The sequence below is a fragment of the Bubalus kerabau genome, chromosome 19, assembly GCF_029407905.1.
Source record: "Bubalus kerabau isolate K-KA32 ecotype Philippines breed swamp buffalo chromosome 19, PCC_UOA_SB_1v2, whole genome shotgun sequence".
Lineage (NCBI taxonomy): Eukaryota > Metazoa > Chordata > Mammalia > Artiodactyla > Bovidae > Bubalus > Bubalus kerabau.
This window is the reverse complement of record NC_073642.1, coordinates 57,877,143-58,134,473: the sequence shown is the minus strand read 5'-3', so window position 1 is coordinate 58,134,473 and position 257,331 is coordinate 57,877,143. Positions and strand designations below refer to the sequence as shown.

Below are 257,331 nucleotides of genomic sequence, written 5' to 3'. Positions count from 1 at the left end.
GGCTCCTCCGTCCATAGGAGTTTCCAGGCAAGAGTACTGGAGTGGGGTGCCAGGGCCTTCTCCGTACATAGGATTTGGCTAATTTGGCCCTCATTACAAGTCTATAACATAGTCCAAAGGACCCTAAGAGGTTAAATAACTTGTCTAAGATCATGTGCCCCATATTAAGGAGCCCACATTACTACAAAGCCTGTGCCCTTAGACTCAATGTTTTATTGTCTCTGAATTAAATATTGGGAGTAATTATAGCTCCTTCTTTTCTTCTTGTCAGGATTAGTCCAGTCCAGTAAACAGAAAATTTTCAGCATCAGGAAATAATAGTAATAGCCTGTAATAGTAATTGTGCTCTTATTAAGCTTATTGTTCATTGGTAAGTTGTGTCTGACTCTTTGCAACCTGATGGACTGCAGCATTCCTGGCTCCTCTGTCCCTCTCTGTCTCCTGGAGTTTGCTGAAATTCATATCTATTGAGTTGGTGATGCTGTCTATCCATTTCATCCTCTGCCGCTGCCTTCTCCATTTGTCTTCAGTCTTTCCAGCATCAGGGTCTTTTCCAGTGAGTTTACACTTTGCATCAAGTGGCCAAAGTAGTGGAGCTTCAGCATCAGTCTTTCCAATGAATATTCAGGGTTTATTTCCTTTAGGGCTGACTGGTTTGATTTCCTTGCAGTCCGAGGGACTCTTAAGAGTCTTCTCCAGCACCACAATTTGAAAGCATCAGTTTTCAGTGCTCAGTCTTCTTTATGGTCCAACTCTTACATCTGTACATGAAGACTGACAAAACCATAGTTTGACTATGGTTGTCAGCAAAGTACTTGGGTTCAATCTCTGGGTTGTCAAGATCCCCTGGAGAAGGAAATGGCAACCCACTCCAGTATACTTACCTGGGAAATCCCATGGAAAGAGGAGCCTGGCAGGCTACAGTTCATGGGATCTCGAAGAGTTGGACACATCTTAGCAACTAAACAAAAACGTATTTTTACCTACTCCAGTATTCTTGCTGGGAAAGCCCCATGGACACAGTAACCTAACAGGCTACATACAGTCCATAGGGTTGCAAAGAGTTGGACGTGACTGAGTGACTGAGCATGCCCTTGTTAAGTTATTGTGCCCTTATAACACAGTATAAGGGCACAATTAAGCATTGGACATGCTTCACCTCATTTAATTTTCACAACTGCCATAAGAAAGGAATTGTTATTATTCTGTGGTAGGCGACTTCAGCCATGAAATGGAGCTTGCTCCTTGGGAATAAAGCTATGACAAACTTAGACAGCATATTAAAAAGCAAAGACATTACTGACAAAGGTCCATCTAGTCAAAGCTACCTGATGCAAAGAGCCGGCTCATTGAAGAAGACCCTGATGCTGGAAAGATGGAAGGAATGAAAAGAAGGGGATGACAGAGGATCAGATGGTTAAATGGCATCACCGACTCGATGGACATGAGTTTGAGCAAGCTCCAGGAGTTGGTGATGGACAGGGAAATCTGGAGTGCTGCAGTCCATGGGGTTGCAAAGAGTCAAACACGACTGAGTGACTGAACTGAACTCAGGTGGCATTGTTGTTCCCAGCTTTTAAGTGAGTGTTAAGGATATAAAATGGAGAAGGCAATGACACCCCACTCCAGTACTCTTGCCTGGAAAATCCCATGGATGGAGGAGCCTGTTAGGCTGCAGTCCGTGGGGCCGCTAGAGTCGGACACGACTGAGCGACTTCACTTTCACTTTTCACTTTCATGCATTGGAGAAGGAAATGGCAACCCACTCCAGTGTTCTTGCCTGGAGAATCCCAGGGACGGGGGAGCCTGGTGGGCTACTGTCTGTGGGGTCGCACAGAGTCGGACACGACTGAAGCAACTTAGCAGCAGCAAGGATGTAAAAAATTAAGAGAAACAGAAACCTGAATTAAATAGAGTTGGGAGACCAGAGGGGGAGCTCTCCCAACCCATGATCTAGCACAGCCTAACAACAAATAGAAAGATCCCTTTTCTGTCCTGACAACTCAGCGAATGAAAGGTGTTTGTTTACTATAGCCCTCCAACTTTTCTTTCCTTTTTTATAAAAGTATTCTCCTTCCCTTAGAGACTTGCAAGTGGCTCACCATGGTTGTAGACCCCACATTGTAATTCTCTATGGATCCCAAATAAACCCATCTTTGCTGGAGAAATACCTGGTAGTCTAGTTTCAGGTCAACAAGGATTATACATCATCACCTGTTGCTATGTGGCTGCAATGCATCCTGTAGGAAGAATGTCCTTTCCAGCCTTACGAATGCCAGGCTTGATCATACGACTTGCTTTGGCCAATAAAATGTAACTAGAAGTATCTTTCACCACATCCGAGTAGTTGTGTTAGAAGCCATTATGTATTTCTACTAGCACTCTTGATCTTTTTCTTTTCTCATGGGTATACCCTGTCCCAGATGGAGCTGCTCCCTCAGCCTGGGTTCTGGAAGGAAAGACATGTGAAGCCCAATGAGTCGCATGAGCAAAAAAAGAAAACTTTGCTTTTAAAGATTTGAAACGGTTTCTTACACAGCCTTACCTAATGAAATCTGATGAATATATACCCCATTTAACAAATGGTGACCCTGAGATTCAGAGAGGTTTCGTAATTTTCCTGAAGTCACGCAGGGAGTTGGTAGTACATCTGGGATTCAAACCTGTATCAGTGTGACTCCAGAAACAATATTGTTAATCATTGAAGGGATAAGGAAGATTCAAATGAAATTCAAGTCAGATCACCTATATGAAAAAATTGGCAGTGGGCAGGCTACCCCACTGTTTAAAGAATTCCCACCCATACTTCCTAAGAGTCAGCATATACAGACCTACCACCCAGAAGTCACTGGGACTGGGCTACGTTAGCTAGAGAAACAGCACACCCAACAGAAAGAGGTTACGACTTTGCCTTGTACAAGACACGTGCAAAAAAACACTAACCACAGAAGAAAAGACTGCAATTTGGACTTTGTTAAAATTAATAATTTCTTTCCATCAAAAAAAAAAAGCAAAAGCAACAACAACAAAAACCAAGAAAACATTAAGAGAATAAAAGGCAAGTCAAAGATTGGTAGAACATGTTTACAATACATATATCTGACCAAGGATTTGTATTCAGAGTATATAAAGCTCTCTGAGAAATCAATAAGAAAGACCAATCAACCCAACCAAAATGGACCAATATCTTAAATAAGTACTTCACAAGAGAAAATATCCAATTGATCAAAGCACAGGAAAAAGTGGTCAACACTATTTATGAGTCATCAGATCAGATCAGATCAGATCAGTCGCTCAGTTGTGTCTGACTCTTTGCGACCCCATGAATCGCAGCACGCCAGGCCTCCCTGTGCATCACCAACTCCCAGAGTTCACTCAGACTCACGTCCATCGAGTCAGTGATGCCATCCAGCCAGCTCATCCTCTGTCGTCCCCTTCTCCTCCTGCCCCCAATCCCTCCCAGCATCAGAGTCTTTTCCAATGAGTCAACTCTTGGCATGAGGTGGCCAAAGTACTGGAGTTTCAGCTTTAGCATCATTCCTTCCAAAGAAATCCCAGGGCTGATCTCCTTCAGAATGGACTGGTTGGATCTCCTTGCAGTCCAAGGGACTCTCAAGAGTCTTCTCCAACACCACAGTTCAAAAGCATCAATTCTTCGGTGCTCAGCCTTCTTCACAGTCCGACTCTCACATCCATACATGACCACAGGAAGAACCATAGCCTTGACTAGACGGACCTTTGTTGGCAAAGTAATGTCTCTGCTTTTGAATATGCTATCTAGGTTGGTCATAACTTTCCTTCCAAGGAGTAAGCGTCTTTTAATTTCATGGCTGCAGTCACCATCTGCAGTGATTTTGGAGCCCAGAAAAATAAAGTCTAACACTGTTTCCACTGTTTTCCCATCTATTTCCCATGAAGTGATGGGACCAGATGCCATGATCTTCGTTTTCTGAATGTTGAGCTTTAAGCCAACTTTTTCACTCTCCACTTTCACTTTCATCAAGAGGCTTTTGAGTTCCTCTTCACTTTCTGCCATAAGGGTGGTGTCATCTGCATATCTGAGGTTATTGATATTTCTCCAGGCAATCTAGATTCCAGTTTGTGTTTCTTCCAGTCCAGAGTCTCATGATGTCATCAGAGAAATGCAAAATTAAAATCAGAAAGAAATACTGTTTTTTTTAGCTGAGCACAGACTTTACAGACATATGTTTTAAATAACTAAGTTTCAAACACAGAGGTACATAAAAAAATAGCTGATAAACTTTTCTTATATTTTTTCACCAAAATGGAATCCTCATAATCATCAAAAATATCCACCATCTTTCCACTAGATTTAAAAATAATATATTTGACATCAAAATGTTATGAAAGATGTATAATGTCTTAATAACAAAAGGTTTAGCACTATCCCTTTAAAACTCCAAATTCTGTCTGTGTGTTTCAATTTAATCAATAAGGTTTTTGGAGATGTAAATTAAATAAACATTTATTTAATCACTGATTCATTCATGCAGGTGTTTGGTTCCCTAGATTCTTTATATTCCTTTTCCCCTGGATGATAACAGAAGTAAATGATATTAGAGCCATGCAATAAAGAAATACTTTCACACATCCACCATAAGTGCTAAAATGTAAAAAGATGGAAATTGCCAAGTACTGGTGAGTTTATGGAGCTGCTAGAACATTCATGCGTTTTCAACAGAATTCTAAGTAATAGAACCACTTTGGAAAACTTGGACTGTATCCATTGAACCTAAATATAGGCCTTCTCTTTGACCAGGCATAGGGCCACCCTATGAGTCAGAAGTTCCACTCAAGACAAATGGGGGCAAGTTCCATCAAAAGACATGTACAATGAAAAACAAGAAACTATACACACCACAACATGGATGAATCAGACATACTTGAGTTAAATAGTGTTGAGTTAAAGAAGACACAAAAGACCACATACCATATAATTTTATTAATATGAAGGTCAAAACAGGTGAAGTTAATCTATGATTATAGAAGTTATACTAGTAGTTACCTTTGGGGGGCCAGACATTGACTAGGAGGGGTCAAGATGGAGGCTTCTAGGATCCTGACAATGTATATTGTATGTAAGAATTTATTAAGCTCTGTACTTAACAACTGTTAACTTTATTGCATGTATGTTATCCCTCAATTAAAACAATTTTAAAAATAGACATACTCTTTGAGAAAGTGATTTCTCAATTTCAACTTTTAGGAAATTATCCTACTTAATAATTTTGCATATGTGTGCATACTCACACATATGCAAAATTATTAACTATAGCATTGCTTATAATAGCCAGTATTGGAAACAAGTTAAATGTACATTGATTTAAAATCTTGGGGGGACTTCCCTGGTGCTCCAGTGGCTAAGAATCTGCACTCCCAATGCAGGGGGCCCAGGTTTGATCTCTGCTCAAGGAATTAGATTCTACATGCTGCAACTAAGATCCTGTGTGCCGCATAAGGCCTGGTGCAGCCAAATTAAAAAAAAATTATTTGAAAAAGAAAAAACTTGGTATATTCATGCACTGGAATACTATGCAGGTGTTTTTTAAAGAATATAAAAACAAAAGTTCTTATGTAAGGATATAGAGTCTATGCCCTGACCAGTAATGCTGAAGAAGCTGAAGTTGAACGGTTCTATGAAGACCTACAAGACCTTCTAGAACTAACACCCCAAAAAAGATGCCCTTTTCATTATACGGGACTGGAATGCAAAAGTAGGAAGTCAAGAAACACCTGGAGTAACAGGCAGATTTGTCCTTGGAGTACAGAATGAAGCAGGGAAAAGGCTAACAGACATGTGCCAAGAGAATGCACTGGTCATAGCAAACACCCTCTTCCAACAACACAAGAGAAGACTCTACGCATGGACATCACCAGATGGTCAATACCAAAATCAGATTGATTATATTCTTTGCAGCCAGAGATGGAGAAGCTCTATACAGTCAGCAAAAACAAGACCGGGAGCTGACTGTGGCTCAGATGATGATGAACTCCTTATTGCCAAATTCAGACTTAAATTGAAGAAAGTAGGGAAAATCACTAGACCACTCAGGTATGACCTAAATCAAATCCTTTATGATTATACAGTGGAAATGACAAATAGATTCAAGGGATCAGATCTGATAGACAGAGTGCCTGAAGAGCTATGGACAGAGGTTCATGACATTGTACAGAAGACAGGAATCAAGACCATCCCCCAAAAAAAGAAATTCAAAAGCAAAATGGCTGTCTGAGGAGGCCTTACAAATAGTTATGAAAAGAAGAGAAGCCAAAAACAAAGAAGAAAAGGAAAGATATACCTATTTGAATGCAGAGTTCCAAAGACTAGCAAGGAGAGATAAGAAAGCCTTCCTCAGTGATCAATGCAAAGAAATAGTGGAAAACAATAGAATGGGAAAGACTAGAGATCTCTTCAAGAAAATCAGAGATACCAAGGGAACATTTCATGCAAAGATGGGCTCAATAAAGGACAGAAATGGTATGGACCTAACAGAAGCAGACAATATTAAAAAGAGGTGGCAGGAATACACAGAAGAACTGTACAAAAAAGATCTTCATGACCCAGATAATCACGATGGTGTGATCACTGACCTAGAGCCAGACATCCTGGAATGTGAAGTCAAATGGGCCTTAGGAAGCATCACTACGAACAAAGCTAGTGGAGGTGATGGAATTCCAGTTGAGCTATTTCAAATCCTGAAAGATGATGCTGTGAAAGTGTTGCACTCAATATGCCAGCAAATTTGGAAAACTCAACAGTGGCTACAGGACTGGAAAAGGTCAGTTTTCGTTCCAATCCCAAAGAGAGGCAATGCGAAAGAATACTCAAAGAACCACACAATTGTACTCATCTCACATGCTAGTAAAGTAATGCTCAAAATTCTCCAAGCCAGGCTTCAATAGTACATGAACCGTGAACTTCCTGATGTTCAAGCTGGTTTTAGAAAAGGCAGAGGAACCGCAGATCAAATTGCCAACATCCTTTGGATCATCAAAAAAACAAAAGAGTTCCAGAAAAACATCTATTTCTGCTTTATTGACTATGCCAAAGCCTTTGACTGTGTGGATCACAATAAACTGTGGAAAATTCAGAAAGATGGGAATACCAGACCACCTGAATTGCCTCTTGAGAAATCTGTATGCAGGTCAGGAAGCAACAGTTAGAACTGGATTTGGAACAACAGACTGGTTCCAAATAGGGAAAACAGTACATCAAAGCTGTATATTGTCACCCTGTTTATTTAACTTATATGCATAAGTATCATGCATGAGAAACACTGGGCTGAACAAAGCACAAGCTGGAATCAAGATTGCCAGGAGAAATATCAATAACCTCAGATACAGAAGACACCACCCTTATGGCAGAAACTGAAGAACTAAACAGCCTCTTAATGAAAGTGAAAGAGGAGAGTGAAAAAAATTGGCTTAAAACTCAACATTCAAAAAAACTAAGATCATGGCATCTGGTCCCATCACTTCACAGCAAATAGATGGGGAAATGGTGGAAACAGTGACAGATTTTATTTATTTGGGCTCCAAAATCACTGCAGATGGTGACTGCAGCCATGAAATTAAAAGACACTTGCTCCTTGGAAGAAAAGTTATGACCAACCTAGACTGCATATTAAAAAGCAGAGACATTACCAACAGAGGTCCATCTAATCAAAGCTATGGTTTTTCCACTAGTCATGTATGGATGTGAGAGTTGGACTATAAAGAAAGCTGAGCACTGAAGAACTGATGCTTTTGAACTGTGGTGTTGGAGAAAACTTTTTTTATTATTTATTTATTTTGATTGGAGGCTAATTACTTTACAATATTGTATTGGTTTTGCCATAAATCAACATGCATCTGCCACAGGTGTACACGTGTTCCCCATCCTGAACCCCCCTCCCACCTCCCTCCCCATACCATCCCTCTGGGTCATCCCAGTGCACCAGCCCTGAGCATCCTGTATCATGCATCGAACCTGGACTGGCGATTCGTTTCACATATGATATTATACATGTTTCAATGCCATTCTCCCAAATCATCCCAGCCTCTCCATCTCCCATAGAGTCCAAAAGACTGTTCTGTACATCTGTCTCTTTTGCTGTCTTGCATACAGGGTTATCGTTACCATCTTTCTAAATTCCATATATATATGCGTTAGTATACTGTATTGGTGTTTATCTTTCTGGCTTACTTCACTCTGTATAATAGGCTCCAGTTTCATCCACCTCATTAGAACTGATTCAAATGTATTCTTTTTAATGGCTTAGTAATATTCCATTGTGTAGATGTACCACAGCTTTCTTATCCATTCATCTGCTGATGGATATCTAGGTTGCTTCCATGTCCTGGCTATTATAAACAGTGCTGCGATGAACATTGGGGTACACGTGTCTTTTTCAATTCTGGTTTCCTCGGTGTGAATGCCCAGCAGTAGGATTGCTGGGTCATATGGCAGTTCAATTTCAAGTTTTTTAAGGAATCTCCACACTGTTCTCCATAGTGGCTATACTAGTTTGCATTCTCACCAACAGTGTAAGAGAGTTCCCTTTTCTCCACACCCTCTCCAGCATTTATTGCTTGTAGATTTTTGGATAGCAGCCATTCTGACTGGCATGAAATGGTACCTCATTGTGGTTTTGATTTGCATTTCTCTGATAATGAGTGATGTTGAGCATCTTTTCATGTGTTTGTTAGCCATCTGTATGTCTTCTTTGGAGAAATGTCTGTTTAGTTCTTCGGCCCATTTTTTTATTGGGTCGTTTATTTTTCTGGAATTGAGCTGCAGGAGTTGCTTGTATATTTTTGAGATTAATTCTTTGTCAGTTGCTTCATTTGCTATTATTTTCTCCCATTCTGAAGGCTGTCTTTTCACCTTGCTTAGAGTTTCCTTTGTTGTGCAGAAGCTTTTAATTTTAATTAGGTCCCATTTGTTTATTTTTGCTTTTATTTCCAATATTCTGGGAGGTGGGTCATAGAGGATCCTGCTGTGATGTATGTCAGAGAATGTTTTGCCTATGTTCTCCTCTAGGAGTTTTATAGTTTCTGGTCTTACATTTAGATTTTTAATCCATTTTGAGTTTATTTTTTGTGTATGGTGTTAGAAAGTGTTCTAGTTTCATTCTTTTATAAATGGTTGACCAATTTTCCCAGGACCACTTGTTAAAGAGATTGTCTTTTCTCCATTGTATATTCTTGCCTCCTTTGTCAAAGATAAGGTGTCCATAGGTGTATGGATTTATCTCTGGGCTTTCTATTTTGTTCCATTGATCTATAGTTCTTCTTTGTGCCAGTACCATACTGTCTTGATGACTGTGGCTTTGTAGTAGAGCCTGAAGTAGGGCAGGTTGATTCCTCCAGTTCCATTCTTCTTTCTCAAGATTGCTTTGGCTATTCAAGTTTTTTTGTATTTCCATACAAATTGTGAAATTATTTGTTCTAGCTCTGTGAAAAATAATGTTGGTAGCTTGATAGGGATTGCATTGAATCTATAGATTGTTTTGGGTAGTATATTCATTTTCACTATATTGATTCTTCCGATCCATGAACACAGTATATTTCTCCATCTATTAGTGTCCTCATGAGAAACGCTGGACTGGAAGAAACACAAGCTGGAATCAAGATTGCCTGGAGAAATATCAATAACCTCAGATATGCAGATGACACCACCCTTATGGCAGAAAGTGAAGAGGAACTCAAAAGCCTCTTGATGAAAGTGAAAGTGGAGAGTGAAAAAGTTGGCTTAAAGCTCAACATTCAGAAAACGAAGATCATGGCATCTGGTCCCATCACTTCATGGGAAATAGATGGGGAAATAGTGGAAACAGTGTTAGACTTTATTTTTCTGGGCTCCAAAATCACTGCAGATGGTGACTGCAGCCATGAAATTAAAAGACGCTTACTCCTTGGGAGGAAAGTTATGACCAACCTAGATAGCATATTCAAAAGCAGAGACATTACTTTGCCAACAAAGGTTCGTCTAGTCAAGGCTGTGGTTTTTCCTGTGGTCATGTATGGATGTGAGAGTTGGACTGTGAAGAAGGCTGAGCACCGAAGAATTGATGCTTTTGAACTGTGGTGTTGGAGAAGACCCTTGAGAGTCCCTTGGACTGCAAGGAGATCCAACCAGTCCATTCTGAAGGAGATCAGCCCTGGGATTTCTTTGGAAGGAATGATGCTAAAGCTGAAACTCCAGTACTTTGGCCACCTCATGTGAAGAGTTGACTCATTGGAAAGATTCTGATGCTGGGAGGGATTGGGGGCAGGAGGAGAAGGGGACGACAGAGGATGAGCTGGCTGGATGGCATCACTGACTCGATGGACGTGAGTCTGAGTGAACTCTGGGAGTTGGTGATGGACAGGGAGGCCTGGCGTGCTGCGATTCATGGGGTCGCAAAGAGTCGGACACGACTGAGCGACTGATCTGATCTGATCTGATTAGTGTCTTCTATGATTTCTTTCACCAGTGTTTTATAGTTTTCTATATATAGGTCTTTTCTTTCTTTAGGTAGATATATTCCTAAGTATTTTATTCTTTTTGTTGCAATGGTGAATGGAATTGTATCTTTAATTTCTCTATTTTCTCATTATTAGTGTATAGGAATGCAAGGGATTTCTGTGTGTTGATTTTACATCCTGCAACTTTACTATATTCATTGATTAGCTCTAGTAATTTTCTGGTGGAGTCTTTAGGGTTTTCTATGTAGAAGCTGAAGCTGAAATTCCAATACTTTGGCCACCTGATGCAAAGAACCAACTCATTTGAAAAGCCCCTGATGCTGGGAAAGATTGAAGGTGGGACAAGAAGGGGTCGACAAAGGATGAGATACTTGGATGGCATCACCGACTCAATGGACATGAGTTCGAGTAAACTCCGGGAGTTGGTGATGGACAGGGATGCCTGGAGTGCTGCAGTCCATGGGGTTGCAAAGGGTCAGACATGACTGAGCAACTGAACTGAACTGAACTGAAGAATATATAAAGAGCTCCAGGATCTTAACAACACACGATGTTTTAAAAAAAACCAGAAGTTAAAAAAAATGGTGTTCTTATGCTATCATTTGTGTAGAAATATCTTTTATGAGTAAAATCTGTTTCTTTGCCTCCTTGGAAAACTTGGCTGGGCAATACACGGGAGAGGGTGGTTTTTTCTTCAATGAATCCTCTTTGGGATGTACCCTTTGAACACTGTACCATAAGAATGTATTTTTTAAATATTAAAACAATTCTTAACTTTGAACATCCTTGGAGGCCTAATGCACTCGCCATGTCTTCATAGCCCTGCCTCTCAGTACCTCCTGACACCCTTCGTTTATGTGTCCTGCCCAGCCCTGCAGGCCTTCTCCAGGGATTTTGTGACCCTTATTAGAAGGTTCCTATATTCCTTCAACTCCAGGTTTTTATGATTCTACTCCTTGTTAAGCAGCTCTGAAGGACGAAATTGTGAACCTCTTTGTGCATTTCTATCTTCCAGCAGCAGGAGGCACTTAATACTTAAAAATATGTACATGCATATCATATTTGGATTAACAGGTAAAATGAGGATTGGTGGACTGTTTTGTTTATAGAGCACAGAATGTAATATTTCCATGAATCTTCCCTAGATGACACCCAGGAATTTCATATTCCTGTACCTGTTTGGGAGTTCCTCCAGCTTGACAGGCCATTTCTGGTGATTTCCGTGTCATCTGGAACGCTAAGATGCTCCTGGAGATGAGTCCCTCTGCCATGGCACTCCTGATGAAACCTCCTAGGCCCCCATTTACCCCACATTCTCAGAGTGTCATGAGCATTTTCTGCTCAGAAGCCTCCCACCCCCATTTGACCCGATGTGGGCAGCAGGGCTGGTTGGAGAAGAGGCTTTGAATTTTCCTGGAAATAACACGTGCCTGAGAGTCAACAAACAGCATGCTGTGCCTTGTTTTGGTGTCATAACAACTCCCTTTCTCTCTCAGGGCCTCAGTTTCCTCATCTGTAAAATGGGTGGTTAGTGGTTTTGAAGGTGTATGTGAGTATTTTTATACCATGGTGTTCTTTGTTTAAAGAACATCTTATGTCTATGCCTCATACATAAAGTGCATATAAGTGAAGCACTCCTGATTAAAGACTGTAGATGAAGAGGGTGAAGATGGGGAAGAGGATATGCAGATCCCCTTCCAGTGTTTCCCCATGCCCCACCAAGAAGCTCCTGATGTAGCTTCTAGGGAGTTCAAAATGTCTCTGCAGCTGTACTGGGTGTTTTTTTTTGTTTGTTTGTTTTTGTTTTTGTTTTTTTTTGCCATGCCGTAAGGCTTGTGGGATCTTAGTTCCCTGACCAGGCATTGAACCTGATCTGTCAGTGAGAGTGTCAAGTCTCAACCACTGGACCACTAAGGAGTTCCCTGGGTGTTCTTTAAGAGCCTCACTTTGAGGTTCTGGGGTTCTGTGGAGGACTAGTCCTGCTTGGGTGCAAGGAAGGGACCTACATCTTATCTTCTTTGTGCCATGAACCCTTTTGCAGAATTGTGTGGCTATCTCTTTTTTTTTTTTAATGATTTTTTCTATTTTAAAATTTTTATTATTTATAATTGAGGGGAGTAGAAGAAGAGGGCAACAGAAGATAAGATGGTTGGATAGCCTCACCAACTCAACGGACATGAGTTTGAGGAAACTCCGGGAGATGGTGAAGGACAGGGAAGCCTGGTGTGCTGCAGTCCATGGCGTTGCAGAGTCGTACACGACTTAGCAACTGGGCAGCAGCAATGGCTGTGCTGAGTCTTTGTTGCTGCACAAGAGGGCTTTCTCTAGTGGTGAGTGGGGAATACTCTCTAGTCGCAGTGTGCAGGCTTCTCCTTGCGGTGGCGTCTCTTGTCACGGAGCACAGAATGTGGGGTGTGTGCAATTCACTAGTTGTGGCACGCGGATTTAGATGCCCTGCGGCATGTGGAATCTTCCCAGACCAGGGATTGAACCCTTGTCCCCTGCGTTGGCAGGAGGATTTTCAACCACTGGACCACCAGGGAAGTCTTCGTTGTTTTATTTTTAACAAGTTCATCATTTAAGAAGTCTGGATTCGTTTTCATCACATGATATTATAGACAGTCATCTGCTGAAACAATTCTTTTTAACAGATCACAGTTTTAAAAAAGTCATAGGTATTGTAAGTTCTGTATAAACTAGTGGATAGTAAGTTGATTCCTTTGTTCTGATTTATAAGCCTCAACTTCACTATTGAATAAAGAAAGTAAAGCAAAGAAAGCATAACTGGTCACTTGTTTAGAACAGCATTATTTCTGTAATTTGAAGCTTTCTAAATGGACGGATTCAGACCTGGTGTAACAGGATTACTTAATGAATAGGCTATAGTGAAATTGTACAAAAGGTTATTAACTTTAATCACTAATAGCTTAAGGAGTACTATGTTACTAATTGCTATTCAAATTCAAAAACCTGTTTTTGAATCCTCAGGAAGTAGCATGTGTACACAATTAAGCCACCTTATACTCAGAGGAGTGTCAATATGTAGACACTCAATGTTCAACAAAAGCTTTGGCTTTAGGGAAGACAGAAACATTTAAAATAATGACTTTAATCATCATTTTAAGTATATGATAGGGCTTCCCTGGTAGCTCAGTGGTAAAGAATCCGCCTGCAGGATTTGCATGCAGGACACACGGGGGGGTTGATTCCTGGGCTGGGAAGATTCCCTGGAGAAGGAAATGGCAACCCACTTTAGTATTCTTGCCTGGAAAATCCCATGGACAGAGGAACCTGGTGGGCTACAGTTCATGGGGTCGCAAAAGAGCTGGACATGACTTAGCAACTAATCAACAACAACAAGGGAAAGTGTGCTTTAATTAAATACATATCATACCAGTGATTGCTGGCAAGGTTGAAAGTTACTCCCAACTTGGACAGCTATAAAAATGTGTGTACATGATAAGACAGTAAGATAAAAAGCAATCCTTTTGAAACAAAGGTTTAAAAATATTTTGTTCACAGCAGTTTGTATCAACAGTATGCATTTGATGATGATAACTTGTACAGATTGAGCACCCTAGGGCTCTCTTTATATCCTAAAGAAAACGAACATTCACATTATTCATGGGTTGTAGTGAATTTAAAACAGATCAGTTGTACACTTAGCTCCTAGACAGGATAAACTGTCCCGAGACTTTCAGCTTTAATACCATCATTAAAGTTGTTTGCGAAAGGAACAGAGAATTAAAAAACAAAACAAAACTGTAAAAAAAGAACACGTTTTTTTCCTGGGTGTGGAGAGTTTCCTATTTGCTGTTATAACAAGCAAATATCATTCATTAAGTCAAAAATGGAAGGAGCAGGCTCACCAACACTATTTGAGCAAGCTGAACAATCCACATAATTTAAAAAATGAAGGTCGTACGCTCTATATCACAAGTCCCAATTAAGCAGTGTCAAAATGACACCCATTTCTTTGCTTGCTTTGTGGTCACACCCCTTGGAGATGTTAATGGATCTCCTGGCATTCGGCTTCTTTTTCTCTGCAAGTTTTGAAATCTGAAAAAGACTTTGTCCACACTTAGCGTGGTATCTCCATTGTCAAACTCTCCACAATAACTGGGTGCAGACAACAGAGTGATCAAATGCTTCTTGGCAAAAAATTCATACCCATCTTCTACCACTTTATAGGCTTTACATATAAGACCCAAATCATACTTATGGAGAAATTTGCCAACCACTTCTGCACCAAGTGTGAAGGACACTCCTCTGTTATTTTTATCCTAAGACAACTTTACCCAGGTCACACCGCAAAAGGCCACAAAGAAGACCTTGATCCGGTACATCAGAGGGTCACATCGTTTTCCAAATCTGCTCCATAGATTGAGGATCTGGTGACACACCTCCAGGACAGCAGAGTATTTTCTTGACCAGGAAGGCTGCAACTGGTAAACAGTTAAAGCAGTCTGTGAACCATGTTTTCCATAGTGTAACTTTATATCTTTTACATTCATCCCCAAATCCATACATTCTATTGATACTGGCACATTTGTGGTTTCTTCTGAGAAGAAAAAAAGTCTCTGGATAATCAATTTTTTTCTTTAGCCAATAAAAGGCAGATAGTCTCCAAAGTTTGTGTCCGCCACTATAGTCTGCTTTCTAATGGGAAACCACCATACTCCAAAAGTTGAGACAAATCCAATATTGCCTGTGGGTATCATCACTATTTTGAGCAACGCTTCAAGTTCTAGTAGGATGGGCTGACTGAGAAAGATTTGGCAGAACTTTAAGCACAGTTCTCTTTTTTCGTTCTCCTTGTAGCCAGACATCCTTGCGTGGCTTAGACCCTCTCATTTGCAGCAGTCATTGGTTGAGGCTGTTGATGTGGAGTTTATCTGTATCTGCCATCACCTACTCACAGTTGAGCCTCCTGCAGGCGTGGGCTCACACCTGGGGATTTATATTTCCTTTCCCAAGAACAGGAGCACAGAGGTGGTGGTGGTGGTGGTGGAGGCGATGACAGAAGCCACAGTGGGTCCCCTCCTGTGGCCTCATTCCCTGCATCCTCTTTCTCCCCATTGGAATCCTGAGGCAGAATTGTGTTTTTTGATGCATAAAATAATATGCACAGAATGATAAAAGAAACTAGATTGGAAATAATTGAAATACAGTTATCAAAATATTTTTAGATTATGTGATTCAATAATCTATGTACTTTTAAAATAAACACATCAAATAACAGTGTGTAAAATGAAACCCAGCCTCCCTACTCTGGCCCACAACGTGTCGCTGAAAATCTCGGCTCTCTATGCACCCATGCCAAATAGAAATATGGAGACAGAGGTCTGAAGGAAAGAGAAGGCGTAGCTTTATTTCTTTGCCAGGCAAAGAGGCGACATAGTAGGCTAGTGGCTCCAGAACTGTGCCTGCCCTGGAAGAGTTAGCGAGAAATTTTATAGTCAGGGCTGGCAGTCTGAAGAAGGAAATAAGGCTCAAGGCAGTGACAGGCTTGCATTCTTCTTTCTTTTGCAAAATTTCAAAACAGCCACAGCTGGCATCAGGCATAACTGGGGTTGGTCCTCTCTGCAGTGATCTGTTCGTGACGTTCCTTCTGAAATGAAGACTGTTTCAAGGTAGTGTTACAAAGGACAGTGTGGGGGAAAAGAATGCCAAGTGCAGGGTAGAATTCACATAGACTCAGAGAGTGATTAGCTTGGTGAAGGACCAGAAAGCTACATGCGTTTGTTAGTAGTAACAGCTAAAGACTAACCAAGGTTGCTTAACTCTTTCGGTCCAGTTTAAGCTGTTTCTCCAGCCTGTTCATTGTTCTCTTATTTCCCTTATTTATGAGAAAAGTCTCATTTCTATTTCTGCTGCAGCAAAGGCCTTTCAGGATCTGGCCCAAGCTGCCCTCGCCAGCTCCATCTGGAAATGCTCTTCCTTAGACTCACAGCGTCCGGCCATCCTATCCTCAAGAACACTGGCCTTGATGTTCCCACTGCCTGGAAATTTCCTCTCCACATGTCCCCTGTTCTCCCACTACCCACAGTTACCACTTCATATTGCCGGTTCCCTCCCATCCTTCAGGTCTTGGTATAAAATTCTCCCCTTCTGGAGGCTTCCCTGGCCACTCGGGGTCAGCTAGCTGCTGTTCTCCACATGGTACCTCATTCTTTCCCTTTATAATATTTATGCTAATTTCATTGTGTATAATTTGTACAATTATAATTATGCAAATTTATAATAATTTGTATAGTGTGTATATATGTCCAGTTGTTTATTTACTTAGTGTTCATCTCCCCTCCATGAAGGCATAGACCACATCTGTCTTTCTCTGTGTACCTAATATCTGGGACAGGGCTTTCTACTTGGTAGACGCTTCTCTCTCTGCTCTGCGTGTGCATGCTCAGTTGTGGCTGACTCTTTGCGACCCCATGGACTGTAGCCCACCAGGCTCCTCTGTCCATGGGATTTCCTAGGCAAGAATACCGGAGTGGGCTGCCATTTCCTTCTCCAGGGAATCCCCCTGACCCATGGATCGAACCTGTGTCTCTTGCGTCTCAAGCAGGAAGAGCATTGGCAGGTGGATTCTCTACCACTGTGCCACCCAGGAAGTCCTTGGTAGGTGCTTACATACTTGTTAAATGAATGAATGCAGTGGTCCCACCCTGTGGATTAGAGGAGCTGGTTCCATGAGATAGGCTGGTATCTCAGACAGAATCTATTGCATATGTAAGCATCCAGTATAATGCCTGGCACACAACAAGGACTTAATAAATGGTAAGCATGATTTTTATGTCCTTCTGAGTTTTCCCCTGCATGACCTTCTACTTAATCTTCTCCATCCACAGTCCACATCTAAAGTCCTAGTTCCATCCAGAATTAAGATGTGGGCCTTGCCATGGTCTCCCTGTACCCCTCCATGCCAGCCTGCCTAAACCACAAGGCCTATCTACCTCCTTCCTCCCCACACTCATCTCAAGTAGCTGCCCTACTTGGTTTTCCAGGACCCCAGGGACACGGAGGTGGTAGCTTCTGCTGCAATGCTGGAGGCATTCCTGACATGCAAGCATAGAAAAGGCTGGTGGAGTTCCCCAGGTCTGAGAGGAGGGGTCTTCACCACTCCAGGGGGGAGACATCACCTTTGCAATTGAGTGTGAACTTGGTGGAGTGACCAAGGGGCAGGACCAGTGCAGCCCCCTTGCTTCAGGAGCCAGGAGGCTGAGACGGAGGTGACGGTCTCAGGATGGAGGGATAGTGAGTGGGGGTCCCTGGTGACAGAGGGCAGAGGAAGAGAGAAGGATGCCCGAGCCTTGTGACGGTGCCCAGGAAGGGGGCACGGCTGGTCCTTGATATCATTTCCTTGTAAACTGACTGTTAATCACGATTTGGGGATTTGCCATCTGAACACAAGTGGGGTAGCCAAATAAATGTGTGCTTGTTTCAACTCATGTCCCTCTCAACTGGCTTATTCTCCCATAATTAGGGAATGCAGCAGCCTAGCAGGGACTCAGTGCCCAGCTTCACTCACCCAATGTTATTTCCCCAGTAGATACCCTCTGCTCTATCCAGACAGGTGTCCCCACCATTCTGAAGACAAGCCTTGTGAACACCCCAGCTTCTGGCCTTCTTTCACTCTGCCCACTGTCTTTCATTCACCCACCCATTCCATCTTTGTTGAGTTGTCTAGTCTACGCCAGGCACAGCAAGGCATTAAGGAGACATGACATCTGCTCTCAAGGAGCTCAAAGTCTGTGTGGATAGATAAGGTAACTGACAGTTATAAACAGGGAGACCTGAGGAATGACTAAATTGGCGAGTTAATGAGTAAGTCTGGGTGTGTGAACACACCTCAATCTACTCAGTCCTATGGCCCCCACTGCCTCAAACCACCCGCCCTGGCCAGGCATGATAGTAACCACTGGCATGACTTATCTTACAACAGGAGGTCCTGGGTAAGGAATGCGGATCTAACAACCAGAAGAATTTGGGAAGTGTCCTAAGGAGAAAAGAGACACAGACACCAATTGATATGTCCTACCAACCTCCCAGAATCCTCCTTGCTGGAATCCATCTTGGCTGAGAGATGCTCGCACCACCAGGAAGGACCCTGAGTCAGAATGATTGGCCAGAGACAACCCAGAAATGAATCCCATCACCATAAAACCCAAGACTGCAAGCCACATGGCAGAGCAGTTCTCCTGGCTTCCCTTACCCTGCTGTTTTCCACCCCAGGCACCGCTTCCCTGTAAAGTCTCTCATCAGCACATGTGTCTCCATGGACAATTCATTCCTGAGTGTTAGACTAGAGTCCACTCTTGGGCCCTAGGAAAGGTCTCCCTTCCTGCAACAGTGTGACCATCCATGGACAATTCATTCCTGAGTGTTAGACAAGAGTCCACTCTTGGGCCCTAGGAAAGGTCTCCCTTCCTGCAACAGTGTGACCATCCATGGACAATTCATTCCTGAGTGTTAGACAAGAGTCCACTCTTGGGCCCTAGGAAAGGTCTCCCTTCCTGCAACAGTGTGACCATCCATGGACAATTCATTCCTGAGTGTTAGACAAGAGTCCACTCTTGGGCCCTAGGAAAGGTCTCCCTTCCTGCAACAGTGTGACCAGTCTTATGTCCATCTTATCAGTGGGTAGGAACACACACAGGTCTGGGACTGAATTCACAAGATTGTGCCACTCTCTTACAAGAATACATGTGGGATTTCTAAGGCAGAGACTTAGAAGTGGAATTCTTGAAAATTTCTCCTTTCTATGAACAATAAGAAATTTTTCTCTTGGTCAGTACAAACTCCTTTTCTTTCTTGAAACTAGCTTTTGGAAAATTCATTCACTGACTGATTCAACAAATATTTATTGAGCATTAAGGGAGACCAATCCTGAATTTCACTGGAAGGTCTGATGCTAAAGCTGAAGCTCCAGTATTTTGGTCATCTGATACACACAGATGACTCATTGGAAAAGTCTCTGATGCTGGGAAAGATCGAGGGCAGAAGGAGAAGAGGGCATCAGAGGATGAGATGGCTGGATGGCATCACCGATGCAACGAACATGAACTTGGGCAAACTCCGGGAGATGGTGAGGGACAGGGAGGCCTAGCATGCTGCAGTCCATAGGGTCGCAAAGAGTCAGACACGACTGAAGCAACTAACATTCTCACATGCGCTTAGTACAAATCTAGTTGCTGGGGATAGGAACCAAAGAGACCAAGGTTATATTCTAATGAGAGAAGACAGAAAAGTCAAATTCTGGCATCTGAGACAGTGGTAAGTTCTATGGAGGAATACAGAGCATGGAAGGAGGGGGTGGTGTTTGGAACAGAAGTTGCAATTTTGAATAGGATGGTCAGGGAAGGCTGAATGAGGTGACGGCTCTGTAAAGACCTGAAGGAGATAAAGAAGTGAGCCCAGAGGACTTAGAGTGGGAAAAAGAAGAGTGTTGCAGCCAGAAGGGAGAGTGAGTGTCGAGACATAGGTCAGGGGCAAAGGGAGCCAGGACGGCAGGGGCATAAGGGGCAGAGATGCTGGAGGTGAGGGTGGAGAGGCAGGCAGGGCTCAGATAATACAGGTCCTTCTAGACCATGTGAGAATTCTGCATTTTATCTTAAAAGCATTAGGAAGCCCTTAGAGAATCTTGAGCAGAGAAATGGTTTAACTTGTTTAGCAATTCAGTGTGCATTTTATGTGTCCACATGACTGGGTCAGGGCATGCCCAGATACCTGGCTCAACATTATGTCTGAGTGTGTCTGGGAGGGTGTTTCCAGATGCAATTAGCATTTGCAAAGCTAACTAACTTTCCTGGGTCTCAACTTGAAGACAACCGATCATGGCACTTCAAGCCTTCATAACTGCATGAATTAATTCCATATCTTTATCATACATACATACATACTGTTTCTCTGGAGAACCCTGACCAATACAACCAGGATCCCTCTGGATGATGTGTTGAGAATGGATTGACATGGACCAAGGACAGGAGCAGAACAACAGTTTCTGGGTAACCGTAACAACCCTGGTGAGAAAGGAGAGCGCCCACCCCAGAATGATAGCTGTGGGGGTGACAAGAAGTGGTCAGATTCTAGAGCTGTTCTGAAGAGAATCAGTAGGGAATAAAAGAGAAGGGACTTCTCTTTCTGGGGGTCCAGTGGTTAACAATCCACATGCTAATGCAGGGGACACAGGTTCGATCCCTGGTCTGGGAAGATCCCACATGCCACAGAGCAACTAAGCCCATGTGCCTAGAGCCAGTGGTCAGCAACAAGAGAAGCCACTGCAGTGAGAAGCCATGCACCAAACGAAGAGTAGCCCCTGCTCGCTGCAACTAGAGAAAGCCCATGCCCAGCATCAAAGACCCAGCACAGCCTAAATAAATAAATAATATACATTTTTTAAGGAAAGAAAGAGAAGTGTCAAGGATGAAGGCTGTAAGGTTTTCTGCTGGAGGACTTCGAAGGAGGACTTGACATGAATCAGGAAGAGCAGGCTTGGTGGGGAAGGTCAGGGGCTCAGTCTTGATCCGGACAAGTGTGACAGGCCAAGTGGAGAGGTGTCAAGCAGACAATAGGATGTGTGAGTCTGGAGTTCTGCGGAGAGTCCTGGCTGGGGAGACATGGATGGAACTTAAAACCATGATGAGTCAGTCAGGGACTAAGTAGGGACAGAGACAAGGAGAGGTATAGGACCGGGCCCTGGACCTCCAATGTTCAGAGATCAGGGTAAGGAAAACCAGGAAGCATGGGGATCCTAGAAGCCTCATGAAGAAAATGTTTAAAGGAAGAGGAAGTGATCGGCTGCATCAAATTGTGGGGAAAGGGCATGATGGCATATATACAAAATATGCAGAGCAGGTAAATAAAGACAAAGAGCAGATGGGTGGGGAGTGGGGAGTGAGCATTGATTTGGGAAGAGGGTTTTCTTTTGGGGTGGTGAAAATGTCTTGAAACTCCACAGAGATGTGCTTGCACAACATTGTGTGTATTAAATGCCGTGAATTTTACTTTAAAATTATTAGTTTTATGTTACGTGAATTTCACATCAAAAAAATTTCTGTGAGCAATCAAGCATGATAAGCATGATAAGATAAGCAATCAAGCATCATAGATCTTGAAAATGACTAATAGATTTAGAAGTCTGGAGGTCTCTGGTGAGCTGGACAGAAGTTGTTTTAGGCAGGGGGGTGGCATAGAGCAAAAATTTTAAGGAAGCCCCATGAGGGCTGCCACGGGCTGCAGTTCTCCCAGGATCTTTTTACCTCTCTGCCCAGAGCATGTTTTCTTTCTGTCAGTTTTAGTCATTAACCTCAAGGCTCATTCGCCTCTGGAATCTGGTTTTGACCTTGCCATCAGCAGATTTCTTACACTTTTTAAAATGTTTTAAAACTCCTTTTTGTATTTAAAATGATGATTTTGTCCAACCTCACAAATTTTGTCAATTTGGCGGGTGTCTAATGGTGCCTCCCTGTGGTTTTTATTATGTGAACATGTATTGTGTGCGTACATCTTGATATTGTCAATTACAAGTTGGCACTTGCCGTGGGCACTCGCTGCCTACTTCTGTAAGGATTAAATCATGTGCTGCTGCAGCTGCTGACTTTTAACACCCCCTGAAAGGAGTTCAGGCCAGAAATGAGGCACTCTGCACTCAGGGAGAAAAACTGAAGACAGATCTTCAGATAGATATTTTCAGAGGATGATTTTATGAGTCCAATTCTTGTATCTCCTCATATCTAGAAAAACGCTGAAATCCTTCATGTTGATGTCCACTCCTTGTGACTAGCAGGAACTTGCACAAGAAGGCCCTGTGGGAACTTCCTAGATATAAAAGCCCCTCTGTATCCCCTCTTTCTTTTTTGTATAAAAAGGGCGTGGTCTTCTAGGCCTTTCTTGAGTTCCAAAGAGCAGACTTAAGCAGTTACTAATTAGGGAAGTGAAGGGATGCAGAAACAAAGGGAAAACAATCAAGAAACAATAGTTCAGCAATAACAATGAGACAGTGTTAGTTCCTCCTCAAGGGATACATATATAAAGCAATCTGACACATATCTTTGAGCTGTTCTGCAGAAATGAAGAGCCCACCCCACCACACCCACACCCCCTCTTCCCCTGTTCAACATACTGATGGTTACCACATGCTGACCATAGCATGTTGACCCCAGACTGGTTTGAACCAGGAGGTGGATGATTAGGATTCTTGCAACACCACCCTCACCACCACCAATCAGAAAAACATCATACACCCTGCAGCCCTCATGCCAAAAGTTGCCTTTAAAACCCCTTCCCTGGAAGCCACGGAGGAGTTTGAGTCTTTCGAGCATGAGCGTGGCCCTGGGCCCTGCAATAAATGCTGACTTTGCTTCACCATAACCTGGTGTCAGTCAGTACATCGGCCATGCTGCATAGTGGGCGAGCAGATGCAAGTTAGGTTTGGTAATACCGTACGCAGTTCTCCATCTGGCTTTTCCCGAGTTGCACCCTTTCACAATAAACTAGTGATCTAATAAGTAACATGTCTCTCTGTGGGCCATTCTGTAAGGGGAAACACTGACTGAAGTTGCCCACCCTGGCCAGGCACCATAGTAACCGTCTGCATGAATTATTTTGCGACAGGAGGTCCTGGGAAGGAACACAGAATCAACAAGCCACCACCAACCAGAACTTGGGAAAGGTCAAAAGAAGACACAAGGCTTCCCTGGTGGCTCAGGTGGTAGAGTCTGCCCACAGTGCGGGAGACCCGACCCAGGTTTCATCTCTGGGTCTGGAAGATCACCTGGAGAAGGAAAGAGCAACCCACTCTAGTACTCTTGCCTGGAAAATCCCATGGATGGAGGAGCCTGGCAGGCTACAGTCCATGGGGTCTCAAAGAGTCAGACAGGACTGAGCGAATTTACTTTCACTTTCTTTCTTTCAAAATAAGACACCAGTCCATATGTCCTACCAACATCCCAGAATTCTTCTTGCTAGAATCCATCTTGGCTGAGCAAAGCGTACTCAACCAGGAAGGACCCTGAGTCAGAGTGATTGGCCAGAGACAACACAGAAAATAATCCCATCACCATAAAACCCCAGACTGTGAGCCATATGGCAGAGCAGTTCTCCTGGGTTCCCTTACCCTGCTGCTCTCCGCCCAGGCACCCCTTCCCAATAAAGTCTCTTCGTCAGCATGTGTGTCTCCTCGAACAATTCATATCTCAGTGTTAGACAAGAACCCCTGGAAAGGGTTCCCCTTTCTGCTACAATTCTAGCAAATTTATCAAGGAGTGCATTTTGAAAACCTCTGATTTGTTGTCAGTTTCCTAAGAAGTCCACTTAACAACCTGGACTTGCAACTAGCATCTGAAATCCACGAAAGGGTGTTGGAAGCTCCAGTCTTTAGCTGGTTGGTCAGAAGAAGCTAAGACAGATAAGAACTTGGACTTGTGACTGGTCTCTGAAGTCGGGGGCTGAGGTGGGTGAAGGGCAGTCTTGTAGGACTAAAGTCTTGACCTGTGGAGTCTAATGCTGTCTTCAGGTAGACAGTGCCAGAATTGAGTTGAATTCCAGGACACCCAGTGAGTGTCTGAGAACCGTCTGCTACACGAGGAATACCCGCTCCCATGTTGGTGTAGAAAAAGGAACAGACTGTCACCCATCCTCCAGATATACAAAGAGTTAATTCACAGCCCACTGCAGGCGCTCACTGACTGTGCACCCTGAGGGGAATCAGAATGGAAAAGCAGGTGAGGCATCCAAGGCTTTGGATAAACAGGATGAGGTTCCAGATAGTTAAGAACAGGCCCCTGTGTAGTCAAGACACATAGCTCAGGAAAAACTTCAGTGACCACAGATTCTTGCATCTTCTCATACATAGAAAAGCACTAAAATCATTAACTTGAGATTCCTGTTCTTTTGTGATGAGCAGTAATCCTTCACCAAGATGTTTGCTTGACTTCATGTTTTTCCTAGACAAAAACAATTCATATATATACTGGCCCCTACCTTTGCAGAGCAAATCCTCAGAGATATCAAGAGGGTGTTTCTCAGGCTACCATCCTCAGTGAAACCCTGAATAAAACCCAGCTCACAACTCTTAGGTTGTGTGTGTGTGTGTGCGCGCGTGTTTTCCATAGGCACTGGAAATTGGGTCTCAGAACACCAAAGAAAGGTCTATCCTCTGTTACCTACAAATTGGCACTGGCCATCTACCCTTACAAGGATTAAAATTATGAGCCTCTGCACCTGCTGACTTTCAGGACCTCGCGAAATGAGTTCAGGTTAGAGAGCAAAAATGAGGTACTCTGTCTTATAGAAAAAACTAGCAGAACAGGTCTTCAGATAGATATTTTCAGATATTTCAATTTTATTAATTAATATGAGCCAAGTTTTCTCAAAATTGTCTCAAATATGGGGCAATTTTATTAATATGAGCCTGATTCTTGTACCTCCTCATATCTAGAAAAGCACTGAAATCCTTCATGGTGATGTCTGCTCCTTGTGACTAGCAGTAACCTTCTGCAAAAAATATGTGCTTGATTGCATATACTTCCCCTTCACCCAAATCACATGCATACTGACCTTCCCCTGTTTCTCTTTGGAGAAGTTTCTCAGAGCTATCTGAAATGCTGTCTCACAGGCTATAGTCATCATTTTGCCCCAAATAAAACTTAATTCATAACTTGCACACTGTGCTTTTTTTTTTTTAGTTGGCACCCTTAATTTTGCATTGCTAGACCACTCAAAATTCTCCAAGCCAGGCTTCAGCAATACGTGAACCGTGAACTTCCTGATGTTCAAGCTGGTTTTAGAAAAGGCAGAGGAACCAGAGATCAAATGGCCAACATCTGCTGGATCATGGAAAAAGCAAGAGAGTTCCAGAAAAACATCTATTTCTGCTTTATTGACTATGCCAAAGCCTTTGACTGTGTGGATCACAATAAACTGTGGAAAATTCTGAAAGAGATGGGAATACCAGACCACCTGATCTGCCTCTTGAGAAATTTGTATGCAGGTCAGGAAGCAACACTCAGAACTGAACATGGAACAACAGACTAGTTCCAAATAGGAAAAGGAATACGTCAAGGCTGTATATCGTCACCCTGCTTATTTAACTTATATGCAGAGTACATCATGAGAAATGCTGGGCTGGAAGAAGCTGGAATCAAGATTGCCGGGAGAAATATCAATAACCTCAGATATGCAGATGACATCACCTTAATGTCAGAAAGTGAAGAGGAACTAAAAAGCCTCTTGATGAAATTGAAAGAGGAGAGTGAAAAAGTTGGCTTAAAGCTCAACATTCAGAAAACGAAGATCATGGCATCTGGTCCCATCACTTCATGGGAAATAGATGGGGAAACAGTGGAAACAGTGTCAGATTTTATTTGGGGGGGCTCCAAAAGGCTTCCCTGGTGGCTCAGAGGTTAAAGCATCTGCCTGGAATGCAGGAGACCCAGGTTCGATCCCTGGGTTGGGAAGATCCCCTGGAGAAGGCAATGGCACCCCACTCCAGTACTCTTGCCTGGAGAATCCCATGGAGGGAGGAGTCTGGTAGGCTACAGTCCATGGGGTCACAAAGAGTTGGACATGACTGAGAGACTTTACTTCACTTAAAATCACTGCAGATGGTGTTTGCAGCCAATAAATTAAAAGATGCTGACTCCTTGGAAGGAAAGTTATGACCAACCTAGATAGCATATTCAAAAGCAGAGACATTACTTTGCCAACAAAGGTCCGTCTAGTCAAGGCTATGGTTTTTCCAGTGGTCATGTATGGATGTGAGAGTTGGACTGTGAAGAAAGCTGAGCGCCGAAGAATTGATGCTTTTGAACTGTGGTGCTGGAGAAGACTCTTGAGAGTCCCTTGGACTGCAAGGAGATCCAACCAGTCCATCCTAAAGGAGATCAGTCCTGGGTGTTCTTTGGAAGGACTGATGTTGAGGCTGAAACTCCAGTACTTTGGCCACCTCATGCGAAGAGTTGACTCATTGGAAAAGACCCTGATGCTGGGAGGGATTGGGGGCGGGAGGAGAAGGGGATGACAGAGGACGAGATGGCTGAATGGCATCACCGACTGGATGGACATGAATTTGAGTGAACTCCGGGAGTTGGTGATGGACAGGGAAGCCTGGCATGCTGCGATTCATAGGGTCGCAAGGAGTCAGACACGACTGAGCGACTGAACTGAACTGAACCATCTAGTTTAATTTTGGTTTTTTATGAACTTTACATCCACGGAGTCTTTGTGTATGTTTTCTCCTGTATCTGGCTCATTTTGTCAACATAAGGTGTAATATTTAGCCACATTGTTGTATGAGGAAATTTCATTATTTTATGGTATTCCATTGTACCTATCTATTATCTATCTATCTAGAGAGAAATTGGGGGATCATGGGAAATTGGAAAGAGTGAGTCTGATCATTCTTCTAAGGAATTTTGTTGTCAAGGAAAAGAAAAATGGGCAGCTTCTAGAGGGGATAGTGGGGTCAAGAGATGATTTTTTTTCTTTCCCTGCTTTTCTTTTTTTAGATTGGAGAAAAAACAGATCTTTCTCTTTTCCAAGGAAACTCCAAAGGAGGAAGAAAAAATGATAATCCAAAAGAGAGAGGGAAGTTGAAGCCATGCCCTTGATTTGCTGAGAGGGGATGGTACACATAAGGCATGGGGAGGATCGGGGGGTGGAATGGATGCCTTAGGTAGGAACATGAACAATCTGTTCACCTGTCAACTGAAAGAAAAATGCAGTGTGAGGGCTGTGAGTCAAGTTTTATTCAGGTTTTACTAAGGACTGTAGCCTGGGAGACAGCCTCTCGGATAGCTCTGAGCAACTGCTCCAAAGAGGCAGGGAGGGGACTTCCCTGGTGGTTTGGTGGCCAGGACTCTTCCATCTCAATGCAAGAGGCTCAGGTTTGATCCCTGGTCAGGAAACTAGATCCCACATGCTGCAACAAAGATCAAAGATCCCAGGAGCCACAACTAAGACCCAGTACAGCCAAATAAATACGTAATTTTTAACAGAAGCAAGGCAGAGCTAGTTTTTATGTGATTTTTGTTGGGAGGGAATACACTCAGTCAGCATACATCTTGGCAAAATGCTACTGCTAGTCCAAAAGAACAGGTATCTCAAGTTAATGGTTTGAGCCTTTCTATGTACAAAAGGTGTAAGAGGCGGGGTTCATAAGAATTCTCCCTGAAATGCATCAGACTATCTAAGGACCTGTTTGTCCAAAGCACAGAGCAGCCTGTTGTCATCTTTAGTTTCCTCTGTCTGCAGCACAGAGTGCTTCATCCCGTTATTGCCATCATCTCTTTGTCTGAAGTACAAGTGCCCTGTCAGCTAGCAGCTGCTGCGGGATTTGCTGTAAATTTAAATGGAGGGTGAGATGCTGTTTGCTCTTGCTTTGTTTGCATGTCCTAACAGGAAGCAAAGCTGACTGTGTAATCATAGATGTAGGTAGCAGGGTGGATGTGCTGGGGATGCTTGCAGAAGTGCTTTTCACATGGATTCACTTTTCTCAGAAAAATAGGAAATGAGATTTCCAACTGAAGATGATTGCGGAGGAGGTCATGGGGTTTTAGGAGTGAGAGAATGTGAAAGCACCACTTGGCAGGCCGGAAACTTAAATAGCAGAATTTGGGTGATTTCTGGACAATCTCCAGGGCCCACTTACAGTTGGAGGTCGTGAATTTATAGCAGCCTGGTTACAGAATGCCCTGCAGTGACCTTCTGCCTCATAAGCCCTGGGCCAAGCAGGGGAAACAATGGATTAGCCATGTTCAGCTAAGCAAACGTGAGGAAGTGAAAGAGCCTATGAAAGTGGTCATGGAATTCAAAGGGGCTTAATGGGTGTGAGGGCACGAGGTAAGTAGCAGACAGGGAAACATGGTGAGTGAAATGGATTGTAGAGTCTGGAGGGTTACAAGGACGGTGAGGGCTGAGGTCCTGGAGAGAATGAAGTGGAAGGTAGGAAGAAGTGGTGGAGAAAGGGATGCTTGACATTGAGGTTGTGGAGGATTGGGAGTTCCTGGTTGCTATGAATTGTGTCCCCTCCACCCCAACTCATGTATTGAAGCCCTTATCCACAATGTGATTATATTTGGAGATAGGGCCTGTAAGAAGTTAATTTGGGTTAAATGAGGTCATACAGGTGGGCCCTGATGATAAAGGATTAGTATCCTTATAAGAAAAGAAACTAGAGAGCGCTCTTTCTTCCTCCCCACCCTACGTCACCACCCTGTGAGGATAGGGTGAGATGGTTGCAAGCCAGAAGGAGCGCTTTCACCAGAAAACAAATCAGCTGGTACCTTGATCTCGAACTTCTAGCCTTCAGAACTATGAGAAAATAAACTTTTATTGCTTAAACTACTCTGTGTATGGTATTTTGTTATAGCAGCTTGAGCAGACTGATACGCTGGTAATGACACGATCTTCTTTAGGATATGACATAGACATATGGGTTCAGGATGTTGGAAGGACTAGCAATGGGTATACTGGAATTATTGAGACTCATGACAGGCATTTGTGCCGGAGAAACTGACAATGAGTCAGGAGCAAGGAGTTTGGTTCTGATGTCAGTAAAGACCGTAATGGGGAGAGATGGTGGTTGTTGACTCAGTGATGGATGTTGTTAGGGGACATAAGGCAGAACAAGAAGGCTCTAAAGCCAAGTTGTAGAGTAGAAATCTCATCCAAACCCTGGTTGAAATCACGGTGCAGACCCAGCTCTGTCTCTTATTCCCTGGGTCCCCTGCCTTCCCAGGCTTGTTGAAGGGGTGAGCGAGTCAGTGTTGGGAAAGAATTCTGAGCATGCTGGAGGAATCAAAATTTTGGCTGAGGAGCCACGGAACAGGCATTGAGCAGACAAGAAGCATCTTGTTCACCTTATGATGGATCCAGTTTCATCCCTGGATGGTTTTTGAAATCCCTTGAAAATGCACTTGGTGAAGGGAGCTCTTCAGGGAAAAATGTACTAGATCCACAGGCTGCAAGCAACCTCCACCAATAGCAGAGCCTCAGCTGATTTCATCGCCTCTTCCATAGAGGAGAGTAAAGTACAAAGTTCACTCCCACCTCAGGGCCTTTGCACTTGTTCCCTCTGCCTGGAGATGTTCACAGAATCTGCTGAATTCACTCAGCCTCCCTATCCTGACAGTCCAATCACCAATCACTCACGATTCCCTTATTCTGCTATTTCCGTGTTAACACTAGAAGGCAAGCCCCTGGCAGCAAGAAATTTGCTTTCTTATTCATTTCCAAACTCAAAAGCACCTAGAGCAATGCTCAGTAAATTAAAAAAAAAAAAAAAAGGAATGAATCATCTTAATCCTAAGCAAAGTTATCTGGGTGGGGTCCTGAAGTCAAATTACCTCGCAAAAACAATGCCCAGAGAAAAATACAAAAGGAGACATATACAAGAATATTCATTGCAAATTTATTTATGGTAGGAAAAGACTGTAAACCACCCAAAAGGCCATCAGCTGGGTAGCTGAGAAAGTTGAGCTCCATTCTCATAGTGAAAGACAATGTTCTCTGCTAAGATCCTCCATCCTGAAGTTATTTGTTTTTCCTTTAGAAAAAATAATTATTTTGTGAGGAGGTACTTCAAGACTATGTAAATATCCTATGTAAATTTCTCAACCTATGTTCATCTGCTAGATTTAACATTCATTGAATTCCGGGAGTTAGTGATGGACAGGGAAGCCTGGTGTGCTGCGATTCATGGGGTCCCAAAGAGTCGGACACGACTGAGCGACTGAACTGAACTGAACTGAACTGATGTGTCTTACCTAAATTGATTATTGTTATTGCTGCTGTTTAGTCACTATGCTGTGTCCAACTATTTTGCAACCCCATGGACCATAGTCTGCCAGGCTCCTCTGTCCATGGGATCTCCCAGGCAAGAATACGGGCTGCTGCTGCTGCTAAGTCACTTCAGTCGTGTCCGACTCTGTGCAACCCCATAGACGGCAGCCCACCAGGCTCCTCCGTCCCTGGGATTCTCCAGGCAAGAACACTGGAGTGGGTTGCCATTTCCTTCTCCAATGCATGAAAGTGGAAAGTGAAAGTGAAGTCACTCAGTCGTTTCCGACTCGTAGCAACCCCATGGACTGCAGCCCACCAGGCTCCTCTGTCCATGGGATTTTCCAGGCAAGAGTACTGGAGCGGGGTGCCATTGCCTTCTCCAAGAATACTGGAGTGAGTAGCAATTTCCTTCTCCAGAGGATCTTCCCAACTGTGTCTCCTGCTTGGCAGGCAGATTATTTACCACTGAACCACCTGGGAAGCCCCAATTATTGCTATGATGATTGCCAAATAATTTTCTGATTATTCCATTATTCGTTCTACATTTATTAGTTAGCATTCTACTGCAAGTAAGTGCTTTCTTTTCACTTCATTCTTTTATTGATATCAATGTAGAGGCATAGATTCCTGTTTTATTCAATGTAATATAATCTGCCACTCTTATTAACTGTATTGATGTTCAAATTGGCCAAGAATCTGACTATTTTGTCCTTTGCAATGTCTCTATAAGTTTTAGAGCATCTCTTTTCTTTCTGGAGCCACAAAATGTTTCAGGCTCATCTTATACTCTCTGTGCCCTTCTAAAATCAGTAATTTTTCATTTTTCTAGAAAAAAATAGGATTTAGAAACCAAGATCTGGGGATTAGGTGTGTTCATTGTTACTTGCTATTTACTTCTACATCTTTGCATTTTGAAAACCATCAGTTGACACCAATACTTCCAATTCCAATCCATCAGCATAAGGTTCATTCTAAACTTCCTATTTTCATATTTCTAAGTCTCCCCTCTGACAATGAGAAACCTGCCTTCCCTTATGTATTATCCTCAATATACTTATGTATTTGCTCAATCCCACTTTACATAAGTAATCTCCCAACCCTGCTTTGTCACTGCCCAGTTTGGCCACTTTCTTTGCCAAAGACTCCATTGCCAGGGCACTGACCTGCTGGGCCCATAATCTTTTAGAATATATTTATTCATTCATTTGGCTGCATGAAGTCTTGGTCGCAGCATGAGGGATCTTTGTTGCATCATGTGATCTTTCGTTGCAATGCGTGGTGTCTCTACTTGTGCTGCGTGGGCTCTGGAGCACGCAGGCTCAGTAGTTGTGGTGTGTGGGCTTAGGTGCCCTGAGGCATGTGGGATCTCAGTTATCCAACCATGGATCCAACCTACATCCCCTGCATTGCAAGACAGATTTTTAACCACTGGACCACAAGGGAAGTCCTGGGCCTATAGTCTTGTATGAACCCTGATCACTGTTAAGGCACCTCCAGACTTGGCTCCCTTCCTCACTTGGATGTGTTCAGTCACTTCTCAGCTGGGTTATTAAGTAAGGAAGCAAAGAAGGTAGGCAGGAAGTCCATATGAATATTTCACATAAATATAAAACAAAATTGTTTAAAAATAAATCCCCCATACCAAAGGAAAAAAAAAATACATCTATACATTGAGTTGTGGCATAAACACTCAAACAGAAACTATATCAAGTCACTTTAATGCAAAGTAATTTGACAGCACATTCCCACAGACATATACACTAAGAACAAAAAGAGCTACAAGAGGGAATTCCTTGGAGGTCCACTGGTTAGAATTCCACATTCTCATTACCCATAGCCCAGGTTCATTCCCTGGTTGGGGAACTAAGATTACACAAGCCATATGGAGCAGTCAGAAAAAAAGAAAAAGAGCTATAAGAAAACTAAACGGGTTTCAATAATAACCCAGAAATTCCACTCCTCAGTGTATAAATAAGAGTAATGAAAATGTGTTTCCACAAACAAACTTGTACATGACTGTTCATCACAGCACTACCTATAAGAGACAAGTGGAAACTACCAAAATGTCCACCAACCATTGAAGGGATTTTAAAATGTGGCATATCCATGCAATTGAATATTATTCAGCCATAATAATGAACGCAGTACAAATACATGCTACATGGGAAGGAACCTTGAAAATATGCTAAGTGCTTAAAGAATCCAGTCAAAAAGAACACATATTGCATGATTCCATTATATGATGTATATAGGCAATTTTACAGAGACAGTAAGCAGATTTAGTTCAGTTCAATTCAGTTCAGTCACTCAGTCATGTCAGACTCTTTGTGACCCCATAGACTGCAGCACACCAGGCCTCCCTGTCCATCACCAACTCCTGGAGTTTACTCAAACTCATGTCCATTGAGTCGGTGATGGCATCCAACCATCTCATCCTCTGTCATCCCCTTCTCCTCCTGCCTTCAATCTTTACCAGTATCAGGGTCTTTTCAAATAAGTCAACTCTTTGCATCAGGTAGCTAAAATATTGGAGTTTCAGCTTCGATCCTTCAGTCCTTAAAATGAATATTCAGGACTGATTTCCTTTAGGATAGATTGGTTGGATCTCCTTGCAGTCCAAGAGACTCTCAAGAGTCTTTCCCAACACCACAGTTCAAAAGCATCAATTCTTCGGTGCTCAGCTTTCTTCATAGTCCAACTCTCACATCCATACATGACTACTGGAAAAACCATAGCCTTGACTAGACGGACCTTTGTTGGCAAAGTAATGTCTCTGCTTTTTAATACGCTCTCTAGGTTGGTCATAACCTTCCTTCCAAGGAGCAAGTGTCTTTTAATTTCATGGCTGCAGTCACCATCTGCAGTGATTTTGGAGCCCCCCCAAATAAAGTCTGACACTGTTTTCACTGTTTTCCCACCTATTTCCCATGAAGTGGTGGGACCAGATGCCATGATCTTCATTTTCTGAATGTTGAGCTTTAAGCCAACTTTTTCACTCTCCTCTTTCACTTGCATCAAGAGGCTCTTTAGTTCTTCTTCACTTTCTGCCATAAGAGTGGTATCATCTGCATATTTGAGGTTATTGATATTTCTCCCGGCAATCTTGATTCCAGCTTGTGCTTCTTCCAGCCCAACATTTCTCATGATGTACTCTACATAGAAGTTAAATAAGCAGGGTGACAATATACAGCCTTGACGTACTCCTTTTCCTATTTGGAACCAGTCTGTTGTTCCATGTCCAGTTCTAACTGTTGCTTCCTGACTTGCATACAGATTTCTCAAGAGGCAGCTCAGGTGTTCTGGTATTTCCATCTCTTTCAGAATTTTCCACAGTTTATTGTGATCCACACAGTCAAAGGCTTTGGCATAGTCAATAAAGCAGAAATAGATGTTTTTCTGGAACTCTCTTGCTTTTTCCATGATCCAGCAGATGTTGGCCATTTGATCTCTGGTTCCTCTGCCTTTTCTAAAACCAGCTTGAACATCAGGAAGTTCACAGTTCACGTATTGCTGAAGCCTGGCTTGGAGAATTTTGAGCATTACTTTGCTAGGATTTGAGATGAGTGCGATTGTGCAGTAGTTTGAGCATTCTTTGGCATTGCCTTTCTTTGGGATTGGAGTGAAAACTGACCTTTTCCAGTCCTGTGGCCACAGTTGAGTTTTCCAAATTTGCTGGCATATTGAGTGCAGCACTTTCACAGCATCATCTTTTATGATTTGAAATAACTTAACTGGAATTCCATCACCTCCACTAGGTTTGTTCATAGTGATGCTTCTTAAAGCCCACTTTACTTCACATTCGAGTATGTCTGGCTCTAGGTGAGTGATCACACCATCATGATTATCTGGGTTGTGAAGATATTTTTTGTATAGTTCTTCTGTGTATTCTTGTCACCTCTTCTTAATATCTTCTGTTTCTGTTAGGTTCCAGATTGGTGTATCACTGCTATGCAATGTGTTAAGTTTGTGCTGTACAACAAAGTGAATCAGTTATATACATACATATATCCCTTCTCTCCTTACCTTACCTGCCTCCTGAGAAACCTGTGTGCGGGTCAAGAAGTAACAGTTAGAACCAAACAACAGACTAGTTCAAAGTTGCAAAAGGAGTGCATCAAGGTTGAATATTGTCACCCTGCTTATTTAAAGTATATGCAGAGTACATCATGCAAAATGCTAGGCTGGATGAAGCACAAGCTGGAATCAAGATTATCGAGAGAAATATCAATAACCTCAGATATGCAGATGACACCACTCTTATGGCAGAAAGCAACGAGAAACTAAAGCGCCTCTTGATGAAGGTGAAAGAGGAGAATGGAAAAGCTGGCTTAAAACTCAACATTCAAAAAACAAAGATCATGGCATCAGGTCCCATTATTTCATGACAAATAGTTGGGGAAAAAATGGAAACAGTGAGACACTTTATTTTCTTGGGCTCCAAAATCACTGCAGATGGTGACTGCAGCCATGAAATTAAAAGACACTTGCTCTTTGGAAGTGAAGCTATGACAAATCTAGACAGTGTATTAAAAAGCAGAGACATTATTCTGCCAACGAAGGTCAAAGCTATGGTTTTTTCCAGTAGTTGTGTATGGATGTAAGAGTTGGACCATAAAGAAGGTTTAGCTCTGAAGAATTGATGCTTTTGAACTGTGGTATTGGAGAAGACTCTTGAGAGTCCCTTGGACTGCAGGAGATCAAACCAGTCAATCCTAAAGGAAATCAACCCTGAATGTTCATTGGAAAGGAAGATGCTAAAGCTGAAACTGCAATACTTTGGCCACCTGATGCGAAGCACTGACTCATTAGAAAAGTCCCTGATGCTGGAAATGATTGCAGGAAGAGAAGGGGACCACAGAGGAAGAGATGGTTGGATGGCATCACCGACTCAATGGACATGAGTTTGAGCAAGCTCCAGGAGATGGTAAACGCCTTGGAAGCCTGGCGTGCTACAGTCTATAGGGTTGCAAAGAGTTGGACATGACTGAGCAACTGGACAACAACAATCCCCTCCCTCCTGAGCCTCCCTTCCACCCCACCCCCACTGCATCCATCAAGGTTACCACAGAGCACTGAGCTTAGTTCCTGCAATATGATACATATATACAATGGAATATTACTCAGCCATCAAAAGGAATGAATTTGAGTCATTTGTAAAAAGACTTTTATCTTTTTAGAGCAGTGTTAGGGTTATAACAACATTGAGAGGAAGGCAGAGATTTCCCATATACCCCCTGTCCCCACACATGCATAACTTCCCCCGTTATCAGTCACCAGAAGAGTACATTTTTATCAAGGATGAACCTACACCGACACATCATAATCACTGAAAATCTAGAGTTCACCATAGGATTCACTTTTGTTGTTCTATATTCTATGGATTTGAACAAAAGTATGATGACATAAAACCATCATACAGTATCATCCAGAGTATTTTTCTGCCTTAGAAAATCCTCTATGCTCTGCATTTTCACCTCCCTCAACCCCACCCTGGCAACCATTAATCTTTTGATTGTCTCCATATCTTTGTTTTTTTCCAGAATGACTTCTGATAGCTCAGTCGGTAAAGAACTTGCCTGCAGTGCAGGAGACCCAGGTTTGATCCCTAGGTTGGGAAGATCCTGGAGAAGGAAACGCAAACTACTCTAGCATTGTCGCCTGGAAAATCCCATGGACAGAGGAGCCTAAGAGGCTGCAGTCCATGGGATTGCAAGAGTTGGACACGACTTGGCGACTAAACCACAGAATGTCTTATAGTTAAAATCATACAGTATGTAGACATTTCAGTTTGGCTGCTTTCACATAATATGCATTTGTTTTCTCCATTCTTTTAATTGTACTTTTTATGGATGTATACATGCCTATCAAGAGTACGAAAGTTTACAGGAATAATAAACATTAAATTATAACAATAGCTACTTCTGGGCTGAGGAAGCAAGGACAGAAGGGCCTTCAGATACAAGTTTTTTTAAGAGTCAGAACAAATATGACATGATGTTATCATGTGTTCAGGCTGGAATGTGGATATATGGGTATTTGTTATTGTACAGTCTTACATTTGAAATATTTCAAAACAACAAAGTGAATTATGTTTTCAAAAAGCCAGGATACTCACTGCTATTTAATATTGTACTAAAATTCCTAGTCAGTGGAACTAAATAAGATCCAAATATATGCCAGAGTGCTTGAAATAGGGAGATCTTTGAGTGGACTTGGGTAAAGAATTTTTTTTTTTTTTTTGGTAACAAAAGAGCATTTGTTTAGGAGCAGAACTAGTATGAAGATACCAGAGGTCTTTCTCTGAATGGATAAAGGAAGGGCTTCCCTGGTAGTTCAGTGGTAAAGAATCCGCCTGCCAAGCAGGTTATGTGGGTTCGATCTCTGGGTCAGGAAGATCCTCTGAGGAAGTAAACAGCAATTCACTCCAGTATTCTTGCCTGGGAAATCCCATAGACAGACAGGCTATAATCCATGGGGTCTCAAAGAATTAGACACGACTTAGCAACTAAACAAGAAGTCCTGGGAGTTTATGAACATAAAGCATCCCTAAGCAGATGAGTGTTGAATCTATTCACAACTCTGCAATACTTTGCATCGATTTAGGGTATGTTCACTCATTTATGAAAGCATGAACCTCTTTGGCAGTCTTTTGTTAAGTACAAAGCTTTATTAGCCATTTACTGCTTCTTTTTTTAATTTCCTCACTCAGCTATCTCACTTTTAACCAAGTGCTTTGTTATAGAGAAAGAAGAAAAAGAGGAACTCTGGTTAACTATTTTTACTTTTGAAATCATGTTAATTACTATCTGTGTGCTTTGCTGAACGTCACAAGCAGGTCTCACTATTTATGCAATTCATCCTTAGTTTGGGGAAATCACGAGTTCTGGGATACAGGCCAAAGATAACACTGACTTTTGCCAATGTCTTTTCATGCTCATTGGGACTGTATAAAGATGTAAGGAGAGAAAATATTGATAGCATTTCTTTTATTTACTGAACACCAAAATTGGAGAAGAATTTTTATTTGGGAAAGAAAGTATAAGAAAATGAGACACTATGATACCAGGAAATTGATTTAACAAGTGGTTTTCAGGGCTGGCTGGAGATCAGCCCAGATTCAGACCCAAATCTTATACTCTGATGTGTAACCTGGAGAGGCATCTGGACTAGAAACCAGAAGAGCTATGTTCAAGATTGCTTCGCAGCTAACCTGCTGTACGATCTTAGCTGCCATGTTTCCTTCAGTATCTCAGTCTCTTCATTGGCAAAATCAGGGCCCTGGGCTTTATCACCTCCAAAGTTATTCTACATCCAAAAGTCAGAAAGGGATTTCACTTATTCTAGAAAGAATTTCACCAGAAGTAGAAATCATAGATTTCTTCTGGTCAACTCTCATGCATTCATTTGGTATTCAGCCAACATTTGCAAACTGTTCACAATGTTTTGAGGGACTGGATAAAAACACATAACAGCTAGTTGTCCGTGGACCAAGCAGGGATTTCTGAGCAAGATGTGGTGGAGGGAACCAGCTCTGCCAAGAACATCTTGGTAGAACGTCATTGTCTTCTTCAGTCAGGAGGCCGGACAAAGCTGTCTCAAAAATAATTTTCCAGGGAGGGGACTTTTTTAAACTATTATCTTCACTCTAGGGGAAAACTGATCTTAAGAACTTTGAGGTTCTGGTGCGGGGGAGACAGTTTTTTGAAAGGTTTATGCAAATTTTTGGTTTCATTTCTGGGACAGGCTATAGCCGGTCCTTTGTTCTGGGAAGACAATGTAAATAATGATAATAGGAAATAATTCTGTATATACCATATACCAGGTACTGTACTAAGTCCCAGTCATTGAATCCTCATAAAAGACTGTAAGAAAGGTGCTATTATTAACCTCACTTTATAGATGGGGAAACTGAGGAACAGGAAAGTTAAGAAAACTCACTCAAGATCACATACAGTGGTGATTCCCTGATGGCTCAGTGGTAAAGAATCCACCTGCCAATATAGGAGGCACAGGTTTGATCCCTGATCTAGGAAGATCCCACATGCTCCAGAGGAGCTAAGCCTGTGCCCCACAACTACTGAGCCGGTGCTCTAGAGCCCAGGAACCACAGCTCCTGAGCCCGCGTGCAGTGACTACTGAAGCCCGCTCACCCTACAGCCTGTGCTCCACAACAAGGAAGCCACCACAATGAGAAACCCGCATACAACTAGAGAGCCCCTGCTCTCCGCAACTAGAGAAAAAGCCTGTGAAGCAACAAGACTCCACACAGCCAAAAATAAATTAATTAAATTTTATTATGTTTTAAAAAGATCACATCAAGTAAGTAGTCAAGTTGGAATCTGAACCCATACATCTGGCAAATCGTGCTCTTAATTCCAACCACCAATATCTCCCTGTTGCTGCTGCCAAGACACTTCTGTCGTGTCCGACTCTGTGTGACCCCATAGACGGCAGCCCACCAGGCTCCCCCGTCCCTGGGATTCTCCAGGCAAGATCACTAGAGTGGGTTGCCATTTCCTTCTCCAATGCATGAAAGTGAAAAGTGAAAGGGAAGTTGCTCAGTCATGCCTGACTCTTCGCGACCCCATGGACTGCAGCCCACCAGGCTCCTCCGTCCATGGGATTCTCCAGGCAAGAACACTGGAGTGGGTTGCCATTTCCTTCTCCAATGCATGAAAGTGAAAAGTGAAAGTGAAGTCGCTCAGTCGTGTCCGACTCCCAGCGACCCCATGGACTGCAGCCTACCAGGCTCCTCCATCCACGGGATTTTCCAGGCAAGAGTACTGGAGTGGGGTGCCATTGCCTTCCTGTGGCTGCTGTAACAAATTACCTCTAACTTTGTAGCTTAAAACAACACAAATGTATTCTTTTATAGTCCTGGTGGTCAGAAGTCCAAAACAGGTCTCACTTATCTAAAATCAAGGTGTTGCCAGGGCTACATTCCTTCTGGACACTCTAGGGGTGATCTGTTTCCTTGATTTTTCAGAGGCTGCCTGGCTTTCTTGGGTTGTGGACTCTTCCATCTTCAAAGTTAGCAATGGCCAGATGAGTCTTTCGTATGCTACATCACTCTGACACTGTCTCTTTTACCTCCCTCTTTCCTTTATATGACCCTTGTGATTATATTGGGGCCACTTTGATAATCCAATTTCCCCATCTCAAGATCTTTCATCACCTCTGTAAAATCTATTCTGCCACGTAAGGAAACATGTTCACCTATTCCAGGGATCAGGACATAGACATCTTTGCAGGACAACTATTCTGCCTATTAAGACTGAAACTCCAATACTTTGGCCACCTGACATGAAGAACTGACTCATTTGAAAAGACCCTGATGCTGGTAAAGATTGAAGGCGGGAGGAGAAGGGGACGACAGAGGATGAGATGGTTGGATGGCATCACCAACTCAATGGACATCAGTTTGAGTAAACTCTGGGAGTTGGTGATGGACAGGGGGGCCTGGTGAGCTGCAGTCCATGGGGTCACAAAGAGTCGGATACGCCTGAGCGACTGAACTGACTGATTCTGCCTATTGGAGCTTCCCAGGTGGTGCTAGCAGTAAAGAACCCACCTGCCAATGCAGGAGATGTAAGAGACACAGGTTCAGTCCCTGGGTTGGGAAAATCCTCTGGAGGAGGGCATGGAAACCTACTCCAGTATTCTTGTCTGGAGAATACCATGGACAGAGAAGCCTGGCAGGCTACAGTCCATGGGGTCGTAAAGAATTGGACACGACTGAGCGACTTAGCACACACGCATGCACTCTGCTTATGACATCTAGTAGTTCCACTTGTAGGTTTGTTTATACCCAAGAGAACTGCAAACATATGTTCAAACAAAAACTCATATACGACTGGTCATAGCAGAATTATTTATAATAACCAGCAAGTGGAAACAACCCAATGTCCAAAACTGATAAATGGACAAACAAAATGTGTATATATCCTCATAACACATATTGTATTATATTATAAAGGAATATTATATTATTGAGCCACAAAAAACAATGGAGTACTGGGATATACTACAACATGATGGACTGTTAAAATATTATGTTGAATGAAAGAAGCCAGAAATATCCAGAAAGGGCAAATCTATAGAGACAGAAAGTATATTTGTGGTTGCTAGGCCCTGGTCCTGTGAACAGAGAATGACTGCAAATAGGCATAAGGATGATGGAAATGTTCTAAAACTAGATTGTGGGCATGGTTGCACAGCTCTCTACATTTACTGTAAGTTACTGAGTTGTCCATTTAGAATGGATGAATTGTATGACATGTAGATATCTCAATAAAGCTGTTTTTTAGAACAAGAGAGACATAAAGAGTACACAGTGCACATGTTGAGGTAAAGCTGTCAGTCCCCTTCCTTAACAAAGACTCTTTTATTCTGAGATTATTTACTTCTCACTATTTTTTAAAATTTTATATATCCTTTCTTTCTGAAAGTGATGTGATAGAAAATGGCAGTAATTGTAGTTGGTTTTTTATTGTCCTTCCTTGGTAAGCAGTAAGTAAACATCCTGTGTCATTTCTGGAAAGTCTGTGGGAAATGTAATGATCTGTGAAATCCAAGAGTTTGGAAACAGTATACCAGCTAATCAGTATAGCTGCGAGAGGTCTTAGGGATCCCTGAGTTCAGCCCTCTCATTTTCATGATGAAAAAGGGCTAGAGGCCTATGGCACTGGGACTATCATTTAAGATTGCCTAGCTGGAGTCCCTTGGACTGCAAGGAGATCCAACCAGTCCATCCTGAAGGAGATCAGTCCTGGGAGTTCATTGAAGGGACTGATGTTGAAGCTGAAACTCCAATACTTTGGCCACCTGATGCGAAGAGCTGACTCATTTGAAAAGACCCTGATGCTGGGAAAGATTGAGGGCAGGAGGAGAAGGGGACGACAGAGGATGAGATGGTTGGATGGCATCACCGACTCAATGGACATGAGTTTGGGTAAACTCCAGGAGTTGGTGATGGACAGGGAGGCCTGGCGTGCTGTGGTTCATGGAGTTGCAGAGTCAGACATGACTGAGGGACTGAACTGAACTGAACTGAATGGAGCCAGTCTCTGGGTAGTTCATTTTGTTTCTACTCTCACTATCTCCTCCAAGGCCCCTTCTGATTCTAGGAAGTGAAGAATTTATCTATCTTCCCATCAGTGCAAACCAAGGTATGATGTTCTTGGCAGGTCAAAACATTAAGAGGTTTCAACCAGGACATAGTTCTAGGCGAAATGCCTGGCTCCACTGAGCTCAGTTAGTCTGGATCAGTGACGTGACCCAGATCAGCCCACACTGTCACGTGACAGTCAAAGTCAGTGAAGTGCATCTGCCAAATGACTAAGAAGGGCTTATTGGCCAAAGGAGATGTTGACCATTTGTGCTGGTAAAGAAGGGTACTTCCCCAAGACTCAGCTGAATGAACCTGTGACTTGCAACCCCTAGGGCTGGACCTCAGCCCCGCAGTCTCAGTTCTACTCTTGCTGCTGAAAATATACTGCAAAGGCACTTGTGAAAATGTCCAGACCCTCAAAGATCAAGCAGTCAAGGAATGCAAAGATGAATCAGGCATTGTCTTTCTTTATTTACGTCTAGTCTTAATTCCAGAAAGGATTGAAGGTAGCTTTTAAGGATGCATAAAATCAGAGAATGTAAATTAAAAGAGAAAGTGATACAGAAGAAACTGAAGTGTCTATCAACAGATGAATGAAGAAAGATGTGGGTTGTGTGTGTGTGTGTGTGTGTATGCACACACCTTTGCAGCTGAAGGTGGAGAAGCTCTATACAGTTGGCAAAAACAGGACCAGGAGCTGACTGGCTCAGATCATGAACTACTTATTACAAAATTCAGACTTAATAGGCCATTCAGGTATGCTATATGGTGTGCGTAGTCACTCTCTTGTGTCCGACTCTCTTCGACTGCATGGAGCGTAGTCCACCAGGCTCCTCTGTCCACGGGGATTCTCCAGGTAAGAACACTGGAGTGGGTTGCCATGCCCTCCTCCAGGGGATCTTCCCAACCCAGGGATCAAACCCAGGTCTCCGGCATTGCACGTGGATTCTTTACCATCTGAGCCACCAGGGAAGCCCAGGTATGACCAAAATCAAATCCCCTAGAATCATACAGTGGAAGTGAGCAAATGGATTCAACGGATTTGATCTGACAGACAGAGTGCCTGAAGAACTATGGATGTACATTCATAACATTTTATAGGAGGCAGTGATCAAAATCATCTCCAAGAAAAAGAAACACAAAAAGGCAAAATGGTTGTCTGAGGAGGCCTTACAAATAGCTGAGGAAAGACGAGAAGTGAAAGGCAAAGGAGAAAAGGAAAGATATACTCATCTGAATGCAGAGTTTCAAAGAATAGCAAGGAGAGATAAGAAAGTCTTAAGTGAACAATGCAAAGAAATAGTGGAAAACAATAGAATGCAAAAGACTAGAGATCTCTTCAAGAAAATTAGAGATACCAAGGGAACATTTTATGCAAAGGTGGGCACAATAAAGGACAGAAACTGTATGGACCTAACAGAAGCAGAAGATATTAAGAAGAGGTGGCAAGAATACACAGAAGAACTATACAAAAAAGATCTTAATGACCCAGATAACCACAATGGTGTGATCACTCACCTCGAGCCAGACATCTTGGAATATGAAGTCAAGTGGGCCTTAGGAAGCATCACTACAAACAAAGCTAGTAGAGATGATGGAATTCCAGCTGAGCTACTTTCAAATCCTAAAAGACGATGCTGTGAAAATGCTGCACTCAATATGCCAGCAAATTTGGAAAACTCAGCAGTGGCCACAGGACTGGAAAAGGTCAGTTTTCATTCCAGTCCCAAAGAAGGGCATTGCCAAAGAATGTTCAAATTACCACACAATTGCACTTGTTTCACATGCTAGCAAATCAATGCTCAAAATTCTCTGAGTGAGGCTTTAACAGTACGTGAACTGGGAACTTTCAGATGTTCGATCTGGATTTAGAAAAGGCAGAGGACCCAGAGATAAAATTGCCAACATCTGCTGAATCATAGAAAAAGCAAGAGAATTCCAGAAAAAGCATCTACTTCTGCTTCATTGACTACGCTAAAGCCTTTGACTGTGTGGATCACTACAAACTGCGGAGAATTCTTAAAGAGATAGAAATACTAGACCACCTTACCTCCCTCCTGAGAAACCTGTATGCAGGTCAAGAAGCAATAGTTAGAACCAGACATAAAACAATGGACTGGTTCAAAATTGGGAAAGCAGTACGTCAAGGCTGTATATTGTCACTCTGCTTATTTAACTTACATGCAGAGTACATCATGCAAAATGCTGGGCTGGGAATCAAGATTGCTGGGAGAAATATCAATAACCTCAGATATGCAAATGACACCACCCATATGGCAGAAAGCGAAGAGGAATTAAAGAGCCTCTTGATGAAGGTGAAAGAGGAGAATGAAAAAGCTGGCTTAATACTCAACATTGAAAAAACTAAAATCAAGGCATCGGTTCCATCACTTCATGGCAAATAGATGGGGAAACAATGAAAACAGTGAAAACAGACTTTATTTTCTTGGGGTCCAAAATCACTGCAGCTGGTGACTGCAGCCATGAAATTAAAAGATGCTTGCTTCTTGGAAGAAAGCTATGACCAACCTAGACAACATACTAAAAAGCAGAGACATCACTTTGTCGACAAGTTCTGTCTAGTCAAAGCTATGGTTTTTCCAGTAGTCAGGTATGGATGTGAGAGTTGGACTATAAAGAAAGCTGAGAACCAAAGATTTGATGCTTTTGAACTGTGGTGTTGGAGGAGACTCTTGAGAGTCCCTTGGACTGCAAGGAGATCCAGCCAGTCATTCCTAAAGGAAATCAATCCTGAATATTCATTGGAAGGACTGATGTTGAAGCTGAAGCTCCAATACTCTGGCTACCTGATGCAAAAAGCTGACTCATTGGAAAAGACCCTGACACTGGGAAAGATTGAAGGCAGGAGGATAAGGGGGCAACAGAGGATGAGATGGTTAGATGGCATCACCAACTCGATGGACATGAGTTTGAGCAACCTCCGGGAGATGGTGAGTGACAGGAAGCCTGGTGTGCTGCAGTCCCTGGGGTCACAAAGAGTTGGACACGACTAAGCAACCAAACAACAACATACACACACACATATATATAACATATATAATAAATAACAAAAAAATATATATATATGGAATACTACTCAACCTTAAAAAATGAAATTTTGTCATTTGCAATAACATAGATGGACTCAGAAGATATTATGCTAAGTGAAATAAGTCAGAGAAAGACAAATTCTGTATGATATCACTTACATGTGGAATCTAAGAAATACAACAAACTAGTGAATATAACAAAAAAGAATGAGACCCACAGATACAGAGAACAAACTAGTGGTTGCCCGTGGAAAGAAGGAAAGTGAGAGGGGCAGTAAAAGGAAAGAGGATTAAAAGGTACAAACCATTTTGCATAAAATACGCTATAAGGATCTACTGTACAGCATAGGGAATCGAGCCAATGTTTTATAATAACTATAAATGGAGTATAACCTTCAAAAATTGTGACTCACTATACTGTACACCTATAACTTATATAATATTATCCAGCAGCTATACTTCAATTTTAAAAAAGTTTAAACAGAGGGAGAGGGACACTGAAGTTATGTAAATATGGAAGTCATGTTCTGACCTGAAACCCAACATTTTATTACAAATGACTATAAAAATATTCGATTAAAATTTTTATACCTCTTAGGCCTAGAACACAAATTCTTAAAAACCTTATTGTGATATATATCACATATTATAAAATTTACTCTTTTAAACTGTACAATTCAGGGTTTTTGGTTTGGTTTTGGTTTTGGTTGTACAGTATGGGTAGGAGGATCCTAGCTCCCCAACCAGGGATCGAATCCTTGCCCTCAGCAATGAAGCGGAAGAATCCTAACCACTGTACTGCCAGAGAATTCCCAAAATTAGATATCTGTTTTTTTAAGATTTATTTATTTGACCGCACAGGGTCTTAGTTGTGGCATGCAGGGTCGTTTGTCATTCAAACTCTTAGTTGCTGCATGTGGGATCTAGTTCCCTGACCAGGGATTGAACCCTGGCCCCTTGCACTGGGAGCTTGACGTTTTATCCACTGTACCACCTGGGAAGTCCCTCTTTTTTTTTGGCCATGCCTGGTGGCTCAGAGGGTAAAAGCATCTGTATGCAATGTAGGAGACCTGGGTTCAATCCCTGGGTCAGGAAGATCCCCTGGAGAAGGAAATGGCAACCCACTCCAGTACTCCTATCTGGAAAATCCCATGGACGGAAAAGCCTGATAGGCTACAGTCCAAGGGGTCGCAAAGAGTCAGACATGACTGAGTGACTTCACTTTTACTTTCATGGCTTGTGGGTCTTATTACTCAACCAGGGATTGACTCCATGAGCCCTGCAATGGAAGGGTGGAATCCTAACCACTGGACCACTAGGGAATTCCCTCGGTGGTTTTTAATATATTCACAGTTGTGTACCTATCACCAATATCTAATTTAAGAACACTTTTGTCACGCCAAAGAGAAAACTCTGTACCTGTTAGCAGTCGCTCCCCATTCTATTCCAATCCCTGGCTGGGAGAAAATATTTGCAAAAGACATATCTGAGAAAGAGTATAATAGTCTTTATCAGATATCTATATAACTCTTTATTAGTATATAGATATAGATATAACTCTTAAAGCTTAGCAATCAGTCATGTCTGACTCTTTGCAACCCCTTGGACTGTAGCCTATCAGGCTTTTCCGTCCATGGGATTTTCCAGATAGGAGTACTGGAGTGGGTTGCCATTTCCTTCTCCAGGGGATCTTCCTAACCCAGGGATTGAACCCAGGTCTCCTGCATTGCATACAGATGCTTTTACCCTCTGAGCCACCAGGCATGGCCAAAAAAAAAAGAGGGACTTCCCAGGTGGTACAGTGGATAAAACGTCAATTAACAACCAGAAAATTAACAACCCAGTTTTAAAATGAGCAAAAGACCTGAACAGACATCTCACCAAAGAGGATATGAAGATGACATGTAAATATGTGAATAGATGCTCAACGTCATGTATCACTAAGGAATTTCAGATTAAAACAACAATGAGATATCACTACTCACCTATTGGGATGCCAACATCCCAAACACTGAAGATACCAAAAGTTGGTGAGAATGTAGAATAAGGACTCTTGTTCATCACTGGGGAGAATGCAAAATGGTACAGGCATAGCTACTTTGCAAGACAATTTGGCAGTTTTTTCACAGAAATAAACATACTTGTTCCGTGTGCGGCTGCAACTGCATTCCTTCATATTTATCCAAGTGAGTGAAAACTTACGTCCACACAAAGCCTGCACACGGATGTCTGCAGTAGTTTTACTTACTGTCCTCCAGTAGATGAACAGATAAATAAACTGTGGTACATTCAGACAATGGAATATTATCCAGTGCTAAAATGAAATGAACTCTAAAGCCATGAAAAGATATGGGAAAAAAAGCGTATTACTAAGTGAAAGAAACCAATATTTCTTTCACTACATAGTGAAAGAAGGCTACATAGTATAGGAATCCAACTAAATGACATTCTAGAAAAGTCAAAACCATGGAGACTATAAAAAAAGATCAGTGGTCGCCAAGGGTTGAGGGGAGGGAGAGATGAACAGGCAGGGCACAGAGAATTTTTAGGGCAGTGAAACCATTGTGTATGGTTTCAGTATGATACTGTAATGGTAGATTGATATCACCACACATATGTCAAAATCCATAGACCGCACAACACCAAGAGTAAACCCTAATGTAAATTATGCACTTTGGGTGATAATGATGTGTCAATGTAGTTTCATTGGTTGTCATAAAGCACTACTCTGGTGCAAGATGTTGATTGTTGGGGTATACGGAATTTTCTGTACTTTTTTCTCAATTTTGCTGTGAACCTAAAACTACTCTAAAAAGTAAAGTTTACCAAAAATAACCAAAATAGGGGCTTCCCTGGTGGTTCAGTGGCAATGAATCCACCTGCCAATGCAGGAGACATGGGTTCATTCCCTAATCAGGGAAGATCCCACATGCCATGGAGCAACTAAGCCCATGCACCACAACTACTGAGCTGTGCTCTAGGGCTGGTGCCCCACAGCTACTGAGCCTGTGTACCTGGAGCCTGTGCTCCACAAAAACGGAAGCCACAGCGATGAGAAGGTCGTGTAACGCAACTGGAGAGTAACCTCACTTGCTACAAGTAGAGAAAAATCCCGCGCAGCAAGGAAGGCCCAGCACAGCCTAATACAAGTAAGTAGATTAATTAATATTATTTTAAAAAGATACAACACATTTTTAAAAATAACCTAAATAAATAAGTAAATAGAATAGCGCACCGAGAGACTATCATATATACCTGACTAAAGTATTATGCATAAGCTGTGCCGGTTCCAAGGGTAGGGCTCCTGTTGCCCTGCCTAGGATCCCCTCACTCAGCCAATGAGCTCCCAGGTGTTGGCTGCTAAGAACTCACTCTGCATCTTTCTTAGGTTGGTTCCCACTCTGCCTTTGGTGAAGGGAAGCTGTCCCCCATCAGGAGATGCCCAGGAGTTTATACTCCTCTTCATGACCGACAACTGGCCAATGTGGGCACATAACAGCTCAGCCCTCTTGCCTCCGGGTGGGACAACCTTTCTGGTACCAGGTGTACTTCAGAAATCCCCATGGGATCAGGCTGAGGATCACCTCTTCGTGAACCCACATCTCTGCGGAGTTCCTTCCTCTGCCCTGTCCCTTTCCCCCACTCCCCCCAGGTTCCTCCTGAGAACATGTCTTCAACAACGCACTTGCCCAAGGATCGCCTCTCAGGCTTTGCTCTGGGGAACCGATCTATGACAGTTCCTACGGACTGTCCCTGTCTTCGAAGTATATCCTGATTTGTTTTGCAAAATATTATATGGAAAGTCATTTTCAAAGGGTCAGGTGATTCACTGTCCACAGCATTCCTTTGATACAAAGGACCTTTACATATTTTTTTCTGCATTGGTGGTCTGGGACACATCTCATTGCTCTTGAATCTGACTCCACAAAACCAAGACTTTCCCTCCCATGCACATGTTTTTACATTAAAAGAGTGATTTTAGAGAACAAAAAAAAAAGTGGAAGTGAAAAAAAAAAGGACTATGGTGGTGATATGGTGGTGACATGAAATGAGTCTGAAAAACTGTGGGTTTCCCTTGGGTGGGTCACAGATTTCACAATAAGCCTTGTGTTTACTAGCACACATACACGCACATGTTCATTTATATAATTCAGTATTTCTCCTTAAAGAACCCACTCTATTAAAATCAGTCAGGGGACTTCCCTGGTGGTCCAGTGGCTAAGAATCCCCCTGCCAATGCATGAAATGAGAGTTCAATCCCTGCTGGGTGAACTAAGATCCCACTTGTCAGCATTTAAACCTGCACACCACAACTACTGAGCCCATGGACACAACTAAGACCTAAGGCAGCCAAAAAAAAAAAAAAAAAAAAAAAGAACAGTCAGAATTCCTACCTTGTTGCTGTGGTTCAGTCGCTCAGTCATGTCTGACTCTCTGCAACCCCATGGACTACAGCATGCCAGGTTTCCCTGTCCTTCACTATCTCCCAGAGTTTGCTCAAACTCATGTCCATCAAGTTGGTGATGCCATCTAATCATCTCATCCTCTGTTGCCCCCTTCTCCTCCTGCCTTCAATGTTTCCCAGCATCAGGGTCTTTTCCAATGAGTTGGCTCTTCCCATCAGGTGGCCAAAGTATTGGAGTTTCAGCTTCAGCATCAGTTCTTCCGATAAATATTCAGGGTTGACTTCCTTTAGGTTGACTGGCTTGATCTCCTTGCAGCCCAGGGGACTCTCAAGAGTCTTCTCCAACACCACGGTTCAAAAGCATCAATTCTTCAGAGGTTAGCCTTCTTTGTGGTACAACTCTCACGTCCCTACATTACGACTGGAAAAACCATAGCTTTGACTATACAAACCTCTGTTGGCAAAGTGACGTCTCTACTTTTTAATATGCTGTCTAGGTTTGTCATAGCTCTTCTTCCAAGAAGCAAACGTCTTTTAATTTCATGGCTGCAGTCACTGTCCACAGAGATTTTGGAACCCAAGAAAATAAAGTCTGTCATCATTTCCATTTCTCCCCCGTCTATTTGTCATGAAGTGATGGGACTGGATGCCATGATCTTAGTTTTCTGAATGTTGAGTTTTAAGCCAGCTTTTTCACTCTCCTCTTTCACCTTCATCAAGAGGCATTCCTACCTTGGTCCTTCTGAAAAGCATACCCCACCAGGTAATGAAGATAACCTTGATACATCCTTGGAGGAGAAAAGCCCCAGATCAGCTTGATTCCTAACCCCTGCTCTCCAGGTTAAACTCCCTTATAGACTTTGGGCCATTTATTTGATTTTTCTGAGGCTTCACTTTTTCATTTGTAAAATGGAAATAGTTACAGCCTCTACTCCATAGATTTTATTAGTTAATTAATCCTTTAAAGGGCACTAAATGATAAACTCTGTTAACAGGTCCTGTTGTTGCTGTTAGTTGCTAAATCATGTCTGACCCTTTTGCAACCCCATGGACATAGCCCGCCAGGCTCCTCTGTCCATGGGATTTCTCAGGCAAGAATACTGGAGTCGGTTGCATTTCCTTCTCCAGGGTATCTTCCCCACCCAGGGATCGAACCCACATCTCTACTTCCTCCAACTGGATCTTTGTCAGGAGAAAGGACAAGGGATGGCTTAAAGTTGCCAGTTAGAGGCTTCTCAGATTTGGTCTTCTCTGGTTTAAGTCACTTTCCTTCAGATTTGGGGGGGGGGGGACTGATTAGTTTCTCAGGCTGTCTTCTTGGCAGAAATGGCTGGATATCCCCAAATACCCATTTTCTCTTACTTCCTGCAATAGAACTCTTGAATTTTAGCCAGGTTCATGGCTACCCAACTAAAGACTGCATTTCCAAGCCTCCCTTGAAGCCAGGTATGACCATGTGCCTCAGCTCTGGCTAATGTACATGTACATTTTCCAGCCAGGTGCCTGGAATGTGACATGGTGTGGAGCCACTTTGGACCAGATACAGTCAACAACCTAGGAATGGAAATGCTCAAGACAGAAGGAAATTGGGTCCCTAACACCAGGCAATCATCAGCCCTGGACTCCCAACACCTGTGTTTCACAAGACAAACCTCTCTTGTTAATGTCACTGTCACTTTGGTCTTTGTCATAGGACCTGACTCTGCATTTTCATTAACAAACTTTTTATTCCCTCCTCTCTTTCTGGAGAGTGTCTGGAGAAAGGGCAGACTTATGTAGCCTCGTGGCCATCAGCAGTGAGCTCCATTTGGTTCTCCACTTGGAGTCTCACAGGCTGAAATCAAGATGTTGGTCGGTGTGAATGCCTACCTGGAGGCTCTGGGGAAGAATCCACTTCCGAGCTTATTCAGTTGGTTGACGGAATTACATTCTTTGTGGTTGTAGGAATGCTGTCTTCATTCCTTTGCTGGCTTTCAGCTGGAGACCACTCTCAGCTCCTCAACCTGCCTGAATGTTGGTAGCCCTTCCACCTTCAAGCCAACAACTTTCTCTAGCACTGCTGCTGCTGCTGCTGCTAAGTTGCTTCAGTCGTGTCCGACTCTGTGCTACCCCATAGACGGCAGCCCACCAGGCTCCTCTGTCCCTGGGATTCTCCAGGCAACAACACTGGAGTAGGTTGCCATTTCCTTCTCCAATGCATGAAAATGAAAAGGGAAAGTGAAGTCGCTCAGTTGTGTCCGACTCTTAGCGACCCCATGGACTGCAGCCTCCCAGACTCCTCTGTCCATGGGATTTTCCAGGCACTAGCCAGACCAAATTCTGCTTTTAAAGGGCTCCTACAAGAAAATTAGAGATACCAAGGGAACATTTCATGCAAAGATGGGCTCGATAAAGGACAGAAATGGTATGGACCTAACAGAAGCAGAAGATATTAAGAAGAGGTGGCAAGAATACACAGAAGAACTGTACAAAAAAGATCTTCATGATTCAGATAATCACAATGGTGTGATCACTCATCTAGAGCCAGACATCCTGGAATGTGAAGTCAAGTGGGCCTTAGAAAGCATCACTACGAACAAAGCTAGTGGAGGTGATGGAATTCCAGTGGAGCTATTTCAAATCCTGAAGGATGATGCTGTGAAAGTGCTGCACTCAATTTTCCAGCAAATTTTGAAAACTCATCAGTGGCCACAGGACTGGAAAAGGTCAGTTTTCATTCCAATCCCAAAGAAAGGCAATGCCAAAGAATGCTCAAACTGCCACACGATTGCATTCATCTCACACACTAGTAAAGTAATGCTCAAAATTCTCCAAGCCTGGCTTCAGCAATACATGAACCGTGAACTTCCTGATGTTTTAGAAAAGGCAGAGGAACCAGAGATCAAACTGCCAACATCCGCTGGATCATGAAAAAAGCAAGAGAGTTCCAGAAAAACATCTATTTCTGCTTTATTGACTATGCCAAAGCCTTTGACTGTGTGGATCACAATAAACTGTGGAAAATTCTGAAAGAGATGGGCATACCAGACCACCTGACCTGCCTCTTGAGAAACCTATATGCAGGTCAGGAAGCAACAGTTAGAACTGGACATGGAACAACAGACTGGTTCCAAATAGGAAAAGGAGTACGTCAAGGCTGTATATTGTCACCCTGCTTATTTAACTTATATGCAGAGTACATCATGAGAAATGCTGGACTGGAAGAAACACAAGCTGGAATCAAGATTGCTGGGAGAAATATCAATAACCTCAGATATGCAGATGACACCACCCTTATGGTAGAAAGTGAAGAGGAACTCAAAAGCCTCTTGATGAAAGTGAAAGTGGAGAGTGAAAAAGTTGGCTTAAAGCTCAACATTCAGAAAATGAAGATCATGGCATCCGGTCCCATCACTTCATGGGAAATAGATGGGGAAACAGTGGAAACAGCGTCAGACTATTTTGGGGGGCTTTAAAATCACTGCAGATGGTGACTGCAGCCATGAAATTAAAAGACGCTTACTCCTTGGAAGGAAAGTTATAACCAACCTAGATAGCATATTCAAAAGCAGAGACATTACTTTGCCAACAAAGGTCCGTCTAGTCAAGGCTATGGTTTTTCCAGTGGTCATGTATGGATGTGAGAGTTTGACTGTGAAGAAGGCTGAGCGCCGAAGAATTGATGCTTTTGAACTGTGGTGTTGGAGAAGACCCTTGAGAGTCCCTTGGACTGCAAGGAGATCCAACCAGTCCATTCTGAAGGAGATCAGCCCTGGGATTTCTTTGGAAGGAATGATGCTAAAGCTGAAACTCCAATACTTTGGCCACCTCATGCGAAGAGTTGACTCATTGGAAAAGACTCTGATGCTGGGAGGGTTTGGGGGCAGGAGAAGGGGATGACAGATGATGAGATGGCTGGATGGCATCACTGACTCAATGGACTTGAGTCTGAGTGAACTCCGGGAGTTGGTGATGGACAGGGAGGCCTGGCGTGCTGTGATTCATGGGGTCTCAAAGAGTCGGACACAACTGAGCGACTGAACTGAACTGAACTGAACAATTAGGGTATGCTCACCTGCCCAGATAATCTCCTTTTTGCCATATAACACAATCACAGGAATAATATCTCATCATATTCAGAGGTTTCACACATACTTAAGGAGGAGCAGATTAGACTTAAATGAGGGTCATTCTTAGACTACTGCCTACCATACAGGTAAATAAATGCTTATTGTTTGAGTGGAAATCCTTAAAAAAGAACAACCAAGAAGAGACAGGGCCTCCCCTGACTAAAGAAGCACAGCAAACAGCACTTATCTGTATCATTTAATTTAATTGATAAATTAAATTAATTTATCATTTAATTCAATTGATTAAATTGTCATTTAATTCAATTGATAAATTTATTTAATGAGTATCTATTACACGACAGCTTATGCTTTTAGACCCTGTGAATATAGAAATAAATAAGATAGACTGGGTCTTGCTTTCAAGCAGCTTGTGTATTTGTTTTAAAATATTTATTTATTTCGTTGTACCAGGTCTTAGCTGTGGCACTTGGAGTCTAGTTTCCTGATCAGGGATTGAACCTGGGCCCCCTGAATTGGGAGCATGGAAGCCTAGCCATTGGACCACTAGGGAAGTCCCTCAAGCAGTTTAAATTTTACTGGAGTCACAGGAAATTAACTAACAAATGTATAAAGTGAGATTGTAAAGCAAAGTAAAAGGCTGGGGATGGTGGAGGTTTGTGTGACTATTATAGGTCTGCGGGCCCAGGATGGCATCTCTGAGGAGGTGGTGCTATTTGAGCAGAAGCTAGCTATGTGTCTGGAAGGGGAAGGGCATTCCAGGAAGAGGGAGCTGCATACACAAAGGCAAGAAAGTCATTAGGCTGGAGAGGAGTAACTCATGTGGCAGGAAATGAGGTCATGGGGACAGGTAGGAGTAAGGCCATGCGAGCCAGTGGAATTTTGTTCTGGAAGGATGGAATAGTTTTTAAGCTGAAAATCAAGATGAAAAGTTTTGCAAGTAGAGAGTAGTGAGGGTTGCATGCAATGTGAAGATAATTAATGCCACTGAACTGCACATATGAAAACGGTTAAAATAAGCACATTTTATGTTATATATGTTTTACTACAATAAAAAAAAATGGAAAAAAAAAAAAAAAAGAATAAGCAGTACTTGGTCAGAGTAAAAACAAGAGAGTCAGGAGCCAGAGCAAACAGCATAATTAACTGCTTAGGGGAGGCACTTCCCTGACGGTCCAGTGGTTAAGACTCAGAGCTTCCAATGCAGGGGGCACAGATTTGATCCCTTGTCAGGGAACTAGACCTCTACATGCTATGCAGCACAGTCAAAAAATAAAAACAAACAAACAAATAAAATTAGGTTGTTACAGAAAAAAATGCTTAGGGGAAGGGAGGGTATGGACCATTAAAAAAAAAAAAAAAAAAAAAAAGACGATCTGAAGAAGGCCTAAGTGTATTTCTAGGGTGTTGGCCAAGCTCAGGTTTTCATCCAGGGGCTGGTTACCTGGATGTATTTGCTCTGTGAAAATATACGGAGCTGTACATTTATAATTTGTGCATTTTCCTCTATGCATGTTATACTTTCACTGAAATATTTAAGCTTAAAACAAGTCCAGTTTGTTTGTGGTGGGAGGAATTGAATGTACGGACCCTCGGGGCTCAGGCTAGGGCCCAGCACTTACCATGCACTCAGTGAATAGCTGACACTTGGCTGGAATCTGAACTAAGTTTTTTCATTAGGTGGCACTAGTGATAAAGAACCCGTCTGACAATGCAGGAGACGTAAGAGATGAAGGTTGAATCCCTGGGTCAGGAAGATCCCCTGGAGGAGGGCATGGCAACGCATTCCAGTATTCCTGCTTGGAGAATCCCATGGACAGAGGAGCCTGGCGGGCTACAGTCCATAGGGTCGCAAAGAGTCAGACACGATGGAAGAGACTGAGCACACAGCAAATGTTACTTCATTCGATCTTTACCACAGCTCTACGAAGCACAAAGAAGTGAAGCACTTGTCCAGGATCACACAGTCAGGAAGTGGTGGAGAGGGAATTGAAACCCAGGTGGTCTGGATTCACCATCTAGGCCTTTAGCCATCACATCAAATGGAATGAATGAATGATATATGCAGCTCGCTCTCTCTCTAAACTAGAGGTCCTCAACATGGGGGAAACGTTGGGCAAAGTCTGGAGACATCTTTGGCTGCCACAACTTGAGAGAGGGGTGCTGCTAGCATTGGGTAGGTAGTGGCCAGCGATGCTGCTAAACATCTTAAAATGTGCAGGACAACCCCACTTTCCCACCAACAAAAAATAACTGGGCCTCAAATATGTTAATGCTGAGAAGCATTGACAAACTTGCTCTCAGTTCAGTTCAGTTTAGTCACTCAGTCGTGTCCGACTCTTTGTGACCCCATGAATTAGAGCAGGCCAGGCCTCCCCCCTGTCCATCACCAACTCCGGGAGTTCACTCAAACTAATGTCCATCGAGTCGGTGATGCCATCCAGCCATCTTATCCTCTGTTGTCCCCTTCTCCTCCTGCCCCCATCCCTCCCAGCATCAGAGTCTTTTCCAATGAGTCAACTCTTCGCATGAGGTGGCCAAAGTACTGGAGTTTCAGCTTTAGCATCATTCCTTCCAACCAGTCCATTCTGAAGGAGATCCCAGGGCTGATCTCCTTCAGAATGGACTGGTTGGATCTCCTTGCAGTCCAAGGGACTCTCAAGAGTCTTCGCTAACACCACAGTTCAAAAGCATCAATTCTTTGGCAATCAGCCTTCTTCACAGTCCAACTCTCATATCCATACATGACCACTGGAAAAACCATAGCCTTGACTAGACGGACCTTTGTTGGCAAAGTAATGTCTCTGCTTTTCAATATGCTATCTAGGTTGGTCATAACTTTCCTTCCAAGGAGTAAGCGTCTTTTAATTTCATGGCTGCAATCACCATCTGCATTGATTTTGGAGCCCAAGAAAATAAAGTCTGATGCTGTTTCCACTGTTTCCCCATCGATTTCCCATGAAGTGATGGGACCGGATGCCATGATCTTTGCTTTCTAAATGTTGAGCTTTAAGCCAACTTTTTCACTCTCCACTTTCACTTTCATCAAGAGGCTTTTGAGTTCCTCTTCACTTTCTGCCATAGGGTGGTGTCATCTGCATATCTGAGGTTATTGATATTTCTCCCAGCAATCTTGATTCCAGCTTGTGTTTCTTCCAGTCCAGCATTTCTCATGATGTACTCTGCATATAAGTTAAATAAGCAGGGTGTCAATATACAGCCTTGACGAAACTTGCTCTAGACCTAACCGATTACTTTCACACTCTCCCCAGCTCTGGTTGTTTTATAATCGTAATCTCTTACTTAATCTCCCACCATTAGATAAGAAAAGACTTTGAACCTGCCATGGTTCCTCATGGTTCTTATCTGTGGTGACAGTTATCCACCACATCCATATCTGGCTGAGCCTCATTAACCTCTGCTTATGTGGAATGGTGGCAAGAGTCACCAGATGGTGACTTTTCCCATGATAATTTGGCCAGGGGCATTTGATGGGGAGATCCCCATGCCCGTGTGTCCACAGGGGGCCTGCCATCTTCCTGCCTCCTGTGTACTGTTTCGGCGCTGACCTCTGCTCCTGGTGCTTCCCATCGGCAGAGCACACCCCCTACCTGGGTGACATTCTCTGAGGGGGTACAGGTGCCCAGGCAGTGCTGAAATTCAGATCTCCATCTTCTTTCCCTCATTGGGAGTCTTAATTCATAGCTCAGCAGCCACAGGCATCTTATTAACACATTGAGTAGCTAATATTAATAGGGCATTTACTTGGTGCTAAGTACTGGATTAATAAATTTAATTCTCAGAGAGACCTTATGAAGTAGGTACTGTTTATTCTTTCTTTTAAAATTCTTTTATTTATTTATTTGGCTGTACCAGGTCTTAGTTGCATCACGTGGGATTCAGTTTCCTGACCAAGGATGGAACCTAGGACCCCTGCATTGGGAGACTGGGAGTGTGAAATCTTAGCTCCTGGACCACCAGGGAAGTCTGGGTGCTTTCTTCCCCACCTCCCCCCACCCCCGCCCCACCGTTTGTCAGTTGAAGAAACCCAGGCACTGAGAAGCTAAGTGACTTGCATAGGTCACACAGCTTATAAGTGGTAACATTGGAATGTGGATCCAGATAACTTGATGAGAGAGCACACCATGTATAAGTTCCCATGCCAAGCCTCTTGCATCTCAGCCTCCTCCCCATAGCTGGCCTAGGTTAGCCACCTTACGCATCTTCTGAGGCTCATCTGACCAACACCAGGGACTCCTCAATTTTCAGTCACCTTCTCTTGTTTCAACTCTGAGCTCTGAGCCCACACTGCTGCTGAGGAAGACTGGGGGGACTACCCTGGGCCATTTGTTTGCCTAAACATGCCTGGCACCAAGCCACCACATTCATTCCATTTCAAGTGTGAAAGCCTAACCAGCTGGAGGTCGCCATTTATTCTGGGTGAACAGAGGGAGTGGTTAAGGATGCTCTGCCTCTCTTACTAGACAGTAAGTTCTCAAGTGTAAGGAACAGATTCCTATTTCTCTCCATGCTCAGTTACATCTGAGAAATGGAATATTTCCTGACACAACCCATTGGTAAATATGGATGTCACGTCACCAGCAATTGCAGCCACTACATATGGTGAGCTGGTGAGCCCTGAGGGAACCCAGGAAGGAAAAAATACCTGCCATCTAGCAGACATCAGACAGCAGCCACTCCCTATGGTGAGCCCCGAGGAAGCTCAGGATGTGAAAACAGTATACTGCGCTGAGTGAGGTGCAACATCAAAGGACTGATTTCAGTGAGTCCAGATGCTTGCACCTTCCCATACCTAGTAAAGTGCTAAATTCCTTAACTTGGGTTATCTGGTTTTCTTTAACAATAACCTTTTTATGTTCAGACTACTTGTCCTTTATTGCAAAACTTCTATATAGCCTGGCTCCTCCTTGGAGCAGTTCTCTCAGGGTTACTTGAGATGCTATCCCCCGGACTCGAAGTCTTAAAAATTCCCACTGAATAAAGCATAATCCTCAACTTTTAGGTTGTGAATGTTTCTAAAGCCCACACACCTGGCACATAACATTTATGCTCCCCATTGAGGAAGACTGTGAAAGCACAGTGGTCATGAGAACTGACTTTGGGCTTGGACAGACCTGAACTTGAAGCCCTGGTCACTTCCAAGCTGTGATCTTGGGCCAAGTACTTAACTCAGGGTGGGTAAGCTTTTTCTGTAAATGGTCACACAGTATACACATTCTTTGGTGGGCCACATGGTCTCTCCTACAATAGCTCATCTCTGCCTTGTTCTCCCAAAGAGTCATACCTAAACCAATGGGTGTGGCTGTGTTCCTCTAGACTTTTATCCACAAAATAGGCAGTAGGCCCAGGGTAGTACACAGACCCAAGATTTGCAGTTTAAAAAAAAAAATTATAAAAGGATATCAGGGAGTTCCTTGGTGGTCCGGTGGTTAGGACTCTGCTTTCACTGCTGAGGGCCTGAGTTAAATTGTGGTGGTGTCAGGGGAATCACACTGATTGAAACTGCCCACCCTGGCCAGGCACCATAGTGACTATTTGCATAAGTTGTTTTACGACAGGAGGTCCTGGTAAGGAACATGGAACTAATAAGCCTCCAGCAACCAGAAGAGTTTTTCTGGAACTCTCTTGCTTTTTCCATGATCCAGCGGATGTTGGCAATTTTATCTCTGATTCCTCTGCCTTTTCTTAAACCAGCTTGAACATTAGGAAGTTCACGGTTCACCTATTGCTGAAGCCTGGCTTGGAGACTTTTGAGCATTACTCTACTAGCATGTGAGATGAGTGCAATTGTGCGGTAGTTTGAGCATTCTTTGGCATTGCCTTTCTTTGGGATCAGAATGAAAACTGCCCTTTTCCAGTCCTGTGGCCACTGCTGAGTTTTCCAAATTTGCTGGCATATTGAGTGCAGCACTTTCACAGCATCATCTTTCAGGATTTGAAATAGCTCAACTGGAATTCCATCACCTCCACTAGCTCTGTTCATAGTCATGCTTTCTAAGGCTCATTTGACTTCACATTCCAGGATGTCTGACTCTAGGTCAGTGATCACACCAAGTTCCAGAAAAACATCTATTTCTGCTATATTGACTATGCCAAAGCCTTTGGCTGTGTGGATCACAATAAACTGTGGGAAATTCTGAAAGAGATGGGAATACCAGACCACCTGACCTGCCTCTTGAGAAATCTGTATGCAGGTCAAGAAGCAACAGTTAGAACTGGACATGGAACAACAGACTGGTTCCAAATAGGAAAAGGAGCACATCAAGGCTGTATATTGTCACCCTGCTTATTTAACTTATATGCAGAGTACATCATGAGAAACGCTGGACTGGAAGAAACACAAGCTGGAATCAAGATTGCCGGGAGAAATATCAATAACCTCAGATATGCAGATAACACCACCCTTATGTGGCGGAGTCATTTCAATATTTGGCAAAACCAATACAATAGTATAAAGTTTAAAAATAAAATAAAATAAAAAAATAAAAAGCCTCTTGATGAAAGTGAAAGTGGAGAGTGAAAAAGTTGGCTTAAAGCTCAACATTCAGAAAACAAAGATCATGGCATCCGGTCCCATCACTTCATGGGAAATAGATGGGGAAACAGTGGAAACAGCATCAGACTATTTTGGGGGGCTCCCAAATCACTGCAGATGGTGACTGCAGCCATGAAATTAAAAGACGCTTACTCCTTGGGAGGAAAGTAATGTCCAACCTAGATAGCATATTCAAAAGCAGAGACATTACTTTGCCAACAAAGGTTCATCTAGTCAAGGCTATGGTTTTTCCTGTGGTCATGTATGGATGTGAGAGTTGGACTGTGAAGAAGGCTGAGCGCCGAAGAATTGATGCTTTTGAACTGTGGTGTTGGGGAAGACTCTTGAGAGTCCCTTGGACTGCAAGGAGATCCAACCAGTCCATTCTGAAGGAGATCAGCCCTGGGATTTCTTTGGAAGGAATGATGCTAAAGCTGAAACTCTAGTACTTTGGCCACCTCATACGAAGAGTTGACTCATTGGAAAAGACTCTGATGCTGGGAGGGATGGGGAGCAGGAGGAGAAGGGGACGACAGAGGATGAGATGGCTGGATGGCATCACTGACTCAATGGCCGTGAGTCTGAGTGAACTCCCGGAGTTGGTGATGGACAGGGAGGCCTGGCGTGCTGTGATTCATGGGGTTGAAAAGAGTCAGACACGACTGAGCGACTGAACTGAACTGAACTGAACCGGAAGAGTTCGGGAAAGGTCAAAAGGAGACGCCACATGTCCACCTCCCAAAATCCTTCTCTCTGGCATCCATCTTGGCTAAACAAGGCATGCACCACCAGGAAGGACTGAGTCAGAATGATTGGCTAAAGACGACCTGGAAACTAATCCCATCACCATAAAACCCAAGACTGCAAGCCATGTGACAGAGCTGTTCTCCTGGGTTCCCTTACCCTACTGCTCTCCACCTGGGTGTCCTTTCCCGATAAAATCTCTTGCTTTGCCAGCAGATGTGTTTCCTCAGACAATTCATTTCCGAGTGTTAGACAAGAGCCCGGTTTCAGGTCCTGGAATGGGTCCCCTTTCCTGCAAGAGTGGTGGAACTAATTTGACACAAGCCAACACAGCCAAGAGAGTTCCAGAAAAACATTTATTTCTGCTTTATCGACTATGCCAAAGTCTTTGACTGTGTGGATCACAATAAACTGTGGGAAATTCTGAAAGAGATGGGAATACCAGACCACCAGACCTGCCTCTTGAGGAACCTATATGCAGGTCAGGAAGCAACAGTTAGAACTGGACATGGAACAACAGACTGGTTCCAAATAGGAAAAGGAGTACGTCAAGGCTGTATATTGTCACCCTGCTTATTTAACTTATATGCAGAGTACATCATGAGAAACGCTGGACTGGAAGAAACACAAGCTGGAATCAAGATTGCCGGGAGAAATATCAATAACCTCAGATATGACGATGACACCACCCTTATGGCAGAAAGTGAAGAGGAACTGAAAAGCCTCTTGATAAAAGTGAAAATGGAGAGTGAAAAAGTTGGCTTAAAGCTCAACATTCAGGAAACAAAGATCATGGCATCCGGTCCCATCACTTCATGGGAAATAGATGGGGAAACAATGGAAACAGTGTCAGACTTTATTTGGGGGGGCTCCAAAATCACTGCAGATGGTGACTGCAGCCATGAAATTAAAAGACACTTACTCCTTGGAAGGAAAGTTATGACCAACCTAGATAGCATATTCAAAAGCAGAGACATTACTTTGCCAACAAAGGTCCGTCTAGTCAAGGCTATGGTTTTTCCTGTGGTCATGTATGGATGTGAGAGTTGGACTGTGAAGAAAGCTGAGCGCCAAAGAATTGATGCTTTTGAACTGTGGTGTTGGAGAAGACTCTTGAGAGTCCCTTGGACTGCAAGGAGATCCAACCAGTCCATTCTAAAGGAGATGAGTCCTGGGTGTTATTTGGAAGGACTGATGCTAAACCTGAAATTCCAATACTTTGGCCACTTCATGTGAAGAGTTGACTCATTGGAAAAGACTCAGGTGCTAGGAGGGATGGGGGGCAGGAGGAGAAGGGGACGACAGAGGATGAGATGGCTGGATGGCATCACCGACTCGATGGACATGAGTTTGAGTGAACCCAGGGAGTTAGTGATGGACAGGGAGGCCTGGCATGCTGCAATTCATGGGGTCTCAAAGAGTCAGACAGGACTGAGCGACTGACCTGAACTGAACTGAACACAGCCAAAACAAAAAAAGATGAAACAAGACAACCCATGAATGTAAGTCTCAATATCTTGTGCTTGATGTCCTTGGGCAGGACTGGACTTATAATAGCTCCATTCAACTCAACTTTTTGAGCTCCACACCATGGTACTTGTATGTATAGTATTTTACTTTTCTCTCCCTGTGAGATAATACCAAACGTTTGAGAAGTAGCATACGGATAAAAAGCACCAGATTCTGGAAGTAGACTGCCTGGCTCCGAATTCTGGCTCTGCCACTTCAGAGGTATGTGATCTTCCGAAAATTAACCTCCCTGACATAACTTTCCTTAGTTGCCGCGTGTGTAAAGCTGGGATGAGATTAACAGTGCCTCCCTCTCCTAGGGTTGATACCAGGATGAAACGGATCTGCACATCCCATCACCCGGGGCTCTTTAAAGACTCCAAAACCCAGGCCACAGGCAGACCAACCAAAGAACTCAAAATCTTTAGGGAGAGGCGGAGGCATCAGCACCTACGAAGCTACTACCCTATGTGGTTCTAATTTGTGTACAAGTTTAGAAGCAGAGTGTTAAACGGCTTAGGGCGCTGGGGATCGATCCTTCCGGGGAATCACTGCGCCCCTGGTTCCACACACGTCAGAACCACCCTCCCACCCTCACCCCATCCCGCCCTAATTCACTGGATACCGTCCTCCCTGCGTTCCTTTGCCTTCTGGGATCAGAAGGCCCCGCGAGGACTCGCTGGGACTTGTAGTTCCTGCGACTCTCCGGTCTCGTTCTCGCCTCCCATTGGCTTTCGAAGACGCCCCTCCCCGAAGCTCGGCCAATCGCCGCGGCACAGCCAACCCTCAAAGCAAGGAGCTAGGACCCCGCTCAGCAATCTCTGCAGAGAGGACTCCGGCAGCTGACTGCTCTGAGGCTGCGCACCGCGAAGAGTTCCCACGGTCTCGCAGCAGGTAATCAATATCCCTGGCAGGGGACTGGGGCCCGGCCCAACGCCCCAGACCAGGGTCGCCCATCGGCCGCAGATCTTGGCTTCATGTCTGGGATTTTCAGTTTCCCCGGCCTTTTTTTTTTTTTTTTTTTTTGAGTAAATCCATTTCTCATCGGGAGAAAGGGAGTTTTCGGCAAACGATGACTTCCGATGACCTCTCTCAGCCTTGCATCCCGTGGAGTTGGTGAGTTGGGGCTCCTTTTGTTGCGCGAGCCCTGGCTGGAAGCCCAGGCTTCTCCAAGAGCAGAGAGAAACAGGCGCGAGCTGAGAGCACATTTGCTAAGGTCCTATAGCCAGGGAATGCCAGGAGGGGTCTCTTGTGTCCTGTCTTAACAATCTAGAAACAATTCAGGTTGTTGAGGTTTGTAATGCTGAGGTTTCATCTGTTTCCAGTTAGTTCTTGGTAGCCTAAGGGGGAAGGGGTTATGTTAACCACAACAGCAAATATACCCAAAGGTATAAAAACATCCCTTCTGAGAAATCATAAAAGCTCCACTTCTCACAGGTTTGAGCTGGTGGGAGTTAACAGGATGATTCACATGAACCATGGAAGTGAAAGTTAGCAGGATTTGATCCCCTACTTCTATTAGAGTTGAGGTTTTACCCACGTGGTATTCAGTGCCAAGAATCTAGGGGCTGGGAGAAAAATTTTGTGAAAATAAATGTCCATGGTTTGAGACTTGCCCTGTGGTATGTAGTGAGTGGCATGGCCCAGCTGTCTTTGCTCCAGACAGTAATGTCTTTACTGCATTAGTTCGCAAACATTGGTTGAGCCTTACTAAGTTTTTTAAGCAGGGATTATTTCATAAAGGGGAGAGGCAGTTTATCGTGAACCATTCCAGTGTTCCAGGGGCAGCATCTAACCCTACTTGTGGGAAGACGTAAGACTTTGCAGAGAAGGGAATAATTGAATGGAGTTTGAGGGATGGGCAGGAGCTAGTGAGATGAAAGAGAAGAGCCTTTCGCCTGGAAAATAGCATGATGAAGGCAGGAAAAGAGCACTGATTTTGGACCCGGAGTCCTGAGCCTGGTTGGAGCAAGGGATTTCATGTGGATAGTGGAAAACAGAGGCACATCTTGCAAGCTTGTAAGAGACTTGGATTTTGCCCTGAAAGCCCTAGAAACTGGATTTAGTAGATGTGTATCTTTGTTGTTGCTATTGTTTAGTCGCTAAGTTGTATTGGACTCTTTTGTGACCCCATGGCCTGTAGCCAGGCTCCTCTGTCCATGGGATTTCCCAAGGGAGAATACTGGAGTGGGCTGCCATTTTCTTCTCCAGGGGATTTTTCCAACCCAGGGATAGAACCCGAGTCTCCTGCATTGGCGGGCAGGTTCATTACCAGTCAGCCTCGAGGGAAGCCCAGTGTGTATCTTAGATACTCTCTAATGTGGAAAAATGTTGGAAAGAGGCCACACCAGGGAGCTCATTGCAGTAATTCCCAGGGGAATTGCTGAGGATTTTAAAGACAATTGCAGTTGAATGAGAGGAGAGATGAGTAAAAGGTTGTGAACTCTTAAGTAAGTGAACACCATACCTAGTATTGTTCATTAAAAATATATTGAGGTGAATGCTGTCTCTTGAGTTTTCCACCTATGACTATCTTTTTTAAGGAAATGACCAGCTTTTTTTTTCTTTCCTTAAACCACAGACATTGCTTTAGGCCAAAATTTGAGTCCCATTTTATGAAGAAGAAATCATCACAAATGTTAAGGATGTTGAAATCTGGATGATTAGACATATGACTCAAATTATCTTGTAATCCAGGAGATACAGATAAACCCATCATTAAGTTCAGTTCAGTTCAGTCGCTCAGTCGTGTCTGACTCTTCGACCCCATGAATCGCAGCACGCCAGGCCTCCCTGTCCCTCACCAACTCCCGGAGTTCACTCAGACTCACGTCCATCGAGTCAGTGATGCCATCCAGCCATCTCATCCTCTGTCGTCCCCTTCTCCTCCTGCCCCCAATTCCTCCCAGCATCAGAGTCTTTTCCAATGAGTCAACTCATAATTAGATCACTTTATATCTATCAGAGTAGAAATTATGAACTTTGTTACTCTCAAGAGTATCAATCGTTTGAAAGATATCAGATATTTGGAAGTATATCTTAAGATAGTACTGCTGCTGCTGCTGCTAAGTCACTTCAGTCGTGTCCGACTCTGTGCGACCCCAGAGACGGCAGCCCACCAGGCTGCCCCGTCCCTGGGATTCTCCAGGCAAGAACACTGGAGTGGGTTGCCATTTCCTTCTCCAATGCATGAAAGTGAAAAGTGAAAGTGAAGTCGTTCAGTTGTGTCCAGCTCTTAGCGACCCCATGGACTGCAGCCTTCCAGGCTCCTCCGTCCATGGGATTTTCCAGGCAAGAGTACTGGAGTGGGGTGCCATTGCCTTCTCCATAGGACAGTACAGCTGCTAGCAAAATAGGTATATCTTAAGACTCAGTGGTTCTACTCCTAAAGTACCAGAGAGACATTTGCTTACAAGGCAATGAGTATAAGAATGCTTTTGCAACATTTTAATAGTTAAAAAAAAAAAAGGTAACAACCTACATGTTTGTTAGTAGGAGAATTTTTATAAAGTGGATATATGTATTTTAAAGTATAATACATTGATTGGAATGAAATAATTTACAGTAGTGGTTACCTTGTGGTATGCGGAGAATGGGACAGGACAATGGGGGACTGTTTTATCTGTAATGTTTTATTTGTTTATGGGGAAAGAGGGTTAACAGATTTACAAAATATTAACAGTTGATCTGTATGACGGTAACAGGTATTTTATATTATATTTGTACATTTCTATAGTTTAACGTGTATCCTTCAATTTCTTAAAATATAAGTTGTAGCAAAATTAAACTTAAGAATTTACATCTAGTTATAAAAGTCATGCTCATTCATTTGGGGAAAGACTACAAACTATTATTAATCCTAGATTTAAAAAAATAGTAATTTGGGAGAAACTTAAAGAAATTCAAATGCCAAATAAGCAGTGAAAATAAAAATGTAGAAAAACCATTAACCAAAAATCAAATTCTTCTAGACATTAGTAAATTAAAAAAATCTTTCTTGACTATGTGTATTTTGAAATATGTTATAGCTGCTTGTACATTTTGAAATGTTAAAAGATAATTTTTTAAAAGTGAAGGGGGCGACAGAGGATGAGCTGGTTGGATGGCTTCCCTGACTCAGTGGACAAGAGTTTGAGCAAACTCTGGGAGATAGTGAAGGACAGGGAAGCCTGGCAAGCTGCAGTCCATGGGGTTGCAGAGTCGGACGTGACTTAGTGACTGAACAACAACATCACTCTATATATATTACTGTCAGTTGAAAGGAGATTCCAAGTACAAAGTACATTTGTAGATTAGAAATACTGAAACGTGCAATGGGCAACCTGGCTTCTTTCTTTCAAAGGGGGAGTCACTTGCACCTCCACTTAATAGAATGCATTTGCATGTTTTTAGACAATAATTATTTTCATTTCTAGTATCTACAGTTTACAGAGTTGTGGGGGAAAAAAGTTCCATAGAATCATTGCGGTAGATTCTTTACCAACTGAGCCACCAGGGAAGTCCTCCATAGCATCAGAATTAGGTAACTTTGAAGGACATGCTCTAATCTAGAATGTGCTTTGCTACTGAATCATAAATGTTCCCTATGAAAAAACATTGATTCTCTCACTTGAACAAAATCCTTTTTTTTTTTTTTTTGAGATTTGAGATAAGACTACTTGGATTTTCTTTTCTTTCTCTCTCTCTCTCTTTTTTTTTCCATTTTACTCTTGAAACAGAAAATCAAAGGATATGGGAACTGAATGGGCCCTTAATAATTTAGTTCTACCATCCCATTTGACAGATGAACAATTAAGGTGAGGCAGGGTCTCCCTGGACTTAGGAACTAGTAACTTAGTAACTGTCCTGTATTAAAGAGAAATTTCACCTGGCATTTGTTAAAAATGATAAGGTGGGGACTTCCTTGGTAGTCTAGTAGTTAGGACTTTTTCCTTCCAGTGCATGGGGTGCAGGTTTGGTCCCTGGTTGGAGAACTATGTGCCATGTAATGTAACCATTTTTTTTTTTTTTAATGACAAGATGGATTTTTTTCTAGCTGTTGTATTAGAGGAGAAAGACTTCCATATAGAACTGAGCTCAACTCCAAATACATCAAGGACAACTGAGATTTATTGCCAGTAGGCAGAGTGGGAGGGTCAATGGCTGAAAAATTGCTAAGAGGAGCTTGATCAGATGCCAAAGATGGGAGATCCTTGCAGGATTCTTGCTAAACCTGGGCTCAGTGGGCCAAAGTCTTGTCAGGAGGAGGGCTCAGAGGAACTTGACTTCAGTTCGGTGAAAGAGGGCTCCTTGTCTCCTGTCCTGGTCTCTTTTGCATGTTTTCAGCCAGGGACCACTTGCATGATGATTTTGTTGTAAGCCTGCAAAGAACAGAGGGCAAGATCTTAAAACCTGTAGGTTTGGAAGTCTCTTTACAGATGTCATTCACTGCCCAGCTGCTTTGCTTGGCTTTAATGGTTCGCTGTCTCTAACCCAGAGCAAGTAGCAAGTACAGGGCTGATGTGGGAGGTCACGGGGGTGGTTAAGGTCTGGGCTTTGGTGTCAGATGTGGATTTGAATTTGATCCTGCTATTTAGATGGTCCTCTAACTGTAGCCTTGTTACTTCTATTGCTGCTGACAGTTGATCTAGTATGTGCACTCAGGTCTGTCCCAAACCTCCCCTATTGGATCTGACCCCACCTGATGGCACTGCCTGAAGTGGAATCCTTCAGTTGAATCAGTGATTTCATGTAGCCCTGTAACATGAGAGGGTCGCTGGACCAGTGGGAGCAGTGAGGACTTGGCATTGGAGGCTGGTGACATTCATTTGTAAAGGCTTGTCCATTGACTTTGTCAATGGACAACCACTTTGTGTGGTTCAAGTTCTCTTTTGATGGGCTCTTGTCCAACCACTTTGTGTGGTTCAAATTCTCCTTTGATGGGCTCTTCTTCTAAGACCTTTTTATAACCGATTACCCACAAGTGTCTTAAAATAGTGGGGTGATGAAGAGCAGGCATGTTGGGTATCCTGCTGCTGGAGGAAACTTGGAGGCCCCGGAGTGTGGGGTGTAGCCCTCCCACCTGTGGTTACAGGGCCTCTGAGATACTCACAAAAACAATGCTTTTTTGGTGTGACAAGCGAGGTGGTGTAGCAGAAGAAGCAATCTTTGGAAGCAGATCTGTGTGTCACCCGGCAGTACCACTTTCCACCAAGTTTCTCTACCTCTGCTAGTCTGTCTCAGCTGAAGCGGGTAATGAGCCTGCTCACAGGCTGTTGTGAGGATGGGAAAGTGTCTTGCACACTCCATGGTTCATAGATACCGACGCATGTCCCGCCTTCCCTCCCTGTGCGGCATAGCAACAGCAGAACACTCCTGGGGACTTTCCTCTCTCCCCTGGTTAGAGCAACAGCTCCCTGGGTCATTTTCTCCCTGCAAATGGTTAGCAGACTAAACACATACCCCTGAGCATCCTCTCAGAGGCCTTCCCACTCTTAAGAACTTCCCACTTTTAAGAACTACCTTTTTCTTTTAAAGTTGTCACTGTATCCCATTATAAGGATGTATTATATTTGATTTAGGGCCTGGTGGCTCAGACGGTAAAGAGTCTGCCTGCAGTGCAGGAGACCCAGGTTCGACTCCTAGATTGGGACGATCCCCTGGAGAAGGGAACGGCAACCCACTCCAGTATTCTTGCCTAAAAAATCCCATGGATGGAGGAGCCTGGTGGGCTACAGTCCATGGGGTCGCAAAGGGTTGGACATGACTGAGCTGCTAACACACACACACACATAATTGATTTGCTAAATAGTACCCTATTTGATAAAAGCCCCTGATGTTGGAAAAGACTGAAGGTAAAAGGAGAAGGGGGTGGCAGAGGATGAGATGGTTAGATAGGATTATCAACTCAGTAGACATGAATTTGCGCAAACTCTGGGAGATAGTGGAGGACAGAGGAGCCTGGTATGCTACAGTCCATGGGGTTGCAAAGAGATGGACACGACTTAGCAACTGGACAACAACAGACAACCCCAGTAAATGACCATATATGTTGCCTCTGGGGTTTTCCTGCTACAAATGGGTGAGCTCCTTCACCTTCTTAAAATCTTCCCTTTTTGAAAAAACGATACCCGACACTCCCACCGGGACTTCCTCTTCTGCCTTTATTTCTTCCCCAGCTCTCATGACCACCGCACAACCTGTCTCTTCTGCTAGAATGTCAGCTCTGCGAAGGGTTTCGCCAGTTTGGCTCCCTATTCAGTCCCTGTGAGCACCTGGTGGGTGTTCAGGCCCTGTGTGTTGGACGGACGAGTAGACAGGAAGAAGTAGAAGACTGCGCCTGTGTGACTGGGGCCGTGGAGTGCCACGGGCAAGAAATAGTGCCCTGGGCCAATTTGGCAGGGATCATTTACTTTTTTTTTTCTGGCTGCGCTGGGTCTTCACTGCGGTGCTTGTCTAGTTGCAGCCTGTGGACTAAGTTACCCTGCAGCGTATGGGATCCTCGTTCCCCAACAGGGGATCACATCTGCGTCCCTTGCATTGGAAGGCAGCTTCTTAACCACTGAGCCATCAGGGAAGTCCCAGGGATCCTTGTTTACTTTTTATTCATGAACTTTTCACTCTGCTGAAACAAGAATCATAGATATGCCGCAAGATGATTTGTGACTTTGTTTTCCTGCTCTCGACTTTGTCAAGAATAGTGCTGACCAGGAAATTGCTATCTGAAACCTGCTGTTTTGAGACGTGTTCATTGCTAAGGGTGATGGAAGGATTGTATTATTTCACATCTTTCCTTCGCCCCTGGCCCCATACCTCTCCCACCGTATTGGTGTATGTGTTTTTTAAGTGGCATTTCCCAGTCGGTGTCACATGGTGAGGCTTGTAACTTGGCATTGTATTCAAGGAACCACAACTCTGTGTTAATAATTTAAAAAAAGACAAGAACATCGCCAAATGTGAACTCTGAAAATGTCCCCTGTGTATGAATAAGAGTAACTTGCTAGTGTTTTAGTAGAAGAATAAAAAGTAAACTGGAATTTGTAAAAATACCCTGGTGGTGTTTTTTGCTTGCGGATTTAGGCAGTTGAGCTGGTGGCGTCTATTCTGTTGCTCAGGCAGCCCAACCATTCGACTCTAGTATATTTTATTTAAATATGAAAGGGGGAATTCCCTGGCAGTCCAATGACAAACTCTGAGCCTCCACTTCTGGGGGGCACAGGTTTGACCCCTGGTCAGGGGAACTAAGATCCCACATGCCATGAGGCACAACAGAAAAAAGAAAAGAAAAGAGAAAGACAGAAAAGAAGAAGTCAGGCACTAGTGCCTCGGGACAGATCAGCCTCTTCAGGATTGAGTCACATGATAGACACTCAGAAAGCGTGGTATGCAAACCAGGGAGCCTATTTTATGATTGTTGATGAAAGATAATAAAAACCCCAGACTGTACCTGTCCTGTGTTCTCAGTTCTGGCTCCTGAGGGCGGGCCACAGAGACCGCCTGTTTCAGTTTCATTGGAATGTAGCCGTGTTCACTGGTTTCTGTATCATCTTTGGCTGCTTTGTGATGCAGTGGGAGAGCTGAAGAGTTGTGATGGGGATGACTTGACCTGCAGAGCTGAAAATACCTACTTTCCAGCCCTTTACAGAGACTTTGCTGACGCCTGCCCCAAGAGAAGGCTTCCTGGGAGGCTTGCCTGCAGCCAGGAGGCTGCCGGTTGCATGACCTCCAGTATCATTGGCTCACCTTCCCCTCCAGTGTGGGGGCCACTGCAGAACTCTGGGGGTGGGAGCTTGACAGTCTCTTGCCTGACCTCACTGCTGCTGATTCATACCTTTGTATCACTTCCCCTTTTATTATCCCTCGGTGAGCCCTGGGCAGGTCAAGTGGACATGAGCAAACATCCTCTCATACACACTGACATATTAATAGACCAGTGGGTTCCGGGGCTGGGTGGCCTGGGAAGTCCACTGCCCTCATCTGTGACTCATCTTGACCATTTCAAGACAATCTTGAATCAAATCTGGGGCACGTTGTTGTAGTTACCCGTGCATCCATGACTTTGTAGTGGAGCTAAAGAAACCTGGATCTAGCACCAACTCAGATTCTTTTTTGTTGTTATTTGGCCATGCTGTGTAGCATGCAGGATCCTAGTTCCCTGACAGAGACTGAACCCTTGCCACCTGCATTGGAAGCTCAGAATCTCAACCACTGGACTGCCAGGGAAGTCCTCCCACCTCAGATTCTTAATTCTTACCTGTGAAAAATTGAGTTCCTGGGAGAAGTCTTGCGGAGATAGAGTAGTACGGTTTCTTGACTAGGAAGCTGGGCTTCTGGGCAGAACTGACTAGAGTGTAGTCCTGGGCATCACCCAGAGCTTGTCAGAAATGCAGAGTCTCAGGCCCTGCCCATGCCTACTAAGTCAGACTCTGCCTTCTAACAAGCCCCCCAGGCGATCTGGGCGTATAGTTGGAGAAGTGCTGGCCCAAAGTGCCTTTACTTTTTAAAACTTGTACCAGACTCAGGGCTTCCTGTTTTTTCACTTGAGAGGAAATCCCATCATTCTGAGGTTTAGCACAGTCTTAGGCACAGATGCTGAGGATGGTTTCCTAGACTTTGAGGTGTTTCGTGCCTTCACTGGCTCTGCAGTCCTTGAGGACAGAGGCTTCATCCTGTCCCTACTGCGTTCCCATCCCCCAGCACTTTTTCTGGCAGGGTCAGAGCTCAGGAGACTCTGATTGAGTAGGTGAATGAATGAGTGAATACATTAATGAGTGAGTATATGAGCACTGTTTTGTCAAAAAGCATCAGAGGCAGAGGTTAGCCTTGGAACTGTTCTGTTCCGAGTTCCTACGTCTCAACGACTGTTTTTCCTCTTATCTCAGAAGGGCAGGCCTGGCTTCTGCCATAGGAAGGCTTTTTTAAAAATAACATAGTCAGGACACAGGGCATTAAAATAGCATACTTGTCTGAGTAATTTCAGGGTGGCCAGGACTCGGCCTTAGTTCTGCCTTTTGTGCTTTAAAACTGTCTTTAAAGTTTTGGCTGTGAAGTGTAAAATTGGGCATGTAGTTCATTAAGAATAAAGGCTTGAGATGCAGGACCATGTAGCAGAAAGGGTGGACCAGGAATTCAGAAGGCGTGGGTTCTGGTCTGTGGCCAGTGCTGACTGTCTGTGAATATTGGGTAAGTCACTTCTCTCTTGTTTCAACCTCCCCATCCAGTAAAACAAGGATTAAAATGTTTGCCCAGCCTCTTGTACAGAATAATGTAAATGGGTTGTAAGCAGTATACAAAGACATTCATTTGGGCTGCCAGTGTTAGACTATAGCTTACCCAGATAGCTCACACACATAAATTGCCCCTCAGCATTTACATCAAGCGTATGTTGAATTTTTACAAGCTTTGTTGTATAAGTAATATATATTATTTGTAGTAAAGAGAGACAAAAAGAAAGATCATTCTTAATTCTACCTATCTACCACCCAAGAATAACTACTGTTAGGTTTTGTCTGCCTTCCACATTTTGCTATGCACACATTCTATGTCTGTTCTTTTCTTAAAACAGTTCATAGTATGTGGTAGATATTTTTCCGACACAGTGAAGTTTGTCAGTGAATTTTGTTTTCCGTATTCTAAGTTGTGACAAAAACTTTAAAAAGTTGCCCCTAGAGCTTCCTCGATATTCTTCGGTTTATTCTCCTAAGTTCAGCCCGTAGTGAAGGGGGGGCGCTGTGGGCAGCCCTCTGCTCCACTCCAGGGAAACGGCAGCAGCGCGGAATGAAATTCTGCTCTGACATCAGTTTTATCCTCGGTGTGTTCTGTCTGGTGACTAAATAGTCTTATCTTTTTGAGCCATTTTCTGTGGTCTTGTCTTAGGGGCCAGTAGTGTTCTCCTGTTTTTGTCAGTCCTTTTTCGCTTGACTCTGACTTTTTCTTCCTAGATTTCTGCAGTGGAACCCCAAGGGGGCAGGATGATTTGGGAAGTCACCGTGTTGCTCAGCTTGGTCCTGGGAATTGGCGCTGTTCCCCTGGAGGACCCTGAGGATGGAGGCAAGCACTGGGTGGTGATTGTCGCAGGATCAAATGGATGGTATAATTACAGGCACCAGGTAAGAAAGTGACTCGCCTCTTCCCGTGTGACACTGGCAGTCTGTTAACTGGACATTGTTATTAGAAGAGACTTTTTATTTATTGTTTTTTGGTTTGGTTTTGCTTTGGGATGGAGTTGAAGCTATCAAGATTTTATTTATTTTAAACTTTTAATTTTGTATTGGGGTACAGCTGATTAACAGTATTGTGATAACTTCAGGTCAACAAAGGGACTCAGCCATACATGCACATGTATCCATTGTCCCCTAAACCCCCCTCCCATCCAGGCTGCCACGTGACATTGAGCAGAGATCCCTGTGCTATACAGTAGGTCCTTGTTGGGTATCCATTGTAAATGTGGCCATGTGTACATGTCCATCCCAAACTCTCTAACTATCCCTTCCCCCCAGCAGCTGTAAGTAGAATGGATGTTCCTCTTAGGTTGGCAAAAATTAGTGTGTTGATGAGGATGTGGAGAGCGGAACACCCCCACCCCCCCCATCCCCCGCCCCCATTGCTGAGTGGATTATAAAGTGGTACAGTCATTTTGGAAACCATTTTGGCTGTTCTTCAGAATGGCCCGTATGTCGTCACCTCAGTCTAATGCAGGGATTCTCAACCTTGGCACTGTTGACGCTTGGGTCCATCCAGGTAATTCTTAACTGTTGGGGGCTGCCCTACGCATGTAAGATGTTTAGCAGCATCCCTACCTCTACCCTCTAGGTACCAGGAGCATCACCCAGCCACTGTAACAACCAAAATTGTCTCCAGACTTTGCCACATGTCCTTAGTTGAGACCTACTGGTCTAGCGCCTTCATTTTAGTAAATAAAGAAACTGAGACTTGAAGACCGGAGGTGACTCGCGTGAGGCCGCATAGGTGCAGACAGGACTCTGGAAGCAGCGTCACGAGTCTGCTTGCCTTCCACACCCCTGCCCTGCTGCTCTGCCTTCACCCTTTCCTCCTCTTCTTTCCTGGCACTCTCAGCAAACCAGCCTGGCAGAAATTAGAGAGGAAAGAATCTACATTCATAAATACGTTAAAAGTGCAGCCTCCAGGTGCGAATGTAAAATGGTGTAGCTGCTTTGGAAAACAGTCTGGCAGTTCCTCAAAAGGTTAAACTTGGAGTTACCATGTGACCCAGCAATTCCACTCTTAGGTATATATTCAGGAAAAAAAAAGAATATGTACGTCCCCCCAAAAAAACTTGTACTCAAATGATTATAGCAGTTTTATTCATGTTAGCCTAAAAATGGGAACAATCCAAGTGTCCAGTAAATGGATAAACAAAAAGTATAGTCTGTCTGCACAAGGTGTTATTATTTGGCATAAAAGAGAACAAGGGACGGATACATGGCTTCAACAGGGCTGAACCTTAAAAACATTATCCTAAGTGAGAGGAGCCAATCACAAAGGACCACAGGATTCCATTTATAGATGGAAGTCTAGCACAGGAAGCTCTGAAAACAGAATGTAGATTAGTTAGTTGACAAGGTCTAGGCAGAGGAGTGGACAGAGAATGACTATTACTGGGTATGGAGTCTCTTTTAGGGATGGTGAAAAGGTTCTGGAATTAGAGAATGGTGGCAGTTGCATGACTTGGTGAACATACTAGAAACCACTGACTTGTGTATTTAAAAGGTTGACTTGTGTGATATGTGAATTATATACCTTCATAATGTTGTTATTAAAAAAGTCATTGAATCTTTCAGTTCTCAGAGACGAGATGCACAGGCAATCACAATTGAATGCATCTGACCCGCATTGTGGGGTTATGTGCTGTCGGTCCAGTTCTTTTTCCCGATTTATGTTTACTTTCTGTTTCAGCTGGTCACCTTTGAAGTGCTCAGTCACCAAGTGTGGCCAGTGGCTGCCAGATTAGACCTGGCATCTGTGCTTGTGATGGCTTAACAGGGCTGCCTCGTGAGCGTTTCCCTCCTGAGGGATATATAACTGAGGTATAGCCAGTTAACAGTTAAACAGGGGTTGGTTTAGGTGAACTCCCTACCAGCTCTATAATTTGATGATTATTGAATGACTTAGTTCTTGAATGCTTTTTATATGCTAGCTGAATAGGAAATTTGGCTTGATTAAAAAGTTATTTTCATTGGCAGTATACCTTTTTAATTCTTCACCCAAACCCGACCCCGGCTTCCCTGGTGGCTCAGATGGTAAAGAATCCGCCTGTAATGCGGGAGACCCAGGTTCGATCTCTGGATTGGGAAGATCCCCTGGAGGAGGCCATGGCAACCCACTCCAGTATTCTTGCCTAGCTAATCCCATGGGCAGACGAGCCTGGCGGGCTACAGTCCATGGGGTCACAAAGAGTCGGACATGACTGAGTAACTAAGCACAGCACACACACAGACCTGACCCAGTTAAAGAGGAAGAATCCGAGTATTAACTACCCAGCTCAGTTTTCTCCTCTGCCTCTCACCACAGGTCAGAAAGATGGGGTATTAAATACGGGTCACTGATAGCAGACTGGTTGCTTCATCAGACACCCTGGTTTTTATACAACTAACTTTAAAAACCATGTATTGGTTAAACATTATTCAGTATAGGTATCTGATTACCCTTTGCTCCCAGGAAATTTTTTTAAAGTGTTGCTAGTTTCCCTGGGTAAACTACTTTATATCAAAATGGAATGAAGCAAGTAAAGCAAAAAGAAGTGGGCACAGACTGAAATTTCTGTCCCTAAAGAAGGGCGGATGCTGGTGCTAAAGCTGGGCAGAGGAAGCATGGCTGCTGAATCATGGTTGGCCTCGGTTCGTATCCCTGCCGGCCAAGTTCTCTCCTTGGCCAACTGCTGACACTTGCCGTCTTGACTTTGGAGACTGAGCATTAAAAGAGCGTTTGAGGTATAGCCAGTTAACACCCCTATACAAAATAAAAAATTCAAAGTGTGAGGGGAAACAAAAAGAGCATTTGAAAGAACTTTTCCCATAGAACCTACACAGACTTTTTCTTTTCTGCAGAGACTTTTTTTTTAAATTTATTTTATTTTTTAACTTTACAATATTATATTGGTTTTGCCATATATCAACATGAATCTGCCACGGGTATACACGTGTTCCCCATCCTGAACCCTCCTCCCACCTCCCTCGCCTTACCATCCCTCTGGGTCGTCCCAGTGCACCAGCCCCAAGCATCCAGTATCGTGCATCAAACCTGGACTGGCGACTCGTTTCATGTATGATATTATGCGGTTTACGTTTTCCTTGAGTGAACATAGCACTCGTTATCACAAATTTGTTTAGGGAAGATTAGTATACTGGGCACAATTAGATTGCTGCAGAGCGCTCTTGTATGCTTTATGATGGTTATTTAACCCGTGTTGGTTACATTGAATTGGATTTCTCTGTTTTCCATTTGGGGCTGGGATGAATGGATGACAGCGAGGGAATTGGTGGGTCTGGGCGGATGTTAGTGGGATATGTTACATCTTGAGTATGGGCTTGGAAGGTCTTGGAGGACAAATTCCTGCAGTGGTGGAGGCAGGAGCCAGACTCCAATGCATGGATGACAGAGGAAGAGGTCCCTTGGTGCAAACCACACAAGGGATGTTGTACTGGCTAATCTTCCGACAGGCTTGTGACGGGGAGAAAGAAGAACATAGGTCACCAGGGGAGGAATGGGACTAGAGGAAGGTTTCTTTCACTATAGAGATCTGAGTGCATCGAGAAGGAAAATTAAGTGGATTGAAGGTGAAGTTCACCATTGTACAAGGCATTAGGAGGACGTTGGGATATGGGGGGTGGGGGTGTTGGGAGGAGAGGAGATGTGAGCCAGGAGTCACTAGGAGAAAGGGGCTTGAGGGGAGCTTTGAGGTCACTGCTGGGCAGTGGGGCTCTGAAGGAGAAGGTCTGGCGTGTTGGCAACAGAAGAGGTGAGGAGCTGGGAGAATGCTGACGTCCCCTCCCCTCTGCTGGTCTCGAGCTGGGGGCTGTGGTGGAGAGGAAGGGAGTGCCACTTTTTCCTGGGAAGGCTTCAGGAGCCTCCTTAAGAGCATCCACGGGGCCAAGAGGAGGCAGAGAGGGAGAGGGAAAAGTCCAGAACTTGTACATGTTGAAGTTGGGAGGAAAGAATAGGATGATGGAGGGTCTAGTGGCAGTCATTATACTTGTGAATGACCACCTTTCACTTTATATATTTAAGGGTGTGTGTAATTACCACTTTTTAGAAACAGCTTTATTGAAGAGGTATGTTTCCATGCCATACAACTCACCTGTCTCATAGTACAGTGATTTTTAGTAAATTCAGATAGTTGTGCAAGTGTTACCACAGTTCAGTTTTAGGACACACCCATCATTCTAGAAAGTTCCCCTGTGCCTGTACTCGTCCCAGCCTCCTGCGCCCAAGGATTTGCCATTTGTCTTTATTGTCTTGCCCTCTCCAGAAACTTCATAAATGGAATCATACAACGTGGAGGCTTTGGTGTCTGGCTTCTTTCACTTGGCATAATGTTTTTATAGTTAATCCATCTTGTTACAAAGTATCACTTTTATATTTTAAGAAAAGAAACAGATGGAGAGCAGAGCTGAGCAGGACTGAATTAGGAGAATGCAGTTAGCCCAGGAGGGCTGTCTTTGTACAAGCTAGATGCTGGGCCGGGCGGTCGGGACTGTTGGCTGTGGACTTGCATAGACCCCCAGGTGTAATTCCTGTTCTTCCCGAATCTGGTGTGTTATTTTGAACAAATGATGTAATCTCACTCCAAACCTCTTGATTCTCCTCTGGAAAATCTGAGGTGGTGGTGGGCTTAAGGAGTGAAAATTGCTCAGTCCATGGAATTCTCCAGGCCAGAGTACTGAAGTGAGTAGTGGTTCCCTTCTCCAGGGCATCTTCCCAACCCAGGGGTCGAACTCAGGTTTCCCACGTTGCAGGCAGATTCTTTACCAGCTGAGCTAGCTGGGAAACCCAAGAACACTGGAATGGGTAGCCTGTCTCTTTTCCAGTGGATCTTCCTGACTCAGGAATCGAACCGGGGTCTTCTGCATTGCAGGCAGATTCTTTACCAGCTGAGCTAGCAGCCCCCTCACCCTCGCCCAATGCCCAGACTCAGGGCTTAGCCTCAGCAGTGCTCAGAGCATGTGCCAGGAAGGGGTACTATACATATTCCTCTCAATGAGCAGCCCATGAGAACTCTTCCCAGCCCCTACCTGGCTTGAAGGTGGACCCCTTGGCAGTGACGCCAAGTATTTCAAGAACATGTACTTTGCCTTTGCCCCAGGTTAGCTTAGTTAACCTGGGTTGCCCCAGGTTGCCCTTAGTTAGCTTACAGTTGGCCTGAGGTGGGGCGGCATGATCAGTGACTGGACAGTAACCTCCACCAGGAAATCACGGGATGTGTCAGTAATCCCATCTCTTTACGCTGAGAGTTGAGTCAGCAGTCTCTGTTCAGTGGCCCAGAGGGCTCTGCCCTTGATGTCAAGTCTTGCTCAACACCTTCCTCTCACATGGCATTTCTGTTTTTAAGGGAAAAAATGCAGAGATAAGACATGCTCCAGGAAAGTCATTTAACTAACCTTTAGCACTGTCTCCAAGTCACCTGACTTGGCTTAACCTTACATTTATTTCTTTTGGGTGTTAGTGAGTGCTTGACTCCGACTGAAAGCCCTTTTGAATTGAGAAGATTGGGAGGAAACCACGTAATTCCAAGGACCCAAGAGAGGATCACTGCTTGGCTTTGAGACCTCTGTGTGGGAGGCAGAGCATGAAGCATGGTTGGGGAAGCCCTGAGCCCTTCCTGAGCCTGTCCCCATCTGTGAAATGGACATAAAAGGGTCTGCCTGTCAGGACGGTGGTGAGGAGCCCAGGAATATGGGGAGCACTAACAGGATAGGCTGAATGTATTTTCTAAAATATATGGTCTTACTGAAGCATATTTTACAGATTGTATATAATTCACCCATTTTCAGTGTTCAGTGATGTTTTAGTACATTTAGCAAGTTGTGCACACATCACCATAAATCAGTTTTAGAACCTTTCCGTCTCCCCAGTAAGATCCCTTGAGCCAATTTCCAGTGCCCAGCTGGAGGCAGCTGCTAGTGTACAAGTCTACTTTGTCATTCTGCAAGTTCGCCTTCTCTGAACATATCATATAAATGGGGCTGTGCAACGCGATCTTTTGTGCCTGGCTTCTCTTAAGGCCATGTTTTTAAACTTCATCTGTATAGCGCGTGTCAGTGCTTCATTCCTTTTATTGCCGAGTCGCATTCCATTGTGTGGTCACATCACATTTTGTCTGTTTACCACTCAGTGGATATTTGGGTTGTTTCCTTTTTTTGTCTTTTGCCCATTTGAAGCATTCTGCTAAGAACATTTGAGTACAGATCTTGGTGTGGATAAATGTTTTTGTTTCTCCTGGCAGATACCTAAGAGTAGAATTCCCAGGTCATGGGGTAAATTTATACTTAACTTTTAAAGAAACTTAAACTACTTTCCAAAATGGCTGCATCATTTTACATTCATGCAGCAGGGATGAAGCTTCCTGGCTTATCCTCAGCAACGCTTGTTATTGTCTGTCTGTTGTGACGTGGTAACTCACTGTGGTTTGAGTTTGCATTTCCCTAATGAGTAATGATCGTGAACACCTTCTTATGTGCTTATCAGTATATCTAGTTAGGTGACATGTTTATATAAATCTTTTATCTGTTTTTGATTGAACCAGTTGTTTTACTGAGTACAAGAGTTCTCTGCACATTCTACATACAAGTCCTCTCTCAGATATGTGTTTTGCAAACACTTTGCTCTCACTCTGTTGCTTATCTTTTCACTTTCTTACTGGTGTCTTTTGAAGCACAAAAATTTTGAATTTTGTTGATGTCCAGTTTATCTTTTTTTTTTTTTTCTTTTATAGACCATGCTTTTGGGGTCATATCTATGACATCTGTGCAATTACAATTCAAGATGTCAAAAATTTTCTCCTGTGTTATCATATAAAATTTTGTTTTAGCACTTAAATTTAAGTATGATTCATTTTGAGTTAATTTTCATATATGGTGTGAGGTGAGAGTCTAAGATCATCTTTTTGCATGTAAATATCCAAAATTTCCCAGCACCATTTGTTGATAAGATTCTCCTTTCCTAGGGTAGTTCTGAAAACAGGAAGTGAAAGTTCTCCAGCTTTCTTCTTCTTTTTCAGTATATATATATATATATTTTTTTACTATTGCAGTTACGTACAAATTTTAGCATTATCTTGCCAATTTCTGAGGAAATCCCTGCTGATCAGTTTTTTAAAAAAATTTTTGAGGGGGAGAGGAGAGGTATTTTAATTTTATTTTTTTATCTTTTGTCTGTACCGCACGGCATGCGGGATCTTAGTTCCCCAACCAGGGATTGAACCCATGCCCCCTGCAGTGGAGACACTGGAAGTGTGGAGTCTTATCCACTGGTGTTGTTAGTTGCTCAGTCGTGCCCGACTCTGCGACCCCATGAACTGCAGCCCACCAGGCTCTTCTGTCCATGGGATTTTCCAGGCAAGGATACTGGAGTGGGTTGCCATTTCCTTCTTCAGGGGATCTTCCTGAGCCAGGGATTGAACCCAGGTCTCCTTCACTGCAGGCAGACTCTTTACTGACTGAGCTAGTGTTTTAAAAAGTTTAAGGGTGGTATGTCTTTTGATCCATGAGCATGAGATATCTCTCTGTGTATTTAGATCTTTAATTTTCCTCAGCAGTTTTATAATTTTCAGTTTACAAGTCTTGCACTTCTTTTGTTAAGTTTATTCCTAAGTTGTTTTTGTTTTTTTGGTGAACCTGCTTTTTGGTGTCTAACAGGAGAGATAAATAATAGGCTGGTTTGCACTGAGATGAGTGGGTAGGTGTGCCTGCTTACTCCAGTTTCACTGAGAAGGTTAAATCTGACATAATATTGGTTTGATTTTTTTTCTTATGAAATAGAAAACAAATATCTATAGAATGTGCCTGCAATGTAAAGAATAATAATAAAATGAATACCTATGTACTTTGTACTGAAATGTTGTTGCTGAACCACAAAAGACGCTGGGATTCTTGGGCTCCGGAGGAGAAGAATTCAGTCTGGGGCCAGAGATGAGGCTCGATCACTCAGAGCTTTTGTGTAATTTTTAGTAAAGTATAAAAGAGATAGAGAAAGCTTCTGACAGAAACATCAGAAGGGGGCAGAAAGAGTGCCCCCTAGCTAGTGTTAGCAATGGAGTTAAATACCTTTTAATTAAGTTATTACAATGAATCAAAAGAATGTCTAGAGGTTGTAAGATCAGATCAGATCAGTCACTCAGTCGTGTCCAACTCTTTGTGACCCCATGAATCGCAGCACACCAGGCCTCCCTGTCCATCACCAACTCCTGGAGTTCACTGAGACTCACGTCCATCAAGTCAGTGATGCCATCCAGCCATCTCATCCTCTGTTGTCCCCTTCTCCTCTTGCCCCCAATACCTCTCAGCATCAGAGTCTTTTCCAATGAGTCAACTCTTCGCATGAGGTGGCCAAAGTACTGGAGTTTCAGCTTTAGCATCATTCCTTCCAAAGAAATCCCAGGACTGATCTCCTTCAGAATGGACTGGTTGGATCTCCTTGCAGTCCAAGGAACTCTCAAGAGTCTTGAGAGTAAAGATCTTACTAAACCCACTCCCATAATTTACATTTTAAGATAACAGGATTAGCCAGAGGGTTTTCAGGAAGGAGAAACTGTCCTCAAGCAGGATGCATTGTTGTTACATAAACCCTAGCACAGAGTTTAAACTGAGTTGTTTGTTATATAATCATCAGTTCCAGGCTGAAAGATAAAATCCATTTTATGTGACTAAGACTGAGGAATTTAGAGGAAAAAACCTTTGTCCTTTTCTCCTCCTTGAGAATTCCAGACCCCTCTCTCCTTGGGGACCCCCGGACTTCTTATCAACCTGCCTAGGAATTGACTCTCTCAGTACCCGACTGAAGAAAAAGAAAATTATTAGTACATTGTCCCCTGTCCGGTCCAGTCTTCACCCTGCCAGAGGGCAAGTTCCTTAGATTTGTTTTAGAGTTTACCATCTGTATATTTAACTAAGCAACATAATGTTTACTTTAGCCTGTTTTGACCTTTATATGAATGTAATCATAAGGAGATCAGTCCTAGGTGTTCATTGGAAGGACTGATGTTGAAGCTGAAACTCCAGTATTTGGCCACCTCATGCGAAGAATTGACTCATTGGAAAAGACCCTGATGCTGGGAGGGATTGGGGGCAGGAGGAGAAGGGGACGACAGAGGATGAGATGGCTGGATGGCATCACCGACTCGATGGACATGAGTTTGAGTGAACTCCGGGAGTTGGTGATGGACAGGCAGGCCTGGCGTGCTGCGATTCATGGGGTCGCAAAGAGTCGGACACGACTGAGCGACTGAATTGAACTGAATCATAGTGAATATTTGTTTTCTATCATTTGTTCTTTTTCTCATTATGTTCCTGAGATTCATGTATCTGAAGCATGGGTTGTATTTCATTCATTTTTAGGTATTCCATTTGTGTGATCTTCACGGTACTCCCGTTATATGAACATCAGACAGTTTATTTTTCTATATTTTCTGAAAGCAAGATCAGGTTCTGGAGTCAGAATGCCTGGGATCTTTCACTTTGAGCTGTGTGACTTGCACAGGTCACCTCCCCTCCCTCAGCTTTTAGGACCTCACTGTGAAATGGGAATCACTATCACAGAGGGTTGTGATGAGAATTAAATGAGATGGTACCTAGAAAGTCTGAGCATAGTGCCTGGCAAGTAGAACAAAGTCCATAAATGTATGAGTTTTCATATTCAGTTATCTATTCATCTAATAGCTCTTGAATGCCAGGTCTTGGACTCACCCACACAACATTTAGCAACTGTATTTTGAGCACCCATTTTTGCTATAAAGTCCATTTGTTTGGGACATGTACAGGCAGAATGCTGGGTTTGGTGGTGTGTGAGCTTTATTTCAATTGCTCTGCTAAGAGCTGTTTAGAACATGATCTGTGGACATCCAGTTTCTGAAGCCCTCTTCTTTACAGAAGCAAATAACTGGGCATGGCATTTCTTTGATACTCTGCCCTAGGAAAGACATAATTAAACAAAAGCAGAAAGTTAGGTAACATTTTCCCCTTTTGTCCTCAAATGATTTCCATGTCATGGAGTGTAGTCTGTATCATTTGAAAAAGGAAGCAAAAATTGTCTTGGCCTTTTTATGGACAAGGAATCTCATTAGCAAAGTTTTTCTTTTCCCTTTACTATGGTCACCCTTGTAATTTTTTTTTAAACTAAAGAGCACATTCCTCATTTTAGTTCCTGAGCGGAATTTTTGAGTTTTTCACTCAGTTCTCTGAACAGCGAGTGTGGCGGTTAAAGTTACTGGAACCAGAAGAGTCCTGTGTGATGCAGAACTAACCACTAAGCTTTTAATCTGTTGGTTCATCATTCTGTCATTCTGTTCTTCAGCCCTAAATCAGTGCTTTCAGGAGACTTTTCTATGGTGTGGAAAATGAAAATAACTTATTCAGGGCTTTCAAAAGCCCTTGCTTCCTGCAGATGTGGTGGTGGTGGGTGGTGGTGGTAGTTGTGTGTGTGTGTGTGAGAGTAGTCCACATGTTACACTAACTGCCTGATGAGAGTTTCATGGTGAAGGGTGGTTTTTTAAAAATTGAACTGAAAAAGATAAATGAATGTGTTTTAAACTGATTTAAATACCTGACCAATAGGGAGTGGGACATAGCACGTCTTCCATGAGAAAGAACACGCTGCTCATGAAAACGCTCAAATTGGTTTCTTCTGGGCAAAATCTAACACTTGACAAAACCCCTTCTCCCAGGCAGATGCGTGCCACGCCTACCAGATCGTTCACCGAAACGGGATCCCTGATGAGCAGATCATCGTGATGATGTATGATGACATCGCCAACTCTGAAGAGTGAGTATGGAGGGCTTTGAACTTGATGGTGAGGACCTTTAGAGCGTTTTAAAAAATGCATGTGGATTCTCAGGAATTCTTGGTTGGGCAGCCTAACATTAGAATGTAAGCTGACTCCCAGCTGAAATTCCACCCACCTACTTCATGTAGAGCTTTGACCATAACTTGGAAGAACCCAGCAATGACAGGGACATAGCAAATGGTGGTGAAGGTGCTGAGGCTCGGGCTTTGCAAGGCTTTAAAGCATGAGTTCTCTCTCGGCTTGGAGAACTAATTCATTACTAGGTTCTGCAGTGCTTGTTCCTGAGCTCTGTGCCAGGGCGCTTTGGAGGCCTGTACACAGGAGGCTCCTTTGTAGCTTAGATCCTCCCACCCTTCTTTCTATACCTATTTCCTTTTTAAAAAAAAATTGCTGAATTTAATTTTATAAACCGTTCTCTTATGCCTGCTTATCTGATTTCTTGAGATCAGAAACAGCAGGTGTGGGGGACTTCCTTGGTGGTGTACTGGTTAACACTCTGAGCTTCTGTGCAGGGGGCTCAATCCCTGGTCAGGGAACTAGATCCCATAAGCCAAGTGGCTCACCCTTTCTTCCCCCTGCCAAAAAAAAAAAAAAGGGCAGCAGCAGGTTCGGGTATGACTCTAACCTGTTCTAGTCTCCCAGCTCCTCAGTTTCCAACTGTGGCTTTTCCGATGATCACATGATGGTTCCTAACCCATTCTGAGCTTTAATGCCTAAGCTCTTGCATCAAAGCCTTGTTTTCTGTTCTCTCTCTGAAAGTAGTTTTTCTCTGAAAGATCTCTTGATGAGATCTCCCCTCCAAGATGCAAGCTGGTGTCTAGTAAGGAGGCCAGGCACACAGGGGCCTGGGTTCCTGTCCTCAGTTTGCAGAGCTCAGCCCTTCACTGCTCTGGCCAGGAGCTCAAGACTTGTGGGACCCCAAGACCCTTGGGCTACTAAAACCACATGTTGGAGACCTGGGTGGGTGATGAGAAGTGTCTGACAATCATGGCTGTTTAGTTTTTTTATGCTTAACCGGAACATATTTATGAAGATACAGATTTCAGAGATACATCAAATTGTGTGCTTCATTGCATCCTTTGATTTTCAGCAATCCCACCCCGGGAATTGTGATCAACAGGCCCAATGGCTCAGACGTGTACCAGGGCGTGCTGAAGGACTACACGGGCGAGGTGAGGCGGAGCGCGGGGTCGGAGCCGGCGGGGTCTGCTTCGTTTCAATGATGGTTTTCCCCTCTTTCTTGAACTTCTGGAATCAGGACCTCATTAGACAGATTTCTGGCCAACGTTTCATGTTTATATTGAGATTTGTGCCTGAGGCATAATTTCTGTGAATTTTGAAAGAAAACAGAGAGGAAAAAAAAAAGAAAAAAGTATTAGTGGTAGTCTGCCAATCTTTTATTTCTAGTTTTATTATACTTTAAATCTCAGTAGTTTTCTTTCTGTAATACCTGATTTTCTTAAGATACTGCCACTAATCTGATTATAAACTATTTGTGTCCTTTTCTGAAAATCAGCTTTCTCAAATGCCAGCCCTGGTGTAAAGTAATGTCTCTGGATTTTGCTGAGATAGTTTCCCACCATTTTTATAATAGTATATCACTTCCAAAGTATTGTAGCCATCCCAACTGATTGGCAAAAAAGTTTGTTCAGTTTTAAGTACAAATAAAAGACATTTTCCATTTTCACAATGAACTTTATTGAACAACATAGTCATTAACCAAACAAACTTTTTGGCCAACCCAGTACATTGACACATTTTTTAAAACACCATAATTTCATTAGCCTCCTGGATTTCATACCCTCTTTTTCTTAATTTCAGTGGAATCTTTTAGGAACTAATGTTCCTTGTGAGAGAGAAACATTTCTATGAAGTTTAGCAGTTCTTCCAGTTTTATTTTTCTCTTTTAAACTCAAGAACAATTAAATCAGATACATCATTCATCTAACATAGATGATCCCATTTTTATGAAATTGTTTCCATAGATTTATTTAAGGAAATGTCCAAAATGTAGGTGGTGGAATTTCTCGTGATTTATATTCTTTCCTCTGAGGTTTTCTATAATTTTTTTTTTTTTAAATAATCAGATATCATTTTACAAAGTTGCTTTTTTAAGGTGTGTTTTTGGGAGCCTTTGAGGAGGCAGGCCATTTGCAAAGGTCGGCACTGAAGTCTGTGCCTCCATCTTTGTTGTCTCTCTGAGGCCACTTGCTCTTCCTCTGCTCTTTGTCCCTCCCTACCAACATCTTTGGGTTTTTCCACCTGGACTTTATAATGGTCAAGAAGAAATGGCAGGCTTGCTGAACGGCATCAGCCAAAGACAAGACGATGCCTGAGACAAGGTCATGCACACGCGCCGGGAACACTGACCTTGCTCTGGGTCTTTCTTGGTGGCAGATTTTTTTGAAGGATGTATTCGCCCTTCATCCTTAAGCCTTGGAGGTGTGTGGTCATGGCCTAGGCCCTCTGCTACAGACTCAGCACTCTCACTGATTTGAAGTGACTGCTGCATCTGATTTCAACTCCCAATTTTTCGTAGGATGTCACCCCGAAGAATTTCCTTGCTGTGTTGAGAGGTGATGCAGAAGCAGTGAAGGGCGTAGGATCTGGAAAGGTCTTAAAGAGGTAAAGTCTGTTTTATGGCTGTCCCTTTTTTCTGAATGACCTGGTACTCCAGAATCGAGAATTCATACAGGCCTTGTTCTTGCTTCTGGCCTGTTTACTGGTGAGAGATTGCAATGTGGGGACCTTTGTCCCGACAGCCTGCACAGAACCTGTGGCTTCTTTCGGCAGCCATTTCTGTAACAAATTAACCCTATGATCCAGGGTCCCTCGTTACTCTTAATGAAATGTTCCCCATCGCTTAAACCTGCTGCTAGTCTATTGGAACACCCTGAGACCAGCGTGAAGCTCTGTGGCCAGTCAGGTTGAAGGACCCCCACCCAGCCTCCCACCGACCTTGTGCTCTGATGGCAGGTCAGCCCAGCGGGAGGAGGACATTGATAAACCTCTGTGTTGGGGAAAACTCACCCCGGTGCTTGCCCTGCTCTCTGTGGGTGAGGGATGTCTCATGTAGCATCTCTTTATGAAGCATTTTGACGTGATGTCAGGGAGCTCAGGAGCATGGCCTCAGAGTCTCAGATACTAGGCAGCTGGTGCTGCTCCCCTCATATCTGAGGGGAGACCTGGACACAGCTAGCTCCTGTGAGTTAGAGCAGAGAGGGATGTCTGAGCCGGATGAACCAGGTTGCTTCCGAGTGAGTTGTTACATCTCTGCCATCTTGAAACAGGGTCCTCAAGTGAGGGAACACCAGTGGGCGTCCCAGGCTGTGTGCAGGCCAAGGGCCCTGGAGGGCAGTTGGAACTGCAGGACCACGTTTGGTGGCATGTCCTGGCTCCCTTACTTGTTTGGGGGATATCTAGTAGGAGAGTGTGGCCGCCTGGGATGAGGCCTAATGGCTACAGGCCCCCACTCTCCCGATCACCCTGGGCTGTCTGCTGAGTCCTGGCCTTCCAGACTCTGGGATATGCCTCTTGGTTCAGAGTAGCACTCAGTGGGATCAAAGGGAGCAAGCCAGACAGCAGTGTCTTGTGCTCCTCCTCCCACCTGGTTGGGAGACTGTAATCCTCAGGCTTCTCCTTAAGTTTTTTGATTGGAGTGACTTTTCAGAGTCACGGAGGCAGAAATAGGAAACGGCCTACTTCGACTCTCACGCTTGTCTGTGTATCTCTTGGCAGTGGCCCCAGGGACCATGTGTTCGTTTACTTCACGGATCACGGAGCCACTGGAATACTGGTGTTTCCTAACGAAGATGTGAGTTTCTTAATGTTTTAGAAATAAGCTGTGGGGAACTCCCAGAGGTTCCACCTCTGCGCTCTCACTGCCAAGGGCCCGGATTCAATCCATGGTCAGGGAAATAAGATCCTACAAGCTGAGAAGGGTAGCCAAAAAAAAAAAAAAGGCAGGCAGGGAGAATGAAAAACAAAACCTCGGAGTTGGCAGTACACCTGTGATGTGTGTCTCTAATGTCCTACGGGGTGGTTTGTGTGCGGCTGGTGAGTGTGGGGCTGCATTTAGCAGCTTGAGATCTCTCCAGAGGCGTCTCTTCTGGCAAGTTTTCCCTGCGTGTCTGCTGACATCACAGCATCAGTCTCTGTCCCTGAACTTGGGTGCCTGCACGAGATGCAGTCATAGAACACAGCCCCTGAGTGCTCCGGACAAAGTGATGAGGAAGTACCTCTGCATGTAAACAAAGCCCTTGATGACATTCTGGGATGATGCTGTGCAGCATGATTACCTCTAAGGATTTCTAAATAAGAATTTATAAGGCATCACTAGGGCTTGATTAGTGGGTTATCCAGCACATGGTTTCTCTTGATGTGTTTGGTCTGAGTGTCCATATTCTTACCTTTCAGCTTCATGTAAAGGACCTGAATGAGACCATCCGTTACATGTACGAACACAAGATGTACCAAAAGGTAATGTCAGTGCTTGGGGCGGCCTTGGGGAAGGGATGTGAGGGAGGCAGTAGAAGCAGAGCCCACGGTGCTGTGATGGGCTTTCTAACTCTGGATTGGCTGTGTTTTTTTTTTTTTTTTTTTTTTGAAAAGGTGTCCTTTGTGTCAGTCTTGACTTCTGGTCTCCCAGGAATAACTTTTTTGTGATTCTAAAGCTTCAGCTGTTAGGTCAGAATCACTGGCAATCTTGTTAAAATACAGTGTGGGGACTTTGCTAGTGGTCCAGTGGTTGAGAATCTGCCTGCTGCTGCCGGGACATGGGTTTGATCCCTGGTCCAGGACAATCCCACGTGCCTGGGAGCAACTAAGTGTGTGTGCCACAACGGCCACCCTGTGCTCTAGGAGCCCAGGCTTTACAACCAGAGAAGCCACTGCGGTGAGACGCCCTCCCACCTTAACTAGAGAAAGCCCGCACACAGCTACAAAGACCCAGGGCAGTCAAAAATATAAATAAATTAAAAAAAAAAAAAAACACAGTATGGACCCCACCCCCAGCATTTGGCTCAGTGTTTCTGGGGGGAAGCCTGAGGGTCTGCTTTTCCAACAATGCTCCTAGTCCAGGGACCACAGTTTGGAGATTGTTCTTTCTAGGATTGTCACCAGTCTGGGGCAGTTGGGGAGGAAAATACCACCTTATTCTGCCTTCAGCCCTCTCTAGCCCCCTTTTGCACCCTGTGTGGAATCTCCATAGCTCTGGCAGGTTTGTGTAAGTAACGTGTTTTTCTCCTGAAAATTGTACCCTGCATTGGATGGAAAATCAGTTTTCCTTAGCATCATGTATGGTTCCATTTTCCCTGCATTATTTCAACTAATAGGTCATCTTATTTTATAGCCACACACAAGGATCTTCCCTGTAGCTCAGATGATAAAGAATCTGCCTGCAATGCAGGAGACCTGGGTTCGATCCCTGGGTCGGGAAGATCCTCTGGAGAAGGGAATGGCAATCCACTCCAGTGTCCTTGCTTGGAGAATTCCATGGACAGAGGAGCCTGGCGGGCTACAGTCTGTGGGGTTGCAGAGAGGCAGACAAGACTGTGCGACTACTACTTCTGCTACTAGCCATACACAAATTTAAGTCCTTCTGGTTTGTATGACAACAGCATCCATAGCCTCTGGCAGCAGCTTCTTCCAGCACAGGTGTCTCCCAAAAGTGAAAGTCTCTTGAGAAATGGGTCAAGAGAGTGGCAGAGCCAAAGTGGCCTTGGTGAGAGAGATCTGTGCCTGGTCAGGGGGAGTTCACTTGTCTCATTTGCCTCCTAGATGGTGTTCTACATTGAGGCCTGCGAGTCTGGGTCCATGATGAACCACCTGCCACCCGACATCAATGGTAGGTGGGCACACTGACCTCTGAGCTGGGCTGGGTGAGCACTGTGTTCTGCAGTAAAAATGGGCATTTGCTGATTCTGCCTATGGGAAGAACCAAGTGTCTTACAGAAGCAGGGGCCTAGGGTAGCCTGGTGCCCAGAAGTAGGGGGATACTTGTGGGCAGCTCTGGGCTTCTATTCCTGGAGGATTAATGGTCAGGGGGTGACGTGATATTGCTCTGTGGTGCTCTGCTGGGTTCTAGTAGGGCTGCTGCTGCTGCTGCTAAGTCACTTCAGTTGTGTCTGACTCTGTGTGACCCCATAGATGGCAGCCCACCAGGCTCCCCTGTCCTTGGGATTCCCCAGGCAAGAACACTGGAGTGGGTTTTCATTTCCTTCTCCAATGTATGAAAGTGAAACGTGAAAGTGACGTCGCTTAGTCGTGTCTGACTCTTTGCAACACCATGGACTGCAGCTTACCAGCCTCCTCCATCCATGGGATTTTCCAGGCAAGAGGACTGGAGTGGGGTGCCATTGCCTTCTCCATCTAGTAGGGCTACCTAAGTCCAAAATTAAAGTCTCTGGACTGGCCTCTGTCCTTTGCAATGTGTTGTTTGCTGGCTATCTAGTCTTGGAAAGATGACTTATCCTCTTTTACTCTCAGTTATCCCCATCTGTAAAATGGGAATAAAAATAGTGTCTGTTGGGAGAGTTATACTTTTTTTTTTTGGAGAGTTACATTTTAAGTGATGACATTTATCCAGCATAGCTCTGAGTCCATGGTAGCTAGATAGTAAGTGGTAGCTCATAGATTCAGTCAACCTAAATGTTTCTCTAATATTAGTAAACGTTCTTTTTCTCTGGAAATGAAATGAAGTCCATATCCTTCAAGATTCAGCTATTCTGATCTTTTAGCACTTTTCCAAAACAGCTTGATGTCCCATTAAGCATGCCTGGTTGCTCATTGTAGCAAGTGTCTATCAGTTGGCTTCTCTTTCTTCCACCTTTAATTTTAGACGAGTTACTGTAACTGAGTGAACAGGGCTGGATGTAGGGAGGTCCCCCTGTCCTCCCTGAGTTGATCACAGGGGACGTGCTTTGATTGCACCAGGAAAAGGGGGGAACTCAAGCTTCTAGGGGAATCCTCAGACAGCCGAGGATAAAACACACCTGAAAGGTGCCTTTAATTCCTTGTAGTTTATGCAACTACGGCTGCCAACCCCAGGGAGTCGTCCTACGCCTGTTACTACGATGAGCAGCGGTCCACGTTCCTGGGAGACTGGTACAGCGTCAACTGGATGGAAGATTCAGATGTGGTGAGCCGTCGGGGGGCCAGCGGCTCAGTGGAGGCTTAGCTGTCAGCTGCGATGGTCAGAGGGCTTGAAACGTTTGCATTTTTGCAGGAGGATTTGACCAAAGAGACCCTCCACAAGCAGTACCAGCTGGTGAAATCCCACACCAACACCAGCCACGTCATGCAGTATGGGAACAAGGTGAGTTGGGGCCTCGCAGGCCTGACAACACCCAAGCCTTAGGCTGCCTCGCTGGGAATGTTCATCCCTCGGTGAAGAGAACCGGGATCCAGGCAGGTGAGGAATGACTGAGGCAGGGCTGGCTCTGCCTCTCACGGCCACTCTGTCCTGGAGAGTCTGCCCAGGCTTTGGAATCAGACTCAGGTTCAAACTCACAAAGTTCTGAGGCTTTGGGCCACCTACCTGTTCTCTCCGGGTCTCTGTTACCTCCTTGGTCAGAGCCCTAGCGTGCAAGCAAGGTGATTGGGAGCCCAAAGTTGGCGGCACATCCCCAACACTAAAGACAGACCTAGCGCCTGGTGGGAGGTTAGCCAATAAGCTCGTCCTGCGAGTGTTGTGGCTTTGCCCCCTGGAACCCCACACCCTGGATGTGTCCAGCCTTCCTGCACTTGCAGGATGTTATCTTGACCCGTAGGCTCTAAATTAGAGATGTTTATCCCCTCCAGGTGTGAAAGGACCTAGGTGGTCAAATAGGTAAGTCCATCAGGGCTGTCCTGACGGAGGTCACATTAGGTGGCTGCTGAAGGCTTGGGCCTTAAGTACAGCTTGTGGGGCCAGCCCTTGGGATGTGAAGAGGGGGTGGGGGGTGCTCCCAGTAGTCTGTATGACCAGATCCCCTCCAGTGGCCTGCCACCATCTGAGAGCTCACCAGCGGAATTCCTTCCATATAAGCATCGGCCTTCTAGAAGAACTGGTGAGCCAGTCAGTCCAGCTATTACCTTTAGCACTTCTTGGGCAGCGTGTGGATGGGAGGGCCCTGGAGCCAGTCACAGGCCGTGAGACATGCACTCAGGAGGCTGTGGGCCTGGTCAGGCTTTTGAGAGGTGGATAGTGGAGGGGAGGAGTGGAGAGAAGCCAGGGAAGGGTGACTCGGGGGAGGCAGGGTCAAACATGGCACCACCCTGGCTTCGTTGAGGGATTGGAGGGAGGGGAAGGTACCAGCAGCAGCTCTTCTGCCCTGGGCTTTCTGCTCTCTGGAGTTTCCTCAGCATTGGCCATGTCTGCTCTTGGTTGAGGAGGTATGAAAGATTTTGATTTTTTGACTGTGCCACTTGGCATGCAGGATCTTGGTTCCCTGACCAGAGATTGAACCCATGCCCCCTGCATTGGGAGTGCGAAGTCTTAACCATTAGACCACCATGGAGGTCCCCTGAAGGATCTTTTCTAAGCATTATATTTCTATATATGTATGCCTGTGTTTCCCAGGTGGCGCTAGTGGTAAAGAACCCGCCTGCCATTGCAGCAGACAAAAGAGACATAGGTTCGATCCCTGAGTTGGGAAGATCCCCTGGAGGAGGGCATGGCAACCCACTCCAGTATCCTTGCCTGGAGAATCCCACTGACAGAGGAGCCTGGCAGGATATATATAGTCCAGGGGCTTGCAAGGAGTCAGATACAACTGAAGCATCTTAGCATGCACACATGTGTTTTATTTTTTGTTTTAGAACTGTTTCTAAATTAGTGTTTTGGTAATTAGTGATTAGTGTTGCTTGGTTTAGGAACATGATTGCTTGCAGCATTTCTTTTCCTCTTAATTGGGATCCAGTCTGTAGTGACTTCTGTGGGCAGACAGAGCCAGGCATTCGGGCCCACTTGTTAGACCCTGATGCCAAGTATGCCCCCTACTCTGTGGCTTTAGTTCTCCCATCTCAGTGGACTCAGACCTCAGCTCTAACCCTCCAGATGCTCTGCATCGTCCTTCCTTCCTTCTGTCACCAGGGGCAGGCAGGTGAGCGTGGGGGTGGTGGTGACAACCCAGCGTCACCTGTGGCTGACATGACTGGTCCAAGCTCGGCAGAACTGGGGCAGTTCTGCTGCAAAGGGTGCCAGGCATCTTCAAAGTTCATCATCGGTGGATTTCAGGTGCTCAAATGCATCACCTCACCCACTGCTGAGGACTGAACTCGAGCTTTGAGGCTGTGACTCTGATCCTCCCGTGGTCCAGAAACCACGTGGGGTGAACGGTGGACTCCAGGACCTGGGGTATGTTTGGCACCTCTGCTCTGCCCACTCAAACCCACTCTCTCTCCCTCTCCAGTCCATCTCTGCCATGAAGCTGATGCAGTTTCAGGGTCTGAAACACCAGGCTAGCTCTCCCATCTCGCTGCCCCCCGTCAGTCGCCTTGACCTCACTCCAAGCCCCGAGGTGCCGCTCAGCATCATGAAAAGGAAGCTGATGAGCACCAACGATCTGCAGGAGTCCAGGCGTCTTGTCCAGAAGATTGACAGGCATCTGGAGGTGAGTGGCGGTGAAGCTGCAGCCCCAGCCTCGCCGTGGAGCGTGCGTGAGCCCCATCTCTGCCTCCTGACTGTAGTTCCATGTTGGTGGGAATCAGGTGACGGAGCTCTGGGGTTACCCTCCTCCTACCACGGGAATATATGGGAAACAAAACCTTCCTTTACTCGTGTGACATGGACACAAATGAGCAGGACAGTGGCCAGCTTTATTCTTCCTTGATAAACTGGCCTTGACCGCTTTGAAGCAGGAAGCAAAAGGAGGGGACCTGTCTCCTGCCAAGAAGCCAAAGCACATGGATGTTTCTTTATTTACCCCTGGTTGCTTAGGAGACATTTTTACTTTGCTGTTTGGTGAGTTAGTAGCTAATCATATTAAAAAAAAAAAGTCCAGTCCACAAAAAATTTCTGCTGGCTTAGGAAATCATAGTCACTGCCCCAAATTCTTCCTAAAATGCTTGAGCAATCTTTTACGATAACTGGGTTTGTTTTCAATAGCTCGTCAGTTTGTCTGGAACTGGTTGAATTTCTTTTGAAATTCGAGCTGTGTGAGTAGAACCACTAGGCGTATACTCTCGAGATGCCTGGCAGAGACTGACTGTCCTTCCAACAAAGCCAGCCGTGCTGACTCTGCCCACCTCGCCCATTACCCCACTTTCCCCTCCCCACCACCCCACCCTACAATCAGCACAGCCCAGAGACTGATGTGCTGGGACACGGCCTGAATTTTCTAAGAAAGAAAAAAAAAAAAAAGCCTATGTAAACTGTCTTAAATGTGTATATCTCATGATTCTGAGTTAGCTACCCCAGGATGGTTTCTTTTGTTGTTGTTATCACAGTGGAATACAACAGATCTCCTATTTTTTCCTCTTAGACCTCTTTACACTCTTAAAGGTATTGATCCCAAAGAGCTTTTATTTATGTGGGTTATATCAGTATTTACTGCTTTAGAAATGAATATTGAGATTTGTAAAATATTAACTCATTTAGAAATAATAATAAACCCATTTTGTGTTAATATACTTTTTATAAGAAAGAATTATTTTCCAAGATCAAAAGAATATGAGTGAGAAGAGTGGCATCACAACATGTTTTTGCAAATCTGTTTTGTGCCCAGCATAATAGAAGATAGCTTGGTCCCTGTTCCTACGTCTGCATTCACTCTGTCGGGCTCTGTAGTTCTGGTTGAAATATACAAAGAAAGTGTAGCCTCACACAGATACATAGCTGAGAAAGGAAGGACATATGGAGCCCCCAAGAAATCTGGGGGACCCCTGTGGTCCTAGACGACAAGTTGAAAACTGCTGGTCTAAAACACAGACGGCAGGGAATGTTCGGGCACAAATGGAACAAACCCGGCTGGGGAGTGGGGGGGCCAGGGGACTCGATCGTATGTTTTGGTTGATGTGGAAGCAGCCGCCCCTTTGTGATGCTGGTTTTCATGATCCGGGAATAAAATGATGCCCTCCCCCTTTGTGTCATTCTGTCTAAGCATCTGCTGATTTCTAGAACAGACAGAGGTACCTGTGAACACACAGCACCATTTATGGGACCACAGTCTACTTTGGGACACAATTTCTATGCAGCCCCCCACCACCACCCCTGCCACCTCAGTCTGGGCCATACCTGCCCTTCAGGTATTTAGATTTAAATGCTGCCTCCATGCCAGAAGATCTCTAAGAGACAAGGTATTTCTGGAGGTTTCTAGCTGTAAAAAGCCTTGCGTGCACAACTTTTGCTGCAGAAAGCATCAGTTGTCATCTCTGAACATAGTGGAGTGGGGGCAGTGTGAAAGAAGCATCTAACCAGTCCAGGGTTCTAAGAGAGACTGTGTTAAGTAAAAAAACAAAAACGTCACTTCACAGGCCAGGAACATCATTGAGAAGTCAGTGCGGAAGATCGTCACCTTGGTCTCAGGCTCCACTGCCGAGGTGGACAGGCTCCTGTCCCAGAGAGCCCCTCTCACAGAGCACACATGCTACCAGACGGCCGTGTCACACTTCCGCTCACACTGCTTCAACTGGCACAACCCCACGGTAAGCCCAGACCCTGGGGCCGCCGGCCTCTGCTCCCCGGTTTCCGTGGCCAACTAACTTGGCCTTCCTCTGCACCTTCAACTCCAAACCCAAGTTAGTATGGTCCACGGGTATCACACCAGGTGCATTGCCTTGTAGAAGGTTCCGTTTTGTAGAAAGAAACAGCAGCAGACTCATTCTGTGGCCTTTGGTGGGATGTGAGAGGGGCAAGGTCATCCAAATTCACTAACCAGTCTTGGTCCCAGTCTTAGTCCCAGACACTCTTAACTGTCCCAGTGGCTGGGAGAGTTTACCAGTTATAGACGATTCATCTCCCGTTTCTGTTGGCCTTCGAAGGGGACTTCCTTGTCTTCATGCTGTGCTTTCCTTGCCAAACTCCACCCTTACCCCTGCCCCTCACACCAGCCACACAGATTTTCTCCCTTTTGGGTGTGTTCTGACCTCTTCCCAAAATTTGTTGCTGAAGTCAGGCCTTAGTGCTTGGAGAAGAAAGTACCTGGTTTCTGTGGATTGTAGAATGTCAGGGTTGGAAGGGACCTAAAAACCCCTCCACTTTGGTCAGTACTTAGGTGATGCTTGGATCCTTCAAGGAAGGGGTTATTCGCAAATTGTGACCCACAGGCCCATTCCTGCCCACAGACTGTTGAGTTTTTTTCCTCCACAGACTGTTTTTATAAATAAAGTTTTATTGAAATGCAGCCATAGCTGTGTGTTTTATAAATAAAGTTTTAAACTGAAGCACAGCCACAGCTGTACTCAGTCACACAGAATCTCTGACTGCTTTCATGGCGAGGCCGAGTTGAGTAGTTCAGACAGCCCACAAAGCCTCAAATATTTACTATCCAGCCCATGACAGAAAAGTTTGCCAAATCCTACTTTAGACTTGTGCTCTTTGATACAGTAGTCTCTAGCCTCACTGTGGGTGGCTATTTAAACATGAATGTACATTCAGTAAAATGAAACAAAATGTAAAACTCGGTGCCTCAGCCACAGTACCCACATTCCAAGTGTTCAGGAGCCGCATGTGGTTAGCGGCTACTGAATTGAGAATGTTATAGAATATTTTCATCGTTGCAGAAAGTTCTGTCTGGGCTGTGATATGCAGACCATGATCACCCTCAGATACTTCTGACTCTTTGTGACCCCATGGACTGTGGTCCGCCAGGCTCCTCTGTCCTTGGGATTCTCCAGGCAAGAATACTGCAGTGGGTTGCCATTCCCTTCTCCAGGGGATCTTCCCCACCCAGGGATCGAACCGGCATCTCCCGAGTTACCTGCATTGGCAGGCAGATTTTTTTTCCAGATTGAGCCACCTGGAAAAATTATACTCAGAAGATGGTTCTCCATTATTAAGAGAATCTCAGTTTTATTTTTCATTTATTTAACAAAGCAGTCTCTTTATTTAATAACTTTAAATTTTCAATTTTTTAAAAATGCTTTATCATCAGATGTTACTTTTTTACCCTTGGGAATCACAGAAAACAAATATCTTCTTTCTTCCTCTTGTGAGGTCACAGATTCCCTTGAAGTGCTTTTCAAGTTATTTCGGTCTTGGCTGCCATCTGGTTTGGCATTCACTTACCATACGTCTCCCTCGTCAGTTGTTCTAGACCAAAAGCCAGGCCGCCAGAGGAGGTTTGAGCTGACAGAGGGGAGCAGGGCCAGGGGTTTCTCATCCAGGAGTCCTTACCTGGACTTGAAGGAGCTATAGGATTGCTGCAGAGTGCTGCAAATCTCCTGCGCATGTTCATTTTTCCTGGAAAGTGGTCTATAAATCATACCAGATCATCCAAAGTTGGGGAGGGGGCATCCCTGACTCAGTAAAGGTCAAGAACCACTGGCCTAATTTTTTTTTTTTTTTTTTGGCTTTGCACCAGATGGCTCATGGAATCTTTAGCTCCCCCACCAGGGATCAAATCCTGGGCCCTCATCAGTTTAAGCACAGAATCCTAACCCCTGGACATCTAGGGAAGTCCCAAGAACCACTGGTCTAGATGCTGTACATATTCCCAAGTTAGGAGTTGATCCTGTTATAAAGGGATGATGTCTGATCGTGTCTTTTTGGTTTGTTTTCCTCTAGTACGAGTATGCTTTGAGACATTTGTACGTGCTGGTCAACCTTTGTGAACACCCTTATCCGATTGACAGGTAAGCCAGCACCTGGCATTTAAAGGGTCAGTGGGGGTGGGAAGGTGAGAAGGTGGGGTCCTTCTGAAAGTAGAATGGTGTATGCAGCTCTGCTATCCCCTTCTCCACGTGGGTAGTTTCCTTCTGCCTCTCACTGTGGACGAATTCAAGACAGATGTATCCCCAGGGGTGCTGGATTGGGTGGGTCTGTCATACAAGACTCCCTGTTCCCTGGTGGGTTCTCTCTGTCTTCATTTTTTCCGAGTTGAACAACTTCCGGCTCACCACCTCCTTCTTCCGGTTTCTTACAGAATAAAATTGTCCATGAACAAGGTGTGCCATGGCTACTACTGAAATACTACCTCCTTGAAGCTTTACCGAATATGATCACCGTCCCTTAGAATGTGTGCTAATCGGAGACTGGAGAGCTGGAGCCTGAGGGAGGCTCCGCTTCCCGAGCCCCAGCGGCTGCGTCCTCCCAGGGATGCCGTCAGGCCACCGGAGCCACGCTCCAGGCCTCTCCCAGGATGGCTTGCTCACCTTTACCTACTTCCCCCAGCACCTACAGGTCCTGTGTGATCCTCTGAAAAGCCCAGAGATTTGGGAAGCTCTGTGTTGAGAAGGGTGTATTTGCTTTTTAAGAGGGTGTTTTGCCCATGACGTTTAAGGAGTGAGAATTTCACTGGGACTTCTGTAGCCAGTGAAAGAGTCTTTGTTCTGTGGAATCTGACATCAGAACCTCTTAAGTCTTCACATGATTTTCTGGAAGAGGGACATAAACCCCAAATGGAAAACTATTTTTAGAAAATAGCATAATTTTGGATTGCTTTTATATTTTATTTGGCAGTAATGGACAAGTCTAAAAAAATAAAGATTTATCACTGAACCTGAGTATTAATTTCAGGTCCCCGGCGTTTTAGTTTATGTTCCTGGCCCCTCCTGGTGGAGCCCTCCCCCTGTCTGTCTCCGATCCCCTTCCCCGTCCCACTGGTTGGCTCTTCCTGCCAGCTCCCCTCTCCCCCAACTTCCTGTACTTTTCGGCCTCCTGTGCCCGTGTTCCTTGCTGTGCCTTGTGCCCTGGAGTGCCTGCCCCTCCGTCTGGCCCATCCTCAAGGTGTATCTGAAAGTGCCCTGTCTTCCTCAGCTTCCTGCTCTGTGTCTGTTGGTATTTGCATTTCCCTTGGATCTTTTCCAGCACGTGTTGGGGTCTGGGAGGTTATCTTTGAGGGCAGAGGGTGCCTGTGTTACCTTGTTTCTCTTGGCCTGGTGTCCCACAAGGGGTGATACCCACCCTAGCTTTGTGAAAGACATTTAAAAGGAGCACTAACTCTCCCCAGGCAGTAGAATATTATGCGGCAACAAAAAAGAATGAAGCTGTGATACAGCTCCATCATTTAGCCCAGGGAAAGCAGCCGGTTACCTAAGACCCCTGTATTACATGATTCCATTTGTATTTAAGGTCCAAAATAAACAAGTCTATTGAAACAGAAAGCCTACCAGGCTCCTCCATCCATGGGTTTCTCCAGGCAAGAGTACTGGAGTGGGTTGCCATTTCCTTCTCCAGAGGATCTTCCCAACCCAGGGATTGAACCTGGGTCTCCCATACAGTAGGCAGATGCTTTACCATCTGAGCCGCCAGGTATTTAAGGTCCAAAATAAACAAGTCTATTGAAACAGAAAGTAGATGCATGATGCTGGGAACTGGGGAGAGGAAATGTGGAAATAGTCAATGCTAATGGGGATGTCGGAGAAGGCAATGGCACCCCACTCCAGTACTCTTGCCTGGAAAATCCCATGGACAGAGGAGCCTGGTGGGCTGCAGTCCATGGGGTCGCGAAGAGTTGGACATGACTGAGTGATTTCACTTTGACTTTTCACTTTCATGCATTGGAGAAGGAAATGGCAACCCACTCCAGTGTTCTTTCCTGGAGAATCCCAGGGACGGGGGAGTCTGGTGGGCTGCCGTCTATGGGGTCACACAGAGTCGGACATGACTGAAGCGACTTAGCAGCAGCAGCAGCAGCAATGGGGATGTGGATTATTTTGGGGGTGATGAAAAATGTTTGGAAGCTAATAGTAGTTGGTTATGCAACACTGAATGTACTAAAATCCAGTGACTTGTACACAACAAATGGAATGATATGGTTTGCTAATTATGTTTCAGTAACATTTTTAAAACTAAGCCATATAGCTAGATGGCTGTTTTAAATAGAAAACAAAGAAAAAAGGAACACTAAACCAGGACACTTGTGACCACCTGTACTTACGTTGTGTCTTCTTTAGCAGTGATAGATGCCTTTAAAGTTTGGAGGTAGAGACTGAAAGTAGAGATATTGTTAAACAGGGTTAATTCTAGGGTTATGCTTCTGTTTCTAATGGGCCTGTTTTTAATCAGGTTATCCTTTCTCTGAGAGGCTGTCTTAATACAGTTAATCGCGTGACCAGGATAAAGAACTTTTACTGTCCTACGAATCTAGGGGAGCTTGAGGGTTTTAACAAGTACAAGAAGAATATGGTGTTTAAATGTTTATTACTAAAGCTCAAGAATGGGCAATGCTGAGGGCTGACTGATGTTCAAAAAGTAGAATTTTTAAAAGGAGTCTGTTAAAAGACCTCAAGATTCAGGTAGGAAAAACTCTGTTCTTCTCTTTTCTAGAGCCGTTACCTATGCTTGTAACCCTGCTTCCCTCTCTTTCTTTGTCCTCCCTGTAGAACAAAAATATATTTAACTATTTAACAAGTGCAGAAACTTGAATGTTCACGGCTCTAGAGGTTAAAAGAGTCTTGTTCGTTTTCTAAAATAAATGGCAGCTTCCTAAGTCACACTGCCTTGACTTTTTTTCCTCCTCCTGTGGTTCTTAGGTCCCCAGCAGAAGCAACTCTCCATCCCTCGGGTTAAGCCATTTTCTATTAGATTTCTGAGAAAGGTGTCCTTTCCTCGTGTGTCACAACCAGGACCAGCATTTTGTTCCCTAGTTACATCCAAAACATGTTCTATCGTAAGAGGTACAGAAACTTTCAAAGCAAAACATGGCCACTCCCCTTCCCCCACCCCCCCAAATCCCAAATAAGTTTGTATTCATCATTAGAATCCCCTTTCTACATATTTACATACCTATATACAAAGGAAAGTCCCATGGACAGAGGAGCGTGGTAGGCTACAGTCCACGGTCGCAAAGAGTCAGACACGACTGAGCAACTTTGCTTTCACTTTCATACAAAGGATACTTTACTTTTTCACTATAAAATAAAAGCAGATCCAGAAAACAAGTACAATGCTTAATGAATGATAAGATGAAATACCCTTGTAATTACAATCCAAGTCAAGAAATAGAACTTTACCAGATGCATGAGTCAAGATTCTCCTGAGAAATAGAAGCAATGGATGTGTACACATATAGACATTTACCTGAAGGAATCAGTGGCTGTGGAGGCTTGGTAAACAGAAAATTGCATGCTGGAGACCCAGAGGAGGAACTGCAGTCCAGGCCAAAGGCCCCCTTGCAGGATCCCTTCTTGCTCAGGGAAGGTCTTTGCACTAGGAGTCACCTGTTTGGACGGGACCCACCCACATTACTTCGGACTTCCCTCATAGCTTAGTTGGTAAAGAATACGCCTGCAATGCAGCAGACCCACGTTCGATTCCCTGGAGAAGGGCACGGCAACCCACTCCAGTGTTCTTGCCTGGAGAATCCCATGGACAGAGGAGCCTGGCAGGCTATAGTCCATGGGGTCACAAGAGTAGGACATGACTTAGCGACTAAATCACCACCACCCATGTTTTAGAGGGTCATCTGCTTTGCTCTAAGTCTACTCATGTAAATGTTGACATCATCCAAAAAAATCGTTCACTACAGCATCCAGAATAATGTTTGCCTAAATATGTGGGCACCGTGGCCCAGTCAAACTGACACACGAAATTAACCATCACACTGGCCATCCTGGAAGCCCCTGCTTGTACTCCCTCCCAGTCATAGCTCCTCCCTCCCAAAGTAACCACCCTCCTTGTGTTCTTTGTGGTTTTAGGACAAGTGGGCATCCCTAGACACTTTTACAGTTTTTATTCTACAGATTCTCTCATCTTTTTTTTTTTTTTTTTCCCCTTCCAATTTCCATTAAAAAGTCCAGGCTGGAGATCAGTGGAGTTTCTCAGTCTGGACTTCACTGATTGCATACATAAGCTGCTGCTCAGCATGTCTTTCTGATGCCCAAGTCTCTTACAAATCAGCAGCTGGATCCAGAGGATTTACATATTTCTATTGGGTTTTGATCCATTGCACTTCTTTACTGAAGCTCAAGTTGTCCATTTTTGGCTGAATGAATGAAAGTTGCTCATTTGGGTCCAACTCTTTGTAACCCCATGGACTATACGGTCCATGGACTTCTCCAGGACAGAATACTGGAGTGGGTAGCCTTTCCCTTCTCCAGGGGATCTTCCCAACCCAGGGATCGAACCCAGGTCTCCCGCATTACAGGCAGACTCTTCACCAGCTGAGCCACCAGGGAAGTCCTGGTGAACTCCCAAGGTGGACTCCCAAGCCCTTTCAGAGGTCAAACCAGTCCATCCTAAAGGATCAAATCAGATCAGTCGCTCAGTCGTGTCCGACTCTTTGCGACCCCATGAATCGCAGCACGCCAGGCCTCCCTGTCCATCACCAACTCCCGGAGTTCACTGAGACTCACGTCCATCGAGTCAGTGATGCCATCCAGCCATCTCATCCTCTGTCGTCCCCTCCTGTCCCCAATCCCTCCCAGCATCAGAGTCTTTTCCAATGAGTCAACTCTTTGCATGAGGTGGCCAAAGTACTGGAGTTTCAGCTTTAGCATCATTCCTTCCAAAGAAATCCCAGGGCTGATCTCCTTCAGAATGGACTGGTTGGATCTCCTTGCAGTCCAAGGGACTCTCAAGAGTCTTCCCCAACACCACAGTTCAAAAGCATCAATTCTTCGGTACTCAGCCTTCTTCACAGTCCAACTCTCACATCCATACATGACCACAGGAAAAACCATAGCCTTGACTAGACGAACCTTTGTTGGCAAAGTAATGTCTCTGCTTTTGAATATGCTATCTAGGTTGGTCATAACTTTCCAATCAACCCTGAATATTCATTGGAAGAACTGATGCTGAAGTTGAAGCTCCAATACCTTGGCCACCTGATGTGAGTTCAGTTCAGTTCAGTCGCTCAGTCGTGTCCGACTCTTTGCGACCCCATGAATCGCAGCACGCCAGGCCTCCCTGTCCATCACCAACTCCCGGAGTTCACTGAGACTCACGTCCATCGAGTCAGTGATGCCATCCAGCCATCTCATCCTCTGTCATCCCCTTCTCCTCTGGCCCCCAATCCCTCCCAGCATCAGAGTCTTTTCCAATGAGTCAACTCTTCTCATGAAGTGGCCAAAGTACTGGAGTTTCAGCTTTAGCATCATTCCTTCCAAAGAAATGCCAGGGCTGATCTCCTTCAGAATGGACTGGTTGGATCTCCTTGCAGTCCAAGGGACTCTCAAGAGTCTTCTCCAACACCACAGTTCAAAAGCATCAATTCTTCGGCGCTCAGCCTTCTTCACAGTCCAACTCTCACATCCATACATGACCACAGGAAAAACCATAGCCTTGACTAGACGGACCTTTGTTGGCAAAGTAATGTCTCTGCTTTTCAATATGCTGTCTAGGCTGGTCATAACTTTCCTTCCAAGGAGTAAGCGTCTTTTAATTTCATGGCTGTGGTCACCATCTGCAGTGATTTTGGAGCCCCCAAAAATAAAGTCTGACACTGTTTCCATTGTTTCCCCATCTATTTCCCATGAAGTGATGGGACCGGATGCCATGATCTTCATTTTCTGAATGTTGAGCTTTAAGCCAACTTTTTCATTCTCCACTTTCACTTTCATCAAGAGGCTTTTGAGTTCCTCTTCACTTTCTGCCATAAGGGTGGTGTCATCTGCATATCTGAGGTTATTGATATTTCTCCCGGCAATCTTGATTCCAGCTTGTGTTTCTTCCAGTCCAGCGTTTCTCATGATGTACTCTGCATAGAAGTTAAATAAGCAGGGTGATGATATACAGCCTTGACGTACTCCTTTTCCTATTTGGAATCAGTCTGTTATTCTACGTCCAGTTCTAACTGTTGCTTCCTGACCTGCATACAGATTTCTCAAGAGGCAGGTCAGGTGGTCTGGTATTCCCATCTCTTTCAGAATTTTCTACGGTTTATTGTGATCCACACAGTCAAAGGCTTTGGCATAGTCAATAAAGCAGAAATAGATGTTTTTCTGGAACTCTCTTGCTTTTTCCATGATCCAGCAGATGTAGGCAATTTGATCTCTGGTTCCTCTGCCTTTTCTAAAACCAGCTTGAACATCAGGAAGTTCACGGTTCACGTATTGCTGAAGTCTGGCTTGGAGAATTTTGAGTATTACTTTACTAGCATATGAGATGAGTGCGATTGTGTGGTAGTTTGAGCATTCTTTGGCATTGCCTTTCTTTGGGATTGGAATGAAAACTGACCTTTTCCAGTCCTGTGGCCACTGCTGAGTTTTCCAAATTTGCTGGCATATTGAGTGCAGCACTTTCACAGCATCATCTTTCAGGATTTGAAATAGCTCAACTGGAATTCCATCACCTCCACTAGCTTTGTTCGTAGTGCTTCTTTCTAAGGCCCACTTGACCTCGCATTCCAGGATGTCTGGCTCTTGATGAGTGATCACACCATCGTGATTATCTGGGTTGTGAATATCTTTTTTGTACAGTTCTTCTGTGTATTCTTGCCACCTCTTCTTATCTTCTTATCTCATCTTATCTTCTTATCTTCATCTTATCTTATATTCATCTTCATCTTCTTATCTCATCTTCACCTGATGTGAAGAGCCGACTTATTGGAAAAGAAAATGATGCTGGGAAAGATCGAAGGCAGAAGGAGAAGCAGGCAGCAGAGGATGAGATTGTTGGATAGCATCGTCAACTCAATGGATGTGACTTTGAGCAAACTGCAGGAGATAATGAAGGACAGAGGAGCCTGGCGTGTTGCAGTTCATGGGGTCACAAAGAGTTGGACACAACTGAGCAACTGAACAACATGAAAGTAGATTAGTGGTTGCAGGGAGGTAGGCAGAGGAGAATGCAGTCATGATGTAGGGACTGAACAACCCAAGCCCTTTTGACATGACGCTAAGAAACTCCCACGGCTTCCTTCCTATCTAGTGTATCAGAATGTTTCATTCTACATTTCCTGTCCCAAAGGTGGGATCAGCTATTTCTCCAGGAAACTCTGGCGTCTTTTCATGAGACATTGTTTTTCAAGACAACAGTCTAAATGCTAGGAGTGCTCACTGTTACTGCCTCCAGCCCAGCCCCTCCAGTTCTGTTCTATGTGGGTGCAGAATTTCCAGACTCGCTGTGCTGCCAACTGGGGCCATTCAAAGACCTGACCGGCCACCCCTTTGGCCTCACCTCCCACTACTCTTTGCTTCAGGCTTTATGTACACCCGATCTTTTAATGACCGGTGACTCTGCATACAGCACGCTCCTATTTCATTTTCTGTGATTTTTCACTTTCTTCCATCTTCCTTGTCAAAAACTGTCAAGAGTCAGAGATTTTACCCCACGTGCACGTTAACAAGGTCACCTGCCACACTGTCATACGTGCTGGCAGAAGGTATGAAACTCCTGGGACCACCACCAGGGACTTCATAACCTCAGCACCCAGGTACGCGTGCTTCACATTTGCGGCTCCCCTGGCCTGCCGAGTGCCCTGAGGGGCATGCGGAGGTGGGCCCTGGTAGATGCTCTGCACACAGTGCGTCTGGTTCAGGCTGAGAAACGTACGGCTTAGGAATAAGGCTGTGAGCAGACCTGTCCCGCTTTGGCCCTGTCAGAGGAGACACGTTCTTTCAAAGTGAGAGACGCTAGTTTATGATATTGATCAGGAAAAAAAAAATTAAGCAATGGTATCCTCCAAGGCTAGTCAAATACTCTTTTTTAAAAAATATTATTTTGTTGTTGTTGTTGCACTGTGTTCAGTTCCAGCCGCATCGTTAATCTTTCCTGTGCCACGTGAGATCCTTACTTGCAGCATGTGCGATCTAGTCCCCTGACCAGGGCTCAAACCCAGGCCCCCTGCATTGGGAGCTCAGAGGCTTAGCCACTGGACCACCAGGGAAGTCCCTAGTCAAACATTCCTAAGAAGATAGTCTGGAATAGAAGCTGTCAATGAGTCTTCACCAGACATGCAAGGGCACCGTGGAGAGTTCCAGCAATCTTCAGAGGTTCTTCGATTCCCTTCTGCTCTAGGCCAACTCTGCATTCTTCAAGACCCACCTCAGGCATGCTCATTGGCAGGAAGCCATCTGCTTCCTCCAGGTGGGTGACATGCCCTCTACTCCCTCAGGCACATCCCGTGCTGCCTGCTCTCATTAAACCAAAATTACGCAGAGCTGCCCCCAGGAGTGCATTCACCTGGACTCCCTGTAGACCAGCGGTCCCCAACCTTTTTGGCACCAGGAACCAGTTTAATGGGAGACAGTTTTTCCATGGAGCGGGGATAGGGAGGATGGTTGGGATGGTTTGGGGATGACTCAAGGGCACTACATTTATTGCATGCTTTGTTTCTAATCTAACGCCACCACTGATCTGACAGCAGGTACTGGTCCACGGCCCGGAGGTTGAGGACCCCTGCTATAGACCATATGACGATGTGGAAAAGGTGTCCCTTTCTCCAGGTGGACACGGTCCTGTGCTAGGTGACAAGTGGAGCCCAGCCTGGGTTTCAGCTCCCCAGTCCCCTCAGCCATGGAACCTTGGCTATGAACAACTTCCCTGCCTTTATGTCTAACTCTGAATTTATTTCCCTCTACCAAAAGATCTGAGGCTTTGCCTGCCTGCTCCCACCCGAGAGCTAGTGTGATCCCTGAGACAAGCCTGGGAGATGGGGGAAGAATCATTCTTATTTTAAGAATAGGGATACTGAGGCCCAAAGATGTGAAGCATCTCGCTGAGGGCTCAGAGCTGGCCTGGGACCCAGGTCTCCTGACAACCAATTGAGGTTCCTCCCGCCTTCCAGCTGAACTTTCTGACTTTGAAGCCAGATTTGAGTTCCCTTTTGGCCTAGGGTTGTGTCAGCTGCAAAGAGATGTTTCCTGGAAGGGCATTCCTAGGAAACCTCTGTCTTCCAGCAAATAGCGTGACAACTGGGGATGAGGCAACCCATGGCCACTGTGAGTCAGAGCTTTCCTCCCCAGAGCCAGGCTCCATATGACCTTCCTGTGAAGGGAGGGCCTGGTTCCTGCCCAGCTGCTCCCCGCTTTCCAGGCCAGATGACTCTGCAGAGCAGGAGGTGGCCAGTTCTTGGATTCAGGCCAGCTGAGTGCTCGCAGAGTGCTCACAGAATGCCCACATCTGCAAACTGGCGAAATGGTCTGTGGGGGGAGGGGAGGGGGGCACATCTCCTCTGCACCCACAAGACCCTCCCCGCCTCTCTCTGTCCTTCCCCCACTCAGGGCCCCCGCTTCTCTCTGCCCACTTCCTCTGCAGGCTGGTCCCTTGTTCCCCAGCAGAAACCTGCTCCTAACTAGGGAGAACACAGTACAACACGTTAAGGTCTTTTGAGGCCATGATGGGCCAGGTGTCTGCAGGGCGGGTTTGGGACTGCTCATGATGGGCAGGGCTTTGCACCCAGCTGTCACTGCTAGGACCTGGGGACGGAGGAGCTGTAGGGCCTGGCCATGTCCTGGTCTCCGCAGATGTTCTCATAGCTTATCTCAGCACCACTGGCCCAGAGGAGAGGTCAGTAAAAGCAGAGGGAGGGAGCCAGCCGGCCAAGAGTGCAGGGCACGAACGCCAGGGATGAGACAACGCCCAGCCCCTGCTCTACGCCACAGCCTGTGACCCAACACCCTCGGACACACTGATTCCTTGCTCGGGGCCCATAGAGGAGCCAGGTCACTTCACTTGCATATTGGACCTCCGGGTCAAGTCAGCCCTGTGATGCTCACCATGGCCTCAGGCAAGCTCAGGAGTGGATCTGGCAGGTGAGGCTCATCTGACTTTGGTTTTCTACAAACAGGTCACTTGGGGTGCTGTGTGGGGTAAAGAGAGCCCTGAATTTGAGGATAGGTTCAAACCTCACTCTGGCCTCTAACCAGCTGAGTGACCTTGGGCAAGTCACCCTGTTGTTATGGGCTAAACTGTGTCCCCTCCAAGTTCTTGTGTTGAAGCCCTAAGCCACATCTCAGAATGTGCCCGCATTTGGGAGACAGGGCCTTAAAGGGTTACTAAAGGTAATGTGAGGTCACACAGCTGCACCCTGCTCCAATAGGACCTGTGTTCTTTTAAGAAGAGATTAGGGGTGCTCAGGCCCAGAAAGAAGGCTGTGTGGGCAGGCAGCTGTCTGCAAGCCAAGGAGAAACCAGCCCTGATTCGGGACTTCAGGCTCCAGAATGGTGAGAAAATAAATGTCTGCTGTTTAAGCTGGCCCATCAGTGGTATTTTTGTTAAGGTCACCGGAGCAGACTAATTCTCCCCGTTTCTTTGAGCCTTCACCTCCTCATCCATAAATACCTCCCACAAGAGGAGTCACTGACCAGTTCCAGGCACTCCTGAGGGCTCAGCACTTGCACGGCCCTGTTTCTTGATCCTGGATCAGGCCCACACACCCCACTGCGGACAGAGGCCTCCAGACCACAGGATCCAGGTAGCCCCACCCGTCCTGCTCTCTGGCCTGTCCTGACGGGAGGGGCCCCACGCTCGAGCACACACGCTCACACACACACGTGGGGTTCTTACAGCGGTGCCCCTGGTCCAGGTCACTGACTGGCTCTGCCCGCTCCCTGGGAGCTGGACAGAAGACCCCCCTGCCCCCTGCCAGGGCTGGACTGATGCCCAATCCACCCTCTGTATTCCAACCCCACCCCAAGTTTGGGCCCCACTGGCAGGAGGGTGCTTGGGTAAATGGACCTCCCTCTGACCCATCCCCACCAGTCTCAGGCCTAGTGAGAGGCAGTGGGCACCCTGCCTTACAGCTGGGGATCGAGGCAGCACAGCCAGCTCAGCTTCGGGCTGTAGGGAGCATCGGAAGATCAGGAAGGGGACAATGTCTGCGCCAGGGGGTGGGCAGGGGTGTGGCAGAGAAAAGGGCAACCTGGGATCATGGCTGGCTAACCTCAGCTTCTGGGTATTTGCCTGTTTCCTCATGTCTGTTATAAAGATCCCCGGCCTGGAAAGTCCAGGGCTGGCTGGCTGCATCCTGGAGCCATCCCTGCATCTGCCACAGGGCTGGCCTGGAGCCACAGTCAGACAGATGTTTGTTGATCAGCTGAATGAGCTGGCTGCTTCCCAGCAATATAATTCAGGGAAGTCCAGATGCCCTGCCTGTGGGCACAGCTCACTGCCATGAATGCTGGGGCTGCATGTGCACTTTGATTTGTTCTCTACTGTCTCCCAGGGCCTAGAAGAGTGCTGGCATTGAATAGGCACTCAGCAAACACATCTTTTTACTCAATGCTGAGGACACAGACTGGAAGGGTCCAAATCTGGTGGAGAAAGCAGAAGTATCAACAGACAGATGCAATTGGATGAGCTCCCTCTTGTGACAGAGATGAGCCCACAGGGCTGGAGGACATGGACAAGGACTATCTGGCCAGCAGCCTAGGAAATTAGAGAAGGCTTTCTGGAGATGGGCTTTGAGAGATAAATAGGAGTTTGACCAGGCAAAGATTGTACAGAATGGTATTGCTGCGATAGGCAGCAGAGGCAGGAATGATGGGACGTGTGGGTTCTAGGAAGAGAGGAAATGACCAGGCTGAGGGGCAGACAGGGCCCAGGGCCCTGAGAGTATGCTATGCGTGTGTGCCAAGTCGCTTCAGTCGTGTCTGACGCTTTGTGACCCTATGGACTGTAGCCCACCAGGCTCCTCTGTCCATGGGGATTCTCCAGGCAAGAACACTGGAGTGGGTTGCCATGCCCTCCTCCAGGGCATCTTCCCAACCCACGGATTGAACTCGTGTTTGTCTCCTGCACTGGCCGGCAGACTTTTTGCCACTAGTGCCACCTGAGAAACCTATAGCTTCTGTCAAAAAAAATAGGGTGCTCAGTGGAAAGGAGGTGCTTTTCTGAACCCCACCTTGGAGGGGGATTAGGCTGTTGGGGGGGGTGCCCTGGCTGCCTGAGCAGAGCTCTAGCCCTTTGAGAAAAGAAGATGCCATTTTCAAAAGGGCTTTTATTAAAACACTCCCCACACAGTGTCTCTTGCCATGAATGCCACAGTCCTGGGGTGCCCACAAAGGAGAGGGCCCTGAACAATGTCCCCTGTGGCCAAGGCTGGGCTCGTTCACGTAGCTGTGAAGCTGGCCTCGCTCGGAGGTCCCAGTGTACACCCGGCTGCTTCCGGAGGGGCTGGGGAGCTACCGGCAGCAGGGAGAGTGCTGATGGCTGAAGGCTGGCTCTGAGGCAGGGGTGAAGGGCCTGTCTCCTCACGCACCCTGAGATGCTCCTGAGATGCTGGGCGGGTCCAAAACATTTCAGCTCCATGGGGGCGGGGCAGCTGTGGCCAGGCCACTCCTCCTGAGGACGGTCCTGGGGAAAACTGAGCCCTCCCGGGGAAAGGCTGGGGATCAGGCTGGGGATCCGGGTGGGCATGGGGGTGGGGGGCGGGGCAGACGGACTGGCCTGAGGGGCTGTGTGTGAACAGGGGCCGAGCTTGGGCTCTGTGTGCTGCAGGGGGCTGGAGGGTCCTTTCTCTCTCTGAGTTTCCATTTCCCTTTCTGCCTAATGAAGGACGTGGCCTCTCCTGGCTCCCGCCCTTCTACTGGGAGCACGCCGGGGCCATGCCACGGTGGCCGAGGCGTGCTCAGTAGGCTGCAAGCACGGGGCAACCTGTGGGCATCCCTATTGGGAGTGTGTGTTTGAGTGCGCACGCGCATGTGTCTGTGCGTGTGCATGTGTGAGTGGGTGCGTCTGAGTGTGAGTGTGGGGGTCGAGGGTGCGGGCCGGTCTGCCAGCGTCCCCGCCTGGGTGGACACTGCCGTCGGAGGGGCCGTGGCTCCAGGCTCACAGGAAGTTGGGCTCCCGCACCACGAGGCAGGGCGGGCCTCCGCTGCCCCCGCCGCCGTCCAGGGGCCGGTACACGAAGTGGAAGTCGCGCTTGGGCTCGCTCCGCAGCAGGTAGCCCTTGATGCGGTGTGGCAGCGCCTCGTCGGCCAGCTGGAAGGTGCGGCCGTCCACCAGCACGAAGAGCCGGTAGTCCTGGGGCTGCACCACCTCGAACTTCTCCGCGCATTGGGCACACAGCGCCTCGGCCAGCGTGTCCGCCCGCGACGCCAGCGTCCGCGACTGCTGCTCCGGCTCCAGATACGACACGCAGATGAAGTCCTGCAAGGCGAGACGGAGGGGGTCATGGTTACCGGCGGGGCCAAGCCCACGTCCTGTCTCACCCCTGCCCCGATGCTGGGAGCCTGGACAGGAGAAGCTGCGTGGCCTTGTCCTCTTTGGGCCCCCCGATTCCTCTCCATAGACAGCGGATGGATGGCAGGAGGGGTCGTGAGGCTGGCCGTCGGGGCACCTGCGGCTGACCCTGCTGCGTGACCTCAGGCAAAGACCCTCCCTCTCTGAGCCTCAGCTCTCACTAGGTCAGTCGCTTGGTCTGGACACAAGGAGTGGGCGCGCCCCCTGGTGGCAAGCCCACGGCTTGCTGTCATTGAAAAATCTATTTTTCACTTTCTCTTCTTCCAGGAGTCCCCCTGCATTCCAGGCACTCTGCTGGGCACACGGGGCAGCATAAATAAAATCAAAGATTCAGACCCACCCCAGCATTCCATGGCTCAGCTGGAGCAGCTAAGGCAGGCTGAACAGTTCAGGCCCTAGGGCTGGAGGGGCCTGGGGATGGGAGGGTGGTGTTCCCAGGAGGAGCAGGCTGGCAAGGAAGGGCGGGGGAGAAGACTTGGGGGAAAGAGATGGGGAGTGTTTGCAGAAAACAGCACACTCACACCTGAGTCCACCAGAGACCATGGAAGGAGTCCCTGCCTGGCTTTGAATCTGATCCCACTCACTGTGTGACAGTCTCCATTTCCACTACTGTTAACTGGGGATAAAAGCAGTCCTTTCTCTGTGCCTGGGGGTGGAGCACAGAAAACTAGCTCAGAGCCTAGAAGATTCCCCTTTCTCCCAAGGGCCCGGAGGGTGGGCAGGAAGTGTGTGTGCGGGGCTGCCCCCTTGTGGAAGGACGGTGACAGCACAGCGGTCTCCGGATGCCGCCTAGTTCAGAATGGAGATAATGACTAGAGTAGTGCCAGGCTCTGTGTCAATAGTCCCTGGGATCACTTCTTTTTTTTCTTCCTGGGAGGGGAAAGCCCAGCCCGCTTCCCTGGGTCTCAGTGGCTGCCTGTGCTCTCCTCAGCCACCATCAGGCCTCCCCCAGAGTCCTTGACATCCAATGACTCTCAGGCTCTGGGCTTTCTCTCCTGAGGGTAGGGATTTACCGTGTGCGGTGCAGAGGAGACACTGGGAAGAGGGCGGACAGCGGTGCCCTCCTCAGACCCCAGAAACAGTGCTGATAAGTCTCATCCCAAGCCTCTTCCTGAGCTTTGCCTCCTTAGTGGGACGCACTGATGCTCAGCATTGGGAATCCACGAGGTAGAAGCAAGAAGGAAGGAGTGCGAGGGTCACCCTTGGACCAAGAGCGCTCACATTCCAGGAGTTGGTAGAGGGGCAGGAGGGAATGCTGGTGTGCTGCAGCCGCACTCGCCAATCTATGCTGGCTCATACCAGCTCGAGAAAGCCAGCTGTGTACATCTCTTCCCAACTCCAAGTTCCACGCTGCCAAGTCAGTAGCTTGGAATCAGCCACAGTGGCCGTATTTATAGTAATACCATGGAAATTGGCAGAAGCAAAGATCAGAGCCTTTTTTTTTCTTTCTCCCCAGAGAACCAGTTACTAAACATTATCAAGACACCATTGATTAGAGGAGGAGGGACATCAGCTTGGCTGATGTTAGAACATGTACTGGGGAGGCAGAGCTCAAATGGGCCAGAACCTCCCTGGGCTGACAGGAAAACTGCGTCCCAGAGAGAGTTAGACACGGCTTGGGGTCACACAGCAAGCTAGTACAGAGCTGGATCCATACTGTGAGCCTCTTGCCTCCCAGGCCTGGGCTCTCCCAGTTATAGAAAGGGCATGTGGAAAGCAGCCACGCATGGGATTCAGGTCCAGTGTGCCCTGGATGCCAGGGAAGTGAGTCTGGAGACCTATTCACAGCTCTGGACTGCAGCTTGATTCACTGTCCCAACTCCTGCCATTGTGCATACTCCCCAGTCCCACTCTGTCCCAGGCCCTGAGACATGTGAGCAATAGGGCCTGTTCTCTCAGGGTTACAGCTTTATACACAGATGGTTACAGTACAGGGTATATGTGCTGCAATAGAAGCAGCAGCAGCAGGAAGCACTTCTAACCTATGCCATAGGGAATGGGGGGGTGGGGACAGGCGGGGGGTGTCAGGGAAGGCTTTTCAGAGGAGGGGCTGTTGGAGAAACTGAGGCTGGGCAGCGGCTGCTGGTGAGGAAGGGGAGATGGACGAGCATGGGCTGAGAGGCTAAGCCCTAGGGAGTCGAGCTCAGCGTGTTCATAGCTGTTCTGATGCATGAGTTTGAGTAGGCTCCAGGAGTTGGTGATGGACAGGGAAGCCTGCGTGCTGCAGTCCATGGGGTCACAAAGAGTCAGGCACGACGGATCGACTGAACTAAAATGAACTGATCTGATGCAGCCTCGGAGGTGTGGGATAACGGGATGGGTGGGGCAGGAATCTGTTCACCAGTGACTTTTGAACACTGAGTCTGTACAGACAGAAGTGAGGAAGGATGGGTGGGTGGGTTGGAGGTGGGCAGGCTGTGGGCAGGGGGACCCTTGGCAGCTGCTGCATTTGTCCGGGCACCAAGTGGCAAGGCTGCAGATCAGCTCCTGGGCTTTTTAACTGGGACAAACCACTGGTCCCTTCTCCAGCCCTAATAGCCTGCTCGGACATCACAGATGCTGAGGAATGCTGGGTGAAGGTCTCCTTCCTAGCTCTATCTTGTGTGCCCAACTGAAACGCTGATGCTCGCTGGTACCTTTCTCTTCTGCAGCCCTCAACTTCTCATCCCCAGCCCCTAACCCAGCATACAATGGCAGGCTGGGGGGCTCAGTGCCATTGCTCCTGAACTGGCAGGCAGTAGGGATGGTCTGGGAGCAAGGTTCCATGGTCCCCTCCCACCCTCTCGGTCCCAGGCCGCACCTGCACGGAGGAGCGGGAGGCCCGAGCCTTGTTGAGCGTGCGCCGGCGCTCCCAGCGGTGGATCGAGTCCTGCACTTCCACGCTCAGCTGCCGGGTCACTGTGATCTTGTCGTAGTTCTTGATGTGCTCCAGGGCCCCGTAGGTGGTGGTCAGATAGTAGGAACCTGCAGGAGGCACGGGTGTGGAGGCGGAGCCTGAACCACCGCCTCCACCCACTCGCAACCGCAACCGGAGGGAGCTGGTCCCGGCTTGGTCCGCCCCGCCCACCTCTGTAAGCCCCACCCACCGCCGCCGGCCCGAGGCGCGTGCGGCCAGGTGGTTTGGTCACTTGCTGAGATTCAGACCCGCGCCCACCGCAGAATCAAGATTCCTCGAGTCCAGCCCTGAGCTGTACGGCTCGGCTCAAAGCTTGTCATTGGCTCCCCTTTAGGACGCAACTCTTGCTTATTTTACTCTTGCCTGGAAAATCCCGTGGACGGAGAAGCCTGGTGGGCTGCAATCCATGGGGTCGCTAAGAGTCGGACACAACTGAGCGACTTCACTTTCACTTTTCACTTTCATGCATTGGAGAGGAAATGGCAACCCACTCCAGTGTTCTTGCCTGGAGAATCCAATGGACGGAGGAGCCTGGTGGGCTGCCGTCTATGGGGTCACACAGAGTCGGACACGACTGAAGTGACTTAGCAGCAGTCCTTGCTTATTTTTAAACTGATGCTTTAAAGTGAGTTTTTAGTTTTAAAATGTAAAGATACTCAAGAAACTAACAGCCATGGATGTCTTTAGGGTGGGGAAAGCAGTGCCTTGGAGACATGGGTGGGCAGGAGACCTCTCTCTGTAGGTGTCATATACATTTTATTTAAAAAAAAAAACTTAAAATATATGTGGAGAAAATGTTAATTATGTTTATATGATGACACACAATTTTTAATAATTTAAAGAAAGTTAAAAATTTGCATCCTTCATTTCTCCGTTTCTTTTTATCTTAATTCATACATATTCCTAATATCTAATGTTTCCTAAGGTAATTTAATTTTTGAAATATGTCGTGCATGTGTGCTAAGCTGCTTCAGTCGTGTCCGACTCTGTAACCTTATAGGGACTGTAGGCTGCCAGGTTCCTCTGTCCGTAGAATTCTCCAGGCAAGAATAATGGAGTAGGTGGCTATTCCCTCGTCCAGGGAATCCGCCAGACCCAAGGACTGAACCTGCGTCTCTCATGTCTCCTGCATATTGGCAGGCAGTTTCTTTACCAGTAGTGCCACCTTCAGACTGAAAAATTTACATGAAGTTTTATGATTAAAGATAATCATTTGCACATATACTTATAAATTTACTTTCTGTGGCTTGTTGGAGGCTTTGGTTAAAATGCATGAGGAGCACTGGCCTTGTAGCGCCCCTCACTCTAGAGGGGGTGGGGTGACTTGGCCAAGGTCTTGCTGAGCTTCCTGGCTTCCCTCTCACTCATCAGGTCTGTCCTTAGTGCTCTGGGTACCAGGGCGATGATTTATTTATTTTTAGTTACAATTTTTTTTCATTAATTTTTCAATTGGAGTATGATTGCTTTACAATGTTATGTTAAATTTCTGCTATACAACAAAGTGTTTCAACTATATGTATACATATATCCCCTCCCTCTTGAGCCTCTCTTCCACCCCTACCTAATCCTACCCCTCTAGGTCATCACAGAGCAAAGCAGCGATTTTTGACATGAGGGTCATCTGCCAGTGAGCCACCCAAATCTCATCTTCTTTTTCTTCCTAATTAATTGCTGGCTCAGAGGGTAAATCGTCTACCTGCAATGCAGGAGACCCAGGTTCGGTCCCTGGGTTGGGAAGATCCCTTGGAGAAAGAAATGGCAACCCATTCCAATACTCTTGCCTGGAAAATCCCATGGACAGAGGAGCCTAGTGGGCTACAGTCCACGGGGTCACAAAGAGTCGGACATGACTGAGCGACATCACTTTCACTTTCTTTCTACTTGTTTGGAGTAAGTAACACAATTAAAATGCTCACTTCCCAGAATCTCTTTCAGTTTGAGGTACAGGACAGGAGACCCCATTCTGGCTGCTACACAGATATAAGTGGAAGTTCCTGGGTGGGGCTTCCAGGAAAGCCTTTAGTAAGGGACAGACTTAGTTGATACATCTTGTCAGGTTTTGGTTTGTCTCCTCCCTTCCTCCTGTCTGGAACACAGAGGTGAGCCCGGAGGCACAGGAGCTGTTTTGTGATCAGAGGTGATAGTCACAAAGACAAAGGTTCACATCCTAAAGAACAATGGAAAGAGCTGGGTCTACAATTTCTTGATGGCAGGGATAAAAACTGCCATCATTATCAGGTGCTTACCCCAGGACTTCTTTTTCTCATTCAGATCATTTATTAAGAGCGGTGTTAGTGAAATTTGGGCTGTCTCATCTGTGTGATATTGCAACATGAAAAGTCACATACATTCTAAGGAGACCCCACAGAATTGAGAAACCTTCAACAGTACAGTCACAGATTACAAAATTAAAATACAAATAATCCCCCCAATTTGGCAGGAAACACCTACAATATGAGGAGACCCAGAATGAAAGGGGTCTTGCTTTTCAATAAGGCAGTTACAAAATGGAAACAAAACCAAACAAAACCAACCCCAGGACTTCTTGATGCAAGAGACAAATCAGTCCCTTACTCTGATTTAAACCATTATTAGGTCGTAGTGAGTTATTTGTAGCCCAAAGCATTCCTAACTGCTACACTGGATGAAGCTGCCTACATATTGCTACAAATTCCACAGCCAATATGTGAAAAGTTCATAGCCTGCCTGGGGTGAGTAGGGGGTGAGATAAAGGGGTTTGTGGCCACAGGATCACTCGCCCTTTCATGGCAGTGCAGGAAGGAGACAGTTTTTGAAATAGGTATGCCAAGGCCAGGGCTTCCATGGTGGCTCAGCAGTAAAGCATCCGCCTGCCAATGCAGGAGATGTGGGTTCGATCCCTGGGTGGGGAAGAGTCTCTGGAGAAAGAAATGGCAACCCACTCTAGTATTCCTGCCTGGGAAATCCCATGGGCAGAGGAGCCTGGAGGGCTACAGTCCATGGGGTCACAAAGAGTAGGACACAACTTAGCAACTCAACAACAACAAAAACAATATCAAGGCCAACACGGAACTTGGCTTAGCGTCCCTTATCAGAGAAGGGCCAGTAGACCTCCCATGGGCCTCCTATTCCAGCCCAGTTCAAAGCCTGTGTGTTCCAGGAAGACTTGCCTGTGGCCTCCAGCCCTTGCTGGCCGAGAGTCCCAGTCCTCCAGCTGGCATTCCCCATGGGCGTGTTTCCCGTGGTGATCACGTCCCCCTGGCCGGGAAGGGGGCGACTGGCTGCAGAGCACTGACTGCGAATGTTCAGATTTGGGGCCACAGAGCAGGGTCCGGGTCTCAGCCTTCAGCAGGCAGCCCTGTGTTTCAGGTGAATTAGTGTCCTCTGTGCTCCCATTTCCTCATCCACAAATCCCATCAAATGTAGTGAAAAGAGAGGAACACACGTAAAGTGCAGTGCTCAGTAACACATGGTGGTTAGGTGACCTAAGGGAGGTGCTCTGGAGGTTCCCCACCTTCTTGGGCAAAGGGATGAACTCTAGCCCTGCCAGCACACTCCTGCTTGCTCACCACCTGCTGTTCCACAGCCTCCTGGCTCTCCTAGACCACTAATCTTGGACTTGGGGTCCTCTGCAGTTCCCACCATGACCACTAGGTGGCAGGTGACTCTGCACGTGAGTTTTGGAGCTGGGCAGTTCTCTTTAGGGAGAGTGTGCTACTGATGGAAAAAGCTCATTGCCTCTCTTAAGATATTATTAGCTCAGCATGGCCAGCTGTCAGCCAATGTGCAGAGGGGATGTGGGTAAAGGAATCTATGAGGGTGCTTCTGGGAGAGTTTGTATTTTGAGCTGGCTCCAGCCAGGTGCCCAGCAGCTGCATGGGTCTCCCATCAGTCCTGTAATTGCCCAGAGTGATGGACGCTGCAGAGAGGGTGGGAGGGGAGAAAGGGGCCAGGGTTCCATCGGCCCAGTGTCCAAGTACTCTCTACTTCGTACAGGAAGTCCCTGATCTCTCACTCTCTAAAAGCGTGCTACAACAAAGTGGGACTCTGTTTCTGGTTTTTGCCAAATTACAGCATGTGAAACCAGTTGGAAAAACATGAAGGTTTTACAGGTTTCTGGTGAGTTCAGATCTGTCTGTTCAGCCTGTGAAACACAGGAAGGCGGAAGCCCGTTCCACCTCTCCTCCTGCCCCCACCTGCTTCTGCAGAAGGGTGGAGTGCCCAGATGGTCTGAAAACCCCAAATCTAGTCCCATGCCATCTCTTTCCCAAGCCACAGAAGTAGCTTGCCTGAGATCTTCAGCCAATCAGAGGCAGAACTGGGACCAAAATCCAGCCTCCAAACTGCTCTTTTCTATACTCTGTGTTAGTTCTCCTTGTGTGTGTGTGTGTGTGTGTGTGTGTGTGTATGCGTGTGTGTGTGTGTGTGTTTGTGTGTGTGTGTGAGCTTAGTTGCTCAGTCGTGTCCAACTCTTTGCAACCCTTTGGATTGTAGCCTGCCAGGCTCCTCTGTCCATTTGATTTTCCAGGAATTTTCCAAGAATACTAGAGTGGGTTGCCATGCCCTCCTCCAAGGGATCTTCCCAACCCAGGTCTCCTATGTCTCCTGCATTATAGGCAGATTCTTTACCCCTGAGCCATATGGAGTAATTGAAGTTCTCAAGAGTAGGGACTTCCTGGAGCCTGCCCCTAGTTCGGGCATGTCTGACTTTGCAGAGCACCAGGGGTGGGGATATGCCATCAGGGATTGAACCCGGGCCTTTGGCAGTGAGCGTGGTGTCCTAACCACTGGACCACCAGGGAATTCCCAGGCAAGTCCCTCTTTTTACTGTACTTCAGAGGCTTCGGTGATGTGCAGCACCCTTTGGGCCACCACCCGGTGAAGACAGGAGAGTAAAGCTGGGGAAACTTAGGAACCTCCCCCCACGCCCCCTGGTGCTCTGTCGCCTGCTCTGGGGCCCAGATACATCTAGATGGAAGTCACTCGACTGGCAGACTTGGGTTACCCATTCTGGAGGCCCCCAAATTGTCCTTCTGCCAGAGTCCAATGCCTGTAAGGCTGGGCTGTCCTAGATGCAGAGCCTCCCACTCTGGCTTTGGGAGTAGGAACAGAGAGAGGGGCAAGGGGGCACACATGCACCCCAGTCTACTTCCTGCCATTTCTCCTTCCAGCAAACACCCCATAGAATTCCTTAGAAATTTCCCCATGGTGCCAGAGGTGGGGCAGGGGGGCCCTGACTCTTAAGTCTGTAAAGGAGTAGTGTGCAGGGTATCCAGGCAGTGTTTTGGGTCAGAAACTGTTAAACGTTTAAGATCTTTGTGTATTTATTTGTATTTGGCTTGTCTCAAAAATACTTCATGTCGCTGAATATATAAAATAGGTAGGCAACAAGGATTTACTGTATATCACAGAGAACTTTAGTCAATATCCTGTAATAGCCTATAATGGAAAATAATCTGAAAAAATAATACATAAAACTGAACGACTTTGCTGTACACCTGAAACTAACATGACATTGTAAATCAACTATCAGATCAGATCAGATCAACTATACTGCAGTTTAAAAAAAAACAAACTTAATGAAGCCCCCAAACAGACTAGCTCTCCTGACCACAGGATTTCAGCTTTCCCACCCAAACCCCTTGTGGGTTTCAGGAAGAGGAAGAAGGTATCCTAGGAGGTTATGGCACAATTGACGTGGGAGGGTTCATGTCCATAAGTAGAGGGTAGTTGGATCAAGGATGTCTCTGGCCTGGCCCTACTGTGTGCCACCATGCCTGGCGTGGAGCCCTGCTTGGCAGCGAAGATTGAGGCTCTGGATGGAGCAGAGGTCACTGTGGCCAGGGCATGGCTGACCACTGCCGGGAAACTGGCCGGCTGGGGCTCAGACCCAGTGCAGAGCGCCACAGCCCTGCCCCATCCTTCCACTCTGCAAAGGGCTTTCCCTGACACTGTCTTTAAGACCCCCACAACAGTCCACGGGGCTGGGCCAATCCTCGGTGGCTTTACACGCTCCCCTGAGCTGCCAAGAACTCACAGGACTAGATACGTCACACTGTCACCCCAGAGACCAACACGGGCTAAAAAGGCAAACAGATGCAAAGAGGGCCAGCTTATCTCAAGAACCACAAAGCCCAAAGGGGCCACTGGGGGCCTGAGAGTCTCTCCACCCTTTGGGGGTGATGTCTCAGAGGGCGGCTTGGGGCTCCCTCGGAGCTGCTATCTGGGCTGGCTGCCCCTCAGGGATTCTTGGTGGAGGGGTGGCTGAGGCTAAGTGGGTGGAAGGAAGTGGTGGGAAGGAGGAAAGGGAAGGGAAAGTGAGGGTGGGAAGAATTACGCTCCCACCCTCATCCTCCAGGAGAGTTCATGGCCTCTTGTCACAGCATCACTTTCTTCCTGCCAGAACTGTATGAGTGGAAGCCTGTGAGTTCCCAGGGCCAGCCCTAAGAACTTGACCATCATTCCCTTATTGTTTATACTGCCAGCAATGGCTGTTCCCTGTGCGAAGATGGCTTTTTGTCCTTCTTTATCTGACTGGTCCCTGTTTATCCTTCAGTGCTCAGCTCAGACATCACCTCCTCCAGGAAGCCTTCTCTGATTGCACAGACTACGGACCGTGCTCTGGTACCCTCAGGGCCTCCCCTGATAAGCCTCGATGATGAGGTCTCTTTACTGACACAGCTCCCCTGCTAGTCTGTGACCTCCCCCGGGACTGGGAATGTGTTAGGTATCGTGTCATGCCCCAGGAATCTGGTATCCAGGAGGTTTGGGTTGAGCTGCCCAGCGAGCCCCTGGTGTGGCTGGGTCAGGGGTGGGCGAGAGGCTCCGGGAGTCCGGAGATGGGTCTGGCACAGTGACTCACCCTCCCCCAGCTGCAGGGCGGGATCCATGAGCTCCATCATGTATTCCACGTTGAGAAGCATCTCTGTGAGGTTGCTGCGGGCCAGGACGTACATGAGCACCGGCAGGAAGTCGTCTGCCCCGTAGGGCTTCCCTGGGAGAGGAAGGAGGTGGAAGGTGGTGAGTGGGAGGCTCTCTTTGGGAGCTGCTCCCTGCCCAGGGCAAGGATCAGTGGTTTGCTGGGTGGGTGGGTGATGGTCATCCCAGAAGAGGAACCTTCGTGTTTTCTCCTGACTCTCAGGACACGGGGCAAGCCTAGGATCAGCCTAGTCAGAAGGCCTGAGACACAGTCTGGGTTTCGGAAGAAGGAACTGAGAAAGGTGCCCTCCGCCGGGTGGGCAAGACCAGCCCCTTCCCCTCTGCCAGCTCTTCCCCTCTGCCATCCTCATTCAAGTTCACGTCACACTTCATGGACCCACCCAGGAGCAGCTGTCTGTCTCAGGTCTTCTGGGAAGGCTCCCTGTCTCTGTGACCACACGTCTCCCCTGCAAAAGCGAAGCCCTCCCTCTACCAGATGCCACGAGGCCTGAAGCTCCCCCTCCAATCTGCATTCTTTGGGGCTATGTGGGTCAGTCATGTCTGACTCTTTCATGGACAGTAGCCTGCCAGGCTCTTCTGTCCAAGGGATTTTCCAGGCAAGAATACTGGAATGGGTTTCCATTTCCTCCTCCAAGCAATCATCCTGATGCAGGGATCGAACCTGAGCCTCTATGGCAGTTTAGCACTGGACCTGGATCCAAGTCCCAGGGTCAGCACTCACCCGCTCGCTCACTTGTGACCCTCAAGTGAGCCCAAGCTCAACCTTGCTGTGCCTCAATTTCCTTGACTATAAAATGGGGATAACAACAGCATCCGTGCCTCATGTGGGTGGTTGTGATGTTTCAGTAATAAGACAGAATGTTATTGCTGTCGTTTAGTCACTCAGTCCTGTCCGACTCTTTGCAACCCCATGGACTGTAGCCCTCCAGGCTCCTCTGTCCAAGGGATTTTCCAGGCAAGAATACTGGAATGGGTTGCCATTTCCTTCTCCAAGGAATCATCCTGACTCAGGAATCGAACCTGAGCCTCTCTGGCAGTTCCTGCATTGGCAGGTGGATCCTTTTACTGCTTAGCCACCTCAGTGGGAAGCCCCTCTTTTGGGTTAAGCAGTACCCTTTCCTGAGGGTTTCTTCTAAAACATAAATATCTCTGAAAGGAATAATCCATCACTCCTGCTTTGTGTAGGCAGGGCCGGGGAGGGCGGCGCTTCCCTGGTGGCTCAGGTGGTAAAGAATCTGCCTGCAATGCGGAAGACCCAGGTTTGATCCCCTGGAGAAGGGAATGGCTACCCACTCCAGTATTATTGCCTGGGAAATCCCATGGACAGAAGAGTCTGGAGGGCTATCGTCCATGGGGTCGCAGAGTCGGACACAACTGAATGGTCAGGGTGTGGTGGCCTTGAAAGGTGCTTTCTCGGAGCGACTCACACACACACACACACACACTTTGTGGAAAGTGTTCCTGGGCTCAGAGCTCCTGACATGCCTTGGGGAAGGAGCGAGGTGGAGGTGGGCCTAACAGATGCCCTGAGGGCCTGTCATGGTTTTTGAGAGACTGAAATGAGAAAGAGAATACAAGAGTACTTCAGTACCCACAGGGTGCAGTGGAAAAGTGAGCTATTCTTGGCACCTCTGTTCTGCTTTCTGAGGTGGCCTCAGTTTTTCTACCCGTAAAATGAACTGGTTGGTGGAGTTGGTAACACCCAGCACTGAAAAGCAGAGTCAGACTCGGGGCAGGAATCTCACTCCTTACCAGCTGTGTGACCTTGAGCTAACTGCCCTACCCCTCTGAGCCTGCATTTCTGGCCCAATGTGAACTCACACAGCATGACATCCTATGAGGTTTTGGTGATAATTCTATGAAATGAATTACAGCAGAGTGCCCCGACACCACCTCCATGGAAATGCCCACTAAGGAAGAACACTGTTCCTCTTTTTCCAGCTCTGTGTTCGGAGGCTCTCTGATCACGTCTTTCAAGTTTCCCGTGTCTCTGCACACAGGATCAGTCAGTTTTGGAGAAAGTCTTTCTTTCATAACCTTTCTGAGCCTGAGACACAACTTTAGAATTCCAGGGGACATAGTACTTTGTGCCAGGAGTTGGTTTTCATGTTGATAATTTAATTATTAGAATGCTCGGAACACGGGAGATTCTTTTCTTGTTTGATTTATGAATTAGGGAACAAGGTGGGTCTGGCAACATGGATGTGAAACAGTCCTGTGCCTTTTGGAATTCACCTATAACTCATGCTGACCGAAATTTTACTCTGCCTCCAAGAATATCATTTTTTTTTTTCTTGGTATTGTATTACTGGGTTGGCCACAAGATGGTAGGGAAACACCTGAACGAACTTATTGGCCAACCCAATGATAACTCGCCAAACACAATAATCAGGAAAGCTTATTTGCTTTTGAGCAGTGGTTCTCAATCAGGGAGATTCTGCCCTTTGGGGCCACTTGGCAATGTCTGGCATTGTTTTTGCTACTGGCATACAGGCCAGGGATGCTGCTAAAAACCCTACAGGGCACAGAACAGCCCTCCATTGAAAGGAATTACTCAGTCCCCAAAGGTCGGCAGCGCCAAGGTGAGAAAACCTGCTTGAGAGGACAGCTACATTCAGCCAGGACTGTCCAGCTCCGGCCCGAGGTCTGAGGACTTAAGAGAGAAGGGGAAGGAACCCTCCAGACTGCGGCCCCGGGCTTTGCCCTTTTCTCCTTGTCCCCACGCTCTTCTTGAGAATCTCAGCTGACCCTCAGGAAGAGCTCTGGGGCCCATCTCCTTGGTTCCCATGATTTTGTGTTCAGCCACTCCACTGCACAGGACTCCTTAGACCTCATATCTGTCTGTCCCTCCAACTATCCATGAGCAACTTCCTCTCTGTCTCCCCAGTGCACAGAGCAACAAGGCAGGGTGTGTGCAGGAGATGGTGCTGGGTAAGTGTGAATGAATGAATGCTGAGCTCCCAGCCAGACTTCAGAGCCCGAGCCTGGTGCCGACTCAGACGGGCCTCTGCACAGACTCCAGGAGTCCTTTCCGCACCAGGGGGAACTCAGGATGACATTCCGCCACCCACTGCCACACTCTGAAGAACACCCCACTGTGCTGAATTGCAGCTGAACACTACGGGTGATCTGCGCCTTCACACACGGTTCCCTCTGCCTGGGCTGCCCTCCCTACCTTTCCCTTACTAACTTCTTGTCCTCCCACATCCTCAATAGATGGTCCCTGATCTAGTGCCCAGATCCTTGACTGTTTCAGAGCCTGCCCTTCTCGTGAGCGGTGAGCTCCCTGAAGGCAGGGATGGAGGCTGTGTGAGCTTAGGCAGATCACTTAACCTCTCTGAGCCTCTGCCCCATCACAGCCCTTCCAGTCTCTAGCACGGGGCCTGGAATCTAGGACACCGACAGTGTGCTGGCCCCACGTGTCCTCCCACCAGGCCCCACTCTGTTCTCCCACAGCTGGGGTCATGGTTGAGGTTACTAGGATCCATTATTATGGCCTTAGACAGTGGTGTGCTGGGAATGCTTAACAAGGGGTTCTCCAAAGAAAAAAGCTCTGCTTTGCAGGATTTGCCAATTTTCATGGCATAAAGATTTCCCCAGTGGCCAACTTCAAGCTACCAACATGAACATGGAGCAGGGAAGAGACGCAGATGACTAGCTTCCGTGAGATGGTTCATACCATCACCGACTTAGCACACCAATAGCTTTGGATTCATCAAGTCCAACCTCATTATTAGGAAACTGAGGCTCAGGGATACAGAAATTTGCTCCAAGTCCCACGGTTGGTCAGTAGAATCTGGGTCTCTCTTCTCTGATGTGGTAAGAAATAACCACACAGGCTCCCTGACCTGAGAGCTCCTTGTGGACAAACACAACTTTTAAGCATCATTTAAAGGCACTGGCTCCCAGCCAATATCCTGGAGATAGTTAGTGCTGCATTCTCCTTCCTAAAAGCCTGGAGCCCAAGGCTTCGGGCTCAGGGCTCAGCCCCATACACAGCGGGCCCTCAAGCGGCAGGACTGAGATCCCGGGGGCACGGTTGTAAAACAACTGGCCTGTGATGAGAACATCTGTCTCGCGTGGATCACAGATCAGTCCATCAAGCTGTGCCTCTGAAAGGGCCGCTGGGCTGCAGCCTGCATCTCCTGCTGATTCTGGCTTTCTTTTTTGCCAAAGACACATCTGTTTTCCATCTGTAGATGTTGTGGGGCACCAATTACATTTTGAAGAGCTGGCTGGGGGTCTTACGCATGTTTTCATCAGCCGGGAGACTTTGTAGAAGAGCTCTGATAAAACCATGTTGAAGTTGCACACCTGGGTCACACAAGCCATGAGGACTAGAAGGCCCCTTCTCAGCCACTTAACCAGCTGTGCTTTCTGGGGTCATGCCCTCTGAGCCTCACTTTTCTTATCTGCAAACCAGAGATATTAATAATAACAAAACTTAGTCTGTGACTCAGAGCCCTGATGACATCGAATGAGTGGCTGGATTAAAGACAAAGTTTTGTCTTCTAGGAAGCATTTTCTAAAAGAGGAGTTGGCAAATTTTTTTCTGTAAAGGGCTGTGCATGCTAAGTTGCTTCAGTTGTGTCCAACTCTTTGTGACCCTCTGGACTGTAGCCTGCCAGGCTCCTCTGCCCATGGGATTCTCCAGGCAAGAATACTGGAGCGGGTTGCCCTTTCCTTCTCCAGGGGATGTTCCCCGCCCAGGGATTAAACCTGAGTCTCTTATATCTCCTGCACTGGTGGGCGGGTTCTTTACCACCAGTACCACCTGCGAAGCCCTGTACAGGGCTGGATAGTAGGTATTTTAGTTCTACTATTTTAGTGGGCCGCATGGCGGCAGAGAGTGAGATGGTTAGATAGCAACACCGACACAATGGGCATGAATTTGGGCAAAGGAGATATTCTTCACCAGGAGATAGTGAAGGACAAGGAAGCCTGGTGTGCTGCAGTCCACAGGGTTGCAAAGAGTTGGACGCAACTGAGCAACTGAACTGAACAACAAGCACGTGATCTCTGTCCCAACTATTCGACTCAGCCATTGTATAAAAAGCAGCCAGAGATGCTACGTGAATGAATGGGCGTGGCTGCTTCAATACCAATTTATCTATAAAGCCAGGTGGTGGGCCAGAGTTGGCCTGCAGACCCCGATCAAGAGGAAAGAATACATCACCTTATCATAACTGCCCCTCGAAATGTGTTGACTGGGCTCTTATGGAAGGTGAGTGGCTGTGCAACAATCCTGGGGCAGCTCAGGACTGTGACCTGCTTTGGCCCTAACCTCCAGCACCACTCCCACTTGAAGCCACTTCGTTCCTCCAGGAGGTTTTAACCCAAGACCCTCACTCCCCACCCATTAGGTTCAGTGCCCTTATAACGGGTTTGCTGGCCCTGTCATTGCAGAAAATGGAAAAACAAATACACACTAACTCAGAGAGGCCTCCCCTGATGACCCAACCCAGAACAGCAAACTCCTTCACACTCCCCAGACCCCAGAGCCTATTTTATTCATTCAGATAGCCTGTTTCAGCACTGACGGCATATTTCCAAGGAAACAGGAAGCACTGGTTCTTTATTATCTGTTTCTTCCCACTAGAATGAAAGCTTTATGAGGGAAGGGACATATTGTGCTCACTATGTATATCCAATGCCTCAACAGTGTGTGAGCGCTCAGCTGTGTCCGACTCTCTGCGACCCCATGGACTGTAGCCTGCCAGGCTCCTCTGTCCATGATAATTTCCCAGGCAATAATCCTGGAGTGGGTTGCCACTTCCTACTCCAGAGGATCTTCCTGACCCAGAGATGGGACCTGGGTCTCTTGTGTCTCCTGCATTAGTAGGTGGATTCTTTACCACTGCACCATCTGGGAGGCCCCCTGAACAGCTGCTGCTGCTGCTGCTAAGTCGCTTCAGTCATGTCCGACTCTGTGCGACCCCTGTCCCTGAGATTCTCCAGGCAAGAACACTGGAGTGGGTTGCCATTTCCTTCTCTAATGCATGAAAGTGAAAAGTGAAAGTGAAGTTGCTCAGTCGTGTCGGACTCTTCGCAACTCCATGGACTGCAGCCCACCAGGCTCCTCCATCCATGGGATTTTCCAGGCAAGAGCACTGGAGTGGGGCGCCATTGCCTTCTCCGAATAAATAACATTTGCTAAATGAATGAATGAACATCATTCATCAACAGTTTTCACCTGTTGAATGCTCCGTGTCTTCCACTTGAATTGTGATCATCCTAAAAACAGGCGCTGGGTTTTCCTGTTAACATTCATATTGTCAGTAAGTGTTTGTTGAACTGTTGAATGAATGAATTTATCTGATAAAAACACAGGATGGCAGGAAGTAGAGAGCGTCTAGAAAGGAGGTTTTAAACTTTTGCTGTGGAAGCCTTTGGTTAAGGGGCATTTTATACAGGACTTGGCTTCTCTGGTTGATCAGAGTCGGACAGCAGGGCTGGCCTCCTATTTCCTCTCCTCTGCAAGATGTCCCCAGCACTTCGAGAGTTCTCCGGGACCAGTTTGAAAACCACCAGTCCAGTCTGAACTCCCAGCTGCACAGACGACAGAGCTGGAGCCCCAGGCAGGGAGGTTCCCCATAGCCTGTGGCTGACGTGAGACGAGAAGCCAGCCTCTCCCACACTGAGCTTCCCAGAGCGACCCTGTTAGGCTGTTTGCGCTTTCTGCAGGCGCTGCTTACGTCTCAGTTCTGCTTTGAGCAACACCACATCCTTGAGGAAATCGCTCTGGCCTCCTGAGTTCCTCTTTAGGGAGCTCAGCCCACAAGGCAGTCGACCACGCAGGGTGTGGGTGCAGAGACCCGAAGCCGAAAGTCCCAGCCTGGCTGGAAAGCTTATGAGGCTACTGTAATTAGGTGTGGCCTCTCTGAGGTCATCTCTGGCCTGAGGGTGCCCTGGAGAGGCAGGGGAACACAGCAGGTTAGCACAGGACCTGGATCCAAGTCCCAGGGTCAGTGCTCACCCACTCGCTCACTTGTGACCCTCAAGTGAGCTCAAGCTCAACCTCGCTGTGCCTCATTTTCCTTGACTATAAAATCGGGATAACAACAGCATCCGTGCCTCATGTGGGTGGTTGTGATGTTTCAGTAATAAGACAGAATGTTATTGTTGTCATTTACTCACTCGGTCCTGTCCGACTCTTTGCAACCCCATGGACTGTAGCCCTCCAGGCTCCTCTGTCCATGGGATTTCCCAGCCAAAAATACTGGAGTGGGTTGCCATTTCCTTCTCCAGGGGATCTTCCCTACCCAAGGATTGACCCGCATCTCCTGCATTGGGAGGTGGATTCTTTACCACTGAGCCACCTGGGAAGCCCAAATAAGACAGAAAGTGATGAACATGGTACCTGCTGGGTTACTGGACTGTGAGAAATGTTAGACATGGTTATTATACAAGACAGGAGGGTAATGTGGCTTCTAATTCTCAGTGGCACTAATGGTAAAGAACCTGCCTGCCAATGCAGGAGACCATAAGAGACACGAGTTCAATCCCTGCGTGGGGAAGATCCCCTGGAGGAGGGCATGGCAACCCACTCCAGTATTCTTGCATGGAGAATCCCATGGCCAGTGGAGTCTGACTGGCTATGGTCCATAGGGTCACAAAGAGTCAGACACGACTGAAGTGACTTAGCACGCAATCCTCAGAACATGACATCTTAGAGGTCCTGAACCCCATTTCTGTTGTGGGGCATAAAAACAAGGTTGTTCTGTGCTTCCAGGCCAGACACATAGCTTCTCTGTCTGTCCACGTGTCTCCCTTCTGTTACCTGCATGTCAATGCCTAGGGGACTTAGAAAGCCTCCCCTAGCCTGGATCCCTGGATGACTATATGGCATGGAGCCCACTCCCCTCTCCTCTATCCAATTGGACCTACATGTGTGAGAAATAAATTTGTATTGAGTTAGAGATTGCAGGGTTTATTTGTTACAGCAGAAAGTATTTCCTTAATTAATTATCTATTTGCCTGTCTATATCTATTTCAAAGAGACCAGATAGAAACCTATCACAATACTAATCATCTTTTTCTATAATAAACGATTAGTGAAATTTGTCATTAGAAATCAGTTTAGGCTTTTTAAACATAGATTTTTAAAAACCCACAGCCTGCCCTCCTTCTCTGTCCTCTCTACCCTTGGTAGATGTCACGGGCCTTTGGTCCCACACACCTGGGGTCTCCCTGAACAAGCTACACAGACTACTGAAGGAAGAGGAAAAAGCAGCGGGCTGGCCTTCACTGCCCTCTGGGATGCTGCCTGCTTTTTATCTATATTAGAAGAAGGCTCTTTGTTTTCTTTTAGAAGGAGTCCCCATATTTGCATACACTGTGTTCCTCTTTCCTTCCCCCTCCTCTTGTGGAGGAGTTCTCGGACTTGAAACTATTTCTTCCGAACAGCAAGGTCAGCCCTGAATGTCTGGTCTTAGATACTGAAGAGGTGGCGACCGCTTGTTTATCAAAGTAATAGAAGGGATGATTCTAGAAGTTTTAACTGCTCTCACCAGGCCTCATGCAGTCTGCTCCTGGCTGCAGAAAGGAGGGCCAGGTCGGTCCAAAGCCATCTGTCTCCGTGAACTCTCCACTCTGCCTGCTGCTGCTGCTAAGCTGCTTCAGTCGTGTCTGACTCTATGCGACCCCATAGGCGGCAGCCCACCAGGCTCCCCGGTCCCTGGGATTCTCCAGGCAAGAACACTGGAGTGGGTTGCCATTTCCTGCTCCAATGCGTGAAAGTGAAAAGTGAAAGTGAAGTCGCTCAGTCGCATCCGACTCTTCGTGACCCATGGGCTGCAGCCCACCAGGCTCCTCCGTCCGTGGGATTTTCCAGGCAAGAGTACTGGAGTGGGGTGCCATTGCCACTCTCTGCCTGACGCGGACCCTAAACCAGCTTCATTGGAAGAAGTACATGATCGGGATTTATGGATTCTGGGATCTGTTCCCAGGATCTGCCAGGTACAGTGCTGGAGGCACAGGCTCTGGAGTGAGGAAAGCCCAGCCTTGAATCCAGGCCCATATCACGGGCATTAAAAGCAACTGCCTTCTGGAAAAGAAAGCCTGGTCCATGATCCCAGGCCTCATGTCTCCAAGTTCCATGCCCACCCCCACCCCATCCCAGCGCCTTGCCAGCAGCCATGCCTTGCAGGTACCAGTTACTATTGCCAGCATTGTGTAATGGGAAAGACAGGTGGGTGGAGCTTCCTCCCTGGACTCGAGGGGCTGGGGCAGGGTGTGGTGTAGGGGATGTGGAGTGATGGGGAGAAGGGCTTTTTTCTGCTAAGAGCAGGTCAGTGGTGAAGGCCAGCAGCACCCAAGCTGGATGTGTGCCTTCCACGGGGTCGTTGATGCTCCCAGGGCTTCCATGGGGTGCTGTGGGTCTGTGGACAACACTCTGGGTAGCAAGGTGCTGGAAGCCTCTGGGTTGAATGGGGTGGGGATGAGGGGAGTCAGGGTGGGGTAGGAGGTGGGCAGCTGGGGTGGATGTGAGCAGAAGGCCCGAGGTAGAGGGCCTGGTCCTAAGATCATGGCAGGTCCAAGTCAGAAGAGAATTTAAGAGATCTGGCTGAAAATGTCTAATCATGAGGAAACATCTGACAAACACAAAATGAGGAACTTTCATGACAAAGAAACAGTGAGGTGGGGGGTGGGGAGGGAAATCTGTATTCCTTAAAAATGTCAATGTCATAGAAGACAAAGAAAGGCTGTGAAGTTCCAGATTAAAGGAGACAGCGAAATGCGATCCCTGCCCTCCCCCTGGATCCTGAGCTGGGGGAGGAAGTGGTAAAGAAAGCCCCGTCAGATCACTGACTGCCAGCAGTACAGAAGGTGCCGTGGAGAAAAGCACTGTATTGATGTAAAATTATGAAGCAGACGAGTTTAATGTGGTTGTGTGAGGGAATACCCCTATTTTTAGAAGTATTTGGGGTAAAGGGCCAAGCTGTATGTAAACCTGCCCTCATATGATTCAGGAAAAAATTACATATGCACAGAGAGTAAAAATGATAAAGCAAATGATGTTTAAGATATTAGCAGTCCACAAAGGGTATGCGGATATTTCTCTTTTAATGAACTATTCCTGCTCTTGAAGTCTGGAATTATTTCCAAATGAAAGATTTTTTTAAAAAAACTAAAAAGTTTAGCAGCAGAACGGGTTATTTCAAACAGAATCCCAGATGGAACCCTGCGTGTAAAACAGGGACAAGCAGGGCTGCCAGGGGTCAAGCCCAGCCTCTTGTCCCTTTGGTGGCCCCTGGGATGCCTCCTGGAACCCAGCTTGGAAACCACTGAGTGGGTTCAGCCTCCACGTTTTGGGGGAACCTGGTGACAAGGCAGCCATTCCTGCAACCTCTCATCCACTGGACGCTCACGTACATATCTGGTCGCATCTGAGCCTCACCACAGTCCCGAGAGAGATGTTCCCAGCCCCTTTGTAAGTGAAAAAATGGAGGCTCTGAAATTAGTACCTCCCTGGAGCCTGAGCCAACCGGGTGATTTCCAGGTCCTCTCCCAATGCCCTGCATGGCAACCCGAGAGGCAGGTCGTATCATCTACATTTTATACACAAGCAGAGGCCCCATGAGATTCAAGTCCAAGGCTACAGCACCGAAGCTGGGTTCAAACGCGTGTCCTTGAATGAACCCCCCCACATCCCTGCTCTTCTCTTCACCTGCATCCTCCCAGGTGAAGAAGCTGAGGCCCCGAGTGGGGCAGCTCTTCTCTTCACCTGCATCCTCCCAGCAAGCTGAGGCCCCGAGTGGGGCAGCCCAGGCCTGCTCAGGGCACAGGGGAGACAGAAAGTCCACTGGTTCAGTGGCCAGTGCTCAGGCAGCAATGGCTACCTGAACAGAAAGCCATCTGCTCCCAGTGGAGCTGTTTCCGCTGGGGAATTGTCACACGGAGCCATGACCCCGCCCTGAATTTCTGCCTGGAGCTGGCTTCTCAATCAGCAGGGATATTCCCGTCTCCCTGCACCCCCAGCCCCAGCCCCGCCAGCAAAGGCTGAGGACAAGGATCTGCATCCTTGATCTGCTCGGTCTTTCTCAGGCTGAACTCTGACGGCGTCTCTCTAGCAACTGTCCTTCTCCTTCACATTTAGCTTTTCCCTCCCCCATTCCCTGCTCGCTGCTAAGTTTTCAGTAAGTAAATTCACTGTCAGCAAAACTCATGGTGTTTGAAGTCACTGCCAAGACACTGGGTGTTTAAGCTAAAGGTTTCTGAGTCAACAGGGGACTCGCTGAGGATGCAGCTGCCCTTTTCAGGCCCAAAGCTGCCTCCTTGATAACATCTCAGGGTCTGTAGAGCCCTTGGCCCTGACTTTGCCCCAAGCCCCCGGATGGCAGGGAGAATGACTGCCCAAATGAGTTCAGGCGGGGGGGGGGGGGGGGTGGGGGGGGTGGGGTGGGGTGGGGTGGTAATTGTCCTTGTCAAGTGCCGGCCACTGGTCTGCCTGCAAACTGCAGGCTAATCTAACTCCCACAACAGCCCCATAAAGTGATTGTAGTTGGGCCCATTTAACACGGGGGAAACTGAGGCTCAGAGCTCTGACATAACCTTGCACCATACCCCAGTCTCACACACACGCTTTCTGTTGGTCTGTGGCCATACTGGCTTGCCCTTCTCCAAGACAGATGGATAACCCCTCCCTTCAAACAGCCACCACTGGGCAAGCCCACTAGGCACCATGTGTGGCAGGCTGACATTTTACACATGCTATTTCTAATATTTACAAGTGACCAAATGTGGCTTCTGAAATGTTAGGGGTCTGAGTTTCTTTGTAAAACAGCTTCCAGAGATGAGGGAACTGGGTCCTATAAAGGAGTTAAGTAAATCATTCAAGGTCACACGGGTAGTAAGTGACAGATCAGGAATTTGAACCCATCTGTATGGCTACAGAGGTAACAGTCCTTCCATTCTCCCTTTCCATGGCTGTCATGCACAGTTACACAGGTTGCTTACTGTACAAGGACATCCAGCTGAAGGGGTAATCAGGGGATGAAATGCAGCCACAATTCTGTTCACTAAGGTGTGCCCCACAGCGCAGTGATGCCTGTCCTTGTCTGCCGGGAGCAGCGCTGAGGTAAACTGATTAAAAGTGATCCCAGTGATTCCCTTCTCTACATCTGGACTCCTTGCTTTGTTCCTTTGCAGCTCTTCTCAGCATGAAGGGAAGTCTAATTCCTCACCCTTTAAATCTGGGCTAGTCTTGTGACTCAGTGAGTCAGTGAAATGGTTCAGTGTGGCACTGTGCTAGTTCAAGTCCAGATGGAGAGACTTTGCACTTGCCCACTTGGATCCCAACTACCACCGTGGGCACATGTTTGGGCTAATCTGCTGCAGAATTAGAAACATGTGGCCCAGTCACCCCCTTTCCAGACCAGTCAACAACCAATCAACCACCCAACCTATAAGCAGGACCATCTTAGCCCAGCCAGCCTCCAAGTGACCCCTCACACAGACCCTCAAGCCAGCCCAACCAAGCTCAGATGCACCTGACCAGATCAGGGTAAATGCCCAACTGACTTCTGTAACTGATTTCTGTGGCCATTAAGGGCTGAATTGTGTACTTTCAAATCCGTATGTTGCAGACCTAGGCCTCAGCGCAGGGGACCTTATTTGGACATTAGGTCTTTGCAGATATAATTAGTTAAGAGGAGGTCATCGTGGAGGAGGGTGGGCCCCTAATCCAGTATGACTGACATCTTTATAAAAAGGGGAAATTTGGACACAGACACATGCACAGATAGCACACCACGCAAAGGCTGGAGTGATACTGCCACAAGCCAAGAACTCCCAGAAGCTAGAGGAGAGGCTTGGAACACATCCTTCCCTACAGCCTTTAGAGGGAGTAGGGCCCTGCTGATACCTTGATATCAAAAATGCCTGTCGCCAGAACTGTGGGCCAACACATTTCTGTTAAGACACTAGTCTGTGGAACTCTGTCACGGCAGCCCTAGGAAACAAAGATAGTCCCTTTTCCTAATTCATACAGAGGCACAGTGTGGGCTGGATTCCTTGCCTGCTTCCAGTGTGGCTGCCAATCACGGCTCTCCTCCCAGCCCCCAGGGAGCACAGGACGTGCCCAGGAGTTCCACTACTCCCACCCTAACAGATCTCTGAATCTGGGACAGCTTCTCCCGTGCCTCTCAATGGCTCTAGAGTTCTTGAGGGGAAGGGGTCACAGCCACACATAGCATCACTCGTCGAGGGACCCAGAGAGTACCCGCAGCCCAGGGCCCCTCCCGGCTGCCCACCTACCTGGGTTGCCGAGGGCCATGGAGTCGTAGATGAGCTTACAGGTCTTGAGCAGGATGGAGATCTTCTTCTCGGGTGAGTAGGCCTTGTGCATGCTGGCGAACTTCTGCAGGATCTTCTCCATGACGGGCACCTCTGGCACGCTGGTGGTCACGCCCAGGTCGGTGGTAGTGGTGGCCAGGATAACCAGCTGGTTATCCTTGAGCTGCTGCAGTGAGCTGTCCTTGCTGTGGATCTCATGCAGGCATGAGTAGATGGCTTCCTTCAGGGGCTTCAGGACACACTTGTACAAGGCAGACTCCACAATGGCTTCTATAGGTGAGTGAGAGCCAGAGGGTGGGGTGAGGAAACCAGCAGCAGGGATCCCGCCCCCAGGTCTTGTTGCCCAACAGTGTGGCTTCCCCATCCCTGGTCCCTGGAAGGACATACTCACAGCCCTGGCAGGTTCGGCCCACAGTTCTGCCAGGTGAGACTGTGTAGTACATTCAACAGAAAGGCACAATGCTAAGGGCACAGGAGCCCTCCGGGACCCATACGTGGTATCCTAATGCTTTTCACAGGGCTTGGCACAGATTTAACTCTCATAGGGCTGCCTATTCATATACAATCTGAGACGGTCCTATTCACATGGGAGTTGTGCAGTCTACAACCTGTGCAACTGTACCTGGAGGGCCTGAGGGCCCAGTAAATGTTTGACATTTAAAAAGTGTCAAATGTCAAATGAAGTAAATATTTGACATTTAAAAAACGAGTTATTCTTTTTTAAAAATTATATATATGTATATATAATTATTATTATTATTTGGCTGTACTACAAGGTTGGGATCTTTATTTTCCAACCACAAATCAAACCTGTGCCCCCTGCAGTGGAAGCATGGAGTCTTAACCCCTGGACTGCCAAAGAAGTCCCAGTAGAGTTATTCTTAATATGTATTTTTCAATTACCAGATCCATTTGCCTCTAGTCTCAAAAATACAGTATAGCCAAAACCTGATTTCTCATCATTTGCATGGCTACCACCTGGACCTGAGCCGTCATTATCTCTTACCTGACTTATGTTAATAGCCTCTTGCCCTGGCTTCCTTTAGTCCTTTACTCAACATTGCAACAGAGAAGGCAATGGCAACCCACTCCAGTGTTCTTGCCTGGAGAATACCAGGGATGGCACAGCCTGGTAGGCTGCCGTCTATGGGGTCGCACAGAGTCGGACACGACTGACACGACTTAACAGCAGCAACAGCAACAGAGCAACCAGCATAATCGTGCTATGCTATGTTTGATCATGATATTCCAGGGCTCAGAACCCTGTAATTGCCCCAATCTCTGGTGGCTCAGAGGTTAAAGCATCTGCCTGCAATGCGGGAGACCCAGGTTCGATCCCTGGGTCAGGAAGATCCCCTGGAGAAGCAAATGGCAGCCCACTCCAGTATTCTTGCCTAGAGAATCCCATGGACGGAGGAGCCTGGCGGGCTACAGTCTACGGAGTTGCAAAGAGTCTGACACGACTTCACTTTCTTTCTTTCTTTCTTTCATGCACAAAAGAGGCCAAAGTCTTTCCATGGCCCACCAGCCCCTCTGTGCTCTAACCCTGTGACCCTCTCACTCATTACCTTGCCTGCTCCCTGTGTTCAGGCTGCTCCAGCCACCCCGGCCCTCCTGCTATTCTGCCAACCTGCCAGGTTTGTGCCTACCTCAGGGCTTTTGCACCTGCTATTCCCTTTGCCTGGAGGAATGCACATGGCTATTTGCACAGCTTATTCCTCCTCTGTTCAAACGCTATCTTATCCAAGAGGCATCCCGATCAGCTAGTAGAGTGAGAACTAGTCATCTCTGATCTCACAGCACTCTGCAACATACATGTCATAATTCTCACTCAACAGATGGATCAACTTAGGCTCTGCTGGTGCAGGTCACAGTCAGTTGGGGGCTGAGCAAGGATTTGAACCCAGGTCAACTTGATACCAAGGCAATGCTCAGCTTTGATTGACAGTAGTGAAATATTCTTGGGAAGTCTTTTTGGCTCTACTCAATTCCTGGGGTGGGGTGGTGGGGGTGGTCTCGGCTATTGGCCCTGGTAGCAGAGGTCCCAAGTCCTGTCCCTCTAGAGAGACACCTGAGCTGCCTTATCTCTGGGAGTGAGGGAGAAGCCTCTGTTCCCATGACTGAGTCCCAGCAGAGGCCAGTCCCTGCTATGCATGCTTAGAGTTGGCCCATGTCTGGGCTTGGGGCGGGTTCTGGCTGTCTCGGTCCTCATCCTACAGCCTCCCTCTTCTCCTTTGCTTCTCCAGCCTCGCCAACAGGAGAACGCATAGCTGCCCTTGCCTCTCTCACCCCACTGCTGTCTGTCCCTCCAAGTCCTCAGAGACTCTGCAGCTGGAGGTGTGGTGAATCAGAGGCAGGGACCTGCGGTCAGCTTCCCTACTGCTCCTGGCTCCTGTGTGACCTCGGGCAAGTGCTTTCCCCTTCCAGGGCTTTTCCCCTCATCTGCAAAACAAGAGGTGCCCTATCAGGTCCCTTATCTCTGAAGCCACCAGGTCTCCTGCGGAGACGGCCTCTGGCCCTCAATAGCCACACATGTTACTGCTTCTTATGCTGCTAATCGCTTCTAGCGACTGGTCTCCCTAATGAAACCAGGAGCATCCTGAAGGTGGGGGCCGGGCCAATCTATCTGGGTCCCTGGGCCGAATTCCGAAGGAAGAGGCAGAACAGTAGAGGGGTTATTCACGGAAAGGGCGAACTGTCTGGGATCGTCTTTGGCCCCTGCCCGCTCCCAACCCCTGCCCAGGACCGACCTAGCTCCTCCTCGGTGTGCAGGGCAGGGTCCACTAGCGCTTTGAGCTCGGTACTCTGCAGCAGGTAGCTCTTGAGCTGGGTCATCATGGTGCGGATTTCCTGCAGCATTTCGGTGCTGGAGGTCTGCTGGGACATCATCTCCAGGCTGTACACTTTGTAGTCCTGCACCAGGTTGCCGAAGTACGAGCCCTTGTCCTGGGCCAGCTCCACCACCTTCTTGTACAGCTTGCGGTTGTTGGACAGGAAGGCGTTGAAGACATTGCTGAAGCTCACGAAGCTCAGCCGGTGGCGCGCCTTGCCCAGGATCATGGACGGCTTCTTCTTCATGCCGGGGCTGCTGAACTGCTCCAGCTCCTCCTCCGTGCTGCTGGTCGAGTACGAGTCCTGGTCAGCGGCCGAGGCGGGCACGCCCAAGCTGTCCGAGAGGGAGGCCAGGGAGCCCTTGAACTCTGGAGCGCTCTGGGGTCGGGCCCCTGCCGGGGCATGCGGGCTCTGATTATCCCCAGCGGGGTAGGAAGGACCTTGGATCTCTCCCGGTGGGGGACCAGGCGTGGGTTTCTCGGGGGCCTCCCCTGCTGTGGAGAGCTCGGCAGTCTCCTGGGGAGTTGGGAGGACAGAGGCCAGCTGCCGGGAGACCCGTTTCTTCCTGGGAGGCGGGACTGGGGCTTGTCGGATCTTCCTCAGAGGCTCTGGCGCGCTGCCGGGGTTGCTGGCTTGGGCTGATGCTTCCTGGCCTGGCTCTGTGGTTCTCTGAGGCCTGTCCCGGGGGGTGTCTGAGGTCCGCAGGGGAGGCAGGCGGAGCGGGGATGCCCTGGAAGGACCCCCCGGGTCCCCCTCTGCGGCCGCCCCCCTGTCCGGCTTCCCTGCGCTCTGGTCCTCCAGGGAGACCTTCTCCGAGATGCGGCGTCTGGGGGGAACCGTGGGGAGGTTCTTCTTCGTGGGCACTGGCGGGGCGGGGGCTTTCAAGGGGCTGGCGGCTGCCCCCGGCTTCATCTCTTCCTCCCTGAGGGGGTCCAGGCCTGCGAGGGGGCGTGGGAGCCTCTCACAGGCTGTCATGGGTGGCTGGCTTGGAAGCTCTGGAGGGCCTGGGGCATGGGGTGCCAAGTGGGGGGCAGATGCTGGGGGTGAGGGCGGAAGAGCCTCTGGAGGCGGGGGAGCCGCCGCCGGGGGAGATCTGGGCGATGGACTGGCCGGAGAGGGAGGAGCAGCAGGAGGAGGCCGGCTGAAGCCCGGGGGGTGCAGGGGGAGTGGCGGGGGAGGGGGCGCAGGGCGGCGGGGGGCCCACCGGGAGGTGGGTGAGGTAGCGTCAGAGGTGGGGGGCGCCGGGCGCGAGGGGCAGCTTCCAGCGGGGGGCTGGTCGGCCGGCGGGGCACGGTCACAGTCCTCGATGAAGATCGGATTCACAAACCACAGGCGGCCGTTTCCTATGGACAGCTCGATTTCACACGAGCAGTTTTCGGGATGGGCGGTGGACTTGAGGCTGGAGGCGGGGGGCGCTCCAGGGGCTGGGTCTCTTGGGGCTTCCGCTGGACTCCCACCTCCTCGCCGGGGGTTCAGCGAGGAGTCCCAGAAGCCTGTCCGAGAAGAAAGAGGGAGAGGCGGTCAGTCCCCGAAGCCGGGCCCCTGCGTGGAGCGGACCCGGTGGTGCTTGCGGGCTGCGTTGGGGCAGGGCCGAGGGAGGGCCCGGCGGCGAGGTGTTTGCTTCACCCGCTTGAAGGTTGTTTTCCCCTCCTGGACTGTTTTAAACCTCTCCCACCACTTCCTGCCTCGGGAGGGGGAAGCCCCGGGCCGTCCTCCCCTGCGGTGCCAGTGCCGGGGTGGGGCCAGGACGGTGCTGGCGACAGGCTCAGCGCCTCGGTCCTGTCCCCTGGCGTGTGACAGCCGCCAGAGGGGCACCCATGACCTGGGGTGCAGGGACGTGTGGACATGGAGTGGACGAAGCCCAGAGCTCCCGTTGCTGACCAGTCGGGGGCTCTGAGGCAAGTCTCCAGACCTTCCTAGGCCTCGATCTAGAATGGGGTCCCGACAGATAAGGGACTTTGGGCCTGTTTTTGGCCACTGCGGTTGTCACAGCAGGAATAAAGAATTATGGACGGTGGCCAGTGAGCTCAGACCTGACCATCCAAGGAGGGGAACGCCTGCCCACTGCAAAATGATTCCACCTCTGGTCGATCTCGCTGCTAAAGCAGGAAAATGCCCTCTTGCCCTCAGCTTGGAGAGCTTGAGCTCCTGCACTGCTGAGCCCCCAGCACACGCCTTTCTCTTGACTCAGCCCATGGCTGAGGCCACCGGAGCAGGCCTTTCCCTCTCCAGGTACTGATGGTCAGAGCCAGGCTTGTTCTGGGTAAGGGGCATGGGATGTTCAAGTCGGGGGTTGACGAGATCACAGGAGGTCCCGACCTTTCGGTACCAAGCCCTCTGGAGAACCTGATGAAAGCCCGGGATGCTCCAAGAAGGGCCCCATGGGCACGTTTTGAGAACAAGGTCAGAGGGCTGGCAGGTCACTGCGAACTCATTCAAGCAGTCCCTTCTGCTGAAGAGGAGTAGGGAACCCAGGTCTTGTCCAAGCTATTAATTTTAGAGATCGATAGTGCCAATTCCTTGTTAATGAGGCCAGGCCTCCAGTCTCTCACCCAAAGCTCTTTACCTCCGGGAAGGAGTCATCAGTAAGAAAATTACCAAAAATAGCATCAAAGACAATACCAGGAACAAACATGTGCTGGATCCTGGGTGTGTGGGCTGCTTGCTCTACTGTCTCAGGGTCTCTGACCACAGGCCTCGGGTGTAAGTCCTCAGGTTGTCCCCATGTGACAAATGAAGACAAGAGACCCAGAGAGACGAAAGGTCACCAGGTCGGGGAATGAAGGAGCTGGGGTTTGAACTAGGTCGCACTAGTTCTGAAGGCCGGGTGCTGGGCTGATGTGTTACATGCGTGGCCGCCCTTCATAGGAACTTGCGACACTTCCCATCCCTATTGCTCTCCTGGCCTGAGTGAGGGGCTGGGTGGCGTATACCCCAGAGCCAGGGTCGGTAAGAACTCAACAGGTTCTCAACACTGGAAGAAAGGAGACATTGCGAGATGGCCGAGGAGTAGGGAACCCAGGGAACTGAGGGCAGCTGTGTGTGTGTGTGTGTGTGTTCATCCCAAGGGATGGGCACTCTCAGGGGTGTGGGTGTTCACCAGCTTGCTGGCCAAGGAGGTCAGAAACCCGATCAAGGTGAGCGATGTGTAATTCAAGGACAACAGGGCTGCTGAGAAGATGAAAGCACCATGTGCATCTCTCTGGGGTGGGGCCATCGCAGAGGAGCAGAGCAGGGCTCATGGTGTAGCCCCTTCGTGGGCAGAGACTCCATGTTTAGAAGTGCTTCAGCCAGCTGTCTCCACTGTATCAAAGATGACAAACTTTCATGTGACTTTCCAATGTGCGCCCTGGCCAGTCACTCCCTGAGGACATAGGGGGCCCGGCATGAGAGGGTGTGTCTTCAAGCTCTCCCACCATCTACAGGGGTGGGGGGAGGGGGAGGGCTGTTTCTCATGGCCGCCTGTGCCTTGTGCTTTGCTTTCTTGGGCAGCTACTGACCCCTCCGTGACCTGTCCATTCTCCTGGGTACTTTGCACAGTCTTCTTGGTAGGCTTCCTAGCAAGGAGCAAGCAGGCAGCCAGTCTGATGAAGGGACTGGGCAGCAGCCCCATAGGTGAGCTGAGGCTCCCAAGGCTCATCTCCAAGTTCCTAAAAGACCCTTTGGGAGAAGGTACAAGTCACAGGGCAGGCAATCAACAGAACTGCCCACCTGTGCCTGGACATGCCCATTACTGCTCACCCAGATCATGGCCATAGCCTGCCTCCGTGTCCCCACTCTGCGTCCAATCCATTCTACTCCTCGTGGCTCTATGCTGGGCATATCGTAGACCCTTGATTGCTATTTGTTCAGAATCACTTTTGAGCCTTTAGCCTGGCATTCATCCCCTGTGGGATCTGACCCTCTACACCTTCACCTACTGAATCTCCACCCCAGTCTCTCTGCTGCTCACTCCTTCTTGAACACGCCATGGGCAGCTCCACCTTTGGGTCTTGGCTAATGTTCCCTCTGCTTCGAATGTTTTTCCTACCCTCTCCACCTGGCAAACTCCTTCCTACCCAACCTTCAAGACCCAAGTCAAATGTCACCAGTTTGGTGGAGCTTTCCTGACACTTTCAGGCCACACCTACACTCCCCTGGCTCCCCCGCCCTGGTGCACACTGATGAGACAGACCAACCCTAGGACTGTCCTCTGGTTTCATCCTGGGCCTGGGAGGGTGTCTAAAGACAAGAAGTAAAGAAGTGAGAAAATGAGAGGTGAAAGGCAAAACGGAGAGCAAAGAGCTCTGTAAGTGCTGGACCACCAGCCAGACCACCCACCTGGGGACAGCGGTGGCGGGGGGCTGGGGGTGGGGTGGGGCTGGGCGGCAGGTGGGTGGCGGGGCGGGCATCACAAAGGAAAAAAGAACACACTTTCCACCACTCAGATCTGCATTTCTACACGAGTGGAAGAGACAGTGGGGTTCAGGGAAATATGTCCAGGGGCTGGGTGACTAGGAACTGCTCCCCTGCCCCTAAGATAGGCCTGGTGGTTACACCCCGCAGGGCAGAGGCCTCAAAGCCAAGGCCGCTCTGAGAGGTGGGAGAGCTGGGACCCAAGGAGCTACACCCTGGGGTCTGGGGGCCTATTAGGGAACTCAGGTCTTCATGCCTTTTTTTTTTGAAAAAAGGAAGTAGGTAACTTTCTCTGCAGAATGCCAAGGCCAGGGGAGAAGCGGAAGGCTGTCGTGCAATCATAGTGGTTGGTGCGGCCGTGGGCGTCTGCGCCTAGTGGCACCCGGCCAACCTCGGCTCAGCGGCTGCAGTTCCCCTAAGGGCCTGAGCCCTCTCCTCCTGTGTGCCGCCCTCAGACTGTGGCCGACGTTCTGCCCCGGCCCTGTGGCCTCCTGTGTCTCAGCTGGAGATGCCTCCTGCCAGGCGTCCATGCCTATAGTCCTCAGAGGGCCTTGGCCAGACCAGGTGCTAGGCTCTAGACCCTGAGGACAAGTGTGACAAAGGTTTCACACTTGAGAAACCCCAGGCTACTGGCGGAACGAAGAGGGCATGAATAAAGGCAGCCAAGTGTTCCAGATGCCGTGGAAACTGCTAGAAAGTCTGAGATCAGTGGGTGAATGTTTCTGTGACATCCCAAAGGTGGGCTGTTAAGACAGTCATTCAAAAAAAAAAAAGACAGTCATTTAAACTGGACTTTCCAATGAATTTTTGACAAGTAGGAAAGTTCTTATTGTATAACATAAAGGCAAAAGCAAGTTACAGGCCACCTTGGAAGAGTTATAGCACATATTCTCTTTTTAAACATATTTTAGAAATATAAAACATATACTCACTGCAAACATGTCTGAGAACCTCTGCAAGTCTAACTTGCTTTCTCTAGATTCCTTTTGTACTGAGAAGATTTAACTGCACGCAGTTTAGTGAACTGCTCCCTGTGTTAATTCTGTGGTCCCAAGCTTCTACCTACAGAACCCTTTTGAATGCTGGCTTTTCCAAGGCCAAGCTCAGACTTTCCTACATCAGCTCAGGAGCAAACATTCTGGGCAATCACATGGTGCTGAGCTTGTGAGTCAATAACCCTATTTCAGCAGCATCATCTCTGTCTGAACAGCAGGCTTGTGCAATGATCTGGATTTATGACACTCTATTCATTTTGTAAAAAGTGAGTAGAATGCCAGAAAAAGAAACATTACTGATACTAGTGACAGAAAGCACAAATGCCTCATAAACGTATTCCAGCAACAAGGTCATCAGATCAGTATGCGGGGGCAGATGTCAGAGCCCCACGGATGGAGGAGTTGGGAGTGGGAACCAGGGGTTAAGGAGGCTGAGCTGTGTGCAGAGAAGAGCATCCGCTGCCTGCAAAGCTGAGCAGACTCTCTGCTCCTATCACGGAGATTCCCTGGCCTCCTTTTACTAAATCCCCCTTTATCTTAAGCTATTTTGAGTTGGTTTCACTCCTTTGCCACAGAGTGCCTTGCTTAGAACGTGTGATGCGCTGGGCACCGTGCCTGGGGCGTCCGGCCCTTATCTTTGCGTATTTGTCACCGATGCTGCAGGTGAAGGCCGGGGCGGTCTGCACATCTCAGAGCCAAGGCTTCTGGTCTCTGATGGGACGTGCCCTTTCAGCTCTGGGTCTCTATCCTTTCTGGGGATGAACAGAAAAATTAGCCCTTCCTCGGCTCCAGGAAAAACTTATCCTGGTGAGCCTCACTTCCGTGCTTCAGCCCTTGGGGACACCGGGCCTGATCAAAACCCTCTGGTTCCTAAGCTGCAGTGTCCTTGGGTTTCATTTAAATCCACTTCTCAAGGAAGCGGACGCTGACACACAACCTGAACTGCCAGCTGCTTCTCAGAGGCCCCTCCCCGCTCACGTCCTCAACCTGCCCAAGAGGTCAAGCTTGCCCAGATAGAAGGGCTTGTCGATTCCAGAAAGGAATATGGTTCTCCCTACAGGAGCAGCTTGTCTTCCACATAGTCGTTCCTAGGGTTCAGGGACACCCCATCCCCAGGTGAGAGAAACCTGGGGGTCCCTGGGGCAGTGGATCCCAGGGGCACCTGCCTCAACCCACCTGCAGTGAGGCTGCAAACCAACCCTCCTTTCGGTGGTAAGCCTCCCAGATGGAGTGCATGCATCTCACTTGCCCTTGAACTTGACCTCAAAGTCAGCCAGCAACTGTTCGTTGCACAAACAACTGAGACGCTCATGAGGTACAGCCAAGGGGCGGCGGAGAGCTATGCTGGGAGTCAGAAAGCTCTCGGTGTGCTTCCCAGCTGTGCTCCTCGCTGCCTGGAGCATCTTGGACAAGTTTCCTGGCCGTGCTAAGACTTGATTTTCTATCTTTAAAATGGGACTGCAAGGATCACACAAGACAGCGCCTAGAGAGTGTCACCTCTGCCGTGTTAGCCCTCGGGAGGGGTGTCGTTGGACTGTATGAGTTACCAGATGCTCAACCATCCCATGGACTTCCCAGGTGGCTCAGCAGTAAAGCATCCACCTGCCAACGCAGGAGATGTGGGTTCGAGCCCTGGGCTGGGAAGATCCCCTGGAGAAGAAAACAGCAACCCACTCCAGTATTCTTGCCTGGGAAATCCCATGGACAGAGGCGCCTGGAGGGCTACAGGCCATGGAGTTGCAAATAGACATGCCTGAGCATACACACACACACACACACACCTGTCCCACACCCAAGCTTCTGGAAGAGTAAGAGCCCAGCAAGTATAACGTCTGGGGCCCAAGCTTAGTGTTTATTCCCAACATCAACTGCAAACTGGCCCCAAAGTTTATGAACTGGGTCAACCAGACCTAGGAGAACCCAGATACAGTGACGGGGCACCACGAGCTGGCGGGTGGAGGCTGGAGCCTAACCGCCCTGCTCTGTGTGGATCCCGTGACCCTAGACACGTCACTCAACTCCTCGTGTCTGTTTTCTCTGCCATAAAGTGGGCATCATGATATTACAACCTGCTGTACTGGGCTGTCTGGAGATCTGATGAGTCAACGCAGGTGAAGAGGTCAGAGCATGGTTATCGCTCATTAAACCCGAGGGCCTGCACTCCTCCTACTTCCTGGCCTTTGACCATGAGCCGCCTTGCGGCAGCTTTCTCTGTTGTCCAGCGGTCCCCCGGGGGGTGGACAGTGATGGACCTGAGAACCAAGGGGCATCTCCTCGGATCCCAGGTCTGCCTTTAGTTTCATCTATGCCTTGGTCCTGCCCGCTCCACCAACCTTTCTTCCATTTGACCAGCACTGCTGAAAATGTACCAGTGGGCTCAGCCATGTGTAGTGCAGGTTCCTGGGTATGGTTTGGCCTTTTAAAAAATTTTTAATTTATTTTGGGCTGTGCTGGGTCTTTGTTGCTATGTGTGGGTTTTCTCTAGTTTCGGTGTGCGGGCTTCTCATTGCCGTGGCTTGTCTTGTGGAGCATGGGCTCAGTAGCTGTGGTTTCATGGGCTTAGTTGCCTCCCACCACGTGGAATCTTCCTGGACCAGGGATTGAACCTGCACCTCCTGCATTGGCAGGTGGCTTCCCAACCACTGGAACAGCGGGGAAGTCTGGGTTTTCTTTTTTTAAAAGTTGACATATAGTTGATTTACAATATATTAGTTTTAGGTGCACAATATCACGATTCAAAATTTTTATAGACAATAATACTCCATTAAAATTATTATAAAATATTGACTATATTCCCTGAGTGGCTTAGTCTTGATAAGGGCTCATGAACTGCTTTGTTCATAATGTGACCTGGCCTCTGCCTAGGATGGGGGCCTGCAGGGGTGGCCGGCCTGGCCTCCTGGCGGCTCCAGCTTTGGGAAGCATGGGCTTCCAGAGAAGGGCCAGCATGGTGAGGCCATGTCAGAGGTTGGTGCTGGCTCAGTGAAGCCCATGGTATGGAAAGGGCCCAGGAAGTGTGAGTTCTTCTTACTATTACATAGAAGGGCTGGGATCAGAAACACTCTTGTCTTTTACTCCCCCCCACCCCAAATCCCTCAAAAGGTCAGAAGGGTAAGGGGCAGGGTGGGTGTGCTAAGTCACGTGGTTGGGTAGGGAGCAGGCCAAGGGGGTGGGGGGCACCTTCAGTTAATGATCACGGTCATGCTGAGACGGACCCTGGTGTTTGGTTTGGCTTCTTGCAGGTCACACTCTGACGCCAGGTCAGCCTGTGTGGGCCCTGACTGGCCCCCGCTCCCTCAGACCCAGCAAGGCTGTGTGTGAGACCCCCTGACAGCTGTTAAAGCAGCCACTCTGAAAAGTGGGAGTGTCTCCCTGCTGGGGGGCTCGGCACCTGGGGCAGGGGAGCGGGTGGTCCCGTGGGAGCTGGGCCTCAGGATCCAGCTTGGGCTCAGCCTGAGAGGCCCCCCGGGACCCCTGGTTCTACTACAGCCCGGTTTCCTGCTCTGACCCCGGAGGGGACTTACCCAGGCCCAGGTTGGAGATGATCTCGAGGTCTGTGGAGCTGCGGGCTTCGAGGATGGCCCGGGGCAGCCTCAGCGTGAAGGGCAATAAATCTCTGCGGAAACACGAGGGGTCGGAGGTTAAGTCTAGGGCGGGCTCTGTGTGTCCAGTCTCAGCCCCACCACCTCCCAATCCACAGCCCGTGGAGGAAGAACCCGGCAACCCCGCTGGCTGCTGCAATCGCCACAGACTGGAAACTTCCCTGGAGCCAAAGGATGGAGTCCTAAGGGTGAGGGAGCAACCGGTCGGATCCCAGTCCTGTGTCTCCACTGGACCCAGAGATGCTGAGGCCCTCCTTGGGCATGGTGAGGGGTGGTGCGTGGAAGGGAAGCCCATGCAGCTTCCTCTAAAGGAGCTATTCTGGGGAAGGTAAGGGACCCACCCCCTCCGGCCCTCCGAGCCTTGCCATTCCACACTAAGGTGTGCAGCAGGTGCACAGCCAGACCCTGCCTCCTGCTTCCCCCCAAAACCGTGAGCGCACAGCCTCTGGCGAGCACACAGGCGCCCCCAACAACACAGTCCGCCAGCTCTATCTGCTGCCTTTGGTCTGAATGGCAGTTCATCCCAGGATCGCTTCAGAGATCCCCCAGAAGAGGCCTATACACCCTGCCCCCCTTTATTGTACAGATGGGGAAACGCGTCAGAGAGGGCCTTTATGATCCCCCCTGGGATGTTATCTAAAACAATCCTCCAATTCTCTGGACAACAAAGGGATGTCCTACAAGTTAATTCTGACACTAACTGCCTGGAATTAGCACTAACTACTGGTCCTTAATATAGGCTAAGGACTCAGTCCCACCATTTCGGATGCCAGTCCCAGGTCACCTGTACTTCTGAGCGACAGGCTGTAAGTCAGGGGTTCTCATGAGCCCTTCCTCAGGCTTGACAGTTTGCAGGGAACAGCTCACAGGACTCAGGGCAACACTTACATTTCCTGGCTCATTGTAAGGATGCAGCCCAGGAATAGCCGGATGGAAGAAGCACACAGGCAAGATCAGGGCAAGGGGCTCCCCTCCATGCCTCAAAGTGTCCATCAGCTGGGAGGTGGGCGGGGGGGGGCTGGAAGTTCCCCGCCTTGATCACTGGTCTTCTGGTGACCAGCCCCATCCTGAGGCTGTCTAGGGGCCTCTCCTGTTTATGGGTTTGCATAAATGCAGGTGTGACAGAAAGGGGCTCCTTATGAATAACAAGAGACACCCCTGTCAACTCAGGAAATTCCAAGAATTTAAGAATTCTGTGTTCAGAACCTAGACTAAGGCCAAACATATTTTCTTCTTCTACTATTACCTCCTAGTGGGTTGTGGGCCATGGACTAAAAGTACCAGGCACCATGTATATTATTAATACCTTATTAGCTCACACAGGCTAGCTTTCTCTTTCCCATAGGGTTTGGCACTCACCCCCACCCTGTCCAGGTCCTATAAATTTTGGGGCAACTTGGGGAGCGCTTCCAGAATGGAAGCCTATGAAACCATGTCTGCACCCCCTCCATGCCTCGTGGCTCCATCTCCTCACACGTCCCGGGTGACTTCTGTGGTTTTGAAAGTCAACCACTTTCAAAAGGAAAGTAGAGGGGAAAGCATGAATTCCTTTCCATTAAAAGAATTTCTTTAAGTGAGAGGGAGAAAGAAAAAACCAGCATGAATTCTGGAACCGAGGACGCTGGTAAACCCCAGCTCTGCCATTCCTGGGGGGTGTCATTCCATCTCCTGGTCGGACAGGGGACATGATGCTCGCTTATGGGGTTACTACAGAAACCATGCAGCACAGCAGGGGAGCACCTAGTGGGAACTTGTTTCTTCCCCTACTGCTGGGAGCTCCAGTCAAGGGTGCTTCGGGGCCTCTGAGCTGTGTGGTCAGGCTCCTTTCCTCTGTCCCCGTCCCCCTAACCAGGACTTGGAAGGCAAGACCGTGGCTCCTGGTCCAGGCGGCTATGAAGGCAGCTCCAGACATGGTGATAACAGCTTCCTTCAGAGAAGAGGCCCAGCCCACCTCCCCCAGCTGCCCAGTGGAGGATGACAGCCTCGTCACAACACTGGATGCCTGGCCACCTCCTAGAGAGGGTGGGAGGGCCAAGGGGCTCCCCACTTCTTCATTTTGGTTAATGGCACCCATTTCACAAGGCTACTGACTCCTGACCCCAGGCTGTACTGAGGATCAGAGCTTGCCATCCTTAAAAAGGGGCTTGGCAGAGCATCTGGTATGTAGAATGTGCTCCAGGAACCATCACGCTTGCTCATGCGCCTGTACCCATGATAAGAGCCCCGACGGTTCCCCAGGCTCCCCCTACCTCCCCACTCCTCCCTGCAGTGACCGCCCCTACCCCGCCTGATTCCCCATCCCCTGCCTGGGGCCTGGGTGGCTGCAGAGCCCAGCTGGTGCCCACACTCCCCTTGCTTCAACCCCACAGCCTCTGCAGCCACGTGGTTCTGCTCAAATGCAATCCATCTGTGAGCTACAGCAACTCCCAGCACCAGGGAAGGAAGCCCTGCATGCAGCTCCTGGGCTCGGCGTTCCAGGCCTTCCAGGCACCTTATCCCCCACCCACATGTCCAGCTCTTCCCAGGAAGCCATTGCCAAGCAACCTGCAGCCGGCCCGCTGCCAGGCCTCTGCCCACGCTGTGTCCTCTACCTGAACTCTCTTTCTGCCCTTCTTTGCCTGGCCACCTGTGTCACCCTCTCACCAAGAGGGCCTAGACTCCCCGCACATGGAAGGGGAGAAGCTGCTGCTGGAGGGAAAGCAGACCTGTGTCCTCTGGACCACGGGCCTGGCCCTGTATGCCGGGCAGAGGCAGCTGGGCTCGGCAGTCAGACAACCTGGGGTTCAGACCTGGCTCAGAACTGAGCTGGGTGACCCGAGGCTGGCCAACTCCAGCTGCAGCGTCTTCATTTATAAGAGCAAGAAGAACATGCTTGATGCCTCCTGGAGGATTCATTCCAGACCAGGGGCTCTGCTAAGCTCCTTGCAAAGGTCTGATCCTCGGCACAGCATGGGACAGGGGTCACAGGCCTCATGAAGTGGGTCTGTAGTGATAACATCCCCTGCCCCACCCTGCAGCACCGTTCAGGTTAGAGAGAGCTCTGTGGGCAGCACCCAGTGTAAGCCCGATTCAACAGACGCCTGGTCCACGGAGCTGACTGGAGCAGTCGCTGCTGCCGCCCCCTCCAGACACTTCAGTGTTTTTTTACCAGCTCCGCACCCATCGTCCAGCCTCTGCGGAGTTTGCTCCTGAGGGCCGGCACCCATGACCCCCAGAGGCTTGTCCTGGCATACTGGAGCCTCAGCGCCTGCTCCAGTGGCCCTACAGAGAGCCACACATGCCTGGGTATGCTGGCCTGGGGGCACAGAGGTCCAGTCCCATGGCTTATGGTGGACCCCAAGGTCTGCTTTGTGCTCCGGAGCTGCTGGCGAGAGGGATCCACTGAGGCCAGGCACCCTGGCACTGGACCCTGACAGGACTTCTATCCTGTCCCCGTCCTGCACCCCACTGCCCTGCTGCTTCCTCCTTCAGGGGAGGCCCTTGAGTGCCCCCTGCACATGGATTCTCCTCTCCAAGTATGCCCCCAGGAGGCCCTCGGCTAACTGTTAGTATCCTTTTCTTAGGAGCAGTTCCCAAACCTTGGTTTGCAGACAGGCTTATTATAAATGCAGATTGTGTGTGTGTGTGTTATAAATGTGGATTGTGTGTGTGTTATAAATACAGATTGTGTGTGTGTGTTATAAATGCAGATTGTGTGTGTGTGTTATAAATGCAGATTCCTATGCCCCACTCCCAGCCTGCTAGTCAGAATCCCCAGGGTGGGCCCTGGAAGTGTCAACCAGCTCCCTGGGTGACTATGGGACTCAGACTCTCTAGAACTCTCACACCATCTACCATCCAGCCAGGAGCATCAGAGTTCCAGTGAGGTTGGGGCGAACACCGTGAAGCCGAATCTACGCCCTCCCACCCCAAGGACAGGCTGTGGTGGACCACAGCACGTGTTCCTGAGTGAGCACTGGAGAAGGACCGGCCTTCATGAGCCCATGTGACCGAACCAGGGCTGGTCCACGCTCTTGCAGGGACTGTGCTCAGTGGACAGGCGCCGAGGCCACAGGGGCACTGAGGGCCTATCAGGGAGCAGGCTCTGTCTCAAGCCAGGACTGGCCTGTATCACCTGGGTGTTTCAGTTCAGTTCAGTCGCTCAGTCGTGTCTGACTCTGCAACCCCATGAATCGCAGCACGCCAGGCTTCCCTGTCCATCACCAGCTCCCGGAGTTCACCCAAACTCATATCCATCGAGTCGGTGATGTCATCCAGCCATCTCATCCTCTGTCGTCCCCTTCTCCTCTTGACCCCAATTCCTCCCAGCATCAGAGTCTTTTCCAGTGAGTCAACTCTTCGCATGAGGTGGCCAAAGTACTGGAGTTTCAGCTTTAGCATCATTCCTTCCAAAGAACACCCAGGACTGATCTCCTTTAGAATGGACTGGTTGGATCTCCTTGTAGTCCAAGGGACTCTCAAGAGTCTTCTCCAACACCACACTTCAAAAGCATCAATTCTTTGGCGCTCAGCTTTCTTCACAGTCCAACTCTCACATCCATACATGACTACTGGAAAAACCATAGCCTTGACTAGATGGACGTTTGTTGGCAAAGTAATGTCTCTGCTTTTCAATATGCTATCTAGGTTGGTCATAACTTTCCTCCCAAGGAGTAAGCGTCTTTTAATTTCATGGCTGCAATCACCATCTGCAGTAATTTTAGAGCCCAAAAATATAAAGTCTGACACTGTTTCCACTGTTTCCCCATCTATTTCCCATGAAGTAATGGGACCAGATGCCATGATTTTAGTTTTCTGAATGTTGAGCTTTAAGCCAACTTTTTCACTCTCCTCTTTCACTTTCATCAAGAGGCTTTTTAGTTCCTCTTCACATTCTCCATAAGGGTGGTGTCATCTGCATATCTGAGATTACTGATATTTCTCCCTGCACTTTGATTCCAGCTTGTGCTTTAGCAGATCTCAGAACGCCCCTCTGCAAGGCCCTGCTGGGGACACAAAGGCACCTAAAACATGCGTCTCTGGCTCACCTCCGTGGCCTCCGGGCACTTGGTTCTGAAGATGGCTGCTCGTTCAGACCTCACAGAGGAACACAGCTCTAGCACTCTGGGGTTCTGTCTTGGCTCCCCTTGACACGTGAGGTGACTGGGGCCGGGAAAAGTCGGGGGACTTGCCCAAGGTCACACAGCCAGGAACGGGCTCTCCACTCCTAGTCGACGGCCCTTCCTTGGCAACTTTCACTCCCGAGAGGTGGCCTTGGAGCTGATGCCCCCTCCCCTCAAACACAGGAGTTCCAGCCTCTGAGCCTTGTGACCTCCCAGTGGGTTCCCTGAGTGTCTGAGGGCAGGTAAAAAGCATCTGCTTTTCTGGAACGTGGAGAAACAGCAGCCAGAGGAGGAGCGGGTGGGAGGCAACAGTGGTGTCTGGGGACCACGGCTCCGGGTCTCACTTCATTCAGATGACGTCACCACCTGAGCACACCTTCCTGTGGCCCAACCCACGGAATCAGAACCAGAGCACCTCCTGGGTGTCAGTAGTATGCTGTCCCTTTATCTCATTTCTTTCTCCAGCATCTACAGCATGGGTGGTGTTCTCATTTTACAGGAGAGAAAGTTGAGAAAGATCAGCTCAAGTTCTGAGCTCTGCAATTACGTCACCATTCATTCATTTATTCACTCACTGGAAGCATCTATCTTGGGCCAAACTCTAGGCTGTCATCTCCACTAAGGTAGAACTTCTCAGAACAGGAAAGGGCCTGACTCTGAGAACCTGACCTGTCATAATGTACAAAGGGCCAGGGAGCCCTGATGCTCGGCTTTGTGGGCCTAGAAGGACACGCTAGATTATCAGAATCACTGGAGAATGTACACAGGGGGACGGCTGTAGCAAAGACCATGGGCCTTGGTGCTCTGCTTTGAATCTCTACCCTGCTATTTCACCAGGTTCATGACCCAGAGCAACTTACTTCTCTAGTCTCAGCTTCCTCATCTGTAAAATGGAACTAACAAGAGCACCCCAGTGGTTAAGACTCCACACTTCCGTGGCAGGGGGCACAGGTTAGATCCCTGGTTGGGGATCTAAGATCCCATGTCCTGCATAGAGCAGTCAAAAAAACCCGGGGAGGTGGTGGACTAACAAGAGCCCTTAACGGGGTGGAACTGTTGGCAAGATTTAAGAAAATAATGGATATAAAACCCTAGCACCTCACTGAATACCTGGAGAGCCCCCTACAGGCAGGAGCGGTTAGCACCTTATTATCAGCATCTCGATTCTGCCCACCGGGCCCAGGAGGGTCCTGGTAGGTGGGAGGGCTGTCCTGGGTTGAGTGAAGGCAGCATGAATGGTCTCTTTGAAGCAGGGAGAGGTGAGCCTGGGGGCCCTGGGCCCCAAGACATCCTGCCCAGCCCTGATCAAATCCCTGTAGCGTAAGCCATTGGCTTCTTGGCACCAAAATGTATTTTTAAATTCCTGTTGACCTGCAACCAGTTCTGAATGAACAGAGCAGTTCTGAGGGTGGTTACAGACACACACTCCACCCAGCAGCTGCTTCAAAATCACACGCTTTCTCCCATGAAGAGTATCAGCCCTTCCTGTTGCCCCTACAGGAAGTTCCTTCTAGAACTCCTCCAACAGGGCGGGTCAGGTCAGCACAGGACCCACCCCAAGCTGTCCTGAAAGCTGGAAGACAAGATGGTGATGGGCAGTGAGCCAAGGGGGCAGGTGAAGGTGAGGGGGGACCTTTAAAGAAAGAAAGCAGGAGAGCCGGCACCCCCCACCTTTCATGGGTACCAGGGCGAAGCCAGGGGACTGCCCCCTCTCTGCATCCTGTGGGCTGCACCCTTCCCTTGGGGGCTCCCCTGTGACACCCCCGCCCCCACCCAAGATGCATGAACATCTGTTGCCATGAGATGCCCTCCTGTGGGGCCAGGAATACTCACCTACTGACACAGTAGAATGCGATCAGTCTGAAGATGTCCTCAAACACAAGAACCGAGCCTTCCAGGTACAGTACTGAGGAGAGAGGACAGAGGCTTGGATGAGTGTCCCTGTCAGAGGAGAGGGGGTGTCCCTAGGGAGGGCGGGCCTGCCCGGTGCTCACTTGTGGGTCACGGCACCTGCTGCAGGGCCCAGCCTGCTGCAGTCACGAACACATCAGCAGCCCATTGGGCCATAGGGAGGAGAGACATGAACTTCTGTGGTGCTAATCCTGAGATTTTAGTGAAAGTCGCTCAGTTGTGTCCGACTTTTTGCGACCCCATGGACTGTAGTCCATGGAGTTCTCCAGGCCAGAATACTAGAATGGGTAGCCTTTCCCTTCTCCAGGGGATCTTCCCAACCCAGGGATCAGACCCAGGTCTCCCACATTGCAGGCGGATTCCTTACCACCTGAGCCACCAGGGAAGCCCAAGATTTCAGGGGCCTCTTTATTACAGCAACTGGTGTTAACTAGTAACACATGCACCATTTTGAGTGAAATAACACTGAAGATTCTAGATTGTAAAAGCAGAACTTGAAAACGTCCCGAATTAAACATTCAGGGTCATCTCCACTTGACAATTCTGAGGACTGTGGGGGCCAGCAGAGGATGGTTTGTCCCTGTTCTGCTTTAGCTTCCAGGAGATTCCTTGGTCCAGTGCGGCCACTGGCCTTTCGCCCAAGAATCCCTGGGCTTGTCAGAACCTCACTTGATTTGGCTGCACGAGTAACCCAAGAGGGAGGGTGACACCCATATTTTCCAGCTCTGACAAGGAAGAGGGATTAAGGGAGAGAGAGCCCATCCTGGGTGGATGTGGCTCCATGGAGTGGCAGGGTGCCAGGATGTGGCAGTCAGGGCCCGAAGCCGGGGTGGACTGCCCAGAGGAGAGCATGGTACCACATCATGCCCTGCAGCAGAGCACCAGGGCTAGGGGCCCAGAGATGCTGAGCTGCTCACCAGGGGTCTTGGCAGCCACCCGCCCCCATGCCACCTGACTCTCATCCCAGGGCTCCATGCACCCGACAAGTGATGCTCTCTGCACCTGGGACCCACAGTGAACTTTCTTGGGCATCAGAGGGCCAAGAAACATGTGTGCCTCACACTTCATTTCCAACTTCCTCAGGTTCTTCTGAGCATCCATGGGGTGGAGGTAGGTATAAGGCTGGAGCTGGGTCCCAGGTCTGGCTCCAACCTTGAGGTGGACAGTATGACTATGGATTTGCCCCTTCCCCTCTCAGTACCCCAGTTCCTCTACGTGCAAAGGGAAGAGCCCTTCCAACCCTAAGCACTCTTGTATCTAGCTGACTGCAGCCTGCTTCCAAAGCCTAGGACAGCATTCTGCTGCATTGGTGATCTACGATATGCAAACCAACATATTTTGTTCTAATAACTTTATTTTAATACTTTCCTTCTTTCTATATGCTACTGCACCATTCTAAACAGTTAACATGATTTTTTAAAAAAAGATTGTGCTTAGTCACTCAGTCCTGTGTGACTCTTTGTGACCCCATGGACTGTAGCCCGCCAAGCTCCTCTGACCATGGGGATTCTCCAGGCAAGAATACTGGACTGGGTTGCCATGCCCTCCTCCAGAGGATCTTCGAGACTCAGGGATCCAACCCAGATCTCCCTGGGTTTGCACTGCAGGCGGGTTCTTTACTGCCTGAGCCACCAGAGAATTACATTCATCATTTATTTATAGCAAAGAGATCACGGTTTCTCATTAGGATAGATATAAAAATTTTACAAGAGGGTTTAAAGAAAAACATTAAGTAGGTTACAGTTCTTGGAGGTACTGGCAAGATGCCCATAAATAACAAGTCAGAGAAACATCAGGGCATGGAATTACCACTCTCTGTAAGTTAATGGACATGAGGTGGTCCACAGCGCCACCTAGTGGCACATCAGTGCATCACGGACCTTGGCAGCATCAACTGACCAAGGGAAAGTGAAAGTGAAGTTGCTCGGTTGTGTCTGACTCTTTGCGACCCCGTGGACTGTAGCCCACCAGGCTCCTCTGTCCATGTTATTTTCCAGGCAAGAGTACTGGAGTGGTTTGCCATTTATAGGCTGGGGTCAAAAGATCTCTGGTAGCTGGGAGAGGTAGAGTGGATGCTCCATCTGTAAACTGGAGTTAAGACCTTTCTCATGAATCCTTCAAGAGGAATTAGTGGTGATGCATGCAAAAAGCCTAGCCTCTTTATACCAGGCCTGCTCAACAATGAGCAGTTTTCCCTCACCACTGAGACATGGTCTGACCTTTGCAGACACAGATGAAACCTTTAAGATAAGCAGTCCCTTCCTCTCCCGTGCCCCTGCGACTTTCTATAAAGCCCACAGTTCCTTTAGACTTAGTTTACCCCCACTCTGGTCCCTTCCTCAGGAGCAAGGACCAGGGCTCATCCATTTTGTGGCTGGGGCCATGCACAGTTCTAGATATAGTGGCCCAGTCCCCTTTTTGGAGAAGGACATGGCACCCCACTCCAGTACTCTTGCCTGGAGAATCCCAGGGACAGGGGAACCCGGTGGGCTGCCGTCTATGGGGTCGCACAGAGTCGGACACAACTGAAGTGACTCAGCAGCAGCAGCAGTCCCCTTTTTACTGTGAAAACAGTAGATCTGTCAAAGCACAAGGGAGGATCAAGGTCATGTTTGTTTCTTTGTAACCAGGTCTCTTCTGCCCCACCCCCAGCCCCCAGTTCATACTTCCCCGTCCTGCTCGTGGGAATAGCACAGCAAGGCCAAACCCAGGGGAGCTCCTGCCTGCCAGGGCCAGGGCTTTGCCTACACTTGAGCCTTCCTCAGGGCCTATGTGTGGCATGCAGTTTCAGTTCAGTTCAGTTCAGTCGCTCTGTCATGTCCGACTCTTTTCGACCCCATGAATCGCAGCATGCCAGGCCTCCCTGTCCATTACCAACTCCCAGAGTTTATCCAAACTCATGTCCATCTAATCGGTGATGCCATCCAGCCATCTCATCCTCTGTCGTCCCCTTCTCCTCCTGCCCCCAATCCCTCCCAGCATCAGGGTCTTTTCCAATGAGTCACCTCTTTGCAAGAAGTGGCCAAAGTACTGGAGTTTCAGCTTCAGCATCAGTCCTTCCAATGAACACCCAGGACTGATCTCTTTTAGGATGGACTGGTTGAATCTCCTTGCAGTCCAAGGGACTCGCAAGAGTCTTCTCCAACACCACACTTCAAAAGCATCAATTCTTCAGCGCTCAGCTTTCTTCACAGTCCAACTCTCACATCCATACATGACCATTGGAAAAACCATAGCCTTGACTAGATGGACCTTTGTTGGCAAAGTAATGTCTCTGCTTTTCAATATGCTATCTAGGTTGGTCATAACTTTCCTCCCAAGGAGTAAGCGTCTTTTAATTTCATGGCTGCAATCACCATCTGCAGTGATTTGGAGCCCAAAAATATAAAGTCTGACACTGTTTCCACTGTTTCCCCATCTATTTCCCATGAAGTGATGGGACAAGATGCCATGATTTTAGTTTTCTGAATGTTGAGCTTTAAGCCAACCTTTTCACTCTCCTCTTTCACTTTCACCAAGAGGCTTTTTAGTTCCTCTTCACTTTCTGCCATAAGGGTCGTGTCATCTGCATATCTGAGGTTATTGACATTTCTCCTGGCAATCTTGATTCCAGATTGTGCTTCTTCCAGCCCAGCGTTTCTCATGATGTAGTATGCAGTTTGGGAGATAATAAATGTCTGCTAAAAGTCTGACTGGGGATTCCCTGCTCGTCTAGTTGAGAATTCTAGTTAAGAATCCGCCTGCCAATGCAGGGGACATGGGTTTGATCTCTGGTCCAGGAACATCCCATGGAGCAGCTAAGCCCATGTACCACAGCTACTGAAGCCCACGTGCTCTAGAGCCAGAGCTCTGCAACAAGAGAAGCTATGCAACAAGAAGCCTGTGCCCCCCAACTAGAGAGTAGCCCCAACTCGCCGCAACTATAGAAAGCCCATGTGCAGCAACAAAGACTCATCGCAGCCAAAAACGAATAAAAGTACAGAAATAAATGAACAGTTCAAAACATAAAAGTCTGTCTGGCAGAGGGACCCCAGAGGAGCAGAGGCCTCGGCGGGGTGAGGGGGGGACGTGGTGCCTTGGCCGGGGTCTCAGGCCTCCCACCACGTGGCTCATGCCCTCCCTCCAGGGGCCCAAAGGGACACCTGGGACATGAGGGAGCCCCGACAGGCAGCTTCACACTGTTCTGGAGCAGAGGTGAACGCAAATCAGTAAGAGCTAGACAAGCCTTTGTTCCAGAGGGTGGGTTGGCGCTCAGCTTCCAGGACAGCCCTGTGTCCTGCACTGGCCAGTGGCTGTGTGCAGCGCCCCGACCAAATGGCCTGAGTGTGAACATGTCTCCATCACGATTGCTTAGCCTCCCTGAGCCTCAGTTTCTTCAGCTGTATGCGTGCCTGAATGCTCAGTCGCTTCATTCGTATCTGACTCTTTGTGACTCCATGGACTGTGTAGCCCAACAGGCTCTTCTGTCCATGGGATTTCCCAGGCAAAAATCCTGGAGTGGGTTGCCAGTTCCTTCTCCAAGGCGTCATTTGAACCCAGGGATCAAACCTGCGCCTCTTATGTCTCCTTCATGGACAGGCATGTTCTTTACCACCAGCACCACCTGGGAAGCCCCTTCAGCTGTATAACAGAGTTCATAAAGTACCTGTCTGTTGTGGGCTGAACTGTGTCTCCCAGAAAGACAGACTGTGATCCTAACCCCTGGTACCTGCGAGTGTGACTTTATTTGGAAACAGGGTCTTGGCGGATGGAATCAAGTTCACATGAGGTCTGACCAGATTGGGGTGGGCCCTAAACCCAGTGATGGGTGTTCTTGTAAGAAAACCTGTGAAGACCTGGGACACAGACACAGAGAGAAGCCATGTGCAATGGAGGCAGATGCAGCCAAAGCCAAGGGTTGCCGGCTGTCACCAGAAGCCAGGAGAGGCCTGAACAGATTCTCCCTGGTCTCCAGGAGGAGCCAACCCTGCCACACCTCGACTTGGGATTGCTGGCCTCCAGGCCTTTGCTCCTGCTCTCTCCCCAGGCAAGGAGGACCCAGCTTCACCCTTTCTTGCTAATCCTCCTCATTTGTCTTTTGCCTTGAAGGCAAGGACTGTAAACTTCTCTGTATAGCATGCCTGGCAAAAAGGGTATTCTATCATGATACGGCTTCCCAGATGGTGCAGTGGCACAGAATCCGCCTGCCAACACAGGAGACATAAGAGATGCAGATTTGATCCCTGGGTCGGGAAGATCCCCTGGAGAAAGAAATGGCAACCCGCTCCAGTATTCCTGCGTGGAAAATTCCAAGGACAGAGGGGCCTGGCAGGCTGCAGTCCACAGGATCACAGAGTCAGACACGACTGAGTGACTGAGCACACAGAAACTATAAAAACATACCATTTAGCATTTTAGTAATTTTTAAGAATACTCAGTGGCTTAAGTACATTCACATTTTACAACACAAGGCTTCTTTTTTGATGTGTTGAAAATGTTCTCAGATTGACCCTGGTAAGCTGGACAACTGAATATACCTAAAGCCACTGAATCGTACACTTTAAATGGGTGAATTGTATGATGCTGACTACATGAAGTAAATACATCTCAATAAAGTCATGATTAAGGAAAAAAAAGAAAATGCATACACACACAGTGGACTGAATTTAATTTCCTGTATTACGTTTTTCTGGCACTTTTATGACGAGCCTATATAATTTCTGTAAGCAGAGAAACTATGAAGATTTTCTAAATTTTTCTCAAATGTTCTAAATTTCTCTGTATATTTTTCTCAGGAGCTGACTGGTCTCCAGAGTCCTCTTGGCTCATGCTACTTTGGTTCCCCTCCGAGCCCCGCGAGGGCTGACAAGCTCCCCGGGTCACCCACTGGGTGATCCCAACAAGGACGCCGGCTCCCTCTGCTCCCCTCTGAAAACTTGAGCAGCAGTGACTCCTCCACTGTGTACAGCCTCCAGCCTCCTCAGTGGGAAGAGCAGTGGGAAAGACCAGCCCCCGTCTAAACCATCTCTCTTTCAAAGAGTGAGGAGAAAAAGCAGCACCAGCTAGTCCCATCTGCTATGTCCCCAGCTGACAACAGGTGCCAACAATGGGACTTGCCCCTGCCTAGAGAAAAAGAAACCTTTCACCTCCTGACTCACCATCAAGCCTGAGTCAAGACAAGGTGGAGAGTCTGGCTCCACGCACACCAGCCTGGCTTCTGGCCTTTACAATCTCAACATCAAAATGAGTAATCCACAAAGAACCAAAAGCTGTTGGAAGATTCAGTTTTTAGGAAATTCCATTTTATCACTCAGGAATACAAATGAACTGCCAAGGCAGGAATGGTGTACGCATCTTCTGTTCTCCACGGTACCCTCAGCACCAGGCATGGTGCTTAGCACATTGCTGGCTCTCCAATATTTATGTAACTATTTCTTTAGCAAATGTTTTCTTTGGAAATACAGGTCCACAGGAAGTTGCAGAGATAAACAGAGAGGCCCTCTTCACTTTTCATCCAGTTTCCCTCAATGGCAATATCAGGGTGCTTAATTAGAGGACAAGATCTGAACCAGGAAACCAACCTTTGTGTGATCCACAGAGCTCATTCAGATCTTACCAGGTTTATACTAGCTCTCGTGCATATGAATGTGCGTTTGTAGAGAACTATGCAATTTTATCCCATGTGTAAATCCCAGCTGCCTGTAATCACTACCTCTATCAAGGTATTTCATATCACATCCACCCCAACCCTTGGCAACCACAATCTGTTTTCTATCTCTGTGATTACATGATTGAATGTCATATAAATGGAGTCATACAGGACATATTCTTTGGGACTGGCTTTTCCCATTCTGCTTCATTTCCTCAAGGGTCATCCAGGTTATTGAGTGAATCAATACCCTGTTCCTTTTTAGTGCTGAGTAGTAACCTATGGTCTGGGTGTACCTTGGTCATTCACCCACTGAAGGACATCTGGGAATTTCTGGTTTTTAGTGATTATGCACAAAGCTGCTGTAGAACTTTTAGGTCCACGTTTCTGCATGAAAATATGCTTTGCTTCCTCTGGGATATATGCCCCCAAGTGCATTTGCTGGGTTACATGGTGAGTCCATCCTTTGTTTTTCAAAGGAAGGGCCCAGCTGCTCTCCAGAGTGGCTGTACCATTTTACATTCCTACCAGCTACGCAGCAGCGATGCAGCTTCTTCCCCGATCCTTGCCAGCTGGGTGTGGTCACTAGTTTTTATTTTGGCCATTCCACTAGGTATAGAGTGTTAGTTCATTGTGGCTTTAATTTGCATTTCAAAAAGAGGCTGAATGCCCTTTCATGTGCACATCCGCTCTGCTCAAGTGTCTATTCACGTCTTTTCCTGTTTTCTAATTGGACAGTTTTTCAAATGTTGGATTTTTTAAAAAGCCATTTTATTAAGATATCATTCACACACCATACAACTCACCTCGTTCACACACCACCCAACTCACCAATTTAAAGTGCACGATAGTCTTAGTATATTCACCGATTTGTACAAACATCACCACAATCAATTTTAGAACATTTTCATTATCCCCCCCAAAGAAATGCAATACCCATCAGCAGTCACTTTCCAATCCTCCCTCCTCCTAGCTTCTGGAAACCACGAATCTACTTCCTGTCCCTATGGATTTGCCTATTTTGGACTTTTTGTATAAATGGAATCATACAATATGTGGTCCTGTGGGTCTGGCTTCTATCATTTAGCATCATGATTTCAGTGTTTGTCCATGTCCATGTTGCAGCAGGAGTCAGCCTCAGCACTTCACTACTCTTTTTTTTTTTAAGTTAACTTTTACTGGAGTATAGTTGGTTCCCAGGTGGCGCTAGTGGTAAAGAATCCACCTGCCAATGCAGGAGATGCAAGAGACTGGGGTTCAATCCCTGGTTGGGGAAGATCCCCTGGAGTAGGAAATGGCAACCCACTCCAGCATTCTTGCCTGGAAAATGCCATGGGCAGAAAAATGTGGCAGGCTACAGTTCATGGGGCCACAGAGCTGGGACACGACTGAGCGACTGGGCACCTACCGTCGATTACAATGTTGTGTTAGTTTCTGCCGTACATAAATACACAAATCCACTCTCTTCTGGACTTTCCCATATAGGTCATCACAGAGCACTGAGTAGCTCTCCCTGTGCTGTCAGTGGCACTTCACTCCTCTTTATGTCTGAATAGCATTCTGTTAGATGGATATACCGCATTCTGTTTATCCACTCATCACTGATAGGTATTTGGGTTGCTTCCACTCCTTGGTTACTACAAATAACACTGCTCTTGGCATTTGTGTACAAATTTTTACGTGGACATATATTTGCGTATCTTGAGTGTATGCCTAGAAGTGGAATTGCTAGATCCTACAGTAACTCTTCTTTTCACAGCTATCCGTAAGGCCTCCCCAGACAGCCATTTTGCTTTTTTGCATTTCTTTTCCATGAGGATGGTCTTGATCCCTGTCTCCTGTACAAAGTCACGAACCTCAGTCCATAGTTCATCGGGCACTCTATCAGATCAAGTCCCTTAAATCTATTTCTCCCTTCCACTGTATAATCATAAGGGGTTTGATTTAGGTCATACCTGAATGGTCTAGTGGTTTTCCCTACTTTCTTCAATTTAAGTCTCAATTTGGCAATAAGGAGTTCATGATCTGAGCCACAGTCAGCTCCCGGTCTTGTTTTTGCTGACTGTATAGAGCTTCTCCATCTTTGGCTGCAAAGAATATAATCAATCTGATTTTGGTGTTGACCATCTGGTGATGTTCATGTGTAGAGTCTTCTCTTGTGTTGTTGGAAGAGGGTGTTTGCTATGACCAGTGTGTTCTCTTGGCAAAATTCTATTAGCCTTTGCCCAGCTTCATTCCGTATGCCAAGGCCAAATTTGCCTGTTACTACAGGTGTTTCTTGACTTCCTACTTTTGCATTCCAGTCCCCTATAATGAAAAGGACATCTTTTTTGGGTGTTAGTTCAAAATTCTCCAAGCCAGGCTTCAGCAATACATGAACCGTGAACTTCCAGATGTTCAAGCTGGTTTTAGAAAAGGCAGAGGAACCAGAGATCCAATTGCCAACATTCACTGGATCATCAAAAAAGCAAGAGAGTTCCAAAAAAACATCTATTTCTGCTTTATTGACTATGCCAAAGCCTTTGACTGTGTGGATCACAATAAACTGTGGAAAATTCTGAAAGAGATGGGAATACTAGACCACCTGACCTGCCTCTTGAGAAACCTATACGCAGGTCAGGAAGCACCAGTCAGAACTGGACATGGAACAACAGACTGATTCCAGATAGGAAAAGGACTACGTCAAGGCTGTATATCGTCACCCTGCTTATTTAACTTCTATGCAGAGTACATCATGAGAAATGCTGGGCTGGAGGAAGCACAAGCTGGAATCAAGATTGCCGGGAGAAATATCAATAACCTCAGATATGCAGATGACACCACTGTTATGCTACAAAGTGAAGAAGAACTAAAGAGCCTCTTGATGAAAGTGAAAGAGGAGAGTGAAAAAGTTGGCTTAAAACTCAACATTCAGAAAACTAAGATCATGGCATCTGGTCCCATTACTTCATGGGAAATAGATGGGGAAACAGTGGAAACACTGTCAGACTTTATTTTTTTTGGAAATAAATAAATCCAAAATAAAGTGATCCAAAATCACTGCAGATGGTGATTGCAGCCATGAAATTAAAAGACGCTTACTCCTTGGAAGAAAAGTTATGACTAACCTAGATAGCATATTCAAAAGCAGAGACATTACTTTGCCAACAAAGGTTCATCTAGTCAAGGCTATGGTTTTTCCAGTGGTCATGTATGGATGTAAGAGTTGGACTGTGAAGAAAGCTGAGCGCCAAAGAATTGATGCTTTTGAACTGGGATTTTGGAGAAGACTCTTGAGAGTCCCTTGGACTGCAAGATCCAACCAGTCCATTCTGAAGGAGATCAGCCCTGGGTATTCTTTGGAAGGAATGATGCTAAAGCTGAAACTCCAGTACTTTGGCCACCTCATGCGAAGAGTTGACTCATTGGAAAAGACTCTGATGCTGGGAGGGATTGGGGGCAGGAGGAGAAGGGGACGACAGAGGATGAGATGGCTGGATGGCATCACTGAATCGATGGACATGAGTTTGAGTGAACTCCGGGAGATGGTGATGGACAGGGAGGCCTGGTGTGCTGCGATTCATGGGGTCGCAAAGAGTTGGACACGACTGAGCGACTGAACTAACTGACAGTAACTCTACGGAGAAGGTGATGGCACCCCACTCCAGTACTCTTGCCTGGAAAATCCCAAGGACGGAGGAGCATGGTAGGCTGCAGTCCATGGGGTCGCTAAGAGTCGGACACGACTGAGCGATGTCACTTTCACTTTTCACTTTCATGCACTGGAGAAGGAAATGGCAACCCACTCCAGTGTTCTTGCCTGGAGAATCCCAGGGATGGGGGAGCCTGATGGGCTGCCGTCTATGGGGTCGCACAGGGTCAGACACAACTGAAGTGACTTAGCAGCAACAGTAACTCTACGGGCTTCCCCAGTGGCTCAGCGGTAAAGAATCTGCCTGCAATGCAGGAGCCACAGGAGACGTGGGTTCTATCCCTGGGTCAGGAAGATCCCCTGGAGGAGGAAATGGCAACCCACTCCAGTATTCTTGCCTAGAAAAGTCCATGGACAGAGAAGCCTGGCAGGCTACAGTCCACGTGTTTGTAAAGAGCCAGACACAACTAACTGACTGAGCACACACACAGCGTGCACAGTAACTACATATTTAAGAAACTGGTGGAGTGGTTTTCAAAGCTTCTGCACCATTTAACATTTCCACTCGCAGTGTTTAAGTTTCTCCACAGGCGTTCATTGCCTGGTGGTCCAGTGGTTAAGAATCCACCTGCCAATGCAGGGGACACAGATTCTATCCCTGGTCCAGGAAGATTCTACCTGCCTCAGGGCAACTAAGCCTGTATGCCACAGCTATGGAGCCCCCGAGCCGCAACTACTGAAGCCCACGCGCCCTAGAGTCTGTGCTCCGCAACAAAAGAAGGCATGGCAATGAGAAGCCCACGCACCTCAACTAGAGAGTAGCCCCCACTTGTTGCAACCATAGAAGACCCGTGAGCAGCAATGAAGACCCCGTGCAGACAAAAATAAACACACAAATAAAATTTAAAAAATAAGTTTCTCCACACCTTTGCTAGTACTTTGTTGCTGATTGGAATCATCTTAGCAGGTATGAAATGGTATCTCACTGTTTTTGTTTTTAACTTATTTTGTATCGGGGTATATAGCTGATTAACAATATGATAGTTTCAGGTGACAGAGAAGGGGACCCAGCCATACATATACACGTATCCCTCACTGTGGTTTTGATTTGCATTTCTGCAAGGATTAATGACGTCAAGCATATTTTCATGGATTTATTGGCTATTTGCATATATAATTTGGAAAAATGTCTATTCAGATCCTTTGCTCATTTTTATTTGGGTTACTTGTTTTTTATTGTTGAGTTTTGAGAGTTCTTTTTTTGATCTAGATACAAAGCCTTTATCAGATGTGTGATTTGCAAATATTTTCTCCCAGTTGTAACTTGTCTTTTCATCCTTGAACAGGGTCTTTCAAATATTTATCTGAGTGAAAAAAAAAAAAGAATACTGTCCAAATTTGTGAAATAGTAAGCATTCATATGGTGTCACATAAATAATTCAATAGTTATATGTCCAAGCTGCTTTAATGAACTCTGAACTCGTCTTTGCATTTGGTAGTATCTACTGTTATAATTAGAGGCTTCCCTGGTGGCTCGGTGGTAAAGAATCCACCTGCCAATGCAGGAGATGCGGGTTCAATCCCTGGGTTAGGAAGATTCCCTGGAGAAGGAAGCGGCAACTCGCTTCAGTATTCTTGCCCGGGAAATCCCACGGACAGAGGAGCCTGACAGGCTATAGTCCAGAGGGTCACAAAGAGTCGGATACAAGTTAGCAATTTAACCACTACCACAACAAACTGTTATAATTAAGGTATGAGGGGGTCTGTAACCAGCTATTATTCTTCTCTAGACCGAAGTCCCCTGTGCCCTCTTACTCTTCAGTTCCTGTGCAGGCATTTACTTCATAGTTGGTCCAAAGGTAAACGTCAGCCACACCTGGCTTAATTTTACCACACGCTCCCAGTGACTGCGGTGAACGAAACTGACAAGTGAGAACCCCTCCTCCAGCATGTTCTTTTTAAGCAGAGATGGCTGTTGGCAGGTGCCTTCTTTAGGGTCTGATTCGTCTTTACTGGTAAGTGAAGGTGAGCATCTGTTCACTTAAGCTTGACCCTGGGCTCTGATGAGGAAAAGATCATCATCACGAAAAGAATGAATATACACCTTGCCAAGGCTATTAACATTGTGAAATGTACAGATTACTCAGGAAATGTAAACTGTCTTCCCTGTTGGCCGACGGCCTTGTCAACCTAAGCGATCTCCGTTCAAACACATTCCTTTTGACAACAGGAGTCGTTAATAAATTTCCAGGCATGACCCTCATTGGAAGGGCTGGGTCCGAGTTACTCTTCAGCTAGGACATTATATATTCAACCATTGACAAATATTTATCATGCTCGCGCTCTGTAGAAATCAGGGGAAATAGATTTAGAAATTGAGAGGAAGCCTGGAAGTGAGCAGGATGACGGGGAATTTGCCAACAGTTTAGGCCACAGGACTTATCTGAAACTCCCTCCTGAGGGGGAGAGGTTCAATACAACCAGCTCATTCTTTTTTGAGGATTGAAAATGTGGTTGGGTAAGGGTGGGAGGGATGTTCATTGATTTTTACCTAAGAAAAAACCCTGCAGGTATCAAGGCCTCAGTGTGTACATTTACGGAATGTGGCCCCAGATGGATGAGAACTGCCTCATAAGAGTGTCCCCATGTAAAGTAATTAACCTCCAATTAAAATAAGTAAATTTACATTAAAAAAAAAAGTGTCCCCAGAGGGATGAAGGAAGGATCGCTACTTGCAGGAGGGGTGGGGTCTCGGACCTCTCAGAAAACGGCCTCACACGTGGCTGAGGGAGTCTGGGTGGGCCCGGGAAGTGGCCCCCGCCTCAAAGACTTCTGTGACACTGCAGAGCCCACCTTCCCTGAAATGTAACACCCTGAATGGGTTGCCAGACAGATTCTAATAGATTCTGATCCTGCTTCCTGAAAGGGATCCTAGATCGCCAAGCTGGGTCTCTGATAGCAAAGGTCAGGAGTGCAGAGCCTGAGAATGAAAAGCCAGCATGACCAGAGGCCGGGGAGTGGCTCCAACTGGAACAGGAAGGGGGGTCACCTGCAGTGACCATGCCCATTCTTTCATGTCCCTCCCAACCCTGTCAGCTCCTTCCTCAGCTGGAAGTTCACACAGTTGGAGGGACCTCTGCTGCCCAGCAAGACCACAGTTGCCATGGGAACCATGACCTAGACAGTACGTGACAGAGAAGGAAAAAGACTATTTCATACTATCATCAGGCCCAATCTTCTTTGTTAGCTGAGAATTCCTTGCCCTGTTCCCAGGGGTAGAACTGAAGAGAGTGGCAATTTCTCTGGCGTCCAGAGGACCTTGTGGTTCCAGGCCCAGCTTCAGCACCACTTGCTTCCAGATGCTGCCGCAGTGCATCTGGGTCACCCATGAAGCGAGAGAACAGCTCTGCCTCCAGCAGAGGGCAGAGCTGTCTGGAGAAGCGAGAACAGACAGTCCCGTGCCGGGCAGCCAATCTCCTGTGGTCTCAGAGCAGATTCGATGCCTGACCATACAAGGACGAGAGCACAGAGCGGGGCAAATGTCTGTTCCCACTCCAGGCAAAGCCCAAACCCCTACGGTACTGACCAGGCCTGAGCTCTTGGTTCCACCCCCAATGCGCCCAGAGACCAAAGCCTTCAAGTCTCTGAAACTTGCTTTCTCTAACAGCCAAGGGAGGATTTGAGTAACCAAGGCCCTCTCGGGCCCTGCACCTGCTGTGCAGAGACTGAGTGGCGGTACCCTGCAGACAGGTCTTGAGTGAAGACTAGCAGCCTCTCCCCCAAAGGTGACACAGAGGTCTGGAAGGTCTAGGGGGGAGTAGGTGGAGGGTATCAGGGACCTGGGAGAGGACGCTGATCAGCAAACGTGCCCAAAATCGTTCCCTTTCTGTCTCCCTGGCTGTTACTGATGGTCCAGGGTGGGCATCTTGGCCCCTGGTTCACTAGCTGGCTCTGGGGTCTTTTCACTCGTCTATTCACTGGCCTGCCCTCCGTAAAGTCCCAAGCAACCCTGAAGCCTCAGTGTAAGATCATCGTTCCTGAGGCCCCAGTCTCCCCCATCAAATATGGACCCCAGGGCAGGACTAGATGCGGGGCACAGCAAGCCGTTGCCCAACGCACCTTTGACTAGAGGCAATGGGAAAGGGACAGGGGAGGACCCGGCAGCCATGGTCAGGGGTCCAAGCAGGGGCCATTTCCACATGCTCCCAGTGCCCCCTTGCAGGGTTTGGCTAGGGAGCAAAGGGCCTCTTCCTCCAGGTGGCTGCAGCCCTGCGAAAACCGCACAACCTGACAAGCAGAACACCAGCTGGATTTAATCCTACCAGGCACTTCCAGGCAGGGCACAAGCTGGGCTGCAGCCCTCGGCATGAGTCACAGCCATCTTTGCTGGTTGTTCTTGGCGTAAGGAGCCATCTCCTCTTGATTTCATCTTAAGAATTTTAGGATGAAAAAGGCAGGAATGCCTTCTTACTGAGTTCTCTACCAGACCCCTAGTTTGCTCAGACTAGATCCAAGTACCTGTAAGTTTGCCTCTCAATGGATGGGGATCCACTGAAGGCCAGAACAGAAGGGCTCTTAGAGACAGCTCTTGTCCAACCTCCCTCATCGCACAGACAGGGAAACAGAAGTCCAGAGAAGGCGCATTATCATCTGATGAAAGAGGGTTAGCCTGGGTGTTTCCTGGAGTTCGATTCAGGCACTCTCTGGACTCTAGATTCTAAGCCTGGACTACTGCTGTTCTGCCTCCTTCTCCCAACTTCACAGTGTGGGTTTTGTCCAGATTTGAGCTTCCTGGTTAGTAATAGAGGGTTATCATTTTCAAAGTTTTAATAACAATAACATCATCTATCATTTACCACATACCTATTCTGTGCTAGCCTCTGTATTTCTAACTATCATAACTCCATTATTTTCATATTATGAGCAAATTAAGCCGAGGCTCAGAGAGCTTAAGTAACTGGATGAGGGCACAGCCCCAGTCATGACCAGGTGTCACCAGCCCCAGGAGCCTGGCGTATGAGACAGCTTTTGCTCAGCAGCAGTGACATGGGGCGGGGTAGAGGGGCATGCCAGGGCTTCATACCTACTCTCAGTGTGCCTGCTCCACCCGCCAGCTAGCAGGGACACCTTCCCATGGACCACAAAGCCCCACCTCTGTCACTCAGCAGGCCCCGGGTTCCCCTCGGAGACGGCTTCCTGGGCAGAACGAGCTCCTCTCCCTCTGGCCCAGCACTGGACACACACTCCACTTGAGAGCGCCATTTCCCCACACCACAGTGTGTTCACGGGTCTGACGCTGGCCCGAAGCTTCTGGAAAGCAGGGGACGGGCCTTCCTTCTTTCCCAGATCCAGGGCTTTGCCTGGATCACACCATATGCTTGATGGGTCCTGCCATTATTGAAAGCATTTCCTCTGAATCCGTGTTGGCAGCCATCTCTGTAGCCTCTGCCACCGCACTGTCCAAGCTGTAATAAAAACTGCTTTTTTCTTGGACAGTGCACTTCCGTTTTTAACAACTGCGTCGATGAGGATTTAAGTGTGGGAAAAGGAACGCAGAACGAGCTGTCACACTGCAGATGGGACTTTGCCGGGGAACTATTTATAGGTTCAGACGCCAAAACAGAAGGGGAGATGGTGGACAGATGTGCGAACTGTCAAGTGTAAAGGAAGACTAAATAAAGAGTAAAGCCACAGGGAGGCGTTGGGGGAAAAGAAACAGGGAGGGGTTGGCGGAGACGCTGAGCAGAGGCTGACCATCCTGGGGCTTGAGTTACCCATGGGGAAGTTTCCCATGCAAGGCTGGGAAAGCAATCCACCTGCTCCTTTGCTCAGGCTGTAGGGGCGGGGAGGCGTCTTTGCACCCATCATGAAAAGATGCTGCTGTCTCTGGGAACAGAAAAGACAGGAGGGAAAGGACATGCCCTGGGCACCACCCTGATAGCAGGACAGCCCCAAGGGCCACAGGAAGACCCAGCAAGAAACCACTGTCCCCAGAAAACAACCCAGCTTCAGCTTCAGAAGCTTATAAAGTTCATCCCACCTCAGAGTTTCAGAACTCTTATCTGTGGTCTAGGAGAAAGTGGCTGCCACTTACGAGAACTGTGACACTCAGAGAGGTTAAGTGGTTCACCAAAGGTCACAGAGCTGGGAAGTGGTGCCAGGATATCACCGGAAGTGAGACTGACTCAGCCCAGGCTCCCAACCTGTGTGCGGGGCCACCGGCTCTTGAGACCTTGCTATCCCATAGAAATATAATTCAAGTCACATGTGCAATTTAAATTTTGCCCATACTCATATTAATAATAGTAAACAGAAACAAGCGAAATTAATCTCAGTAATGGCCTATTTAACCCAATATTTTCAAAACAGCATCATTTCAACAAACTATAAATACAAAAAAATTACTGAGACACATCACAGTCCTTTTTTTCATATGTAGTGTTCAAAATCTGGTGTGTATTTTATACTTACAGCTCATCTCTATTCTGGAGAAGGCAATGGCACCCCACTCCAGTACTCTTGCCTGGAAAATCCCATGGACGGAGGAGCCTGGTGGGCTGCAGTCCATGGGGTCACTAAGAGTTGGATGTGACTGAGCGACTTCACTTTCACTTTTCACTTTCATGCACTGGAGAAGGAAATGGCAACCCACTCCAGTGTTCTTGCTTGGAGAATCCCAGGGACGGGGGAGCCTGGTGGGCTGCCGTCTATGGGGTCGCACAGAGTCGGACACCACTGAAGCGACTTAGCAGCAGCAGCAGCATCTCTATTCAGACTCCACATCTGTAGTGTTCAGTAGCCTCATGCAGCGCGAGATTGCTTAAGTAGATGGCACAGCCTTAATCAGTGTGCTTGGCCAGGAGCAAATCTGTCCCCCAGGACACGTGTGGCAGGGCGTGGACACATCTCAGGTTGTTGGGGGGAATCCAAGGCAGGGTGAGGCAAGGGGTATCACTGACATCTAGTGGGCAGAGGCCTGTGCTTGCTTGGTTGCCAAGTCATGCCTGACTCTCTCTGACCCCACGGACTATAGCCCACCAGGCTCCTCTGTCCATGGGATTTTCCAAAGATGTTGCTAAACTTACTAATTTAGTGCACAGGACAGCCCCACCACCACTCGAGCAAAGAATGATCCAGCTCCAAATACCAAGAGTGCTGAGTTTCAGAAACCCAGCACCAGAGGGTGAACCGGCTTGTCTTCCCAGGACAACCGGCAAGAGCCAGGAGCCCTGTGGATGCCACATCTACAGCTGCCTGCACGCAGCGGATGCCTGACATCAGTGCTGGGACGAAAGTGAATGCAAGACTGGAGCGTCCACCAAGACTCAGAACCCAGGACCTCAGCCTCACAGGAGTCATAATCCCGTCCCAGCCGAGTCACAGGGTATGGAATCAAGAACAAGGGATCAGGGATTCCCTGGTGGCTCAGTGGTAAAGAATCTGCCTGCCAACGCAGGAAACACAGGTTCAATCCCTGATCTGGGACGATCCCACATGCTGGGGAGCAGCTAAGCCTGGGCACCACAACTACTGAGCCTGTGGTGTAGAGCCTGGGAGACGCAGCGAGAGAGGCCATTGCAACGAGAAGCCTCTGCACCACAGCTAGAGGGCAGCCCCTGCTCACTGCAACTCGAGAAAAAGCCCATGTAGCCCTGAAGACCAGCACAACCAAAAATAAATTACAAAAAGACACAAGGGACCAGTCTCGAGTCAACTGACATTTCTCTCGCTTGGAGATGCTACTGAAACACCTGCTGGTAGATACTCAACCATCTGGGCTCAGGACACAGCTTTCTTCTCGCCGGCCCTGGTGTGAGTATCCCGGAGCAGGCTCGGCCCTTGCCAGGAGAGGCCCTCAGTTCCAGGGAACAAATTTAATGAGAGGTGTGACTCTAGGGCACTTGATTTTGGCTGTAGGTCAAACTGCATCGTTCCAATCAGTCCATCGGTAGGAAAGCTGAGGTTATGATCCTTTATTCCCTCGCTGGTTCTGAAGGCAGGAGTGGAAGAAAGGGAATGGTATTTATAGAACCGCCCCCATTTCCCAAATCCTCTGCAGGCCTAGGGCTGAGTGCTGCCCTGAACAGGGAAGGGATACCAGCGCTGCTGCCCGAGGAGCATCTCTGTGGGCTCAGAGACATTCCCGTGACCTGCTGGGGGTCAGGGTCAGGGTCAGGGTTCAGTGTCCTCGGGCAAGCAGATTCACAGAGCCTTGGGTTCCTCTGGCCTGTCATCTAGTTGAAAGGCCCCTTTGGCTACCACGTGGCATTTTTACTGGCCAGTAAGAAGAGTGGATTGATCTCTAGGCCCAGAGGTGGAAACGGGCCTCTGGACCCCACAGGAGATGACCACTACAGAGAGATGATGTGGGCTTAGCATCTCACCCCTCAGAGACTCTCAGAGCTTTGCCTCAGGCTCCACCCTCCCTCCAGAGGCCTGGACCCAAGGCTTCATTCATTTTCATTCATCAAGTACTTTCTGAGCAGCTACTATGTGCCAGGCACTGCTCCAGGCGCCGGGGTGATGCTGGTGGGCTCCTTTCTCCCTGGCACGGTGGCTCCCTGTGTTCCCTGCTTGTCCAACCAGTCTTCCCCTGGACCTGGGGCAACACTGCCACAGATTCCCAACATCAGGGGCCCCGGGAACCACAGAATCCTCTTCCTTCCTCAGCCAGTTCTGCCAACTGGCAGTCAGTCTTCCTCCTGGATACTTCTGGGCCATGTCCCTTCCTCCCCACACTGACCGTCACTGTCAGGTCCAGGCCACACATGCTGCCTCTCCTACTTGAATTCCTTCTGGTGTCGATCCCCTGGGGTATCCCCTGTGTTGCAGCCTCCACACTGCCCCCAGTGGTGAGGGACTTCTGTTTAAAAGGTGCATCAGATCATGCCTCACCCCACCCAGCCCCCACCCCTAACGCCCTTCTGCCAGGGTTCCCCGTGGCCTTTAGGATAAAGGTTGAGCTGCAGGACACGGATACATGCCCCTCTGTGATCCACTCTGGCCAATGGTCTCATCTCTGCCTGTCCCCCCTTCCTCACACCCTACATTCCAGCAGATACCACATCCCTTGGACACATCCCAATATCCTGTAACTCCACGCCCTTGCATGTCCTGTCCTACCACCTCGCGTGTTCTTCCACCCTCATTCAAACAGGGCACTTCTAGTCATCCTTCAAGATACAATTCACATGTCTCACTCCCCAGAGGTAAGCCGTGGGGTCTCACTCACCTTCCAGTGTCAGGGGTCCTTCCTCTGAGTACAGTAAAATCCTAACCTTTTCTTAATATCTTCATCTCTGTATCCCTAGGGCCTAATGGCCTTAAGTTGAGTAAATGAATAATTGAATGTCTCAGGTGATTCTTTAATTATATAGTGCATGTGATCCCTGCACCCCAAAGTAGATAGAAGTTTCCCTGAGAGCAGAGCCCTATTTTCAATCCAAGAGCAGTACAGCATTGTGTCAAGGGAGCATTGTGCTGGGGAGCCAGGCTGCCTGGGTTTAAATCCTGACCCCACCACTTACTAGTGTGTGTCTTAAGCAAGATACTTAGCCTCCTTATGCCTCAGTATCCTCAGCTATGAAATGGGATTGTACTTGTTCTGTATCTATTGCTGTGCAAAAAACTACTTACAAAATTTAGTGGCATAAAGCAACCACCTTCTTATTGAAGCTCATGATTTTGTCGGTTGGGAATTTGGGCAGGGCTCTGCTGGAAGATTCCTCTGCTCCTTCTAGCACTGACTAGGTCACTTGGTGATACTGGCTGGGGATCGGTCTGGTCCAGAGGGGCTGAGAAGCCTTTACTCATGCCTGGGCCTTGGCAGGCACAGCTGGAAGGCTAGACTCAGCCAGGCCCCCTTGGGCCTCTCTCTATGTCCATGTGGTCTCCAGGCTTCTCCAGTACGGTGGTCTCAGGGTCATCAGGCTTCTTACATGGCAACTCAGGGCTCCCAGACTCCAGGAAGAAGCTGCCAGTTCTTGAAAGTGCTACACATGAAGCTGGCATAGTGTCACTTTGGCCTTATTCTGTTGCCCAGTCTGAGCTGACTCAGATTCATGGGGAGAGGGCACAGCTTCCACTTCTTGATGGGAAGAGTGTCAAAAAAAGCACTGCCACCTTCAACCTGCCACGCGATTGTGTCTATATTCTAGAGCTGATGTGCAGATTAAATGAATTAAAACATATAAAGTGCTTAGGGAATGATGATTGCTCTCAATGTCCTACTTCCTTAGTATTCTCTCACTGTTTCTAGCCAAGTTCTCAGGAAATAATTCGTGTCATAACTCAGTAGAGGAGGAGTCACAGAGAGAACATTCTAGGTTGGGCTGCATAGAGGGAGCTTCTGGGACCAACCCCTGACCTATACTCTGCAAACCAGGGGTTCACCTGGAATCCCAAGATGCTGAAAACAGAGTTCTGAGGGAGCCCAGGAGAGAACAGAACCAACGCAAATTCAGCACACAGTCCACAGATGCCAAAACCCACGGGCCTCCTCTCCATGGGTTTCCCCAAACATATATGTCACAGATGAGGAAACTGAGCTCAGAAAGGGCTCTGGAGCTTGCCCAGGTTCAACCAGCTAGTAAGTGACAAAGCAGACTTCACATCGGAGTCTGCCTGTGTGTTGGTTTTTTCTACTATAGCCACTGCCACAGAGAAAACCGTGGAACATGCTCTGTCCCGTCTTCTCAATGACTCACAGGGCTTTGGTCCCACCCCTCAGGCTTCACCAGAAAGGACCTCACAATCTCCAACATTATCCCGGGATGGGCTTACAGTCTTACATCATCCACCCCATTTCTCTGGGAATTTCTGCCACACCTGCTGTTCCACTCCCTGATTCCATTTCCTGTTTCAGCAAAGAAACAGCCCCCAACCACTTTTAAAGATACAGATTGTTATTGGAGAATTATAACAAACTACATATGAATATGCACAGCATATCTACACACACACAAAACACATCATGCTTTAGTCTGCAAAATGCTCACACATGCATTCCCTCCCAATGGTTCCACGAGGTTGGCAGCACCGTCCCCATTTTATAGACAAGGAAACTGAACGGTGGTGTGCTGGTAATGTTTAACAACCAGCTTTCCAGGGGAAGAAAGCCCCAGTTTTATGACATATTCCAATTTCCATGATGTAAATGCTCCCACTGCATTGATTTCAAGCACCAAGTTGGGAAGAGATGTGGTATGAACTCTCGCGGGCTGGAATGACCTGGCTCCAGCACCCCACCAAAACCAAGGCTCAGAGACAAGCCCACCTGCAGACAGTCATCAAGAGGCAGAACCATTAAGAGGCCATGAACCCAGGTGATCCCACTAGCTCCTCTCCATAGCTGTCCTTATTGAAGCCACCCAACCCCTGTCTGCTGCTTTCTTTCCAGCTCTGGCTCTGTGCAGTGAAAATAAAGCACTAGCACCTGGGTATACTCTTAGCTCAGGCCTCATACTCTGAGGGTGGGCTTCCCTGAGAGCTCAGTCTCAGTTGGTAAAAAAATCCGCCTGCAGTGCAGGAGACCCTGGTTCAATTCCTGGGTCGGGAAGATCCCCTGGAGAAGGGATAGGCTACCCACTCCAGTATTCTTGGGCTTCCCTTGTGGCTCAGCTGGTAAAGAATCTGCCTGCAAGGCAGGAGACCTGGGTTCGATCCCTGGGGTGGAAAGATCCCCTGGAGAAGAGAAAGGCTACCCACTCCAGTATTCTGGCTTGGAGAATTCCAAGGACTGTATTGTCCATGGGGTCGCAAAGAGTTGGACACAACTGAACAACTTTCACATACTCAGAGGGTAGTTTCAAAGTTCTCATGTATACTCCATGATGGTCTGCTTGACGCCCCGCTCTCTGTGCCCCCCACCACCCCTAACTTGGAGCCCCATGCACATGAGGACCACGGAGGCAAGACAAGAAGCAACCTGCTCAGATGAAGGTGCTTTGAACATGGAGTTGAGAGCCCAGCTTCAGTCCCAGTTTCATCCTTGGGCACAATTCCCTCCGCTGCAAAATGGGGGTCTAGCACCTGCTTCGTAGGGCTGTGGTAAAGACACGAGGAATGGCTTCCATGAAGACCACCTCATGCCTGGTACACAGAGGGTCTGGTACACAGTCTGGTACATGGGGAGTTTCCCCAGTAGCTGGGGCCAAAGGCTATATAAGATTTCAGGGTAGGGTCTAGTATTGAGGAACTGAGTCTCACCTGGGGGCTTCCCAGGGCAGTCTTGAACTGCAAACAATGACTACATTAAAGAAACATCTCAAGAGGGGAAGTTCCACTGCGGCGCGTTCCCTGAAAGTTTCCACTGTGTAAACCAAGGCCGAGACAGCAAAAAGCACAACAGAATGTACGTAACAGACTTGGGACGGCCAATAAAAGCAATGCAAACTATTCACTGATTCCTAACAGATCTAGGGTACTGGTGGTGGTTTAACTGCTCAGTCGTGTCTGATTCTTTGCAGCCCCATGGTCTGTAGACCCCCAGACTTCTGTCCAGGCAAGAATACTGGAGTGGGTTGCCATTTCCTTCTCCAGGGCATCTTCCCAACCCAGGGATTGAGCCCGCATATCCTGTGTCTCCTGCATCGCAGGCAGATACCTGATATCCAGGGAGATGGACACACGCACACACAAAATCATGGAAGTCACTGGTCCATTTCTACAGAACTTTCCAGAAGGTTTCACCTCTGACTGCTTCCTTAAATAGTTTGGGCAGAAAGGAGAAGTTGATGGGACAGGCATAATACTGTGGCTTCCCAAGTGGCCAGCGGGGTTGCCTGGGACACTGAACATGTATTTTCCTCACCTGTGGTGAGGCTTTTTATCCTAGTGCTTGGGATGTCTGGGGCCAGGCAAACCAAGACTAGCACCTTCTCTTTGTATGGGGCTTCATCTTTCCAAGGCATTTTATGTCCATTTCTTGCCTGGTGAGGTCAGGTGGCCCAGAGACATTGAGTGACATGTTTAAGGTAACACAGCAGGTTACTGGTGGGGCCAGATTAGAACCCCATTCATTGACACCCGACATGGTTTTGCATAAACTCACACTGATGCTGTTCCTCTTTCTGCTGGGAAAGCTGCCTGGAAGCTTCCAGAGCCAGGCAAATCTGTGAGGCGCTTCAGAAGTCCTCAGAGGTGGACTTCCCTGGTGGTCCAGTAGCTAAGACTCCATGCTCCCAGTGCAGGAGGCCAGAGTTCGATTCCTGGTCAGGAATCTAGAGCCCACAAGCCACAGCTGAGACCCCGCGTACTGCAGCTAAGGCCCGGCACAGCCAAATAAAATTTTTAAAAAGTGTCCAGAGGTAACAATCAGCTTTCGCTTTTGGGAAAGAACCCTCAAATCTGAGTTCCCCTGGAACAACCCCAAAGAAGTCCTGAATATTGGGGGCACTCCTTCCAGAGCAAAGCTCCATACAGGGACACCATGAGAACTGCAAAGCCACTTGTAAAAAGCACTTTGCCTTGTTTCTTCCAACCCACTCAGCTACCCAAGTGATCTTTCTAAGAGTAGAATTTGGTCTCCTCTGAGCCCAGGGCTCAATAGCTGCTAGTTATGTATACACGGGAACGAATAGATGGACGGATGCAGTAGTATGCAGCTTGCTTTGGAATCTCTGTCAGGTTTTAGGTATGCTCAAATGTTTTCTTGTTTATTCCCCACAGCAATTTCCTTGGGGGCATCTTTAACCCTATTTATGGTTGATGAAAGTGAGGCCCAGGAGTCACACCTTGCTTGAGTTCCCAGAGCCAATTAAGCAGGAGAACTGAATGCAAATCCAGGTTTTCTGACTCCAAGACCTCTCTGTCAAGGGTGGAGGTGAGCAGAGAAGGGGAAGAGGCAATTAACTTTTCATGAGTACCGACTCCGTGTAGTTTCATTTAGTCATCACTCTGATTATTAGGTCATTTCACAGTCGAGAAAACCAAGGCTTATTGAGGTAGATGATTGAGTAGCATGGCCAAGACCTCACAGCTGATGAACACAAAGGGGTGGCATTTGAGTTTGGATCCATCAGGTTCCAAAGCACACTCTCTGGGTCCTAGAGACTCTCTGAACAAGTGTGAGGTGTGACTAACCGGTTGAGCAGTGGTGCTACTCTTTGCTAGGTGATGGGGACCACAGATGTATCAGACAGAAGCTCTACCCTTCTGTAGATGAGTACAGCTGACTGGCTGAGAGGAGAGGGCTTTGATCCCCCACCAGCACAGCACAGAGGCAGGGTGACATGCTGAGTGCAGAGGAGGGTGGCACCAGATGGGGATGCAAGCATTTATTGTCTTCCAGGGGCCTCGTTGTGGAGGTAACCTGGGAGAAACTGCCTCCATCAGGCAGCAGACGCAGAAGAACTTCACTGTCCACCTAAGTAGTCTCATCAGGAAGTCTGCGGCCTGGGCGGGTGGTGGGCATGGGGAGGATGCTGGAGGTCAGATGAGCCTCAATGAAAGCAGGTGCCCCCTCCTCTGCTATTTCAGGATGGCCAGGACAAACTAACTCCCACTCTTTGTTGGCCGATGCCTGGCGCTCCACCCCTGTAATATCAGTACAATAACTATTCCCACTGAGATGTATGCCCTTGTGGCTGGGAGCACTACTTTATGATGGTGTTAGTCTTTCACACATTAGTATGAATCTGTTTACTGGCTAGAGAATTTCCAGAGAGCAGTTTTTCATGGAAAGTGGCAGAGGGAGGCAGAAACAGCTGAAAAGGAAGGTGGGAGCCCCAGACACAAATGTTGATAATCCAAACCCATAGTTTTCTTGTGACAGGAAACCCAGGAGGCACTGGGGCCCGATCCCTCTGGAGTCACCCCGAAAAGAGGGGTTGTAGCTATGCAGAGGCCCCTGGTTCTCTGAAGACACTGAGTTGGACTGTCTTCTCTCTCAGACACATCTTCTGAAGCTGCAAAGCCCCTGCAGGTGGCAGTCACTGTATACACAGGGCGAGGCCACTCGCTGGGGCCTGGTGACGGTGTGACACTTGCCCTCCCCCCACAACCCACTTCCCTCTTCTCTTGCCTCCAAGGCCACGTGGCCTGGATCTTTCTCCCCTCTCTGTCAAAACCTCCCCTGGTGCTCCATTTCCACAGAGCCAGACACACTCCTGGTGCCCTCAAAGTGCACACTAACATTCTAGCTCTTATGACCATCTGACTTCCATTTCTGGTTAAGTGCGCATGGGTCAGCTCAGCGTTGGCCAATGTCAGGCGCCGTGTCTTACAGAGCCTTCCTAAGTGTCATTCAGCACACAGTTCATTGGATGCAAAGTCTTTGAAATGTTTAATAACACAGAGAAAGCTCATAATAAAATGTTTAAGTGAAAAAAAGAAGGCTAAAAAATATGCACCACTATGATTCAAAAATCTATTAAAAAAAAGAAAGAAACAAAGTCAAAGATTTACAGTAAGGTTCTTGGAGTTCAATTATCTGATGATGTATTTTTTCCTAGACCAACCTCAATTCTGGAAGCTGAAAGGGGAATTACTGAAAATAGAAAGATACAAACTGCGGTTACTTTTTTTTTGCCAAAACCTGCATGGGTAATAACCAATATGAGATAAGAAGAATGAATTAACTTCTTAGAGGAGTCCTACAAGAGCACGGCGCTGCAGGAAGTGATGGTTTTGAGGTCTGAGCTGCATGTTACTCAACCCCACAGCTAATTATAACTGCTAGAATTTATTGAGTGCTTACTACACTCAGACACTGTGACAGCTTTCCCCCATACATGACTTCATTTTGTCCAGGAGACAACATTAGGATATTATAGTTACCTCTATTCTGACACCAATCCCAGAGTCTGTGCTTTCCAAACCACCAAGCTACTCTCCAGCACCCACTGGGTGTCCTGCAATTTAACTCAATTCTTTATTTTCAAAAATGTAAAAACATATTTTTTTTGGCTGAGCCATGCAGCATGTGAAATCTTAGTTTCCCTGACCAAACTCACACCCCCCTGCATTGAAAGTGCAGAGTCTTAATCAATGGACCTCTAGGGAAGTTCCCAGTCTAACTCAATGCTGATACTATGTACCTAGACACAGTGTCAGATCCCAGAGACAGTGTCAGATCCCACAAGACTCGCCCCCACCCACCCCACTTCAGACACTAATCACAAGTCTAGGTTGTTACCCGTGCTTGTGACCAATCACCTATGGGATCGGAGGTTCTGATGACTTGGGTTCAATTAATCTGCTAGAGTGGGTTGCAGAACTCAGGAAACCCATTTACTCACAAGATCACCGGTTTGTATTAAAAGATATAACTCAGGAACAGCCAAATGGAAGAGACACACAGGACAACATATGCAGGAAGGGGCCAGAGCTTCTCTGCTCTCTGATCACACCACTCTCCCCAATCCCCATTGTGTTCACAAACCAGGAAGCTCTCTGAACCCGGTCCCTTTGGATTTTTATGGAGGCTTCATTTCACAGACATGATTGATCAAATCATTGACCATCAGAGATACTCAACCTCCAGCTCCTCTCCCTTTCCCAGAGGTTGGGAGTGGAACTGAAATTTCCAACATTCCAATCAAATGATTGGTTTCCTGGCAACCAACCCCCATCCTTAGGTACTTTCCCAAAGTCACCACATTGACATAAACTCAGGTGTGGTTGAAAGGGTTTGTTACGTGTCTCAAGTTACAGTTACGGCCCTTATTACTTAGAAAATTCTGAGGGAGCTCTGTGCCAGGAATGGGAATGAAAACCGTGTGTATTTCTAATTGTAGGTCACAATATCACAGGTCCAAGGCACATACTTCCTATGTGCCAGGCAGCAGTGCCTCTCATCCCTACTGTGTTCACTCATCAATCCTCCAACAGCCATGCTGCAGATATTCCCATTTTGCAGACGAGAAAATTGAAGCACAGAGATGTTAAGATACTTGTCTACTGTCAGAAGATGCCAGGGACAGAATAAAAACCTAGAACTGTCAGTCTTTCCAAAGCTCATGATCTCAAAAGAGGTTTGCCATGACAAAAGCACAAGACTCACCATGATACAATGTCCCCTGCCTGATAAAATATCAACAGCTTGCCTTCTTCATACCAACCCTGACTTTAACATAATCATTCCTTACCTTTTTATGGACTCAATATGTTTTGGCCCAAATACAGGTGAAATCTCATTCTAGGATAATGGGTCAGTTGGTGAAAGGGTCAAACCCAAGAGCACCAAAGCAAATCTTCAGTGTGGACCTCAAAGGCAATTTGTGTGACACTCCGCCGTCCCATACATACAGATCTCTACTGCCTGGGAGGACTCATCTAGAATTGCTCCCCTCCTTGGTTTGAAAGGTCCCCCAATCCAGTGGTGATAATCATCAGCACCAATCAGCACAACATTCACCGCTGAGGTGGGCTCTGTTCCCAAGGGCAAGTGTATTTATCTCGTTCAACTACTTGGCCCCAAATCACAGGCCCAAGGGTGGGAGATCTGCTCAAAAACAAGAAGACATCTTAACTGAGTTCAAGAGGCCAGCCTTTCTAATGCCAGGGGTCAGTGTGGAATAGGGGCTAGGCAAGAAGGGAAGTGGGGCTGTCCCGAAACGAGGCCAAGTGGCTCAGACTGAGTACTGGGCAGTCACTTCCTGTAGGAGCCAGACCATACCATCCGCTGCTGTGTCATGATTCCGCTTCTGCAGATGGGGCCAACCGACTTTCTGTTATGTATCAGCCAGGGGAAAATGCCGTCACACGAAGGTGTCATTGCTGCCATCTTCAAGGGTGCAGATTAATGAAAAAGATGGCTCGTGTCCCCCAGCCAGCTAGTTAATTTCAGCCATAAAGGGGCAAGGCTGCACCTGGAGGCTGGTCAGATCTCCATCCATCCTGGGTCCTGTCCCTTCGCCTCCTATATCCCCTGAGCCAACGTCTTTTCTGCCAGTTCTCAGCTGCTACCTGCCACACATACACGTCTGGCCTCTGAGTGTCCCTGATGAAGCTAAGTGGTGACGCACGTGTCACCCTGGAGCAGCACAGAGGGGAATCGGGAATGCAATAGGTGACAACAGTTGTTTAAAACAGCCCCACCCCTCCGTGCCAGTCACACACTGGCGGGAGGACCATGCTTTCCATCCCACTGTGTCTGGTCTGGCCATTCGACCTGTTTTGGCCAATGAGATGTGGTGGGAAGTGACTTCTGCCACCTCTGAATAAATCTGCCATCTCTCTCCGTCCCCTCTGCACCCTCCCCTCTCTGGGTGCTGCTTTTTCAGCCCAGACTGCAGAGTGAAATGTTTTTGTACAGAGTCTCAGCTGACATGCGATGTGAGTGAGAAACACTCGCTTACTTTGCGTGCAGTGCTGTGGGTATAGAAGCCTCTGCAGGGCAGAGCTGTTCGCCACCACAGCATAGCTAGCCTGAGCGGACTGGTTCCGGATTTCGCCAAAAAACTCTTAACAAGGAACTAGGGGATGACCCAAGCACACGGAAGCACAGAGGGGGTCTGCAAAGGTCTCTCTCATTCAAGGCCAACAGAGGCCGGCCACAGATGAGGCCGACTGCCCACTTCCTGGGGGATCCCCTTGTCTCCTTCCTTCGCCTCAGCTCTGTGTGGGGAATCCCAACAAAAGGTCCCAGGTCCAGGCTCTGGGCCTTTCCCTTGCCCACTTCCTCCTCAGGCCAGCCCCCACTGCAGCCACCATGGCCACGGGAGGATGCAAGAAGATGGTGGCTCCTTCCTCCCACAGAGGACTACGGTGAGGCCCCACAAGCTGGGCTGGGATATATCCAGAGCCTTGGAGCACAGTGTGTAGGCTTATTCTTCTACTCCTTTTGCCTTAATCCTGAAGGAGCCTTAATAATAACAGCAATAACAACAACAGTGATAATAACAAACACAGTTATTACCCTCTAGGGTGCTCTGGGGACTACCCTAAGCACTTCAGATACACTAACTCCTCCTTCCAGCCCGCTCTGGGAGCAGCACCATTATCATCCCCGTCTTAGAGGCCTGGAGAGGTTAGGCAAGGGGCCCAAGGTCACACAGGTGGTTAAAGGCAGAGCTCCAATTCCAACACAGGCAGTGTGGCTTCCCTGGTCTGTGCTTGACCATCATGTTAAGGAGCAGGAACCACACAGGAAGACAGCACAAAGGTGGAAGCGGCGAAGCGATGTGGCAAAGAAACACGCCACCTGCTGCTTTCTTGCTGTTGTCTGGTTTCTCTCGAGGCAGACCTCAGGATTGAGGTTTGGGGAGCAGAGGAGTAAAATTAAAAAAAAAAAAAAAAAAGAGCAAAATGAAACACATACAAACCTATTGACAACATCTGTGCAGTCACAGGGAATGGATACGAATTGTGATTTAGAAGAGTTATGTTTCACGAAGGATGTTTGGTTTGGGTTTTGATGCTCTTTTCAGCTAAGCTGAGCATACATTTTTAAAGGTTTAAAAATGGAAAATGGGATTCTACCACGTGGCCCCGGGAGGAAGACATGAAATCAGAGAAGGAAGCTTCCTTCATCCCGAATGCCTTGGCGTATTCCTTGGGCTCCTACTCAAGAATGAGACACACGACCAGATGTGACATCTGGTTTCATGGATTAGACCTTGTGCGTGCTTGCCAACCAAGCTCCAAAAGCCTGGGGCAGCCAGACTGTCACTGGGGTGGGAAGACCGAGAAGTGATTACCCTGGAGATGGGGCAGGGAGGTGGGAAAAGAAGCTCGGGGGCCAAGGATTTCAGAAAGCAGAGCTTCTAGACATTCCATCCATCCAGCCCAACTCCTTTTCCTCCACGAAGGCTCCCTGGTCGGCCTGCGCTTGAAACTGTGCTCCCCCCTTCCACTTCTTGCACATGTGCTGATGTATAACCGGCAAACCACAACACCCCCATTTTCAGCTACTTTCCCAAAGTTGGTGTTGAAATTCAAGAGCACAACTGGCTCCTGAGTTTCTAAAGGATTGTAGATACTTGATTCCTGTAGGTACTCTGGGCAGCCAAGTCCCCAAAAGCCTGGTTACTCTCCATAAGAAGCAGCACTTAATGAGTCCATAAGCAGGAAGGCTGATGGCTGTCTTTTTCCCAGATCAATAGTGCACCCAGGGTCTGTGTAGCCACTAGGTGCCCCAAACAACCTCACTCCTTCTGTAGTTACCACGTTTGGTCTGGGGAAACTGTAACATTCTCCTTCTTCTCTGAGATCCCTACGTTTTCTTCCCTGCTGGATGCTGTAGGACAGGAGTCATTAAGGGTTGCTGTATAAATTAACAACCCCACACACTCCTTACCCTTTACCCTGAGAGCAGACTCCAAGCAGTTCACCAAGATCCCGGCTTTTTGTGCCTTCCCTTTCACTTTCATGCATTGGAGAAGGAAATGGCAACCCACTCCAGTATTCTTGCCTGGAGAATCCCAGGGACAGAGGAGCCTGGTGGGCTGCCGTCTATGGGGTCGCACAGAGTCAGACACGACTGAAGCAGCAGCAGCAGATGTCTGGACTACATATCCCAGTCCCCCTTGCAGTTGGGTGTGGCCACGTGAGGACGTTCTAACCAATGAAATGTGAGCACAAGTGTCACACCCACTTACAGGCATTGAGGTAAGACCTATCCACAAAACTCCCCTTTCCCCTTCCAGCCTACCATGTGGAAGGCATGCCATGTGGTTGGCATGGAGTCAACCACAGGAGGGCTTCTCAGGTGGCACTACTGGTAAAAGAACCTGCCTGCCAATGCAGGAGACAGAAGAGCCAAGGGTTTGATCCCTGGGTCAGGAAGATCCCCTGGAGAAGGGCATGGCAACCCACTCCAGGACTCTTGCCTGGAGAATTCCATAGACAGAGGAGCCTGGCAGGCTACAGTCCATGGGGTTGCAAAGAGTCGGACAAGACTGAAGTGACTTAGCATGCATGCACGTGCAACCACAGGAAACTGGAAGCTGCATGCTCAAGGTGGGGTCCCTGAATGAGCCTTCCCCACCGACCAGGAATCTTGCACATGATCAGGAACTAGCTACTTTTGAGTTTGAAAGTGTTGGTCGCCCAGTGGTGTCTGACTCTTTGCAAGTCTGTGGACTGTAGCCCACCAAGCTCCCCTGTCCATGGAATTTTCCAAGCAAGAATACTGGAGTGGGTTGCCATTTCCTTCTTGAAGAGATCTCCCCGACCCAGGGATCGAACTCAAGCTATTCCAATTTTTGTTGTTATTGCAGCAGCTGGCTCATCTTCCCGCTTACATGTTCTCCATAGCATGACTCTCCATCGGATGATCACCTTACATCACTGACTCATTTATTGTCTCCTCTCTCAGAGCAAGGCCTGTGTTTTGTTCCCAGCTGTGTCCCTAGTGCTACAGCAGCTACCGACAGCATGCAGAGACACTTAATAACCAATTGCTAAATACACAAATGGGTAGATGATGTTTCACCCATTCAGTGTTTGGCAAGAACAGAAATCTGCCCCTGCTTTTGCTTTCTCCTCTGCCTCTGAGCTAGAAAATTAGCATATAATTAAATTAACATCCTCACTCTTCTGGATCCAGCCTGTATCCCCTTCTCTTTCACATCCTCCCAGAATCCTTCCCACAATGGTCTGCAGCCTCGGTGCCCCTGAGCTGGAGGTCCCTTGCAGATACAACTGTCACACTGCACAGCAAGGGCAGGGCTCTCTGTCTTTCCCACCCACCATGTCCCCCACCCTCCAACTAGACTGGGAGAGCCTTGAGGCCAGAACTCTGTTTTTTCATCTTTGCGTCTTCCCAGTGTTGGGCTCAAGTGTCTCTTAAGAAACAAGCACCCTAAAATACTGAATAAATATTTGTAAAAATATTTACTGTATGTGTATAACATTTGGGCTTCCCAGGTGGCTCAATGCTAAAGAACTCGCCTGCCCATGAAAGAGACATAAGAGACATGGGTTGAGAAGATCCCGTGGAGAAGGAAATGGCCACCCACTCCAGTATTCCTGCCTGGGAAATCCCAGGGACAGGGGAGCCTGGCAGGCTACAGTCCATGGGCTTGCAAAAGAGTTGGACACGACTTGGTGACTAAACAACAACAACATTTAACATTCAATTATGCAAACATTTGATTACCTTATGTATTTCTATCCTAAACACTTAAATATTTTATCTTTTTTAAACTGTTGTTACTCTGCTGCTAACCAAGAATAAAAAGCTTCCCACACTCTTGGATCCATTTATAAGGGACCTGAGCTGGTGCTCAGAATAGTCTACAGATTTCTTCAATTAAGCTTTTTGGATCTTAATACTTGGCATGGCACATGAGAGGAGGGGGAAGCCCAAACACTTTCAGTTTCACACAAACCAACCCTTGATTGGGCTCCCCAAACATTTTTCCAGAGGCCCAAGCCTGCCTCCTGGCACCCCTGGACACACACAGGATTTTTGTTTTTCAAAGTGCTTGTCCATTTGACCCTCACAAAGGCAGTGGGATACACACAGGAAGAGACTATTCTGTCCATTTGAAAGATGTGAAAATTGAGTCTCAGAGAGGTTCAGTGACTTGTCCAAGACCACAGTTTGTGTGCTGAGCTGGCACTAGGATCCAGGGCCCCAGACATTTCCCCTCTTTTCCTTCCCTTTCTTCAGCATGACCTAAACAAAAGGAAACTTCACATGGCCCTTGAGGAAGCAAAGCCATCGAGCTGTGACATGGGTGAGTGCAAACACATTGACTTTGAGTGATAAACCCGAGTTCAGAACAAACTGAGCCAAACAACTTCAGCAGGTGAAAGCTTCCCCCCTTCTTCTAACTTTAGAGCCTTCTGGCCTGAGAGGAGTGTCTGTGGTTACAGGGTGTAGCATCTGCTGCTGCTGTGTGGTTGGAGGCAGAATGGGAAGATGGTACTCACTCGATTTTTCTTCTTTAATGGTGTATTCGAGCACCTCGGATGAGCTCTCGTTCAGGGAAGGGAAGTGGACACAGAGCACCAGGTGCTTCAAGCTGCTGTCCCGGCGGACCAGGAACGTCTGCAATGGAGGAAGAGGGCACTCCATGAGTCAAAGATGTGGCAGGAGGTTGGAAGGACAGCTGTGAGATGGGAGTCATCTGGAAGGTTCCAGAAACCAAGAGGCAGGGTGGTGGAGTCTAGCATTCCCAAGGACAAGTAAGGGTTCTGTCCCAAGAGCCATGTGTCACCTGCCACATGTGGCATGGAGCCTTGAACCTCGGTTTCTCATTTGTGTGTGGAAGTGGAGTTCAACTAAATCAAGGCAGATTCCTGTGTCCCCACCGTCTGAGATGCTGGTTTGTTGGGGATGGGTCTGGGTCTGGAATCAGCTGAATCTGGTACAGGTAGAGGTCTGGGGACTACTTTTAGAAAAGCACAAACATAACGGCTGAATCTCAACTCACACCCTAGCGCACATGCTCTAGGGGAGGCTGGAAACAATCATAGATATTAGTCAAGTCACACTATTTTTTTCCCATGGAAACAAAAATAGCAAATAACTAATATACAGCTTGTGCTGTGACAGCAACTGTTAGGAATGCTTTGCATATGTTTACTTGCTTGATCCTCCCGATAACCCTGTGACGTGAGTGTTGCTGTTATCCCTGCTGCACAGATGATGGAAGGTGCTCCCTGACCCTAACAGGACCTGGCTCTTCGGGCTGGTGTGAAGACAGACTGAGGGAATACCCGTTTGGGCTTGGGCCCCAGGACACACCCTGAAGGCTGTTCCTGGCCAAAGCTTCACAGCTGATGGGGTGGAGCTGGGATTCAGCCTAGGTCACTGGTATCCACGCTCTAGACCCCATGCTATGCAGCCCTTCTCTGTTCCCCACATCCCGCATGGGGGGAACTAGTCCTTTCTTCTCCTGTGGATTTACTCTAGTCGAAAATGACGCTTCTGAGCCCCGAGGACCTATTTGTGCTGTCGTAACCAAGCATTACCTGAAGTCTAAATCAGAGCCAGTGTGTTTACAGATGCCTCACTTTTACTTCGGAGAAGGCAATGGCAACCCGCTCCAGTACTCTTGCCTGGAAAATCCCATGGACGAAGGAGCCTGGTGGGCTGCAGTCCATGGGGTCGCGAAGAGTTGGACACGACTGAGCGACTTCACTTTCACTTTTCACTTTCATGCATTGGAGAAGGAAATGGCAACCCACTCCAGTGTTCTTGCCTGGAGAATCCCAGGGATGGGGGAGCCTGGTGGGCTGCCGTCTATGGGGTCACACAGAGTCGGACACGACTGACGCGACTTAGCAGCAGCACTTTTACTTCTCCTCTCCAGACGACCATTCTGCTCAGCTAAAGAGCCTGTGACTCTGAAGTTTTCCCCTGTCATAGCCACAGCCACCCTGGGGCTGTGCCCCCCAACCCCAGAAGGCCATCATGGGGAGGGAGCCCCTGCTTCCTTTCACAGCCTCTGTGGTTTTAAAAATGTTCTCTTTCCTCTCCATTGGCCCCACTCAGGCTCATCCCTCCTTCCAGGTGATAATAGAGGCCTTCTGGAATCTGCCCAGCCTCCAGGGCGTGGTGTCCCCCTGGGGAAGAGGGAGAGGAATGGTCCTCCCCCCAGGGTAGGGTCAGTCCCTCCTTTCCTGAGAAAGGACGTGGTCACTGTATCCCCCCTCTCCTCCAACCTCAACCAGGGGTCTAAGCCCCTCCCAAGAGCCCAGGCTAGAGTTTTGAAGACCAGGAGCCTGGTCAAAGATGCTGAGAAAAATTTGGGAAGCAGGCCCCTGGGACCTCCAGAGTACATGGCCCCATGCATAAAAGGCTCTGGAGGAACAGAAAGATGGCGCTTCTTTCCTTCTCCCTCCAAGGCACTGTCCTACTACCTCTTGGGAGATGCTCCAAATTCCCTGCCATTGCAACTGATTACTACTGGATTGATGTTGAAGCTGAAGTTCCAATACTTTGGCCAGTTGATGCGAAGAGCTGACTCACTGGAAAAGACCCTGATGCTGGGAAAGACTGAAGGCAAAAGGAGAAGAGGGAGGCAGAAGAGATGGTTAGATGGCATCACTGACTCAATGGACATGAAAGTGACCAAACTCCGGGAGATAGTGAAGAACAGCTGCAGTCCATGGGGTTGCAAAGAGTCAGACTAGACTTAGTGACTGAACAACAACAAATTTATGATGATAATGCTATAGTATTAGAATCATTAATTCAATGTCATTAAATTGTTGATGCATGCTAAGTTGCTTCAGTCATGTCCAAATTTTTGCGACCCTATGGACCGTAACCCCTTGGGGCTTCCCTAGTGGCTCAGTGGGTAAAGAATCTATCTGCAATTTAGGAGATCCAGGTTCAATCCCTGTGACGGGAAGATCCCCTGGAGGAGGAAATGGCAACCCACTCCAGTATTCTTACCTGGGAAATCCCATGGACAGAGGAGCCTGGTAGGCTACAGTCCACGGGGTCACAAAGAGTCAGACATGACTGAGCGACTAACACTTTCTGCTAATGGACCATAGCCCGCCAGGCTCTTTAGGATGGGACTGGGATCTGAGCTCAGGCCCTTTAGCTCGAGATCCTGATCCCCGTGCCCAGCCCACAGAGGGTGGTCTCTTGGTTTAAGCGTCTGCTCTCTGGGAGAGTGCTTCCTGGGAGCAGGGACACAAGGCACCCATTAGTCCTTGAACTGAGGTCAGAAATGAGATTACCAGCCTCTCCTCGCACAGGGCAGGCTGGAGAGAATCTGAGAACCCAGTGAGTGGAGGAAGGCTGTAGAGAGGCTTCTGGGGCAGAAATGGGAGGTGGGTGGGGGTGCCGGCACCCCACCTGGAAGGCACCTCCTCGGGGACCTAGCAGGAGGTAGGCTCTCCTCTAGGTGCCTCTCTGCACTCCTGGCACAGCCTCGCCTGCTGTGAGCAGCAACATCTCTGAACTGATATGTTCACTTGGACCTGAACTGCCCTTATGAATGCACCTTTCAAAGGAAAGAGGTCACTTTGGCTCCTCTTCAGAGATATAGGTTAGCATTAGCTCAGTTCAATTGCTCAGTTGTGTCTGACTCTTTGCGACCCCATGGACTGCAGCATGCCAGGTTTCCCTGTCTATCACCAACCCCCAGACCTTGCTCAAACTCATGTCCATCAAGTTGGTGATGCCATCCAACCATCTCATCCTCTGTCAACCCCTTCTCCTGCCTTCAATCTTTCCCAGCATCAGGGTCTTTCCCAATGAGTCAGTTCTTCACATCAGGTGGCCAAAGTATTGGAGTTTCAGCTTCAGCATCAGTCCTTCCAATGAATATTCAAGACTGATTTCCTTTAGGATGGACTGGTTTGATCTCCTTGCAGTCCAAGGGACTCGCAAGAGTCTTCTCCAACACCACAGTTCAAAAGCATCAATTCTTCGGAGCTCAGCCTTCTTTATGTTCCAACTCTCACATCCATACATGACTACTGGAAAAACCGTAGCTTTGACTAGATGGATCTTTGTCAGCAAGGTAATGTCTCTGCTTTTTAATATGCTGTTTAGATCGGTCATAGCTCTTCTTCCAAGGAACAAGCATCTTTTAATTTCATGGCTGCAATCACCACCTGCAGTGATTTTGGAGCCCAAGAAAATAAAGTCTGTCACTGTTTCCACTGTTTCCCCATCTATTTGCCATGAAGTGATGGGACCAGATGCCAAGATCTTCGTTTTTGGAATGTTGAGCTTTAAGCCAGCTTTTTCACTCTCCTCTTTCACTTTCATCAAGATCCAAGTACCTCATACCTATCAAATCCATGGGAACCAGCATGTGTGAGGGAATGTGGGAGTGAGTGTGTGTGTGTGAGAGAAAGAGAGAATGAGTATGTGTGTGTGTATGTGTGTGAGATAAAGAGAGAATGAGTATGTGTGTGTGTGTGTGTGAGAGAGAGAGAGAATGAGTATGTGTGTGTGAGAATAAGCCTGTGGGTGCTATAAAAAAATACATCTGGTTTTTGTCCCCAGTTCCTGGCACAGAGATTCAGAAACCCTTGGAATTTCCTGAACGATGGGGGTCTTTCACAGTTCATAAAGAGCCCCTTTGGACCACATCTGAGTTTATGTTCACAGGTGGCTCAGGTGGGACCTTAAAGAAGGGGCTGCCCCAGAAAGACAGTCACATAATTAGAGGACTGGAACCCACAGACCCACCTCTACCTCTGGGGAGGGAAGAGGGACTGCAGACTGAGTTCAAGTCCGGGGCAATGATTTAATCTCCTGGTTGGCGAACACACTGATATGTGGGGCGGGTGCTGTGCCCAGATTCCATGGGGAGAGGGTATGGAAGCTCCGCGTGGCCCTCCCCACCCAGACCTCATCCCTGTGTGTCTCGTTCAGCTGCTCTTGAGTTTTATAATCAAACTGTCATCGTAAGCATAGTGCTTTCAGTGAGTCCTCTGGATCTTTCTAGCAAATTATCAAATCTAAAGAGGGGGCCATGTTTGTAGCCAAGTCAGAAGTGTGAGGATCCTGGGGACCCCATTTGTGTCTGGCATCTGCAGTTAAGAGTAGTCTTTGGAGGAACCGTCCCTTTAACTTATGGGGTCTGTGTTCACTTTGGGTAGTGTCAGAACTGAATTGTAGGACATCCTACAACTGTAGGACAGTTGATACCAGAGAACTGTTCAAGAGTAGAGTGAATGTGTGTGAGTGTGTGCACAAGTGCATCAATGTGTGAATGAATGTGTGTGTGTGGGGGGGGGGTGGGGTAAGTGAGGAACGAAGGGACTCTGGGCTGAACTGGACTCAGGGCTCCCCTCCTGGAGCTCTGAGGCGCAGGGCATGGGAAGGGTGCCCAGCAGGAGCCAGGGGTGCCCCTGGGAAGGCAGACAGCAAAGTTGGATCCTCAACCCTGAGCCCAGGCAGGAGCTGAGGCTGACGCCCTCCTGAACTGAAACCAAACTAGCATAAATTCTAGTTGGAGGACAAGAGCTCCCTTTACAAGGGTGGCGTACATATGTGTGTTGGGGGGTGTGGGCAGGAGGAGACACAAGCCCAGGTCATTGTTCAGAAGCACGTGCACATAGCAGAGCTGCCCCTTGCCATCCTGGAGTGCCAGGAATGGCACAGGAGGCAAGGAAGTGATTTCAAACATGACCCACTGGGGAAAATGCCACCAGCCAGCTTTTTTTTTTTTCTAACAAACGAAAATGAAACAAGATAATAAGGATTCCTATCAGAAGGATGGACAATTTTTTTTTTTTTTCAATGCCATTCTCCCAAATCTTCCCACCCTCTCCCTCTCCCACAGAGTCCATAAGACTGGTAACAATAACCCTGTGTACGAGACAGCAAAAGAGACACTGATGTATAGAACAGTCTTATGGACAATTTTTTATTAGAGAGAGCAAGAGAGAGAGATCTATGGAGGGTCAGGGCCACAGTACAACATATCTTTTAATTTTTATTTTTTTGATGTGGGTCATTTTTAAAGTCCTTATTGAAATTGTTACAATATTGTTTGTTTTATGATTAGTTTTTTGGCTATGAGGCATGTGGGATCTCAGCTCCCCAACCAGGGATTAAGTCCATAACCCCCTGCATTGGAAGGCGCAATCTTAACCACTGGACTGCCAGGGAAGTCTCCAATGCAGACATCTTATTCTACTGATGGTTTCCTTCTTCCTGGACTATTTGACCCCCGCCGATCCCACCCTAGGCTGACTGCAATGACAAATCACCGCTGGCAGCTTCAACTGGGACCTCCTGCAATGCCACCCTGCGACCTAACTGGCTCTTTCACACCCAGCATGTAACTATTTCTAGATTTCCTTACTCTGCTGAGACATTGGCCCTGTTCTCCACCCTCCTGTTCCACAGAGAGAAAGATGATAAGAGCCCTCCGACAGGAACTCCTCCAACTGCAGGAAGAGTCAAATCTGCATGTGATAGTCAAGATCTGTCACCATCTGCATTTCTTCCTGGGCTCCCAGAGGGCCCTGTGCAGCCTGCTATGAGCTCTGTGGCCCTGGGTCATTCCGTAGCTTCTCTAAGCCTCAGTGTTTCTATCTGTAAATTGGGATAACACCCATGACCACCTAGCAGAGACAAGAAATGAAACCAAAGCCCTGCCCTTCTGTGTTGGAAGGAGTAACTGAGATGTTACACAGGGAGGCACCCAGTGGGGTAAAAGGGTTTCTACCAATGCTCGCTAAGAATTAATTTTCTATCTGCTTCTGCCTTCCTTGACCATGGCTGGTTTACATTCCTCAACCTCCCAGTCTCAGGCTCCATCTAGAACTAGGGCTCAGTCTACCACATGTGTTTCTTGTGAAAAAGACTCAGAACGGATTTCCTTGAGAAGGGGTTCAGCTGCAAGTAAGGAGCAGAAATTTAAACAGCAGCTGACGTCTGTGCTCTGGACCAGGTACCTTACACCTTGCATCATCCAGTTCCTTCATGGCTGGGTGAGGTAGGCACTATTATCATTCCTTCTGATGGGTGAAGACTCAGGGCACAGAGGGGTTAAAGAAACCCAAGGCCATGCAAACAGGAAATGCAGAAGCAAGACCTGGGTGTCACCGAGAACATCTCACTTATCTCTTGCCATCGAGTCTGTGTTAACTAGTCATTGCAGGGCAGGGGTGCAGACTGGGTGGAAAGTACCCCAGGCTGGGCTCAGCTTCCCAATTCTGAGTGCCCAACACCCACCCTTCTGGCATGGCCACAGAGCCTCCTGTAACACTTCCTTCTGCCATGGCCAAGTCCTCTTATCCGAAAAACTAAGATAATGCACTGGGTCAGGGGTTTGGGGAGATGAATGTTATGGGGGAGAAGTGAGGGAGGCTCAAGGAGTCCTCTGACCCTTCCTGCCCAGATGGCAGTGAGGGAGAGGGCACTGACAGGGGCCTGCTATAGGCAGAACCCCGGTCAGTGGTCTGCATTGGTCATTATCCATTGGAGTAAGATGGTCTCTTCTGCATTCCCCTTTGGGGAGGTTTAGCTGCTCAGCTAGTCACAGGATCCCTTCCAGGAAGTATTCACAGATAGCACCTCAAAAACAGTGTCATTATACGACTCACTGTAAGAACATATGCCGAGTGGTAACTCCTGCAAAGTGTTCTAGATTAGGGTGTAACTCCTGTGCTTAAACCCAGCAGAGTTCAGCCAAAGCTGGTATCAGGAGAAGAGCATCTGAGTAAATTGCCCATGTTCCCCTTGCCCCTCATCCTCTCTGGGTGTCCACTGCCTATCCTCTACATAGATGCTGTCCACAGTGGTCGTTGCAGGTGAGTACCCAGAAGGCTAATGGGCTGGGTGTGCCATCCAGAGCTTCCACTCCAGCACCCTTGGGGAGGTCCATGTGCAAATTTCCCAAGCCCATCTTACTTCTCTTTCTACCTTCCCACCCCCTGGAAGCCCACTTTTTAGACCCCCAGGGGGACCTGAATCCCAGCTCTGATCAGCTGTGTGTCCGTAGGCAAGTTACTTTTACTTCTTTGGCCGCAATTTCCTCATCTGAGCCTGAGTATAATAATATCCATCTCTCAGGGTTTCCATGAGAATTGTTGACCATGTATATGAATGCTTGGCACAGAGTATGCACTTAAAGATATTTATTATTATTATTATAGACTGCTACCATTTACTGAGCACTAAACCAGATGCTAAGATTTTTATTTGCAAATAGGGGCTTCCCTAATGGCTCAGATGGTGAAGAAATCTGCCTGCAATGCAGGAGACCTGAATTTGATCTCTGGATTGGGAAGATCCCCTAGAGAAGGAAATGGCAACCCACTCCAGTATTCTTGCCTGGAGAATCCCACGGACACAGGAGCCTGGCGGGCTACAGTCCACAGGGTCACAAAGAGCTGGACACATTGGATGACTAACACTTTCACTTTCAATCTCATCTGACAAATAAATGATACTTATTAATAAGATTATTACTATGTATATTTTCTTCCAAACAAAGAGCTAGGAAGACAGAATGAAAGATCATCTATGTGGCAGATTAAAAATGGGCAGGAATTCTTTGCAGCTCCTTCCATCAAGAGGTAGAATCTACTTCCCTGCACCTGGTGGGCTGGCCTGGGACTTGCTTTTGACCAACAGAATGCAGCAGCAGTAGTGGTCTTGAGCTCTAAGCCTAGGCTTAAGAGGCCAGCTTCCATGCTCACCCTTTTGAACCGTAACTATCATACGCAGAAGGCTGAGCGAGTCTGCTGGAATCATGAGGCCCAGCCCACAGCTGGCACCACCTGCCAGACAGGTGGTCAAGGCCATCTCAGGCCATCCAGACCTAGTCAAACTGCCAGATGACTAGAGCCGTTTGGTTGATCCCAGGAGAGACCAGCAGAAGAACCACTCAGCAGAACCCAGCCCAAACTGCTGACCTACAGAATCCTGAGAAAGTCAAATGACGACTGTTTCAAGCCACTGGACCTTGGAGTGGTTGATATGCCACAGTAGGTAATGGTATAGCTGTGGGGTATGAGGACGTGGGGCCTCATCCTTTGGGTACCTCCCACTTTCCTTCTATTAGGTGCTGCTGAGGGGCCCCCAGAGCTCAGTGGGGAAATTTGAAAGCTGCAGATGTATTCAGCTCCTCACTCTACAGCTAAAGAAACCAAGACCCAGAGATGCAAAAAGACATCCTTGTTGGTGGCAGAGCCAGAACAAGAATGCAAGGCCAGTGACCTGCAGGCTGCGACTGTGACCTCCTATGTATCCTCCAACCCAGCCAACCCACCAAGTATCAACTGATCATGTTTCTATGCCAGACACCTGGCTGGAGGTTTTAAATACCTCACAGCAACTCCTTCCCTGGGGTTTAGAATATTTTACCCCTTGTACAGATGAGAAAACAGCACAGGAGAGGACTGGCAAAGAGAGAGAGAAAGGGGAAGATCCAGAGTGTTGGGCCTTGGGGCCCTTCTGTGTAAGACTTCAGTCCACGGGCTCTGGAGCCAGACTCTATAGAGTTCGGTCCTTAGTTGGTTACTCTGAGCTGTGTGACTGCTCCAGGGCTGCTCCTTGCTCTGCAAAATGGGAATATGATAGTTCCTGTCTGTGATGGTCACTGTGAGTTAGTTCCCTGAGAACCAGTCCCCTCCCTCTCCTTGGTAACTGACCTCTGCCACTCACTCCCTTCCCCAGCTACCCTCACAGTCAGGAGTGGCCAATAAGGATCTGCAAAAACATCTGTTCCCTGACAAAAAGACTGATCCTAAGAGAAGAAAGCCTTTTGCCCATGACCTCCTGCTTTTGAATGGATGAGATGGCTGGAGCTGCAGCCACTAATTTGTAACCATAAGGTGACAAACCCAAGACCCTTGAAAGCCAACCTTGAAAATGAGGGAACAGAAATGTGGAAAGAACTTGGGTCTTGAAGACATCAGTCAGTTCAGTCACTCAGTCGTGTCTGACTCTTTGTGACCCCATGAACTGCAGCACACCAGGCCTCCCTGTCTATCACCAACTCCCAGAGCTTGCTCAAACTCATGTCCATCACATAGGTGATGCCATCCAACCATCTCATCCTCTGTCATCCCTTTCTCCTCTGGCCTTCAATCTTTCCCAGCATCAGGGTCTTTTCTAGTGAGTCAGTTCTTCACATCAGGCGGCCAAAATATTGGAGCTTCAGCTTTAGCATCAGTCCTTCCATTGACTATTCAGGACTGATCTCCTTTAGGATGGACTGGTTGGATCTCCTTGCAGTCCAAGGGACTCTAAAGAGTCTTCTCCAACACCACAGTTCAAAAGCATCAATTCTTTGGTGCTCAGCTTTCTTTATAGTCCAACTCTCACATCTATAAATGACTACTGGAAAAACCATAGCTTTGACTAGACAGACCTTTGTTGGCAAAGTAATGTCTCTGCTTTTTAATATGCTCTCTAGGTTGGTCATAGCTTTTCTTCCAAGGAGTAAGTGTCTTTTAATTTCATGGCTGCAGTCACCATCTTCAGTGATTTTGGAGCCCAAAAAATAAAGTCTCTCACTGTCATCTGTTAACTACTAAACTAGCCCTAGACCCCAAGCCTCCAGATTTCTCATTAGGTAAGCAATAGTCGCCTTATGGTTGAAGCTACCATAGGCTAGGTATTACCTGAACTGAAAGCATTCCCAGCTGACCTAGTGCCTCAAAGGATTATTGAAAGTGCCCAGGTGACTTCAGTAGAGTGCCTGCTATATAATAAGCACCCAATATATGGTATGGGGCTTTCCAGATGGCACTAGTGGTAAAGACCCTGCCTGCCAATGCAGGAGACATAAGACTTGCGTTTGATCCTTGGGTTGGGAAGATCCCTTGGAGGAGGGCATGGCAATGCATTCCAGTAATCTTGCCTGGAGAATCCCATAGACAGAAGAGCCTGGTGGGCTACAATCCATAGGGTCACAAAGAGTTGGACACAACTGAAGTGACTTAGCATGCACACAATGTATGGTGTCTCTACCTGCCTCAGAGTCCCCTGCAGTGCGGAGGTGGCATTCCCATCCTCTCGTTCATGGATGGCTCTATAGTCAGAAAGGTAACATGCTGAGCACCAGGCACCTTGGAAATGGAAAGACATTCTCACTAGCAGCTCCAGACTTCATGTCTCAGCCCCGAGTGAAAGGATGAGCTCATGGTGAGCAGAGAGGGAACACGAGGTGACAAGTCCAGGCCCCGGGGCCTTCTCTGTCTACCTCCAGGATCCCTGAATGCGGGCTGCCCAGGGTTATTAGGATGGAGCAGATCACACTCATGCCCACACTGGGACCCTCCCTGAGCAAGTCCTCCCAAAAGCCTCCCCTGATTAAGTGGGGCCAAAGCTTGCTGTGCCCTAGCGTCCTCACTTAACCTCTCTCCTCTACGGGTAGAAGCGTCATCTGGTGCCTTGTTGAGCCGACATCTGAGTCAGCCCACTCCTTCTGTTCCCTCTTTATTTTTTCCCCTTTTGTCAGCTCCCCCAATACACTAAATTAGGAACTTGCAAAAAAGTAGAAGAATCCTTTTCCCCTCAACTGTACAAACTGAGGGGTGACACGCCCACCCCATGCTCTGAGGACCCAGTTTTCTTTTGAAGAGCTAGGATTCGCTCATCCCCACCCTCTGAAGCCTACAGCAGGGTCGTGGCCAGAGCCCTGGGCTGTGAGGCAGGACACGGAGTCCCTCCTAGTGCTGACCCTGGCTTGCTGTGCCCTTCAGCAAGTCACTTCCCCTCTCTGAGCTGACTTTTCCAGTCTAGTCTGGGAGAGGGACAAAAGGGTCCAGGACTCCTTCCATCTAGAAGATTCTCTCCCAGCATCAGTGTCCTGGGATCTTTCCAAAACTCAGGGTTAGTTTTATAGGTAAATCACTGCAATCCAGGAGGGCTGAGCCCCTAGCTGGCATGTGAGCCCCTCCCTGTCCACCTTCAGTCAGCATGATGAATTTTGGGAAGACCAGCTGATTTCAGTAACAGCTGGGACAGAATATGCTTAGGGAGAGAACACAGCTACTGTATGCCCTTCCTTCTCTCCAAATAAATACATAAAAATCCAAAGCTAAATACACTATAAATGGTTTTGTTTTTACTATCCCTTTTTGGCCCAGTCAATCCAGAGCTGTCTGCTTTTCCACTTTTGTTATTTTAGGACTATTTTCCAGTTGCTTGGGGAAATTTTCCAATCACGCTCTTCAAGGCTGGACAGAAGTGGCTAGTTCTTTGTGGAGCCCACAAGTGCAGGGGCATCTGTGCCCGTGGAGGTTGGGGGGCCGGCGGCCGAAGCCCAGTCTGGACATGCAGCCCACCTTCGTTACATACAACGAGGTTGTAGACTGGCAAGGAGCGGGGTTTCTCAATCCTGGCTGCACATCAGAATCATCGAGGGAACTTGAAACCATGCTGATGGCTGAGCCCCACTCTAAACCAAAGAAATCTGCATTTTTGGGGATGAGGCTGAGACACTGTGGTTTTTTTTTTTAAGTCTTTGAAGGCAGTTAGTGCAAATCACACTCTATCACTTAGTAGCCATATTACTCAGGGCAGGTTCCTTACCGTCAGAAGTGAGTTTCCTCACTGATAAAATAGAGAGCCCTCGGGAATTCCCTGGTGGTCCAGTGGTTAGGACTTGGTGCTTTCACTGCAGGGGCCCGGGTTTGATCCCTCGTTGGGGAACTAATATCTCGCAAGCCACACAGTGTGACCAAAACATAAAAATTAAAAATAAATAAATAAAATAGAGAGCCCGCTCCCTGTTCTGCAGGGCTGTTGGAAAGATGAGAGATAGTACTTGGCAACACAGCAGACCTGCTGGCTGTCTTCTTCCCTGGTCCTAGCACCCTGAAGGGGAGAAAAGTGGCTTCGCTGATGCTTTTGCCAAACTCATACTGAATGGAATTGGTATCCTTGGCTCACAGTAGAGGAAGATGCCCTGAATGTGGCTGGTCCATATCACAACTCAGGTTACTGCAACTCTTGCTAACCCCTCACTACATAACGCAATCTTGCAAGAGGTTTCATTCATTAAAAGGCCACCTTGAGGTCTAGAAGCAATGACACTCTAGTAGCAACACTGAGTGCCCAGATCTTAGTTTCTAGCATTGTTCTCCAATGAGAAATGGCTGAGCCTAGAACTAGGGCAGGAAATACATAAGATAGTCTGGAGCATCTTGTAGTGTAAGAAAGTGAGGAAGTGCTCCAAACAAACAAATAGGTAAAACACACACAGAAAGATGGGGGTTCGTCAAAAGGGACACAGGAACCAACTGAAAGAGCTCCCAGTGGCCAAGGTTGAAACAATTTGAGCAACAAAATAATTAGAGTAGTATGAGGCTATAATGGGCCTCCCTGGTGGCTCAGTGGTAAAGAATCCAGTGCAGGAGATGCAGGTTTGATCTGGGTCGGGAAGATCCGCTGGAGCCCTGGAGAAGGAAATGGCAATCCCCTCCAGTATTCTTGCTTGGAAATGCCATGGACAGAGGAGCCTGGTGGGCTACAGTCCACAGGGTTGCAAAAGAGATGGACATGACTTAACAACTAAACAACAACAACAACACTGAGTTATAACTCAAAGCATAAAATAAATATCTGTGAGTCCATACTGATAAAGTAGCTGATTGAATAAATAAATAGAGGAGAAGAGACAAATCCTTTGTGCAGAAGAATTTCAAATAATTTACATAGATGCTCTACCCTCAGGGAGGGGGAGCACATGTCCCCACTCCCTGATTGTGGGCTGTGTAGAGTGACTTCCTTCCAAAGAGGATGGTGTGGAAGGGGGAGGGGAAGGGGTAACTTCACAGTGGAACCTGACAGGTGATCAAGGTCAACATCCACAGTGACGTCATGTTGATAATACGTGCCTTAGTCACAACGGGATGAGAATGGCGCTTTGGCTCTGGGATCTTCCTCCCTCAAACCCATACCCCCGTCTAAGTGAAAGTGAAAGGGAAGTCGTGTCCGACTCTCTGTGACTCCATGGACTGTAGCCCACCAGGCTCCTCTGTCCATGGGATTCTCCGGGCAAGAATACTGGAGTGGGTTGCCATTCCCTTCTCCAGGGGATCTTCCCGACCCAGGGATTGAACCTAGGACTCCTGCATTGCAGGCAGACACTTTACCATCTAAGCCAGCAGGGAATCCCCATCTAACCATCAGACAAATCACAGGTAAGGGACAATCTACAAAACGCCTGACCAGTGCTCCTCAAAGCTGTCAAGATTGTCAAAAACAAAGAAAGTCTGAGAAACATACAGCCAAGAGGAGCCTAAGAAGACTGAGTATATATGATGTGGTGCCCTGGAGGGGATCCTGGAAACACAAAATGATATTAGGTAAAAACTAAGGAAATCTAAATACAACTGTGGGTGTTAGTTAATAATAACGCAGCAATATTGGTTCATTAACTGTGACAAATGTACCAGACTAATGTTAGATGTTAACAGTGGGAGAAACTGGGTGAGAAGTACACAAGGGAACTCTCTGTACTATCTTGGCAACTTCTTTGTAAATGGAAGACTTCTAAAATAAAACTAAAAGAAAAAATACCCCACCCTTTGGGTGTAGAATGAATAAAGGTGGCTTTTGACTGCCTTGCTCTGAGTCCATGCAAATCAAAAATGGGCCAATATGTTCCCAGCACCTTATCAGAGAAGCAGGCTGCAGGAGATGGGGAGGGATTGGACGGGGGTGGGGGTAGGTGGGTGGGGATGTGGTCAAGGTCATACAGATAACTGAGACAAAGGGGCGGAATCTCCAGTCTCCTGACCACTGGCCCCAGACTTGATGAAGCACTGTCCCTCCCCAGTGTCATGAAGGCGTGGGGCCGTGTGATCTCTGAGGACCCTCTGAACTCTCACAGCCTGGGGGCTATTCAGTGTCTGTATCTTTAAAAACTATGAAGCCATTGCACTGATGGAAATTCAGACAGTTCCCTGAGAGTGATACTATACAGCAAAGGGCCTTCCCAGCATCCCTGCAGATCACACCGTGCAGACTCTGCACTTTCTAGCTGTGTGACCTCAGGCAAGTGACTTAACTTCTCTGTGCCTTCATTTTCTTATCTGGAAATGCAAATGCCAATAACACGGACCAGAAAGAAGTCACTGTGAGAATCTAATAAGATCATGCAAAGAACAACTTTGGGTAAAAGTGGGACAAGTTTGTATCAGGGCATGGGCCTCAGGGCTTTGCTTTCTGCTTGAAAATACAGAAGCTCAAGGGGAGAAGAAGGGGTGAGGGCAGAGAAGGGAACAGAAGGTGTCTCCTTCAGTTCTATGGTCCCCAGGGCTGCCCCAATCCCTGTGGCCACGGAGGGGGCAGTAAGGGGGCAGCAGTGGGAAGGGCCCAGTTGACCTCCTCCAGCTCCCAACCTGTGGTCTTAACAGTAGCCTGTGGTCTCACTCCTGGGATCAGATTCAAGGCTCTGGACACAGGGCTCAGCATCTGCCTCCTCCAGGAAGTCTGCCTGGATCAGCCCACCTGGACATGTTCCCTCCCTCTTCCAGGTCCCTCGCTGTCCTACCTTTCACATAGCACTTAGACATCTCCTCCCCGTGCCATCTCATTCATATCCATGCACAGAACTCGCCCTCCCAGACACTCTGAGAAAACAGTGGTAAGATCAAAGTTCACCCATCTTCATATGTGTTTAAGGTCATAGTTCACCCATCTTTGTACATGTCTCATACCCACACCCATCTGGTATTGGTTGAGCTCAGAAAGTCACTTCTTTTTCTTTCCTGCTACGAACTTTCACCCTTGTGAGGGGTGTGCTCTGGCTTAGCTAGGACTGGGGTCAAACCTCAGCCCTGTAACTCACTACCCGTGTGACCCTGGACAGGTGACTTCACTCCCAGTGGCAGATGCTGCTGGGTCCCACCCACTCTTTTTAGCGGACCCCAGCCCTGCTTCCAACAGCCAGATTGGCATCTCTTTGCCCACTGGCTATTTCTGGCCAGAGTCAGAGCTTCTCATACTGAGAGCAGAAGGGAGGTGTTGGAACATGAAACATCACCCCCCACTGCCTGGAACCAACGGCTCTCAGGAGTTGGTCAATAACACCAGCTCCCTCAGCCCTCTGGGGGGAATGACCTTGAGATATGTGTTCTGCCCTGGCTCCCAAAGTGCCCCAGGAGAAGCCAGCTCCATGTGCCCTGGGGTAACCTGCATGAACGTGAAAGTGAAAGTCACTCAGTCGTGTCCGACTCTTTGTGACCGCACGGACTATATGGTCCATGGAATTCTCCAGGCCAGAATACTGAAGTGGGTAGCCTTTCCCCTCCCCAGGGGATCTTCCCAACCCAGGGATTGAACTTAGGTTTCCCACGTTGCAGGCAGATTCTTTACCAGCTGAGCCACAAGGGAAGCCCTTTATTAGGATTAGGGTTGATTTTATTAGCTGTCTCCACTTTCTTGTCTTATTTCCCCCACTTGTGGTCGCTAGGGTCACCTCCCAAATAAACCACTTGCAATCAAACCCTCAGGTTGGGAAGCCTTTGAGGTTTTGCCTTTGGGAAGCACAAACAAGGGCAGTCCCCCTCCAGCCTCAGTTTCATTATCTGTAAAATGAGGATCATGGCAGAGCCCACCTCGCAGGATTGCTGCAATGATTCAATGAGATGACAATCTCATTGTATTTGGTACAGGGCCTGACATTAATAAGCATGCTCCACACAGACCACTACTATTGTTTTGAGTAGGGTTTATCGCAAACTTTTTGAGGATTGAACCATCTGATGAAGTGGGCATGACTTACACCCAATGCAGTTTGCCTTGGGATGGGTCCTCACTCTCTGGTCCACCTCCATCTACACACAGGCCTGGACACACCTCTCCTGATGACCCAGAAAGGTCCAGAAAATGGCCAACCTCAGCATTGCAACCTTGCACTTGGGCCTGTTTTTCAGCTACATCCTCCCCTCAGATCCTAATAGGAGAGTGGATAACCAACCAGGCCTGCAGCCTGGGAATGCTGACCAGAACACCTGCTGGTGTGAGTCTCCAATTTTATTTTCTATGCAGTTTCATCATCTGCTCTGAAGCCTTCAGTCAGTTCAAAACGGAAAGCCTTTAGGTGGGGGAGGAATGAAACAACAGATCTAGTTTCCTGAGGACTACAGTCTCCCTGCCTGCCCCCTCTAACCCTGCCAGGCTGATCTGGTGCTGTGGTGGGGCTGGGAAGGTGCACAGGGCACCTACCTCATACCTGGGGGCAGCCTCCCTTTGCTCCCTCGGGATTCTGCTTGGTCTTCAGGCCGCTATGGGCCCCACTCACTATGGCAGGGGCCTCTGTGGGGCTTACTAGAGGCCTCATGTTGTTGTCGCTGCTGTTGTTCAGTCATTAAGTCGTGTCCAACTCTTTGTGACTCATGGACTGCAGCACGCCAGGCTCCCCTGTCCTTCCCTATCTCCTGGACTCTGCTCAATTTCATGTCCATTGAGTCAGTGACGCTATCTAACCATCTTATCTTCTGCCACTGTCTTCTCCATAAGTTCCAGTAATTCCAAAGTTCAGGTACAATTGCCAAGTTGATGGATTTTTATCCAGCCCATGGTAAATGAATCCACTATCCACCTGAGTCTCCTGTGTTTAGGAGCTTTGACTATTCCCCAGAGCGTGGTGATGCACGCCACACTGAAGGTGAGAACAACACAAATGGCTGAAAGATGTGATTCTATCCGTGTCAAATAAACCCTGTACATGGGAGCTCCCCAGCCACCTGGGTTCAAATGCCAGCTCGGGTTCAAATGCCAGCTCAGGCACCGGCTCCCTGTGTCCACCTGGGGACACTCAACTGCAGGGTATCTCAGTTACTTTATCTGTAAAATGGGCATAATAGTAACATCTATCTCAGAGGGCTGCTGTGAGGATAACCTCCACTGGAGAACTTAAACTGTGCCCAGAATACAGTAAGCGCTTGGTGAATGGCTTCCCTCAAGGCTCAGATGGTAAAGAATCTGCCTGCGATGCAGGAGACCTGAGTTCAATCACTGGGTCAGGAAGATCCCCTGGAGAAGGGCATGGTAACCCACTCCAGTATTCTTGCCTGGATATTCCCATGGACAGAGGAGCCTGGTGGGTTACAGTCCATGGGGTTGCAAAGAGTTGGACATGACTAAACAACTAACCCTTTCACCCTTTAGGAAATGCTAGCTATTACAGATGTGGGGGTCTGAATGCAAGATGAACTGGACACACACGTTCAGCAAAAATGACTTCTGGAAGCAGACCAGTGGCTGTCAGGGGCCAGGGGAAGAAGGAACAGGGAGTAACTGCTTAATGGATATGGGGCTTTATCTTGGGGCAATGAAATCTTTTGGAACTAGACAGAAGTGCTGCTTGCACAACCTTGTGAACATACTAAATTGCTCACTTGAAAAAAGCTAATTTTATGTTATGTGAATTTCACCTCAATTTTAAAAAGCCCCAAACAAAAAAAGACTTCTGTGTAGTAGGTAGGTGGAAAAAGAGTAGGTGGCAAAGACCTTTATCAGACACTTTACTTCTTTATCATTTCTGTCCAGCTTGATTTTTTTTTACAGTAAATAAATATATATATATATATGTATCACTTTTAAAATTAAACAAATTTTAAAAATTTAAAGGAAGTAGCATGTACGGGGGTGGTGGAGGGTGGGTGGGATTTGATGAGCTCTGACTCATATTCTATCATGTACCTATCTATCTTCCTCTGTGATGTTTATACCATGGGGAGGAAAATACTATTAATGGCCCCATTTCAAAGAGAAAAGTGAGGTTCAGAAAATTTAAGCCATTTCCCAACTCACAGAGCCTGACTCAAAACCCCCCCAATAAAAAAAACCACTCAAACAAGAGAAACCTTTCGATTCTATCACACAGCCCCTCGTCCTCACATGTAAAATAAGGCGGATGTAAAATGATTTCTCAGGTTCCTCGGTCTCTGATATTCTCTAGTCCCTGGATGCCTGGCTGAGTTCTCAAAGTGCCAGTCCTGCTTGGGACACCCAAGTGGCCAGACACACCCCGCTAGCCACGCTGCCCGAGGCTCCGCAGAGGGACACCTGCTCTCCGAGGCAGAAACCAGACGGCCCAAGAGTCCCTCAATCCTGAGCTCTGGTTGGAACGCTGATAATCCTAAAAAGAGAGCAAACGTGCAGGCAGAGGGCAGCTACTTCCGTGGGAGCTGGAGCAGCTCCTTACAGCTGTACCTGCCTACCGGCCACGAGGTGGACAGACCACCCCACTCACCCCAGCCGCCTCCCGGTGTAGGATCCTGGCCGCCTCCACCCGGCCCAGACCCAGCTGCAGCCACACTGGGCACGTCTTGACGAGTTTCTCCAGGACGCTGATGTCCCGGCGAGGAAGGCAGTTCTTCGGAGTGCCTGGCAGGCCGGGCCCCACGCCATCTTCCTCCTCCTCTTCCTGTCTTTCTCCTTTGCCAACATCTGGAATAGGACTGCGAACAGAATAGAATGATCAGCGCATCCTGACGCAGGTCCAGAGAGGACTTGACAACAAATGGGGATTCAATTCTTATTGGATTGAATAAATCATGCTGCTTATTCAGCATCTGCATAGCCAGGGCCTTTTGGGGAATTAAAAAATGGACAAACCATGATCTTCACCTTAAGGCACTTAAAATGAGTAAGACATACACAGAAATAAACAGCTGTAGCACAAGATCAGACTAATATAGCAGGAGGACAGTGCAATGGAAGGAGCCAATTCCAACCCAGGGTGGGTTCATGAAAACAATGGCATCTGAGCACAGACCTGAAGAGAATTAAAAAAAAACAACAACAACTTCTTAACTGAAGTGTAACTTACATACAGTAAAATGCACTAGTCTTTAATATACAATTAGACAAACTTTGACATATGTCTGCACCCAAGTAACCATCACCCAGATCAAGACAGTTGTGCTGTCCAGTACGATAGCCACTAGTCATATCAACTCTTAAGAGTGAGCTGTCTGAACTAAGACGCACTCTAAGTGTAAAATACACACAGGACTTCAAAGACTTGGTATGAACAAAAAAAAGACCACAAAATAGTTCATTAATAATATTTTACATTGATTGTGTATTGAAATGATCATTTTTGGACATACTGAGATAGAACATCATTAAAATTAATTTCACCTCTTTCTTTTTCCTTTTTTTAGTGTGACTACCAGAAAATGTAAAACTACATAAGGGGCTTGCGTTGTATTTTGGTTAGATGTGCTGATTCAGACATTTCCAGGTTTCCCTGTCTCTCTCCCAGTCAATCCCCAGGATGAGGATGAAACAGGTCAGGGCCCTTGGGAAAGGAGGGACATCACAGGCCTGAGAATTGGCAGGACAAGTAGAGGACCGGCCCAAGAGATTCCAGACTCTCCACAACACGCTTGCTCCACCCGACTCCCTACACACACACGCACGTGAGTTTGATTCCAGGAAAGGAGGAACAGTATCTTGGTGCCTCAAATTCTGAGTCGGGGGTGGGGTGGGGGCTGTGTGGTCTGTCTGCCTGCTACCTGAGGAACGAAATCTCTCAGGGTATCTGCAGGGGTGAAAACCTTTTTCACTGTGGTTGCTGTTTTTGTTTGTTTTTTAGCTGCGCCCTGACCAGGGATCAAACCCATACCCCCTTCAGTAGAAGCATGGAGTCCTAACCACCAGACCAAAAGGGGTAGTTATAAAACCAGGAAGATGCAGCTGGTGCCTTTCCTTCGTCCTGTATCCCTAAGATGCTGCCGAAGGGCACCAGAGATCAGGTTGGCATTTGCTGTTAAGGAGCTGCCTGGGGGTGGGGTAGGATGAGGCCAGGATGAGTCCTGCTAGAGGCACAGAAAAGTGGAACCATTTGCTGAGGTCAGAGGACATGGGGGACCCAGGAGTCCTGATGAGGGAACAGCATTCCCTAGAGGGGAGGGCGGGGGTCCTGGCAGTTCTCTGGGTGGTGGGGAGGCTGGGAAAGTGCGGTTAAACGGATCCAGTTGTGTTGGATTTTGCAGAGACCAGACTAGAAAGATATGTATAGTGAGAGATCCAGCAAAGTCAGTGTACAAAAAATTCCCTCTTCTGATGCTCCTCACTCCTAATCCTTCTAGAAGCCCGCCCTCCCTCCCTGGAAGCTGCGTGTGTCGGGGGTTCTTATGAATTTCTCCTCTGGGTCCACACAAGAGTGTGCCAGGTCACCAGGCCAACAGGAGTGTCCAGGCAGCTGCAGGCGTCATGGGGCTGGGAGGAGCAGCTGGGGGGCATCTACAGGCTGTGGAATTGGGTCTCATTTAGAGTTTGAGAGCAGGGCGGTCCAGCTCATTCGGACATGACCTCTTCCCAGACCCCGAAGTATGGTCCACATCTCCTCTGGGAAAGCAGTAAAGACAGCGGAGGCCAGAATCACCCAGAAATACACATTCTTGGTCTTCTAGGTTCTTCTAGCCTTCCTTGGAAGAACAAAAATATCTTCTGGCACCAGAAGGCTTTATAATCATCCTAAAATCTTCTTGCTTGGCCCCAGGCTTCCCCTCAGAGGCCAATTAGGACTCTAACAGCCACTGGAGGGAGAGCAATTGGCTCCCATTTCCTCTGCCACTAACTAAGCTTAGGTTGCTTAGTGAAGTCTGTGAGCACATCTGTTCCCTCTTAGGGCCTCAGTTTCTGCATCTGTACAATGGGGAGAAGTGGTCTGGAAGACTCCTCTATCTGCCAGGTGGCTAGGTAGGACCTGGACTTTCAGGACAAGGGTCCCCATTTTCTCTTGTGGAACCAAGATCAAACAAACTTTGAAAAAAATGAGAAAGTTTGCCTTGAATTCATTTATGCTATGAATATTTTCTGAGGGCCTGAACACACCAGATGTTGTTTCAGGCATGCGGTTAGAGCAGAGAACAAAATAGTTTAAAAAGGAGAAAAACCCCTCATCTCTGGAAGAGGAGTCAGGCCACAGACAAGGTGAAGGGGTGCCCTGCGGTGTTAGATGGTGCTGAGCACCGGCCAGGCAAGCAAAGGGTTGGGTCAGGGGAGCCCTCATTGAAAAGACTGAGTAACATCTGGATGCAGACAGCTGGGGAAAAGATTCCAGACTCAGGGGCACCAAAGGCCTTGAGCAGCAGGCTTGAGCTGCCTGGTCCAGGAGGAACCACGAGGAAGCCTGGGGGTGGCAGGAGGTAGAAGGGTGAGGGTGGGACAAGGTGAGGTCAGGGACCGGCAGGGGAGGCGGGGGGTGTGTCTCTCTAAGGATTCTGGATCTACTGGGAGAGTCGCCTCTAAATCCACATATATAAGCACCTTCCCTGGGCTTCTGGCTAGCAACTTGCTCTCACCAGCCCCTGGGCTTTCTTGGCAAGAAGAAATGGACTGGTTAAGATGTGGTGGGGCCTGGCTGGCCTCTGGGCCCACAGAGATGAACCCAATCCCCTATCCCCAGCCCCCAGCAGTCCCACCTACATCTTGAGGTACAGGCTGCTGCTTTCAGGGTGACCAAGTAGAAACTCTGCCCCAGGCTCCAGCACCAAAGGGACTGTGTCATCTCTCCTTTTGTGATCATGTCCCTGCCCTGCTCTAAAACTCTCAATGGCTCCCACTGATGGAAGAGTCCAATCCAGTCCCTGATACTGAAGGCATTCCCATTTGGAGCCCCCAGCCCACAGAAGGAGGCCGCTGTCCACCACCCCTGCAAACCTGCACATCCTCCCTTGACACTCTTGCTCCAGCTATTTTGTCCACCTGCAGTACCTCCAGATTCTCTGTGACTTCCTCTCAACAGGTAGGCAAACATTTATTAGACTAGACACAGAAAGCAAGAACCATAAAGGAAAAGATGGATAAGTTAGTCATATCAACATTGAAACTTGTGCCCATGAAAACACCTCATGAAGAAAATGAAGACTCAAAAAAAAAAAAAAAAACCCCTAAAGACTCAAACTACAGGCTAGGAGCAAATATTTGCAAAGCATGTATCTAATAGAGATCACACAAATTAATTTTTTAAAGGGGCTTTGAGGATGCTTCAAAGAAGAAGACATGACCAGGAAGCAGGTAAAAAGTGCTCGACATCATTAGTCATTAAGGAAATGCAAATTAAAACCACAATAAGATACCACGACACAACCACTAGGATGGCTAAAATTAAAAAGACTGATAACATCACATGTTGGCAAGGACGGGAAGTAAACAGAACGCTCATGCTTTATTGGTGAGAATGCAAATTGGTACAACCACTTTGAAAAAAGGCAGGCTTTTCAAGTCAACTTTCATATACACCTGCCCCATGGCTGAGCCATTCCACTCATAGATATGTACCCAAAAGAAAGGCAAAAGTATGCCCATGAAAAGACCTCTCCTTGAGTGTTCATATCAGCTTTATTCATAATAGCCCCAAACTGGTCCAGACATCCATCGATCAGAGAATGAACAGACAGGGGTACCTCACACAGTGGGAAAATATTCAACAACAAACAGGAACCACTGATATACACCATCCCATGTATAAACCTCAGAAACACTGCTGAGAGAAAGGAGCCAGATGCCAAAAAATACATATGATATGTATCCATTTATATGAAGTTCAGCTGGTACACTTAGCTAAGTATATTTGCATTTTATTATATGCAAATTTTATACCAAAACAATAAAAAAGAACCATAAAGAAATACTAAACTCTAGTTAGTGATATATGTGCTAAATATTCTGGGGTGTCCAGAAGTTTCTTCAAAATGCAGAAGAAAAAATAAGGTGGAGAGACAGAGGAATAAACAAAAACATCAGGGCTAAGTGCTTACTCCATAATTATTTTGACTCTTCTGTATGTCTAGTATATTTTTTATAACAAACCACTGGGGATAAAGTTTTCCCATCCTTCAGGGCCCATTCAGAAGAAGGCTGCCTGATGCACTACAAGCCCTAGGCTTGTGTGATCTCTGGCCAGATCCTTTACTTCTCTGGGCTTCCATTTATTCACGTGTATAAAAATACTTCATAGGATAATTGTGAAAATTTGATGGGACATTTGTCAAGAACTTGGCAGAGTGCACACAATTCAGGAAATGCTAGCTACTGTTTCTCTTTTCAACTCGCTAATTGGAATTCTTGTTTTCCTCTTCTCACTATAGTTCTCCCACATTGCAGCCTTGATTTTAGGACTCAGCACATTTAGAGTGGGGTACACCTTTGTGTATTGCACTCATCTTGTAGTCAAGTCAACATCTGAGCCCCGTTCAAGTGCCAGGGAACCATGGCTTGACATGAACAAAAAAGCCAATTTCGGGGCACAGAAACAAATAACTTGGAGGATCCCTTTTATAACTTGAGCTCAGCCAGTGCCGGTGGAAAGACAAATAAGACCTGGAGTTACTGCAGAAAGCTTCCAGACATGAGCACTGAAGGGGCTACGCGTGGCCACTCAGACTAAACGCTCAAGAGGCCAAAGGCTCTTAAGATGCTGCTTTCCAGGAATTGTCCAAGTTGTTCAATGTTCTCCTTCCCCTCTGGGTGGTCGAGGGTGGAAGTAACAAGGGTTTGCTCAGGGCCCTCTAAGTGGTGGCTTGGCAGGATCAGAGGCTTGGAGTGGAAACTCTAAGTTTCAAAGGCTACAGCAAGGACTATAAGTTAGCGAAGGAGCAGCTGAGTCTGGGGGAGGTTTGGGCCTTGCACCAGGTCACAGGAGCAGCAGAGCCCTGGAGGGACAGAGTGGCAGGGACACCTGCTCTGACCAGGCCAAGTAAGGAAGGGTAATGGGGCCAGGAAGACGCCCCTTACCCCCTGAGTCCCTGATGACCTTGAGCCTCAGGTCACTTGAGCTCTCTGGATGCCCACTTGTGACTATTAAATGCTGGAGCTGATGCTGGAGCTCCAGGCTGGACTGTCGGGCTCGAGCAGGATGGCAGAGGTGCGAACACCCTGAGCCAGCATCATGCAGGCTGTTGCACTGCCATGATCACGGTCATTAAACAGCATGGCCACACCAGCTCTGACTTTGAGGGACCATCACTGAGTCCACGCGACAGCCTAAATGTCATATGCTGGCACAGTCAACCACCCCAGCACCCACACCCTCCTGCTCACCAGCCAAGCTCCAGCTGAGGGCCCTGTGAAGGCAGCCACAAGAACCCCGAGTAATGAATGGCACTGTTAGCACAAAATAATGAGCCCAGACACTTCAGGGCAATTCCACCAGAAAGAGAAATCATTCCATGACTTGTTTCCCTTCTGCTTGCACAGGAGAAACAGAGATCGGCTCTAATCAGCAGTCCTAACAGCCTTTCAATTCAAGGGGTGGGCTGTCCGAGGACACCCAGGCTGCCCTACCCAGGCGCAAGATGGCCAGACACCAGGAAAAACCCTTGCCCTGGGCCAAAGGGACCAGGCCTGGGCTCAGCATCCTGGCTTATTTGGGGACCTTCTCACCAGCTCCTAGAGGAAGGAGGGACTTGGCATGGTGTGTCCACCTTGGCATGCTGCCTGCATTGAGTCATGGGCCTATTAAACCTTGGTGAGGAGAAAGGAAAGCCCTGCTCTGGGATGGAGAGGCCACCTGAGGGGCCCACCTGGGTGTGGGGTCAGCTAAGGGTGCGGGGCCCTGGCTGGATGCTGCCTGTCTGGGAGAAGGCCCCTTAGTTCCCAGCTCACAAGGGTGCTGGCCTTGGGCTGCCTGCGTGGGCCCTGGGGAAGCAGCTCAGAAAGTTCCAATGACGCATCACTGGAAGGAGAACTAAGGCCCCCTTGTGCAGACTTGGCCGGAACTCGGGGGGTGGCAGGGGAGTGTGGGATGGAAGGGGAGGACTGGGAAAAGGCCAGCTCCATCCCACCCGCAGTCCTGACCAGGCCCCCACTCCAGGACCAAGTGAGTCTACTGAGTGAAAGAGACCTGGGCCCAGCATTCAGTGTCATGGGATGGCCCCATCATTCTGTACAAGGGGGTGAGCACACAGATGACATGGAGGGGCCAGGGTGGGAGGTGTGGGCCCTGGAAATGCCAGTCAGGGCAGCAACGTGCCTGTTCATCCCCAATAGCCCGTGGCACACAGTCATCCTCACGCCTACTGGAGTGGCTAGTACCGTGTGCCTCAGAGAGACTGATCCAAATTCTAACACCCAGCCCCTGCAAATGTGACCTCACTTGGAAAAAGGATCTTTGTAGATGTAATTAAGGATGACCTCATTCTGGATTTAGTGTTAGTTGCTCAGTCGTGTCCGACTCCTTGCGACCTCATGGACTGTACCCTGCCAGGCTCCTCTGTCCATGGGATTCTCTAGGTAAGAATACCGGAGTGGGTTCATTCCCTTCTCCAGGGGATCTTCCCAACCCAGGAATCAAACCCACCTTTCCTGCATTGCAGGCAGATTCTTTACTGTCTGAGCCACCAGGGAAGCTCTCTGGATTTAGGGTGGACCCTAAATTCAAAGAGAGGTGTTCTCATAGAAAGACACAGAGGAATCCTCTGGCTTCAGTGGTTAGGGCTCTGAGCTTCCACTGCAGGAGGCAGGGGTTCTTAGTTTAGGGAACTAAGATCCTGCATGCAGCAGCCCCCCAGACAGACACAGAGATACAAGAAGGCAGGGAAGAAAGTAGAGTTAGGAGTTTTGAACACCAAGGACTGACGGCTACCACCACAGGCTGCAGAGAGGCATGACCCTATTCTCTCAGAGCTTCCAGACAGAACCAACCCTGCTGACCCCTTGGTCTTGAACTTCTGGCCTCTAGAACCATGAGAAAATACTTTTCTATTCTTAATAGCTGCGAGGTTCGTGATGACTTGCTGCTGCAGCTCTTGGAAACTAACATATCTACCTGATGCTACTGCTGCTAAGTCACTTCAGTTGTGTCCAACTCTGTACGACCCCATAGACGGCAGCCCACAGGCTCCTCTGTCCCTGGGATTCTCCAGGCAAGAACACTGGAGTGGGTTGCCATTTCCTTCTCCAATGCATGAAAGTGAAAAGTGAAAGTGAAGTCGCTCAGTCGTGCCCAACTCTTAGCGACCCCATGGACTGCAACCTACCAGGCTCCTCCATCCATGGGATTTTCCAGGCAAGAGTACTGGAGTGGGGTGCCATCGCCTTCTCCGATCTACCTGGTAGTCTCATGTAAAGATGAGGACACTGAAGCACAGAAAGGTTAAACAACTCATTCAAGGTTGTGTGTTCAGTCATGTCTGACTCTTTGCAATACTTTGGACTGTAGCCCGCCAGGCTCCTCTGTCCATGGGGATTTTTCAAGCAAGAATATTGGAGTGGGTTGCCATTTCCTCTCCAGGAGATCTTCCCCACCCAGGGATCAAAACCAAGGTTCCTGGGGCTCCTGCATTGCAGGTGGATTCTTTGCTTGCTGAGCCATCAGGGAGGCCCAAGGTCACACAGCCTCTAAGTGGAAGAGCTGGGCTTCAAATCTGGACAATCTGAACCCAGAGTCTGGGATAATAACCTCTACACTACTCTAGTTCTTGAAGAAATTTTAAAAATTTCCCATGTATATGTATCCTTATAGTACTTGGCAAAGAAAGTGCTCATTAAAGTTTGTGGCAGAGAAGGCAACGGCACCCCACTCCAGTACTCTTGCCTGGAAAATCCCATGGATGGAGGAGACTGGGAGGCTGCAGTCCATGGGGTTGCTAGGAGTCAGACACAACTGAGCGGCTTCACTTTCACTTTTCACTTTCATGCACTGGAGAAGGAAATGGCAACCCACTCCAGTGTTCTTGCCTGGAGAATCCCAGGGACAGGGGAGCCTGGTGGGCTGCCGTCTCTGGGGTAGCACAGAGTTGGACACGACTGAAGCGACTTAGCAGCAGCAGCAGCAAAGTTTGTGGACCCATTTGGAATTTATATAAACACAGAAACAGAGAAATATAAACATACACAGAAATAATGTCCTGAAGGCTCTGTATGACATCATTCAGTTCAGTTCAGTTCAGTTCAGTCGCCAGTCCTGTCCGACTCTTTGCGACCCCGTGAATCACAGCACGCCAGGCCTGCCTGTCCATCACCAACTCCCGGAGTTCACTCAGACTCACGTCCACCAAGTCAGTGATGCCATCCAGCCAACTCATCCTCTGTCGTCCCCTTCTCCTCCTGCCCCCAGTCCCTCCCAGTATCAGAGTCTTCTCCAATGAGTCAACTCTTCGCATGAGGTGGCCAAAGTACTGGATTAAGAACTGTTATTTCTGAGAAGTGCCCACAGGGGGGCTGCTTCAAATTTTTATGCCAATTATGCATTACTTCTATTATTAAAATCATCTTAAATCAATGTGCTTGATTTACACTGGTTTGTCACATAAATGCATGCGGGGTGGAGAGCTGGTGGCTTTGGGATCTCCTGCACTGGCTTGGTGGTCATTTCACACACTGCCAAGCCAGTTCCGCACTGACTCTATTTGCCTGTCTAGCCACACTCACCTCCAGTCTCCTCTTCTGTGAAATGGGGAGCAAGTATAACAGGCGAGGGGGTTTCCCTCGGGAGTGGAGAGGATGAGATGCGCACACTGCGAGCTATTATCCCGAGAGTGACTGAGAGCAAGCTTCTAAGAGCCATAACTGAACTGCCCAGTGGGGCTCCCAGGCCCAAGCTGAGCTTCCAGAAGTCCAAAGCCTCCCTCCTTTTGAAGTGACAGCTATTTCTCGAGCTGGGGCAAAACTAACCAGAGGCCCCAGGAGTGTTTTCCTCGTGTCTGATCCTGGAGAACCAGCTGAGCCTTGAGACACACGGTGGGGGGAGGGGGGTGGGGGGGGGAGGGCAGTCACTCATGGCTGTCCCCACCCACTTTCTCACTACAATTAGAGACGTGGTGGTCATTTCACATTCCACGTAGCCCCATGATGAAAACTAGGACTCAAGCAGTCTCGGGCCCAGCCCTGCCACATCTGGCCATGTGACCCAGGGTGAGTTGTTTAACCTCTGTGGTCCTCAGTTTTCTCATCTGTGCAATGGAGCTGGTAAGCCCTGCCACATGTAATGTGCATGAAGCAGCATCTGGCACACAAGAGCACCTCACATATGTCACTACTCTAGCTGGCCTAACCACACATGTGGTCCTGCCCTGTTTCTCCTACGAATGCCAACATGAGAAATGGCCTGGGATAGGTGAGAACCCATTGCTCAGCCCCCTGAATGCCACCGGCACACCAAGGAGGAAAAGCACCCCCATGAGAACAGAAACAGTTGCACCTGCTCTGAAAGACTGTCAAAATCTAAAAGAGGGGTGCTGTAGCCAGGCCCCAGCAGCCCCACTCCCAGGACACACACAGGCATAAGGAGACAATTGAAAATAATGAGAGAAAATGGGAACAACCAATGTCCATCCATGAAAAACAGACATGAGAAAATGATAAATAAGTTGTGATTCTTCCACCCTGGACTATCACACAGCTGCTAAAAGTTAGGAACCAATTGCTATTGAGTGAAATCTCAAAATCCTGTCAGTTGCATTGATGTTAATTTCCTGATATTGATCCTTGTGCTGAGGTTATGTAAGAGAATGTCCTTGTTTGGGAAATATTCAAAGACATATATGCAAGTAAAGAAGCACAATGCTTGCAACTTACTCTCACACAGTTCAGAAAAAGTGAAGAAAAGGAAACCAACAGATGTGATAAAATGTTCATAATTGGTAAATCTGACTGAAGACTGTAATACAGAAATTCACTGTACTACTCCAGTAACTTTTCTGGGAGTCTGAAGTTATTTTAAAAGAAAAAGTTAAGAAGTTTTAAAATCAAACAAAACAAAATCCCAATGTTGAATGAAATAAGCAAATTACAGAAGGAATGAAAACACTTATATAAAGTGTAAAAGTGTACACAACACAGGCACACCAAATCCAGAACAATGGTGACCTCTGAGGAGCTGGAAGAAAATGGGATCTGGGAACTGTGTGAAGGAGGCTTTGGCCAGTTCTGCAATGACTTATTTATTTTTAAAATGTCAGAAACATGCATCTTCTCCCAAGGTCCTCCAGAACCTGCCACAAGCCCAGGCATTGTAGAGTGGGGGTCTTAGGACGTTACTGAGTCCAAACTCGCTCTGCTTGCCACACGACAGACCAATGAATCGAGGTGTTGAGACAAGGAATATGCCTTTAATCAGAAAGCCGGCTGACAGAGAAGATGGCAGACTAATGTCTCAAAATGACCATTTGCTGGGGTCTGGATGCCAGCTTCTTTTATAGAACCAGAGAGAAGCGGTGAGGAACTAAAGTCAAAAGGCAGAATAGAGAGGGGGAAGCAATGAGGAAGTGAAGTATTAACACAAAGAAAGGGCCGTCTGTCTTACAAAACATCTCCGGAACAGCCAGCCTGTGGAAGGGGTGTGTTAATCTCTTCTTTCCTGCAGCGGTTCACAGGTGGGCAGGGTCAGATTATCTTCCTAAAAGCTGAACAAAGGCTAACAATTAGTCCAACAATTGAGTTTGCCTGGTGACTCAGATGGTGAAGAATCCGCCTGCAATGCAGGAGACTGGGATTCCATCCCTGGGTCGGGAAGATCCCCTGGAGAAGGGAATGGCAGCCCATTCCAGTATTCTTGCCTGGAAAATTCCATGGACAGAGGAGCCTGGCAGGCTACCGTCCATGGAGTCGCAGAGTCAGACACAGCTGAGTGACTTACACACACATACAGTCCAACAGTCAGGCAGAGGGGCAGGGTCCTCTGAGGCAGGCCATTAGATATTGTTATCATGGTGGCGCTAGGGGTAAAGACCCTGCCTGCCAATGCAGAAACATAAGAGACTCGGGTTGGATCCTTGGGTTGGAAAGACACCCTTGAGGAGGGCATGGCAACCCACTCCAGTAATCCTGCCTGGAGAATCCCATGGACAGAGGAGCCTGGCGGGCTACAGTCCATGGGGTGGTAAAGAGTTGGACATGACTGAAGTGACTGAGCATGCACGTAACAACAGCAACGAAAAGCAAGTCAAAGAAACGGTTCCAACGTGGAGTCAGAACTGGTTCTTCTCTGCAACAAGAACACCTAAGCCGTCCCTTCTGCCAGGCCAGTTCCTCTGGAATGACTCCCATTGTTTGTTTTCTTTGGCATTTTTAAGACCGTTCTGGAGCCTGAGGGCCTGTGTTGAAAGGTAATCAAGATGAGTCCGTCCAAAGAATCAGGCCCTGGGGGACTTTAAGGAAAATCTTCTGACAACTGCATCAGCAGAGCAGAAGCCAGAGAAGGTCACTGGGACTGTGTCTCCACACTGTGGCAGCCACAAGACTTGGGCCAAGGAGCAGCAGCTGATGCCACAGTGAGTGACAGCTTGGAGTTCTGACTACAGGTGAAGATGCCAACGGGAACATGCAAGACTGGCGGCAGGTATCTGGAGCTGGGAGAACTCCTTCCGAGGCCCCGGTGCTATGAACAAACACCCACCCTGGGCTCAGTGTCCCCCACTGTAAACAGGGAGCCTAGGCCACTGATGAAATTAAAATTCACATTTTAGGGCAAGATGAGAAAATTTAAAATAACCCGATCTATTTATTTTTGGCTGTGCTGGGTCATCGTTGTTGCACGGGGTTTTCTCTAGTTGCGGCGAATGGGGGCTACTCTCTATTAATAGTTGCGGTGCAGGGGTTTCTCACTGCAGTGGCTTCTCTTGCCGTGGAGCACAGGCCCTAGGGCACAGGCTCTGGAGCTGTGGCACGTGGGCTCAGCAGTTGTGGCAAATGGGCTTAGTTGCTCTGAGGCATGTGGGATCTTCCCAGACCAGGGATCAAAGTCATGTCCCCAGCACTGGCAGGCAGATTCTTTACCAGTGAGCCACCAGGGAAGCCCAAGATGAGAAAATTTAAACATAAATGTCTTCCTTGCTGGTTTGAGCCTCCTCCCTCCCCTTTAGTGTGTGTTGTGCAACCCCATTAAGCAGACCTCCCTCGGTGACAACATTCCTTCTTTAATCTTGCAAGGGGCCACGAGGACCCATGACCCACTACACACTTTGTAGTGTAGATCTGAACTGTGTAACCTGTCAATAACTTGAGTATGGCCTTTTCTCAAAAACTTCATTCCTGGGCTCTGACCTCTAAAAGGGTGGAACAATTCTCAGAGCTTTCTGAAAGACAGTCTCCTGGATTATAATGCTCAGGTCGGTGCAAATAAAAAATTTCATTTCTTTCTAGATCAACTATTTTTTTAAAAGACGTATTTATTTCTGGCTGCACTGGGTCTTCGTTGCTGCACAAGCTCCTTCTCTGGCAGCAGCAAGCGGGGTCTACTCTTTGTTGCAGCGTTCAGGCTTCTCACCGCAGTGATTTCTCTCGTTGCGGAGCACGGGCTCTGGGCACGTGGGCTCAGTAGCTGTGGTGCATGGGCTTAGTTGTCCTGCAGCACGTGGACCAGGGATTGAACCCGAGTCCCCTGCACTGGCAGGCGGATTCTTTACTGCTGAGCCACCAGGGAGGCCCCTAGATCAATTATTGATTAATTCTTTCATCTACACCACTTGCCTCAGAGGTCATGGGACAGGGTAAGGAAGAACTCAGCCACAGTGGACACTTAAGTGGTAACTCCTAGATGAGATGAAGAGCTCACGACCGTTCATGGAAGAAGTCAAGGCTCATCGGATCCTGGGACAGGGCAGGGAAGGTGAACCCACTGGTGAAGGAGGAGAATCTGGGAATTTTGGGGGTGGATGAGCATGAAACCAAGCTCCCTGGGAACTGAGTTGCCCCACTGGGTTTATGATTAACCTCTGTATCCAAAACTTGATTCCTTTTCTTGGCCTGCCCCTGTTCCCCTCAGGATTGAGGTTTATCGAAGAAAAGGGGGAACCGAAACGAAGTAGGACACTTTGGGGCCTTCCTGGGTACAAAAGCCCCTTGCTGTGCCGTTTCTTGTTTGTAGAAAAAGGTTTTGATCTCCTAGGCCTTACCTGAGTTCCAAAGAGCAGACTGAAGCAGTCAGTAATTAGGGAAGCGAGGGAATGCAGAAACAAAGGGAAAGCAGTCCATCAAGAAAAGCAATGACAACTTAGTAGTTCAGTGAAAAAAAAAAAAGTGTCCTAGTCCCTCCTTAAGGGATCCGCAGAACAATCTGATGCATATCTTTGAGTTGTTCTGCAGAAACTAAGATCAGCCACCCAGGTAAAGGATGGTCACTACATGGCTGACCATAAGCACAGAGACTCCAGACTGGCTGGAACCAGGTTGATGAAGATTCCCAAAACATCACCCTGTTGCCTCACCACCAACCAATCAGAAGAACATCCCTGAGCTGCTGTTCTCACCTTATATTGCCTTAAAAACCTCTCCCTGAAAGCCACTGGGAACTTCGGGTCTTCCTTTTGAGCACTAACTGCTCACGCTGTTTGCTTGCCACCTGCAGTAAATGGTGTACTTTCCTTCACTACAACCTGGTGTCAGTAGATTGACTTCGCTGCACGTGGGTGAGTGGACCCACGTTCTGCTGAGTAACAAGCACTCCAAAAGACCTGTTGGAGCAGTTGGCTTGGATCAGTGATGTGCTATTAAGCACCTGTTCACGACAAAAAAAAAAAGTCCTGACGTATAGTGAATGAGGATTGCCATGGCTGTAAGTATTCCCACCATTGCTAATAAGAAGTTATCGATGATTTAACAACTAGCTTAAAATTTCTGAATATTGAACAAGACTTTGTAAACCTATCAGCTGTCCTCTACCTCAGAGGTTCCCCTAACACTGGGAACTCTCTATACCATCCCAATACGTAGCTGTATCTGTTTGAAGACCTCTAATGACAGGGAGCTCACTACCTCACTAGGCAAGTCATTCTGAGAACCAGTCCTCGATTTCTATTGGGATGAAATCTGTTCCTCTGAATCCTTCCTCTTGTTTCTTTTTCTACCCCTTATAAGGCCACAGGGACAACACACCCCATCCCCACGCAGCCCTTCAACTACGCAGAGAAGGCCAACACATCTCCGCTGATGCCCTAGGGTCAGCTCTTCTCCAGGTTGATCAGCCCCCCTCTCCTTATGGCACCCACAGGTAACATTTAACTTTTCCCCTGTGTCTGACACTGAGCCACACATTGGTTTACGCACAGTCTCCATGAATTTGCATACGGAGTGCTTTGCTTTCTAGTAATATTCTAAGGTGTACACTGAGATAGTTTTCAGTACAATCACAGAATCATGCAACTATCACTGCAATTCATTTTAGGATATCTTCATCATCCCAACAAGGAATCCTGTCCTCATTAACTGTCATTCCCCATTTCCTCCTAATGCCCCAGCCGGTATCAACCACCAATCCATTTTCTGTCTTTATAGGTTTGCATTCTGATATTTCCCATACGGAATCATACAGTATGTGGTCTTTTATGTTTGGTTTCTTTCACTTGGCATGTTTTTAAGGTTCACCTGGGCTTCCCTGGTGGCTCAGACAGTAAAGAATCTGCCTGCAATCCAGGAAACCCAGGTTCGATCCCTGATCAGGAAGATCCCCTGGAGAAGGGCATGGCAACTCACTCCAGTAATCTTGCCTGGAGAAGCCCATGGGGAGAAGAGCCTGGTGGGCTACAGTCCATGGGGTGGCAAAGAGTCGGACACGACTGAGCCACTAACCCTTTCACTTTCACGCTGTCACAACTTACGTAATGCATCAGTCCTTTCTTCCTTTCTTTTTTAAAAATTTTATTTATTTTTGGCTATGCTGGGTCTTTGCTGCTGTGCGGACTTTTCTCCTGTTGCAGCTAGTGGGAGCTACTCTCTAGTTGTGGGGTGAGGGCTTCTTTTCTGTGGAGCACGGGTTCCAGGGCACGTGGGGTCAGGAGTTGCAGCTTCTGGGCTCTAGAGCACAGGCTCAGTAATTGTGGCACACAGGCTTCGCTGCTCCACAGCACATGGGATCTTCTCGGCCCAAGGATCAAACCCACGTCTCTTGGATTGGCAAGTGGATTCTTTACGACTGAACCACCAGGGAAGCTCCAGTGCTTCATTTCTTTTTAGTGCCAAATAGTATTCCATTGTATGGACATACCGCATTGTACTTGTCCCATTAGTTGATGGATATTTGGGTTGATCCGCTTTTGGGCCTTTATGAATAACGCCACTGATATTCATGTATGAGTTTCTGTATAGACATTGTTTTCAATTCTCTTGGGTATATACTTAAGACTAGAATTGCTGGGTCATACAGTAACTCTGTCTACGGCCATACCACCCTGAATGCGCCCGATCTCATTTGATCTTGGAAGCTAAGCAGGGTCGGGCCTGGTTAGTACTTGGATGGGAGAACTCCTGGGAATACTAGGTGCTGTTGGCTTGGTCTTCCCTGGTGGCTCAGTCGGTAAAGAATCCGCCTGCAAGGTGGGAGACCTGGGTTCAATCGCTGGGTTGGGAAGATCCCTGAAGAAGGGAATGGCTACCCACTCCAGTATTCTGGCCTGGAGAATTCCAAGGACTGTATAGCCCATGGGGCCGCAAAGAGTCGCTCAACTTTCATGGTAACTCTATATTTAGCATGTGAAGAACTGCCAGACTGTTTTTCCAAAATGGCTAAAGAATTTACACCCCACTGACAGTGCGGGGCAGCGGGGGGGTCCCAATTTCTCCACATTCTTATCAACACCTGTTATTATCATTTTGAAATATTTATTCTTTATTTGTTTGGCTGCATTGGATCTTAGTTGTGGCATGTGGGATCTTTGCTCTTCGTTGAGGCATGTAGGATCTTTAGTGGCAGTGTGAGAACTCTTAGTTGTGGCATATGGGATTTAGTTTCCTGACCAGTGATTGAACCCAGGGCCCCTGCATTGGGAGCGCAGAGTCTTAGCCACTGGACCACCAGGGAAGTCCCGTTATTAGCTATCTTTATTGTTATAGTCATCTTAGTGGGTATAAAGTTATATTTCATTGTGTTTTTTTCTTCCAGTTTTACTGCAATATAACTGACATACATCATTGTATAAGTGTAAGATGTACAGAATAATGATCTGGCTAACTCACATCATGAGACGATCATCACAAAAGTTTAGCGAATGTCTCATCGTGATTTTGACTTACATTTCTCTGATGTAAAACTACACTGAGAATCTTAATGATTGACGATTTGTAAATATTCTCTAAAAATGTTTTTTTCAGATTCTTTGCCTGGTTTAGAATTAGATTATCTTTTTATTATTGAGTTGTAAGTTCTTTATATATCCTATGTTTAAGTGCCTTATATAAGGTGTGCGATTTGCAAATATTTTCTCCCATTCTTTGGGTTGTCTTTTAATTTTCCTGAGGAAAGATGACGGTGTCCTTTGAAACACAAAAGTTTTTAATTTTGGTGAGATCCAATTTACCTATTTTCTCTTTGGTTGCTTGTACTTTCCGTCTCATAGCTAAGAAACCAACATCTAATTCAAGATCATGAAAATTTACCCCTGTTTTCTTCTTTTACACTTAGGTCTTTGTTCCATTTTGAATTAATTTTTGCATATGATGTGAGATAGGGTCCAACCTCCTCCTTTTGCATTTGGAGATGCTTTTGAACTGTGGTGTTGGAGAAGACTCTTGAGAGTTCCATGGACTACAAGGAGATCCAACCAGTCCATTCTGAAGGAGATCAGCCCTGGGTGTTCTTTGGAAGGAATGATGCTAAAGCTGAAACTCCAGTACTTTGGCTACCTCATGTGAAGAGTTGACTCATTGGAAAAGACCCTGATGTTGGGAGGGACTGGGGGCAGGAGGAGAAGGGAACGACAGAGGATGAGATGGCTGGATGGCATCACCGACTCGATGGATGTGAGTTTGAGTGAACTCCGGGAGTTGGTGATGGACAGGGAGGTCTGGCGTGCTGTGATTCATGGGGTCACAAAGAGTCAGACACGACTGAGCGACTGAACTGAACTGAACTGAACTGATCCTATTGTCCCAGCAGCGTCTGTTGTATAGATTATTTTTTTCCCCATTGAATTTTCTTTGCACCCTTGTTGAAAATCAATTGACCATAAATTATGGAGTGGTTTTGAACCCCTTCATTGTACTGTTTTTATCCTCCTGAGTGTGCTGAGTATCCTTCTGTCTTTCTACCTCTGAAATGTAGAGTCTCAAGCTAGGAAATAGTCTCCCAGGTGTGCCCTGAGCAGCTTACAAAGGAGCATGACCATCACCTCTCTCAATCTAGATAGTCTACTCCTGTTAACATGACCTAAGACAGCTCAGCTTTTCTGCAGCTAGGTACACAACATTCTTGGGGAACTATGGGCAACTTTGTTGAATTCTGAGGTTGGGATCACAATGTGGAGATGAAAGGAGACAAAAAGAGCTTAGGAAATGAGTAATTACATGCAGATACTGTTTTCATCAGGATAACAGGGACAACACAAAGGAAATGACACAGCTCAGACTCAAGAGACCATGGTCTGGTTGTGTTGTTCACGCTGAGACCTTTGGCCACTCACTCACTTCCCGTCTCCAGGCTCAGCGGCCTCTTCAGTAAAATGAGAAGACTGCTGTAGATTTGGAATGGCAGGTAGGTTGAATTTCCCTGTGAACTCCAGTTGATGGGCAGCAGCTGCCCAGACTGTCACTCTAAAGGCTCGGCAGAGAGAGTCTGCTGGGATCGCCTACTGTTGCCAGCCATGGGCTGGGTACTGGGCTATGCATTGTCTGAGCGTGGATGAGACCTGAGACTGGGGTTCCTTCCAGCACTATGCATTCCGTGATTCTGCGATTCACCAGACCCCTAGCTCATACCATCTGAAGTCTCTCTGCCAAGCCAGACTGGCTCTGGCCCAGCAGACAGTCTGAGAGAAGGTAGGCAGCCAGGCCAGCTTCTCTGTGGCTTCCGCTCCACCAAATGCTTTTTCCTGGACCTGTGAAAGCTGAGCCACAGCTGCTGCCTGGTTCCACCTCTGGCCCAGCCTTTGGAATCACGTGGAGACGGAAGAGAGGCAGCTAGTCGCAGAATCAGCATCGCTCACATGTATATAATCTGCAAAGGCTCAACCAATGCTTCCAGTTCCATGGGCCAGATAACTGCATGAGGCCCTGGTGGGTTCCCACAGTCACTGGGGCTCCAAGAACGGTGCCTGGGATCTGTTGTGAGAGAGTTCCCTAGGTGTCTCCTCACTGGGAGACCAAAAAGCCTTCTGAGATGAGGTAGGGCATAGGGTGCAGCTTAAGCCCCCGACCCTTGGTGGGCGCCCCCCGGGAAGCTGGGACCGGACTTGGAGGGCCCCTGCCCACAGCCTCACCGAGGGGAAGTCAGTTCAAGCAAGTCTTCCGGGCCCCGGAAGTGCTGAGAACAGGTCTGGCTGTCTCAGCTCGCACGTCACAGCCCACATCAAGGGATCGAGCGGGTCCACAGCCTTCAAATTTTCCACACCTGTGTGCTGCAGGCCTCTGCTGCCCGGCGTGTGTCAGGCACACCTGGCTCCCAGCCCTGCCTCCCGGGCTGCCTGCCTGATCCCCACAGCCTTCCCAGAACTGGGGGACAGTTCCTCCACTCTCCCTCTGTAACCTTTGGCTCACAGGTCCCAGTCTCTTTCCATACCCCAGCCAGTCCCTTGAACCCAGCCTGATGGGCAGGTCAGCCTGTTCATCCTGCTGACCTCCCTCCCCGAATACCAACCTAGGCTAGGGCTGTCCACTGCCGTCAGAACCTGGTTCATAGGTGATGGTACCCATTCTGGCCCCAGTGCTATGTGCGATCAGGCCTTGAGGGGTATGTCGACTAGCAGTTTAAGCATGGGCTTGGGAACCAGACAGTCTGGGTTGGAATCCCAGCATGGTGGCCTTGGCACATGACCAAACAATTCTGTCCCAATTTCCTCACATTTAAAATGGGAAACATAAGCATTACTGCCTTATGGAATTGTTGAGGATAGTGCCTGGCATACAGCAAACATTCATTGAGGTTATTATCATACATTCATTCATCCAGTAATTTATTGAGCATCTACTATGGACCAACACCATTCTAGACTTTTCACAATAATACTTACAATAATAGCCACACACAGTGAAAAAGCACTGACATTCCCTCCCTTCCCCCGCCCCCTTAAAAACTCCTGGGAAATTTCACTGAACATGGAAGTGGTCACTAGAAAAGACAGAATTTGGGGTACCAGCTTCTGGCTGAGATTGAAGCTGAAAGCAGTGGGGACAAGAACCCAAGTCACCAAGGGCGATGGACAGGCCCCGTGCATCTCTGTGATACGTGCATGTTAAGGTGCTCTGATGCCAGACTTTCCTTGTGGCTCAGCGGTAAAGAGTCCACCTGCCAATGCAAGAGATGGGTTCCATCCCTGGTCCAGGAAGATCTCACATGCCTCGGAGCAACGAAGCCCGTGCACCACAACTACTGAGCCTGTGCTCTAGAGCCTGGGAGCCACAAATATTGAAGATGGAATACCTAGAACCCGTGCTCTGAAACAAGAGAAGCCCTTGCAGTGAGAAGCCTGCATGCTGCAGCTAGACAGTAGCCCCCACTTGCCACAACTAGAGAAAAGCCATGCATCAACAAAGACCCAGCACGATCAAAAATAAATACCGTACATCCTTTTGCACCTTTTGAATTTCAACCATGGGACTATATCACCCATCTGAAAAATGATCAAAGCAGTTTGGAACTTTGAAAAAAAAAATTCTCGTTAACGGGGTTTCAGATGTGAAACTGAGCTGAGTTCTGTACATGCAGATCTAGAGAACTGTGCCTTCTTGGGGTGGCTCAGTGGTAAAGAATCTGCCTGTCAATGCAGGAGATGCAGGTTCAATCCCTGGGTCAGGAAGATCCCCTGGAGAAGGAAATGGCAACCTACTCCAGTATTCTTGCCTGGAAAATCCGATGGACAGAGGAGCCGGTGGACTACAGTCCACGGGGTCGCAAAAGAGTCAGATGGACGACCTAGTGACTAAACAACAGCAACAAATCAACAAACATAAGGCCTCTGTAAATACTATGCAACTTAAAAAAAGAAAAAGAATAAGGAAGCTCTCTGCATACTGACATGGAAAGGTTTTCAGGATATGTGGTTAAGTGACAAAAGCAAAGTACAGAAGAGTGTCTAGACTGTGCTCTCTTGTTGGAAAAAAAAAAAAAAGCCTTATTTGTATTTGCAAAAAGTCACTCTGAAGGAACACACAAGAAACTAACAACTCGTGGGGCAGGGGTGGGAACAGGCATGTGGGGGACCAAGGTAGGAAGACTATTTCATTGCATTTTTTTTTCATTCAAGAAACATGAAAATATTGAAATAGTGCAGAAAAAGCCTTGATGCAGTCTGCGGCATTAACCTCTATAAAGATGTCCTTTCAATCCTAAACCATTTGAAAAAAATCATAACTTTTAAAATACATATTTTTATTTTGAATCCTGCAAATGTTTTACCTACTCAAACATAAATAATGTTTACAGAGATTTCTGTGCCAGGCATTGCTCTAACTGCTTCACATACATTAACTAAGTTGACTTTTTCAAACAACCCTACAAGATAACGCTGGTTATTGCTCCCATTTTACAGAGGGGAAACTGAGACACAGAGAAATTAAGCAACTCACTGAAGCTATAGAAAGTGGCAGCGCTGAGATTGGAACCCTGGCCATCTCAGAGTCTGTGTTCTTCATCACCCTGTGAAATCCCTCTAGACTCTTATTCACAATGTATGATTATTAAACATTATAAGCATACAATACAAGAAAGAGATGGAGGGCAGATCTCGTCCACAGAGCGGAAGACTTAACGCTCTCAAGGTATGAATCCTATGCAAACTGATTGAACGAATCGGTGCAATTCCAATTAGAACCCCAAAAGTGTTCTGTGAAAAGTGCCAAGATCATCCAAGACACACTTGAGAAGGGGGTAGGATTTGGGCTGCTGGAAATCAAGACTTATGATAGAGCTACAGTGATGAAGAAGGTATGGTATTGTGGCAGGGACAGGCACATAGGTCAGTGGACTAGACAAGTCCAGAAATAGATCCCCCAACACAGTCATTTGAGGTACATATGGTCACAGTAGAACATTGAGGAAAGGACAAACTTCGCAACAAAATGTGCTGAGACAACTAGCTATTTGCATGGGAGAAAAATAAACGTGATCCATTCTTCACAGCTTATACAAAAATCAGTTCCAGGAAGACTCTGTTCTGATAAAATGTACAAAGCAAAACAAACAAAAAAAGCTTCTAGAAGAAAATAAAAAATACTTTCATAATCTGATGGAAGAGCGACTTCTTAAATGCTGCACACACAAACACACACTCACACCTCAACCTTAAATAAAATTTTAAGTTTGACTGCATTAAAATGAAGACTTTCTGTTTATCAAGATACCATCAAGACAGTGAAATTTATGCCCTGTGGGGGAGAAGATACTTGTAACACAAAGTGCTCAGAACTAGATTAGACATAGAACTTCTACACATTGATGAGGAAAAAACAAGACAAATAAGAACAAACAGAAAAATGGGCAAGAGGCTTGAGCTGGCACTTAACACAGAGACCATCCAAATGGCCAGTGAGCATCTGAAAAGCTTCTCAAGAGCAGAGAAATCAGAAAATCTGGAATTAAAACTTCAGGAGCCTGTGAGAACGGTTGTCATGAGGCAGACCTACATGACCAAGGACCGGGGCCATGGAGGAACCGGAGTGCTCCTGCTCTGCCTGTGGGAGTATAAACTGGTCCATGAGCGGTTCTTAATCCTGGGATTAAGGGATTTCTGTCTCCTTCTCGACACTGTTTTTCCACATTCCAAATTTTTACACTGAGTGTGTATTACTATGAAAATCAGAAAATAATGGACGAACATTTCAGAGGAAACAATTAAAATGGAAAAAAGATGGCCAGGGGAAAGACTTCCCAGAAGATCAATGTGCCCATCAGGGTCTCTCCTTCACATACAACTGAGTGAAACAGTGCAGGGAGTTGAAAAGATCATCAGAGCCCCAGCCTGGTTGCCCCTCAGCTACCCCGGACACACCGAGGGAAGAAAAGGGCCTCTGTGCCTAGAAAACAAATGTGTTCCAACCTGTCCCTTAGCTCTCTGAATCTCAGTTTCCTCTTTTGGAAAAAAAGCAAAATATCATTCTCATGAGGCCTAACAGGTGGCACAGATGGTAAAGAATCTGCCTGCAATGCGGGAGACCTGGGTTTGATCTCTGGGTGAGGAAGATCCCTTGGAGCAGGAAACAGCAACCCACTCCACTATTCTTGCCTGGAGAATTCTGTGGATACAGGAGCCTGGCAGGCTACAGTCATACATATAGGGCCAAGGAGCCAGGCAGACCAGAAAGAATTGCGTCTGGGAAAGGTGAATACCCAGACATAGTTAAATACATAAAACAGGTCCAAAGGAACCAAACTGATTCCAGAATTTACTTTTCAGCTGGCAGGGTTTTCCCTGCTCATGGTCCAGCCAGTGCTGCCTGAAAGAACTGAATGCAGTGATGGAACGTCCCGTGTCTGCACCGTCCAGTGCAGTCGCCATCAGCTGCCCGTGGTTTTGGAGCATTTGCACTACGGCCAGTTCAACTGTTACTTCACTTTAATTAATTTAATTTGTAAAACAGATACATGAGGCTAGTGGCTAACGTACTGGACAATGCGGGTCTAGACTTTTCTACTGTTTAAATCTTTTCAGTGTGTGAATTCATATACTGTATGGGGGATTTGTTTTTAGTTAGACAGAAAGAAAAAAGATTAAAAAAAAAAAAGACAACTCAACGCATGTCAGTGCCATGACCATTAGCCATTGCCCAATTTGGAAAGTTCTTCAGGAAGACCATGTCTTCGGTCGTCTGCTCCAGGGTTTAAGGTCCCCTTCTCTCAGGAGTTGCCCACGCCCCCATGGCTGGCTGTAGGTCAGGGTCCCTTTTGCACATGGATCCCAGCCCAGGCCTCCCCAGGCTTGTCCCTACAGAGCTCCCGGGGTCCTCGCCCACCTTCCTTCTGCTGTCTTCTCCTCCCCACGTGGACCAGGTTTGGAAAACAGGAGGCCCGTCGGCTCTGGGGAGGCCCGTCGGCTCTGGGGAGGCCCGTCCTTGGCCCCTGCTGGCCTCCTTCCCTCTGGAATCGCCCGCCCCACGTGGCAGCCCACAAGCCCCACCGTGACCTTGGCCTCTGGCCCCGCTGCTGCTTACTCAGCGGTTCCCCCATCATCTGGGGGAAATGGAAAGGAGATCACAACCCTCCCCACCTGGGCCTGACCCAGGGTTTAGGAGCGGGAGGCAGGAGGAGGGAGCAGGGGCCCCGTGGTGGATAGGTCTCAGCCCAGAAGGAGAGACGCGGGCTCTCCACACCCTCACCCAGGCCTTCCCGCTGGACCTCCGCTTAAATTTCTCTTTCCCTCACCGTTCGTGTCTGGGGCCTGACTGAATTTCCCTCTGAGACCGGCCTTTCAAGGTCTGTAAAATGAGACTGAGAACAGACTCCGAAAGGCCGCGGTGAGGACAAAATGCCGACTGCATCTGGAGCATCACAGTAGCTCTGTCTGTGGTCACTGTGGACACGACTGATGCTGGACAGCTCTGAGCGGCGCAGGAAATGCCCTGCCCCAGAAAGGCGGCCGGGCTGTGTTCCAGCCTCAGCCACAGGCTGGCTGTGTGTCCTTGGGCAAGCCTCCCTCCCTCTCTGGGCCTCAGTTCTCTCACTAATGAGATAAGGGAAAGGATACTCACCCTCCCTCTTTCAGAGGCTTGCCGGAAGGGTGAACCATGAGCAGAGTCAGAGGGGTGTGCTTTGACAAAATGAACCCCCATTTCTAAACCAGAAGTGGGGTCACGCCCAGGGCCTGTCCAGGGTTCAAGGGGTGAACACTGACCCAACCCCTGATGCTGCCCGGCTGGGGCACTGCCTGCACCCCCAGGAGGCAGGCTCTGGACATCTGCACCTTGCAGGAAGCTGCTGCGGCGTCACATTCCTCCAGACCCTGGCGACACTGAGTCACCCTGCGACCCACCTCACAGCTGTTGTGACCGCATTTCCTCTGCGGGGTCCTGTGCACGTCCCAGCTCAGCAGTCCTGACACTGTCTGACAGCACGCCTCCTGGGCCCAGGCCCACCTCCCAAAACAAGGTGAACATCCCACCCCCGCCCCCAAAATCCCACCTCCAGGGCCGTGCCCTTTTTAGGGCTTGGGTCCCCTCCCCCATCAAACTTTACAGGGTGCACAGTCCCTGATGCCTGAGCATAAGGGAAGTTAGCCTCAGTGAGTTTCAAAAGTGGAGGAGGCCGAGGCCTCTGGCTCATTACCTTTGGGGGCCTTTGGGAGGCACTGGTGTGGGGAGAGAAGAAACACTCTCCACCCCTCCCAGGTTAAAGTGTCTCCCAGCGACTCCGGGAGAAGGGGTGGCAGAGGATGAGATGGTTGGATGGCATCACCGATTCAATGGACGTGAGTCTGAGCAAACTCCAGGAGATGGTGAAGGACAGGGAAGCCTGGCGTGCTGTAGTTCATGGGGTTGCAAAGAGTTGGACATGACTGAGCAACGGAACAACAATAACAGCGACTTTGAGGGCGGGGGTTACAGGATGTGACTGTCAGTGGATGACAAGGGAGAGACTGGAAGGCGGGGCCAGGCCCCCATCTCTGCACCTCTGCGTTTCTTCACCTGGTCCATCATATATGGCCAACTTGGGGAGGGGGCTAGGAGGTTACCCACTCCATGGGGTTCAGCAGGCCTGGGGAGGGTCCAGCAGCATCCCTCCCTCCAGGACCAGGCACACCTGGATCTAGGACAGGCAGCAGGTCCTGCAATCTTGGGATGCAACACAGGGATACAGGTAATTCAGGGGCAAAGGCCGAGGCTCTGGATTCGGATAAACCTGGATTCAGGTTCCGAGTCTGCCACAGAGCGCTGAGGGCTTCCACTGAGTCACTTGCTGTGCCTCAGTTTCCCTGACTGTAAATTGGGCACTGCAACCCCAGCTTCACAGGGCTGTGACGATTAACTGAGAAACAGCACTTAGCAAAGGGGCCTGGGGAATTTCCTGGAAGTCCGATGGTTAGGGCTCCACGCTTCCACTGCAGGAGGTGCAGGTTTGATCCCTGGTTAGGGAACTAAGATCCCACATGCCGTGCGGTGTAGCCAAAAAAACAAAAACAAACAAACAAAGGGGCTTCACATAACTGCTGTAACTATTAATGGCACCCCACTCCAGTACTCTTGTCTGGAAAATCCCATGGACGGAGGAGCCTGCTAGGCTGCAGTCCATGGGGTCGCTAAGAGTCAGACACGACTGAGAGACTTCACTTTCACTTTTTGCTTTCATGTATTGGAGAAGGAGATGGCAACCCACTCCAGTGTTCTTGCCTGGAGAATCCCAGGGACGGGGGAGCCTGGTGGGCTACTGTCTATGGGGTCGCACAGAGTCGGACACAACTGAAGCGACTTAGCAGCAGCAGCATGAATACCACAGGTCCCCGATTTTTATGCCTCGATCAAAACTCTGCTCCTTAAAAGGATGCTTCTGTGAGAATCACAGAATGTGACATATTAGCACTGACTGCTCCCCTCTTTGAAAACTGTTCTTTCCAAGCCTTGAATTTCACTGGAGGGAGAGAGGACCAAGGCCCGGGGACAGAGGGATGGTGCCTACCCTCCAGGACTCATGCATTTTAAAGACAGACCATGCACGAGTCGGGCACTTCTTAATCCGGAGGAATGAACTGCTGATAGAGACATTCAGACAGTGCAGTGGAGAGACTGGGACTGACTTATGTACCCGATGCACACACAGTCCACTCTCAGCATCTGTGGTCAGTACATTCCACAAAGTTCTCCACAGACACTGAGTTAGTGGAAACAGAACCACTGCTTTTGGGGAAAACACAGGGGTAGGTTCCCATGAACCGCTGGTCACAACATTTCCATCCCCTGATCAGGACACATCTTGTTTTATGTGTGTTTCTATTTAAAGATACCTTATTTAATTCGTATCATTGATTTGTTAACCTTGAACTCACGGCCAACAGCCTAACTCATGCCTGAGCGAAGCTCTTCTAACACCCCTATTTTCTCCACGGGGCCCGTCTCAGCTTTCTCACCCTCAGGAACCCTAGACAGCAGAGAAGCACTGTACTTGGGGGACATTTTAAACAGCGAAACCATCAACCCAAAGCAGGAGAACTCGAAAAACATAACAGACCACGATGAGGACGGAATCAAGAAGGCACCTTGTTCTCAGATGAGAACGTGCATGTCAGAATATTCAGATTTTTCATCGCTCTGCACAGGGCTGTAAACAACTTCCAAAGCACTATGATTTGGGGGTTATGAATAAGCCTCAGCAAGCAGGCCAATTTGCAAATGCAGAATCTGTGAGTAATGAGGATAGGGTGCAAACGTCCCTTCGTTAGGCTGGCCCCCACTGTGGCCCACCTGGACATGAACCCTGCTCACAACCCAGAATCTGTCAGAGCCTGGGAGCGAGCTGCTGCATCATCTGAACTGCGACCCAGCATACCTCTTGCCCTGGAGCCCAGGCCAGGGCCCCACCTGGCACCCCGCCGTAGCTGCTGAGGCTTCCCCAGCTGCCACCATGGGCAGTTCCTGTCAGGAGCAGAGAACAGATTTGGGGGGGAAAGGGGGAAGACGGTATTTGTAGGAGCTGCACGGGAGCCTCTGGCAGTCCCCAAACCTGTGTCCTGAGAGCCTCTCACCAGCCTCCCCTGACAGTATCGTGAGCAGGACCCACAGCCAAGTCTTCATGAAGTACCTAATGTGGGAGGCTGCTGGGCCACATGCTGCTTCGCACAGAGCCTGGCACACAGTGGGGGCTCTGTGCCTCCACACTGCATGAATGCAGGAAGCAATGGTCAAAGAGGGCAAGGAGCCAGCTCAAGGTCTCACAGCAAGACAGGACAGACTGGGGACAAGTGGAGTGCACAAGAGGGTAGGCACTGAGGCCTTTCCAAAGACCATGGGACATGGTTCACATTTCTTGAACACCTACTACGTGTCAAATTCGGTCCAAGCTCCTTACATGCATTAACTCATGTAATACAACAGCAGCTCTAAGAGTACGGAACTATTACCCCATTTTACAGATGAGGAAACTGAGGCGGAGAACAGAATGGGAACCTTGACGGTTTGCTCCATGGCCTAACCGCTAAGCTGTACTCTTCCCCTCTCAACGTTCTCATATCCAGACAGCCACGCTGGGCCACAACAGGCATCTTCTCCTGGGCAGGTGCAGTGCGGGCTGGCAGGAGGTAATAAAGGTAGCCTCCTTGCCTCATGATGCATACCCAACCCACCACCAGGTTCCATCCGAGATACACTCTGGGGGCGCCCTGTCTCCCCATCCCCATTGCTGAGACCCTGGTCCAGGCCTCCATCTCTGCTCACCCCAACCCCTACAGTAGCTTCTACCCCACGTGCTTCTCGCCCAAACCCCATGCCCTTCTTCACACAGCAGCCCAGTGCAAGCAATCCATGTGATTCCTGCACAAAACCTGTACCTTATGCACAAATGTTTGCAGCAGCTTTATTCGCAGTTGCCCCAGACTGGAAACAACCCAAATGTGGCACAGCGGGTGATAAACAAACTGTGATACATGCAGACAATGAAATACACTCAGCAATAAAAAGAAAGTAATACTGAGACACACAACACAGATGGGTCTCCAATGCCTTCAGCCAGGTGAAAGAAGCCAGACTCAAAGGCAGCATGTGTGTGAAGTTCTCGAAACATCAAAACTCATGGATGGAGACGAGTGATGATGCCAGGGTTTGGGCGGGGGAGGGGCTGGCTACAAAGGGCACAGGGGAACTTCGGAAGGTGATGGAACTGCTCTATATCTTGACTGCGGTAGTGGTTACCTGACAGTTGATGTTTACCAGAATGTATTGGAAAGTTCACAGAAGAGGCTTACTCCATATAAATGCTACCTTGTTATGGGTCGAACTGTATCCCTAGAAAGACATGTTGAAGTCCTAACCCCCAGCACCTTAGGACCTCAGAATGTGACCTTATTTGGAACTAGGGTCATTGCCAACGTTGTAAGTTAAGATGTGCGTGCTAAGTCACTTCAGTCGTGTCCCATGGACTGTGTCCCGCCAAGCTCCTCTGTCCATGGGGTTCTCCAGGCAAGAATACTGGAGTGGGTTGCCATGCCCTCCTCCAGGGGTCTTCCTGACCCAGGGATCAAACCTGTGTCTCTTATGGTGTCCTGCACTGGCAGATGGGTTCTTTACCATTAGTGCCACCTGGGAAGCTCCAATGTAAGTTAAGATGAGGTCATTTTAGAATGGGGCAGGAGGGACCCTAAGTTGACATGACTGGTGTCCTTATAAGAAGAGGATCGACAAGAAGACACACAGGGAGGACATGGCCCAGTGACCAGGCAGGACTGGAGTGATGCAGCTGCAAGCGAAGTGACCCCAAGGACCGCCAGGGCCACCAGAAGCTAAGAAGAGGCAGGAAGATTCCACCCAGAGTCTCAGAGGGAGCACAGCCTTGCCGTCACCTTGATCAGAACACCAGCCTCCAGAACGGCGAGAACAAACTCTGATTGTTGTAAGCCACCCAGTTTGCGCTGCTTTATCACAGCTGCCCTAGGAAACCAATAGACAGCCCAACTTTAAAAATGGGGGGACGAGACTGTCTCAGTCTCCAGGGTCTACAGGTTCCAGCCTAAGAGCCTCAGGTGTCTTGTCCCCTGTTCCCGCACAGGTCACCTCTGGTCCACGCACAGCGCAAACACCAGGCACACTGGGCCATGGTACCCACAACCAGGCCATGCTGGTTCCCCCATCCCCGGTGGCTACCTGGGAAACTCTCAGATGTCACTCAGCTCGGTTTGGCTCTCACCTCCCCGGTAAAGCTCCCCCAGATGTGCTCTAGTCTGTGTGGGACACCCCTGAGCCAGCCGAGGACCCCAGCACTCCAGGGGACCATCCTGCATCGTTCGGGCATTGCATTGCCTGCCGCTCCTGCAGCCCCACAAGACTGGGGATACTGGGACAAGGGTGAGTTGTCAGGTAACTGCCGGACCAATGCCGTGTGGGCTAGACAGGGGCTCCAAGGCTTGGCTGGATGGGGGTCTAAGGGCTGGGGAGGAGCTGGGGCTTTGGCAAATACCTACACTGTGCCCGTTCAGCCCTGGCCCTGCAGAGTGGAGCCAGGACCAGGCCAGGCATGACTCAGGTTTCTCCTGCCACAGCCTCTACCTTCAAGCCTCCCACCCAGAGCTGAGCTCAAAGGCCTGCCCAGCCACACACCTCACTCTGCTGCTCAGGCTTGCATAGCCCACAGCCTCCTCTGCAAGCTCCTGGCAGGCCCCTTCCCATCTCCCAGAGGCCCTCTATCCTGGTCAATCCCTCCCCACCTCTCTCCTGGGCATTAACCTGCCATATATTCATTCAACAAAGCCTTGTGTGGGACACTCCTCTCCAGCCCTTACTCTTGCTTAGCTTGAGCGTTCTCTGAGTCAAGCACTCTATGCCCAGGACAGTGTGGATCTGGCAACCACACCTGTCAGGAGGAGTCACTCTCTCTGCCCTGAGAGCTTACAGTCTAGCGGGGCCACAGACAGAATACACCGTGACAGCGTGAGAAGCGAGGCTCGGACAGGGCTGATGGGTCTTCGCTGACCGGCGTCCTGGTACCTCTGTGTAAATTAGGAAAAGATGCTTCTTGCTTCCCATGGATGCAGACAACCCCTCCTCCACCCCGTACACACACCTGACATCACAAAGGGCTTGGCAAGAGAGTGAAACTTCAGGGGCCCCTAGCTCCTCTCTCAGCAGGTGCCTTTGTGCAGTGAGCAACCTGCACAATTGTACGCAACAGCCCCAGAGGCTAGAGAGCCTGGAAGGCTTCTGCAGGAGGCTGGAGGTGGGGTGTGTATGCTTAGTCCCTGAGGCAGGAAAGAGCTCAGCACTACCCAGAGGCTGGAGGGAGAGGCAGCCAGTGACGGCCGATGTGACTGTCCCCCCACCTCTAGGGCCTCATGTGAAGGAGCAGCCTAGGCGCCTGCACAGAGCCGTGGAAACAGCCTGGGTCCAGCTGTGAGAATTTGGGGCAACCACATCCCCTCTCTGAGCCTTATCTGTGAGCAGGGGCTGGATTATGGGGTCACCAGACCCACACTGAGCTCTGATGCCTGACAATGAGAGGGCCAAGGATGGGGGCCACTTTGGCTCGTGGAAAGAAGCCACCTGCCTGCCTTTCAAACTACTTCGAAGGCAATTGCCTAGCCTTTCAAGACGGCCCACCCTGCTCAATCCCAGGATACCTGTGGCCTCTTAGACCAAGGCCCTCGAGGCCTCCCCATACCTGGGGATAGACGGACAGCATGATCCTGGGCTGTGGGAGGGCAGCTCAGAGCAGGGTCTTACAGGATCCAAATGGGTCTTTGCTACCCCTAGAAAGGGAAGGCCAGCCCTGGCCATCTCAGGGCAAACCTTTCCCAAGGCTGAGCAGAGAAGTGAGGTGACCACCCCAGACCTCTAGTGGCCAGCGGTCAGCACAAACCCAGCCTGGCACCTGTAAGTGCTCAATAAAGAAGCAATAAAAGAATGAATGAATGGTGGCAGCCATCAAGGATACAAGCAAGCACTGTTCGGAGCAGGCCCCCAGCCTTTCTTGTGCTGGTTTGGTCGGAGAACCAATCTCAGAACGTCGGCACAGGCAGGAAGTTTCTCCATCTAAAGCGCAGATGAAGGGGGCTTCCCTGGTGGTCCAGTGGCTAAGACTCTGGGCTCCCAATGATGCAGGGGCCCCAGAGGTCGGTCCCTGGTCAGGGAACTAGATCCCACATGCCTCAACTAGAGATCCTGCATGCCGCAACAAAGACCAAAGATCTGTGAGCTGCAACTAAGACCCAACACAGCCAGTAAATACATATTTTTTAAAAGCCAACATATTTGGGAAAAAGTAAAGTACAGATGAGGAAACTGAGGCTGAGGGAAGAGACATGGCTGCCTTGCTCAGCAGTATTTAGCCTTGTCAAAGCGCGAAGTTTGAGAGTCAGAACTTAAACCAAAATAACTAGTCTGAAGCTTCTGGTGAAATCTAAAACTCACAAACACCCAATGGGAAAAACAAGTTTGCAATGTAGTCCTTGAATTAAGAGTCTTAGTCTATGCAAAACGTCTCTCCCCTCTCCCCCTTTTCCTCCTTCTCACCTCCACTAGGAAATAAAGGCTTGCATGTAGCCCTGAAAAGCAGCTTTAGCGTTTCTGGCATATACTCTGGTTCCATGTGGCAAGGGATAAATTTTTGTGTGTGTCAGGATTAAGTTTGTCTGTGATAGAAAATTTTAAACAATAGTGATTTAAGTAAGGTAGATATGTATTCCTCTCTCATACACAAATCTGAGTACAGGGCTAGGATGATACACCAACATGTCTGAGAGCCTTACTATATTTATATATTATATTGTTGCTCTACTCTGCATAACTTCCGTTCTCAAATTCACCCCAGAGTCCAAAATGGGTGCTTCAAGTCCAGCCATTATGTCTATATTCCAGCCAAGAGGAAAGAGGGAAATAGAAAGGCATCAGCCTTCCCTTTAAGGACATCACCAAGCAAACCTTATTCCCCATATATTTTTCTGTCCAAACCTAATCTCATAGCCACATCTAGCTGAAAGGAAATTGGGACGTGTTTAGCTAAAAATTTACACCCAACTAAAATTCAGGGGGCCAATCAACAGGCTCTGCTTCACCCCTGAACTCAAATACTCCAAGATGATGGCAGATGACAATGAAATGGTCTCCAAACCCTAGACCCATAAAAGTTCTCAGGAGTTTCATTTAAAACAGAGGGAACTTCGAAAAAAGGTGACATATGTCTATACCTACTCCAACCATTAATATGATCATAATATGATGAGGTCGTCAAAGATGATAGGTAGGCAACATACCTCCACATACGGCATGCAGAAATATGTACAGGAAATAACACTCAGTAAACAAAGAGGAACACAAACTAACAAATACATATTGCTCAAAACCATGGACCAGAGATGCACACGAAAGAAACATGCAGCTGGACTGGGTGTAGCCTCAAAAAATGACATGCTTGATGCTTTACATTTTAGTATTTTTTATGTCTATGTGTGAGCTTTTTCAGATATAAAATATTGTTTTGAAAATCAACAGCATGCATGTGCACACGGGCTCACTCACACACACACACACACCATACACAGACAGGCAGCAGCCCTTACCTGGTCTCACAGCCCAAATAACTAAGAACATCCTCTCATGTAACCACCCTGTGAGGCAGGGATCATCACTCTGCTTGGAGAGGAGGAAGAGGAAGGTGTCCTGGCAGGTACAGGTCAGTGACTTGCCCGGGGTTGCCCAGCTCTAAGAGGCAGAGCAGACCTGTGGTCAAATTCAGCTCCTCCACCTGCAGCCAAATGGCCCTGACTCCCTTTCCAGGCCCATCGCGCAAAGAACCCTTCTTCCCTGTCCCCAAACCAGGCTCCTCAGAGCTCCCACACACAGCCTGTCCTTTCTACTTTCTCTCTTGGTGCTTTTCTCCTAAGATACCCTTTCTGATTTCAGTTAAAATCCCATTCATCCAGGGCTTCCCTGGTGGCTTGGTGGTAAAGAAATCTGCCTGCCAGTGCCGGAGACACGGGTTCGATCCCTGGTCCGGGAGGATCCTACATGTGGTGGAGCAGCTAAGCCCGTGCACACAATTACCGAGCCTGTGCTCTAGAGCCTGGGAGCTGCGGCCACCGAGTTCACATGCCCTAGAGCCCATGCTCCGCAACAAAGAGCAGCCCCAGCTCATCACAGCGGAAGAAAGCCTGCGCAAAATAACCAAGACCCAGCACAGCTGAAAATAAATAGACAAATAAATAATTTTTTTAAAATTCCTATTTATCCTTCAAGACCTAATCCAGATGCCACCTCTGCCAGGGAGTCCTTCCTGCTCACCACAGCCAAGTGTAACAGAGCCTCAGCACCTTTGTACACAGTGCCCTACAATTAGGTGCATATTTCACTTACTTTCCCAAGTAGATGAACTGAAAACTCCTAGATGTCCAACCAATATTTGCTGAATGGATGGGTGTAGTGGGGGAACAGATGGAGAGATAAAGGGATGGAGAGATGGAGAGCTGGCTGCATGGATGGATGGGTGAGAATGGCTGAGATTTCACTGGTTTCCCCAATGGTTTCACTGGGGGAAAAAAACCCTAAATATATTTTAGACAGTTGCTCTGTCAAAATGACATGAATAGCAAGAAGTAAGCATAACAAATGCTCTCATCAGGTGCCACTGATAGAGAGGTAAGTCTTTGCTTTGAACCGCAACGTGTGCGTTCTAAGCTGCATCAGTCGTCTCACTCTTGGTGATTCTATGCACTGTAGCCCACCAGGACGCCAGGCTCCTCTGTCCCTGGGGATTCTCCAGGCAAGATACTGGAGCGGGTTGCCAGGCCCTCCTCCAGGGGCTCTTCCTGACCTAGGGATCAAACCGGCATCTCTTATGTCTCCTGCATTGGTGGGTTCTTTACCGCTAGCACCACCTAGGAAGCCCTTGAACCGCAGCATCCCCAGGGAAATGTACAGTATCCATCTCTGTCACTGATTGAGATTAAGGGGGTTGGGGCTACGGTGGGTGGGGAAAGAAATCCCCAGTGTATTCCTTCTTGAGAGCTTTCTCCTTTAGCCAGAGATCATCAGATTGTGAATTTCAGATGCAAAGTCCTTTACTTCTTTGGTCCCTGGAGGTGGATGAAGATGCACATTTATTAACCCAGGGACAACCCAGCCCTGGGAAAATCCGTGCAGGAGGGGAATGTATCTCTGCTACCCCTGGGGTCTCCTTTTCTTCTTCTGGGCTGTCCCTTTCCATATCCCTTACTTCTCTTTCTGCCTTAAGGAAACAGGCCCTTTCATCAGCCCTAACACCTCGTATTGAATGTTGTTAGTCAAGGAGTTGGGATGGTGTCTGGCATTTGAAGTCCCATGTCTTAACTAGGGAATAAAAACTTCTTGGCTTTGATAAAGATCCCAGAGTCAGTGATGAAATGGGGGTCACGTTCATGGAGGTAAGTGTCCCCTAGGAGAGCCCCTCTAGGGCAGCCTCTCACTGCTCCCGGCTCCCTCTCCTGGAATCCTGAGCCTCCCAGGGCTCCAGGCTGGCGGGTGGAGCCAGGTTCTAGAGGAATCGCAGGCTGCCTGGCTCCAGGTAGGGGAGGCAGGGGGCCTTGACCTCCGGCGGGCGCCATTTCCCCATAGGATGTGGCCTGAGCGAGCGCTGGTGCCTTGCACAGACGGCAACAACAGACCTTGACCACAACCGCTCCAGAGGCCGTTTCTTCTAAAAGGGAACCGACATTTCCCAGCAGGCTGGGTGGGTCTTCAAACACTTACAGACTGAGCTAGGGGCACCCCCAGGAGCTTCCGGCAAGATGGGACAAGGAGCCCAGCTGCCACTCTTGGAGCTCCTGACCACCAGGGCTGTTCCAGTCTCGGGACCAGCGTGCGGCTGCTTGGGGGGCCTCACTGGCAGGTGGGGAGAGACAGAGGCAGCAGTCATGCCAGCGGCTTCCAGATCCTTCTATCCAAGGCCTGAGGTGGACGGCCACACAGGTATGGGGTCAGTAAGGCCCTCCCACTGCCCTGTAGACACACACCCCAGCTAAGGGAAGGCCTCCTCTGTACCCACCCACCTCCTTTCTTCTAAGGCCGCCCTGGAAGGAGGCAAAGGCCTGGTTTCACTGTATAACTGTGTGTGTATGTGTGTGCGTGTGTTTGTGTGTGTGTGTGTGTGTGTCCTCGGGCCCCCCTCCCTCCTGCACACGGACGGCCTGGCTCTGTCGGGGCAACAGTGGGGATGCTGTGGGGAGGTTGGGCCTGCCTATCAGGAAGCCCCTTCCCTCAGCTGAAGGGCCTGTCCAGCCCCCCATCCTGAGTCCTTCCTCAGACCATGCCCCTCTCAAACCCTGTCAGGAGCAGCCTTCCCAGCCAGGAACCCCGTGACACCAGGCCGCCTGCCACCTCGTCCGCACCCCCACGGCTCCCACACCAGCGGGCCAGAGCAGGGCCCACTCGTGCACATCCACTCACACTCAGAGAAGCCCCTCCAAGGAGCCTTCCCAACTCACTGACCAGGCGGCCAGTGCTACCAGGAAGCCAGGGGCCTCTCCCCAAAGCGGGCTCCCCAAACCAGTACACTTCTTTTTTTTCAAAATGAGTTTTTCAAAAATCACCCCACACCAGTGAAAAGACATTTTCTTCCAGGCACTCGATCAGGGTGATGACCCAGAAGTCTCCTTTCTGGGTCTTTGTTTCTTACGAAAGTATGTTTTAGAAGAAACATCAGAGGAAGAAAGAGCTGTCTCATCTCCAACTGGCACTCCCATATCACTCCAGGATACCAGCTTCTGCTGCGTGTTGGCCAGTAATTCAGGGAATCACTGAGTCAGATAGAACAGGGTCTTAGAGATTACTGAGTTCATTTTTCAGGTAGAGAAACTGAGGCCCAGGGAGAGTAAGGGACTTACTCCCTAGAAAAAACCCCAAACCCCAGAACAGCATGGGACCCTAGGATATCCTCCAGCCCTACTGATGTTCTTAGCATGCAGGTCCTGAAGCATCTTCAAAATCAGCAAAGAGCCATATCACCCGGCCGACCTTCTGGAGAGGGGGTGAAGGGGGAACAAAATGGATAAATTCCACTGAAGCAGCTCAAGCAGTGTTTCTCAGACTTTCCTCCAGCAACTTCTTCTTTTGCCAAAAAGACATTAAAAACTAACAACTACCATCAATGTGCCCGATCATTTCATAAAAGAAAGGAGGCTTAATACAGCAAGAAGACCTAATCTCAGAATAAGGAACAGTGCTGCCCTGGAAAAGATAATTTGGCAACCTTGACTGATAGACATACACACGTGCACACACACACACAACACATCATTTTCCCAGCTTCTCAGTGGACCACAAACCTTCCTGACCAGCCAGGGTCCCCCCAGATCCTGTACACCCAGCTGACCCCATTCTTTCGGCAAAGATGTATGTCTATTTGTGATCCAGAGGTGGCCTGGGTCTTTTCTGGGTCACCTCCCCTATAACTGGGCTCTTTCTAGGCACACAGGTGCCCCGAACCCCTAGAGTAACCTGGGCAAAGAATGGGGCCGTGAGCAGTCCTCTTCATACTCCTGCCAACCTCTCCCTGGCCAAAGCTGGCCTTCCCTGCTCCCTTTGACCCCACTGCCTGATAACTTGGGGGGCAGATTCCTTCCCTCCCGGGCCCACTCTACACTTCCCACCTCAAAGCCTTGGCTCGGGCACTTCTCTCCCCTGAACCTGCCCCTGCCCCCACCCCCTCCCCGGCTGCCCACCCACTTCCGCTTATGTGTCACTGCCTGGATGACACAACCGAGGGACGACTCTCAGGACAGAATCTCACCGTGACAGATGGAATCTGTGAGCGGGTCTGAAGGACGGTGTTTGTGGTTGTCTGGGACCTGTTCTTCCCTTCCCTCTGCTCTGGCCCATGGCTGGGAGGCCAACGAGTTCGCCGCAGGCCAGCCCAGATGCCTGTCTGTAAAAGGGAGCTCCCGGGAGACCTGAGGGGGCCCGGGGGTGGGTTCTCCCTTCAAATATCAAGCCCATTCCTGGTTGGTTTCTGACTTGATTTCCTGATCTCTTGGATTAAAATGCAGGTGATCTCGTTGTATTTTAACACTTGCTGCCTCAGTAAAGATGACAAAATAGGGACCCGGGCCCAGGATAAGGCCCGTCAAGTGGGAGGGATAATGGGAAGGGGGCCAGGGGTAAACGTGCTGAGACTCTCCCATCCTGAGCGGCCCCTGCACCCCTACTCCCTGCCCTCCTATGTGCTTCCCAGGGGTATCTTTCCACTTCCCAGGGGTGCACTGGGGTTTCTCAGGGCCTGAAGTGAAGGAAGGTACCTTTTGCTTAAGCTGGTGAGGTATCATTTGCTTCCCGTGGGTCAGAGTCTTTTTTAGGGTCTGGAAGGGGGTGGGCATCCCAGCTGAGGGCCAGCCAGGACCATCTGGGAGCATTAGCCCCTGACAGCAAAGAAACCGGGGTCAGCGAGCTGAGCGGTAGCTAGGACCCTGAATTCATCACTGGATCCTGTTCTGGGTGGGCCTCACCCAGGAAAAGCCCCCACCTTAGCGCTGGAAGTGGTTGAGGGGCTCCTTGAGGCGTTTGGCAGGACCCCTACCTGAGGGGCTCTCTCAAGCCTGGGGCCTTGCCCTGGCAACCCCTTGCAGGCCCAAGGCTCAGGAGTCCCACGTTCTGGGCCCAGCTCCCCTGATCTTGGGTTAAGTCACTTCCTCTTTCTGGGTCTCCGTTTCCTTGTCATACGAGGGGACTGGATGAGGTCTGTGATGGCCATGTTTTTTCCAAGAGTGGGCTCTTTTTTCAAATAAAATCTTAAACAGCTCCTTAATTTATCAAACACGAGAAAGCGTATGGGCTCTGAGCACACACATCCCCAGTGACCCCGCCACTGTCCGGCGTCTGGTCGCCTGACAGTCACAGCTTCAGCAGCCTCACCTCACCTCCAACCCACCAGTGAAGCCTGGGGCTCCAGCTTCTCATGTCTCCACTGCCCACTGCCCCGGCTCCAGCCCTCTCTCCCAGCCACCACAGGGGCCCCCCTGCTTCTGCCCCTATTCCCCCCACAATCTGTCCTCAATACAATCCAAATACAAGTCAGGTCACCCCTCTGCGAACCCCACCCATGGCCCCTCTCACCTAGAGCACCCTCCAAAGCCTGTACCCCACCGGCTAGCCTTTTTCTGTCCTCTTTCCAACTCCACTCCAGCCTCCCTTGCCTCCCCTTGTCAGATACACCAACCACCACCCCCACCCCCCCACCCCTCAGGGGCTTGACTCACTCTCCCCACTTCCTTCAGGTCTCGGCTAAACATGGTTTTCTTGGAGCGGCCTTCCCTAACCACCTGCTCCAGAACAGCTCCCCTGGGCTCCCATACCCCTAACCCTAACTTTCTGTCTTTCCTGCTGGGAAGGTCAGCTGCAAGCCGGCAGTGGCTCGTTTTAAGGCTGGGCCCCTCCTCCATCTAATGCAGATACTACTTGTGGAATGAACACTGAATGAATAGAGGAAGAGAAGTGTCTGCATCCAGAGTACTGGGCAGCCTGTCTGCATTTTCCTTCTCCCCAGCCGGTGTTTCCAATAAGAAGCAGACGGAGCTTGCTTGCCAAAATCCTCATACTCCTGTTCCAGGGGGCTGACATCCAAGCCACCCGCTCCGAGCCCCTGGGTGTGGGTTGGGAGGCATTCCCCTAGCTGTCTGGACATCCATCTCCTGCCAGCGAGGAGGAGGGGGCTTTGGGAGCCGGGTGGAAAGCTGAGCTCAGCTAAAGACTTGGAAGCCAGCCCTGAGTGGTCGGCAGGCTCTGGGGGTGGCCTGGGGGTGAGGGGTCATAAATGATTGCCCCTCATCATCTTTGGGTACTGTAACACGGGTAGATGTGCAGCTCAGGGGCTGACAGAGGATGCCTGGGTGAGACTGAGAACTGCCTTCTAGTATTTGAGTGAAGAAGGATTGGGCCCCTCTGAACAGGGTTTCTAATGGTACAAGTTAGAAGAAGGCAGATTTTCTCTGATATCTATTGGAAAGACTACCACAGTGGTGGTAAGTTCCCCATCACTGGAGGTATGCAAGCACCTTTCAGGAATATTGTCAATGGGATTCCTGTACTGGGTGCAAGGTTAAAGGAGATACTATCTCAGAACTCTTCCAACTCCAAAGATCCTCTTAAATAAAGCAACCTTTTTTTTTTTTTTTTAGCAACAAACCAATATTCAATTACTATTTATGATGGATGGGCCCCACACAGTTTAAAGTAAGCTTGCACTGGTATGTTAATCCTTGGTTGCCTGTGGATAGCTACTTAAATAGTAACTTATCCAATCCTCATAACAATCTTAAGAAGCAGGTGTTATTATTACCCCCATTTTACGGATGAGGCCAAGGCCATCCCATCCTAGTTAAGCAATCGGCAAACAGAGGTTATCAACAAATGATAATAGCCGTAATAATAATAACTATTAAAAGTTTGCCCTCCACCCCAGGTGCAAAACTTCTTATGCATTATCTCATTTAATCCTCAAAACAACTCTGAAGGGTAGTTATTATTACTTATCTTCATTTTCTAGGTAAGTAATGAGGCACAGAGAGGTTAAGTATTAATAACTGACCCAGTAATAAACAGAGAAAGGCAAGAGGAAGTGGGTAAGGAGAGGTCAACCTGGGACAATTATGGGAAGTCATCGAGTTCGGGACCCTGGCCCCTCACCTCGCCTTCCTCCCTGGGAATCTCCTCCTAGGTCCACCCATCAGTACTGGATGTGGTAGATATTTGGTTCTGGGGGGGCGCCCTCCCCAACAAAATTTCCAGTTCCTCCAGCGGATGACATTTGTCTTTCCACTTCCAAGGGAAAGGATCCAGGCTAGGACGGAAATGGGGGAGGGGGAGGGCGGAGGCATTCGGATCTAGTGCTCTCCGGTCCCTCTGAGACACCCCTCCCCACTAGCCTAGGGCCAGTTACCTCCAGCTGCTCCCCAATTCGGGGCTGCCCGAGAACAGCCCGTCGCTTTGTTTTACCACTGGGGAAAACTGAGGCCCGCGGAGCTGAGGTCACAGAGCTAAGCCAGGCAGCAATTGGGTGTCCATCACAGAAGTCGCTCGAGCCTGGCTTCCCCCAGGGCGCCCACCATCCTTAATCCCCAGAAAGGTTCTAAGAGGTTTGCCCAGTAATTTGCCTCTGAACAGGAACCTCTTCACCCCACTGAAGCTTTCCCTGGGCGCCTGCTGGGTTGGGCTGATCGAAAGAATCTACTTCAGAGGGCAGCCCTAAGCAATGTCCAGAAGTCCAAGGGTGCGAGATGGGGGTGGGGGACATGAAACCAGACGCTGGAGACCCCTCCCGAAAGCCGCCGGTTCCCAAACCGGTTTGGCTCCACGCATTCCAAGCAGCGCCTCCTCCCTTCCGTAGAGGATTCCTAAGGCCACGCGCAGTTCGTGCGCCCTGGACCCTCCCCAAGCCCCAGGCTTCGCAAAGGCCGGTCCGAAGGTCACTGTCCGGGAATCCAAAAGAGGGGTGGGGGAGGGGATCCCGGTGAGTCCTCGGTCTTGGCGGGCGGGTGGGCTATTAGGCCGCGGGCGTGTCCAAACTCACGGGGACCCGGGTCCTCGGCCCCATGAGCGGCCGAGCGCCAGCACCCGAGGACGCGCGCGGGACACAGGCGAAGCGGCGGGCGCGAGAGGCTGGAGGGGCCCGGCCCGCGGTGATCGCATCTGAAGTTCAGGCGAGACCAGAACCTGGGGAGGGGGCCGCGATCACACAGCCCCTCCGCTTCGGCTCTGACAGATAGAGACGACCCTTAGATACCCACCAACCTAGCCCTGGACGTGCCGGCCGGTTTTCCGGCGAGCGACATCTGGGTTTAAAAGTTTCGCCAAGTCTTGAGTCCTGAAGAGGCACCAGGGCCGCCCCCTTCCGCGCAGTACCGGGGGGACCGGCCCGAGCCGTGGCCAGGGGTTCGGTCTCAGTCCAACACCCCGAAGTCCTGCGGCCGGGCTACTCCGGAGCTCCGAGCGCTCGGGGGCGGGAGGGACGCGGAACGAGAGGGGCCCTGGGACACCGAGGGAGAAGGGGGCACCGCGGCTCCGCACTTACCCCACGGGGTCCGCGCGCTCGGGCGCCCCGGCTCGTCGGATCATGCCGCCGGCAGCTCCGGGACCGTGAAGGCAGGGGCTCAGGCCCCGGGCGGCGCGGGCCGCGGGGGCCCGGGCGCCCGCATGCCCCTACCGCTGCTGCCCTGGGGAAGGGCCCGGGAGGGCACCGCCGCCAGCCCCGCGCCGAGTCGGGAAGCCACCGCCGCAGCCGCCGCCGCGCTCTGGGGCCCTCGCTCCCTCCACTTCCTGTATCGGAGCGAGCGGGGCTTTCAGGAAGAGGTTGGCCTTGGTGGTCAAGGGTTTGTTTTTTTTTTTTGTCAAAAGCCTTTCGGCAGCGGCTCGCAGCCCGGAGCCCCCCACCCCCACCCCCGGGGGCCCTCCGAAGACCCCGCAGCCGCGCCCCCTGGGCTGGGCCGGGCCTGGTGGCGGGCGGCGTCGGGTCGGAGCGCCCAGCCGCGGGGTGCTGCCTGCGTCGCTCCGGCGGCTCCCGGAGACCGGGGAGAAAAACTTGGAGAAAAGTTTGCAGCTTGGTGGACAGTCCCGTGGGACGCAAGTCGCTTCCGCTCCGGACCGGCAGGTGGGGAAGCCGAGAGCTCTACGCAGAGCACTCTTGCGCTTTACCTCCTGCCCGAAGGAGGCTCAAAATGCCGTAGCACAGCTCCAGACCAGAGGCAGGGCGCCTCCTCCACATCTCTGACAGGTGGCCACGCTGCCTTCTCTTGAATACCTCCACTGACGGTGGACTCACTACCTCACAAGGTAGTCTGTTCCTCCATCAAGCCAGGCATCTAATTCACCTATTCTAGGTACCACGCCTAGATCAGAGCAGAGGGAGAAAGCCAGTCAGTTTACACAAATACAACTACAGCTACTCTAGTGGGACCAGGAGGCCTCTCTTCTAAAGGCATGGGCACTCAGAAATGCCTCCTGAGCCCGGGCTGCCCTCAGAATATCTCACAGCGACTGGTCAGCACTGACCTCTACAGAGTGACCTCAGTCTAATGCAGGGTTCCTCAGCCTCTGCACAAGTGATATTTGGGGCCAGATAATGCTTGGTTGTTGGAGCTGTCTTGTGTCTTGTAGGACGGCCTCTGCCCACTCTGCCTGTAGCATCACCCTCTCCTTGTAATAACCCCAAAATGTCTCCAGACATTGTCAAATATCCCCCCGGTGGCCACAATCATCCCAGTTGAGACCCTCTGGTCTAACATCTTTATTTCACAGATAAGGAAACTGAGACAAAGGAGGTGACTTGCCTGAGGCACATGGCAAGGTAAGGTGCCATAGGACTGAGGCCCAGGGCTCTGGTGAAAGCATTTGGAGGCGAGGCCTCTTTGCCCTCCCTACCCCTGCTTGCTCATCTGCAGAAGTGATATGTATAAACGGGAGGGGGTGAGGGTGGCACTCCAGGGTGCCATTATTATTAGTCCTCTGCTGTTGCTAAAACAAGCCTGTAGGCCACTGCCCGGGCTCCCTGGGCCCCAGGGTCCATCCAACTCTCACACCTAGTATAGTCTTCTAGGTCCTTCTAGGCTGATCTGGATCGCGAATAACCACACTCTTTCATGGCCTCCACAAATAAAGGTTTCCTTCAGCACCCTGGTGGGCTTCCCTGGTGACTCAGATGGTAGAGAATCTCCCTCCAAGGCAGGAGACCGGAGTTCGATCCCTGGGTTGGAAAGATCCCCAGGAGAAGGAAATGGCAGCGCACTCCAGTATTCTTGTCTGGGAAATCCCATGGACAGAGGAGCCTGGAGGGCTACAGTCCATGAGGTCGCAAAAAGTTGGACATGACAGCGACTTGCACTCACTCTGCTCCCTGGACCACGTCTGAGAAACTCAGGACAAGCTCTTCAAAGCCTGGGTTCCATGAAACCATCTCCAGGGCTCTAACCATGTCCACCAGAGGCCTCCACAAAGCCTGCTCCTCACCTCCTCTGTGAAGATAGAACTCCTCCGGTGGACACCAGACGAGGCCCCACCCTGACCTTGTTGCTGCTAACTGATGGAGGAGGATGTTGCCAAGACTGGAATCTGAGCAACCCCTTTAGTCATGGCCTCTGCCAAGCTAGCCCTTAGATTCCTTCCTGGGTCCCCTTTTCACTCTCAAGTCCTCACACTCCCCACTTCTCTCCCTGGAGTGAATCTGAGGACTCCTGTGGGAAGTGAAAATCTCCAGCTGTTTAGCCCTGCAAACTCCTTCCTCTACCCTCACCTTTTTTGGTTAACAGTTTCCGTTTAAGGAGTCAACCCTCCTCAGTTAAGTTCATGCGAAGACAACCAGATTCTACCCCCACTTTAGAGGACATACACCAATCTAATCTGACCAATCAGAGCCCTATACTTACCAGGCCCAGTGATTGGCTCATGGATGAGCACATGACCTAAACTGGGCCAATAAGATCCCTCCCTGGGACTTTATGGTGGCACTATCAGGAAATGCCAGCAGTCTTCCCCCCCAACCACAAACTGGCCTTATCCTGGGAGAACATAAGCTTGGGGCAGCCCAGTAGTTACTTGAGCCACCATGTGGTAAAATTGTGCTCAAAAGACAGTCAAGAGAGACAAGTAATGCAGAGACTATGCCCTAATGACATCTTTTGAGGTCTTGATTCTGAGATTTGTAAAGCACCATTAGACATCTCATGTATAAGAACCAATATAGTCCTTTATATTTTCTTTCCATTTCTAAAAACTCAAGCCAAATCTCCGTCAGGTTTCTGTTAACCATCACACAAAGACTCCAAGCTGTCCGTGACTGCAGCCCCTCCTTCCACCTTCTACCCCAGCTGGGTCTGGAGGATGTCCAGGTGTGGCAGGACTGTAGGAATGCAGAGGTAAACACTTCAACTTATTGCCCCGAAAGAGAAAAGGCTGCTTTGCCTCTCTGGGTCCTCCTGGGGTAGCTCTCACCTGCACAAGCTCCTCCGCTTTCCCCTCACTCCACTCAGATGAGGGCAAATAGGCTTGATCCAGAGGAGGAATGTGTGAATGTGCAGGGGAAAGTCACCTTCAGGAGGTTAACTCCAAACCTTGGAGGAATTTCTGGGGACGATTAGCAAAGAAAAATATTTCACAGTACAGTCTTATTTTTCAAAACCTTGCTCTGAGTTGGATTACAGACTTTGAGGAAACAGAGCATATTTGTTCAACAGAAATTTTCCTAGTATATGGAGTAGTTAAAAGTTAGTAACTACTCTTTCCTAGTATATGGAGTAGTTAAGTCAAGAGTAGGGGCTGGAGTCAGGAGTTCAGTTCAGTTCAGTCCCTCAGTCGTGTCTGACTCTTTGCGACACCATGAACCGCAGCACGCCAGGCCTCCCTGTCCATCACCAACTTCCGGAGTTTACCCAAACTCACGTCCATCGAGTCGATGATGCCATCCAACCATCTCATCCTCTGTCATCCCCTTCTCCTCCTGCCCTCAATCTTTCCCATCATCAGGGTCTTTTCAAATGAGTCAGCTCTTTGCATCAGGTGGCCAAACTATTGGAGCTTCAGCTTCAACATCAGTCCTTCCAATGAATACCCAGGACTGATCTCCTTTGGGATGGACTGGTTGGATCTCCTTGCAGTCCAAGGGACTCAAGAGTCTTCTCCAACACCACAGTTCTAAAGCATCAATTCTTCGGCGCTCAGCTTTCTTCACAGTCCAATTCTCACATCCATACATGACCACTGGAAAAACCATAGCCTTGACTAGATGGACCTTTGTTGGCAAAGTAATGTCTCTGCTTTTCAATATGCTATCTAGGTTGGTCATACCTTTCCTTCCAAGGAGTAAGCGTCTTTTAATTTCATGGCTGCAGTCACCATCTGCAGTGATTTTGGAGCCCAGAAAAAATAAAGTCTGACACTGTTTCCCCATCTATTTCCCATGAAGTGATGGGACCAGATGCCATGATCTTCATTTTCTGAATGTTGAGCTTTAAGCCAACTTTTTCACTCTCCTCTTTCACTTTCATCAAGAGGCTTTTTAGTTTTCTTCACTTTCTGACATAAGGGTTGTGTCATCTGCATATCTGAGGTTACTGATCTTTTTCCCGGCAATCTTGATTCCAGCTTGTGCTTCTTCCAGCCCAGCGTTTCTCATGATGTACTCTGCATACAAGTTAAATAAGCAGGGTGACAATATACAGCCTTGACGTACTCCTTTTCCTATTTGGAACCAGTCTGTTGTTCCATGTCCAGTTCTAACTGTTGCTTCCTGACCTGCATACAGGTTTCTCAAGAGGCAGGTCAGGTGGTCTGGTATGCCCATCTCTTTTACAATTTCCCACAGTTTATTGTGATCCACACAGTCAAAGGCTTTGGCATAGTCAATAAAGCAGAAATCACATATTGCTGAAGCCTGGCTTGGAGAATTTTAAGCATCTCTTTACTAGTGTGTGAGATGAGTGCAATTGTGTGGTTGGTTGAGCATTCTTTGGCATTGCCTTTCTTTGGGATTGGAATGAAAACTGACCTTTTCCAGTCCTGTGGCCACTGCTGAGTTTTCCAAATTTGCTGGCCTATTGAGTGCAGCACTTTCACAGCATCATCTTTCAGGATTTGAAATAGCTCAACTGGAATTCCATCACCTCCACTAGCTTTCAGGAGGCCAGGGTTCAAATCCTAGCTCTGCCACTTAGTGCCTGTGCAGCCTTAGGCAAACTACTTCACCTCTGTGTGACTCAGTTTCTTCATCTGTGAGATGGGATAGTAATAGCGCCTACCTCATAGGGATTCTGTGACTGTTGCATGAACTAATGTAGGTAAGGGACTTAGAACAGATCCTGGAATGTAGTAAGTACTCAATAAGTATTAACAATTATTTGTGCTATGACTAAGCACAAATGAATCAGTCAGTTCTCACAGGTACTTCTGATTAGGATAATTTGAGTAGGGCTTCCCTGATGACTTAAGTAGTAAAGAATTTGCCTGCAATCTAGGAGAAGCAGAAGAAACTGGTTTAGTCCTTGGGTTGGGAAGATCCTCTGGAAAAGGGATAGGCTACCCGCTCCAGTATTCTTGGGTTTCTCTGGTGGCTCAGATGGTAAAGAATCCAACTGCAATGCGGGAGACCTGGGTTCGATCCCTGGGTTGGGAAGATCCCTTGGAGGAGGGCATGGCAACCCACTCCAGTGTTCTTGCCTGGAGAATCCCATGGACAGAGGAGCCTGGTGGGCTGCAGTTGCATGTGCATGAGGAGGATTTAGTAAATGTGTAGTGGGAAGTAAAAGGGACTGTGGTATGACTTGGGTCTATTATCTTCCTCAGCCTGAAGACGAGAAGGAGTGGTTACCAGACCCAGAAGCAGAGAGTCCTGTCCTGTAGAATGATCACCTAGGGAGCGGACCAAGGACCCTCAGTCCAGGGATGCAGCCAGGAAAATAAATAATCTGAATCATCTCCCTCCACCTAACCTCCAGCAAGCAGTGGGCCCTTCAGTCGCTAAAGTCAGCTAGAAGCCAGAGGGCTTGGGAGCCTATTGGTCAGTCCCTATAGGGGTGGAATCCCTCTGGGTCAGACTCCTAGGGTGTGGGGAAGGACTGGGGTCAGGGAGGGCAAAACTGTGGAATCAGATAAAATGAGCTCAAATCTTACTGGACTTTGGCAGGCACTCTTGGGCAAATCAGCCAAGGGACCAGACAGATGAGTGAAACCATCTTGGATCCTCTGGACCAGCTCATCTGCTAGCCAGATGTCATGCAGTGACCTCTGTCAATGTCACATGGACCAGGAGAATCACTGGACAAGTCCTACCTGAATTCTTGACTGGGAAAATTGTGAAATAAGATAAAAATGTTTGGGGCAGTTTTGTTTTGCAAAAATAGACACAGAAAGCAGCTGTTTTCCTGAGGCTTTTCCATCTTCTTCTGACCTCCTCCCCCAACCAGAGCTCTAACATTTCTGTTCCCTGTTACTTTGGTGAAATATGTTGAAAGTGGTGGAGAAAAACTTTATTATTGCAAAACCAATCAGTATCCTTTGGGTCAGCCAGGAACACAGTGTCTGCAGCAACTGGGTAGGGGCTGGGATGACCTGAGAACCTGGCTCTGGAGGAAGTGGCAGCCTCTTCTCAGTTCTCCCCAGCAGACGCCCAGCAGGAATGAGGGCCTGTGCATAAAGGGCCTTACAATTTTAAAACAGAGTAAAAATTGGGACTCTGGATTTTTATAGGACTGTATCAGATTTCTGAAATATGACCCTGACTAAAGAAGCATTTCTAAAAGCCCAGTTATCCTATGGATGCTGGCTGAGGATCTGACCACACCTTCTGTACCTTCAGCCACTCTGAGACTCCATGTGGCAGGAGGGTGAATCTGACTTATGTGAAGGTGTGCCTAGTGGAACCCACAGGTGCACAGGGATTCCATAGGATCCAGAAGGGATGGGATCCTGACAGATAATGTTTGGCCCTCGTGACTCAGATGGTAAAGAATCTGCCTGCAATGTGGGAGACCCAGGTTGATCCCTGGGTCAGGAAGATCCCCTAGAGAAGGGAATGGCTACCCACTCCAGTATTCTTGCCTGGAGAATCCCATGGACAGAGGAACTTGGCAGGCTTCAGTCCATGGGGTCGCAAAGAGTCAGACACAACTGAGCGACTAACACCCTTTTCTGTCCCCTAGAACCAAGCAGGATATCTTTAGTCCCAGTCTTTGGCATTCTGCCTCATTGTCCTCTCTCTGCAGGTCCTCATCTTTCTTCCCTCCTCTCTGCAGACAGACAGCCCCACAACCCCCAAGTTTCCAAGTCTCAGTTAACCCTGTATAGAGACTGACGAGCATCCCACGGTCCCGATTCCCAGTTCTCTGGAGATAACATCTGATTATCATCTTGGCCTCGAGGGGTTGGCAATCTCAGAGAGCAAGGGTGCTCGTGAGCTGAGGACACACCCTAACAAACTTTTAAAGCAACCTCTAATCTGGATTATTGGGGCAGCTTCTTGTCTGCTGTCCCACTTGCCCTCGGCCAGCCCCACTCATCACTGTGGCAGAAACTGAAAGCTTTCAAGATCTTTCTTAGAGAACTGCTCTCTTGCTCAGTCACTGCATTGGTTCATCTGACTCCAGGTTCCTCTCTGAAGCCTGCATGCTCCCTACTAACGTACCCTCTTAAACCACACTTGTTACATATTTCTAGACACTACGATGTTCTCATGCCTCTGTTACCCTTAGCATGAGAGTGCCAGCTCCCTAGAAGCAGGGAATATGCCCTCTTTAAAAAATTTTTTTTCTCTCCCCTCATCAGAGCCTGGTGGGCTGCCATCTATGGGGTCGGACACGACTGAAGCGACTTAGTAGCATCAATCTTCAGTGGAGGGATTTGCAAACAGCAGGCACTTAATAATCTCTTATTGTCTAAATAAAAAGACTTGTAACCAAGGAGAAAGCCTGCTCTATTTCTCAGTCCTGTGTCATTGTTTGACTTGTCCCTGCTTTGTGCTGTCAGGTTCCTATGCAATATTGCTCTTTACAGCATTGGACCTCACTTCTATCACCAGTCACATCCACAACTGGGTATTGTTTTTCTTTGGCTCCATCCCTTCATTCCTTCTCGAGTTTTTTCTCCACTGATCTCCAGTAGCATATTGGGCACCTACTGATCTGGGGAGTTCCTCTTTCCATAGCCTATCATTTTGCCTTTTCATACCGTTCATGGGGTTCTAAAGGCAAGAATACTGAAGTGGTTTGCCATTCCCTTCTCCAGTGGACGACATTCTGTCAGACCTCTCCACCATGACCCGCCCATCTTGGGTGGCCCCACACAGCATGGCTTAGTTTCATTGAGTTAGACAAGGCTGTGGTCCATGTGATCAGATTGGCTAGTTTTCTGTGATTATGGTTTCAGTGTGTCTGCCCTCTGATGCCCTCTCGCAACACCTACCATCTTACTTGGGTTTCTCTTACCTTGGATGTGGGGTATCTCTTCACGGCTGCTCAAGTGAAGCGCAGCCGCTGCTCTTTTATATGTATTGATATAAAACAATACCCAGTTGTGGATGTGACTGGTGATAGAAGCAAGGTCCGATGCTGTAAAGAGCAATATTGCATAAGAACCTGGAATGTTAGGTCCATGAATCAAGGCAAATTGGAGGTGGTCAAACAGGAGAGGGCAAGAATGAACATTGGCATTCTAGGAATCAGTGAACTAAAATGGACTGTAATGGGTGAATTTAACTCAGAAGACCATTATATCTACTACTGTGGGCAGGAATCCCTCAGAAGAAATGGAATAGCCATCACAGTCAACTGTCATGGTCAAGAGTCCAAAATGCAGTACTTGGATGCAATCTCAAAAACGACAGAATGATCTCTGTTCGTTTCCAAGGCAAACCATTCAATATCACGGTAATCCAAGCCTATGTCCCAACCAGTAACGCTGAAGAAGCTGAAGTTGAACGGTTCTATGAAGACCTACAAACCCTTTTAGAACTAACACCCAAAAAAGATGTCCTTTTCATTATAGGGGACTGGAATGCAAAAGTAGGAAGTCAAGAAACACCTGGAGTAACAGGCAAATTTGGCCTTGGAGTACCGAATGAAGCAGGGCAAAGGCTAATAGATTTTGCCAAAAGAACGCACTGGTCATAGCAAACACCCTCTTCCAACAACACAAGAGAAGACTCTACACATGGACATCACCAGATGGTCAACACCAAAATCAGATTGATTATATTCTTTGCAGCCAAAGATAAAGAAGCTCTATACAGTCCGCAAAAACAAGACCAGGAGCTGATTGTGGCTCAGATCATGAACTCCTTATTGCCAAATTCAGACTTAAATTGAAGAAAGTAGGGAAAACCACTAGACCATTCAGGTATGGCCTAAATCAAATCCCTTTTGATTATACAGTGGAAGTGAGAAATAGATTTAAGGGACTAGATCTGATAGAGTGCCTGATGAACTATGAATGGAGGTTCGTGACATTGTACAGGAAACAGGGATCAAGATCATCCCCATGGGAAAGAAATGCAAAAAAGCAAAATGGCTGTCTGAGGAGGCCTTACAAATAGCTGTGAAAAGAAGAGAAGTGAAAAGCAAAGGAGAAAAGGAAAAATATTTCCTTTTTAATAAGGAGTTCCAAAGAATAGCAAGGAGAGATAAGAAAGCCTTCCTCAGTCATCAATGCAAAGAAATAGAGGGAAACAACAGATATGGGAAAGACTAGAGACCTCTTCAAGAAAATTAGTGATACCAAGGGAACATTTCATGCAAAGATGGGCTCGATAAAGGACAAAAATGGTATGGACCTAACAGAAGCAGAAGATATTACGAAGAGGTGGCAAGAATACACAGAAGAACTACAAAAAAGAGCTTCATGACCCAGATAATCATGATGGTGTGATCACTTACCTAGAGCGAGACATCCTGGAATGTGAAGTCAAGTGGGCCTTAGAAAGCATCACTACGAACAAAGCTAGTGGAAGTGATGGAATTCCAGTTGAGCTATTTCAAATCCTGAAAGATGACGCTGTGAAAGTGCTGCACTCAATATGCCAGCAAATTTGGAAAACTCAGCAGTGGCCACAGGACTGGAAAAGGTCAGTTTTCATTCCAATCCCAAAGAAAGGCAATGCCAAAGAATGCTCAAACTACCGCACAATTGCATTCATCTCACACACTAGTAAAGAGATGCTTAAAATTCTCCAAGCCAGGCTTCAGCAATATGTGATTTCTGCTTTATTGACTATGCCAAAGCCTTTGACTGTGTGGATCACAATAAACTGTGGGAAATTGTAAAAGAGATGGGCATACCAGACCACCTGACCTGCCTCTTGAGAAACCTGTATGCAGGTCAGGAAGCAACAGTTAGAACTGGACATGGAACAACAGACTGGTTCCAAATAGGGAAAGGAGTACGTCAAGGCTGTATATTGTCACCCTGCTTATTTAACTTGTATGCAGAGTACATTATGAGAAACGCTGGGCTGGAAGAAGCACAAGCTGGAATCAAGATTGCCAGGAGAAATATCAATAACTTCACATATGCAGATGACACCATCCATATGTCAGAAAGTGAAGAGGAACTAAAAAGCCTCTTGATGAAAGTGAAAGTGGAGAGTGAAAAAGTTGGCTTAAAGCTCAACATTCAGAAAACGAAGATCATGGCATCTGGTCCCATCACTTCATGGGAAATAGATGGGGAAACAGTGAAAACAGTGTCAGACTTTATTTTTTCTGGGCTCCAAAATCACTGCAGATGGTGACTGCAGCCATGAAATTAAAAGACGCTTACTCCTTGGAAGGAAAGGTATGACCAACCTAGATAGCATATTGAAAAGCAAAGACATTACTTTGCCAACAAAGGTCCGTCTAGTCAAGGCTATGGTTTTTCCAGTGGTCATGTATGGATGTGAGAATTGGACTGTGAAGAAAGCTGAGCACCGAAGAATTGATGCTTTAGAACTATGGTGTTGGAGAAGACTCTTGAGAATCCCTTGGACTGCAAGAAGATCCAACCAGTCCATCCTAACGGAGATCAGTCCTGGGTGTTCATTGGAAGAACTGATGCTAAAACTGAAACTCCAGTACTTTGGCCACCTCATGCGAAGAGTTGACTCATTGGAAAAGACCCTGATGCTGGGAGGGATTGGGGGCAGGAGGAGAAGGGGACGACAGAGGATGAGATGGCTGGATGGCATCACTGACTCAATGGACGTGAATTTGAGTGAACTCTGGGAGTTGGTGATGGACAGGGAGGCCTGGAGTGCTGTGATTCATGGGGTTGCAAAGAGTCAGACACGACTGAGCGACTGAACTGAAATGTGCTGTCAGATGAGCTAAAATTAGGGTCAAGAATGTCCTTAACTGGGACTTCCCTGGTGGTCCAGTGGATAAGCCTCCATGTTCCCAATGTGGCGGGCCCAGGTTCAATCCCTGGTCAGGAAACTAGAATCTTCATGCTGTAACAAGAGATCCCTCATGCCTCAGCTATGACCCTATGCAGCCAAATAAATGTTAAGGGAAAAAAAGAATGTCTTTAATTCATACAGTCTATGAATTATGACACCAGTGAGGCTCTGGGAGGACATGGAAGGCCTGTCCTTGAGGAGATTTCAAACTAGTGGAATGAGATATGCCATAGGAGGATGCTTTGGGGTTTGAGTGACAGGAAACCTTGACTCTAAGTGGACCAAAGGAAATGTCTTGTCTCATATAACTCACAGCACAGATTAGGGAAATGAATCTGTTATCTCAGTTCAGTTCAGTCACTCAGTCAGGTCTGATTCTTTGCGACCCCACGGACTTCAGCCCATCAGGCTTCCCTGTCTGTCACGATCTCCCAGAGTTTACTCAAACTCATGTCCATTGAGTCGGTGATGCCATCTAACCATCTCATGCTCTGTTGTCCCCTTTTCCTCCTACCGTCAATCTTTCCCCGCATCAGGGTCCTTTCCAATAAGTTGGTTCTTCACATCA

The 257,331-nt window shown here is 48.0% G+C and overlaps 2 protein-coding genes, 3 long non-coding RNA genes, 2 other non-coding genes and 1 pseudogene across 8 annotated transcripts; 5 read left to right on the top strand and 3 right to left on the bottom strand.

Annotated features, from left to right (window-relative positions):
• Positions 1 to 13,258: 13,258 nt before the first annotated feature.
• On the bottom strand, positions 13,259 to 15,378 carry LOC129634370 (serine/threonine-protein phosphatase PP1-gamma catalytic subunit B-like; annotated as a pseudogene).
• A 10,478-nt stretch (positions 15,379 to 25,856) lies between these two features.
• Positions 25,857 to 25,928, top strand: TRNAS-GGA (transfer RNA serine (anticodon GGA)). The gene has a single exon. It is a non-coding gene; the product is annotated as a tRNA-Ser (tRNA).
• Positions 25,929 to 62,443: 36,515 nt separating this feature from the next.
• LGMN (legumain) lies at positions 62,444 to 98,325 on the top strand. Of its 2 annotated transcripts, none has more exons than XM_055555669.1 (14): positions 62,444 to 62,587; positions 72,613 to 72,780; positions 83,568 to 83,665; positions 84,778 to 84,859; positions 86,227 to 86,312; positions 87,426 to 87,501; positions 88,104 to 88,166; positions 89,466 to 89,532; positions 90,707 to 90,825; positions 90,913 to 91,002; positions 93,080 to 93,280; positions 95,142 to 95,312; positions 97,393 to 97,460; positions 97,751 to 98,325. In XM_055555669.1, exons 2-14 carry the CDS (start codon positions 72,643 to 72,645, stop codon positions 97,791 to 97,793), a joined length of 1,302 nt encoding a protein of 433 aa, XP_055411644.1. In that variant the 5' UTR covers positions 62,444 to 62,587; positions 72,613 to 72,642; the 3' UTR covers positions 97,794 to 98,325. The 2 variants fall into 2 exon arrangements, with proteins under 2 accessions (XP_055411644.1, XP_055411645.1); XM_055555670.1 differs by lacking the exon at positions 62,444 to 62,587 and adding an exon at positions 62,683 to 62,809.
• Positions 66,893 to 71,268, bottom strand: LOC129633759 (uncharacterized). Its single transcript, XR_008705263.1, has 3 exons — positions 70,926 to 71,268; positions 70,119 to 70,285; positions 66,893 to 67,053 (listed from the first exon to the last, which is right to left on the bottom strand). It is a non-coding gene; the product is annotated as an uncharacterized LOC129633759 (long non-coding RNA).
• Positions 98,326 to 109,633: 11,308 nt separating the features above from the next.
• Positions 109,634 to 246,265, bottom strand: RIN3 (Ras and Rab interactor 3). Its single transcript, XM_055556743.1, has 10 exons — positions 245,925 to 246,265; positions 204,639 to 204,846; positions 185,920 to 186,037; positions 152,762 to 152,834; positions 145,749 to 145,840; positions 136,753 to 138,327; positions 133,964 to 134,272; positions 120,630 to 120,761; positions 113,693 to 113,856; positions 109,634 to 110,799 (listed from the first exon to the last, which is right to left on the bottom strand). Exons 1-10 carry the CDS (start codon positions 245,966 to 245,968, stop codon positions 110,479 to 110,481), a joined length of 3,036 nt encoding a protein of 1,011 aa, XP_055412718.1. The 5' UTR covers positions 245,969 to 246,265; the 3' UTR covers positions 109,634 to 110,478.
• Positions 218,813 to 221,869, top strand: LOC129634490 (uncharacterized). Its single transcript, XR_008705700.1, has 3 exons — positions 218,813 to 218,894; positions 219,197 to 219,329; positions 221,736 to 221,869. It is a non-coding gene; the product is annotated as an uncharacterized LOC129634490 (long non-coding RNA).
• LOC129634567 (5S ribosomal RNA) lies at positions 220,489 to 220,607 on the top strand. Its single transcript, XR_008705752.1, has one exon. It is a non-coding gene; the product is annotated as a 5S ribosomal RNA (ribosomal RNA).
• A 4,576-nt stretch (positions 246,266 to 250,841) lies between the features above and the next one.
• Positions 250,842 to 252,473, top strand: LOC129634299 (uncharacterized). Its single transcript, XR_008705543.1, has 3 exons — positions 250,842 to 250,958; positions 251,183 to 251,396; positions 251,523 to 252,473. It is a non-coding gene; the product is annotated as an uncharacterized LOC129634299 (long non-coding RNA).
• Positions 252,474 to 257,331: the final 4,858 nt, after the last annotated feature.

Bases quoted from the DNA above. Each gene is read 5' to 3' on its own strand.
- RIN3 (XM_055556743.1), bottom strand. From the start codon at position 245,968: ATGATCCGACGAGCCGGGGCGCCCGAGCGCGCGGACCCCGTGGG. The intron at 204,847-245,924 runs GTAAGTGCGGAG...TTCTGTTCGCAG, and splicing joins GAGCGCGCGGACCCCGTGGG to TCCTATTCCAGATGTTGGCA. The intron at 145,841-152,761 runs GTGAGTATTCCT...GTGTTTCCGCAG, and splicing joins GCATTCTACTGTGTCAGTAG to AGATTTATTGCCCTTCACGC.
- LGMN (XM_055555669.1), top strand. From the start codon at position 72,643: ATGATTTGGGAAGTCACCGTGTTGCTCAGCTTGGTCCTGGGAATTGGC. The intron at 86,313-87,425 runs GTAAAGTCTGTT...ATCTCTTGGCAG, and splicing joins TCTGGAAAGGTCTTAAAGAG to TGGCCCCAGGGACCATGTGT. The intron at 93,281-95,141 runs GTGAGTGGCGGT...GTCACTTCACAG, and splicing joins AGATTGACAGGCATCTGGAG to GCCAGGAACATCATTGAGAA.